The following is a 253,893-nucleotide window of genomic DNA, read 5'->3' on the forward strand; positions in this document are numbered from 1 at the left end:
CTGTGTATCAGTAATCAGACTGTAGATATATTTAGTAAATATGGGGATTATCAGTAGAATTACAATTTGAAACTAAAAAACAATATACCACTACACACAGTCTACAGTGGAAATTTCACAATTTCTTGTCTTTAAATCAATCAATCAATCAATAAATTGCGCACAACAAAGGAAAGGAACAGCTGGACAAACTAATAAACCTAACAAAGAACATAAAACGGCATGAGCTGCAACATTTAATCGACTGTTAAATTAATCTACCTGTATTTTGATAATGGACTAATCTTTTATATCTTTTTATTAATTTAAAAAAGTCAAAATTCTCAGATTTTAGCTTCTTAAATGTGAATATTTTCTGGTTTCTTTACTCCTCTCTGACAGTAAACTGAATTTTTTGAGTTATGGACAAAACAAGATGTTGTCTTGAGCTCTGATCAACATTTCTCACCATTTTCTGACATTTTATAGACCAAACAACTAATGGGCTGATTAATTGATAATGGAAATAATTGGTAGTTGCGGCCCTAAAAACACTACATTAGCCTAAACAGTTTCACCGTATTTTTTATACTGAGGTAATCCCAAATGTAATGGAAAGTAATCAAGTTACATTACTTTAATATTGTGAAACTTGGATTGACTACTTTTTTAAATTAGTAACTGTATCAGAGTACATTTTTAAAGTAACCCTCCCACCTCTGAGACCGATACAGCCGTAATAGGTCAGCATCGGTTATCGGCTGTAGTTTGGACCCCCTGCGTGCATCGGCTCCACAAATCCATATTCCTGTGTCACTCATAAATAACTAAAAGGAGAACTGCGCGGATCAGTGACACTGTTTGGGTCGACAAGTACAGTGACAACGACTTGATTTTCCACACAGTAGCTCTTTTTCACTCCCCCACCCCTCCTCCTCCACCACCACCACCACCCTCCTCCTCCTCCTCCTCCACCACCACCACCACACATGCAGCCTAGAGGGACCCAACAAGGCACGGCCCTTATTATGATTTGATGAAATAACCCCTCTCTGCCTCCTTTAAGCCCATCCCTTTGCCTGAATGTACCCAGTGATCATCATAGCCTGGTGCACTTTCCAACGCACATGCACCTCCAAACAGTTTTTTTTTTCTTGTGATTTTTAAGGCAGATTTTATTTAGAGGCGGTGCTTGTTGGCTCCGGAGTAGCGTCGTAACGACACTTTTTTTTTCTCCCCCAGTCCCTGTTAAGAGTTAGACCAGGGCCAGAGTTGGTGCTGGGGGGTCGCTTATATTATAGCTTAGTAAATTTCCTGGGGGGTAAATTGCTGCGTTTTTTTTAATCCCAGCATTTTTTTTTTCTATTTTTTATTTTTCTACTTTCTTTTTTGAATATCGCCACTCTCACTCCTCTCAAGATCTGATCCCCCCTTCGAGATTTTTTTTCTTCTTCTTCTTTCAGATCATGAACAAACTATATGTTGGGAATTTAAGTCCTTCGGTCACTGTCGAGGACTTGAAGCAGCTCTTTAGGGAGAGGAAGCTGCCAGTGCCCGACCAGATCCTACTGAAATCCGGCTATGCTTTTGTGGACTTCCCCGACCAGAACTCGGCCATAAGGGCTTTAGACATTCTTGGTAAGTGTGGATTTTGATAAGTGATGCGGTGCTGCTGGGTGACAGGAAAAATTCACAGCGGGTCAAACTGCAAAGACGAGGTTATTTAAAAAAAAAAAAAACAGAGTAACATCAGCGTGTCCAAAAATGTGAAATATTAGTCATTTTGCGTGCGTTATTTGGTGTCTTGTGCTTCTCGGGACAGTGTTTGCGATCACATCCGTGTGTCAGAGTTTTTAGATGAACGCTCAGCAATGCACGCTCCAACAAAAATCGGATAAATGATCGATCACAGGGACACACTCGGGGCTTTAGTGCCCGTTTGCCTAAAGAAAACACGAGCCGTCGTATCGCTATTAACGCGCACAATCACCTATATTTTCGGGAGATTCCGATAGTGTGGGGCGCTACTTTGCAATCACCCACTGGAATGTATGGGATGGTCTGATGGTTCGGGTAGGCATAATTATTTTTCACTTATTTTTTATCTTGATTTTATTGAAGAGAGCAGAGCGAAGCGAGCGCGGAAAACTTGTCAGATCCGTGTTCCTGTGATGTCTGGCTATGTTTTTACGAGGTGTCTTGGAGGTGGGTCATTGGGGTCCGGAGGAAAGAGCTAATAAACAGGTAGCTGAGGGGGGACGAGGTGAGGAGACGCTAATTCCGTGCTGCGCCAGGCAGGCCACTCTATAATAGTAACGAAAAGCCCGTGTTCAAGCTTTCGCCGAGGAGGAGCGCTTTCAAATTCACCCTGGGTCAACACGGAGAATTAAGAAAACACCTACCTAAGAAGAGAAAGAGCTTTCTCCTTTCAAACCATCTCTTCTTTTTGATGTTGCATTCTTTACTGAGAGAGGAAAAAAAAACACCCCTCGTTGCACTGTGAGAGGGTTGTGGGAGTGGAAAGCATGGCTGCCCATTTCCCCCCATACTATAAAAGCTTATCATGCTTCATTTTGGCGCCGATTGCCTCTTATGTGACCCTCGAAAATGCCCCGCTGTGGTTGTTTTAACGTGCACATATATGCAGTTTATCCGCCGCCGCCGCCCGGCGCACAACGCGCCCGTGTGGAGCACTTTTTCTGTAGGCTGTTTGAATGGGGACGCACCTACTTCTTGGAGAAGAAGTGATTCAAAGTGTTGCTGACTGGCCTACCCCAGCTTTTTGCATTGTTGCATTCATGACACACACAGCTGCTAATGTTACACTATCAACTTTCGTCCCTACAGGTATTACACAAATTGAAATACAAGGACAGGTGATAGAGGTAGACTACTCTGTTCCCAAAAAACTAAGGTAGGCCTACAATCTGACACACACACTCTCCCTCTGCTGCTCTCTCTCTCTCTCACACACACACACACACATTGTGTCCTACGCCTATACTGTGCCCCATGGCAGACTGTGTGACCTGTAGGCTTCCGCTGGGAAATATAGCACGCAGATTTGCCCTCTTTTCTCGGCGTGTGTGTGTGTGATTTGAAGCGGGCTGCTGCTGTTTTACTCCCCGGCGGTGTGAGTGTATTTGCATGGCGATTAAACAAAAGAGAGAAAGCGACAAAGAAACAGTTTGAGTCCCAACAACACCCGCAGAACACACGGTGGCTGCTGCCATATCGCGTGATCTGCAGCAGCGAGGCCTGCTATCCCACTCTGCAACATGGACCCACACAAAGTGCACATATGGAAATATACACACTTTTCTATCTGTATTTGTCAGCGTACACGTGTCATAATTGCATCCTAATTGAATGTTTCACACAGGCCTTGATGAAACTTTCACACAGGCTGCTGCGCGTATTTAAATTGTTTTTTTTTTCCTATATGTAGGCGATAAAGTTCGGTTTCATTATTGACTGTAACACTGCAATGCACGGTGCGTTGCATACCAATCAGCTGAGCCTCTCCTCTGCTTTACTGTATGCATGTGTGTGTATGTATGTGAGAAACGGGCTGTGTGTGCGGAGAAAGCGTGTGTGCTAATCCATAGGTCAACCCTAAACTCCACCAGCACGAAAACACTCTCATATTTGGTGCTTTTTCTACCACTTTGTCCACTAACTCAAGATGTCAGCGAGATTTTAATTGCGTGGCAATTAAACAAACACATTTACCCCTCCCTGTGCGTAACAATGCGTAATAATCTCACACGTTTGTGCAACCTATACGCTCCCAACACGTATAGATCCACCCTGTTTTTACGACAACGCCTCAAACTGTAGGGAAAGACTACCTTGCGTGACAAAAAGGTAAATATTCAAGCCCCTTGTGGAGGAACACGTGACCCAGACTTTATGCTCTTCCAGCATAGTCCTCCCCCTTCAGTGCAGGCTACACTTTCCTGCATTACAGCTCTCTCGCTTTTCTTTTCTTGCTGTGGCACACTGGAGAGAAAATCTGTATGTTTTAAATGTGTCATGATCGAGCTGCCGTGTCGTTTCCTCGCTTTGTAGCTCGATTTGAGAGCGTTTTGTGAGCTGCAAAAAGGCGCAACATGGTGTACAAGCCTGCGCCACTCCCCACAGTAATGTGCACGTAGGCCATGGCAATGTTGGAGAGCCTCATAATGGCTGCCATGATGGCCCTGCACACTGCACGGCCATAGGCGGAATCAGATAGAGCAAATTTCCATACATGTGCCTGCATGTGTCCAATCGGCTGCGTGTTGGAGCTGCTGGACGTGTGTTCATGGTCTGAACAGGCCCTTTAAAGCGAAATCTCCGCCATATCAGTGAGGTCGACATGAGTGTAGCGTGTGTATGACACGTACAGGTGTTCATTTTGAGAAACGCAGTGCGAACTGGGCGAAATCAAACGAGGAGGTTTTATTATTTGTTTAAAGCGTTTTGAAGTGATTCAGGATAAATTATAATTTCATTTAATGTAAAAAAACCTCTCACGGTTTTTCTCAGAGCGTTTGTCCCTCATCACAGACACATTTACATTAATTTAAAATTGAAACTTTTAAAATACGTATTTTTGTTCTGACGTGTAGAACCTATTTGTGGTAATTTATAGACGCACATTTTCAGTGTTTTTAAATATATAATTTTAATCCATTCTAGTTGTGTCAGACACATTGATAAATAACATTTATATTTAATAATACAGGTCTTAAAATAGGCTGCTGTTATTTAATTTCTCAACCCTGCACTTAGGTGATAATTGTAATTATAGGTATTGTTATGGATTTGATTAATAAATATATGGTCACTCCAGTGAGTTAAAAGGGGATTGAGGAGTGATTTTTGTCATGTAAATCTGTGTGTGAACTCATCCTCAGGCCTTCTTGGTTTTGTGAGGCTGCTGTAGCTTCAGCTGTGTGTTCTGTTTGTTGATATATTTTAGTTGTGTTTTGTTGTGTAATGTCCTTAGTGTGCAAATGGGCACAGTGGGATTGGTAATTAAATTATGTCTATTTTTAAGTACAAAGTAATAATAATTATTGTTCATTATATTGTCACTGTAATAACATTTTGTTTGCTAATGAGTTTATTCTGTAATAGACTGGGCCTTTTATTAAATACAATTTTGAACAGACAAAGTTATAAATTATTGTAGTTTTGAAGCCATAATTATTATTAAATTGTTAGTTTGCTTACATTCATTATATATTTTTATATTTCAAATTAGTTCAAAAGTGTCAACTGTCAAAGTAAATTTTAACAAAAATAAACTTGTTTTTTGATTTTATTTGTAAAAGCTTTTAAAGTTTCTTGTCATGGAAACCGCAGAATAATTAGTTGCACTGTATCAGTTATATTTCAAATAGAGTTTTAGAAATTATCTCGGTTATATTTTATTAAAATGATTGTTTGTAATAATGCAGGCTACTTAATATTAATTCATCCTGGATATCAGTGCTGAGACAACTGCCATTTGAAATTAATCCACTAGTTTGTCTATTAGAGAGTTATACAATTTTCTGCTGTATGTTTTTAAATTATTATTTCCGCTTGAGCTTGTTATACAATTGTAGATTTAAAATATGAACTGTAAAATAGTTTGATGATGAAATAATCTATACTTGAACAAAACAAACAAACAAAACTAATGAAACAGAGAAATAAATATATTTATGCAGAACGGCTATTAATAATTCTTTAATTTATATTGCCTACATTTGATTGGAGGAATTCGGTTGATGAGAGAATTGAGTTTGTTTGTTGTAAATATCTTTGTTGCATTTTGCTTGTGCATTTTTTTCAATCAGAAATCAGAAAATATTTAATATTTTTCTCCTCACTGTTGAGTTTCTTTGTTACGTAAAGCTTGTGTCTGAGTCTGTTCTCTTGCAGCTCAGAGGAAACAGAGTGTGACTCGGTGTTAATTGATATTGCTGCTACATGAATGATATGCAGCGTTGTTTGACTGTCAAATAGGCGGTGAAGGTGTGGACACAGCGCCAAACGTGATCTTGTGCTTGTTATTATGGGATAAACACATTTAAAGCTGTCTTATGGGAAAAAAAGAACGTATACAGGCTTTGAATATACACATATTGGCTTGTTTAGGGACAAAATCAGACTTTTCTCCTCCCAGTTATCTCTCAACACCTCTGAATTAGTGAAAATGTGCTCAAACAGGTGATGAATTTGTGATGGAGCGTTAACTCTTGTGTTAAACTCTGTAAGGCTGCATGATAGTAAACACAAGAACTCTTCATTTAAATCTAAACAAAAGTACATTGACGACGAGACCTTTCTCTCATGTTAGGGTACAAAACCAAGACATGGGTGTAAACATCTGCATTGCACCACAGTGGTGCACACATGCAGATGTGTGTGTTGGATTGTCAGTGCACACTGAGTCACAACAGTGAAATACTATAGCCATCAGTTGATCCACTCCGAATCCATTAATACTCCCCAGTTGATTCTGGGTGTAGGGGGAAGCTCTCCAATCCAGGCTCCGGTTATGTCCGGAGTGATAGCAGGAGGCAAAGCCACATCCGCTGCACCCTCCTCCTGACTCCTCACGTGTCCTCTCACCTGTCTGTGAGGAGAGATCCCACAAACTCATCTGTTCTGTGGAGTCAAGGTGTCTTGACAATGCCCATTTTCTGCCTTAAAGAGCGTTTATTTTGGGTGTCTTTTTAACTTATGGCTGGTCAGTGTCAGACTTTTTACTCTTGAGGGGTGAAGAAAAGAGATTGTTTTTTTTCACTTGTCCAGTTGAGGAAAGTGGGTCAGAAATCTACTTGCACAATGTCAATTTATACTCCCTCCTGAACAAATTGCTTTATTAATCAACACTTACCAAAAAAACCCCAAGGACTTAAGTTGATTGTTGAGGTAATACATTCATTTATTTTCTGCCCCGCCCCTCTGAAAATTGACGTGGCAGATTTTACAGCATGCACACCCCTTTCCTTTAAAACTTTTCTAAAGAAACAGGAATTCTTCTTAGGAAGTCCTCTTTGGTGCACTTGCGTTGTCCAAGTGGAGACAGTAGAGTTATACATGCTGTGCAGTGTCAGAAACAGGTTGTGATTATGAAAAGGAAAAAAAAATAGGTATGAAAATCAGGAGAGATACAGAAGATTTGTGATCCCAGAAAGAAACACGAGACGACAATATTAGCTGCAAAATCTAAAAAATGTCATAAAATACTGAGAATTGTCCATCTTAGGTTTTTTTAGATGATAATGTCGTTAAATGTGTCGTTTTGTCAGACCAAAACCTAAATATATTCAGGCTGATAGGAAATCTCCATATTTGAGAGGCTGAAAACAGCATTTTCTGCCTTTTGTTTTGCATAAAAAATTACTTAAACAATTACTTAATTGTCAAAATCGTCAAACAGATTCATTCTTTTTTTCCACTTGTCCCGTCAGGCAAGTGAGTTTCGAGATTTAGTAGCCCGACATGGCATCTTAGTGAAGAAGTCTTAGCAATGCTCATTTTCTGCCTTAAAGAGCACTTTTTGGTGTCTTTTTAACTTATCTTTGGTCCGTGTCAGGCTTTTTACTCCTGAAGGGTGAAGAAAGAGAGATTACAGGATTCAAAAGTAATGTTTTTGTTTTTTTTCACTTGTCCAGTTGAGAAAGTGGGTCAGAAATCTACTTGCCCAGCATCAGCTTTTACTTGCCCCTGCTCAAATTGTTTTAATTATTAGCAGTTGTCACAAAAACAACAAAAACTAAAGCTGATTGTTGAGATAATTCGAGGGCCGCAAGAAAAAGAAAAGTTTAGTTTCAGAGACTCTGTTTCCTGCATTTTGGTCACTTTTAAAAAATGAAAACAAAAAAATAAGAAGTACACTGCGACAGCACTTTCATGTTGAATACATTTACTTTTACTTTTACTTTTACTTTTAATTCCCAGAAAGAATACAGAATCAGACACCCTCTGACACAAACTTACGTAAATCTCTGACATAAACTAATATTCCTTATTGTTCTTACACACTGATTTATTTTTGTCCTGCCCAGAGTGAAATGGAAAAAATAGGTGTGCAAATTTGTCAAAAATTAGAAGAAATACAGTACAATTGTGATCACAGGAAGAAAAAGTGAGAGGGCAATGAAAAAGGAGTGTTGGCAAGTGTGGCTGTAACATCTATAAAATCTGTAAAATGGCCGAAAATAGAGAAAAAAGTCCATCTGAGTTTTTCCAATCCAGTGTGATGTCTTTAAATGTCTTGTTTTGTCAGACTAAAACTCAAAGATACTCAGTTTAATCTGATGATTAACAGATAAAACAGGAAATCTCTGTAGTTGAGAGGCTAAAAACAGTATTTTCTATTGTTTTTGCATGAAAAAATACTCAATTATCAGAACAGTTTAATAGTTTAAAGCCACAGTTCACCCCAAAATCAAGAATAGATGTTTTTCCTCTGGTCTGTAGTGCTGTTTATCTATCTAGATTTTTTTGGTGGGACTTGCAGAGAGATTTCTGCCTTCTCTCAAATATAAGGGGCGTTTTTGCACCCTAAAAAATACATTTGAAAAGTTAAAAACCAACGTCTCTTTCCTAAAATCACGACACAGTTAGTCAAAATAATCCGCAGACCTCGGTGTGAGCTGTTTCATGTAGATACTACTTTCTTTCTAATAGAAAAAAAAGTAGTTCCGGAAGACTTTAAAGTAGTTCCAGTAGCTTCTTTTGCAGTCCTTATCCATGGCAGTACAGTTTCAGTTCAGTTTAAGTGTATGTGTATAATGTAGAATATTTAGAATATTTTCACTGCGTTATTTGGCTCTCAAGCAGCCTTTTCTGATGAGAAACCACAGCTGTAAAAGCCAAATATTGCTCCCTCCAAACCAAAGTATGTATTTTTGATTTTGTGGTGAACTGTCCCTTTAATCCTTTTTTAAAGCACTTGCCCTGTCAGGCAAGCAAATTGTTAGATGTACTAGCCCGACGTGGCATTTTAGTTGCCCTGGGCAATCCTTATTGTTGATCTCTGGATTATACTTCATGTTGTACAACAATTTATCTGTGACTGAGCCACTACGGTGCAAAATAATGCTCATGAGGTGTGAAAAAACAAAGCCAAATGAGATAGTTTTTCATTAGCACTTCCAGGAATAATGACTATTTACTTGTCATGTGTTAGCAAAAGCCTTTCATTTGACTGGGATCAAGCCACCTCATTTAAATTTCAGCCCTTCTCCCAATGCTGCCAAATTTGCACAACAATTATTAACTTTTTCTCTAAAGTGGAGTCGTGTATTTTGCTCCTGGTGTGATAACAGACTCGCTAGTACAACAGAGTATATAGCTTAAGGGGAGAGGCGAGATAAGATGTGAGAGCACTGTAAATTCGTTGTGTGTCTATCAGAGCTGTGGGATCGTTGTTAAAGCTCCCCTGGAGTTGGGATCTCCTGTTTTTTTGTTTTTTTTTTGGTTGTTTTTTTTTGCATCACTGCAGCAACTGTTGAGATTCACTTCTCGGTACCTCTCGGTCATTCACATTCCTCTACAACCTGTTGCATGACTAATGTGTTGCTGCAGTATTACACTTATTACAACCAGGAGCTAAGCAATCATCTCGATGACTGTCTGGAGCAGCAGTGAGGAGGTGTAGAAGGTGTGGCCGGGATGTGGAGCGCTGCATTTTTCTGTTAAAGGGATAGTTCTGAATATTTGATGTGTGGTTGTTTGATGTATGTATTCATAGTCAGCGTATTACCTGCAGTAGATGGTGGCTGGCATGCTTGGAGTTTGGAGAAGAAGAGAGAGGCACCGGCGTAGTAGCTAAGCAATGTCCTGCTGTGGGCAAAATGTATTTTAGCCACTTTAAAAAATATCCACCAAAAAAAGTGTATGCTATATTTAGAGTATTTTCGCCGCTTTACTTTGCTGTCAGACAACCTTTTCTGACAGGAAACTGCAGTTATAAAAGGCAGTTGTAGCTCTCTCTAAACCGACCAAACTACATAGGTGAAATCAGTTACTGGTCTACAGCTTTTAAAACATCATAGTCACACAATAACACAAACTCATGAACAGATCAAGGCAGCAACTCCTTTGTTCTTTGAAGTAAAATGACTGATTTTGCCTGTGGAGTTTGGTTGGTTTGGAAAGAACAGTATTTGACTTTTGTATGTGCGGTTTCCTGATGGAAAAGGCTGCCAGATGGTAAATAAAGCAGTGAAAATATTCTATTAATTTTTAAGTAGCTAAAATATGTTTTGTTGCTGACCCTGCCCACAGTAGTACATTGTTCCAACGGGAAACTGCAGTTATAAAAGCCAAATATTGCTCTGTCAAAACCAACCAAACCCCACAGGCAAAATCAGTCATTTTACCTCGCAGAACACAGGAGTTGCTGGTCTATCGCTGTCTCGATCTGTTTGTGTGTTTGTGTTATTGTCTGACTTCTGTGTTTTAAAAGGATAGTTGGGGTTGAGGCAGATCGAGGCAGCAGTAAACCAGCAGCACCTGTGTTCTGCAAGATAAAATTGCTGATTTTGCTCATGGAGTTTGGTTGATTTGGATAATAAAACAGTGCTACTTGACTTATAAAACACTGTTTTCCTATTAGAAAAGGCTGCCTGATGGCAAAGTAAAGTGTTGAAAATGTTCTAAATATAGCGTAGGCTTAAACTGATATTGATTTTTTAAGTGGCTAAAATACATTTTGTTGCTGACTCTATCCACAGTTCATTACTTAGCTTCCATGCTGTTACCCCTCTCTGCTTCTCCAAAGTGGGGACGTGCTGACTACCATCCACTGTAGCTGATACACTATCAGTACAACCCCTCATTAAATATTTGGTGCTATCCCTTTAATTGCCTAAATATACTGGAGATGAGGGAAGTAAAACAGGAGACGGTTTCACCTGATGTGTTTGGTCAGTCACAGATTCCAGTATGTTCTGAGCGACACCTTTCATCCTGAGGACGCTTCTCCTGCCTGTGTTATCATTTGTGATCTCAGCAGGCATTACACATTACCTCTCACTAGTCCTTATTATTGAATGATGAGAGTAATGGAGAGACAGGCCACGGCAGAAGTAAAATAAACACTCATTGATTAGAGATGAGAGGCACAAAGCCTCCTTGAACTGAGCCACTGAAGCCATTTTTCTTCTGTTTGAGATTGGAAGTGTCGCCGATGATATATTCTCCTCAGCTTGTTGGAGACACCTTCCGTTAAAGTTAAATTTCTGCACACTGTTAGCATTGAATTAATTAGAAAGAAAAAAGTTCTGGCTGACCGAAATGTATCGCAGTGCTGACAGAGTGTGGGAATTCGACTTTTCTTTTTTTTTTGCAGGATTTCACTTTCTCACACACCTGTCTACCTTTTTGCAACATAAAAGTGTGACCACCATAACGATCCTCTACAGGATAGACGGCCATTGTTTGGAGCAGATGTTTGAGGATGCTGCTTTGCTAAGCAGAGTTTGATGAATTGCTGGAATCTAAAATGTGCTGCATGTGAATATTTAATGAGGTATAAACCATGATTATGAGGAGCGCAGTTTGTACCCAGGTTCTTTTTTGGGGGAAGTAATTTGAAGATGTAACAGCTGCTCTGTCTCTGCTTCCTTTTCTATATCCCTCTGTTGCTCAGTCCGTCTGTCTGTCTGTCCGTGTGCGTGCGTGCGTGTGTGTGTGGTATTTATGCACATGTATATATTTGAGGACACTAGAGAAACAAAAGCTGTGGTGAATCCCAGCTGAAAGCCGGATGTAAACTTAAGCGTTTCTCACCTGTCAGTGTGCCAGCGCTCTCAGCGGGCACCCAAGGGTGTGGTCTCCATGGAAGGTTCGGCAGCTGAGGCGCACAGCAGGTGGCATTTCTCACACGGGCAGACCCCGTCCTTGTCCCATTTCAACACCATATAACCCCCACTGCCCCTGCTGGAACTTTAAAGCTCTGATGGGTCTTGAACAGGTGAAATGAATATGGCGAAAACTCCCGCCGGCCAATCAGAGCGAGTCAGGGGCCATAATGCTTACACGCGGCCAATCATACGCAAGTGGGTCGAGTGATAGGGATCGAGGCTCGAGCTGGGAATTCTGCTGGCCGGAAGCTTCGCCGAGGTCAAATGGTCCTCTTAATCTTGGACCTTTTCCCTTCACACACTTCTCAGTCTCTTACCTTGCTTTTAATATTTCAGGCAGGGGTGGGGCCACAGGGGTGTCACAGGCCCCTCCTTAATCGGATTGGACCAGCTTGGGGCCCCTGAACAGTCAGTGGGTAGTTGGTTTATTTTTTTAGGGCTCCTGGATCAGAATCTCCGTATGAAGTGAGATGTCTTTCTATTTTTCATTGGAAACCAGCATCATATAAGTTTTTCCCCATTTTTCGTGTGTTACAGCAGAAATTAAACAACGTCTTCCTCAAACCACAAACTCACACAAACAGACGAACAAATCCAACATACAAGAAAATAAATAAATAAATACATAAATTAACACAAAGAAAGTAAATGAAATTAACACTGAAATAAAACCTCTTAAGGAAATGACTGAAGAGACATTAAATCAGTTTGCCTTGCTGGTTGCAATTTTTTGATAAAGGAAAAATTAGTGAAACTGCCAAACAAAACTGCATTAAAACAGGGTTTTCCCTCAGTGTTTTTGAGACAAAGGCAACAAAAGCTGGGGAACAGTGTGCACAGTGTGCTTACAGCACCAGTCAAAAGTTTTTCTTTGTTTTTAATTGTTTTTCCACATTAGAGACATCAAAACTACAACATCTGTAGTTATACAGAATTATGTAGTGTGAAAAAAATGTGAAAACAATGCAAACAAGAATCTGAAACATAAAAGACTATCAAAGATTTAATATTGTTGTTACCCACCTTTGAGGGAGATAAGCAGGGAAAACCTGCAGAGATGTCCTGGTCTACAAATATTGTTCTCTAGATGTGAGAAAACATGTTTGTTTGCCCCCAACAAATGTCACAACATCACGATTTTAATAGTTTTTCTTTCTTTCTTTTTTTTTTCAGTGAGAATGAAAATTGTGATGCAAAATTGATAATTCCAACTAATGGAGAATCATATTGCAATCACAGTATCTGTCAAAATAACTGCAGTATCTTTTTTTTTTTTTTTTTTTACCATATTGTGCTGCCCTATTAGGAAGTCAATCAAACAACTGAAAAGAAACACACAATACTTACAGAATGACACAAAACAACATCAAAGACACACAAAATAAAAAGACTAAAAGCAACAACAAACAGACAAAAAGAAAAAAAAAACAAAAGAGAGGCAAAAAACCACAGAGACAAATAATCACGAGTCAAAAAATGACCAAAAGAGATGCAAAGCAACCATGGAAAGACAAAAACAACAGCAAAAAGATGCCAAATGATCATAAACATATGCAAAAAGACTACAAAGAGATGCAAAATGACCAGACGACCCGTGTCTGTGTCAAGGGACCGACTTTCTCATAATATCTTTATGACTGCAGGCTGTTTGGAGTTACACATAGCAGCTGTTTGTTGATATTGTTTCTTATGAGAATATTTAAAGTTATTTATTTGGCATTCATTTGTTATGCTGAATAAACATTGTTACTATTAATAATGTAAATTTTATAATTGCCAAGAACCAGGGCTTTAAATGTGAGTCTGCGCTCTAAGGCAGGGCCCCGCTTGACCTCATGGTTGTAATAAAACTTTTTTCCCTCGGTTGTTTTGCTTTTTAACTGAGCTTCAGTGATGTAATCTTGTTCAGTGTAAGCCTGAAGGGTAACTACACCCTCAATTTCTGTGAGAACCCTCTCTCCCAGCAATTTGTAAAACTGCAGCCTGATGAGTGAAGGAGCAAGGGCTATAGGAGATGTTGCCTTGTGCCTATGTAGTGTGACACGGAGGGTCCGTGGACATGGGGGAAACTGACGGGCCGCAGCTCAGTGTTGCATGGACAGCTATGTAGAGCTGGAGCTAACCAACCATGGGCAACTACTGTCAGACTCTCTGCGTCTTTGCTGGAAAGACAGACTCTTGATGGGGTTTTGACTCACTGGAAGCGCATTTATGGCCCTTTGAGAATCACTTGAGGCTTTTCCACTGGCACTTTTGTCATATTCCAATCGTAATATCTGGCAAAAATAATTGCAGCGTCATTTTTTAAACCCAGAAGTCAATCAAACAACTGAAAAACACTCAAAATGAGTCAAGAGTCAAAAATTCTCAAAAATTTGACTGTGCCGGTTCAAACTTTTGAGCCAGCTGTGGCGACATCTTGCTCACTGCGGCCAACCCGCTCAAACAAGCAAGTGTTGCAAGATTGAACTCAAGTATGTACAAGAGAGCAGAGACAGCAGCATTGTTGAAATCATCTGTATGTTCAGCTCTCTGTACTTTTGTAGCTTCTAACTGAATCTGTGTAGTTTGAAGTTTCTCAGTTATCTGCTTTATTTTATTGTTTCATGCTTTCAGCTGTATAGAAACCATGTCAAATTACAGCTGATAAAAACCCAACATTTCCTGCTTTATTGCTTAATGATAAAAGCTTCGAATAACAAAAAAATAACTTTTATTGGGCAGAATTTACAGGAAAATAAGTGTTTATGCACCATTTTGCAGCCGCTTGACTCGAGCTACGTTGATCTTTAATGCTTGGCTGATGCGCCAAGTCAAACCAGTCCAGCTAAAGTGTATGGAAAAGCGATAATTGTGTGGATACCTGTGGGGTAGCTGGGTTAGTGTGGAAGCTCTTTTTGTGGGGGAGTGTTAATACATCACTAGAGCTGCAGCACACGTAATAGACCAGGGAGTCTCGCCTATTACGTGATAGTCGCGGCATCGATCGCTTTGGGCTGTTGCTGGGAAACGTCAACCTCGCTGGCCTTTTACATCCAGTCGAGGCTGACCTCTGAACAAATACTAATAAACAGGGGAGCTGCTAGTTTTCTTGATCTGATGCTAAAAGTTTTACAGTTCTCAACTGAATTTCAAAGAGTCTTATTTTTATTCAAGGGTTAATCATGTAGTAGAATCCTTGAATATAAAAATGACTCATTGAAAGTGGTGGAGATATGTAAATGTAGTGCTTTTTATCTAGAAAACTGCCAGCTACCCTTTTACTTGTATGTGTTCACAGGCCAGTGTTGACTGGACCAAAATGGTGGTGGCGCTGACATACAATTCAAGGGTCAGTGCACATATATGGGCCAGAGGATTCGGCAGAACAAAACCTTCAAATCCAAGCACACATTTTTGACTTACAAATGTTCTTTAAAACAATGCCCCAGTGGTTCCAGGAACATCCGGATATGATGTAACAGAGAATTAAAATGCATGGATTGTTTTGTGTACACCATTTCTCTCATGTAGTTGAAATTTCTTTTGACATCTAATTTTTTTTGATGTCGTCTCTCTGTGAAGCAAACGTCGAGTGATGCAGTCTTGTCTCTGACATTTACAGCATCTTGATGTGGGAGCAAAACTGTGCCATTGTGCTCGTGAATATGTGTGTCCATGTGTGTTTACAGGTTGTGCTGTACTCACTTCCAACTGTTCCAGGTTAGGTTCTCCACGTTGCCATGGGAACCAGTTTTGAGTGTTTTGCTTAGTTATAGGAGGAGAGCTCAAACGATGGAGGCTTTCAGAAAATGAACCCAAAGTCCTCCGGTGTGCAGAACACCACGCAGAAAGCTGCAAAAAAAAATAAAACAAAAGTTGAGTTTACTGCATGAGACACCCTGAGATTCACCCTACAAAGGGATCATTATAATATCTTTAGAGATCACTGTCACAATCCCTTGATTACAGCTTGAATTTGTTATGAACTGCTGTCAGTTTGGGGACCCTGTAATTTCCACCCCTTTCCCAGGAGAGAGGAGACGGCCTACCGGTTACAGCTGCACGCCCCAGCCGTGTGCTGCTGGCTCACGCTACGGGCGGTGCAGTGGTCAGAGTGCTGATTTTATATGACAGTGAATGCATAACCTAGTAAGGTGCCTCAATAAAAATGCCTGTGTAAAGCTATCGCTCTATTGAAACCCTCAAGTGCTCATTTTCTCTCCCTTTCAAGTGTAGCAGGGAAAACTGCAGAGTGGGCTGTCCATCTATGTCACAGCCGCAGCCCTTTTGTGACCTTTCTTATTCATAAACCCACTCAGAGACGCCATTTCCATCTTTTTCCATATGTATGCAACAGAAGCAGGGAAAACCCCCCCTCCCAACCCTAAACAGAACAAGTCATCTACAGTAAGGTCGGCGTACAGCTGAGCCTCCGACTCAACCTGCAGCACAGTCTGATCATTGTATTTCCTCTGTTTCACACTGTCTCTGAGGGAAGAGGAAGACATGGAGAGGACTTCCGAGTCAAAGACACGTGCATGCTCTGCACGCATGCTTATGCTTTCCTCTCCGTGTGTGTGAGTGTGTGTAAATGTGTGTGTGTGTGCTCCTGTGTGGGCAGAAATGAGCACTGCTGATAGAGGGCAGCATTTCTTCCCCCCTGTCTGCCAGTGAGGCTGGCTGACTGTGTGTGTGTGAGGCTGCTGGTGTCTTGAAGTGGCTCTACCCCTCTCTCAGCAGACTGTGACGGCTCTGCTCACAAACAGGAGGAACTCTGGGTGTGTGTTTGAGACTGACAGAGGCAGAAAGCATGAATATTCTCATATTAACCCTCAATCTTTCACTCTCTGGACCTGTCAAAAGACTTTATTCCCTTAGTGAGCGTGTTTCCTGACTTATATTCAGCCTGAAGTAAAAGTTTTTCAAGGTCAAGTGTGCAAGAGTCACGGGTGTTTATTGGCAGAAATGGAATATAATATTTATAAGTATGTTTTTGTCACTGTGTAATTACCAGAAAACAAGGATTTTTGTGCTTTTGTTACCCTGTCTGTTGTCACAAAGTTTCAGAGCAACAGAAAGTGTTCCCTTTAAGTTTAGTAAAAGAGGGGAGGTGCATGGTGGGAGACTAGACGGAGAGACGCTGTGCTGCTGCCAGAGGAGTGCTGACTAAGATTATGGCATGCATAGGAATGAATTACACAATAATAGATTTTTATATATTTCTCACTTTTTCCTTGATGTCCTGAATAACTTGCTAGATTTGGCACTAGTTGCTTAACATTTACTAAATATTGTTTCAGTAAAAAGAGACCCACAGCTGTAGGTACACAGTGGAAGAAATCATTGTGAGGAATAATGACGGGGAGCATGCTATTTTTTAAAACCTGAAAATGACCTTGTCATTTTTTCATTTTTATTTTTTAATTAAAATTTACTAGACACTGAGAGACAACAGTTACTATATTAACATTTTTTGAACAAAATTATTCCCTCATATTCATATTCCCTACTGTCTCAACCCAGTTCTTCACTGATGTGTTCGCAAGCTCACCACCAGTAGCCACTAAATCAAACACTGGCTTTTAAAGCGATATAAAGAATGGCTTTAATGTGATAGACACAGTTTAAATCATCTAAAGCAGGGGTCTTAAAGCTCAGTTAACTACAGCCTCTGGAGTGATGTGCCATTTGTGAATGATTCATTCAAAAGAATGAATCTTTTGGGTGAACAAACTGAATGAATGACTTCTTGAAATGATCTGTTAATTTCTGAGTCAGTTCAGTTGACTTGAAATTATGAACTGAATGAATGTACCAGTTCAACCCAATAAATTAAGTTTCTGAAGAAACTTCCCAGCATGTATTATGTGAAACTTCAAATTCTCCAGAGACCTGTCATGGTTGTTACTTTTCTTAATAATGAAAACACTGAAAAAATGATGAAGGTTTGAATTTAGTCATCACTATAGGAGCAAGTTCACGCATTGAACAAAGTTCTTCAGATTAGCTCCAACATGAGCAGCTGCTGCTTTAATTTCTTCAAACTGAAAAAATTTAAAAGGAAATTAAATTTAGTTGTAATGTTCATCTCTGTGACTGACGAGTTGGTGGTTCAACTTAATATTTTAACTTTATTGATCATGTTTTCTAAAGTACAGCTGAATTGATATTATGTTTATTTGACTAGAAACGTCTATTTGTTTTGAATAATTACAAAATTACCTTAACTTTTCCTTTCAAATTCAGTCAACTTCAAATTTTAAGTCTGGCTGACCACAAAGTTTTTTGAGTTGAAAAAAAATTATTATTTTAATATTCTATAGTGAAGGGCAGGACTTTTGTTATAACAGCTTTCAGTTTGCAAATGGAATCTTCATCCAACTAAAATCTCAGCTCACTGGCTGATACTTAATGAACTTTAGCAATTAGACTCATGCAGTTTGACACATCATAGTGCTTCTCATGATTTGTACAGTAGGGATTGTCCTGCTGGAGACGTGCAGTTGCAGGTGAGACAGGAAGGAGACACATTAAATACACATTTTGATGTAACAGAGGTCTGTTGGTTGTATCTAGAGTGTTTGTGTGAGTGTTATGATTTATGATCACTTTTTGGTAGCCTAGTTTTAAAATGTAATCATTACATGAAAATAGCAGACTGAGGAAAAATCAACATGGAAAAAATAAAAAATGTCTTTGCAGGCTGGATGAATGTAAATAATATAACATGTTGTGGAGGGGGCTTATGAAATGTATCTTTTGGGTATGATCTAACTCCTGGGCCTGTTGTTTGTTAAATATGAGCTATAATCAAGGTTATTATAGTGAGTTGTACAACAGGTAGTTCCGACCAAACAATCTGATTGGTCAGCCAGACATTTAGAACTCAGCTTGACACCACTGAAAATATTACTCCGCGCAGAGAGGGGTGTGTGTGTGTTTTAGAAATGTTTTTATTCGCTAAAACGTAAAGACTGTATAGACTTTGATCTTTTGTTAAGATATTACTTGTATCTGTTAACGTAACATTTATAGAATAATTAAACCAACTTGCCAAATTGCTGCTCCACCGCCCCTTGAATATAGGTGCGGCCTCCCTTGTGTCTGATAAGCTGGAGAAGAATCAGTTTTGTGACCTCAGTGAACATGCTGTTTTGGAAATATATCTTTTTTGATACATTTTGGATTTTGGACATTGGACTCAACCTTCTGGAGTTATTGGACATGTTTCACACACATCGTCCTCCCAACAGCTGTGCTCCGGTGAGTCTGACAAGTGCTACTAGCTTAAAAATACATGTGAAGTTCGCGGACGTATACTAATATATGTCCGTGTAAAATGCAATTTTTCCCCCCAGCATATATCTTAGTTACAACAAAACTGAGCCAACAAAGCAGTTTTTTTGTGTGTGCGGTATTTATTGCGTTTGGGAAATCCCACGATCTCTTCAAAGCATCAACGTTAGCTCAAGTTGGCTTCTGACTCAACAGGGACTACAAATCGTGTCTGTTGTGTAGGTCGTTGCTAAGGGACAGCCTACTTGCTGAAATCGTAATCTAGGCGTCAGTGCACAGGAGTTCCATCGACGTGACTGATTGGTTTCCAGTTATTAGTCAGGCCCCGTGTGTTTCCGGGGAAACTGAGATAACACTAGTAACATCTTTTTTTTTTTTATTTTGAGAGCGAATTGTCCCACACTATGAATACAATTTGGTTATATATTTTATTTTGACCGTAACCATGGCAATGCTACTCTCAAGGGTGAGCTGTGATGTACTTGTTAGCATTTCTGTGACACGCGATGATGACATGAAAGCTCACCTACTGTTATATTACCTAACCAAAAATAACTAAAAGCTAAAACTAGGAGTGAAAAAAAAAAATTTTAGTTGACTGAAATTAAAATTTAAACCTAGACTTTAGAGAGGGAAAACTAAGTGAAATGAAATTGTGTGTAATTACAAACTAAAATAAAATAAAATAAAATATACAGGAAATGTTTTTAATTTTAATCTTTGACAAATTGATAAAATCTGTGAACACATTGAGACTGCAATGTTTGCATTGACAATGAGTCAACTGCCTTCACAATTTTTTGTGCTTGTATTGTGATGCCTGATTCTTAAACCTTGCCCCTGACAAATTATCATAAAGAATTTTCCCAAAAGCCACCACAGTGTGTAGACTCATAACCTCAAATCCTTTCCAGCATCACCCACTGGATGTGTGTGGTGGTCCTCTACCTGTATTTCTTTATTTTCTCATTATCTTGCTGTGCTCAGTATGCTTTACCAACCCAAAATGTGAGTATTTGATGTCCTGGGATTGAGGTTCAAAACTTACCTATATTTCTGGTGTGTTTATGAACAGCTCAGACAAATCCTACTGATTAAAAACTTAAAATTGAAACTAGCAAAACAACTCTTTAAACTAATTTAAACTAATCTGAAGTGAAACCAAAAATTTAAAATGAAATTAAAATGAAAACAAATTAAAAAAAAAACTAATCTATAATAACTCTTGCTGAAATCATTAAGTTAAGCTAACATGTCATTGTCCAGAAACAGGATTCTGTTTCATGTGGATACAGAAAGAATCAGGCTGTCTTCATGTTTATAGTCTATATTGGTCACCTGAGCCATAACCTGTTTGTAGCTTCATATTCAGCACATGACATGAGAGCGGTATTGATCTAATCATCTAACTCTTTGTAAGAAGGCAAATAAACTTCTAAATAAACTATTCCTTTTAAGAGTTTGAATTGTTTTGTCAAGTGGAAAAGCATTGATTCTCCTTTTAAAACTGCTCTTGTCTTTTTTTTTTAAATTCAGTGTCTGCAAGCCTTCTTTTTTTCTCATAAGTATTTTTTATTACTGGAGATGTAGGTATTAACACAGTATCAAAAATAACAAATTTCTCAATATTTTTTAGTTTCAAGTAAAGCAAAACAAAACTAACTGAACAGACAGAATAAGATAAAACCAGCCCCCATCCCTTGCCTCAGAAGTATCACAAAATAAGTGAAATAAAAAAAAAAAATAAAATAAATAAAAACGACCATGCCACACTCTCTTCCTTTTTCAGTAGGTTACAAATTGACATAAATTAAGTCTTAATATGCACAACCGTTGGCCAGTGAAACAGAAAATAATAAAATAGATAAATAAATAAAATACAATGTCTAGTTTTACAGGTACAAACATATTAAGTGTCATAGGTCAGAGCATCAAACAGTAAAATTTACAGTGCATGTAGAAAAAAAAAAAGAAAAAAAAAAAAGGTAAGCCCGCCAAAACCATGAAGGTGTAGTTCAGTGGCAGCCCTTCTTATTGTTTTTGCAGTAGTGACCGTTGCAGGCTGTCGTTTAGTTTCTTTTTCTTTTAGAAGTCATGTTTGGCAATTGTGATATGCCATGAAGCCTGTTGTTTTACGCAGCTGTGCTTGATCCTGACTATGATTTGCTGAGCTCAGAGATGAGTCGGGTAATGTGGGGCAGGCAGGTGCTGGAGAGCAGGACGGTTCCATCTGCCTCCCTGCCAAGTGACCCAGCACATGCCCAGTGTACCCAGTCAGTCGCAGTGTGAGAGACAGACAGAGCATGTATGTGTGAGAGCACAATGGAAAGACAGAAAAAGAAGAACGGGAGGCAAAGGGAGGACCCTATGGGAGTCCGTTTGATTTTATCACGCCAAACGTGAGGTTGCAGGGAGAGCGGCAAGCTGCAGAGAGAGCTGCACACACAGGAGCCGTGAGCAGAATGAGAACAAAAAAAAAAAAAAGAAAAACAGTTTGTAAATAGCTGTTGTCTTGCTGACCCTTGTCTAATATTTCCCCGGAGGAGCAGAATATTTTATCATGAAGTGTTCAATCTGTGTGTGCCTCACTAAACAGTTTATATCAGGGTTTCCCACGGGTGCAGTAGCTGCTGCAGGAGCACGGCTCTACTCTACACGAGGAGTGCTATGACGGTCCTGACGTTTTAACGGACCAGTGTGGAGAATTTATTGGTATCCAGGGAGGTTGTACAGTAGATTGCAACCAACTGAAATTTGCTCGCCTCACCCACCCCTTCCAAACACTTTGTATAAGGACTGCTCACTTGCCTGGGACAGGTAAAATACCACGTTGAGCAAGTAAATCTGGCAACTCTCCCAACTGATTAAGTGATAAAAAAAAGAATTAAACTATTTTGATAAGTGATAATTCATTGAAGTAAATTTTCATACAAAATGCTGCTTTCAGCCTCTCAAATATGGAGATTTCCAGCTTTTTAAAGTTTATTCTAATACAAAACTGTATCTTTGGGTTACAAAATGAAACATTTAAACACATCACCTTGGACTGGAAAAACTGGGATGGACATTTATCGCAATTTTCTGACATTTTAGAGATGCCCCAGCCTGAGATTAAACACGACAATCAAAAGTAGCCTTTATTGTTTTTTGATAACCACTAATAAATAAAACAATTTGTACAGAAGCCCCAGAGTGCCATCTACTGGGTCATAGAGGCAGTGTTACTTGTACTTGCTGTTACAAATATATATATATATGTATATTTTTTGCAAAACTAGTTGCTTATATTTACATAAAACTATACAACACATGTAAATAATGTGGATGCAGAGGACAGGCCACAAAATCACATTGACCACAAATGTTGATAAAAAATTTCTGATACATTAAATAATAATTTTTATGCAAAAAGCCCAATATGCTATAAAAGCAGTGTCTTAAATGTAGTGAAATACTTTAACAGCTGAGTTAATTTTCTCACCTTTTTCTATGTTGATTTTTTCTTATTTATTTGAGAAGGTGTTCCCCTGATTTTTTTGTTTGTGTTTTTTTTTAATCATGAGTGGGCCTTAAGTTACAAAATGTTGAAAACCCCAGTAAACTTATTTTCAGGTGATTACACACTGATGAATACATACTTATGAATATTGTTTTCCATTTCTAACATATTCTCCCACTAAATCCATGTAAATCTTACACGCTGGACCTATAATTTTCCTGTTTTAAATGTGATTTTTTGGAAAAACTCCACATATGAAACTGACAAAATGCACGTGCAAGTTGCTAGGATACCAGCCGGTTGACTGACTGATTGATTGAGTGTATGTGTTTGGCGTGTTTAGAGTTCTTGTCATCAGCGTTTGTTGCCCAGCCAGCAATGCAACACCTCTGTGTGCCTCGCGCATGCAAACAACATTATGACACTGATTGATGAATTGCCCGTCCCTGTCAGGTTAAATGAAGCACACGCTGACACAAATCCAATTAAAATTGAAGAGTGCCATAGCAGTGCACAATCTTGTTTTTAAAAAAAAAAAAAATCCTAAAGGCTTAAGCACGGGCATCCTCAGCTCACCAGGATCGTAAATATTTGATGCCGGAGCAGCCATGCGTGAGCTCCTGTTGGAGGGTTGCAAAAGTTAATGGGGTCTTTGCCTCTTACGCATAGTAAGAGCAAAAGTGCTCATTTTCCCCACGTTTTCCAAACATCAGCGCTCATTCTGTGCGTGTTCAGGTAATTCTCATTAATTCACCACACAGTCACATTCTCTTTCTGCTGCAGCATTTGGTCCCTCCTTCCCTCCACCTTCCTCCTCCTCCTCCCATGCGCATGTTTTGTGTCACCGTACCATGTCATGTGTCCCACCTAGATTGCGTGCATTGTCTCTCACCGCCTCCCCTCCTTGCTCACAATGTCACCGCTCCCCTGGCACAGCTTGGCAGTGCAGACTGAGGCCGGCTACGTGTGTTAGCATGCGCGAGTGTAAATAGCGTACAACTCTATGTTATGTACTGTAAGCTGAATGTGAGCCGCCCTATCAGATAGTGTAACAGAGACAGGCAGTTTATTCTTAGTAGAGTTGTGGTTACCGCGAGTGGAATTCTTCGACAACAGTAGACGTCTGTGTGTGCATGTGTCCATGTCATTGCGTGCGTGTGTGTGTGTTTGTACAGTGCCTCTGTGTTCCTGCCATTCCCCAAGCGGGAGGCAACAGTTCATTTCAGAGATGGTTGCTAAGATGGTTTTGTTTAAAGTGGTGTGAGGAGTGACTCCAGGCAGCCCGGTTTCCGGTCGCTCGGCGTTGCGGGAGAATAAATTAGAGATATAGAATGACAGGCTTCAAAGCACCAGTTTGATGTCAAAGAGACAGTGGTGGAGATGTGGAGCCGCTGAAGATGAGACATCAAATACGCTTGAAGAAAAGTCCTAATTCAACAGGACTCGTGTTTGTTCTTTCATTTGCCAGTTGTAGTTGATGGATGCATGGCCACCTCGGGCATTTGTGGAGCATTTACAGTATCGCTGCTTCCTCCCCATCACCGCACATCATCAAAGCCGGCGTGTCCTCTATGATTCACAACCCAGGTCCACACACACTCACACACACAGATGGGCTCTGATTTGATCAAACGCCAGTGCAAATAACAGAAATGCCACCGGACAAAGCCCAGCTCTGATTTGTTTTTCATAACACTGGACATTTTTTGCAGGCTCTTAGGCTGTCTTAGGCTGGGTTGGACGGAGAATGGATTTTTAAACCTGGTTAAATCATGGTTTAACTCTAAATTATGTTACACCAAACTTTTACACTATCTTAAAATTAAGAAAGACTAAACTCTTTAAACTTGAAACTCTTAATCAGTTTAGTTTTTACTCTAAAAGTTGATTAAATCTAACTCTGTTTCATCAAAACTTAGAAGTACAATCTAAATCGAGATCAAGTATGGGGTGCCCAGATGTCCCAGCTTTCTGGGAGCGGCCACCATTTTTGGTGGCCTGTCCCCAGAAATGTCTCTGTTCTTAACTGTGTGTTAAAAACAGGCAGGTAGGAAGAAGAGTGAAGGTACAGATATGATTACAGAGCCTGACAATTTATTATTTCAAACAATGTTTTCGAGATAAAATATAAAAATGAGGCAGGCAACAGGAATCTGACTGTTAAACAAAGTCTTTTATCTAATAGTGTACAACTTGTATTCAAAGACAGGAGAGGAAGGAGAAGTCCGTGGTGCTGTAAACTATGACTTTCTGACACGGTTTACAAAGTTACTTCGTACTCAGTGTTATGAGTTGGCCCGGCTTGTTTATTACAGTACAACAGTTACCATGATCAAAGTAAATGCAACTGGAATTTTCACCCTTTTTTATTTAATAGATTGAACTGGTTTTCATTTCAGAGATCTGTTCAGCGTAATCCAGCATTAACTTTAAACTTACTTTTATATTAGTTTGGATAAGAATATTGATTAAGCTCTATTTAATTTCAGTTTACTCCACTAAATGTGGATTTACTAAACAGAGATTAGTTTTTAATTATGCAGTAGAGCTCTGTTTACTTTTCAATTTCTTGATTTACTCATTTTAAACCCAGTTTTGCTAAACTCTGATTAGAACCAATCTGAGATTAAATTAGTCTTTGTTGGTGCAGCCTGGTCTTAAGTGTCCTTGCAGTCCACCACTGCAGATGCTAAGGCTCTCTGTTGCGTGGGGTCAGATTATGATGAACGATCTTATTACCGCTTTGTGTTTGTGAGTTGCTCAGGTCTGCCAGGCTTTACACTGAGTCAGTGCTTCTCGGAGCAGTTGTTGTGGCTGTCTTAAAGAATGAGCCGCCAGGTTTTCAGGTCAGCCCTCATTCCTAATAGCCCCTTCGACTTAGACAGTGTGTTTGTTAAAGACGGGGAACCAGCCTCGTATGTTTTCTGCCAGCAGTGATGAAAGCAGCCGGCCTGTAAATGCTTGCAGATTTGTTTTGGTGTTCTGTGTGTGGAGGAGAGTCGTAAGCCAGAATGGGGCTGGAAATAGTTGTTAAATTAGTGGACTGCACCCTTGAATATCCTGTGTAGCAAATCAGAGATGTCATCTCATTGTTATTAAAGGGATTGTCCAGATTATTTAATCTGGGGATGTATGAGGTACTTATCAATAGTCAGTGGATGGCAGTCAGCATGGCCTCAGTTTGGAAAAGCAGAGAATAGTACCATCACAGAAATGAAGCAGTCTACTACTGTGGACAGGGTCAGCAACAAAATGTATTTTAGCCACCTAAAAAGAATCAATATCAGTTTAAGTGTCTGCTATATTTAGAATATTTTCACTGCTTTACCTTGCTGTCAGACAGCCTTTTCTGATGGGAAACTGCCTTTATAGTATAAGCCAAATATCTCCAAACAAACCAAACATCAGTAATTTTACCTCACAGAACACAGGGCTGGTGTACCGCTGCCTTCATAGGGTTGTTTGTTTGTGCTATTGTGTGACTTTGGTGTTTTAAAAGGATAGTTCGGATTCACAGAGCTCACACACAAACAAACTAATCCGTAAAGGCAGCGGTAGACCAGCAGCTCCAGTGTTCTGCAATATAAAATTACTTATTTCGCCCATGGAGACTGGTTGGCTTGGAGAGAGCAATACATAGTTGTCAAACCTCTCGATTTTCACAGGAGACTCCTGTTTTTCATTGTCCCCTCCAGAGTCACAAATCTCCTGTATTTCTCCTCATGTATTACAAATTTTTGGACTTTTTTCCCTTTTTCTTATCACAACCTGTTTCTCGTGAGCTCTAAAAGTCTGCTGTGTCCAAAAAATTTTTTAAAGGAGGAGGGGACATTTTTTTTCTAAGAGCAGTGCAACTAACATACTCTTAGAAGAATATTCATTTTCATTGTTATTGTGATCAAATTTAAAATTATGGCTAAACACTGTAGTCCCATTGTGTTTTCCAGCTAACAAGTGTTAGTTCTGGACAAGAAATATACGTTTTTGGGGACTTTTTATGCCTTTATTAGACAGGACAGCTGAAGCGAAGCACAAACCCTCTACCAACTGACCTATCTGGCCATTTGTGCGTTTGTTTTCTAAAAAGTCTGTACTTGTTATTATTTTTGTTAGTCTCATTCTTTAAAAGTCACCAGAATGAAGAAAACATCAGTCTACAAAACTCAATTTTTTATATGTGGTAGGAGGAGCCTCAGATCCCTCAAGTCTAGAGAAATATTTTGCCTATAAAGCGACACTCTCCTGTTGGAAAAGGCTGTCTGACAGCAAGGTACAGTGGTGAAAATACTAAAAATATAGCGTACAATTACACTGCTACTTATTTTTTCTGCTTAGCTTCCAAGCTGTTACTCCTCTCTGCTTCTCCAAACTAGGGGTCCAACATCTGCTGTTGCTCATGCACTGACCAAAGATGAGCCTCAGGTGGTACCAAGCCATGTGCATATTTGGGAGTATTTTTTATTTTATTTTTTTACTTCAATTTGTACTTCATAAAAATTACAAGTTTGCTCCGAAGGGTTTGGTGGATTTGAAATTTCCCTGACTTGTTTACTTTTTTTTCTTTTGCAAACTGCTGTGTTTGTGTGCTGTTGCATTCACATACTGTAGGATTTTGTCAGAAAATCAAACCTGGAAGACGAACAATAAACAAACATAAACCGCTCCGGAGGCTGCAGCCTTTGCGAGTTGAAGAATTGCTCCAGCTTGGCAGACGTTTAGTCTCTACTGAGTGCCTTATAGTCACATATATAAGAGGTACCAACAACAAACCTTTCCCTCAGGCTTTTCTCACCATCACCAATAATTCTCTGCCGCCTTCTCTGTCTCACTTTAAATGCTGCCCACACAACTCGGCATTTCCACCCCGTCCCCTCTGCTGGGGAGCTCGGGCTTCCTAACTTGAGATATCGATGTCAGCTGAGGATATTTACTCAAGTATTTATCGCATATTGATCAGCGCTGACACCCTGTGAGCGTCTCCGATAATTGAATTAGTCTACATGTTACATTCCCAGTACAACCTGCATCCTCCAGCCTCCTGATCCAAATCAACCGTTTCCCATTCCCTATTCTCATTTACACACACACACATATGCAGCTCTGAATCCAAAACATCACTTCCTCTCAAGCCCCCTGCCTCATTTCAGAGAGTAGGTCAGGATTTGGAGCCATTTTAGCCGCAGGATTAAAGTCTGACAGGGATAATGCCACTTCAGCCACTTGTTAGTCACGTGACACGAGATGATCTAAGGTTTTGGGAGGAGCACTATTTAATTTAATGTATTGGAGGGCCCTTATTCGCTCGACTCCACCCTATTGTTGAGCCTATAAATGTTAAAACTGCTCTTTTACAGGCAACAGTGAGGAGAATGTCATAATGATTAGGTGTTTTTCCACCCCTCCACTCTCACCCTCTGCAGACAGTAAATATAATACAGTCTTTCTGCTCCCCAGAACTGCCCACTGATGTCATTTTAACCTTAACCTGTTTGTACTGTCCCCCCCAACATGCACAAGTGCGTCCTATATAGATAATCCCACTGCCTTGTTAATCTCTTGATGGCTTATCGGGTTTACCACACTTTATTTACTTTACTACACTTCACTCACTTGTGTAAAATTGCTGTCAGTCTGCAATTCAGTTAATCTCTTTATCTGTTCTTATCTATCGCTGCTTCTTTTGTGCTTTACATGCAGACACTGAGTGTTTGTGGTGTTTAAATTATCTTGTTTAAAGTGTCCAAGTGGAATCAAAATGATTAACTGCTAAATAAATAGAGAACTCTTAATATGTAGTTCTTTTCTGTTATTTGTATTCTTAACTCTTCAATTAAAATGCTACCAGTTTACAATAACTCTGCTCCTATAAATGATTTCTAAATGGTTTATAATTAAGTTTTAAACGTGCTATTAATGATTAATAAGCTGTTATAACAAGTGCACAACAGTGCAACAGTAACCTGTTGCTTGACAAATAGTGAGCCCGCATTTATCTGTACTGTCTATTGATGCTGATGATGTCTTCAGCAGCATTTATATCTTTCAGCTCCATTACATATTTGTTAATAAATTACCCTGCATTTAACCACATCAGCAGATCTTACAGTCACAAAGTTTCATTCGGCATTAAATTAACATATCAAATAAACAGATTCATACACCAAGATTTTGGTAATATTCTTTACCTTGACATTTTCAGCATGCACATTTTTACACTTTCATCAGTTATAAATGTTAGTAGCTCATTAGTAAGATTAATTAAGCGGTAACTGAATCTTGCTAGTTATCCCACATTGATGTATGAAAACTCTATTATAACTTGTTTATAATTGTTGATTAAAGCGTTTACAATCTAATTAATAACCTAATTATAAACAGTTTATAAATATTACAGTTATTGTAATGTGGTGCCATTAAACATGCAGAGGCATCAAAAAACAATTCAGGGCTGCACATCACAATTATTCTTACTGTCAGTTTATCTCAAACGATTTATGAATTGTTTGGTGTTTATCGAAAATTCAATTTCAAGTTCCCAGAGCCCATGCTGATGTCTTCAGATTGTTTGTTTTGTTTGACCAACAGCAGAAAAATATTCAATTTACAATGACATAAGACCAAAGAAGAAAAAAAAAGGCAGATCTTCAAATTTGAAATGCTGGAACCAGCAATGTTTTTGCCTGAAAAATTTAGCAATTAGTTGATTACTAAAATTGCTGCCAAAGAATTTTCTGTCAGTTGAGTAATAGGTTATTTAATGTTTTGTCTTGCGGAGGCATGTGTTGAATAAGAAATTTTAAAATGAGAAAAAAAAATCACGAAAATATGGGGAAAATGAGATAAAACATGATTTATATCTTATTAATTATTAATGATGAAGTGATTAATCACTTGTTTGCATTTTCAACAGTCAGTTAAGGAAGATGTACAAAATTTGCAGCCCTATTCAGGACATTTTACCAACCCAAAGCGCTTGTATTTGGCGACCTGAGACTCAACAATCACCTATAATAATGGGGTGTTTACAAACAGCAACTGACAAATCCTACATATTCTGTCTTTAAAATAATATTATTTGGTTAAAATTGAGGCATTGCAGGCTTAATTTTTGCTCATTTTTTTATTTAAACAGGTAAACGTGAACCATCACAGGCTACAAAAGAGTGCTGACAATCTGATTTTTCTCAAACTTTCTTAAAACAAGCAAACAAATAAACCAAGAGAGATATTTTTCAGTTCATTTAAGTTGTTTTGTAAGAGGTACCATGACCAAAAGCAAACACACAGCTTTAGTTCAACTTCTGCTTGTGTGAGCCAGCTTCTCCCGGCCTGGCACCGGCTCTCGACCCTGTGTTTGAGAACCGCAGCGTGTGTTTCGCTGCTTTGTTCTGCCGCTGTTTGTTGAGTGCGGACTCCTCTGCGACAGCAGCTGTGACTGACCAGGGTGTTTTTTTGTTGTTGTTGAAATCTGCTGCTTATTGACCAGCAGGCTCGTCTGTGTTTTCTGTTTCTCAGAGGATGAATCTTCACTCACCTCCTGCTAGTTACTGTACTTGTTTTCACTCTCGGCGAGGAACTTCCCTGCAGACAGGGGGAGGGGAAAGAGAGGAGTGTGTGTGAGTGTGTTCACGTGTGTGTGAACAAGTGAAGCTCACTCTCCAGAGGGAGCTGGAGGGAGCAGTGAGACGGGCAGAGAGTGAGGGACGTAGGGAGCTGTAGGGGAAAGGAAAGCGAGGCAAACGGTTTGAGGGCTTGCGTAATGTTGAGTGGTGTGCGTGCAGTATTGATCCAGGTTAACCCTGCCGGGACCTCCACCTATGGCAGGCGGGCTCAGCCTTCCAGCTACAGTATAATTCCTTATGGTCGGCAGATTAAAGGATGAGACCTAAGGAACAAGCTGCACAACTCAACATAAAGCAAGAGCAGCAGCCATGAGGAGCAGCTAACAGCGAATCCACTCTGCAGCACCGCAGTATGAGCTGGTATCCACCTGTCAGTAGCTCTTAGCGCTGAGGTGTGTGTGTGAGAGAGAGAGAGGAAGACACAGAAAGTACATCAGTGTGTGCTTTTAGGCACACCAGTCGGCTATACATTAGCACGCGTGTGTGTGTGATCGCGTGTCAGTTGTGTCCCTGCAGGCTCGCTGTGTGCCTGTCAGTGACAGTGCTGCTGACTATGTGCTTTGTGACGGGGACTCAGAGGAGTCCTCAGTGAGTGAAGCAGCAGTGTGGAGGAGCAGGCGAGCGTTTGATGTGCGCAGGACAGGACAGGACAGGACAGTGTGGCACATGACTCTGCAAGTCTGCCTGAATCGTCTTTCTGTTTGTTTATTATTTTAGTCTGTTGCTTGTGGCTCAGGTGGTGAGGGAAAGTGGTTTTAGCACCAGTAAATTAAAATCTACATGTTGTAATTGCAGCTGATTAAATTTCTGCACAGGACTGCACATAATGCTTCCTGTCCATCACATTAACGAGCCTTTATGTGAGGTTATTTATACAGTTGTAGGTGTTGGGTAACTAATATTTCTGTTTTAGGGCTTTTGGAAGTTCTTTAATGTCACATGTTAACCATTTTTGAAGTTGACTCAGGTCAGAACTTTACTTTTTAGTTGTTACTTCACTTGGATGTTTGAGCTTCACTGTGCAGAGTGATTTATGTGCAGAGTTTGACACTAGAAGGCTTCAGTGACACAATGTAATTAAGTACATTTACTCAAGTACTGTACTTAAGTACAGATTCAAGGTACTTGTTGGGGATGTAGCAATACCAAAACTCAAGGTAAGATAATGCCATGATTAGAAGTCCATGATGTGGTATTTATTGAAATTAAAAAAGTGTTCTTTATTGAATAATAAATCTGATTTGTACGCCAATTTTTGACTGCATTGAATTTGTTTTTCCTTGTAACTTAAATTGTCTGCTTTCCTTCTGCCTAAGCATGTGGAAGACATTGGCATGAATTGTCTTTGGCAATGAATGTTTCACTTCATGTACAATTACAAAGCAAAAACAGTCAGTAGCAGTCCTTTTATATATATAAAAAGAAATAATCACACAAAATACCATGTAACCATGTAATATTGTGGTATTGAGACATTTTTAAATAGTGGTATTGTGATATTCAGTATATTGTTACATCCCTACTGTACTTGTGCTTTAGTTCAGTTCTTTCCTTTTTATGTAACTTTATACCTATACAGCACTGTGTTTTTCTGACAGCTTTCGCTACTAGTTGCTTTTCAGATTACAATATTAATACTTTTCTGTCTCCAAATTTGGTGATTAAAGTAAGAAGTGTCCCTTTGTGGATTGAGAAAATTCTCATACTTTTTAAGCTAAATAAATTATTTTTCCATATAAACTTTATTATTACACTAAATTAACTATTCTTGGATGAGTGGGAAAATGCATAATCATAAAGCTGAAAGCTGGTGTGTGTTTCTGACTTTTTACAGACATGTGGTTCTCACAGGACAGCAACACTACAAACATATGATGAGGTTACAGCATATGATGCATTTCAGTAGATAAAACTACCTGACTGTATATGAACCACCTAAAAACATGTACAACAGTTTAATGCAGCATTCACATTAGTGCAGCAGTAATATTAATCCACAAACATGGGATATCATAGTAAAACACTGACAGGGACCATTTTACTGCACAGTGTCTGCTTTTACTTTTGGTAAGATTTTGAATGCAGGACTTTTACTTGTAGTGAAGTATTTCAACAGTGGTATTAGTGCTTTTACTTAAGTAAAAGATCAGAATACTTCTTTCACCACTGCTTTCAAGTTTATTTATATAGCACCATTCAGACAAAGTGCTTTGCAGGAACATAGACATAAATTAAAATAAAGGGGGGAAGTTTCTCTGTTCTCACCTTATATCTGAGTTTAACAGGTTGTGCATGTATAAGGATGATTTTGTGACATTACAACCAGTTTGTAAACTAACACTGATCCAGTAGCAACTTTCACAAGTTTGATGTAGAAACCTGAAACTCTGAATACTGGCTTTTGTGTCCAGTTGTTGAACTCTAAAATGAAAAATATTTAATATTCATAGAGACTGGATTTTGCACTAAAGGAGAAGGAGTAAATGTTAAAAAATAAGTTTTGTGGAAAAACTTAATGAGGCACATGTCATTATTCAAAGCAGAGTGTGGAGAGGGGATTTCAAAGTGTTATAACATGACAAAGACCCGACGAAATGTCATTTCTATTTAAATAAATACATGAGATTAAATCAGCGTGCAGGTGTTACTCTGTTCATTGACAGGTATTTGGAGGCTCCCAATTCAGAAGTTCCATTGAGATTTCCATGACATTTAATCCTCCAAAGCTATTCTTCATTGTCCAGGTTGTTGTATCAGACTTGCACATTTTCTTCCCCCTGGAGAAGCTCTAACACAGCTCTGACTTGTTATTACCATTTATTTATTTTTAATTTACCATTGCAGAGTATTCGACTCTTTCCTGCCTCTGTAATCATGAACTGGCTGGAAATGGCTTCAGCAAACACATGTATTTCAATAAACTTGGGACAAGAATGTAAATGTAAATGTCTGGATTTGATTTAAAATATGTGAATGCATGTTCAGAGCCACACTGAGGGCCTTGGTGGCTGTGTTGGAGCAAACAGTTTTAATTTAAATAGAAATGCATTATGGCACAGCGATAACAGCAGAACATTTCAAAACACTCATTTCATTGGCTTAGCAGGCATGACGGGAGAAAATTTGTTTTGTGTCAGCTAGGCACCCCGTGGCATTTTAGCGCCGACTGAAAATTAATTTGTGGCAATTACACCTGAGAGCTGAAAATCATTTTACATCTGCAACAGTATGCAAATAGCTCTGGACACTCAGAAAGAATGTTTATCTGTCTTATCTCATTGTGAAAAGTTATATGTGATTTTTTTTTCTTATATAATGTGCATATCTTTGAGCGTGTAGTGAAAATCATAATATTGCTATGGATACAGTAGATAATTGGTGAGGACTGTCTGAATCAGACTGAATGTTTTGCTGCTGTGAGCCGTCTCTCACGCTGCACGGCTCTCAAACATGAATGACTTTCTTCGCCTGAGTCATTGAAAATCTATTGAGTCATTTGTTATTATCCCCATCATGTGACATGGATTCACTCCCTGATACAAGTAATAATCTACTTGAAATTTCCCTGCGTGCCAACAGACCTCGACTTTGGGCCACATGTAATGGATGAAGAGACAACGTGCACGCAGTCCTTCCTTATTTACATCTTTCTGTTAAGCAGCTGCATGAGCGTCAACAGGCAAACGTCAACAGGAAGGCTGTGGCTGCATGTGTCTACCTGCCTGCCTGCCTCTTGGCCTTGTGCTTCCTCGCCTTGGTGCCACAGCAAAAACTAATGCACGAGAAGAAGAGATTCAGGCAGGCAGGTAAGCCTGCTGAATTCTGATGAGTTCTCACCCGCCGAGGGCTGGGAGGGAAAACAGAAGCAGGCACCTGAGCGCTACACACTGAGATGAGATGGTTAGCAGCACCGTGGAGCAGCAGCTTTGTTCACTCTGCAGTATCAGCGGGAAAAATGTGTGGTTATGGTTATGAAGAAGAGCAGATACAATGCTGGTCTGATGGGCGGATAGATTTTTGATGAATGCAAATGAATGCCTGGAGGAATAAAAGGATTTAATGAAACTGAATGTGTCGGAAACTGTCACCACTAACAATTATTATAGCTTTGGCAATTGTATTCTATGAGATGAACCAGGGACTGCCTGTTTTTGTCTCAGCGGTATCTCTACAAGTAAAGGAGAACTAAGCAATTTTCCCACAAACAGAAACAGAAAGGTTTTTCTTTTCCCTCGAAAACAGCTGATACGACACAGTGTCTAGTGGGGGTGTCACTATTCTCCAAATCCATTAATCGATTTGACTTTGACTTTCAATTTTAAGGTCACGATTCAGTTTGATTTTTTGATTTAAACTTTTTTTTTTGTTAGACTATTGACTCTTGATTTGTAAAGATCAACTGATCATTGGTTTTATGTCCTGATAACTATCAAACATTTTCAAATTCTTCTTTAAAAAGTCTTTATGGCAGTGGGTCTCAAATAGGGGTCTGGTGACCCTCAGGGGTTCATGACACTCCAGATGCCAGGGGATCTGTGAGAAGGTTTCTGATTGATTCATTCATTGAAATTATCTTGATATAATTTTTTAAATTTATTTACGAAATACTTCAGGACAAACTGCATTTATTTGTATGATTTTGGCCTATTTTAAAATTTCTGTTATTTATATTGTATATACAGTTTTACTGTATATTTTATATTATTTAAAATAATAAGAATACACACTTTATTTGGTGTATGCCCTAGTGAAACACACTCTCTTGATGGTGTGTATTCATGTTATGGGCATTTGGTGTACACATGGTGCAAATACTTTAATACATGTCTGATATCTTTGTAATACATTTCTCTTGTGTTGTTCTTTCATGTAACTAAGTAGAAGCGTAAAATTCTTCATAATTCTTATTCCAAAGGACATCTTGTACGGGGTCCTGAGCTGAGAAAAAATTGAGGGCCTCTGCTGTGTTATCGTTGAAATGTTGTTCTTTTTCTTAAGACACACACCTGACTTCTTTCGATCCAATTACTGAAATTAAAATCTTGATCGATTTTTCATTCGATGTTGAAATTGTGACACCCCTTGTGTCTAGATTGTGCTATATTGATTAGGGAGGTTAATTAATTAAATTAAAGTTTAAGCTGCTATGATCAATATTTTTAACAATTAGTGGTGGCATAGGTCTAAATATCTGGAGAACGGAGAGGACAAGTGCCCTTCAATATTCGAAATACATGCATGTGTCCCTCCCAGTAAAAACATGAAAGTAGCAGAGGACTGTTATTTTGACAGCGCTGCTTGCCTGAGTGCTTTACTGCATTTATTCCATTATATTTTGATTTGTCACATGGCAACTGAATTTTGTGTTTTCCTCTACTTAATGACATTCCTATTATAAACTTATGCAGAAAAGTCTCAAATTTGTGCATAAATATCACCAGAATGCAGGAAAAGAAGTGTTTGATGCTCAGAATTTCTTTGGGGAGGATGTCCACTTAACATGTGTGTGCCCCAGTGTCAATATAAAGCCTTTGCTCTTGAACAGCGGATCAAATGACTGCATGCATGTTAAATTAATTTAATAGTTGATTGATAATCAATTAATTGTTGCAGCTCTACAGCACACTTCCATGCATAAATGAAAAATACAAATAATATTTTCATTGTACATATGCAACAAGACTCAATATGAATATAAAGATGAAAATGTAAACATGAAATATAAATATAAAGTCAGTGTTGTAAATTTTAAACATTTTAAAAAAGTAATTAGACATTGTGCATGTTGTGTGTGCATGGCTCTCTGGGAATGAGAGTGAGGACAGTCTGTGTACAGTATGGGTATAGAGTTAAAAGTTGTGGAGAGTGAGCATTTGTGTGAGACATTAGCAGCATTTATAATATATAATGTGCAGTGCAGGTATGTAGCAACTTAACATGATTATTGACAGCACACAAAGTTGTAGTTCACAGCGGTGGTGATCAGTGGCGGTCTAGTCAGGATATTCAGGAAATGGTGTGAAATTGAGCAAGATGCTGTGGTTTGCAGTATGTATTATATATGTAATGCTCCTTTACATCCAGCCCGTGGTAATGTGAGCTGAGGAGCTGCTTCAGGGTTTGTTTGTCCTTCTGGAGGACAAATAGCAACAAATCTTTGTGGCTGAAGGACAATAACAATGCATAGACACTTCTCTCATACAAATCCTGTTATCTCTGCTCCACAACAATTGGATGGGCCTTAGAGAAGTGCTTAGGAGCACTGCAGAGAAATGGCCTGAGCTCCGTCTTAATCCAGCAACAGAGAGTGGGACGCAGTGGGAGCGCCGCCACAGTTTGAAAAGAGGAGCGGAGGGACATCTTCCACACAGTAGGGTCTCTTGAATATTGTTGACTTGTTGCTTCCGCTCTGAGATTTCAGCGCGATCAGGCGCTTAAGAGCTTAAGGGTCAAAGCTAGAAATTGGGTTAATTCAGATTAGACGAGTCTGTGGTTGGTGTGTAAGGACCACCAGACTGTTTGACCAACCCACCCAGACTGACCCATATAATACAGGTCTGTTTCACTCCTGCTGAATCGGTGAGATGTAAAGGAATAAGAAGAGCGCTGACGTGTTTGTTGGCTTAGAGCTTTCCAGTCTTAACAATACTGACGGTGTGAGAGCAACAGGAGCTCACATACGTGCACATGTAGCTGTAAATGTAGTTGGTGATCAGATGATCACATTATACTGCACTCAGCACTCAAACGTCTGACTGCTACACATAAAGAAGCAGATACATTAGTGTTGCTCCGACAGCATATATCACTGGGTTTGTAATATGATCATGTAATAGGTACATAATCACGCACGCCTCCAGTGTGATTTATGACCGCAGAGGTTTTCATTTCCTATTTTATCTGCATGGTATGGCCATGATGAAGGCCAGATCATCTTTCATTTTGAAAGTCATCAATTATTTTCATTCGCTGCAATATGAAGTCTTTCATCGGACTGTTTCTGAACCGACGTGGACTTCCTGTGTCTCTTTTGTCATCAGATTTTCAGAGGGAGGCAAGTGCTTTGTCCGGGAGCGGTGAAAAATTAAGATTTCAGCTCTTCTGTTTTATTTGATCGATAAAACATTAGAGAAAAATGAGAAAAGGCCACTGAGACGTCATCGCATGTCTTGTTTTGTCTGACAAACAGTCAAATCCAAAGAAATTAATTTTGTGAAATGTGAGACCAAGAAAAGATAAGGTAGAACTTCATAAATTCTGAAGGAAATTCTTTTGCCAGAGTTCGCTCCAAAATTACAGTAACATAGAAACACAATAGAAAACAACAGAAGACAGGAGAGTATTAAATCTAAAGAGAAATATGAAGTGTATAAGGAGTAAATATAAAAAAACAGTACCTAACACAATGACAATAGAAGAAACATAAGTAAAAAAAATCAGCTAAAATAAACTATAAAAGAAAAGTAGTATTGACAATGACATTAAAAGTAATATCACACTTGATATTGTACCTGATAATATTATACATATTATACATGATATTGTACATAATGATAATGAAAAAGTTAAAAGTAGTATTGCACAATATTAAACATAATATTGCATATGATACATGATGATAATAATGAAAAGTAATACTACAGATGGTAATGAACAGATAATAGAGATTATATCGCATGTGATAATGAGTACAGCGTTGCATCCAATATTTAAAAGTAATATTGGACATCGTGTTTAAAAAAGTAATACAACAGTAAAGTAATGCAGCACAAAATATTGTTATTAAAGGACCAATTTTTCACATTTGAGAACCTGGAACTATTACATTTTTAGCACTTTTGCCTGAAAAAATATTTAGATGATTAATCAGTTCTAACAATTATTTTTCTGTCAGTCACATAGACATAGAATAGATTAAAAAACTAATCGCTGCAGCTCTTTTCCTACAGATGTTTAAACTTAGTTACAACCAATTGATCTCACAGGGGATGAAAAATCTGCAGAAAACAAAAAGTTATAAAAAAAAATTGGTTTTAAATATGAAATGCCTCCATGCTTTGTCTTGGAGTGGTGAAAATTTGCAGTTCTTCTGTTTGTGTAATCTATAGATTTGAAAACAGTTGATAAAGGCCACAGGGATGTCATCAAATGTCTTTTTCTGACCAACAATTCGGATCTGAAGACTTTTACTTGGTCCATTCTAAGACCAGATAAAACAACAGATTCTCACATTTGAGAACCTGGAACGATCATGTAATATTATCCCTTGCATTCATGACCCACTTGAAGTGTGTGGCATTGTCTGTATCGGCAAAGACCCTACAGCCCTCTGCCTGTATTCCCTTATTTTATCATTATTTCACTGTGCTAGGGACACTTTACAAACCCAAAGCGTCAGTACTGGGAGTGAAGCTCAAAAATGAACTGGTGCATTTATGAACAGCTCGGAGAAATCCTGCTGATTCTACCTTTTAACAGCTAATCGCTGCAGCACTATCTTTTACAGATCTGTAAACTTAGTTACAACGGAGTCATCTCACAGGGGGTGAAAAATCTGCACAAGACAAAAGATTTGAAAAAGAGGTTTTGAATTTATAAGGTTTCCACACTTTGTCAGGGAGCGGTGAAAAATTAAGATTTCAGTTCTTCTGTGATCCAGTAATATTGCTCACCATTTTACAACGCAGGGAATGAATAATCTCTTTAAGCACTAAGCAGCAAATATGTGCTCGTGTTGGTGTGAAATAATGGAGAAGCACTTCATAATCTGAGACTTTTGCACTTTGAATTGGTCAGCGAGGGTGTTGACAGCTAAATGGACACAGCAGAAAGGAAAATTGCAGGAAAAAAAAAGCCCTTTTATCAGTCAGGTGAATTTTCCATGTAGAAACAATTAGGTGTGAGGGTTTCCGGTGGAGGTGAGTTGTGTGAGGCGGCGTGCTCCAGACAGACCTTGTGGACTGAAAGGCTATTTGGGAATGTCTCTTTATTCATCCAGAGAGAGCCTCCCCGCTGGGCACGGAGCGGCGTGCCTTGTGAGCTGTCTCTGACAGCACGGGCGTCCGCACAGAGCAGGGAGGGTAAACAAGGCTTTTAAAGGCCTCATTAGACAGAATCCTTGAACGGAGAAGGGAATGTTTAATCATTCACTCATGAGTTTCTGTGAGCGAATTTCCTCATTCAAGGAACTCTAAAAGATGTCTAAAAGCCATCCAAAGACTTTTGTTTGGTACGGTTTTTAAAAATGAGTGGTTTGATTGTTTTGCAGAAAGTGCATTTACTTCATGACAAAACGAATTACTATTCTGTCTTAATCATACTGACTGAACATGAGAGATTTTTCAATGTCATGTGTGTTAAGAACAGACAGAAAAATTATCTTAAGTTTCTTCTCCCTTACACTTTATATTTTACAAGTCATATACTTTATCAACCTGCGTAGGGCTTTTTCTCACCTATTTCAAATCTCTTGAATGATATGAAATAGAAACATTTAAAGGAACAGTTCACCTCAGATAATATGGTTAATTTATTTAAGAAGCAACACTGCATAGAGGCTAATTTAGTTAATCTGCAATCTGGGACTGCAACTAACAGTTATTTTCTTCATTGATTAATGGCATTTATTCTCTGACATGTGCAATTATTAGTTGGTCTATAAAATGCCAGAACATGGTGGAAAAATGGTGATCAGTGTTTCCCAAAGCCCAAGATGACGTCAGCAAATGTCTTGTTTTACGCACAACCCAAAGACATTCAGTTTACTGTAACAGAGGAGTAAAGAAACCAGATGCTCATGATGCTCATGCCCCAATATGCTCATGAAAGGATCTGGAATCAAAGAATTTTTACTATTTTTCTTAAAAAACTACCGGTTAATCAGTCATCAGAATAGTTGGTGATTAATTTAATAATCAGTCATTCGATTAGTGGTTGCAGCCCTATTGAAATCCCTGGCAGGTTAATGGTATATATATATATATATATATATATATATATATATATATATATATATATATATATATATAAAACATTAAAAGTAGCATATAAAACTGCAGACACACATAAGCACAGATAAATACATAAGTGATACAAGATAATACAGAAAAACTATCATTTTCCCCCTGGCTTATACTGCTATTTATCCATCAAGATGTGATTTGCCAAGTTTTGGAGATATAGGCTGTAGAGATGTCTGTCTTCTCTTGAGTATAATGGAACTAGATGGCACTCAAAGTGGAAAAAAAAACACATTTGAAAAACTCAAAAGCATGTCTGTATCCAGAAATCATGACCTGGTTTCTGTCTATGGTATTAAGAAAGTAGTTCCTTCATGGAATTGCTCACGACAAGATTACTACAAAGAGACATTAAAGAGACTTTGCTGTAAAGTTCTTCAAATGTATTTTTTTGTTTCTTGAGCACCACGAGCTGAGTGCCATCTAGTTACATTATATTCAAGGGAAGGCAGATATCTCAGCCGACACACATAGCAGAACTGTGTACATGGTTAAATAGCGATACAGTTATTTCCCTTTTTCAAAACACTGTCATGTTTGAGCATGAATTCTTTACTTTTGGGGACTATATGTGTAACAAAATAATCAAACGGCTCAAACCTTCATTTGCTAACCCTCCAGCGCTTTTAACCACATCTCATGTTCTTTTTCAGTGAGTGTGTGAATGAAGCACTGCCGAGCTGCAGAGATGCCCAGGCCTACAAATCTTGTTCTCCAGATGAAAGACGACATGTGTGTTTGGTACAGACCCCCCCAAAAATGTCACATCATTGTGATTTTTTCAGACAAAATGAATATCATTAATCGTATCACATATCACAATCACAATTTCAGTCAAATAATCGCAGTATGCCCCACCTTAATTCTACCGACTGGGGTTCCCTCAGATTTACTTTTTGTCGCATCTTACAGGGACAGCTTTATTTTATCATTGCATGTTTTCATGACTTTGTCAGTCAATTTGTCTCGAATAGCTTTCTGCATTAGAGGAAATTTGTCACCACAGCCTGTGCACACACAGGAACACTTAAGGAACAGCGTTTAACGACAAAACAGACACACAATGCACAATACAGTCACAGAGAAAATGAGTCAATTTTTGTTAGTGGCACAGTTTGTTGAGGACCGAGATGAGACTGAGATTAGACTTCATATAATTGTTTTCTTTTCTTTCTTTTTTTTTTTTTTTTGCTTTGATCAGTACTTTTTAAAAATACCAATGTATCAGGGTCCTCGGGGACTCCAGTCGAAAGCACCTCATTCCGCCTAAGCAGTTTAGTAGATGGAGCTATTTAGTTTGCTAATTCAAAGTATCACACACTATCAGGAGGGTAGGAGCAGCAGACACAGATTTCCTCATGTGCTCTGTCTGTTTTTCATTTTACATAATATGCAAATTAACTAAATTTTTTAAAATTTTTAATACTCTTTTTATTTGGATGACATTAATTGCATATTTAATAATGTTTTAAGAAGAAATAATTAACCATTGTAGTATGATGGTTGTTTGATATGGTAGTTTTTTCTTGGGGTCCTCAGTGGCTGCAGTTGGTAGTCCTTGTATGTGAAATATGTTGGTAGGATGAGGGTGTAATATTACAGTAGGTACTTTCTTTTTATACATATAATAATATTCCAGTTATATATGATAAATACTCCGACTGGGGCCATTTTGCATTATGAGTCTTACTTTGCTACTTGTGGCTAGTAATACTGCGTTTTTTTACTTAAAGACCCCCTCCAACCTTGCTAATATGTCCATGTGGTGTTTTTCGTGTGTTACAGTCTCAAAAAATCTGATTCAGTCTGGTTGGGTGTATGACATCATAAAGAGGGGGAGGGCAGGGGTATTCAGTTGGTTGCAGTCCACAACCTCACCGCTGGATGCTTCAGTAGATCTTTCAGTGCAGTCAGTTGAGTATTTTTACCACTGTTTCTATTTTTATCGCATCTTCTGCTGGTGGACATTAAGTGTAGGTCATAACAACTGGTCAGATGTGGTAGCTTGCAGTCATATCTCTACATTTAATTGATAATATGTTCCCAAACCTTTGACTCACAGTATTTTGCAAATGCGTCCTATATTTTAGATTATGTTAATGTCGGTGTCTATCATTTGTGGTGGGATTTTTTTGCCGGGCTGTCCCAGCTGTTGACGTTTTGTTCCACCACTTCTGTTTGCCTCCACCAAAGAGAGTTTCATTTCAAAGACTTTTCTGCTTTTGTACTGACAGACACATGCTCTTTAGTCAATCATCTCTGTCCATGTGCAGCCTGTGACTCATGTGTGGTGGACTTCTTTGGAACTGATGTGGAAATTATTCAAATCTCTTTTCTTTGGCTTGAATTAAAAAAAAAACAGAAATGAAATGTTGCTCCAGAAGCGTTTGATTAACTGATAAGTCGTTTGATCTATAAAATCTTAGAAAATATTTAAAAAGGCCATAGAGCCTATCATCAGATGTCTTCTTTTTCCAACCAAGAAACTGATTTTGTTCTAATGTAAGACCAAGATAAGCAACAAATTCTGACATTTGAGAAGATGGTTTTCATAGTTTTCAAATTTATATGTGCAATAACTTTGTTAAATTAAAAATACAATGCTGCTCATCCCTGGCTTTTCCTGAAAGTGGCTGTATTTTCCTTTAAAAGGGTGTTTTTTAATATAAATTACACAAAAGGTAAAGAAAATGTGATCATTTTAACCTATTTTTACCGTAGGCGGTCATACTGACTGCACATGGCTGCTGTTACATTATTACTTTTGTGCATCTTGGTTGCTAAGTAACTGTCATCGTCTCTGTCAAGGCAACTTCATAAGAGGGCTTGAGTTCCAATAATTTGCCTTCATTAAAATACAAATAATTAGACTAAATTGTCCTAATCAGTAGAATAACTCAAGAATTTAAGGAACATAAAAAAGTGGAGCCGAGGGACAACTGGAGCACCTTTTCACCTCTGACTGAACTTTTGTGTTTATACACAAACCCTTACTACAAATAGCAATATTTCTCTTTTTTGGTTTTGATTTATTGTTATTATTAATGTTAAAATAACATGTTTATAATCTTTAAATATACGTTTAATCGTTTCTTACTCTGAGTAATTCTAGATTAATGTAAAATTTGAATGGGATCACTGATGGTTATTATCCTACAAAAAGATACCGCTGTGAATATATGCAATCATCATGGCTTACTGTACACAATGGCATGCATATTGATAGATATAGAATTAAACTTTATAATTTCATTTTCAAAAAGATAACCTACTCTGTAATAAGTGTATTTCAGTAGTAGTTGAAGTAATGTGATGTTTTGAATGAGTCCCATTCAGCTTTCTGCTTAAGTGATGGCAGTCTATTTTTGTCAGCTAGAAACTGCATGCCGTTCCCTTGACCTGCTGTTCTTATTTAAGTAAAAGCCTGTCAGTTAGGTTTCTCTTAGTATTGTGCGTCTGACATCATGACATTCATGTCTCTCCCCTACAGTTGAGCTGCCATTTTCTCTTGGTGACTCAGAGAGAAGGTTAAGTCCAGTGCAAGACAAAACTGTATTTTGTGATCAAGTAATGTATTATGCTACATATAAAAATGGTCCACCTGAATCGTTTACATTGTTTAACTCACTGAATGAAACCAGTTATTTTTAAGTCAGCCTAACATGAAGTCAAAGTCATTCTAACATTGGAAATTATATTAATTATATTTAACAAACTGAAACTGATAATTAAATTAATTGCCAACTATTTTGATAACTGATCAGTTGGTTTGAGTAATTTTTTAAAGAAAAAACATAAAAAATTCTCTTATTTCAGCTCCTTAAATGTGAATAGTTTCTGGTTTCTTTACTCCTCTCTGACTGTAAACTAAATATCTTTGGATTGTGGGCAAACAAGACATTTGAGGACGTCATCTTGGGATTAAGGAAACATTTTTCGCCATTTTTTGAGAAACTGTAGGCAAACATCTATTAATCCATTAATCGAGAAAATAGTCAACAGATTATGGCCATTCTAGTGAAGTTCTGTCACTTCTTGTGTAAAACTTACAACCAAGTGATCTGTTTTAAATAGGTTTTAAATGTATAATTCCTCGATGCAGTTTTTAAAATAGATAATCAAATGTTCATCTTTAGGAACACTGCAAATTTCTGGCGAGGGGTGAATACCCTCTTTCTCACCCCTCTGTCTGCCCGCCTTCTCAGAGGTTAAAATTCCTCCGCCTGCATGTGTGTATTAGTATGCACGTGTGTGCGCAGACGCGCCGCTTTACCTCGTGCAGGTGGGTGCAGTAAATATTAGCTTTTCAAATGAACATGGCCACCCTCAGATATTTAAAGGCCGAAATTGAGAGGCTTTCTTTTTTCTCTTGGCAGGCCGCTCCAAACCAACAGCAGACAGCTTGGTTACATTCAACAAACATTAAGTAACCATTGACTTCAGTCTGTATCTTCTACTGCAGCTCAGTTTGGACTCTGGGAAAAGGAGGAGCTGAGGAAGGTCGCTGAGTTTACCTTGAATGCAAACAAACAGATATTAGCAGATATATAACACCACTGGGTTATAACACACATGACCTGAGGACACACAGTTGATGTCTGCAGCGAGACATAACTGCTGCAGACAGACAGTAGTATATGTTGCAGGGTTGTATGTATCGCGGGGCCTCTCCCTGTCCTGGAGACAGACAGAAAGCAGTGATCTTATGGTTAGCCAGCGGCCGCAGGCATGCTGAAAATGAGACCTTGAAGAATTGTCGGGTGGCGCTGTCACTTTTTCCGAGAGATGTCCATTCGGGGAGCTTCCTCTGCATATATCAGAGTGACAGACAAGCTAATGTGGCCTTTAAATCATGTGCAAGCTACACAGGAGAAAATAAAGCAGTCTTGTTTGAAGTCTGTGAAAACAACTGTTTGAACTTTAAAAAGTAAGTGGTATAAGGTGTAAGGGTAGTGACTACCTTAAAGGGACAGTTAACCCCAAAATCAAAAAATACACATTTTTCCTCTGGCCTGTAGTGCTGTTTATCCACCTAGATAATTTTGGTGAGACTTTCCGTTTTGGAGATATCAGACATAACTGAACTAGGTGGCACTCGGCTTGTGGTGCTCAAAGCTCCGAAAAGAAACATTTGACTGAATCATGGTTCGCAGTGTTTTCATTGTTGTAAAGACAAGCAACCGTGACTTGTCTTAAAATGCGTTAGAGACACACAGTGAGTTTTCATCATATTTTTTTTTTCTTCAAACTATAAAAAAGAAAGGTCCCAGTTTTATTTCACACACAATGGCATGCTGGGAAGTCTCCTAATATGTTGATCATGTTTCTTTAGAAACGTAATTGAATCTCAACTCATCATTTCAAGTCAAAGGACCTTGAGTGTAAAAACACATTATTTCATGTTCAGTGAAGTTCATAGTACTTGAAAATTGTGAGTTTAATAAACAGGAAAGGTGGAAAATGTACTGGTACTTTTTAAGTTAGTAAAACTTCTGAATGAATTCAAAGTTTTCACTTATTATAATTAATTAATTTGAACATTTGTTTTTATCGTGTATTTAGTTAAAGGAGCAATATGTATGAGTACAGCAGTCCAAATAGTGAGTTGGAGCCATAGACGGTAGATTAAATAGGTTGGAATCCTATTTAATATACAGTTGTTCTCCCCCCAGACTCGGCGGAAGCTCAGACAGACTGCAGGACCACTGCAGGAGTGCAAGACAAGCATTGAGCCCGTTATCCTGAAAACAAAAGCCCACTGCTCTGAAAATACACACTCTGCAGTTGGAGTTCAGTAACTTGTTTGTCTCACTGCCTGCCAGACTCTATTGACATATCGCTCAATTTAGCATTAAGACTCATAAACAGACATTTACTTATTAGGCGAACATGCGGCATTAATTTGAGCATGAAACAGGCAAACTAAAACAGTTGTTCCGGCCTGGAACAGAACTTTGAAAGGAGGACACCACAGCTGTGGGCTTGTTGTCAGAAGTGAGTATTTCAATTCAGCATGTTTCTTTAATCTCTGATGACATGTCATGGTCATTTTATGCTTCATCACAGTAAATATATTATTATATTAGTATGATTTTTTTTACAGTGAATAGGATAGAGATCCACGTGTTGAGTGATGTAACAGTTGGATATTATTAATAAAGAAAGATGAAAGTTTGCACCAAACTCTGCTCACCTTGCGGTGGATCTGCTGATGTGTTCACTGACTTTAAACAACACGGGGGACGGTGTTGCTGTGCTGCCTTTCAGTCTGTAACATTACATCAAGGTTACAGTTGGCAAATCAATTGGCAAAAACACAATAGAGAACTGGTTGTTGAAGCAGGCTATTTAAGCAGACGACACTGAATGAAAGGAGCTTTTAGTTTCCATATTCGGCAGCTCAGGGATGCCAGCGCTTTGGGGCTGTTTTGAGGTTTGGAGTTGGCCTTAAACACTTTTCAGCTATTGGCTGCTTTTTGGATGGCAGGAGGTTGTTTACTACGTTGAAAAAGGTGATGTGTTTTAGTGGTACAGACTTGATTTTTATCGGTTTACCCCTGTTTGGATACCGGTTGCCAAGAGAGATCTTTCATCGAGCCACTCGCTTCAAACCGCCGACAGTGACAGAGAGCTTTCAGGCCATCGTGTGGTAGGACACACTGGGAATTGTCTGTTTTTTGTTTTGTTTTCCGGGCTTTTGTCTCTGCTGTAGGAGGAGGAACATGACAGAGGACAAACCAGACATAACTCATTTTTCCTGCAGTTTTGTTTCTGAAATTATTTACATTTTAAACTGATGTGCATCGCCGATATAGATTTACAAAGCAAATAGTTAGTAGAATAATATTAAAGTCATCTACATGTGGATGCAATCATTTCCCACTCTAAAAGTCTATTAGTTTACTCCCGAATATTTAAAATGATACTTCAGAGTATCTGAAGTGCAGTTGTGTGAGGCACTTATCAATAGTCAGTGTTTTACCTGCAGTCAAGTACCTGCACTGAAGCTAAACAATGTACTGCTGTGTACTGGAGTAACAGACAAAAGTAAGTTCAGATTTACAAAAGTCACACAACAGCATGAAAAAACAGACTGAGGCAGCTGTAGTCCAGCTACCTCTGTGTTCAGCAACGTAAAATTTCAGATTTTTCCTGTGGAGTTTGGTTGGTTTTAAGAGAGTGATACTTTGCTGCAGTACATTGCTTAACTTCAGTGCTAGTACTCTTCTCTGCTTCTCCACACTGAGGGCATGCTGACCAGCATCTACTCTAGCTAATAACGCTGACTATGGATAAGTACATTATACGACCCCACTTAAAATAATCCAAACTATCCCTCTTAACAATAGCGCTTAAAGTTCAGATGGATGAGGGGAGGAGGGGGCCGTCCCACATCCGTGTGACGCTGTGTTTCTCCTCTTCTTTTTTTTTTTTTTCCTTGTGCAGCACAATCAGACAGAGTCATTCATTCATGTCCAGCTGCCAGCTCACTCCTCTCGTCCTCTCCTCACTGCTGACAGGAATTTCTGACCTGCGGTCTTTTGCACCCGGGCGTATTCGCAGAGAAAGATACAAAATGTAGACAGAGAAATGCGTTTCCCCTGTGGAGAATTCTACTCGACTTAGATCCTCCTCTCATTATCGCTTCTCGTTGCTTTTCCCCCTCCACTTCTTGTCCGTACCTTCCGTCTGTCCTCTGCTCTCGCTCCTGTAATGCCTCCTAATTGTGCGCTGAAATGCTTCTTCCTCTCTGCTATTTCGATCAGCAGCTCTCATTGCGGAGCTGGACTCTCTCACGTTAATGTAGTTGTTAACAGCTTGTGGTCACCGGGCGGTTTGTGTGGCTTTGCTGTTCGAGCTGACACACTTACTGCAGAGTACAGGGCTGTGTGGAAGCTCTGGACATTTGCGCGTCTGTCTTTCTGTCCTCTCTGACAGACATATTTTGATATAAATACTAAAAGATGTTTTTGTACTGAGCTTGTTCAAATCCTCATCATCTTGACAGCTCACAAGTCAGAAATCAGACAGGTGCAAATAGTGCTAGGTTGACAAGCATGAAACACTAAAGTGATACATTGTCAAGGAATAGATGAATAAATTTTCAAAGAATAAATGAAAAACTTTTCTTGGTTAGTACGGGAGTTTTTTGTTTCTGTCCTATCTTTTCTCATTTAAACTTCTAACCAGAAACACTCAGACTTGGTGCTTGAGATGGTTGAAATTAAAGTGATAGTTTGGATGATTGTGTGGTTGTATGTGGTACTTAAAGACAGTCCGTGTTACCTACAGTATATGGAGGTTTCGGGAAACAGAGAGGGGCACCAGCAAGGAAGCAGTGTAGCAATGCTGTGGACGGGGTCAGCAACAAAAGGTATTTTAGCCACTTAAATGAAGGTCCACCCCAAAAAATCAATATCAGTTTAAGTGTACACTATATTTAGGATATTTTCACAGCTCTACTTTGCCGTTAGACAACTTTTTCTGCCGGGAAACCACTAGTGTCCCATTGCCTCGATTTGTTAGTTTGCTTGTGTTATTGTGTGACTTTGGTGTTGTAAAGGTTAGTTTGGATTCCCTGAAGTTGCACAATAGCAGAAACAAACTAATCGATCGAGGCAACGGTAGACCAGCAACTCCTGTGCACTGTGAGGTAAGGTCACTTAGTTCTCACTTATGGAGTTTAGTTGCATTGGCGAGAGATATTTGGCCTATATAATGACAGTTTCCTATCAGGAAATGTAGTGTACACTTAAACTGGTATTGATTTTTTCTAGGTGGACCTTTTTTGAGTGGATAAAACAACTTTTGTTACTGACCCTCCTCTCTGCTTTACCAAACTAGGGCATGCTTACCTACATCTACTGTATCTAATACATGGACTATCAATAATAACCTCACACAGTCCCGCTTCATAAACCCTGAACTATCCCTTTAAACTAGATATTACCAATCCCATTTTAAATGTTGTTATTTTTTTTCTAACCACCTGCGATTTAGATCTAGATTTTTGGTTAGATTTTTATTCAAAACATGAAAAAACATGAAAAATTAAAACACATACTTGGGGAAAAAACAAAACAAAGAAACCTGGTGTTAAGCAACAATATTCCAGCCTTTGTCCCAGTTTTCACGATACACAACACGGACAAATCAAACCATAGTAAACATTCACAACACAGCAAGAGCAAATACGCAGAATAAAGCAAGCAAACATTTTTAAACATTTGTTTAAACTTATTTAATGTTGAACGTGTTTTTATTTTATGCTGTGTTTTTTCTTACTTCTTTTAGTAACCAATCTTGGATTTTAATGGATAAATTTAATTTAATGCAATGATTAATTGATTAGCTGTCAATTATTAAATTAATCAGCAACTATTTTGATAATTAGTTTTAGTAATCTACAAGAAAAAGTCTCTGATTCCAGCTTCTTAAATGTGAATATTTTCTTGTTCTTTCCTCCTTTAAGACAGAAAACTGGTTTAAGGACAAAACAAGACATTGTGGGACGTCATGCTGGGCTTTGGGAAACATTAATCGACATTTTTCACCATTTTCTGACAATATTTAGACCAAACAACTTTATTAATTTAATTAATCGAGAAAATAACCAACAGATTAATCAACAGTGAAAATATTTGTTAGCTGTAGCCCCAGAAAAACTATGAATGAAATGATAAATGATACAAATTGCTGACAGTCTCTTATAAAATTGGTTTGGATTCATCAAATGATGTGTCATCGTTCTTGTTTTCAGTCAGTGTGTTTTTTTCTGTCATGTCTTTTGTGTCACTCCCATGTCTCGCAGTGAGAGTAGTAAGAATAGCACTCGTAGGAGGGTGTTACTGAGAGTCACTCGCTGCTGTGTAATAAACATCCTCACCTACACACCTACTTTTCCCTCTCCAGCTCTACGACAGTCGTTTGACTTGCGATACGGTCTAATGAGCTGCGGGTGTTACAGAAAGTTGAGGATGACACCGACTGTTAACTTACGCTCAGTACATCTCTGACTCTGCATTTCTGCCCTCGCCATGGAAACGCCTTTGCTTCTCAGCTGTTGATACGGCGAATGTGTACAAGTTTCTGTAAACAACAACAGATGACTGTAACTCTCAAGTGTGTGTCAGTATGTGTGTGTGTGTGTGTGTGTGTGTGCATATGTTTGTGCGGTTCAGGTCTGTTAAATCCACTCCGTCTGTGTCTCTCATCTCTGCAGGAGTCGGAAGATCCAGATCCGGAACATTCCCCCTCATCTACAGTGGGAGGTCAGTTGTTTGTCTCTGTGTATGTGTGTGTGTCTGTTCGTATGTGTGTTTGTGTGTGTGTGTATGTGAGACAGAGACAGTGATGCCCAGTTGAAGCACCAGGTAGCACATAAACTAGTCTGAGTCACCGGCTTTTACACTGTCTTCCTCTGTGAACTCCGTGTGCGTGTGTGCATGTGTTTATGTCTGTGTCTGTGCTTATATCTGGCTGAGTGTTTGTTACTGTGTGTCTGTGTGTGTGTGTGTGACAGTGTCTCTGTGTGTCAACATCTGTAACCTTGCTGGGGTCCAAGTTGTTTTTCTCTGCATGTGTGAGTGTCTCCGTCGTCATGCCTGCCAACTCCCACATTTCTCTGTAGGTTGTCTACATGAGCTCCTAAACTCACAAAACTTTTCAGACCACTAAGAAATTTAAAAACATAAACATTAATGGAGAAATCACTCTGGCTCTCTTTGTTTTATTAGTATAAAACGCCCCTTAATGGATAACTTTGGTATTTATGAACCTGGATCCTATTTTCATGTTTTTTCTAATATCATTTTTACATTAAAACTAGCATGTAAATACACACTTACATTTCTTAAAACACGGGTAAACCCACTAAACATAGACGATTGACCCTCTTTACTTTGCCAGTAGATGAGTTTGCCTTTCTGTTTTTTTTTTGCACTTGAAAGCCAAGATTGAACTCGTGTACAGGCAGAGAGCAAAGCAAAATGTGTTCGGCGTCTTTGTATTCGGCTCTCAGGACTTTTGTAGCTTATAACTGAATCTCTGTGGTTTGATGTTAAGTTTCTCTCCTGCATCACTGTTTTTACTTTCAGGTATCTGCTTTATTTTACTGTTTCGTATTTTCCATTAGCTGGATAGGAATCATGTTAAGTTACTGATGATGGAATTCAACATTTCCTGATTTTGCTATTCAATACAGATGCTACAGATGCTCAACAAAAGACAAGCATGTCATAAAAACACTCCTTCAAGCAGATGTAGTCTACGATGCAGTGGGCTGACGCACTGAATAAAACTGAGTCAGACCATGCAGCACGTATGGATGAAAAAGGAGCAAAAATTATCGATGGAGGTAACAAGCCTGTGCTGGAAAGGGGTCAAAATTAGCGTGTCCACCTGGGTGTCAAGTTCACATCACTGCCAATCAGAGCTGGAGACAATAAATACCTACTGCAGCGACTATTGCACTGTCATTTGACCTGGGACTGAATGCTGATTGTACTGTTTCCCACTGCAGATAAAAGCCAGATGTCAGTGGGTGTTAGTGGGTTTTTATCAAGTGTGAGAGAACAATTTTTAAAATTGGTCCAGTATCGAGCGAGACCGCTGCAGCCAGCAGGAGCGAAATTAAGCTACATGGATCTGTACAGAGATAAACATTTTTTAAAGAGTAAGATTATGTTTTGTTTAACCAGAAATAGCTGTGTTATTGGTCTCGCCAAACTTACCAGACTCCTATCGCAAAACTGTAATTTTAGTTATCTTCATTCCAACCCATCATAAACAAAACAAAACTCACCAAAAACATCTAGGTTCGTCTTTCCACTGTTCCGACAATCACCAGCTCTGGTTTAATTGAAATAAACCCTTTGCTCACCACTTTAGGTTCCTTTTCCCACAGAAAGACTTTAAGGGCAACTTCTCCCATGTGCCATGACTACACACACACACACACACTGCTTCATGATACTAGTACAGATATGCAGCGGTAAATAAAATTGGGAATAAATCCTACTGAATTTCAGACAGTGGTAAGCTATCTCAAATATAAAAGTCTTTGTGAACTATATCATAGATGAATATTTGTAATATTATAGAATAAGAGAGTTGTGCATTTAATTTAAACTCCAAATCCCGATCTGTAATTTAGTATTTAGTAATATAAACACATTTGGACTGTGACTCTCTGTGTTTTTCTGATCTTTACTGAAACTCCAGAAGCACCAGAAAACATTCATTATTTTCATTACAGTTTTGTTTATTGTGTGTGTCTGTCAATCATTGTCAGAGTGAAAGCAAATTACAATCTTCTGCTTACAGATTGCACCTTTTTAAAAAGCATTTACCAGGATGGGTTTATGCCAGCGTCTCATAATGTTTACGTGTAAAGTTGTTCATGACTTCTTGTTAGTTTTAAACTAATTTACTAAACCATGTTTCATCGCCATTACAAAAATGTTTTAACTTGTAAAACCTAAGTTTGTGTAAATCAGTTGCTAGAAAATATTTGCAGCTGAATCCAATCACAAGCAATCAACTGTGTAAACATGTTATTATTATTTATGACAAATGTGAATGAGATTTTGAATGAGGTTCTCAAGTTTTACTTTGGCTCTCCTCTTAACACATTGTTACATGAACACTGGCCCACATGAGCACCACGAGCACAAGACCTGTGTGTGTGTGTGTGTGTGTGTGTGTGTGTGTGTGTGTGTGTGTGTGTGTGTGTGTGTCTGTATCCTTGTGCGTGTTTTTACATCAGTGGCCGTAGTTTGCGTCTCTAACTCACAGTCTGATTCCTCCCTCAGGTTTTGGACGGCCTTCTAGCTCAGTATGGTACTGTAGAACACGTGGAACAAGGTACGGAACTCTTCTCCTTCCTCTTGCCTGTTTGCTGCACGTCCCATCACCATCATCATCATCTGGTTCCCACTGTTCAATGCACATGTGTCTCTTTAGCAACACTGCACGCACAGAGACCTCCCAGTGAGTCAAGTCTCCCTGTGTGACTTGACTTCCTCGTAACCATCATCCCACACACCTCATTATCTAAACATAACCCATCTCTGCATGTAAATCAGCCTTTATCTTTCTGTCTGTCTGTCTGTCTGTCTGTCTGTGTGTCTTATAAGTTTGAGTGAGTGAGAAGAGTGTTTAAATTATATACAGCCTCTATAATAAGCACTGTGCATTGCCACGGTCCCTTCTGCCTCAGCGTATGGATTATAGTGAGCAGACATGGCAGACGTCCAGCAGTCATGTGTCCGTGTGTGTGTTTGCGTGCGCATCTGTTTGGGGGAGGTGTGTCGTGGTGATGAGGGAGGACTCTGTAGGCGCCTGTGGTGACGATCCTGTACTGTCTGATGGTGTGTGTGTGTGTGAGTGTGTGTGTGTGTGCAGATTAGTCAGCACCACACTCTTAGAAAGAAGAGTTACAGAAGGGTTCCTCTTGAAGGGCTGAGGTTCTACCCAGAATCATCTGCTTCCGAAGAAACCTTTTTTGAAGAAGGTGTTTGTCAGGGGCTCTTTGTAAGACTGAAGGTTCCATCAAGAACCTTTTTGATCCAAAGAATCCTTTTGGGGATGAAAGAGTTCTTCAAGAATTGTTGAAATACTTAAAGAACCCCTTCGCCAATCTTTCTTTGTACGGTAATATAAAAGGGTTCTTGGTAGAATCCCCCAAGTGTGTTCTGGAAAAAACCTTGGAATATAAAGGTTCTCCGTAGCCCTCAAAGCATGCCTGAGAAAATTCTTGGAAGATAGAACAGCCTGAGTGGGTTCTAGATTAACCCCTTGGAACATAAAGAGGTTTTCTGTAGAACCACCTGACTGGATCCAAGATGAAACCTGTGAAATATACAAAGGTTCTCTGTAGTATCCTCTCAAAGGGTTCTAGATAAAACCCATATAATATAAAAAGGTTCTCAGAACCCCCTGAGTCTGTCCTAAATAAGACCTGTGGAATATAAAAAGGTTCTCTGTAGAACCCCCTCTGTGGATTCTAGATAAAACCCCTGGAATATAAATAGGTTCTTCATAGAACCCTCTGAATGGGTTCTTGTTAGCACCCTTAGAAAGTGAACGGGATCTCGGTAGAACCTCCAGAGAGAGCTCTGGGTGGAACCGTTGCACCACAGACGGGCTCCCTGTAGAACTTCTCATAGGGGGTTTTGGGTGGAACCTTTCACAGAAGAATCTGAGTGTAACTCTTTATGTTGGATTTCTAAAAGGTTCTACCAGGAACTGAAAAGGTTTTTTCTCTGTGGACAAGCTGAATAATCCATAATGATTCTAGGTAGCACCTCTTTCTCTAAGGGTGTACAGCTATTCCTAGGAACTTTTCGCTGTCTACTCATACACACATGCAGGAGTAGTAGACCCGCACACACACACACACACACGGCGTCTCTCTGTGCGTCAAAACCAGCCAAGACAAACCACCACCCACTGTAGTCATGACAGGTGCTAAAAGAGAACCCAGAAGAGAAATTACTCCACTCAAGAGTTTCCCAAACGCTGCCGTTAAAACACTTCATCTGCTCCGTACCAGACACCAGCGCTGTCTCTGTCCCTCTGCGAACACCGCAGCTGCACAGTTACAGTGCGAGATCAAAGCCAGTTCGTGTATCTATCTGTCCCCCCACCCCGTCCTCATCACTCTCTACGTCCCTGTCCCAGCTTCCTGTCACTTTTCTCTGCCTGCCTGTGTCCGTCCGTGTGCTCTGGTTACGGGGTGAGGTTTTGGAGGAGTCCCATGTTCTTGTGTGGCATGGTGAGGGCTGCCGGTGGTGGCGGGGCGGGGCAGAGCTGGCTGCGAGCGCCGGGGACGGGCACCGTGCCAGGCTCTGCCCACTCACCCTCTCTCAGCCAGCTGGGCGCTCTCACTGGTTTTAACCCCTCCAAAACTTTCTGGTGTCCGCTGTGATCTGGCAGGTTTGGAAGTTTTGTTTTTTACTGTCAGAAACACAGAAAGAAGAACACTTAAAACACACTTTAAACACTTTAAAGGGATAGTCCTGATTATTTTGGGCGGGTTTGTATGAGGTGCTTACAGCAGATGGTCTGCACGCCACCGGTTTGGAGAAGCAGCAGGAGAACCATTGTAGGAAGCTGAGCGACGTACTGCTGTGGACACGTTCCGCAGCTAAATGTATTTTAGCCAATTAAAAAAGGCCCATGTAAAAAACACTCTGAGAAATAAGGGTTCCAAAAGAGTTCTTCCTGAAGGGCTAAGGTTCTACCCAAAGCCATTTTCTTCTGAAGAACGTTTTTTGGAGAGAGGGTTTGTCAAAGAATCTTTGTTAGACTAAGGGTTTCATGAAGAACCATTTTCATTCAAAAACTTTTATTTTAGAAGAAAGAGTTCTTAAAAGATTATTGAAATCTTTGAGGAACTCTTTCATCAAGGTTAATCAAGGATTTCTTGTATCATATATAAATATATATATATAAAAGGGTTCTTGGTAGAACCCCTTGGGTCTAGATAAAACCCTTATGTATTCTTAGTACAAACCCAGAGTGTGTTCTGGATAAAACCCCTGGAATATAAAAAAGTCTTTCTGCGTTCTAGATTAAAACCTTTGAATATGAAAAAGGTCTCGGTAAAACCCCATGGGTAGGTTCTAGATTAAAACCTTTGATTATGAAAGGGTTCTTGGTAGAACCTCCAGATGTGTTCTTGGTAAAACCCTTGGAATATATAAAGGCTTTCTGTAGAACTCCCTGAGTGTGTTCTAGATAAAAGCCTTGGAATATTAAATGATTCTTGATAGAACCCCTTGGGGTAGGTTCTTGTTGGCATCCTTAGAAGGTGAAAAGGTTCTGGATAGGAGGGGTCTGGGTGGAACCTTTCACAGGTGGTTCTAGGTATAACTCTAGAACCATCTGAACTCTCTGAAAGACAGAACCTCACTTCAAATAATCCAAACTGTCCTTTTTAAACACGCGTTTCCATATTTCTATGATACTGGCAACTCCCTCACGTCTTGGCTCATTTATTTTGCTGATAATCATTTTTTGTTCACATTTGGTCAACTTGCTAAACATTGTAATAGAGTTTATTAGCACATTGAGATTTCTAAACCATAGTTAATGTTTATTCAGCATCAGTTTTCACAATCATAGAGCAGCGGCTTCTTGTTGACTCATAATTTTGACATTTACACAAACAGAGATCCGTCGTTGCCAAAGCAGAGATACTATCCTCTCTGCCGACTGAGGCCTTTCTACACAAACAGATCTCTCCTGCAGAATCGAAAACCTCTCAATCAGCTCCTCGTCGTTGTATATGTCCAAGGGATTGCTTCTGTCTCTAATCCCTCTCTCACATCTTAAAGCCCCCCTGTTGTACAGCCGATAAGTGAGGTGCACCATTGTGCTAGAAGTTGCAGTTATCATCGATACCATAGAAGCGACCTAGATTTTGACTTTACACTTGCTCCTGACTAGGCGTAAGATTTATGCTTAGTGTCTTAGCGAGACGAAGGTTTAAGCCTAGTTGGTGAAACAGGCGTAACTATGAGGCTGGACTTAGAACACGAAGTTACAACTGTCTTAGCTTAAGACCAGGCGTAAGTCCTGTTGGTGCAACCTGCCCCAGAAGCATCACTAAGACGTGAGATAAAACAGGTTAAGAATAAGTGTACCGTATAAACCATGACAGTAACATAACATGTTCTATACAATTAATTGATTTTTTTTTAATTAATTTAATAGCACACAGAAAATAACATTGATAAAAACAGTATATGTAAAAATAAGAACAAGAATAAGACAGGGAAGCCAAAAGTCTTAAGAGGGTTATTGTGTTTCCTCCAGTTTAAATTTCAAATCAAATCAAAATGAAAACAAAACTACTGATTGTGATTTTTAGTCCAGATATTTAGTTTCAAAACCTAGTTGTTATTCTGCTACAAAAGTCTGAAACGGATAGGAACAGTAATATGAGAAAAATTATACAAAACAGAAAAAACAACCGAAAAACAAACCACACACAAGTAAGAACAAATACACACCCAAATAATTATAACAAAATGAACAATTAACCCAAAGATCATAAGACAGACCCTTAACTAATGCCAGGCTGTCCGGTCAGAAAATTGTAGGCAAGCTGTCAAACTTATGAACAACAAATTCACAAGTTTTCCTGGAACATATTTATTTCATAAGCAGGTGATATAAATTTTTACTCTCACATTCATTTTGCAGTCCACTCTCACTCTTCAAAGATCAGTATTTAGTATTTAATCTTTTTTTTTTAGTATTTGTCCTTCACTTTGGAGCTGCTGATCTGAACTTGCTTACTGTATCTTTTTACTTTTGACGACATAGCTACAAAATGGCCAAACGTCGCCAGCCACATTGTCGCTGATTCGCCAGTAATGTGTTGCTTAAGCGATTGTTTAGAGTCAGCGAGCATGTAACGCCAAGCTGACGTTTCTTTTTTTTTTAGTTTCTTTTTGTGGTAATAGCAAATGGAAGGGTTAAATAAAACTGTAAACCATTACTGCTTGAAAAATACCTATGTATGTGTCTGTATGTAAAACACTCTGTAGCTCTCACAGACAGAGAGCAGAGAACACCTCTAACGTACCACAGGTGACGATCTAGAGGGATTATGTTTATATGAGTCTATACATAGTTTTTCTAAGGACATTTTGCTCATTAAACCCAAGTTCACTCAGCTCTGAGCAGAACAGGACTACAGATCTTCCCAAGGTGCATCTCTGTTGTGCACGGCGTTGCACTTTATCACAGATTACCTGCTTTGTTTGGGCTGTCATGTCAAACTTAAGTCCGTTATTGTGCAAGTGGCGGAGAGGGTATTGTGTTCAGCAGCTCCTGTCTGTAGCGGCGGCAGCAGCGGGTCTGGAGGGAAGCCAGTGTGGTGATGGCTGTAATAGATTCACACAGACAAGTGGCTCTCCGGTCACCACGGGAACCTGGACGCGTGTCTGACTCACCTACGGCAACACCAAAGACCTGCTATGTGTCTGTGTGTGTAAGAGTGTGCCCGCACGTTTGTTTACTGTACTCATGTTTTCTCTCTTCTCTCTCTGTCTTGCTTCACAGTGAACACTGATACAGAAACAGCAGTGGTGAATGTTACATACGCAACCAAGGAGGAAGCTAAAGTGTAAGCAGCACAAAACAATGATGCAAACATGTGATATACTTGCTTTTTACCTGCACACATGCACAGATAAGCAGCAGCAACACAAGCAGCATTTTTTCACATACATGTTGGTGTAAATTATAATAACTCTGTATATCCAGAAGGGTCAGAGCAGGGTCACATCACGGTCAGTTACAGAACATCCTCCTCCAGAACTTCAGATAATTCATGTGCCCAACTAAACATGGTGACACCCAAGCAGGTTACTACATAATTTATGTTAAGATTAAGCAGCAGCGCCAACAGCTTCTGTTAGTCTGCAGTATACATCCACATTAAGCTGTCTACATGAAAAATGTACCTTTTCTCTCCGCGTCAGCCCTCTGTTCGTACTGAGCCGTCATTTTTCTCACCCATGAAATGAAGTTTTTGAAAATGGTCCTCAGAGTGACAGTGCTGACATGAGCCTGCCTTGTCACTACCAGGCTGCGTGCAGCACGATAGAAAGACGAGCTTGTGCCTCCACTAACATTGTAGAACAGAGGATCTTAATTTTTTCTCAGCCAAGGACCCCTTACATAATATAAAATATACCGGCTCCCCCCTTATGTATGGAGTCTTTTGATGTAGCCTATTTTTTTTACACTTCTGATAAGTTATGTGAAAGAACAACACAAGAGAAGTGTATTTTCAAGAAATGAGACGTGTTAAAAATATTTGCACCATGTCAGCACAGAATACCCATGTAGAGAGAGCCAGTTTCCACCATTAGTGGGAGACGCTTGACTGGGAGGAGGAAGATTCATATATATGTTTATTATAAGGTACAGGTTTTTAGTTTAGAATGTAATCTATGAACTGTTTTACATTTAATGTATATATAATCATGCATATAAGTTAGGACTGCAACTAACAACCATTTTCATAGCTGATTAATTGGTTGATTATTTTCTCAATAGATCGATTAATAGTTGTTTGTTTTAAAATGTCAGAAAATTGTGAAAAATGTCAATCAGTATTTTCCAAAGCCTAAGATGACATCCTCACATGTCTCGTTTTACCAGAAATATTTAGTTTACTGTCATAGAGAATTAGAAAAACAAGAAGATATTCACAAGCTGAAAATCAAAGAATTTTTACTATTTTTCTTTAAAAAACAATTACTCAAATTAATCAGTTATCAATAGTTGGCAATCGATTTAATCAATTAATCGTTGCAGCTCTAAAATATGTTCTATTTTTTATATTGTGATTATTCAAATGAATTAATCTGAAAACTTCTCACAGATCCCCCTGTGATCATTTTGTTAAGATGTTTTTGTCTGGAAGGAAGTCATCTCAAAAATGACTTGAAAACACTTCAGCGAACATGTTTTTACACATAAACAGAGTTGTAAAAATTAGCCAGCTTCATGTGGACACAAGCCCTGTTCACACGGGACTAGTATCACCTGGGGATTTCTGGTAACCTGTAATAATCATTCAGGTCCTCTGTGATCTAAATCCTGTGTGAATCTGCCATGATTTTAATTCGTAAAATAAAAAATATGCTGCAACTGACCAACCATATTTCACCAAACACAGAGGTCCTGTGATAATATTTGTCCTTCACTTCATGTTCTTAAATGCATCTTGCAGAAGCTTGGCGTTAATTTCTTATGATGTACACAACCAGCGCATGGAAGGAATGCAGGATTCGTTCTGCAGCATCATGTACACAAAGCACAGTACTGTATATCAAAGAGGCAGCACACCCCAAAATCAAAACTACCCATTTTAGCTCTTACCCAATACTGCTATTTGTGCATTTAAATAATTTTGGTGTAAGTTGCAGAGTTTTGGAGATATGAACTGTAGATATGTCTGTCCTCTCTCCAGTGTAATGCAACTAGATGGCACTCAGCTTGTGGTAATCAAAGCACTAAGAAATTACTTTTGAAAAACTCAAGAGGACCTACTTTCTTTCTACAGTACAGAACAACTGAAACTGCTCTCATAAGGTCTGTGGATTAACTTGAGTAACCGGGTCATGATTTCTGGAAAGAGTCACTGGTGTTGACCTTTTCAGATTAATATTTTTGGGACACCTGGAGCACCACAAGCCAAGTGCTATCTAGTTCCGTTATATTCGAGAGAAGGCAGACAACTCTCAGCCGATATCTCCAAAACTCTGCAGCTCACAACAAAACATTCGAGATGGATAAATAGCACTACGGGTGAGAGAAAAAATATATATAATTTTGATTTTGGGATGATCTGTCCCTTTGTAACATAGTAAATGAGTTTTGAAAACTCAGAGATATTGTTATTTCCTGGTTATATCTTGATTATTGACAGTTAAACCCATCATTGTCTTGTTGTTGCCTCACACCTCCTCCTGTCTCTCCACCTTGTGCTCCACCCCACAGAGCCATTGAGAAGTTAACAGGACACCAGTTCGACAACTACTCTTTCAAGGTGTCGTATATTGTAGACATGGATGCTGCTCCGCCGGACCATGCTCCCCGCACGCGGCGTGGGGGTCGGTCATCCCGGGACCAGGGCGCCTCTCAGCCCGGGCCCTCAGGAGAATTCGGCGCTCCCCGCCAGAGACAACACGACTTCCCCCTGCGCATGCTTGTGCCTACTCAGTTTGTGGGTGCCATCATCGGCAAGGAGGGCCTCACCATCAAGAATGTCACCAAACAGACACAGTCCAAGTAAGATGAAAACCATGACTCTCACAGTAGATCTCACCTGATTTTTTTTTTTTTTTTTGACCTTTATGGCATTGTTATTGTGGCACCCGGCTGGCTTCAGCATATTAGCAAATTTAAAATATAAAAGTGCACAGAGCAATGACAAATGTCAATAACATTGACAAACGTGTTCTTTTCAGTACATGCAACAAAATAAAACACAAAAAAATATATATATATATTAAACACTGAGTCGGTCCATTGAGGCGTAAGACTATGACATTTGCTGCTGTGATTGGGAGAAATTAGAGGAAGCTACGATGATGATGGTTAGTTGAGTTTGATGTGATGGTGATTGGACAAAATTGCAAGGTCATGCATAGGCCTGGGTGATGATGCTGAAAAGTCTATCACGATAGTTTCATAACAGTAGATACTGATAATTATTGATCATGTAGTTCAATCATATTGTGTACTCCAAAGCGTGAGGCTGGTCTCACCATCACCCTCATCCAGGACAGTGGGCTCAGAATATTTTCCAACCTCAGCATCTCTGAGCCTCCATGTCTCCACTCAAACAAGCGTGTTTTGTCAGACTGAGCCCCTGCTTGTGTAGGAGAGCAGAGACAAAGTAATATTTAGAAATGTCTGTGTGTTCATCTCCCAGTAATCAGTTTGTACTTTTAGGTTTCAGCTTTTTGTCACTTTCTTCTTCATATTCTTCCAGTAAGATGATATGCTGCTCTGTTTCATATGAAGAGTGTTGTGGTGTTGATTGAATTTGACCGTCTGGAGGAGGTGGGGTGTGGAGGAACAGTGATGCTATGTGTCACTTGCTCTCCCAGTGACATGGCGTCTCTGTGGGTCAGGAGACTGTCTGTCACATTTTGCATAAATGATTCGCAGCAGTGTTTCTCATATTTCTCATAAAACCCAAAGTTGCACGTTATGAAAGTTTGGTGCTGCAACGTGGTGCGACGTCAGTTCTTTCACTGTCTGTTTTTAACAGATAAAGAGGAGAGACAGGAGAGGGAGGGAGAAGTGCTTGTTTTGTGTGAGTGAGGCAGCAGGCATCCAGCGAGAGCGGTGCAGGCAGAGGCAGGGGGAGAGAGAAAACGGAGGAAAGTTACAGCGGCAGTTCCTTGATGCCAAAAATGAAATCTATGTGTGTCCTAATAAGATGTATCGATACAATTTGCGTTTGTCTTTTTGGCGATACAGGCGCCTGAATTGATGCTGTTGCATTTTACGTGTTAAAGCCCGGTGCACTGGATGCACAAATGAATTGTTACACCCCCTACTGTTCATGAGTCAGGGAGGAAGCACACGTGGGTTGTTTGCTGAATGATTGGCTGATCGCGTGTCAATTGTTGTTCGCTCCATTATCAAGAGATATGACAGGCTGTTTAGGAGTTTGTACTTTCATTGTGTTTTGCATTAATGCGTCTAACTGAGGCTATTGAACATTTTATCAAACTTCTTTCTTATTACCATTGATCGTTTTATCTCCCAGGCCTAGTCGTGCAGATTTCACAGGTGTTGCTTAAATTTGCATTAACTGTTGCAATTGCAACATTGCAACTTCCTGGAGGGACTGGTATGTCCCTTTTTTACTATGCCTGCTTGTGAAATTGCCCCCTTTTTTGGGCACTTACATTTCAAGACCAGTTGTCTGAGATATAACGTAAGGTAGCACACAATAAAAGCTTTATCTTGTCAAATTTTGGAAATGAGTTGCCCAAATTATTCATGACACATTTACTCTTGCTTTATATTTATTTTGTTTCATTTTATTCTTCTGTGAAAAAAAACCCTCTAGTTTCTTCTGTTTTCAGTACCTTACTTTTCTTTCAATCTGTAGATTTAACTTCCTTCCCTTGTCATTGTCTCTGACTTTGTCAATGTTGTGTTCATGTGTCTGTTTGTCTGTTCACCTGTCTGTCTCTCTCTCAGGGTAGACATTCATCGGAAGGAAAACGCAGGTGCAGCAGAAAAGCCCATCACCATCCACTCAACTCCCGAGGGCTGCTCCTCCGCCTGTCGTATGATCCTGGACATCATGCAAAAGGAGGCCACCGAGACCAAGACGTGAGTTTATGCTTGGACATACACAGCCATTCAAAGATGTGCACGTAAACACGCTGAGCTTCTGTGCTTCAGCAGAGCATGTATACACTCCCTCTGGGAGATTAGCCATAATGTCTAAAGGGCTATAATCTTATCCTTTAACCTGCCTGCACACCTTTTAATCTCACTGTGCATTCTCTCGCTTGGACCACTAACACAGTAAACACACGTCACACTCACATAGGCTAACACGTGACCGCAGCTTAGCATTTAAGAAACGAGGCCAACATGTCTAATTAGGATTGACACTTTTAACAAGTCACCGTACCTTTTAAACTCTTTGAGCTTCTGCTGCAATCCGAACATCAACACCGCTTTTTAACACGAAATGGCAGTGTTTGTCTTCATTTATTTTTAAGTGTGCTATTTGACAAGGGGGCTGCGCTCCTTAACATCGCCCCTGGCAATGTGTGCACGCAATCAGTGTTGCTGGAGGGGGCTCGAGTCTACATCGCTGGATTCAGAGAAAGACATTTGCTTCCATTTAAATAGACACAGACTTGCACGATAGATTCCAGAAAACATGATGCTGTGGTCTCCCAGTGAACCAGGGAATATTTCAGGCTGTTGGATGGGATAATTAGGGCCGGTGAGCATGTGCAGCCCTGTCTGCTATAAATTACGTCTCTGTACATCTAATTTGCAACAGCAAATATGTTTTGGAGGAAATGTAATACCAACCGAAATGCATTTTCTATTCAAGGAGCAAAATGTAACAATTGCGCATCCAAAAATGGGTACTGCAGTCCACATACCGATTTGGCCATAGACGGTTTATTAAATAGGTTGAAATCCTAATTAATATGCAGTCTGTGTTTGAAGAGAGTTGTTTCTCCTCCACTTCAGAAAATAAACACTAAAGATTGACATATTGTTCAGATTAACAGTTATAACGTCTACAACTTCTAAAAGTTTATTAATGATTTCTTACATCTCATAAACACTTACTCATCTGGCGAACATTCAGTATTAATTAGACCTCTAATTAACCTGAAACGGGCCAACCAAAATGCAAGTTGCACGCCAGAATGAACATTTCAAAGGAGGACGCTGCAGTTGTAGCCTTATTGCCAGAGAGTATTTCATCTTAACATATTTTTTTAATCTCTGATGACATATCATAGTCATTTTATGATTCAGTACAGTAAATATATTACAGATTTCTCCTTTAAATCAATGAAGAAATGTTGTTAATTAACGTACCATACGTTTTGCAAGCTGCACAAATGTTTTTTATTGAAGTATTTAATTTAATTTGTTTTCCATCAAAATTTACAATCTTGCAATACATTATCCAGTCAGTGACTGTGGCCTAGATTCTCAAACCGTGGTACATGTACCACTGGTGGCACGCACGCTTAATTTAAAAACACAATTTTATCAAAATACTACAAAATGTTGAATGAAAATGCATAAAATACAAGCTCACTCACGTATAACTCAAAATAAGGTTGTCTTTCCCATATTTTTGTTTCAGTATCAGCTAGCGACTCACAAATGTAGCGCACACACATACATCCGCCATGAATACCGGTTCACTACAATCGCAGCTGGTACGTGGAGAGCTTGATATTTTCTGAGGTGGTACATGGTGTAAAAAGTTTGAGAAACACTGGGCTACAGCATTATTCAAAAGTCAGCAGTCACTTGAAGAACATTTCACTGTAATCAAAGTGCTTTTGTTGCCTAAATCTGCCCAAAATCACAGCCTTTCCTTACCTTAATCAAACTGCTTTTGATGCAGGAGTCTGGACACAAACCTTGGACTCTGTGGTGTTAAAGTCCCGCACTTTATGGGGCAGCAGTGGCTCAGTTCGTAAGGACTTGGCTTGGGGACACGAGGGTGGGCGGTAGAAGTCCAGCTATGACCAAAAGTGCAGTGCGGACTGGTAGCATGGAAAGGTGCCACTGTTGAGGTGCCCTTGAGCAAAGCACCGAACCCACAACTGCTTGGGGCGCCTGATTCTGGGCAACATTCATCACTCCCCCACAAATTGCATGTGCATGTGTGCATTGCATGTGTAAATGTGCATCCCAAGAGGGATTCATAAAGTACTTTCTTCTTCTTCTTCTACATGCCCACCACTGGTCGTTCAAGAAAACGCTGTAAATGTGCCCTCTTTGATGCTCCTATTGTTGATATAAATGGTAATAAGATAACATGCCCTCCAGGGTGGCCCGATGTGCAAGACAGCGTGACAAAGTACCCTCTAGGGTGCCTTGCCAGTGGACAGTTTTTAGGGAAAGTGGCAGATTTTCTCTGTGAGCAGTCTCACTAACATTCCCTGAGAGAAACATTTGTAAAATTTTCATTTCCTGTGCTGTTGTAGTCAAATCTGAAATTGGACTAGGTGAGGTTAAATGCTGTGGGGATGTTTTCCAGCTAATGAGTGTTGTAGTTATAGGTGTACTTATTATTTTGTTATTATCATTCTTTAAAAATCACCAGAATGCAGGAAACAAAGTTGATGAAACTCAAAATTTTATGGAGGAGGACCCCAAACACCTTACTTTACTTACTTTACTCATGAAATCCAAAGGAAGTAATTTTTTTGTGTCCATGTGTCTTCTTCTTCTTCTTCTTCTTCTTTGCCAGGAAGAAATTCAAGCCAGGTTTCACATCATTAAAGGAAATATCAGACATTTTGGGAAATATGTTTAAAGATTAATAATAGTTGATAATATTTGTCCCCTACATACAGTAGCTCACCATCTGAACCTTCTCCACTTTGCACAGTCTACAAAACTGACATATCAGTCCTTCCTGTTTACTGTGCAGACAGCAGTGTTGTTGATCTTCTTGACAAAGAAAACAAATAAGCATATTTTTCAAAATGTTGAACTATTTATTAGAATTTGTAAATGCTGAAAATGAGTCAAAAAGGGTTTAAAGAAAACGATTTACACTGGTGTGCATTGTGCAATAATTGAGAAAATCATAAATCATATGTAAACAGAAGTAAGTGGGGTGTAGCTCTAAGTGCCATCCATATTTTCCTCTAAATAAAAACAATCATTTGGAAGGCAGCTAAGAAGAGCTCAAGGCAGCTCAAAATAGACGGATTTCATGACATCAAGCCCGTGTTCCTGTTTAGCTCGAATGCAAGTCGTCGACAGAAAATGAAAGTGATGTAACAACACGTAATCAGGCCGATCTGATCCACATTATTCTGTCAACACAGAAATCCTTCTGTCAAAAGTCACAAGATGGTCCACAGCTCTACTGCGTGTCGTCACCCTGCCCCACCCAGGTGCCACACCTGCACAAATGAACCTGTCACCTCAGGGGGCCCCACACCCTGTCATTTCACTGAGGAGGCCCAGTGACACCCTTTGAAACCCCAACCAACATGGTCTTTAAACCCACAACACTGCCATCATCCCACACTTGCCCCACAGCTCACCCCAAATTATTTTCATTTCTCAGCAAGGATCAGCACTTTCAGATTCTCCACCCTTACACACACACACATGCACACACACGCACACACACACACACACACACACACACCATGAAGCGTGTGACCCAGCCCAAAAGAAACCCTCAGCATTTGGTTACCCTTCACCACACCCACTCCACCACAACCTTTACTCACGGAGAAGAGATATAGATTATCACAGAAATCATGCTCATCCTGTCCTAATATCTTATTACCACCTACACACACATACATGTAGGGTTTGTTGATTTTAGTTTTTATTTTAAATATACAGGTAATGTTTTATTTTCTGGGTCTTATTCTCCAAAAGTTTCATGAAAGTTTCCTGGAAAGAACCATGTTATTTGTAGGACTAATAGTGTTATTTAAAGTAGTTTAGTTAGTTAATTTGTTCCCCTTTTCTTTAAGGCACCCCTTTTTTCACCCTTTGTCCTGACTAAGTGACATATTTTATGGATATTTAATATTATATTCAGTGCATAACAATGGCAGTACAGAACAACTGCTTTTTTAAAAAAACAAATCCAAATTTCCTTCTACCTGGCACCATTGTTATGTTAGCTCTGTGATTGTTTATTTATATCTTAAATAAATCTAAAAAAATGACAATTTAATTAGTTTTCTTTCCATAAATGACTGAAATACTGAGATTTAGGCCTGCCTGTATATGTATATTTTTATAAATTCTCACACCCCTTAAATTCTTGTAACACCCCGTGAAGGTTTGGTGCCATTTATTGAGTTTAAAAGCAGTCGATAATTTCCAGAGAAATTTCTTTGAAAGGACTCCATTTATCCCAATTAAATATTTATTGAGCATTATTATTATTGATTGCATGATTGAATGAAGCTTTTATTGCATGCAACTCTGCTTAACTTTGGTAATAAGTCTTCGGCCCTTCATTGTCTACAAAACAAGTCAGAAATTGATGGCAAAAAAACCTGTTTACTAGTTAGTGAAATAGAATAGAAGAATAAATATTAGGTGAATAGTTGATCCTGCCTCCTCCCTCAGGCTTTTGAGGAAAAAGTTAAAGACTTAAACATCAAAATTAAACAGCCATTTCAATTTGTGCCCATCTGTTCACCAGAACATTTCAGGGTTTTGTAGAGCCATTTCATGGAAAATTAACTCTTTTAAATCATCATAATTTGTACAGTACAAAAGAAATGAAACTCACTTTCCACTTCACTCAAATTACACAGCTTGGTTTGTCTGTTTTCCTCTTGAATATTTTTAAATCTACCAACCTCAGTTGTACGAAGAAGAATAACAATTCTCTCCTGTGACACTAAAGATTTTTGGGTTTGAGATAAATTAGATGTAACATTTGATTCAGGGTGTTTGATGTGCACACATACAGCTTAATACTTTCTTTGACAAGCCACGCTATTATTAAAAACTTGATTTTTCATGTTTGTTCAATTGCATGCTTGCCTGTAGACAAATTTTACACATTTGAATGTTCACTCGAGCTCCTGTGCACCGACTATGAGATGTTATGCTAATTTATCAGTTAATTAGAATCGATTAATTATAAGTGCACCAATTGAACACTGAGTATTTCGTCTGTATTTGCTTCAGAGTTGTCACAATACCAGAATTTTAATCTTCTATACAATACCAGTCTAAAAACACATTTCTCTATTACTCTTCTGATACCACAGGAAGGACATTTTAAAAAGTCCTTGGCACACAAAATAGGATAATTTTTGCTTTTTTAAAAATTAATAATCTGCACACAATGCTGGTACCGACAGAGTCACTGATTGCTGTCTGATTTTGCTGCAAGTCAAATTTCAGGCAGACAATAAACACTGAACTGAACTCACATCTGAATGAACACTCATTTTTTTAAATACCTTCAGTACTTTCAATATTATAATTAATGGGTATTGTATCATTTTAAACATGGAAAGTATCAATACTTTTGGCAGCCTTATCCTATTTTGATGACAAAAAGCAGATAAACATTATATTTAGGAAAAAAAAAAAACCTGCAAAAATCCACTGAAAAAATTGTAGTTTTATTGTTCAGACTCCAGGACATAATCAACAGATCCTTCACCTTCATCTTCAAAAGTACACACATTTTAAAACTCTGACTCTGGTAAAAGTAAAAGTTGTCATTAATCATCTTTACTGAAGTAACTATAAAAGTTAAAAGTTTCCCTCTGAAGGACATTTCTACCTGCTGTTTCTGTGCAAAGCTAACTGAACCTCATCTTTTCTCCTCGGCCGAGTCTCCCTCCCTCTCTGTCCATTTTGTATTGTTACATGAGTTATGTTTTGTTACACCTTGTTATGTCTTATACGTTGTTTATATCTTGTTGCTCTGTGTAAGTCTTGTTGAGTCTTGTTATGTCTTTTACATGGTTTCCGTTATCATTTCCGTTTTGTTGTCATCTTGTTGTATCTTTAACATTTTGTTACATCTTACATTTTTTACATCTCGTTAACCCTTTTACGTCCTTTATGTTTTGTTGCAACTTGTTATGTTTTTTTAAATCTTTTACATTTTCTTACATGTTATGTCTTTTACATGTTGTTACATCTTTTACGTCATTTAGGTTTTGTTGCATTATGCTATGTCTTTTACTTTGTTCACATCTTGTTACTTTTTTTTACGTTGTTTATGTTGTTTAAGTTGTTAACGTCTTTTGCATCTTTCTTTTTTTGTTAAGTCTGTTGTACGTGATATGCTCTGATGGATACACCAAGGAATCGTCTTTCCTATGTGTTACTGCAGTAGAACTAAGTAGCAAGCCTGTTTTGAAAATTTAAGGAGTAGAAAACACAAATATTTGTGTTAAAGTGTAAGGATTAAAAGTAAAAATTCATCAGACGCTCAAGTAAAGTCCAGGTACCCAAAAACGTTTTGTAATTAGTTGTGTCCCACCTCCGCAATTACCAAAAGCGTTTTCTGAGCTGTGCTTGTCGCAGCAGTACTGTCTTTACTGTAAACTGCAGTGTCTTCTGAACACAACAACTTTTGGGTGCCCAAGAACAAAACCACTGCTGCAAAATGGGTTTGAATTGATCTGGTAAAATCTAGGTGAAAATCTGTAAAACAAACAAACAAACAAAAAAAAGAAACCATCACATATACATCACTAAATAAAAGGCTCATGTCTTGAGTAAAGGTATGAGTCTGTCTAACATTGTACCCGGCGCTCACAGCAGCATTTCCAGCTGGGCTGGGATATCCACATTCCTGAACATCCCCATCACACCACAATGTTCTTCATGCTACATCAGTTACTCTCAGCAGAACTTATCTGCTGTCATCTCACCTAACCTGTATGTGTGTGTGTGTGTGTGTGTGCGTGTGCGCGCAGGACGGAGGACATCCCTCTGAAAATCCTCGCCCACAACAGCCTCGTGGGCCGACTGATTGGAAAGGAGGGCCGCAACCTGAAGAGGATCGAGGAGGAGACAGGGACCCAGATTATCATCTCCTCGTAAGTCGCTGCTCACACTTCACGCACGCCGGCAGCGCCCTGCGGCTACACTACTCACCATACAAGCACTGTCAGAAATACAAGTGCACACTGGAGTACTTGAACACTTTGACGTGAGCGGTTGTATGCTTGTGGAAAACTATACTTCCAAAGACCATTACCAAATATTTAAACCAGGTCTCACATACCAGGCCGTGATTCCGACGCCCTGGTGCCACACCTTTCCCCACCCGCGCTGATTAGCCTCCCAGCATGTGGTTTCACTTAACTGAGTTGTTAGAGAACAAATGTGAGGAGTTGATTACAGCTCCTTTACTCCAGAACATGATATTAGAGAGGTGGTGGTTACACCCCATTTAACGGGCCGTGCTCACCAACCTTCGTTCATTTAGGGATAATGAATTACTCTGTCTCTGTGAGCTCTGAGGACGTAATGAGCCTTGAGGAAAAAAAGACAGAGAGGAGGAGGAGAGGAGGGACAGGGTCCTTTTGAGAAGAGGCAAACAGTACATACAATATTGATGGTTCAGTGAAATCCTTTCAGAGTGTCCTCCACGTCCACCGTCACTGATGACAAAATAGTTCTGCTGCAAGTTCTGATCGTTTGTAAAGCTTCAAGGCGAACTGCTTTATGGTACGATCGCTTACTTGAGTCGTGTAATCATACTTTGACAGCTCACCTGCTGTATAAGCAGTGTTGGGAGGGTTACTTTGAAAATATATTCCACTACGGATTATTGAATACATGTCCTGAAATGTAAATTGTAACATATTCCGTTAGATTACTCAAATTAAGTAACATATTCTTAATATTTTGGATTACTTTAGGAATACTTGATTTTGGAAATGACCTCCTTGAAGAGATCCCTCTACTGTTCTCACTTGGTCGCATACACCGGGTTGTAACATTGAAGATTAATTTAATTGAAGATTAATTCTAATCAGAGTTTAGCAAAACTATTGGAAAATTAGTATATCCAGATTTAAAGTGAAGCAGAGCTCTGTTGCACAGTTAAAAACTAATCTCAGTTCACTAAGTCCAAGTTTATGATGCAAAGCCAAATTAAATAGACATTAATCAATATGGAGATGCTTGCTTTCCCAAATTAAAATAAATAAATGTGTAAAAAAATAAATCTGAGCTCTGTTAGGACATCCTAAATATAAAAGAAGGGGAAATCTGTATTCCTTAACAATACATTGCGTCGCTTGCTAGCTAGCTAAACAATTGGTTATCCTCATGATGGCTCAGTAGAGAATTATTTTGCTCAATCCATCTCAAAAGGGCAGCTGCTTTAAAAGTTAAACCTCCTCAAGTATTTGCATTTAATCTAGGCTGACGGTAAAAACTAAACTGAGGTTTTCAGATAAGTAAATTTAATCTCCTTGTTGGTGTAAACCAGCCGTAGAGCACTGCAGGCGCTGTCATAAACATTAGAGCAGCTGGTAATGCTTTTTTTTTTTTTTTTAATAACGCTGTACCAGCAGAGTACCTCCCAATTATCTGGACGTTTGTGATAGTAACAACAGGACATGCAGGCAGTATTCTAAAGCGTTTCTTTATAAAATCTCGAATCATAACCTCCTCGTTCCATCTTGTTACCCAGTACCTACATGAACTGTATGTATTAGTAGGTCACTGTGCTGGCACGGCATTAATCTGATGTGTTACCGAGCAGACCACACACATCCACAGAATAAAATCATCATCATCATCATGTGTTGAATAAAGGATCATATTTCTGGTTAATTGGCAAGTTAGTGAGCAAACTAACAAGCAAGTCAAGTCAAATTTTACATACAGTATATACTATCCCAAAATCACAAATCGCAGTTTGCCTCAGGGGTCTTTGCAATATGTACAGAGTACGAAACCCTCCATCCTCCATCCTCTTATTAGCATGAGAGAGTACACTGGCATGACAAAACAGAACTTAAAGTTACCTCAAGGTGTTTTTTTTAGTTTTTTTTTTTACACGTAGAGGCTTTTGATGCAAAAGCAGCTTGTCAGTGGGGAGCAGAGCTGCATTTCACCATAATGTCCTGACCTTCTTAACCATGTGTGTAGGTAAAATGTTCTTTATATTTCCAAAAACACATTCTTGACAGAGTCCTGGCTGTACGCCTCCTCTCCTGTGGTGTGTAGCAGGTGCACAGGGCATCCACAATCTTTTTTAATCTGTTTATGAGATATGTATGCCTCATGAATTTTAGAACAAATAAAACAAAACCAAATAGAGTAATCCCTTTAAGTACTTGATTCTTAAAGACAGTAACCGTATTCAAAATACACCAATTTAAATTTACTCATATTTTGTATTTAAAATCCACAGTGCTGTTAGTTGAATCCCCTGACTCCCTGACCCTGTGTGTTTAACTGCTGTTTAATTTCAGATTTATTGAGTCATGATTTGGCTGTCGCATAAAATGATCAAGCTCAATATCTTGCTGCAGTTCTTTTTCTACACTGCTGCAGTTTTTCTCTTAAAATAATAATAAGCAAGAACGGACAAATCCAATTCATCTGTACACTTGTCACTGTGCTGATATTCACATCCTGACCTTGAGTGATACAAACTAGCAGTTTAAAGGGGGCACACCACCAGTAATTGCTGGTAATTACAAGTTTTTGGCTTGTAAATAGTGTTCATGTCAACACGCAAGTGGTTAATTACGACTGGCAAAGTCAGATTTTTTGGGAATGCTCTGATATTTTGAACTTAATTACATGGAAGTGTCTAAAAATCAAGCAAACAAAGATGTCTCACGTCAGCCAGAGTCGGACATCGATGTAATTAAACCCAGATTTAATGGATATAATGTTGTATTTTAACTCGCACACAACCACCTCTGTAATTAAACAACCACCTTGAGTTGTGAATGCACAGGATGTTAATGGGATATGAGATTCTTTCTCATCTCTATCATCCATCCCATATGATGTTAATGGAATGCATTGAGTTGCATTATGGGAAGTGTAGTTGCTAGTGTTTTTGGAGCTTGATCCAAACTAAGGGAACTTAAAGTCAGACTATCTTGGCCTCTGCGGCTTCAGTTCTGTATGTCCTATAACTTGCTGGAAATGTAGAACTGAATTGCTCCTGCACACACACATCAGACTGGTCGGTTATAACTCCATATTCATCTGGTTACCGGGGCTCATCATTCCAGCTTTGTTTACAGCAAAAGTGGCATTTTATGCTTTATCTTTGAAACACGTGGCACTGTTGTGGAAAAAGAAATTACTGAACTATGTCACCGTGTACGAGATGACATACTGTACATTAGAATTATTGATAAAACCAAAAACCAAATCTGTTCCTTTAACTTCCTGATGGAAAATCAAACTCCAGCTGTCTTTGGGTGCAGATTTGTGGTGATGTGTGTTCATGTTGTGATGCTCTGAAGCATCCAAACGTTTCCTGAGTTAAAGCTTCCCATTTGCTGAGCTGTCGTTATTATGTTTACCTGTGACTAGCGCAGCTGTTTCCGAGCTATGACACCAGTCATGTGACTGGTGGAGAGACCATTTAATGATCACTATACCCGGTGATCTATATTCACCTTCGCCCTGCCCTTCTGCATGTTGCACTGCTGCACATACATGAGTATCGGTACTCAGTCCCTTAAAGGTATCAAATGAAAATGACCCAGTACCAAGGAGAATCTTCTCCAGTCACACACTTCCTCCAACTGTTCTTTTTTGTACCCAGATCTAGAAAAAAAGCTGCAAGAGCGCTTCAGTTTAATGCAATGTGTGACTGTCCATTAAAACTGGCTAAAACCCACACAGTCTGTGATGTGGTGAAGTTGAGTGTGTGTATTTGAAGGAGTTGGCAGCTAAGCATGCTGAGATGCTACCAAATCATTGTACAGTATTGCTCCATTCATATGATAGTATCAAATGACATACTGTATAGATATAGGTATCACGTAAAGGGTACTGGTATTATAATTTTATAAATGATACCCAGCCTGAAGATGCTCGGTCCATGCACCTAAGACCTGCTACCTTGTGCTTGGAATTTATTATTCAAATTTCAACTGAGGTTGCAAATAGTACAGTGATGGGCCTGGTCTCGTTTACTTATTCTTGTGGTGTCTTCACCGTTCAGATCTACACAATCAAAGTGTTTATGATTAAAATGTCTACAAAAGCACAAAGTTCTTCACAGATCTAACCTCAAAATTTTATTGTCAGAGCGCACCAGATTGATGCATTTAACCTTAAAATGTACAAGAGGCCCAGAAGGTCAGAATCAAACTGTCAGCTCTTTTAAGTGTAACGTGGCTGGCAGGCTAATATTTTGTGTTAGCCCTGTTGAATTTATTATTTGTGATGATGTGGGGGGTAAACACACTGCAGGTAGTTGTTTCTTGACTTAATCCTTAAGAGCTTTGGTGGTGTAGACATGCAGGAATTTTGTTTTAAATCAATATTTCAAAAATTTAACACAGAACCAGGTGCCCGTTGTGTTGCTAATCCAACCTCCAATAACAATTAAGTTAAAATTAAAATCACCTCAGTCACCTCCAACTTCTGAGAAAAAATGTGAGCAGAATATGACTGTGCCTGTTCTCTGTATCTCTAGTCGCATACGCATATACTTATTTGTGTGTGTGTGTGTGTGTTTGTGTGTGTCATCTCCCGTCTTGCAGGTTTCACGACTTAACCATTTACAACCTTGAGAGGACCATCACGATAAAGGGCCTCTTGGAAGCGTGTTGCAAAGCTGAGGTGGAGATCATGAAGAAGCTGAGGGAAGCCTACGAGAATGACGTTGCTGCTATGAACGTAAGCTATTAAGCAAGCTTAAAAGTAACCTTCTGAAGGCTTCTTGCCTGTGTGTGTGTGTGTGTCTGTGTGTGTGGTTATGATCTCAGGTTGACTCACACAGACTGACAGGTGAATGCTGGAGAGGAGCAATGATATACGGCGGGATAACATCACCTCCCCATTCAGTCCATGTTACCACCAGCATTAGTAATACATGTGTTGTCTGTTTGGTGAATGGATAACAGTAAACGATCACAGAATAGTTCATCAGTGAGTCGGTTGTTTGAGCACAGCACGTCCGCGTACGTGTGTGTGTGTGTGTGTGTGTGTGTGTGTGTGTGTGTGTCTGTTCCACGGAGCCTGTGACTCACGCTCACTTCCCCGCTGTGTGTGTCTGTGTTCTTGCTGTAACACACTGCGTTTCCCAGCATCCATCTGATATCTGTAGGCCGGCAGCTCTACTCGCTCTCACCCAGCTCCTCTTTCTCACTGCCCTGATGACATCACCGGTGCTGCAGCGCAGAGAGGTCAACCACCACAGAGGAAGAGGAGAGATAGAGATGAGATCACACACTGTACATCGCAGTAATGCAGAGATGATGCTGATAAAGTCACTGTGTTCACTTCATGATGAGCTGCAGACACTCGTGCAGAAACTGGAGAATTTGTGTCCCAGTATCCGCTCTTTCTGCCAGTTCTCTCCCTCGTTCTAACTGTCCAAATATTGGCTCAGAAATAATCATCAAGAAGTCTCACGCAGCATGCGGTTAAATTCTACTGGCTGGTGTGAGCAGCTTTGGCACCTGTCGGGCTGAGCGGAGGCTCTACAGCAAGCAGTGAGGGCCATCTAGCGTGACAGTGAGGATATTACACACAAAGGTCTCTGGGAACAAGGAAGTGAAACACGACCGACCGCGTGTCTCCTCACGGCCATGAAACCAGAATAGCTGACTTGACTTTGAGGGGGGAAATGTTTTTGTCGGGCCATTTCAGCAGCAAAACCACATACCTCCAACAACATCAAGTTTTCATGAGCTAAGGCAAACCAAACAGCGCTGTTTTCAAGTGTTGTGACGATGCATTTTGCAGATACTCCAGTGGATTTTTTCTTGAAAAAGGTATTTTTTATTAACAATGAAAAAAGACATAAACAAGGGGAGTAAATGAAAACAGCTCCAATATAAACAACCCCACCCGGCCCTCAACATACTCAGACAAACAGGAACATTCAAACAAAACAAAACATAATATAAAATTAATCATTTGACAATATAAATAGTCCAGTGGGGTTTTAAATGGTTTATTCAGCTAAAGAAGAGGGATAATTCTCTCAATCCATACAGGATTTTAAAATGATGATGAAATTCACAGATAAGTAACCCTTTTATGTCGGTGGTTAATGGTAGTAAAGGAACAGAACAACACAACAAGGGCTGCAACTAACTGTAAAATTTGAGTTTGAGATAGATATTTAAAAAAAAAATAGAGTATAAAATAAAAATAAATAGAAAAATAAGCCCAACAATTAAAGAAATGAAAATAGTTGAAATAACAGTATAAGAATATCCCTGGCATACTGTATAATTATTAATATATATATATATATAATATCTTAGAATACACTATATAGAAAATATAGGCTAAAATATAAAAATATACAAGACTAATATACAAGGACGCACTATACAAAATAAAAGTATAAGTATTATACAAGAACACTATACCAAAAAAAGGTAAAAAAAAAATAAGGTAATGTTTTATTTACATAAGACAGTTATGCAAATTAGGTAGTGTGGGAGTGGAGACGAGCATCGTGGCATCTTTCCTGCATTCTGATAAAAGTTATTAGCTGAAAAACACAACGGGACCACAGCATTTATCCTTACCTGGTCCAATTTCAAATTTGATTACACTAACACAGAAAAATAATATTTTTCAAAAGTTTTTCCAAAGGGTTTTATAGTAAGACTGCTCTACAAAAAATGTACCCCTTTTCTTTAAAAGTTTCCATAAGAAACGGGAATTCTTTTTTCCAGGACGTCTGAAATTTGTCGTATTGGTTTTCTGAGTGTCCTCTTCTTTTCTCTCGCCGTCTGTTCCTCGCTGAGATGACGACATGCGTCCAGCTCTCTTCTGTGTCACATGTACACCAGGAAACAACATTTGGTGTAGCTATATTTTTGTCTGTGGAAACAATGGATTTTCCAGTTATAAGGCTTATACAAGCTGTACGGTGGCAGAAATAGGTTCTTATAATAATAAAAAAAAAGGTGTGAACATTTCTCACAAATTAGGAGAAATTTGGGAGAATTGTGACCTCAGGAGGAAACAGGAGTGCAATTAACAAAAGGAGTCTTCCGGTAAAATCTGTATCTGTATCAGTCTGATGTTAGCCAAAAACAATGGATTCACAACTGCGGGGGAAGGGGGAGTGTAATCTGATATAATCCATTATCCTAAATGATCATGTAAGTGATTAACTAAATTTGCTGACATGCTGTAAAGAGAGACGTGTCACAGTAACACAAATCAGCAGCAGAACAGAACATGAGTGAGACCTGTCAGCAGCGCCGTCGACTTGTCAGCTGTGTCGAGTTATTTTAAGCTCAAGCAAGAAAAAGCAGAACAGCAGAGTGACATTTATGCAATTTATTTAAATTTTATTGTTGAATGTTTGATTGATCCTGACCACTTTACAAAAAAAAACTACCAAAAGTTCTGTGTGAGAAGAAGTTTAAATACAAAGAAGCCATGGTTGTACGGTGCGGAACTGAGTCATGTTGTGTGCTGTGTGTTTGTTCCTTCATGGGAGCATAATATTTGTTTCACAGTTTGATGTTTTTCAGATGGCGAAGTTGACCAAAGTTCATCCATACAAATGTATTATTAACAGCCTAGTTGTTTAAGAGAGGGGAAAAGATGAGTATCTGTCGATACGAATGTAAATCTGACACCAAGGTTGCCGTATCAGACCTGAAAAAGTACTATCGAGCTGTTCCTAGTCTGAACAACAATCAAAACCAAGATATTTTGTATTTAGTACAATAAAAAAAAACAACAAGAGCAGCAAATACTTATATTAGAGAAACTGGAACCAGAAAATGTTAAGTTTTTTTGCTGGATTGCTAATTTGTCTGGCTCAGTTATATTTTACTTTCTTACCTTAAAGATGAGGTAAAGGAAAACATCAAAAACAACAAATAGGTTTATTTCTGTGACCCCATTCATAGTAAGTCAGTCAGACACTTTCTTTGATAATTAAAGCAATGTAGGAAATTATTATTGTTTATTGTTCTAAATGCAGGTAGCTGCTTTAACGGCGGCGAACACTGCCGCTGGGAAACGCACGCCCCTTACATTTTTTTAAAGGACACGCCTCATGGAACAAGATGCTCTGCTCACATTCTTCTCAGTAGCCCTAATAAGGAGACTTTGGATTGGTTCTGCAATTTCTTTCAAGCTTTAGCTTTAATTCCACCCAGTTTTAGCAACAAAAGCTGGGAGATTGTCCTCAGCGTCTATTAAACAATGCGTGTAGAGCAGGGGTGTCAAACTCCACCACCTCAGCATTGTGGTTGTCCTCAAAGAGTCAGTTATAGATTTATATTTAAGACTATATAAATGTATCTACTACTTATCATATTACATAATTGCATTTATTTATTATTGGATTTAGGAATAACTTAATCAGTAAGTAGCCCTGTAAGCAGATGTCTAGGGAGAATAATGGCAAGCAAACATTCAAGTGTACAATTTATTAAAGAAAATGAAGACTAAGAAGAGAGAGTGGCTTGTCTCCATGAAGCACAAACATGCATTCGCTTTCCCCTCTCATATTAAACTGCCTTCACTTGGTGTCAGCTTTTCTTTTCTTGGACATTTTGCTCGACAGCTTCTATTAACGTTACAAGCTGCAGCCCCTCAGTGAGTCTGCCACTGCTGGAAACAGCTGTATGATATTGAAATGCTGACATCTAGGCTTCAGCGTGTGGATAACAAAATCCAGATGCACTCTGGGACAAGTAGTTTATGCACACTGTACTTACATAAAGCAGCATTAAATTGTTTCGCACAAATTGCATTCTTTGCGAGCTCTCGGGAGGGCCAGGCCAGATTCGTCCTGCAGGCCTCGAGTTCGATATGTGTTGTTTAGAGACTGATCTCTTATAGACATTAGATTTTCAAAGTCGTGCTCAGTGCAAGACTTTTTACTGTAAACCATAGTTGCTCTTTTGCAGCAGCAAACTTAAAGAAGTATGTGATATATTTGTGGTACTAAATCTGTCTTGAATTTTGAGTTTAAATTAATGCCTAATGTGTTTATGGGTCGGTAAGAAATCATGAATAAGCTTTTAGAAGGAGTAGATGTTTATAACGGTTAAATAATTTGTTAATGGAGTTTGGCAGCCAGTAAGACAGGCAGTCACTGAACTCCAGAGTGTGTCTTTTCAGAGCAGTGGACTTAGGGTTTTCATAATAGTGGGCTTATCTTTACATTGACAGACAACTGACAGTTATAAACAGCTGATCAACTTACAGCGGAGGACTTGTCTTTGCTTGCCAGCATCCAAATGTTGCGCCCGTCTTGCGCTTGTAGGTTCTGTGTCTCTGCAGCCTGCAGGCAACATGTCTGAGCTTCAAGTGTGAGGAGGAACATGGTGGGGGGGGGTGGACTCACTTCAACCATAGATTGTATATTAAAAAGGGATTCAACCTATTTAATATATCGTTTATGGCTCCAGTTCACCATTTGGACTGCGGTGCTCATTTTTGAATGCTAATGACTTACAATTTAATTCAATTCAAATTCCTTTATTGGCATGATGTAACACTACATATTGCTAAAGCAAAGCATCTCTGAAAGTGCTGAACATATAAAACACATTGAATTGAGACTAGAACATATTTCAGTCACATATTTTTAACTTTTAACTGACCTTTAACGGTTTATGTCTGCCAGTTGATGTAAAATCCAAGTTAAAAAGCTGCTTAAACAGATCGGTTCCTTTTAAAAATCTGCAGACTTTACAGTGAAAAAATAAATGAATAATAATGACGAGCCTTTATAAAATCCTAATGTAGTTTTCATCTCGTGACTGACATGTACCTCTTCCCTTCTGCACAGCAACAGGCTAACCTGATCCCAGGCTTGAATCTGAACGCTCTGGGCATCTTCTCCTCTGGTCTGCCGGCGCTGCCCCCTGCTGCTGGACCACGCGGTGCAGTGCCTCCTGTGGCACCAGGAGGATACAACCCATTCTTAGTGAGTGCTCTCTTTTTTTTTTATTATTAACAGATTATCCCTGCACACATCTGTAAAAGGTGAAGGAGGGATTTTAAAAATGCTTCTTTTAGGATGACTTTACCAGGGTTGGTTTTACACACCCAGCACAGCCATGCACAGTTCCTGCAGGGATTAGTTTTGACTTGATAAAGCAATTTGTCTCCAACACATGTTAAACCAGGCTCCCACTGAAGTGCTTTTAAAAAAAACACAGTACCGTGTTGACTCAGGTCTTCCTGCATGATATTGTACACAGTTTGAAACAAGCAGAATTCCCCCATCTTCTCCAGAGATGAGTCAGTTCGTCTGTAAAACAAAGTCTCCACTCAGTGCCTGAAGAGGTCGAGCCAAAGTGGTGTGAGACAGCGTGTGAGAATGTATTCGCGTGCTACATAGTCAAGAAAGTTAGTGTGTGATTCACTGTGAGTTTATACCCTGAAATTCCCCTCAATAAGAGCCTGAGAATGTGCATGTGCCTGTCAGTGTGTGTGTGTGTGTGTGTTTGAGTGCCATCTGATCGGTCTGCTTGTCACTTCACTTTCAGAGTCACTCTTCACATCTCAGTGGCCTGTACGGGGTTCCTCCAGCAAGTGCCATCACCCACCAGCACTCAGTATGTTCCCTTAAAGTCTGCACTATAGACAGTGTTTCCTTGGTGACCAGAAACTTAAGCACTGTTTTTTTGTTGTTGTTGTTGTTGTTGTTTGAGTTGTTGAGTTGAGTTTAGTAATTATTGAAGTAGTTGTACTACTCTATGTTTTTTGTACTCAAGAAGTGGAGGAAAAGCTTTAAATTTTAGAGCTAATTTTTCAAAGCTGTTTGTGGTAAGGAAAGTCTTTTTGCAAGTGACTGATGAATGAAAGCATGTTTCTGCCACAAATGTCAAAATTATGTGGAAAAAAAATCACAATTATGAAGGAAAAAGTTTAAATGATTAGGTAAAAGTCAAAATTATGAGTAAAAGAGTCAATTATGAGAGAAAAAGTGAGAGAAAAAGTAATAATCATGACACAGAGGTCATGAGAGGAAAGGTCAGAATTATGACACAAAAGTAATAATTATGAGTTAACGAGTCAATTATGAGATAAAAAGTTGAAATTTTGAGATAAAAAGTCATAATTATGAATTAAAGTGGAATTAGGAGTTAAAAAGAATTATGAGTTTAAAGTCAATTATGAGATAAAATGTAACAACTAGGAGATAAAAAGCTGAAATTATTAGATAAAAAGACCTAATTTTTACCTCAGAATATGTAATCAAGGCCGAGGGAAACTGGATGAAATGGGTTTCCATGTTTGTGATATAAATGTGAGGGACTGCCACGGTGTAAAGAAAAAGAGGAAGACATAAAACTAATGGACGGGGAGACATAAATCACAGATCATGACAACCTCTCAGTCAGCATCTGTGTTGAACTGTGAGTCTGGCATTCCTGCGTACCATCACCCAGTCACCAGAACACCACAAATATTTCTGGAAGGGGACTGTCCTGTGGCTCGTAAAAATTCACTTCATGAACGTCGAGAACACGAGTGTTACCATGCGAAGAAAAACAAAAACATGGGGCAACCATCGGCCTTAATAGGAAGTATTCCGCTCAGACGCAGCCAGCGCGGCATGTTTACCCGCAGAGAAAACCCTTGAGAGCTCAATATAGCCGTCGTTTTCAGCTGTTCTTCAAGTATCTGAAAATTCAGAGGCGTTTCAAATGTTTTTTTTCCTGTTTCAGAGCTTAGTAAAAGTGTAGTGAAATATATTTTTCTGTTTGGTCTGTTGTTTTTTTCTTCTCAGCAACAGGCTCAAGAGCAGGAGGTCGTCTACCTCTTTATTCCAACTCAGGCAGTCGGAGCCCTGATCGGCAAGAAGGGCCAGCACATCAAACAACTCGCCCACTTCGCTGGAGCTTCCATCAAGGTGAGTTTGTCAGCGTCAACAGAGCGAGTCCTCCAACAGGACTTTACAGCCTCTCATCGAGTGAGCTGGCATCAGGTCGGCATCAGTCAGTGCCGGCTGAGTCAGCAGCGCTGGCCGAGGATGTTAGTTATTTATGGTGAAACAAACACAAAAAAAGGAGATGACTAGTGAGCCGAGCATTTCAGAAAGCCCCTCGAGCCCCGACTGGAGAGGTGGGACAGCTGGTCAGTAACGTAATCTCAGATGTTTCATTTATTTGTAGGAATTTGCAGATGGTTTAGTGGTTGCATGATCTGAATGACCACAGAAAAAGATCACCAGCTTTTGGCCATATTTTCTCCATATTCATACCCCATACCCTGTTTCTATTTCTGTGTGTGTGTGTGTGTGTGTGTGTGTGTGTGTGTGTGTGTGTGTGTGTGTGTGTGTGTGTGTGTGTCAGATTGCTCCAGCTGAGAACCCAGACGTTACTGAGAGGATGGTTATCATTACTGGAACCCCAGAGGCTCAGTTTAAGGTAAAAAACCAAAAATGAATATGTGTATTAATATGCACCAAATGTATTGTTGAGCTTCTGTACAGCCATGTAATATACTTTAAGGTAAGAATATGCAGCATTATTTGTAAATGCACCATTCAAAGTTTGCTCCGCCTCCTTGGCTCAATGATTGAGACTGAGTGATTGAAGTGAGGGAGCAGTGTTAGCAAGAACAAAGCAGTGAATCAGAGAATGTTCTAAAAAAAATAAAATGTTCTAATTAGTTCCTGGCAACTAATTTCCTTGTCAAATAAATGCAAAATTTAATGTAGACTGGTCGATTAGTCTAACAGTAAGAAAACACTTAGAAAACAGGTAAAATTGAGTGCAATTTATTAATTGTCCGAAGTATTGTCCGAAAAAATACTGTACTGTGTAATATGGATATTGCATATTATCCTACAAAACATAACAGCTCACTAAATGCTTCAGTTCAACAGTGTCTGCAGGTTAACAACATTTTTCACCCGGATTTGACGTTAGCTGACACACAGCGTGGCTAACGTTAGCAGTGCTAGCAGCAGCAGCAGCTCTGCTTGCAGGTTAATGTCCGTAGCTGTGCTGAATGTTGCCACACATCACTCCAGTCGAGTGTTTATGTACCGATTTATTCGGACACAGTCTACATTCAGTATTTTGATTTTATACATCAAAATACTGACAAACTGCGCTGTTGAAGAGGCGGGCAGCTGCATAACAGCTTAGAGGCAACAGTGAACTGGCGCAGTACAGGAATAAAATATTGATAAATAGTTTAACCGACTAGTGTTTCTGTTGCCAACTGCTAAGTGTGCTGGTGTTTAATCATATAGTCGACTCATGGCACACATCCCAAGTTCTAATTGATTCACAGTGGTTATGATCTAAAGTTAAACGGGTCCAGATCTCTGAGTCTCTGCTGAATCAACTGATTCTCCTGTCTGGGATCAAGACATGCAACAGCAGTGTCCAGTGAGCACAGAGGGGGAGACAAACGATGAGCCAATCAGCAGCATGGGGTGGGATTAATGCCACTGACAAGCTGAAAAGAAAGGGAAAAAAAGTGTGTGGATAAGCTCAGGTTGCAGCATAATAGTTACTGGGTGTTGTTTGATACCCCGGAAAATAAATAAAACGTTCCTGTTTAAGTAACATGGTTACACAGCAGCAGAGCTAGTGGTTAGCTAATTAGCAGCAAAGAGCTAGCCTCATGGTGGTCCGCGACCAGAAGAAAATGCAGTCAATCATCTGGTCCTGTTTGTTTCTCTACCTTTGGCTTCCAGCTCCCCAGCTCTAAAACATGTTTGGGAGACCTCCAGGCTTTTTTAGTTGTCTTTAGCCTGATTCGTTGCTGCTAACTAGCTAAATTAGCTTTTCACAGTGTGGACCAACTCTGCTGTGAAGAGTGCATGAAGACAGGAGCAGTCATGCTCCATGTCACCTGTGCTCCCAGTGACAAGACTCGTGGCTCTGTATGCTGCTGTCTGACATGTTTTGCATAAATGATTTGCGGCAGTGTTTCTTCTCTTTCACTCATGTTTTGTGTGAGCGAGGCAGCAGGTATCCAGCGACAGCGGTGCAGACAGAGGCAGGATGAGAGGAAAGTTACTGGACACAGCAAAACATTAGAAAATGACAGATAACCTCTACAGATACAGACATCGGACACTTCTAGTGGGTCACAAGTACTTATATGAGTCTAAATGTAGTGTTTTTTAGGGAAATGCTGCATATTATGCCTTTTAAAAAATTAAGATTTTTGAATGTGTCATGTATTATATTAAACAGCAGTGGATCACTGTGCGTCCCCACTTTCCCCAGTCTCTCCTTGCCTCATTCCCTCCTCTTTATTCCAGGCCCAGGGTCGGATATTTGGGAAGCTGAAAGAGGAGAACTTCGTCACGGCAAAGGAGGAGGTCAAACTGGAGACGCACATCAAGGTTCCCTCAAGTGCAGCTGGCAGGGTCATCGGAAAAGGCGGCAAGACGGTCAGTTGATGAACTTGAACTGAGTTTTTGTCAAGGTTGGAAGAAAGGACTGTTGCATTTATTTTAACTGTGTAAATTATATACTGCAGCTAGTCATTTTTGAGGAATAAAACTGTATTTCTACATTTTTAATCTCCTTAATTATCAGAAATTGACCAAATGTAACAGAAAAGAAGAAAGAGATTTGTTCTTTGTTTACCTTTGTATTTTGTCATTTCCACTTCATGCATGGGAGACTGTAGTTTGAACTCCGCTCTTTAGTTTATTGATTATTTATATTTAAAAACATTTTTACAGAAGTCAGTTATCAGTAACTGTGAGCTCCACACCAGTGATTACTGTACATCAAACAGCACCTTTCATCAGAGGGTGTTTCAGTTTACCATCATGTGATACTCTGTCTGTCAGTGTGTTTTGTAATTGAGGCTCGAGGTGAAATTCAAAGCCAGATGATGATCTCTGGAGTCTTTTTTTTTTCCAGGTAAATGAGCTGCAGAACCTAACGAGCGCTGAGGTCATCGTACCGCGGGACCAAATGCCAGACGAGAACGACGAGGTCTTTGTGAAAATCAGTGGGCATTTCTTTGCCAGCCAGGTACGCAAAGTTGTTATAATTAGACCAGAGAAGAGGGCTAAAAACTCCCACCTGTGTGAGTGTGAGGGGGTGTAATATTTGTAAACTAAAACCACAGATGTAGAAACATGGATACCTCATTGGCTGCTGCTGTATGTCTCAGCTATACGTCTGCATGGTGGCCATATTGGAAAGGTCAAGATCTGCTAGTAAACAATACAGTATTGACATGTGGAGAATCCACTACAAGGAAAGGAAAGGAGGAAAACAAACAAGAAAAAAACAAACTAAATTTAGTTGCACATCATCCATTATTTTCAAATGGACACCTTGTCATTAATCAACACCTGGTCCCGTGTGTGGCGTCTCTCCAACAGACTGCACAGAGGAAGATCCGGGAGATCATTCAGCAGGTCAAAGCGCAGGAACAGAAGCACCAGCAGGGCGCCGCCATGTCACCGCACCACTCCAAGTGACCAGCGGGGTGGCTCCAGCGGGCGCCAGCCAATGAATGTAGCCCTCCCAAACGGACAGAGACCTACCCAGACAAAGGCCAAGGCCAAGGGGGACATGCAGGGCAGACCAGCAGCACCGATCAAAACCAAAGAACTTCACTAGGGGGGAAACAAGTGAGAGCCAAAGGCTGAGGGCATTGTGTGCACTGCCAGCCCTGTTCAGAGAGCAGATAGAGTGGGAGAAACCGTACTGATATAATATAACAAAAAGACCAAAAAAAAAAATCTAAAAGAAAGGTGGAAACTGTTGTCTTCACAGTTACAAAGGCAAACAGGAACTAGTGTGTCGCCCTGCATAATGTTATCTCTTAAGTTGGACTAACATAGGCCTAACAAACGGATAAAGCAACTGTATTAACACGAGAGTATACAAGGCGTTATGACTGATATTTTGGGTTAGAAAATGAGAGCGAGTGACAATGGACACCTTCTCTCACGCAGAGTTTGAGATGATATTCATATTGCAAGATTAAATATCCTTAGCAGTATTAATACAGAGTAGAAAAATATATTGATACACACAGAGTATGCACTGTTATTTTTCTATCAAAATGACAGTCCGGCTCGGTGTCGCTTTTAATATTTTTGCTTGTTTCCAGAGATTGATTGGGCTGTGACAGCCACATTAAAGCCGTTTCCTTTGTTTGTTCACATTATAGGCCACTGAAATCAAAAAAAGAAAAAACCCCTATAATAAGTAAATATGGTGAATGAGTCTTTGTAACAAGCCTGTGTGTGTGCCAACGCAAAAGATAGCTTCCCTTTGAAATGTCTCTCACCATTCATATCTGATGCTACACTTATTTTTCTTTCTTTTCTGCTCATTTCTGCTTCACTTTCTCATCACTCTCTCTCATCTGGCATCATGTTTTTTAATAGGATATTTGTTTTCTGTAGCCTTTTTGATAACATTGAACTGACTGCCACTTTCGCTCAACAGAGGTTAAATGCAACAGAGGGATTTATTTTAATTTTATTTTTTACCAGTAAACTGGTATCACCCTCCCATGCTGTACAGTAGATTATACATATACATATATATATATATCTACGTTCATGCTTGTTGTCCTAATATGAAAGGACCAGTGTGTAGGATTTAATGGCATCTAGAGGTGAACTTGCAGATTGCAGTACTTAGTGCTGGAGAAAGATCTGTACATACACAGTCTACTATAGGGGAAAAAAATGCCCTGGCTTATTTCTATTTCTCTAAACCAATCACAATCATCTTGGGCGGCACTGAGCCCAGGATGCAGTGATGGTGCAACAGCAAAAAAACGTCAGAGGAGAGCGACAACTTGTTTTGGTGGAACATTTGCACATCGGACTGTAAGCACAGGCATTAAAATGACTAAATCGCTGCATAAGAAAAGGCAGCAGCTGCTAGCTTGTTCACCTACATACCATTAGCATACGAGACATTAATTTGACATTTTCAGAATGTAGGTTGCAGCTCAGAGGTTGATCTTGGTTCCTGGGGACTTTGAAAATGTAGATCATGGATGCTGCAATGCCAACAGAAAGAATTTACCCAGTGGCAGGTTTATACCTGCAGAGTGCGTCCGGTGAGTCAGGTGAGATTGCAGTCAACTTGTCTCACTCACCCTTTTCAAGCATGTAAAAGAACTGACGATGGCTGCAAAACGTCTGCAGAACACAAAAAGCCGTATCTAGAGCCAGCCTGTGGTTTGTCCATTACTCAAGAAATATAGCGGAGCAACGTGGCGCCCTCCATGGAAAAGGACCTGCACCATAGATGCATTGATATTATATGCAAAGATGGCGCCCATTCAGTCCATTGAGAGTGGCTTGCTTGGCGCATATACCAAAAAAGTTTTAGAGTTTTATGACTTCCTGGTTAAGCGGCCCACTGAATGTGCAGTAGTGTTTCCTCCCTCGGCCCCGCCTACAGTTCCCGCTTGGCCCATAGACTTACATTGTGGTGACATCACAGATTCTTAAAGTGCTTTTTTTGGGGGTCTGGTTAAGTTTTATAAATACAAAACCTCACAAAAAAATATGATTCTTATTTTTAGATGACTATACACTAATTGAAATGTTATATATAATATTATATGCCATTTCTGCATTATTCTACTAATAGTCAGTCAAATTTTATTTGTATAGCCCAATGTCACAGATCACAATTTGCGTAAGTGGGCGTTACGTAACACCAAACGAGAAGCCGAGATTGCCGACAGATTGACTTTGAGAAATCACAGTTACCAAGAGTTACTGTCACTTGATCAAACTGGTGTCTGTTTTGTCAGAATTTAGGAGCAGAGAATTTCATGACATCCAGTTTTGTAATTTGGGAATGATCATCTGCCTTCAGAGGCACATGCAGCTGTGTGTGCATAACGTGCACGTAGCAGTGAAAATTTATTCCACAACTGCATGTAATTTGGCCAAGTGGTGACCTGCAGTACCAGTCTAATTTAGACACATCTTTTTATTCAGTGCTGTTTCTTTATTTTTATACATCAGAGATTAATTCTGCAGAAATGCAAAAATTATGAAATGTGGAATCATATGGAATTATGTAGAGAGCAAAAAAATGTGAAAACAAGGCAAAAGATGTTTTATAATTTAGATTCTGCACTTGCAATCATGGGTTTAATCAAAGTCTTTGATTGAAATTGCAGAAGACACCGTGAGTCAAAAACAAAGAAAGAGAAGTGTGTCCAAACTTTTGACTGGTACTGCATAGAAAGAAAAGTAAAGGGCCAAGTACAGAGCCATGAGGTGCTCCATATTTCACTTCAGTAAGTATTGATGTATTATTATCATAGGAAATGCACTTATTCTGTCAGATAAGTAGGACCTTAACCCAGAGATGCCAAAAATCGTACACACTGGACCTTAAAAAAAACAAAAACAAATCAAAAGAATGTCTCTAAAGACATCCTCCTTGACGATCAGAGCAAAAATTGACGTCTTAAAAAAAAAAAAATTGTGCACCTTTGCTTGTTAAAAGGCGATCAGTCATTATGAATGTGCACCACCACACGCTCTACCTTATGAGGACGTCACGAGGGCCAACGCAGCACGAGAGCTGAGGGCCCGGAGAGGGGACGAAGGGGGGTGGGGGGGTGGGAGGGTGCAGACTCATGGTGTGTGGAGTGGCAGTGAGGAAAAGTTTTGTGGGGTGATAGAGGGGTGGGTGGGTGGGGGTTTATTGGGGAGGCACTGTATGACCTGTGGTACACACACAACCGCAAACGTGACCGCAGCCGCGTTTGGCTTTAACCCTCTCTTGTCAGGGAGCTTTCTAAAACGGCATGACAGCTGTGAATGTACGATGTATGCAGCCTTTTTAGAAGAATCACCCCTGCCGTGTCCAGCAGGCCGGGCCAGAGGCACAGACACACAGATTGTCGTTCTCACTCTCGCTTTTTAAACTTTCTTTTAACTTTTTTTTTTTTTTTTTTTTTGGTCCTGTTTTTACATTTTTGGCGAGCTGGCCGACCGACCCCGCCCTGCGAGCACGCTGGACACGCAGGTCCTGGTGTCCCCTTTGTGCTTTACTTTGGAGACCGTGGAAGCTTGTTGCCTTAATTTGTCACCTTTCAGACATCACCACCCCATCATTAGCTTCATCTTCCAGACGTAAGGTTATTGCCAATACGCACAGCTTCCTCCGCGTGTGTGTGTATGTGTGTGTGCGCTTGCGTGTGCATGTGTGTGTGTATATATATATAAAAAGAGAGAGTAATATTTATGAATCTATTTTTTTCCTATTTTGTGATGAGAGCTATTGATAAGAAACAAAAAGAAAAACAAAGTCCTTTTCTTTTTTTCCTCAGTGGGACACTGCCATATTGTTTTGAAGGGAAGTGTTTATTTTCTTGAAAACTAGACTATGAATATTAATATAAATAAAAACCTGAAAAAATAGGAGAACAGTAAAGTGAACCACCGCGTTAACTTTGGTCAGGATGTGAACAGTGCGCATGTCAGTATTGTGATCTACCTCAGGCTTCAGGGTACCTCAGTCCAATCTTTCATTTCCCCTTTTTCCACATTTTGTATGCCTTGTTAACTGATCATTTTGAGCGTTTTTAATTTTCTTTTTTAATGATAAAAAAAAAAGAACAAGAGAAAAGATCTACAGTAATCTCTAAACTCTTCAGGTCCAGCCGACTAGTGAAACTTTGTAAACCGTAGTCAACTCTGTTGGACTGTCTTTGCCTGGACGCCATACAACCTCTTAACGATAACACGTCAGAGGATTTTTTCCAAGTCGAGTTTTTTTCTGCTAGAAAGGAATGAAGAGCAGGATCTAGGGGGTACATACCTGCCCGAAGTGGTTCTGAATGTGGATGTTGTGTACTGATTTCACCCTCAAAGAAAAGAAAATCAGTTGATAGAAACAGAAAACTAACCAACTGTACCTCCTGTTTTTCCCAACTGTACCTCCAGGTTTTTTTCTTAGACTTTAAAAAAACAATGAAGTTTATTCACTTGTGAAATAGAGAAAAAAAAAACAAAAAAAGAATTTTATAACAACCCAATTCAATCGTACCAGCTCTGTTTGATAACAGCTTACTCTGGGGTTGATTTGAAGAAAAGCTGCAAAAATACACTGACAGGACTCTTGAACATGGTGTAAAACCCTAGTCTTCTGTGTAGAATGTAGAGCAACTCTAGTCTAGTCGTTGAAATGTCACTGTGTACGACAAGATAACTGTATATCTGTAAACATGTACAATAGAGTCACACATACAGTAAATGCATCGTTTCCTGTCTCTCTATAACACTTACCAGTCTGCACCTGCGTTGTGAGAGATGGTGGGAGACGTTCAGAGCGTCACAGCTTCCCTCAAAACGGACCTCTGAACCGTTTCCTCACCAATCTACCGATTTTATTTTAAAAAGAATTTTTTTTTTTGTTGTTGTGCTGTACATTTCAGAATTACCTCTCAGAATCCAAGGCTGACTTTTAGTTACTAAAACCGATGTAGGGCAAAAGAATTAAATAAATGAATGATATAGTGAAAGTTAGTGTTTGTCTTTGGAGTTCTTTTAACTGTCGGGAGCTGATTTTTTTTTTTTTTTTTTCCGGAGGGCAGACTTTTGTCATCAGATGAGGTGGATCATCTTTTTCGTCCCAGTGAACACAGACTAGCAGTGCTAAAAAAAAAATAAATAAATAAATGACATAAAAGGTCTATCAAACTCACACAATGCCTGAGGCTCACTCAGCGAGCCTCCCCACAGCCGGTACAGTACCTCATACTGATGATGATAGCTCAGCAGACCTGATTGAAATACCCTGACCTTACCCCACACGAATGCAGTACGGTGCTTCTTACTCGAGCGCATGACTCCTGTGGTGGTCTTCTTCACTGTTACTAGGGTATAACGGCTTTTCACAGTAGCACTGGAAGTTGTAGTTTGTCACTCATGGTTTGTTTGACTGTCAGGAGTAGATTTTTTTTTTTTTTTTTAGTGCAGTTTTTGAAGTTGAGGCTCTTTTCTTGCATGGCGGAGGACTCTCCAGCAGACCTCTGCCTCTCTTGTGTTTTTGGCTCTTTACACAGTGAAGCGCGGGTTTCCCTCCGGCTGGTTCGGTTTCGCCGTGGCGTCGTCAAGCGCGGCGTCACGGTCGAGGTTGAGCCAACCGCAATCTGAGGCCGAAACTTGTCGAGATGATAGTTTTATTTTACTTCCAAGGATTTGGTGTTTTCTAGGTTTTGTGGGGTGTTGCTAGACATTAATAATCAGTACCAGAGAACAATTACACACATCACTGAGGGTGTACTGTGTTGTTAGTCATATCACATGGTGGTGGGTTAGTTTAGGCTTTTTTTTTTTTTTTTCGTTTTCTGTTGATCTGGTTTTCTCGTCATTTACACTGATTTAATAATGTAGTCTGGAGCATTAGCTGGGATTCTTTGCTTTAATACTCATTCCTTTTAGATCACTACCAATAATACTAGTCGTTAAATTGTGGTTGAAAAAAAAAATATCCTAGCTAGGATTTTGAACGGATTTGTGCAGAAGAGGGCTAGGGCCACATGTGAAAAAAAAATTTATTTGAGGTAGGACGTTTTTTTCAGTTAGGGTCACGAGTGAGATTGAAGTCAGAATTCTGAGGGAAAAAAGTCAGACTTTTGAGCTTAAAGTAGGAATTCTGTGGGAAAAAACAGCCCAGATTCTAAGAACAAAGTCAGCATGCTGAGTTTAATGTCAGAATTCTGAGTTTAAAGTTGGAATTCTGTGAAAAAAAGTTGGAAATCTGAAAATAAAGATAAAATTCTGGGTTTTAAAAATCGGAATTCTGAGAATTAAGTCAAAATCCTGAGATTAGATCCTGAGTTTAGTCAGAATTCTGAGGTTAAAGTCAGAATTTTGTGGGGGAAAAAAAAGTTGGAATTCTGTGAAAAAAAGTTGGAACTCTAAGAATAAAGTTGGAAATCTGGGTTTTAAAGTTGGACTTGTGAGAATAAAGTCAAAGTCCCGAGATTCGATCCCGAGTTTAGTCAGAATTCCGAGATTAAAGTTGGAATTTTGTGAAAAAAAAAAAAAGTTGGAACTCTTAGAATAAAGTTGGAATTCTGGGTTTAGAATTGGACTTCTGAGAATCTTTCACATGTCGTCCTAATCATCCTCAGTAGATTTGGGAAACAGAGTGGCAAAACAAATGGATCTGTGACATGCAAGGAAGGAGGTTTGACAGAGTATCCAGGTCTGATTAATAAACAAAAGCTGATAATGAAACTTGTTCTGCCGTTGGGACTGAACAGAAAAGAGGGCATTCAACAACCATCCAAACAATTAAGGATTAGCTGAGGAAGGATTTAGTTAAGTCGGGTTGGATGTATGCAGAGCCACAGCAGTGTTTTTTGTCCTGTCTTGTTGTTCAATGAGAAAACACAAAGCATTGCATGAGACTGTTGTAGGCGATCCAGTATGTACTACACTTCATTATAGCACTAGACTTTCAGTAGTGGTTTTACATGGATCCATTTCTTAACTGCATTTCACCATTTGGGAGATTCCTTTTGTTTCCTCAGTAGGTCACAACCCTCAAGTCCTACATTTCCCATGGGCCAAAAGGTCCCAAACACCTCAAGGTAATCGGTGACTGTGCGCTGGACAGACATATGATCCATTTTTAGTACATCTCGTGGATCCATGCCTTTCTGGTGACAGCCATGCTGTTGTTTTGAGTTGTGAGTGAACTGTATTGCTGAGCAACCTGGATCTGAGCAATAAAGAATATTTGAAAAAAAAGAAAAATGCTGTTTTTCACATTTACTGTTTTTATTATTTCAACTTTTTGTCACCTCTGAAATAAAGGCGTCGCATCATTTGTGATCTGACGAACCACAAATTACACTGAAAAGAATTTACATCTCTGAAGAAACCAGGAGATGACATAACTTTTTACACCCTAACCCACATGATTAAAGGACAGTTCACCCCAAAATCATAAATACATATTTTTTCTCCGGTCTGTATTGCTGTTTATTCCATCTAGATTGTTTTGGTCTTTCTGTGGTAGAAAATATTCTAAAAGAAGGCCTCTATCTCCAAAACTCGCACAGACTGAAGAAAAAATGTGTTTTTGTTTTTGGGGTGAACTATCCCTTTAAAGAGTCGTAAAATAACACTTTGCACAGTGTCAACGCTGTTGGACCAATACTGTACAGAAGACACACATACTGTGAAAAGAAGCAGCAAAGATGAGGATTTCAAAGCAACATTAAGGCTCAATAAAAGAGAGGCCTCACACTGCCTGAAGTAAAGTCTAATTCCGTCTTTTTTTTTTTCAACCTGGGCCCTATTTTGTAAAACATATTTTTGGGTCTAAATGGCTTATAGGTGCAAAATTTTTGGAATTGGTTCAGTAGATTGCCTCAGTCATTAGTTCTGATCCGAACTAACCCGTTAAAACACCAAAGTAACACAATGGATCTCATGCACAGAGAATATTACAAACAAATTTTGGTGCATCGGTTAGGCAAATAAACACAAACTATCAGATGAAGGCAGCAGAAGAAGGTAAAAGGTCAAATTACCTTTTTTGTTGAAGGAGTCTGGCAGCTTTGAAGAGACCAATATAAGGATTACATTACAGCTTTTGCAGCTGTCAACTGAGATGATCAATGTGCCAAATCCAAAGCTCTTTGCACCCATCTGTCATTTAAAAATAAATAAAAAAAAAAGGGCCAAGGTTTAAAAATACTGGAACTACCCTTTAACTGCACATTCACTTTCAGATAAGAATCCAGCTGATTAGGTATCATAGCGTAGTAAAACAAATTTACATTTATACATAAAAGTCTGAATTCACTTCATCTTGTTAAATCAAAATGACTCCTGAACACTCTGAAGCCAAATCCTGGTGTCTGGATTACAGATTTTAAAACACTTTGAGTTCAAACGAGTTGAAAAATAGTACAAATTGTCCTACACTATATTACAATTTATGCAGAAACTTCAAAATGCGATTGTCAAACAACAAAAATACAAGTTGTATAATACATGCTGCAAACAATTTGTATTTCAGGTACAAATAAAATGATTCACACAAACATCTGAACCATCCAGCCACTACAAACATGGGTACGCTGTTACATTTACATTAAGCTTTACATGTTCATGTTGGAGGTAGATGGTTTTTCTTTTTAGATTATTTTGGGGGCATTTTAGCCTTTATAGGACTGTTTGTTGGTGATGAGTCAGACGGGAAACATGGGGAGAACGAAAGAGGAGTACGGGCGTCAATTTCAATATCAGATCAAAAATCAATCGAAACAAGCTTTAAATTTTCTCCCAGCATTTAATTTTTTCTCCACCCGGCCCACTTCAAAGATGACACAGCGTAGCTTGACCTGCTGTTATGTCACACTGGATACAACACATTAACAGATGCCTTTTCTTTTTTTTTTTTAAGATTTGAAAATGTCTGTTAATCTTCAAAAATCAAGACTTGATAGTCTAACTATGGCATAACTGCAAATAAAGTGCAAAAAAGAATGTTATATTGAAAAATCAAATCCAATTATGACCTTTAAATTAAAAGTCAAATTGAACTGTGGATTTAGAGATTTGTGACATCCCTTAACGGTCCCTGTCTTGAACAGAACTGGCGACGTTGCGGTTATGCGGCGTGGGTAGTAACCATTTGGCTACCAAGGCGCTCCTTGGAGGTAGAAGTTTGACTGCATGACAGGCACTTAAAACACCAGCTGTTTACAATGAAGCAGTTATTATTAGAGCAAAGAGTTTCCTTAAAATCCTTCCCTCTCTTCATGTGACGACTGTACATTCATACATCTATATACAGACACTGTGTCCACACAAGCTGTGGCACAGAAACACCAACGTTTAGTCACACAAAAGACTTGGCTTCGAGTCCGATAGTCCCAGTATTATTTGAATTCCGTCTCCTGGCAGCTCCAGTAACATGAAGCACTCCAGATAAAAACGTGCCTGTGCAGAGTTTTTCTTTAGAGTCACCTCACAGAGGGCGCCAAAGCTCCAGGAAACAAATCCACTCCCAGGAACAAAATCACTGGACCTTCTTCTGTGCGACGAGCCCGTTCTGTGACTGGACGTCCAGTTTCAGGCGCCTCTGACTGAAGCGGCGGATGAGGGCGCCGGGCAGCAGAGCCATGCAGGCGATGGCGAGCAGCTGGAGCAGCCTTTCCCAGGAGAACAAGTCATCCAGCGACGACACCTCAGACAACATGACGCCTGTCTGGACGCAGATGAAGTTGTACGGCAGAAGGCCTGCAGAAGAATGACAATTAACAATTTACAATTTCATTTAGCAGACGCGAGGTATGTCTGACAGCCCATACAAGCAAGGATCTAGTCTAGGCAGTGCAAGAGGCAATGCATAGAGTACAGAGGATGCTTAGGAAATATTTTATGCAGTGAACCAAGTGCAGAGGCGTTCATGAAAGAGCTGGTCTTTAGTCCTTTCTTTAAGACTGAGAGAGACTCTGCAGATCGGACAGAGTTTGGTAACTCGTTCTACTGCCGGGGTACTACAACTGTAGACTACAGTGTGGACCTGAATGAGGGAGTTCAGGCAGGCGGGAACTGATTAACTTGCTTGTTTTGTTGATGAGTGACAACGCAAGCAACAGTGGAGTGAAACAGTGGAGTGAAACAGACCACTGGGGTGACTTTTCCGCTGGCTGAAAACCAGAAATGCCGCGGTGTTCTGGATCATCTGCGGAGGTTTGCACGTACATGCGGGGAGGCCTGACAGCAAGGAGGTGTAGAAGTCAATGTGTGTGTTCAGACAGCGCATCAACAACCAAACTGTAGCTGTAGCTTTATAGAGGGGAGGTGCCTTAAATGTAACGTGATACAGCTGTAATGTGCATTTTTCCTCTGTTACGTAAATGTCATCACTGAGAAATATGAACAGGATTTGTCCACTGGTTTAGCAGAAAGTAAGTAGGTCAAGGGTAAAGAGTATTTTTCAAATCTGAAGTTGCGTATTGTATGTCGTGGCTAAAATCCACAGGATTGTCTCCATGTATCTGTTCATCAGTTAGCATAGTTTTCACTTGTCATGCATGCTAGGTGTGGGAGATCATTTATAAACGTGGCATAAGCACAAAAGAAGGCATACGCCGCTTTCTGTGCAAATTTTGTGGTGTCTTAAAAACAAACGACATGAGAATGTGCGGTTCTCTTCAGTAACTCTGACCATGCGTACGCACACAAACTGGAGAAAGAAAAAACTACGACTCCGATGGCAGAAGGATGAAACATAATTAAGTGAGAAATTGATACCACTGTGTGAAAATTGTGTGTGTTAATTTACAAATACAGATAAACACCATTCCCACAATGATTCAAAAAAACACTGATGCCGTTTTCGACGTCTCAGTCAGGCAGATATGAGTGAATAATTTCATAAATTGTGTTTTGTAATCTGTTTATTTTTTTAATGGGTTTTAGTTTGTTTTATCTCTGTGTTTAAGTGAGGAGGCAGACAAGGCCGCTGCTGGAGGGTTAAGCTGCAGACAGTCAAGGTGCGGTGAAGGCGCCGGGCCCAATCAAACACGGAGAGAGGAAAACAGAAACTCTTATTGTAAATAAAGCTTAAATTGTTTGTATACATAAATGTTTTAGTGCCTTTAGTGTACTCACATCTCAAACAAGGGAATACACATCATGAAGGTTATCTGATACACACAGTTTTCTAAAACGGGACTCGTCTGTGAGGAACGCCAAAGCATGTACGCGACACATCACACATCACATTATTGTTCCAGGGGTCAGGGTCTCCCCAAAAAACAGGAGTACTGGCCAATACACTACTTTATGTTCAGTCAGATGTCATTCAATCAAATTCGCACTCAGATCAGGGTCATAAAGTATTTTATATTTTTTTTGAAAGCTTTGGCAGCTATAAAACCGATCTGACAATCTGCACTTTGAAACGTTAATTGCTACGTGTTGCTTTGAAACTCATTAGCAAATGTCACAGTCACACATTGAAACTAACAGTGTGACAGAGGGACATATTAAGTGGCATGCAAGCTCTCGTGACCAACCATTTAAGTGGCCTTTTCATCACTGATTGAGGTGAATGTGACGTCCTGTTTCTTTTGATGTTTACATGATTTATCTGAGGGGGAACGGACACAGGAAAATACTGTGTGTTTGTTTGATTCAGAGTGCTTGATGGACTGTACGGAAAGTGCGTCAGCGGCACATCATCTACTGACAGCTCTGTCAATCATGTGACCCGTGTGCGCTTACCGATGAAGACTGAGCAGAAGAAGAAGGTGATGGGGATGTTGACAATCGGGGCGGACATGTTCAGAAACCAGTTGGGAGTCATCGGAAAGAATCTCAGGAAGAGCAGGAAGAAGAACAGACAGTCCTGGTTCTCCTCAACCTGGGAGACGAAGGTGAGATGTTAAAATATATGAAGGGACAGTAAATGCACGTTTCTTTTAGTTTCGTTTCCTGCAGGAAAAATACAGTGGGAACCACAGCATTTAGCCTTAGCTGGTCCAATTTCAAATTTGATTATAATGACAGGACAGGGAAATGAAAAACGTCTCCCAAGAGCGTTGGCAAGTATGAGTAACACACTGACAATCGATAAGTAGTACTTCATGTAACCCCACTTCAAACAATCCAAACTATCCCTTTAATTGTCGAAACTTTGTGTATCAGTGCTTTATAGCTGTGTATGTTGTTGAGCTGTTTACAGGGGGTCACAGATTTACCTTCCTCTGTAGCATGGAGACTTTATCAGGAAAGAGGTTAACGATGTAGCGTTTCCCGAAGGCCTGGGACAGGAGGTAGCACATTGTGGAGCCCACAGTGGTGAGCACACAGGCGAGCAGCAGCCCTTCATATGGTCCAAATATAGCTCCTGCTAGAATGTTCTGCACAATGACAAGTGGGGAAGAAGGCCTGTGTTACCAGACATTGTTAATGTACGTGTAATGAGCAGCTCTGACACACAGTTGTACTGTATTTCTTCTTGTGAAAGAAAAGAAATAGTCTGATCTAACAGTGGTTTTATGTGTGATATGTTAGGTGACAGTCCCTTTAACCAGCATGTGGTGTGTGGTTGAGGCCTCTCCTATGTGCTGCACCCTCAGCTGTGCAGATTAAACTGACGTGAGGGGGGAAGAAAAACTGTCACAAAAGTCCAGCACTGCTGACACATGAAAGCAAGTCTGACATCACTTTGTTGTTCCAACTAGCTGAGTATTTTTATCCTCTGCAGTGTGTCTTTAAAGAAGAGACCCGAGCTGCATGTGGTTCACATGCAGGTCAAACGTAAGCCGAACAAGCTGAAATGTTGTGACAAAGTCTTACCTTTAAGAGATGAAATAAACTGCTTTAATCATTTTTTAACAGACCAAACATAAGAAATCTCAGCACCCACTGTCTTTGACTTGTTCACAGTGTCTGCCAGCATCAGTACAGAGAACATTTAAAACTATTTTTACCTTACCAGGAACGAGGATCCAGGAATGGCAAAGGACTGCTTGTAGAGATATGCACTACAGAAGAGCAGCAGGACATATCCAGTGTGCGCCGTCTTGTAAAACTGCAGCAGCTCAGCCAGTTCTCTCAGCTCCTCCAAGTCTGAGGGGAACTTCAACCTGCAAGAACATCCAAACTCGAGTTAATCACAGACAGACAGGGTTGACAAATAAAGACAAAAGATATCAGCAGAAATATGTCAATATTGACACATACTGTCTGCTAATTAATAAAAAATCAAATGGTCTTTCTTTTCATATTGGAACAGGCAAAATAAAGCAAGAGTTAGGACTTTGAACCATTTTTTTAAACTATTTGTTTAGATCTCCATTGATCACAAGAAATGAAACTAGCTGATTAATCATTTTGTAAATAACTCACATTGGATATAATTCACATTTAATGGGAATGATCATTTTTGCATCACAATCTTCATTTTCACTGATAAAAATCCCAATTAAATGATGATGTGACATTTGTTGGGGTCTCTATCAAACAGACATGGCATGTTTTCTTACACCTGATGGTGATTTGTAGGCCAGAGCCTCTCTACAGCACCACAGAACTTTAATATAACGCTGCTTTATCACACATTTTATCTTTATCCAAAAATTTACAGCTTTTTTTGGATTTGGATATTACCCATATTGCAATTTCAATAATATTTTTGATTGGTTTTGCAGCCATAGTAGATTGACAGAAATGTAAGTTGTTTTTTTTGTTTTTTTTAAGAGCAAAACTAAAAAAAATTCTCACATTCCACGTGATTGGAAACAGTTCAACTTTAGGTTTTTGTCTTATACATAATTCACATTTTATAGACTTAACACTTACTGGAAAATATAATAATACATTTTCTTTCTATTGGGCTTTTAAAGATACTCAGTGACACTTTAAATGACAGAAAGCAAAAAGGATAAAAACAGATGCAGTAAGGCAATGTCAGCATAAAAGCAACTAGAAACAAAAAGAGTAAATAAAACAATTTAAAACTAATTAAGACCAGTAGAACAATTGCTGTCTTCACACACATAAATAAAGATTTACAGCAGTTTTGTAGGCCACTTGTCTGCTTTGTTTGTTATGAGAAAAACAATGATAATAACAAGTTCAATCATGCTAATATCTGTTTAGATTTCTCTATTTAAAATCACTAGCAACTGAACAATTTGTGTTTTTGGCTGCTGATAAGTAAGAAGACTGAGTTTACAACTTTGACCTCAACATCTGGGTAAGAGTAAGTTTTTTACTAGTTTTATAATTCACCCATGAATCCATTATTATGTTTATGTTTATTTTATTTAAGAAGGGACACTGCACATTAACAAGAACACCTCACTCCACCATGTAAAGGTGCCAAATTTAACCATACAAGCTTTTTTTTCATCTGCAGTTACTGTCAGGTTGATGGCATATAAAAAAAACATTAAAAGAAAACAAACAAAAGCACATGAGCACAAATAACACAATCACAGAACAATATAACAGAAGTCATTAAAGAAAACGTGCTGTAAAAACACACGTAAGCACACGACTGTTAAACAATTATATAATATACATCATTCAAGGAAATATTTAACGCTACAAAATATGAATTATTGCACAGTTAGCTTATTTAGTAAACTGTTAATGAAACTATTGTGGTTGTGGTGTAAGAAAGGAGCATGCTAACATTAGCTAGCGTTAATGACAGTAACGTTACAGTAGCATACAGTTATAAATACCTCCTTAAATACAGTGTTTATATAATTTAGAGACTTTTATCCTCCCTGGCTGACGCTAATAATACCGTGTGTGTTCAGTCACCTGCTGGGCTCCTCGGAGCTGTCAGCGGGCTGCCGCTCGGTCTCCTCCGCCGTCTCCACATGTTCTGCGTCGGCAGCTGGACGAGGACGTGTCCGCGGTCCCGCAGGAAGGTACAGAGACAGTGAGTACAGATACAAGCTGGCCGCGACAACAACACAGATCAGTCCGATAAGTGAGCGCATATTCCTCACTTTGATAGCCAGAACCCGGCTTCACTTCCTTGTTATTCGTTAACTGAGTTCCAGAGAGGAACAACAATGGCCAACCGCTGCTTCTTCTTCTTCTTCTTCGTCTTCCTATTATTGATTGTTTTTCTTCTTCGCCTTCTTATTCCGGCAGACTGGGCACTGATTTGAACACTGCTGCCCCCCACCGATGTCCGGACGTCACTACGGCATTTAACCTCTGAGATGTGTTGGCAAATGTCTCATCCAGTGTTACACGACTACGTCAACATGAGGACACTGCCTGATAACATGTATTATGAGCTAAACGGGCATTCAGCACAGTTTAACAAGATTATTTCACCTTTTTCAAACTGGTAAAACAATGAGTATTAAACAGACATTTACACTGAAGGCTAATTCTGATGTAATCTAGCTGACAGACACGGATCATATTGACATGCTGTTATCTTTTTTTTAAAAAGTTTAATTAATGTGTAAGCTAGAATTAATCATAATAGTCAATATGTCAAAATAATTGTAGGACACCTAGTTGGGCCTGCCAAATCACACTACAGTGTCATTAAAAAAAAAAAAAAAACTTTAAAAGAAACAACGTGCTAAAATCACAGTTGGAGTTTCATAGGAAAACAGTGCTGCAGAAACTACCAAACAGTGAAAATGAATGGTGGCCAGTTTTCAACTGGAATGAGCAACAGAATAAAAACATGAAATGCCTCCATACTGCTTGTTGTGGAATTTGCCTCACTTGCCTCACTAGCTCTTAAAATGTCCCCTGAGTCTCTCTTTATATGGGTGAGAATGCAGTCGTGAAGGGTCCAGTCATAGTAGTGATGGGAAATCCGGCTCTTTTTAGCGAGCTGGTTCTTTTGGCTCGGCTCCCTAAAAAGAGCACAGATATGGTGATTTAGAGCAAAGAGGTATGCATATCTTCTTGTTTTGCACTTATGCCCAATAGAACTTGTGTACACATAGATGGACACATCAGGCCCATACATGGTGGCGTGTCAAATTCCAGCGAATGTCAGGGGACAGTTAAATACCTTCACTCGAGAAGTAACCTTCAGAACTGGGTTGGCTGTCACAATATTCTCAGTGTATTGCTAATCTGAATTCTCCTCGATCGAGCTTCATTAAATACTCCTGTGTAAGTCATCTGGGACTCCCGAACTCTTCTTCAGTGTCTGAGTGAACCATTCTTCAGAATTTCCACTACACTGCTTGTCTGGTATAATCCAAGTCTCCTAAGGTCCCATCATCCGACAAGCAGTGTGGAAGCATTTTTTTGTTTTTGTTTTTTAGTTATTTTTTTACATTTGAAAACTGGTCCCCATTCATTTACATTGTTTGGGAGATTTTGCAACACTGTTTTCCTGTGAAACTCCAGCAATGTTTTGTGGACTTAAAAACTAAACCTTCAATCGGCATGAAGATGAGTAGATAGTGACCGAATTTTCATTTTTGGTTGAACTATCCCTTTAAGTATAAGTTTAAATTTCCATTAGACAAAACGATGTCAAACGAGGTACAATGACTGCCATTAATTAAATATCCATTAATGCATTTTAAATTGATCAAATCAATTAATGATTAATCATTAACATCATTACTCCAAATGTGTGAAGCTGCAGCGTTTTGTTTTGTTCTCAGTCTGTATGTCCTGGTTTTCATTAATTCATCCCGTCTGCAATCAGATAAAATGCAGACGAAAGGTTATTAATATAATTCAAATTGTACTCAGCTGTAATTTTAAAAGTAACTAAGTAGATTACATCTTGTTATGTATACTGAAGTACGAGTAAAAGTACAGATTTGAAAATCTAGTCATAAAAGTATAAGTACCCCCCCCAAAAAACTATTTAATTAGAGTAATTTGTGTATTTTAAATTTAATTTTACAGTTCTGCTCGCGGCCACACGGGGGCGGTAACGCGCCGAGTGGTTCCCGTCAGCCGCCAGTAAGAGGCGGACACTAAAGCGACGAAGAAGACGGTTTGTAAACATGAGTGGATACACAGAAGTGTGTTAAAGGTGTTGTGGTCCTGCCAACAGTTGACGAAGCTACAAAGTTCAGTCCTCACTCCACAGAGAAGTGGGACATTTTGTCGTCTCGGATCGACAGGTTCGATTATGGCTCAGCTCACTCGTGTTTCGGGATCAATCGGTTTGATTACCCTCCAACACCCGCCTGTTAACGCGCTCAGGTGAGCTGATGTGCTGTTTTTACACGTTAATGCAAAGTTTGCATTATGCAAACACACATGTTGAGAGCCTGTTATAAAAGCATTAGCTGCAGTAACTATCACAGACTTACATAAGAAAAGGTGCAAACAAGTTCAGTTTGTGCACCAAAGTGAATAACTTGATCTGAGTGCAAGAGTTCATGTATGTTTTAACAGAGGAAACACTTCGTTACTTAAATCAATAGTAGAGTGAAGCTACTACATTTACTCAAGTACTGTGTTTTTCTTGTACTTTAACTTGAGTATTCCATTTTATACCACTTCAAACTTCTACTTCACTACATTTCAGAGATAAATGTACTTTTTAGTCCACTGTATTCATCTGCCGCATGTACTGCGTGCACATTGAGATTTTGCACTTAAAAGATCTTACAAACTTTGTACTGTTGTAGATTAATAATCTATAAAGTAGTTCAAGTTAGCTCTCCCTTTACCTCCTACAATTTAATATTGCTGCTGCATGTAAATGAATCAATAGTAATAATAATATACTGTCATAATGTTATTATGAAAAAATACTTTTGCTGCATAATCAGAACTTTTTATATTTGAAGTTAGAGACAGACTGATGTGTTGGTAGGGTGATATTGGTTTAGCACAGCTTTATTGTCTGATTTTGTTTTTAAATTGTTTTTTGTTTTGTTTTGTTTTGTTTTGTTTTGTTTTATTTTGTAGGCAGCATTTAATGGGCATTTAATCCCTTTTTTGAATGCAAGTTATGTTTTTATTCACAGTTATTTATGATCATTAAAATAACCAGTGAAGGTTATCAAACCAGAATGATAAAACAGTTTGCTGATATTATCAGACCAATATTGCTGCTTTATTGGTGTCGGTGAATATGTGGTCCAGTTTGAAAAGGTTATGGTTTTGTCTGATTTTGTTTATTACTTTTAAACAGAACATAGTTTTTTTTTTTGTTTTTTTTTTAAGTTTTATAGGTAGCATTTTATGTATATTTAATCTTTTTTAATTTCTTTGGGGAGGCCACCATTTCACTCTTTTTCTTAATTCAACTTTAATAATTAGATTTCTGTTAAAACTCTATTTGTATGTTTTCTTATTTAGAGTTATTTATAATGATTGAAAATACTGGTGAAAGTTTACTGTTTCAGCGCCCTGATGTCATTTCCAGACAATAAAGTTTTTGTTGAACTGTAAAATATCCTGCCACCATTACATTATCATCATTGCAATATGGGCCAATATATCAATATCAGAACTGTTTTATTCCATAGTCCCCTAGAAAGTTTACCGTTTCAATGCTTTGATGTAATTTTGCATCAGGCCCAAAAATCGGACAGGCTCTACTTTAAGTTCTCTACCTTAAAGTAAACTTTTATAATGCAGAACTGTGTTATCGTACATAAAAACACACCTTGATTAATCTGGTGCTCAGTGAGCAGCTCCACAGGTGCAGTTTGGGGTTAACAGTGTTGCTCAAGGGCGTCACAGATGGATTAATGAGGGAGGGGCACTTTTGTCACAAAGATTTAATACTTATATTGTTTAGGCCACCGCTGCCCCATTTTACAGAAACATGGTCCATGTATAATGAATGTCACATTCTGAATAATGCACATCTGCTGAATTTAAGATTCCAGTCTGGACTTTTTATAAATCCCGTTAGTTTAGGATGATTTTTTATCAAAATTGATCATGAGTCATTCAAGGATGGAGCCATAGACCTCAATGCTCAGAAGAAATTATTTTTTCACTTGTTTATATTGTGTGCTATCTAATTTTCTCTCATATCTAAATATTATTTTTAAATTTAAGGAGAACAGCTGTAGCAGAGAACTCTGTATCTGTCTCTTATGTCTCACTAATTTAAAGGGAAAACTTCAACAAAATTATAAATGCAGTATCATGTAAAAAATGTGTTGTTGTTTTTTTTTTAAATACAGTGCAGCAGTGAGGCAGGGCATCGTCGACACGGTGCAGAGAGCACTCAGTGACCCGCAGGTGAAGTCTGTGGTCATCTGTGGACAGAATGGAGTCTTCTGTGGGGGTATGGACACGTTTTCTTTTCCTTCTCTGTTTCATGTCACTTCACAGTGTCGTCAGTCGGCCCTTTTAACAGACGTAAGGCTTTTGAAAATCTTCTGAAAACGGACAACTTCATGACATTCTGGTTGCAAACGATGTGTACATTTGGTCGCACATCTCACACTGTTCTCTCAATTTGTTCCCTTCAATGATTAATTTTCATAATGTGTAATTAAGTGAGTCCCTCACTAAGACAACCGGGACTGTTGAAGTTACAATCAAAATTTGTTTCACAAGCAATAAAATAAATTAATTTTATTCCAGGTAAAAATATTGACCTGAATCGAACTTCTAGAACTAGAACATTTTAAGCACGTTCTTATCTTTGGTGCCAAACATATATTAAAATTGTGTTTTACTGCACTACTGTCAAATGTTATGCAACAAACATTCCCCAAATAAACTAATGAAAAATACTTCAGCACTGCAACTGGTCCATAGCCATGCCAGGGCTCAGAAATAAGGACTGTCTGCTTGCACAGGGCAAGTAAAATGCCATGTTGGGCTAGTAAATCTACCAACTCTCTTGCCCGACCAGGCAAGTGGTAAAAAAGAAAAAAAAAAAAACCCAAAAAACTATTAAACTAATATAGATTATTGATTAGGGCTGAATGTTTTTTGGAAAAAAAAGTGTTTAATAGAGATTATTCTGACTGATACTGCAGTTCTGATGTGATCTACAATATTAAAGGGAATAATAATTTTATACCATTGTTACCATGTTAATTTGAAAACATATTAAAATGATTATTATTGTGTTTTTTGCAGGGATTTGTACCAAACAAAGATGTTTTCTTAAGTCTGTAGAATATGCTGTGTAGGCCAGATCGTCTCTGCACACATTTTTCCTGACAAATACTGCACGTCCCATGACTGGAAAATTGCAGCAGGCTATATTACAGTTTCAATAAAATGTCAATTAATTATTCAGCCTTATTATTAAATAATCATTAAGCATTGTTTCATTAAAAAAAGGCAGAAAATGCAGGTTTCAGAGAGATTTCCTGCTTTTCTCTGTTTAATATCATATTAAACTGAATATTTTTGATCGTAGACTGACAAAAAAAGAGACCACCTCATTTTTTAAGAAACATGACAGTTAACTTAAGTCTTTGTTGTTATTTGATAACTGCTAATAAATAAGCCAATTTGTACAGGGGCAAGTAAAAATTTACGTCAGGCAAGTAGATTTCTAACTCACTTGCCCGACCTGGCAGGTGAAAAAACCCCCCCATTAATGTTGAACCCTGAACACATCGTGAAAGAAAAGCAGATTTAATAAGTTTTAATGTGATAATATGTGTCGTATGATGTTGATTTGTGGGATTCATTTCAGCCTGGAAACAGCCATGGAGGGAAGAAGCAGGGGAGAATATCGCTGCCCTTGTTTTCTATAAATTTGAACCAGATTTAATCAAAAACTTGTGCTGCGTTCACAAAAATACCTTCACAGCTGCTGATGAAAGCAGGCAGCATAAAATGATCAAATCCAAATGAAATCATTGCACACCAGGAGGCTTATATAAATACTTTTCCATAGATTACTTTCATTAAACAACAGTTGCAGCTGCGTTATTTAATAACTTTAATAAACATGAGTTATTAAAGAATATTGATATATAAGACGACCTCCAGAAGAAATTATTTGTGGAACCAGATGAACGTCATCTTGCAGCATGTTGTTGCTGTTTGAATCCCCTGATAACATCATCACTTTATTTATTTATTTATTTTTTTTATAACAGGGGCGGATATCAAGGAGTTTGGGAAAAAAATGAGCGGGCCTCCTCTGGTACCGATGATCGACGCCATCGAGGCCGCTAACAAGCCGGTGGTGGCGGCCATCGAGGGGAGCGCTCTCGGCGGAGGCCTCGAGTTGGCGCTCGGCTGTCATTATCGAGTGGCACACTCTAAAGTTAGTTCATGCTTCGGATGTCTCTGTGTCTCTCCCTGTCAGCGTCTCTCTGACGTCCGTGTCGAGCTGCATCAGCGTCTAACTGACAGTGTTGTCTTACACGTAACAGGGTGATCATTCACTCAGCTGTTATTGAATTACAGAGTCGTTAGAAACAGAACCAGAAGACGTATCACAAAAAAAGACTTCCCATCTTAAATCTTAAAGCGTGAATCAGGAAGGGCCTGATTTGACCTGTGTTGTGTAAGTGGGAAAGGTGAGCTTAGTAACATCTTTAATCAAAATTTAAAGTACTTTCCCCCTGGCTCATAGTGCTATTTATTTCTCTAGATTTTTTTGGTGTGGTTTGCAGAGTTTTGGAGACATCAACTGTAGAGATGTTTGCCTTCTCTCCAATAGCACCAATAAAAAAACATTTGAAAAATTTAAAACCTGTATCTCATGACTCTGTTACTGAAGATAATCCACATGTAGACATACATGAATCTGCTCACAACAAGATCCGTGGATTATCTTGAGTAACTGTGAGCTGTAGATTGCACATATCCTTACAAACCTTTTCTATATTTTCTTCAAACGCAGCCTTTTTTGACCACCGCATTTTTAAGGTAATGTATTTACTGGCCAGAGAAAGCTTTCTCTGTGCAGCCACACGCCTCACATTCATCAAATCTTGTGCCTTTGTGTCCTTTCAGGCCAGGCTGGGGCTTCCAGAGGTGACTCTGGGTCTGCTGCCAGCTGCAGGGGGAAGCCAGCGTCTGCCAAGGCTCATCGGAGTCCCAGCTGCCTTAAACCTCATCACCACAGGTAGCAAAGACGGGTTAACCTTGTCCTCTTACCTGACTAATACAGAGTTTATAAGAGACACTTAGACTGCAGGGATGTTAACGATTAATCACTGAATGATTTTTTAATTGATAAGAAATGTGTCAAACGATAATGTATGTTGTGTATACCATTTCTCCGGCGCTTTGATCTGCATTGTTAGTATTGGAATGGCAGTAATTGCAACCATTTGACATCGGAGTCATTTGTTGAATAAGAACAGCTGTTTCAAAGAAAAGCCTTATTGTTTTATTATTGTGTTTGTTAAAATTGTTTGTGCTTCAAAAATGTCCCCCCTAACTAATGTGCTGCTAGAATTGTTTAAATAAAACATAGAATGAGAAAAATACATGCATCTTGTTAATCTAATTAAATCGATTAAGGTTTTCAACTATTGCTTAAGGAAAATATATACAATTTTCAACCCTAAACAATGGCAAAAACTCACAGTCAGATAATACCATGATAAAAAGCCCATGATACTAATAGTAATTATCAGGATATTAAAGAGAAAAATAAAAATGACTACTTGAAAAAATGTTATAATTAGAAATCTGATGTGTACAGCATTTTTGTTTTGCTCGTATAAAATGTGTTTTTCATTTTAACTTAGAGTGCTTCTGCTTTCCTTCTCTAATGAAATAAAATAAAATAAAATAAAATAAAATAAAATAAAAGTAGGCAGCCATGACCTAAGCATGTGCAAAAAAATGGCATGAATTGTGTTTGGTAGTGAATTATGAATTTTGTCGGTGCAACTGGAAAACAAAAACAATGGAGCAGTCCTTTTATTAACCTTGTAATATCATGAGAGGCATCGTCACAGTCCGGTATGTTATCGAGTCATTTTTTTAATTGCGTTATTGCCATATTCATTGTATTGTTTCATCCCTAGTAGGCAGCCTTTAAAGCACCAAACCACATACAGAGAAGTATTAATAAACATGAAGAAGTCACCTTGCATGTTGCTCTGTTTTTTTTTTTACAGGGGTCTGTTTGTTCACCTGCATGTTGTTGCATTTTAGCACAACATGCAGCTGCCTCTGATTTTTTATAGTTGTGAAATCCAGTCGTTGAACATTACTTCAGCAGAGCTGCTGTTGATTACACATGAACTCTGTACACAAGAGAGCAGCTGCCGCTAACCTCGAGATCTGTAGTTCATTCTGATGACCAGCAGAGGTCAGCATGTGTTCAGTGAGACGACGACTCTGTGATTCACTGCTCTGTTCAGAATCAGACTATCTGAAGGGTTCTTAAACAGTTAATGTAATTAAACTGCAATTCTTCATTTTTAAGGATATTTGTGTTGCTTTTTTTGCAGTTATACTGTCTGTCTTAACTCCTGATTATTATTTCTCATCTAATAAATGTTGCTGTCACGTGCCGCCCATCCAGACCTTTGATGCCCTTCATGTCTCCCACAGGCCGCCATGTCACTGCTGCTGAGGCTCTGCAGCTTGGAATAGTGGATCAGGTTACTGACCGTAACACTGTGGATGCAGCTGTGAAGTTTGCCCAGAGTGTTGCAGGTGAGCCACACAACAAAAACGACAAAAAACAGATCTCAGAAAGTACCCGCTGTTATGAAATCAGCTCGCTCCTTCTTGGTTTAAAAATTTACTTAGTGGAAGGAAGAGAAAAATTCCTCCCAGAGCAGTTATTTTGGGTAAGTCGGACATCAAGTAGTGCCGACGTGCAGGTTGAGGAAAGCAAAGGAAGCAGAAAACACGGCAGGCAGATTCTCCACCGCAGAAGCCATAAATGTTTCATGGCACTGTCAGATGTGCTCTGATGTCTTCACTGCTTTTGCTGTATTATTCAGAAGGGCGAAAAGGGACAAACTTTCCTAGAATATTAATAATGGGCCCTCGCCAGTCATTTAAGAGGATGAGGATTTCCCCGCGCACGTGAATCAGACTCATTTACCCGCTGAATGGATTACGAAAGTGTGCCACATCCCTGCAGTGTACAAGGAGTGATTTCTCAGTCTGTGTAAAGACGAGTAACTCATTCAGATTTGCTACATCGTGATATTACTGACAGGCAGACACTGTTCAGGCTCAGCTGTAAAATTAATTTATCTGCATTTTTCTGCTTTAATTTTTCCACTGCTGCTGAGAATTCTTCAAAAATAAATCAGCAGCAGCCGTAGTCATGCATTTAATTTTAAAGGAATTCTTCTACATTATTTGCTTTCTTGTTGGGAGGTAGATGAGAAGTTTGGCCTCATTCACCAACCGTTCTTAGAAGAAATAACTTCTTAAAACCCACTTGCATAAGGCGCCTGGTTAGCTCAGTTGGCTTTTGAATTTGTTATGTATCAAATCGAGCTTTCCCAGGTTCGTTTGAACCATAGATACATAATAATGAACTAGATAGTGAAGGCAAAGATTGCACCCATTCAGTCGTCTAGCTTCCGGGTTTACTTCCTGGTTTTGTGGCCCACGGCCTGTATAGCTAAAAAGCAAAACATGAATTGGAAAAAAATCGATGCAGCACTTAGGAATAGATGCATCTCATTAAGACACAAATATGTTTAATGTCTGGCATCAAGGAACTGCCGCTGTAACTTTCCTCCGTTTTCTCTCTCCCCCTGCCGCGGCCTGCACCGCTCTCACTGGACGCCTGCTGCCTCGCTTACACAAAACAAGCGCTTCCCCCTTCTTCTCCTGTGTCTCCTCCTCATTTCCTCAAAACAGACAGTGAAAGAACTGACACTGCAAATCATTTATGCAAATCATGTCCGACAGCAGAGTACAGAGTCGGAGCCACAGAGACGCCATGTCACTGGGAGAGCAGGTGACATGTAGCATCACTGTTCCTCCACACCCCACTTCCTCTTCACGGTCAGATTCAATCAGAACCACGGCTCTCTTCATATGAAACAGCAGCGTTTCATCTTACTGCAAGAATGCACGTAACAGTTTTAAAGTTTTCTCACAGATTCTCATTTAGGCTACTTTAGTATCTTATTCACTAATAAGATGTTAACACCACTTTAATGCCCCCTTCTCTCTGTCTCTCCTGTTACTGGATTTATATCAGGATTTCTTCGTGCAACTAATAGTACCCTACAAACATAGTATTACCAGAATCACACATTGCATCATGTTGTATTGCATCATGACAGGGCTGAGTCATATGAGAGATGAGAGATGCACACCCCAAGTGTATATCTTTTCATACCTTTGGGGGAGCTTGTAAAACATTATCTTGTTCCATAGAGCATCCTTGATTTGAATCTCAGATTTTAGACACATGTGCACACATCCCCCCCCCCCCCCCAGTAGAGGAATGTGGCGAAGAGATTTAGGTCAGTAGAGTCAAGGTCACATTTTATGGGACAAAAATGTAAGAGAAACACATTTTTAAGTGTAGGGGATCCTTAAGCTTTTAAGAGTGTTTAAAGCCCTCTGGCACTGTGAATTACTGCACGTACCACCCAGTGCGGTGTGTAGTTTTGTGTGTTAAAACTGTCGGAGTACATGAAGGAGAGGGTGCCTCGTCTGAGCTGAGCCCTGGTTGTAAAAGAGGCTTTGATTCTTCTGCATGAGATGTACTTGAGAGTATGCTTTCATGACTGTACTGTAGTTAGCAAGTTACTCGTTAAAGAGATGTCATCTTCAACTGTTTGTTGCCATCTTATTTAGCAATGACAGCTCATGTCTTAGACATTTAAAGTCTGTGTATAGGAAAAAGGGAGTTTTTCTTCTAAACACGTTCTACATATTAGACAGATCTGCTGAAAACATTTGAAACAACTGAGAAGAAGACTGAGTTGGACTGTTAAACTGTTGTTCACGATTTCTGTGTTCAGAATATTTTGGGCCGACCTGAAACATGGCTCATGGACGCGCCTCAATGCTGTTTAACCCCCATGGACCAACGCATGAATGACAATGCCTCCCCCTTTTCTCGCAGTCAGTTACAAACGTGCCTTCAGCGAATCTCTCAACCTGACAGGGAAGAAAAAAAAAACATACCATCCTGTCACCGTCCTTCGGCTCTGGTGGCTCAAACATGTCTGGACATGTCCAATAAAGCTGCTAGACGGAGCGTCCGTGTTTCAGATCGTTTTCAGGTCGTAGTGGTGTTTGACACTGAGCCAGCGGAGCGGACACACCCCCGGCATTTCGGAGCAGAGAAAACTGCTCATTTTTCATGATTTTGAGACTTAATTTTATATACCTGACTGGATGATGTGACAAACTCAGAACACGTATTTATTGTTGCTTTATGCAACCTTTAAAGGAGCTTTATGTAACAATTGCAGAAATAAGTCCCACAGTCCAAATAGCAAGTTGGAGCCATAGACAGTTTATTAAATAGGTTGAATCATTATTTAATGTACGATCTATGGTTTAAGTGAGTTGTTTCCCCCCGCCTCCTCCTCCCTAGACTCAAGGAAGCTCAGGCAGGCTGCAGGAACACTGCAGGAGCGCAGGACCCATGCAACACTGTAATTTATGAGTCCTACAGTACACTGTAAGTTGATCAGCTGTTCAGTTGTCTGTCAATGTAAAATTAAGTGTTTCATACTGGAAACAAAAGCCCACTGCTCTGGAGTTTGAGTTCAGTGACCTCCTGTCTCACTGGCTGTCAGACAGTTTAACCGTAATGATAACTGTAATTAACGTGACACAGTCAGACTAAAACAGATATCAACCTAGGAATTGCAATTTCAAAGGGGGGGATTGTGGCTGTAGTGTTCTTGTCAGTGAGGCAATTATTTTACCTTCTCTGATGACATATGGTAATTTTATGATAAGACAATAAATATATTATAGATTTTTTCCAATAAAGTTACTATGAAACCTGTTGGATGGCCCAGTGTTGCACCTTTAACAATCACTGTACATAATCTGTGCACAATAAACAGCAAGTCTCCAGGACTGCATGTGAAACAATATTTTACAACCAAAAGATGATTGCAGTCTTATGCTTTTTACTGATGCTTTTTTTCCACACAACACTGCCAAGATGACTTTGAGTGGGTGAGAAAGTGAGTGTTGTTAGTAAAGCCGAGGCTTAGAGTGAGTCAGACGGAGAAGCCAACAGCATACAAGATGGGAGATTTGAGGAGATAGGGCTGAAATCTGTGGAGATTTTGACGGATACTCCAGTCTTGAGTTGATTAGCATGGGTGTTAAATGGAGACATTGAGTGTGTGTCTAAATTTACAAACCAAGTGTTAATGTTTGTGACATCGAGATGCACGGCTGGTGAGTCAACCAGCACGGAGTAGATCGACTGTGTCACATTCATAGACGCAAACATAAAACACTAAACAGCCGTAAAACTGGCACATGGGTGTATATATATATATATATATATATATATATATATATATATATATATATATATATATATATATATACATGTATATATATATATATATATATATATATATATATACATGTATATATATATATATATACATGTATATATATGTGTATATACATATATATAGATACATTTAGGCAAAAAGCAGTTTGTGCACTTAAACTGATGCACTCATGCACACACTCGTGCACACACACATGCACAGGTTCATGTCTCTGCTGGTGACGAGATTAACTTTTTTACCCCAGCGGCTGCAACATCTGCCCGCTACATCTGTCAGGACAACCAGGCTTTCCACACGCTGTACAACAAATCCATCAACACAGCTCAACCATTTACAGATTAACCGCTGCAATAATGCCCTCCTAAAGTACATTGGAATTACAGTACACTGCCACACAGCATCTCATCTGCGTTTCTCTTTGGACAGAATGTACCTTTAACTGACCTGAAATGATCTACACCCCATTCATTCTTCTTTTGTGATATCTTAACACTGACTTAATTGTATTAGACATAATTGTAAGTTGTTGGACTAAGTGGAGATAACCGATCAGACGCGGCCACTGTCCCTTTAAGCTTTGCCATGGTGACCCAGTTTCTGGCCCAGACCCACGGCTGAGTGTAATTCAGCGGAGCTGTGAAGGATTCTGACTACTGTCTCATGTAATCATCTCAGAGGAGACAGGAATGAGAATTAAGATGCTTTTTAACAAGGACGTGGCTGAGTGGCTCTCTTCTTCACTCTCACTGGGCCTCGAGTCATTTGTACAGACAGGGTTGATCCTAAATTGTGCGTGCGAACAATTCAAGAACTTTTGTGGGATTCGTTCACTTTTGTGCTTTCCGTTTGTTCTTATGTAAGATCTAAATTTACAAGTGCCCCAGACAAGGTGTGCAGCTGATCTGTCAATTATTTTCTTGATTAATCAGTTAGTTATTTTGGTCTATGAATGTCAGAAAAGTTGATCAGTGTTTCCCAAAGTCCAAGATGACGTCCTAAAATGTCTTGATATGCCCACAACCCAAAGATATTCAGTTGACTGTCACACAGACATAAAGAAATCAGAAAATATTTGCATTTGAAAACCTTGAATCAGAGAATTTTGACTTTTTTTCTTAAAAACATTACTCAAACCGATTGATCAATTATCAAAATAGTTGATGATTAATTTAATAATCAATTTATAATCATTGCAGCTCTACCCCAGACGACTCATAAACCAGTACACACAAATCCAGCTCGCCAAGTCCAAATGTTAATAATCACGAAGAAAAAGTAATTTAAGTAAAAAGGTTAAGGGTTTAAGATGATCAAGTTACCAGGACAGATTCTTCAAAACCTTTGTACCATTCAGGGGCCGGCTGCACCAACAGGACTTACACCTGGTCTTAAGCTAAGTCGGTCTTAACTTGGCATTCTAAGTCCGACCTAATAGCTACACGGGTCGCACCATCTAGGCTGAAGCCTTCTTCTTGTAAGACTCTGAGTAAATTTTACGCCCAGTCAGGAGCAGCGTAATGTCAAAATCTAGGCTGATCTCTAGTCACAAATTCCTCCTATTCTATGCAACAAGGATCAACTATTCTACAGTCATAGTCTTGTGGGCATACACATGAACATGCATTGCAAAGACCAGGCATAGTTAAGACTAGGCTTAAGTCTGGCTGGTGCAACTGACATAAAGTCCATTCTAAAGACTGGTCTTAATGAAGACCAACTTTATAGTTAGGACCAGGCTTGGTAAAGACCAGTTGCTGCAACCTGCTCCGCTTGAGCCTTAACTCAGATCAGAGACAAAACGATCTAATTCACCTCATCTGCAAGAACTCGCCGCTGTCGGTTTCCTGGCCTTCCAAAGAGAGACTGATGATGACATATTCCAGTCCACTGTTTTTAACCGTCATTAACGCGGATTAACTCCCAAAAGGATGTGTAGTGAGATCACTGTGGACACCACGGACATGTCCAATCCCAAACTTTTAATTAACACCACAGTTCATTCAGTTTACATACTGCTGCTCTACAGAACAGTTAAATCCACTGTACTCAAGCTTCCATTTCCACGTCCTCTGTCCTTCCTCAAAAGGTAAAAATCCGCTCAATAAACGTCCAAATAATGTGGGACGCTCCAGTGTGCTTCTCTTTTTTTTTTTACTTTGCTACCTTTCAGTGTCAATTCCTTTCTTTTCTTTTCTTCTTTTTTCTGAGTTTTGCCTGTCAAATATCGGTGGTTCATTGCTTTTGCACGTCACTTCAGTCTCCTGCCCTTATTTAGATTTATTGTGGTGTTTCTATATATATTTATTTTTTTTCAATCGCATTTATTGCTGTATTTATATTGTCATATAGTATTGTCATATTGTATTTATTTTGACATTCTGCTTCCTGTTTTTTTAATCATCATTTTGTCTTGTTTGGCTTCACTGTTGCTTTCCGACTCCCTGCCTTACTTTGCCTGTCAAAGCATTTTATAAAACTCAGCTTTTAAAAGGTGCTATATTAATACAATTATTTTTATTACGATTATTGCAAACTTCCTGGCACGTTCATCTAATTTAAGTTCAACCCAATTAATCAACACATTTGGCTGTTGGCGCACGTTTCATGAATCCCACGCAGGATTTTTCGTTTTTTCTTCTCACTGCTTTGTTTAAGAAGAAATACAAAAGAAAAATGAGAAAACATTCATGCATGAGGCCCATTGTTCCCAGGTTTGACTCTTCGCAGATAGAAAGTCTCATGTTATAGTGAAGTTTTTAGGCTCTGCTATTAAATCCTCTCATGTAGTGTCACCTGGAAAATTGCTCCTGCATTGTGCTCACAGGCCAGAGAATCACAAAAATTCAATTCCCCCCCCTCCTTTGCTCTCAGAGTTGGAAATTTACCAACTTATTTTGCCCAGAACCAAATTGTTGCTCTTCATTTCATTTCAGATCGGGTGTTATTCAAGGTGAACTGTAACAGTGCACTGGCAGAGTTCCTCCAATTATCTTGGAAATGGTCTGTCAAATCACTTTGCTCTTAGAAGCTTCTGGGGGTATCTGGTGATCGAGTGGCCAATTACATCCAGACTGAGTGCTGGCTGACAAATTGGAGGAAGTGGAAAAAGGTGGCACTAATGGAAACTAGGAAGCACTTTTCAGTTTAGGAAATAAAATTATGCAGGCGTTTTTCCAGAAATGTCATTCCGGGGTAAATTTTTTGATTTACTTTAAATTTTAACTCAGTCTTGACAACTCCATGTCAATTTAGGGAGCCGGCATATGACTGAGAAAGAAGATGAAGAACTTCCTATATTACTTGAGCACCAAATTTACCTTTTTTCAGATAAGGCAGATCACTTAATCTGCACCCCGAGGTCAGGCAAAGTAGAGTTGATCCATTTTTCTAGAGATGAGACCGATCTGCCTACCGATCCAAATTCTGCCATCATACATCTTTATAAAGTATAAAAATTAACTGCAGCAATGCACAACTGATGCCGTTACCTAGTTTTCACCTTGTCTCTATACATGTTTTACACACCGGAGCTAATAATTAATAACCATCATCAAGAAAAAAGACATATGGTATCAGTTAGGGTTGCGAGTTGTGAGCACTTTACATAATCACTCATTAGTAACATTAACAAACAATGAGCCGATTAACCATAATTTAGAAAACATACATTTTGCTTGCACTAAACAGTATCAGATGCATTCTCCCTCCATCAAAATGTAATTTCCACAGCAACATATTGCATATTTCTGACAGCACTGCATAGCCTATGAAACAATCTCCCCGATATTTCAGATCTTTCTTTTACTGTAGATCGATTAAATTTTACACAGTCGATCAAGTTTTTAACAACCACATGACTGATCGTTGATTAATTGTTATCATCCTTAGTATCGTATCAGCAGGTATTCAAATTCAGATATCAGACTGGAAAAAAGTAGTTTGGAGACTGTCTTTCCTCTTCTACCCTACAGTTTTCTCTTCACTTGTGGCTTTTCCATCTCCCTTCCACATTAAACAGCAGGGAATCTCTAGCTTTAGCTAACACTAGCACTGAGGAGAGAAGGTCATGAGTGAGCGAAACTCAAGGTGTTATTCCTAACCCAGGAGACACCTGTTAGGGTGCACAGATTGACGCAGTGGTCGAGGAGTGTGTTAAATGTGGACCATTGAAAGTTAAAGTTCTGAAATGCACCATGGGCGATTAAAATATAGTGCACACAATTCACGTCATGTTCACTGATGTCGTTGTTTTTTTGTTGTTGCATCATAAAAAAAAAGCAGACCTCCTCACCAGCTTACCACTGTAGTCACTGACACTTCCCACTGTCGCTCTGACAGCAACCGTCAGCTGTTTTACTCAACCGAGAAAGCTCTCCAGTGAGGGGAGCAGGCAGATTAACTCTGCCAGGCGAGTGTCCAACATTGATCCCCGTGCCGGGTTAAAAAGGGTATTCGTCTCTGCAACACATTTCCATACTTTGTTTTGTGTTAAGCTTCAAACAAAGTTAGCCAGCTGGCTATGCTGGGGAAGCTAAGCTAAGTAAACAATATTGGCACGATTGAAAGAAACACACCAAAAGTGCACTGCAGAAAGAAAAAACACTGCTGCCAACCGAGCGCCGATGGATAGATGGAAACTCCTGCCTCACAGCAACTCTGAGGGGACACACAACCTCAAATACCAAAGGCCTAAAAAATCACAATGTTATGAGAGCTCAGTTGTCAGTGAATCATCATGGCATCGTGCATCGGCCCAACCCTAGTTCAAGGGCCACACAAAATGTTTCTGAGGGCCGTCATTGGCCCGCGGGCCTCACTTTGGGAACCCCTGTTTTAACTGGAAGCAAAAGTCAGAGAACTGTGAGTTAAAAGGTCCCTCCTCTGTATTTGCTCTCCCATGTTTCTGTGTCAGGTCAGTCTCTGGATGCCCGTCGTATAAGCGCTTATCCGTGTCCTCGCCCGGCTGATCTGGACGCTCTGTTTGAGGATGTGATGCAGAAGGTGCGTCAGAGCACCCGAGGAGCAATAGCACCAATTGCATGTGTCCAGGCGGTGCGGGCAGCCGCCACCCTGCCGTTCGAGCAGGGCATGGAGCGGGAGAAAGAGCTGATGGCCGCTCTCTTCACCTCGGGCCAGGCCCGCGCCCTGCAGTACTGCTTCTTTGGTCAGAGAGCCGTCGGCAGGTGGAGCATGCCCAGTGGAGCCCGCTGGGACACAAGCAAGCCCAGACCTGTGCATAAAGCAGCTGTCATTGGTGAGAGCTTTGGGCTTTTCATTTTTGTTTGTCGGGAGTTTTCAATCAGTAAAAGCATGTTTACTCATCAACAGGGTTTCTGCAGGTCCTTAAAAAGCCTGAAAGGTACAGTCAGTTGGATTTTTCAGAGCTGTTCATAAATGCATCAGGATGTCAAACACCAATGTTTGGGGCTGATGAAACATCCCAAGGACTGCAAAATAGAGAAACAATAACCCTGCAGAGGGCTGCAGGGTTTCAGAAACAGCCACCATCCCACACTTAAGGTGTTAAAAATTGATTGGACTATAATATTACGGTTATAAACTTTTATTAACTTTTTAAAATTATTTTATTAACTTCGGTCTCACTTTTAAATTTTTTAACTACAACCCCAATTCCACAAATTGGGGATGCAATGTAAAACAGAATGCAACGATGTGCAAATACTTTTTGACCTGTATTTGCTTCAGTACAGCATAAAGAAAAGATATTTGATACTCAAACATTACAGTTACAGACACATTTTGGAGCAACATATGCTGCCATCTGGACGACGTCTTTCCCAGAGACGTCCCTGCTTATTAAGACAGTGCCAAGACACATTCTGCACGTGTTACAACAGTGTGGCTTCATAGTAAAAGAGTTCAGGTACTAGACTGACCTTCCTGCAGTCCAGACCTGTCTCCCACTCAAAACGTGTGGTGCATTATGAAGCACAAAATATGACAACAGAGACCTCAGACTCCCTGAAGTCATATGTCAAGCAAAAATGATGTGTTGTTAAAAGAAAAGCTGATGTATCACAGTGGTAAACATGCCCATGTCACAACTTATTTTGAGCATGTTACAGGCATCAAATTCAGATTGAGTGTATATTTACAAAAAACAATACAATTAAACAGTTTGAACATCATATCTGTTGTATTTGTATTGTATTCAATTGAAAAGGTTTTTGCAAATCTTCAAAAGTTCAGTTTTATTTATGTTTCACACAACATCCCAACTTTTTTGGAAACTAGTTGTACAAAACTAAACCAACATGGAACCAAGAGAGGAAGAGATTAATTTATATACTTTTTTTTGCCAGTATGGACGTGAAATAGGGCTTAAATTGCATTCATAATAGTCTTATTAAGTCTTAAATTTAACTTGTTGAAACCTGCAGAAACCTGTAAGCTGTGTGTCCAATATCACGTTGCCTGTGGAAATGAAGCCCTGGTTTACAGTTCAGCTAAGTGTAAATGGATGAACTCCCGCTTCCCTGCAGGGAGGATTGGATGTATGACAATCTGGATATGTGAAGCTCAGCAGCTTGTGCATTAAAATTGCAAGCTTTGGAAAAACTTTGTGCTGCCAGGCTAAAAGTATTTACAGTCTGGTGGTGTTTATAGTTCACAAAAGATATGTTTCTGTGATTTATACTTGTGTACATGTTGTGATTTCTTTGGTCAGTAATAATGTTGTGACTAAGGTATTTTTTTCTGTAGTCAGCATTTGATTTTTGTCCTCTAAGGTCTTGGCACCATGGGCAGAGGCATAGCAGTGGCCCTGGCTCAGACAGGGATGTCTGTGGTTGCCGTGGAGACCCAGGAGAAGCAGCTGATGGAGGCCAAGCAGGCAGTATCCGGCATGCTGAAGCGCGGGGCTAAGAGACGTGGGATGGCTCCTGCGCTCGACGTGATCAGTTACAGCGAGAACATCCAGGCTGTAGCCGACGTCGACCTGGTCATCGAGGCGGTGTTTGAGGACATGGCCCTGAAGGAGAAAGTCTTCCAGCAGCTGTCGGCCATTTGCAAACCAGGAACCTTCCTCTGCACCAACACTTCTTCACTAGACGTGGACCACATGGCCTCTCAAACCCGCAACCCGGAGCTGGTGGTCGGGATGCACTTCTTTGCCCCAGCCCACGTCATGAAGCTGCTGGAGGTGGTGTATGGGCCGCGGTCCTCTCCTCAAGCCGTGGCCACCGCCATGCAGCTGGGGAAGAAGATGGGCAAAGTCAGCGTGGCTGTTGGGAACTGCCGCGGCTTTGTGGGGAACCGCATACTGAAGCCGTACCTCGAACAAGCTTTCTTCCTGTTGGAGGAGGGAGCAACACCCGAGCTGGTAGATGGAGCACTAAAGGAGTTTGGTTTTGCCATGGGTGTGTTCAGAATGTCCGACCTGTCTGGACTTGATGTGGGCTGGAGAGTCAGGAAGGGTGACGGGCTGGTGGAGCCTGGCGTGGCGTCGGGGCCATCAGCTAGAGTCCGACAAGGCCGCAGGTACAGTCCCCTGGGAGACCTGCTCTGTGAGCAGGGACGGTTTGGCCAAAAAACAGGCCGGGGATGGTACCAGTATGATAAACCAGGCAGTCAGGTTGCCAGGTCCGACCCCTGGCTGCGCAGCTTCCTGGAGGGGTACAGAGCGCGTCACGGCCTGGTAGCTCGACGCATAGACCACCAGGAGGTGCTGGAGCGCTGCCTCTACGCCCTGATCAACGAGGGCTTCCGCATCCTGGAGGAGGGAATCGCTGCAGGACCCGAAGACATCGACGCCATCTACGTGTTTGGGTACGGCTGGCCCAGGCACCGCGGTGGTCCCATGTTCTACGCAGGCATGGTGGGGCTGGAGAAGGTCTTGGAGAGGCTGGAGCACTACCACCAGGCTCACCCTGACGTGCCCCACCTGCAGCCCTGCAGCCTCCTCAGGAGGCTGGTGGCCAGCGGCAGCCCGCCCATCCACGGGTGGAGAGATGTCATCAAGAAAGTCCACAGCCAGCTTTAAATCTCAAACTTTTCAGCTTTAATCTGTTTATTCATTTTTAATAATGAGGATCTCAAACTATGATAAACAGCCAATGAACTGCACTTTATAATAATATTGATCTTTTTTTTATATAAATTGTGATGATGGACGATATTGTAGGAGCCTGTTGTGCTTTATGTGATTAATAATCATAACAACTGTGAATTATTCACTGAGATACCAGTTTATTAGGTAGATCTACACAATATAATACCATTCAATACAACAGCCCTGCAATAAATCACATCTTTTTAAAGCGTATAGCCTGGGTTTCACTAACAAAGATCAATTTAATCTAAGATAAATTCTAATCAGGGTTTAGAATAGCTAGAATTAAAATGAGTAAATCCAGGCTTCAAATTAAGCAGAGCTCTGTTGCACAATTAAAAATGTTTATTGATGGAAAGTGAAATTAAATAGTTTAATCAATGTGGAGATTCTTGCTTATCTAAATTAAATGAAATAAGTACAAATAAATTTGCATACTGATGGGACCTAGCAGGTATAAATGAGGAGAGAAAACATTTTGGCTTGTATTCCTTAACAAAACATTACATTGTTTGCTAGCCATCTTAAAAGTTAGTTATCCCTCTCATGATGGCTCAGCAGAGACATTTCGTTAATGTGGTTGGTCAAAACACTACGTGTAACTACAGTAACAGAGCTGGAACAACTCTCTTAGTGTCAACAGAACTGAACAGGTGTGTTTGCTGTTATATCGGAATGAATTAGATTATACTGGTGTCACTAATAAACTGGTAATTCAGTGCATTGTAGGATTATAAGAAAAAAAAAATTCAGCAGTTAATGTTTAGTTTTTTGTTTTTATTGGGATTATTTCATGACTAGTTCAGTCTTACAACTCTGGCCCTTTCATTGTTATTGTCAAATATTTTTGCATATTCACAAACTATAATGAAAGACATGCAAAACAAAGAAAAGGCTTCAACCACATTCAAGCAAACTTTACAAAAAGAACAAAAAAACAAAGGGAAAAAACACAGGTGTTGAGGGATTGGGAGCAGACTGGAATAAACACTTTCTTTACTTCAGAGCAGTGTTTCCGAAAACTTTTTCCTGGAACCATTGCAACCCGAGTCACAACAATCCTTGCCAATAAATTCTGGTAAGACTTCATTTGTGCAGAAATAAACATTCCTGACCATTTTTACTGCCATTTTTGCATCACTGTATGTTATCTTGATGCTTTATTAAAACCATATACACATATACACTCAAGAAAAGGTTTTGTGGTATTAAAGTTTTGTATCAGCGTGCTTGCAGCTTTAAAGAAAATTTCTCCATAATATATCCTTGATAATTTCAATAAAGTTTTGTCAGTGGTTCAGGCTGTAATTCTCTTGTTAGATTTTTTTAGTTGCAGACAAAATAATTTAAAAATAAAGACTCATGTCTTCCTAAAATCATCTTTTAAGCTAATTGGCCTAAGTATAATGCATCAGACTTCAAAGGAATCAAGGACAGTCTCTATAACCTTTTTGTTCTTACATGGCTTTGTTAAATACTCAATTCTGATTGGTCAATTACAGCATTCTAAGGTCTATTATTTCTGTATAACAGACTGTTGCTATGAAGAAAAGACTGTTGCTATGGATACAGTTCTGGTCATAGACTCTTGAATACTCAATTAAATCACTAAAATCATTTTGAAATTAACATTTTGTGTCAAATTATTGATTTTTGTACATAACCATGTAACAAACAGGATAATGTTCAGTAAGCGGATCACTATTATGAAATAAAGCCATAAAATCATTTTAAAATTAATTTCGTGTCACATAAATGTGTGTGGTTTTTTTTTTTTTTTTTTTGGGAAGTAACCATGCAATAATTGGGATAATGTAGTGTAATGTAGTGAGCGGGTCATTATTGTAAAATAAACCCCTTCAGGATTCAAGACTGCATCATCCTGTCTGGATTTATTGCTAAATAATGACCTGTTCACTGTACAGTATCCCTTACATGTATGTAATATGTATGTTTTTTATATCAAAAATTAACCAGGGTATTTAAAGTGGTCTGTGAGTTGTGAAGAAAGTTGTAAGAAATGTTACTATAGGCCCTGGTCTCCCCTACACAGTGCGCAGTATTTACTTTAGCTTTAGTGTGGCTTGTTATCCTAACCATCAGTATATTCAGCTAACTGCGCTTGGCGTTTCATTTTGATTTGTTTCATCAGGCTTCTTCTCCAGAGAAGGATGAAACCTGCTCCTCATAAGGTGTTTGTGTCTCGGGTTCGTGTTTTCTGCTGACCCAGCTGCAGCAGCGACAGAGGAGAGCTGAGGGAGACACACCAAACTGCTTTTATATAAATAAATCAATGGCTCATTCCCGACGAAATCTCACGCCCTGCGCTGAGCAGATGTTGGGGTCGCCATCTAGCGGCTGCAGGCTGAGCAGCTGGATGATTGTGAAGTATGACGCTCCATTTTGTCTGCAACTACACATGAAGGGGAAAAAAAAAAATCCTGATTTAAGTGTGTGAGTATGGAAAATTACAAAGGTTATATAATGAGCGGATATTCAGGAAATATTTTTGCGCATATTTGTTGTTGAATTTGAGAGTTTGTTTAGTTCAGACGCAGACCCTGGTGTTTTGAAGTTTTTAAAGGGATCGATGAAAGCCTGCGTGTGTGTTTGAAGTGCGCAGAGCAGCTGGCGTTGTGTGTTTGTGGACTCCTCCCGTTGTGTGATGAAGTTCAGATGCGCGCCGTTGTTCCGTACGCGCGTCACCAGCGCACAGAGGAGCTTCCCGACGCGAGCGGAGGATGGAGAGACGTGTGGATCACGACCACGGGAGGCTGTGAATGTGACATTACGGCTCGCTGACTGACGTTCCTCTACTTTTTTTTTTTCTTTTACAGGATATGTTCGCACCCTTTGTGTGAGCGGTAACCCAGCAGCTGCTCTGGATTCATCGTCCTTCGCCTCCGTCGTCCAGTTGAACAGCTTCCAGGGAGGGCTACACTACGTCGGACCGTAAACCTCGGCTCGGCTCACGGTTATAAATGTTGTAGTTTACTCGGACGGACGGAAGCTGTGGGGTTTTTTTTGTTTTTTTTTTTTTGGATCCAGGAAATGTTGGCATGGCCGCCTCGGGAGCACAGAAGTGTCCGAAGAGTGAGAAGTTGGACGAGGCGCAGGCTTTGGCCAAGAGCTGCGCGGGGAGACCAGACTTCCTGCCTTGTGATGGACTGTCCATCTGCGCGACGCACAGCCACGGGAAGTGCTTCAAGCTGCACTGGTGCTGCCACTTGGGCTGGTGTCACTGTAAGTTTGTTTTACGTGGCTTTATAGCTCTTATATGGCTTTTATAGCTCAGAAATAGACCTCACCATCACTATGGGGACAAAATATGCTGGTTGTACTCATGGCTGTGGATGCAGAAGCCTTAACTCACTGTAATCCCATTGTTAAAAGACTAAAACGTGATAAAAAATGCAGCAGATATTAATATTCTACTATAAAAATGTATAATAATCCACATTCTGGGTGGTTATGCGAAGGTTGGCTATCAGAGTGACTTTTCAGAGGGAACATTTGCAGCCTCAGTGGTGTTCTTTCTTTCTTTCTTTCTTTTTTTGACAAAACTTCCAAATCTATTTCAGAGTCTTGTTTGTATTCATTGCATCAATATCGAGGTCAGTTTTATCCTCGATCACAGTCAAACCGTCACATAGACGTCCTGGTATGAATAGTTAATGTAGTCTAAACAAAGGAGGCTGCAAAATTCAGAAGAGAAGCAGTGATGTTTCAGGGTCATGCTTTTAATGATTAATATGCTACTCCTCTGTTTTAGTTATTTATTTATTTATTTATTTATTTATTTATTTATGTTTTGTAGATTTCAGCTCAAATTGTCAGAATACTGCAGGTCACTGCTGGCCATGAACATTTACAGACTTAACCAGATTACATCAGTACTGTCCTTCAGTATCCACGATGTTTTCATCTTCAGCTGTCTGTCTTCTGTTATGTTAAAGTTAAAAAGCACAGTAGAGCCCGACTGATACTCGATTTATGTGGCCGATACCGATATTAGGGAGGAAAACAACTCCAATACACAGATCAATGTACAGATCACTCTCATACAGATCAGAAAGCTTGGGACAGAAATATTCCTGCTCAAATACAGTTTGAATAATCAAGTAGTTCACTTACAGTGTTCTTTTTTGGGTCTTTTCTTACATTCAACAACATCTGGGAAACAATTTTAAAACTACAGTACTTCTATTTTATTTTCTTTCATTTCTCCATGACACTTTGCCTCGCGGTAACCCGTCTGCTTCCAGTTTCTGAGGCTGGTGGTGGGTACACGTTGAAATTATGACCCAAAAAGAATAATTTTCTCTCTGGAAAAACGTTACCTGTGTCGTCTACTCAAACAAGAAACGGCTGCTAAGGATGGAGACAAAAAGGTCACGTTATGCCCACTTGGTGAGGAAAAAATAGAGAAACTATCTGTTCAATTAATTTATATTAATTTGATGAGTATACAAATGTCAGTTACATGGTAATTAGCATGATAAATAAATAAGATTTATTTATAGTATCCAATTTGACTGAGTCAGATGTGATCACCAGAGGAAGTTTCCACTGTATAAAGAATATAAACATAAACACACATTTTATTTGCAGTGATATCTCAAATGTGGTTATGAAACAATGGTGACAAAGATATCTAATGGAAGCAGGATATTTCACAGCGTAACAATAAGCTTTATTGTCCAAAATTACAACAAGGTACTGAAACAGTAAACTTTCATTGTTGTATTTTAATAATTATAAATATTAACCAATATAACTATAACTATAAATAGAATATAACATATGTATATCTAACTGGAATAAAAGAAAATGATCAAATATACCTTAAAAAAGTCTGTGATGCTATAAATAAAAACAATTTGCATTATGTAAAAACAAAAAGTTTTATATTGGACAACATATATGCAGATTCTGTATAGACCAGTACAGCTGTGATAGACCAATATCAGCTCAGTAACATCGGTCTGCCAATATATCAGTCAGGCTGTAAAGCACAGGTTATTATATTTAATAATTTTGAATAGAGCTGACTATTAAATTCATTGCCAACTATCTCGACAGTCAGTTTATCAGTTTGAGTTGTTTTTGAAGAAAAAAAGTCAAAATTCCACAGTTCCCGCTTCTTAAAGGTGAATATTTTATGATTTGTTTAGTTCTTTATGACAGAAAGCTAATTATCTGTGTGGGGTGGGGACAAATCAAGACATTCGAGGACGTCATCTTGGTTTTTTTTTAAACACTGACTGACATTTTTCTCAATTTTCTGGCCTGCAGATTAATCGACAATGGAAATAATCGTTAGTTGCAGCCCTAAAGTTGAATTATCTGTCCTGTAGACGCATGTACTGTATCTAAATGATAACTAATTCAAGTTTGAGCGCATTTAGGAGTGGAAAACGCTGGAATAACTAAAATAATTAAATAAATATTTATTGATGATACATTTTTTTTTTATATTTCTGTGTGTTCCAGTTTACTTTATACTGAATGCCAAGTAGGTTTGTGACTTATGTAAGATATGCATGTCTGGTTATGACTACATCTGTCTGTCTTACATCATATACATCATATTAAGACTGTGTCCTTTAGAAGACAGTCTACACACATATGGGAGTGTATGTGTAAATTATGTAAAAGAATCAAAAGAAAAGCACAGAAAAATAAATAGTTCGATAAATTTGATTAACCATCATTAACCGTCCTTTACTTCTCTGTCTGTGGTGACGTTCTCCACTTGAGTCATTACTTTCATTTCTGCTTTAAGTGTTAAGTCTTGTGATGTTCTGTATTTTCTTTACTGTCAACAAATCACATGATCCTGTTAACAAGTACGGTCTGTTTCACCAAACCTGATACAGCAGCTTATTAATCTGTTTTATAGACCATTTTAAACACATAAGTTCTTCATCATGATGCTCATGGGCACTGTTGTTTATTTTTAGTCAATCCCACATACTCGGTCCAAGGGCAGTTAATACCCTCTAGTGCACCAAATGTGTATTAATCCACAGCTGAAAATAGTCCCCAACAATGCACTATTTATTCCTGTTTGGATAGCATTTGTTAAAAATCACAGTGCCCACAGTGTTTTTTTTAGGGAATTGTTTAGGCTTTTTAAAGATAAAACCACATATTTGTGGCCCACATCTCAAATTCAGAACCAAGGTCCGCATCCGGACCGATCAATCTGGACCGAGCCCATACCTCATGTTATGAAAGCATTATGTCATGAAGTATAACTTATTTTTAAATAAATTTGCTATTGATCAATACACTGTGAACATGCAGTGTAGCTGTTAACTTGTCAGCAGTAACTGGAGATCATTCACTCTGGGGACACTCCTGTCCCCAGATGAATGTCGTTTTACTGTATATCCTTGTTATTGACAACGTTGTCATGGCAACATCAGCTGCTGGACAGAGTGATGTGTGATGTTGCTGCCATGTTACACCGGAGAATTTGCTGTCAGCTTCTAAATGAGCTCCATTTTCATCAGTACATGATTTCACACTTAATATAAATGTAGTTGTAAGACTAAATGAATTGACTAAAGGGCTGCCCACACCAAGAACTACAACTATAATTTATAATTTATAATAGGGGTTGCACCAATCAACTGACTGGTACCTGGCCAGTTTTCAGCGTGACGGGCCCTGACTGGAGACCAGCTGGTCAGCGTCACATATGCGATTCTGTATCGGTCAAATTCACGCAGCTGCTCTGCACGATGGTCACGTCGTGCATGCAGCGACACAGACAGTAGCGTCACAGCTACAGCAGCGGTGATCACAGCCACACACACTCAGACACATGGACACGGACAGTCTGCAAGGAGTCGGACCAGCTGAGCAGCCGATAGTTAAAATCTCATCTCCTGCTCTGGCTGTTGCACCGTGTCAGTCTCCGGTTTGTTTACATCTGCCTCCATGAGATCACGTAAAATCTTGCAAGCTCGTGCTCCTCTCTGGTACATAATCTTAATATAATAATATAATAAGGCCTGGCTGTGACACACTTTTAGAGAAAATGTAAAAGTTTTTAATAGCCAGTGCTTTATTATACACATCCAATATAATTTTACATCAAAGAAAAGTTACAAAAATATTTGCGTGTTCTGTCAATTATAGTTCTTGGAAAAATTGGAGATCAGAGTCTTTTCTGTGGCCACAAAATATTTAACTGTTCAGCCAGTCAAGTTCTGCTGCTGCTATACTTAAGTTAGAGTTCATATATTTGACAATATTAACTGAACTTTGAGCTGGGTGATACTGATATAGTGATATGAGACTATATTGCTTAATAATTTCAATACCAATGCTGTTTAAATAATTAGCTTATAGTAAGCAAGAAGTCCATTTACAATGTTCATTTTGGGCCTTTTCATACATATAACATATGGAAAATAATCCAGAAATATGGAAAACTATGACAACAACAAATATGGAAATAGGAAATCCTTATTGTTGGGCCCTGAAGTGTAGTCAGCTGAAGTAATAAATTCCTCAGTGCTGAGCTCACCTGCTCATGGAGCTATGCAGCAGTGCCTACATGTACCAGGATGCATTGCAGGCAAGTATGTGCCTCCCGCACCCATGTTTCTGTGTTATCACCACTCTAGGCTTATCGGTATTACCTGGCTTGCTAAATCATGACAAACAGTGACAAAACACTGCTCTAGCATGTTCCCTGGCTGCCCAGAGGAAATCCAAGCTGAAACAGCCTGTAGTTCTTCCTTACATCTGGTGACATCACTGGATGCAGGAAGAGGATCAGATTTTGCAGCAGAAAAACTGTTTTCCCTGTCAATATAGCACAGACTGAGAAATTTATTGCTTCAGTTGACTACATTTACCATCAACATTGACTGGACATCCACGTGAAAAGTGCTAAATTGTCCCTTTAATATTTTGTCGAAAGCTCAAATAGTTTTCTGTATATTGTTGCAATATCAGTAAGTATCGATCTGGAGGTATTGGATATTTGATTTTGTCCGTATTGCCCAGCTCAAACTGAACTCAATGGTGTTTCCACAGTATAATCAATCTCAATATCTTTTATATTGACTGTTGAATTGACTGTATTGGTTATAGAGCTCAGGGTCGCAGCTCCACTCACACACAAGCAATTTCTTTTGAGAAGTGTCAAGTGGCATTTTCACCACCAGCGCACCTCAGACACTTTCTCTCCATTTGAACCCGTTTCGACCTGACACTCTGACATCAGCACAGAATCACAATAGGCGCACGTGGACCTGACAGGAAGTCCGTCTCTTTGTGCGCTGCCCTAATTCATCCCATCTCTAGCCGCCCTGAAAATCCTCAGATCAGTGTAAAACACAATCAGCCATCCACTCGGCAACCAGGCAGTCGGGGCTTAGAGTGTGCAACTGCACAAGTCACATTGTAATCTTTGCCGTGTAATCATTGGATTTAGATGCCCGCTTCCGTCCAGAATGAGCCAGGCGATTTGAAATATCTGATGTGGCAGGAAATATCATGAATTCTCTCCAGTGTTTTGCTATGTCACATCCGGGATTTTTCTTCCTCTGCAAAGCCTGCTCTGTGCTGCATCATTTGTAAACACTGAGATTTGCTCTTCCTTTGAAATATTCATCACTTTGGCACAGTGGAAGTGCGACCCCTTTGTCCACATTATTTACACAGCAAAAAGGATTTTCAAGAAAGTAAAAAAAACTTGTCTCTGGTAATTAAGTCTTATTTTGTCTAAAAACCAAAATAATCTTGTCAAGCAAGTTTTGCTTGAGGAAAGTAATCTCATTTTAAGAAAATAAATCCAACTTTTTTCTTAATAAGATGTTAAAGCTAACATTGAGCTGTATTTAACCAATAACAAGCTTCAACAATGGTTTGCATAATATGCCAGCAGAGTAGACCATTTCTACATCTTCTCAATTTAAGAATCTTATGACATGAGACCAATTAAAATTTGAATGAGTGTATTTTTATTCATTATGAATGAGTGTGACACCATCAGGCTCTATCGAGAACAGAGCCTGCTGCTTCACATTTCACATTATTAAGAGTGGTCTGGTCAACACGACACACATAAAGCAACATACAAATTGCCGTGTTGAACACAAACTGCAGCTCATTAATACATTACAGTTGAACATGACGTATTTGAAAAATGCATGACAGACAGCAGAGCTCAGTAGCTTCTCAGGACGTTTTCAGATCGAAATACAAACTAATGAGTCACAGTGCAGCGATGCATTTGGTTAAGTGGTGCAGACAGATCCTGCAAGCAGCGTCATTATCATACATGAAAACATGAAAGAATGTTTTTACCTGAAGAAAACTGCATGTCCAGCTGCTATACGGCACCAAGTTTCAGTCTGAGCCACAGTTTAGCTCTCTGTTGCTCACACATTCACTCCCTCCTTGAATGATGGACGCAGTGTTGTCAATATTTTTCATTGAAGCAGCTAATTTTACCCTAACTGCAGCGATAATTGATTATTAATCTATCATTAAATTAATCACCAACTATTTTGATAATTGATTAATCGGTTTGAATATTTTTTATTTAATTTTTTAAGAAATAAAAGCCAAAATTCTCTTAAATGTGAATGTTTTCTGGTTTCTTTGCTCTTTTATGACAGCAAACTGAATATCTTTGACATTTGAATCAATTAATCGACAATCAGATTAATTATTAGTTGCAGCCTTACACTGTTTTAATAGAATTGCTAAAAACAAGAATGCTTCTGGTGCCTTCATTTAAGTCTTAAACGATTTATTAATTGATTTAAAATTTAATTTGTCTTAAATTTTAAGACAAAGTCACTTGTTTTTTTTTACCATATTGAAGACACCGACGAAGGACATTTAAAGCATAAATACTTAAAGTCAGCTCAATCAAGAAACCAAAATATTCAGTTTATGTTTTTTGCTAACTGTAAATCTTAATATTTTAAATTAACAAAGAAATTCTTAAAGTCAGCTCAATGAACAGATCTTAATTTAAGTGAGTATTTCTTGAATAAATGAAATATTTGCCTCTTTTTTTTCTAGTTTTAAGGCCTCTTATAGTCTTTGAGGGGCTAGATGTATAAGCTAGTTTTAAGAATTGTAGCCATCCAAAACTGGCGGATATTTTTTTGCTTAAACCAAGACCAAATTTAAGAATATTTGGATCTTCTCTAGTAGGGCTGTGTTTGCTGTGTAATACAGGCTTGTTATGGTAGAGAAGACAGAGCCGACCGCATCATAATGGAGCTTCTCACCTTCACATCTCTTTCCACTGTAATTCTCAGGTTCCTCTCCTGCACCACGGTGAGAATAAACCAGCTTAGACTGCTGAATCAGGCAGATCCAGGGCACCCAGTGAGAAAAGTACAGCAGCGTGCTTCTGCATGAAATACCCGCCTGCTCTGCTCGACTCGGCTCTGCTCACACCCTTCTCTCCAGCGATACATAATAACGCCGGATGCAAAAGAGTGAAATGTAGTAGATTGGCGCTCCCTTATCTCGTCACGTTTTCATTTACTGTAGAACGTGTCCGTGACTGTCGCCTGGAGTATAAACTTGGTCTGAAGCTGATAATTGTGCATTCACCACAGGGAGCATTGCTAGACTGCTTTTTTTAATTACATCTCTAATAGGTTTCCAGGCAAACAAATACGAAAGGTCAACGTGTAGCTAGACTTGGCTCAGCATTTAAATTCTCTAACACAAATTGTTTCCATTATCTTACCTGTGGAGCAGTATGGGGTTGATTACCTGTGACTTAATTCCTCGCTTTTTCCTATTTTTGTTATGCAAACTGAACACCTTCAGGTCAACTTCTTCTCAGTTTCTGCCTGCAGACGACACTAATTATCTGTGCAGGCTACAGCAAGAAAATGTTGCTGCCTTGAACGACCTTCCAGTAGTTTCCCAGTGAACCACAACTGGAATTTCATTGTTGATTTCTGGTTGAAAACAGGTTCATATTTGGTCTGAAATGCAGTTATAACATCAATGTGTCAAAAGTGATATCAGAAATTATCAGTACGCTTGAGTTAGGGTCACGGAGGGGGGTGGGTTGTTTTAAAAATGTTTGCTAGTTACTAATTGTCTGTTAAAAATGTAGGTAGTAACTTAATCCAGTTATCAAAGGATTAAAGAAATGTAACTTGATTGGTTTCCTTTAATTCCCCAATATGTGCTGAAATTGTTGAGCTCGAGTTGTCAGTGGTTGGTCTGTGTAGCCAGTGTTAGCAGTTTGTTTGTGGAGCTAACGTTAGCATTTTGTTTGGGTGGCCAGTGTTAGTTGTTTTTTTAATGTAGGTAACATTAATGGTTTGTTTGTGTAGCAAATATTAGCTGTTTGTTTGTGTAGTTAATATTAATGGTTTGTTTCTGTAGCCAATGTTAGTGGCTTATTTGTGTAGCTAATGCTAACATTTGTGGTTTGTTTGTGTAGCTAACATTAGTGGCATTAGCTAAGGTGGTTGGTCTGTGAAACTAACATTAGCAGTGGGACACTGTCATCATACATTGGCCCAAAACTAACTATTGTATTTTAATATTCTATTTTGTTATGATATTGGGATACATGTGAAGATTTGTGGCAGTGGTTCATTTTGTGCTGTGTTTAAACCTGTGACTGCTACATAACGGTGTTGTTATCTCTCTTCACTGTTCTGATTGCATAAAAAAGTAAACTTTTAACTCAGATTTTATGCATATGTTGGTGTTGGTGTTGCCCTAATATATATCACCCTGCTTACAGTATCCTAGAGTAACGCAGTATATTGAATCTTAACCGGTATCACCAGATTCTTGCCTATACACAGGCCTACGTGTCGCAAAACACAAATGGGTTTAATCAGTTTGATCATTTGCTGAGTTGTAGGTTGAAAGAGAGACGATATTGTGAAGGCATTTCTCCAAAGTCATATTTCAATGGTAGATGAACTCTGGTCTACACGAAGACCATATTTAAAAAAGAATTGTATTGTTTCATATAAAATGTCATAGAAATGGAGCTATATAGGCTATGTGCTGCTAGCAAAAAGCTCCCAAGACAAGTAAGACAAGGTGTTTTGGTTACAGCTTTCACTACCCCAGAATCCACCAGAATGTAATATAAGGAGCGGGAAAAAAAAATTAAAGATAGATTCAGCTGTCCAAGCTGTTGCTGTTGCTATTGCCAGGACATTAAAGACTAATGTTCTGGGTTAGTAAAGCGTCCTAAGCACAGCAAAATAATAAGACAATAAGGAAATACAGGCAGAGGGAAGAGTCTCTGCAGATACAGACACCTAAACACACTTCATAAGTGATGAGAGGGGTCATGTTTGTATGAACCATTCATTGTTTTTTAGGAAAATTATGCATATTAAGTGAACAGACAGTAGTGGTGGATGAGTGGGTTAAACTCAGGACACTAATCCAAGCAACCAGGGTTCATGTACGCCGCGAGGCCGTTTCTTTTTCTGGCTTTCAACTGAGAAATTTGGATGTGGTTTGTTATTTAGGTTCCAAATTGACGATAGGCTATTATTTGTGAATTGTAGAGGATGAAAAATGTCCCCTTTTAAAAACCTGCTGAAATGATAAAATAGTCGGTGAAAAACTTTTGAACCAGTTCAGAACCTCTTTTCACTGGCGGCGATTTAAACTTTCACTTTAAACGCGTTTTTAACAGCATAATGGTCACTGGGCGCCACTGAGTTGTGGCTTTGTTAAACCTCTGGCTGAGAAAAAAAGGGGGAAAACTGGAATTGGTTGTAGGTGGAGGCAGTGTTCCCAGCTGGTGACAACATCAGTCCAAGCCTCTCATTAGTGGTAATTAGCTGTGTTTAGTGTCACCGCCAATATGTCATGTCTGATGAGAGCTTGTGCTCACAGCAACACTGGAACCACCTGGTCTGAATATTTTTTCTCTCTCTTTATCCACCACTAACTGATTACAATTACCAGGCAGAGCAATGAATTACTCATTAAGGAAGTCTAACAGAGTCTAATGAGTTCTGAGTCTTGTCTCGTTCTCTCTCAGCTCCAGTTCTTTCTTTTTTTTTTTAAGTTAGAACTCATGCTCCTCTTGTAGATACAAGAAAATGAGATCTTTCTGTCAGACTTCCTCATTTCATCTGACACATCACGCAGCCGTAGCTTGCAACTATCTCCAAAGGGAAATACGGAGGCTTATTGGAAGAAACCCTGCCCTTTATTGATCGATTTTGTGACCAATTCAAAATGTACCGCAGTGCTGAATCAGAAAAAGCTTCACCTATTATTAAAGGATCAATACATTGTCAGCACAGGCCGGAGGGAATGTTTTTTGATTGATTCCTCATGTTTGGAAACCTCGACGCTTCGACCACTATAACTGCTGGCCTCTCAGTGTTGGAAACAGGGCAGCACCAAACAAAAGTTCAACACGTTTTTACTGCTTTTTGTAAGGATTGTTGCAGATTCAAGTCTGCGTTAAAACAATGCCACATTCCCTGTTTGTGTTAGTGTCTCATGACGGCAGCTCGGAAATGAAACACTGTCTGGGAAAAAACAAAGGGAACTGTGTAGTAAAAAGACTGCAGCATTGTAAAACACCCATTCTTGAGGACTTGGACACATCATGACCCACCAGTTTCTTTTTAAACTATTGCTACTAACACTGTTACTCCAGTTTTTTGTTGTATTTTGGGGGGTGAAAATGTATTCTTTAAGGATTTATATTAATGGAAACAATGTAAAATGTAATTATAAAACTTCCAGACAAGAACTTACAACTTCAAACTATTGAAAAATGTGTCAAAAGCCTTAAAAATCTAAATTTAACCAAACCTACTGATAACATAGGTGTAAACGTGCTATTACAATCATCTTTGTATTAATATTATTTTTTTTAATTGAACATTTTAGCCCTTTGAAGTTCAGAATTTCCGTCAGCACTGTCAGATTATTAAAAAAACATGATTTAATCAGACATAAAAAGGGTCGGCTATACCCTAAGGACCCCTGTCTCACTTCCTGGTTTTAAAAAAGGCAAGGATAATGCTCAGGCACTGGTAAACGTTCTATTTTTATATAAACCCATTAAATAAATTTCAGATGTGTCTCAACCATTACATGTCAGCTCTGTAGCTCTTCTAAATCAAAGCTAAATAGGAATTATGGTTTGAAAATATGTATTTTGATTAGCATTAAGCTGAGCTCTGAGCAACTTAAATAATATGGCTGCTCACTACAACTATGCTGTGAAATGAAAACGTAACATTTTGTCAATTCCTCAAGACGTCAGCTCATAAAAGTACATGAAAACTTTAATCATGAGGATGTTACAAAGTTTAATAACCAAGAGTTTCATCTTTTACAATATATTTTCCCAGCGTAATTGATGAGTAAAAATTAAAACCCCCTCAAAATACGTCCCCCCCCAGTTCTCAAGAATGACTGCCCACTTAATTTGGCTAATTCAGACTGCTGAAGCATCTGAAGGCTACTGAAGTTGCTTTGAGCTGAACTTTAAAGTGCATATTTTGATGGAAACCAGGTTACCTGTTTCAGATCCTGTCATTCGTTTGAAGTGATGCAAATGCAACCCACAAACCCTTGTTGTTGTTTCATTCTACCTCTGTTATCTGTCTGTAGTGGCAAGCTAACAGATGACTTATGTTTTTTTGTTGCGGTGACATTAAAAGGCAGCAAACAGCTGCAACTTTTATCAAAGTATCAATGTCAGACCGATTATTGTTTTTTGTAAGTAGCCATGTAATTGGGGGGATAATGGACAGATTTCAGGATGATTTGAGACCTGCATCACCCTGTAGGGGTTTATTTCGCAACAACGACTTACTATATATTACCCCTTACATATACATGCATATGTATACACCCAGGAAATAATTCTGTCATGCACTTATTGAATTTCCATCAAGTTTAATGTAAACAGCAGCAACAAGATGGTGATGATAAAATGGCGACATCTTCACATTAACAACTCAACATTGTCCATCGGCTTTGATTGCGTTTTTGCGCCAAGCATCATCGGTGTAAAAAAACAAAGTCCTCCTCCCCTCGTCCCGCTGGAGTCTGTTGTGTCCTGTCAGCCCAGAACCGGTCCGCCTGTCTAGAGCTTGCTCAGGGAGAGAGGTTGTTGTGGAGCAGGTTTCTGTAAAGGCACAGGCATAACCAGGACAGACTCTGATTTCCTGTTGTTAGGCCAGTCAAGTCCCATTTCATCCATTTCATTTTCCAGGAGCAGCCTTGAGTCCGAGCTGGGTCAGCATGGCTCTTATCTCCGCTCTCCTCCTCTCCTCTCAGTGCATCAGGCTGATCTGGCTGGCTGGTCTAAAGACGCTGCGCAGGGCTGAACAATAAGTCGAAACATTATCAAAATGGGCCAAGTGCAACATCTAAATCGCAGTAGCTGCATCTTGTTGATAAAGGAAAAATGCGTGAAGTAATGTACTGCTGCAGAGATTCTTGTTCACCAGATATGAACAGACCCAAACAGATAATAGTTTTTTTTTCTGTGAAAATGAAAATTGTGATGTAAAAATGATAATCCCCATGAATCTTATCATATTGTAGTATCTATCAAAATAATCACAACATGATTTTTTTTTACCATATCATGCAGCCCTGATGCTGTGTGCATCATCTCTAGGTCCACTGCTGTCTCATCCCACGCTTCCTTTTCCAGTCATCATGAGTGTATCTGTGTCATAGGTAATACATGTGTCAGCAATAAGGCAAAAGAAAAAAAAAACAGATTAAAAGCAAAATGTAGTGATGTTTGAAGCATCTACCAGCTGCAGCATCTGCATGTGATTTTTCCATGTAAAATGTGGAATCCAAATACCACTTCTCAGATGGTTTGATGGTCATAATGATAGGCTACCTTCAGAGCAGCTCGCTAGCTTCCTCCGAGAGCCTCATTTTCACAGGAGGACATTTAGACATGTCACAACAGGAAAAAAAACTGCTGTGAATAATAAAATCAATGACGGCTGAATTCCTTTTAGCTGCTGCAGTTTCAGGGTCCCGGTGTCTTTCATGCTGGTTCTCTGCCGCACCGATATGACTTAAGGTTAATAGTAACACCTGTGATATTCCTGCTATGACGAGTCAAAACGTCCGCTGTGAGAATTGCCTGGTTAAATGATGCTGTGGGTCAACAGAGAATCAATCGATCACTGTTACAGTGCATTTCACAGACACCCCTCAGCTGGAGTACATGACGTGGCTAGTTGCGCTCATACACTGTGAATATTGAATTTGGCATCATAATTATAGATTTCACTTTTTTGCTGCAGTTGGTTATTCGCAGGTTGGGGAGCAACAGATTACATGTAATAGGATTATGCAATAAGGATCCAAAAAAAGTTGTACAGTTACAGAAAAAGAGACAGAATCAGATTAGATATACATTTAATAAAAATGGGGATTAATAGCAAGATTACAATTTTAAAATAGATTTTAAAGTGAAGAACGAAACAAGTCTCGCAACATCGCTCTGGTCTCAATGAAACCATAATTTTTTACAGCTGCAAGTTCATTATCATCAAGTGCCTCAAGTGAAAAAATGCTCACTACGTGGAAATTTCACCATTATTTTGTCTTTGAATCATAAAAGAGGAAAAACGTCCGCCTTCAGCTGTGAAAATACTGTCATCATCCAAGAAGCTAATGTCTAATTTAAAGAAACATATACAGGAAAGACCAACAGCTAACATTAGCTACACAGACCAACTGCTAACATAAGCTAGACGACTAACAACTAACGTTAGCTCAGCAGACTAAACGACAACATTAGCCGACCTTGCAAAGTACATTTAATTGTGCATAATTACCACATGCATTTGTGCATAACAAATAGCTGAACAAATAATAAACCAAACAGTGAAGCTAAAACATTCCCATAAACTTAACAATTTGATATGTGGGCAAAGTAGTGGAAAGTAGTCAAGTTATGTTACTTTGATATTGTGATACTTCAATATGGTTACTGGTTACATTTAGTAATTAGTAACTGTGCAGAAATACATTTTAAAGAAACCTGCCTCGCTCTGGTTATTTCTAATTTTTTGAATAAAAAACATATCAACTCTAGAGTGAAGACTGTGGACTTTGTCTCCCAGTTGCATTAGGAAGAGATTACCTCACAGCTAGTGCTCTTATTCTTTCAAAGTACATTTGGGCATGTGAGTATTGAATTGTATTAAGATAGCCTTGAAGTAATCTGAACCTATCCTTTAAGGCTTTTCAAATAGTTGAAGCTTAATGTTCAGTATTTCAGGGGAAAACAGTCCAGAGGGTTGTTTTTTTTCACTATGGTGACAGACTAAACAGTGGAATTCAAACTGGCTACAAGTCAGGAACAGCTCTCGCCTCTGGAGCCATGAAACAGGAAACAGGAAAGGAGTTTCACATGATGCTGGGTCAGACCGTCCCCTCCGCACTGAAACCTGAAACTTATGTTGTTTTCCCCGGCTGCAGCCTCTTTGTTGAACAGATTTAAACACAAAGAGCAGCGGATGTGCACGCGGATCGTATTCACCAGCCAAATGGGTGCAGCAGCTGTTGATGTACGATAACAATCTGTGAAAATTATTGTTTTTGCTCACCTGGCTCTGCCAAAATGCTGCTTTGAACTGGTGTTGTTGCATTTACAGTAGAGGATCTGTTCAGTCTGCACATAAAGCCTGCTGGCTTCGGCTCAAACATACAAAAAAATCAAACTGAGGGGGTTGTTAATGACTCAGTCTCCACCGAGGCTTTGATATAAACTGATATTAAAAAGACATAATCTGTGTGAGGGAGCCATGCCCATTCATCTTGACTATTTGTTGAGTTTGTCGACAATATAACCTCAATCTCCAAGTATTTTCCTCCCAGCTGCAGTCTGCAGAGTGACAGCAGAGCAGAAATTGATGAAAGTGATGTCGGAAGCTCTGTGAGAGTGAGAGACTGAGGGACTATATGTGGCATTATTCAGAGACTTTGTGCTGTAATAAACCAGCCTGTGCAGCCGTCGGCTAGCCACAGGCCCAGGAGAGAGCAGAGAAGGCATGCAAGATGGAGACAGGTGGGAGAAGAGGTGTTGGAGCTCCTCGTACCTCCTCCGATTTATTCCTTCCTCTAGAGAGCAATCTGTCACATCCCAGGAATGAGCTGCCTCTTCTCCTGCTGTCTCATTAAACTCTTGAACTCTGGATTTTCCTCATAAATTTATTTTAAAAATATCTTTTGGCTGTATGGAACACTTTGTCCGACGCTTAAATAAGGATAATTGACCCTTACAAATACTAAATTAAAGTTTCACTAATATATTGTAGATATTTTTAGCTTTGTTGGGGAACTGCCTTTGTATTTCTATTAACTATATTCACGCAGCGGCCATTTTCCTCTGACGTCACACTCATTTTACTGCATCTCGATTGATCAGTAACTGAAAAAGACAATGGATAGAAAAATTCTAGAGGGACACTGGGCCATAATTTAAGTTAAACTATTATTTGATTTGATTATTCGATAATTCACTACCTACTGTAGCCACCATTAGCATTCAGTCTCTTCCTAGCTAATGTTACTGTTACCATTTAATGATTCCTGATTGATCACTAACTAAAACCACAATGAATAGTGAAAATCTGGAGGGATGATGGGCTGTATTACAAGCTAAAATTGAATTAGCTACCATGAGACAACAGCTAACATTAGCATTCAACCACTTCCTAGCAACTTTAAGCTAACTGTACTGTTTTATAGTGTTACACGTTATGAAAGAGAAAGGGTAAATTAATTCTAAATATCAACATACATCCTGGACAACATTTATTTGACGCTGGAAGTAAACAGTAGCTACATCTAGACTGTTTTTTCCAGGCTTAGAATAAATGTGATATTTCAGAATTTATTTATGCCTTACATATCATGTTGTGTAACACTGTCAAATGGTAACGTTAGCTAGGAACGGATTGAATGCTAATTTTAGCTGAAACGGTAGCTAATGGTTTATCAAATATGTTGTTTTATCCTGAAATATGTCTCGATGTCCCTCCATATTTTCACTATCCATTCATCATATTGACACGGCAGCCATGTTCCTCTGACATCATGTTCAGGGTGGGAAGCTCAAATGTTGTATTGCAGTGTTTCAGGTTGCAAGTGGTAATCACAGATGAATCATTGTCATTTCACCATTTTTCAAATTATCAGCAGCTAAATTGGGGTACACAGGACCATATTTCAAGCTAAAACAACATATTTGATTACCCATTAACTACTGTAGCTAATGTTAGCATTTAGCCACTTCCTAGCTGACGTTCTTGTTAAGTCAGTAATGTTACGTGACATAATGCTCACTGGAACACACATTTCTGTCTAGTATTCACAAAGATGACATCCATCACAAAAGCACTTTAGCAGTGTATGTTTTGTGTGGCAGGCATGATGTTGGTAATGTTAGCTTGGCAGTGGCTGAATAACAATGTTAGCTACAGTAGCTAAGTATGGCTGGATGTACCTCCAGATTTTCAATACCCATTGTCTTTTGAGTTCGTGATCAATCAAGAAGTGATGAAAATATAACCACCTTCCCACCCTGACGTCAGAGGAAAATTGCCGCCGTGTGAATATGATAAATTAACAAAAGTTCCTTCCCAACTATGAGAGTAGGGGAATAAGTCACTTCTTCTGCTGTAGATATCCTAAACTCTTGATTAAATTTTTGTAATGAGCTGTTATTTCCTCTTTTGATGTATGCAACCGCCTCATTTACATCTCCTACAACCCCCAGAATGCCTTTCATCCGTCCCCAGTGAACTTGTTGCTTTCAGCAGCATTTAATGATAACGTGATGAAAGGCATTCCAGCTTAGAAAAAAAAAGTGAGGAGTCATTTGCTTTACTCAAAGTGCAACATGTCCCGTGGCTGCATATTATTCTGGTCCATAGAGGCTGCTGTCAGTGGAAAACTCTGTGCCTGTGTTTCCTCTGCAGTTGATTTTTCTCAGTATCATTGTAGGTGTAAAGTGGTGGGTCTGCAGAGAAGCTCCTATTTTTGATTCTGAAGCACTGACTCAAAACCCTCACATTTACTGTTGGTGCTTCGTTCGTTTCATTCTGTCAGTCTTGATTATTTCAAACCTCTCCTGATATCATGTCATGTATGTTTGGGGAGTTATTTTTAGAGGAAGAAAATACACCACAAAACACCAAAAAGGAATATGAGAAATCAAACATAGCTACATCACCTAAAGCTGTTTTGTGCCACTTTTTGGTTGAATTTGTCTTTTAACTAACATTGTTCTGATCCAGTATCAGAAAATGCCTCAAATTAATGCTGTTATCAGGTATCTGTGCAATGATACAGTACCACGTAATGTATTAACCCTTGCAGCATCCTGTTTGGCTTTTTTCCCCAGGATGGTGAAGTCACGTTCTATGGCATTAATTCTCTGTATATATTTGTTCAAGGGTTCAACCTGAGCAAAGCCACACATCAGTGATAATAATCATATTACATCCATACAGGGATAATAGTGTAAAGCTGTTAAAAAAAAATAATAAATATGTTTTTAACATACTGGTATTGGATCAGTACTTGGTATATGCCCATATGCAAAGTTCAGGTATCAGAATCGGTATTAAACAGTGATTGATCACCATTTTCTGACATTAACTAATGGATTAATCAAGAAAATAACTGTCAGATTAAATGACAGTCAAAATAATATTATTATCGGAACATCACTACTTTTAACCCTCAACGGTTCCAGGAGTCGCTGGATAAAACACTCCAAGATAACGATGACATTGTTGTTGACCTTTATTGTGCGAGACGAGAGATATAGTTCACTGAGCAGTTTCACACAAAACTAAACTAAGCTACAACAAACCTAACACAAAATATGACTTTCTTGACTTGTAAAATGTTTTAAATTGCTGAGTAACATATTTGTAATTCATGGCACAATTCAGAGGAGATCAAAATAATATTTGTCTTTCATCATTGACTACGGTTCAGATTTTTTCTGAAGTTAGGTGCAGTGGGGCATACCTGCAGGAGCATGACTTTGATTCTCTATTGTCTTGAACTTTTCTAAAATAAAATATAAATAAGTAACCTTGTAATATCACCATGTCAATATATATTCATATTGCTCATGATTATTTATCAAAAACCTCATTATTATTAAATTACTGAATACTTTGTGCAATACTCATACCTACAATTTTATTGCAATGTTGATATGAGGTATTTGGTCAAAAATATTGTGATGTTATTTGATTTTGTCCAGCTCTATCCACTGCATGTGTATTAATCCTTGTCAGTTCAATAGTCTTCCATTCTCTTGTGTAAAGGTAGAATCAGTTGAGTTGATTGTTGAGTCTCATTCCCAGGACGTCAAACACAGATGTTTGGTGTTGGTGAAGCACAAAAATAACGAAAAAATATGGAAATAAAGGAGGTGGACAGCGTCTCTGCAGATACAGATACCACACACACTTCTAGGGGTCATAAGTGTTGATTGAGAGGAAATATGAGCCTCCATATTATTTTGAAAATGTTTAAGTAAGTAACACTTAATTAAAACTCCACTGCCCATGTGTTTAAGGAAATGACTTAGCTTTTTTAAACTGAGCTATATGCGACCCACTTTTAATGATTTACATCTTCAGTTGATACCAGCGGGCATCTGGCTGAATGCCACAGACAGGGTTGGCAGTTCAGAAAGTGTTGAGCAATGAACTAAAACATTATTGGCTGACAATAAGAAAAATATAACACTAGCTTTGCCCTTTAAAGAAACAAATCATATCATAACCATAAACATGTCCTGCATTCAGAATACAAACTGGTCCCATCAAGTAGATGCTACAGGTTTCCAATTAAATACAGGAAATGATACCTGAAAACTCTAACTCATGACATAATGAGGGTCTGTGCATTAATTTGAATTCACTTAATGTCTGCACTTGTCTGTGTTGTGCACTTTATGTCTCTTTACTGCATTATAATGGCATGCCTTTTATATGCAGCAGCTTTTACGTTTAAGACAAAATTCTCTAGGGATGAAATAATCTTCAATCTTGGGTCTTTGTTAGCATGGAAATGTAAACACACAGTGCAGAGGGAGAGGGCGCAGAGGCCGTTTAACAGCCGACATTGTCATGCAAGCGCTCCGACACTGGGCAGCACAGAAGGGTAGAACACAAGTGAATATCAATAAAGCTGCACACACAGTATTCACTGGCTGTCAGTTAGTGTTTGTATATTTCTTAGTGAACAGTCTGAACAGTAAAGCTTGTCTGTCTAGTTGATAAACATGCAGGAGAAAACATTTCTAGCAACCAACATTTTGACAGGAATTTATTATTAAAGGCACCCTGTTGAGTTTTCTTGTAAACAAAAAAAGTTAGATTTGCATCCATCATTTCTCAAACAAAAAACAAACAGTGTGCATATCTTTGCTGAATGCATTTTCCCTCATAAAACATTTGCAAACTTGCTTTTGAAGATATTTTAAATTGTGCATCAGTACATCAACGTGTTTGCTAGCTTGAAACTTTATTTTTTCTCTGCCACTGCGAGCACATTGCTACTGTACAACGTGCATGTGATCATGATACAAACAGATCTGGAGCCCACTTGTAAAGAAATTGCTCCATAGCTCCACGTTTTTGTTTTAAAACAAAAACAATGACCAGCCAGGGAAACGTGATTGCTCTTTATATAATCCTCCTGGATAATTATGTTTTTATTAAAACATTGTCAGCAGCATTGTGTTTTTGTCTTTGTTTTCCATATAGTTGCCATACCAACAGCAGGCTAACCAAAGCTAGCAGCTAACATATAGTCACTATACTAACAGAAGGCTAACCAAAGCTAGTTGCTAACATACAGTAGCCATACCAACAGCAGGCTAACCAAAGCTAGCAGTTAACATATAGTAACCATACTAGTAGAAGACTAACCAAAGCTAGCAGTTAACACATAGTAGCCATACTAACAGTAGGCTAAACAAAGCTAGCTAAGTGTTTTCTTATTGATAGACTAGTCAACTAGTCTAAATTTAAATTTATGTTTTATTGTCAGGTTTGACCCATGCATCCACCACAATCTCCCTCCATCCTCCACAGATTTTGTTGCTCTTTATAGCTAACGGAGTGTAAACAGCCAAATACCTGCCTGCTGTGTGACTGTTCTCATCCTGCTGCACAGACACTCTGTAAAAGGGCAATATCACAGTCGATTTATATGCAAGGAAGCCCATCAGGGCTGCAACCAAAAACTGTATTCATTACTGATTAATCTGCTTATTATTTTCACAATTAATCTCTTAATCATTTTGTCAATAAAATGCCAGAAAACAGTGAAAAATGCAAATTTCGTAGAGCCTAAGGTGATGTCTTGTCTGATCAACAGTCTAAACTCCAAAGATATTCAGTTTGCTTTCATGTATTACACACACAGCCTCATACAGTATCTGAGAAGGATATATGTTTTCTAATTATCACACATACCACAATGGTTGCTGTTTAATTCTCTTTTTTTCTGAGTGTTGCAGCTCTGTATGCCATGAGTAGATACTGAAAAACTATCTGTAATTATTATTTATAATAATCCAACTCAGAGTATTTTAGAGGTTGCAGTTCAGGTATTAAAAAACAGGGGGTTGTGTTTTGCTTAGCATCTGAGGATTCTCCTCTTGTCCTTTATGCCAGACTGAGTGAGATTTATCTCACACATAACATAGCCTACTGTCCTCTGGGCCTGACAGAAACAGTGATATTTCTAACTTAGTGCAAACTAATTCTGCATTCTGCAGACACCTTGTAAATCGGCAGACAGGCTGTGTTCCTTCTGCGAGGCTGCTGAAGACGACCAGTGTTGGTGCAGTGTTTGTTCCATATGTCTGTCTGTTTTGTTGTCTGCCTATGCATGTGTCTGTCCCCCACTATTGCTCTTGGTATTTTATACTCCAGATGGATGAATACAATTAGATGTAATATGCTAAAAACTAAATGTCAACACATTACCTTCTGCGGCTTTAGCTCTCATTTGTTGCCGCTATCTTGTCTGCCTGAATGGGCTCATCCCAGTCTGAACATGGACCATTGAGTTTCTCTCATTAACCAGAGGACGACGACTGTTCCCCCTTTTGTCTGTATTAGCTCTTACATTAGCTCTTGTGTTTTGTGTTAATAATGTTTACAAAATATACAGACAGAAAGCTTCAGTCACAGCCTCTTTCAGTCGCTTGACATGGGTGGATGAGGCCATCTTTAATGAAGAGCTAGGGCCATATTACAGAAACGTCCTATCTTAAGTAAAGATAGGACAAATGTAAGATAAGATTTTCCCCAATCAGGTATTACAAAAGTAAATTTTAACTAACTTCAGCAATCCTATCTTATCTCACTTCATCTCAATTTATTTCAGGTTAGAAAATCTTACTCGATCCAACATTGCTTATCAACTTTTATGTCTGTTACCTAGCAACCAACACTACTTTTCCCCCAAGATTTTTAACCATTAAAAACAAACAAACAGACAAAAAAAAAACCTAGACATATAAAAAATGGAGCAAAAACAATGGCGGACAACAACTTATAGATGGATGAGTTAGAGTTTTTGGTGACATCTGTAGAGAAATTTAAAGATGTTCTTTTTGGAAAGATTACAACACTGCTAATTAAAGAAAGAGTTGCAAAGATCCGAGACAGCAGCCATTAAACACACTAGCTAACACTACCAGTAGCTACAGTTAGCAAACACCACCATTAGCTACTTTTAGCAAACACTACCGTTATCTACTGTTAGCTCCTGTTAGAGAACACTACTGTCAGCTTACTAGTGATTTAGCTACTACTACAGGTGGGAAAGTGGAGGTTAGGACAACTTAATGATTATCCGAAAGTCAGGATAGTTTATTTAAGATTTTGGGAAGTTAGGGTTAGGGTTCAATGCTAACTCAGGAGAAAAAAATTAAGACAGTTGGGCTATGATAATAGCAAAAGTCTTTGTTTATCCTGCAACCATTGTGTAAAAGGAATAAAAGAGCAGGTATATGGATTAAACATTTAAGATAACACTACCGTTAACCATTGTCAGCAAATACTACTGTTAGCTAGTTAGTAAATGTTACTACCTTTAGCTACTGTAAACTACTGTTAGAGAACACTACTGTTAGCTACTGTTGGCTACTGTTAGAAAAAAAAAACTGCCGTTATCTAGTAAGTTAGCAACTACCATATGTGGAAAAGTGAAAGTTCGGACAGCTTAATAGTTATACTAAAGTTAGGAGAGATTATACACTTTTCCAGCAAAATGACCAAAATGCAAACACCTTGTTAACCTGCCACCCAACCTCTTCATTCTTTAGTAGCAGAGTGTAGTGTTAACTTTGTCAGCTATTTTTCTTATTTAATCTTCTTATTCCTAGTGTCCTGTTACTTTAGCATCAACCTCCTTTTGGTTGTTAGTCAAGTTTTAGTTGACTTAAAGTCTGGACATTTTAGTCTGACCTTAGTCAAAAAAAAAACCTAACTAGTCTAGTCAATGAACAGAAATGTCATGTTAGTCTTTTTGTAGTCATAAGATTATATTTAATGTCTCAGTCAACCTAGTCTAGCCAAAACTCATATTTTTGGTAATTTTTGGCAAATATCTTTCAAACTTGCATCATTATCTAATGAAAAACACAGGTTGAATGATCCAAAACACAGCCTACATAAAGTAACACCACCTCCTTACTACTTGGTCTAATATAGCTTTAAAAAACACAACCAACATTTCATTAACCCACTGAAATTTCCTTGTGGTGAGCCTTAATGTGCCCCTTCAGGTACGTAGTATAATTTCCTAGTAGCTATTTTATGGCTGCTTTGCTTCCTTTCTAATAAAGCAGCCTCACTGAAATGAAAATGGGCCCAAATATCACCTTTTTTCTTTCTTCCATGTCCTGTTATTGTCACTGGTCATTATGGTACCATTGTATGATAGTATTAAAAAATGAAAAAAACAACACAATCTTTCATGGGTCAGTTTACTATGGGTCCACCCCCGTTAAAATTAAAAAAGCATAGGGGACATTGACTTGGGAACCGAATCACCACGATTACCAAACAGTTAGGTAGGATCTACCGATTTGAAGGTGTGTCTCACAGCAAAACTCGATGCGCTGAAAATGATAATGGAAATGCAATTTGGCAGGGTACGGTTTGGCTCAGTGTGGTCAAAAGCGCTGGTTGTAAAGGCCCAGACGTGTCTGTAATACAGCCCCAGATGACATGAATTTAAAGTATTCTTGAGGAACATAAATATTCACCTGATTTGCTCAAACTAAACAGTCTCACCAGCATTAAAAACTCTCTGTCCATTCAGCAATGCAAAACAGAACCTCCTTCCCACTTTGAAGTAGTGTGATGCTTTCACTGTAACCTGGGAAAAGATTGTGATTGAATGGGCACCCCAGCCAGTGAAACAAAAGACAAGGACACAGAGTGAGAGGAAGTGATGCGTAGGCCTGTCATCTTCTGTAGTTTCTCTCTCTCTCTCTCTCTCTCTCTCTCTCTCTCTCTCTCTCTCCAGGGAGCCAGTTAAACACACATCTGAGCGACACTATTCAGGCAGCACGGCTTGGAGTTTAGAGGCAGTGGGCTGCAAACAATGAGTAACATTTGGGAGCAGTCATTTTGCACAATCACCACCAGTTCTCGAGTTGCCAAAATGGGAGGCATAACTCACATGGAGGGCGTTGGAAAATTTGTATGTGTTCCAGAACGTTTTTTTTAATCTAATTGAGGATTTATGTGAGGCCATACAGTATATCACACTATTGTGTTAGTAATCCCTGATTTCTGAGGTGTAAACATTGTTGTATGGCCCTAATTCTGTGCGTTATTTCATCATTTTTGAATCACGTCTTGCATCAGTCTCCGAGGGTCAGAAATGATTGCTGCTCCGGTCTGGATGTCCTGAAATTTAAACTATGTTACACTCCGGCTGCGGCTCCACCTCAGATGGTGCTGGCAAGGCAGATGTTTTTGCCTTCGGCAGCAAGAAATGCTTTGTGATGTGAAAATTGCTGCAGTCTCCAAGAAAGGACAGTTGATAGGTTACCACAGACATATATTTCACTCATACATCCCAACCCACTTTTTGGCATCTTCAGAAACTGTCCTTGACTTGAGACGAGACTGACAAAAAAGCACGAGAAAGCATGTTTATAGTATACAGGAGCCGTTCCCAAAGTTGAAATCTATGACCCACCCAAACATTGATCAATCAATCAATGTTATTGTAGTTTTTTTGTTGTTGTTTTGTCTCCTTTTGCCTTGGATATTTAAGATTGTTTACATTACAGTTAAATGTTTACTTGTGTGGACCCCAGGAAGAGTAGTTGCTGCCATAGTAGTGGCTAATGGGAATCCAGATAAATAAATAAATCATGACTTTGATCAAGACTAGGGATGCACCGATAAGGATACTAGCAATGGGTATCGATGTGATACTGTCCTCACGTACTCGTACTCATACTCATAAAACTACTCTGATACCCCACACCCGATACCATGTCACGAAAAGTAGCCGCTTGATACAAATAAACATCTAAAGAACCGCCACGATGCAGAGTTCAAGGCATTTGTTGATGCTTACCGTCCTTTTTTGGACGCGTCATCATCATCAGGGAGGGATTTGCTGTCCTCAGCATCATCCACTATTGACCGCAGAGACTTTGGACACTGTCCGTAAAATTCCATGTAAGTCCATGCAAAGCTGAAATAAATGCACAGAGTGCACCTGTAGACCGCAGCCAGCCGCTGTCCAATAAGTCCCAGTGGGTGTAAACTAGTTGATGCCTCGGCAAATTAATCCGAAGACAAAGAAGAAGACACCACCACCACCAGTCTATAACCCGCTTTTCTTCATAATAAGCTGCTTCAACTTCTCTTTGTGTACTTATTCTTCACCAAAACGGCCTGACAGCTCAGTACACACAACTTCACTCTTTGGGGTTCACAGCAGGGTCAACAAAACTGTTGCACATGGCACCACACTCATAACATTGTCCTTTCATTTTAATTTCATTACAAAATTTACATTTTACAGCTTGGTCTTGAAATATATCAATATGTACTGTATCTAGAAATATAAATATTAAATATATAAAAACATCTCCCAACCAAGGCAAATAAAAACCTGCTGTAAAAAAGGTTGCCTTCCAAGTTTTTTTATAAACATCCAGCCAAAAGAAATCAATGTCTTTGTAGACAGGACGGCAAAAAAAAACAACAAAAAAAACCCCAAAAAAAACCCCACAAACCTCAATCTCAATTATTGCTGGAGTTGTGTGTCTGATGATGTGGTGAACATAATGGCCAATAATCACTCTCCTGTGGACACAAATACTTCAACCCTTAGCAGCACACCAACAGTCTACCTGCATCTGTGTGTTACACAGTTACATTTCTTTAATCAGTCGTTAAATGTGTTGAAGAGCTCAGGTTGCAGTATAATAGTTACTGAAAGGCTGTGTGTTGTGTTTGCTGCCCTAGAAAAAAGTCCCTGTTTATGTAATGTTACTACAGTGTCTTCTTGTACTCTTCACGGCACAGTTGGTCCAGACTATGAACAGCAGTTACCAAGTTAGCAGCTACAAGTCATACAAAAATTAAAATAGCCTAAAACTGGTGTTGTGGAGTTGGAAACCGCAGGGATCAGATGAACAATCGTGTTTTCTCTTAAGATGTTTTCACCATGGCAAAACAACAGAAATGACTTGAGCTCAAAGCTGCTAACTAGCTAGCTTTGAGCTCTGTGAAATGGACAGCGGCACATCTGGTTTTTCAAACAGCACAAAACAGCACACGTTACCTCACTGTTCTAGTTGCTACACGCATCAATTTCAAAACCCTGAAGCTTACAAAACAGCAACTAAAACAGCTCCCACCTACCTCATTCAGGTCTGTGCTTCCTCCTGCCCACTACACTCTGTGAATGAAAGACGCCTGATTCAACCACCACAACAGGGCTCAAAGCCGCTAGCTAGACTCATGTTGTGGCTCTCTGATGGTGGAACAAGCTACCTAACTCTATTTGATCGGCAAAGTCCCTCGCAGTCTTTAAGAAAAGATCGAAGACTTTCTGCTGCTGGGTGCTTTCATGGACACATTTGCACTTGATCGACTGCACAAGATATCCAAAAGAAAAAAAAAAATCTGCCTGAATTAATAAATCAAAATTTATTAATTCCACTTTGGGGATGTGGTCACATGCAGCAATGCAAATAAATAATGTTGTTTCGTCTTAAACAGAGGAGCACGGCACTTCAGGCCTTTGTCAAGTATTTGTGGTTGAGCAGTCCATGAGAGACCCTGGAGCAGATTGTTAAAGAGGCTGTTAGTGGGATTGCTGCCATGAAGAGGGACAACGGGGGAGTCGTTGTATTACCATGTGGATGTATCTCAAGACTGTATCTGTGTTTTGTCCCTCCAGCCTGCTGTTTTGTCATGAAGTAATATCTAAGCAATGAAAAACTGATTTTGTGTGTTTTTTTCTTCTCCTTTAGGCAAATACGTGTACCAGCCCATGACCAATGTGTGCCAGCTGCCCAGCACAGCTGTGCCGCCTGCTGGGACAGAGTACAGTAACACCATGGACCTGTCCCTGTCTCTGGCCGAGCGCTTCCTGAAGCTCGCCCCCTGCTTCCAGTCCCCACCTCACCTGGAGTCGCCCAAGTACTGCGTCATCGCGGACCTGTTTGTGGATGACTACATCGTCAAACGCATTAACGGCAAGATGTGCTATGTGCAGCGCCCGCCGCCTCCCTTACCGGAACCACCTCATCCTCCTACCCCTCCCCCGCCTGCTCTCTCTACGCCTCAGATGCCCCAGAATCCTGCTCAGCCTCGGCAACCGGCCAAGCCCGCACTGCCAACCCAACACACACCTGCACCCGCGCCCGTGCAGCCGGTCCAGCAGGTGTACAGTGAACACAAACACCCCTCCCCTGTGGATAAGATAAAAGGCCCCAAAATGGACCACTGCTCCTCTCCGTCCAGCTCCGAGGACTCCGGCATCAACGCGCTGGGCCTGCACTACCTGGAGTCCTGCGAGGAGGAGAGCGAGGAGGAGGAGGATGACGAGTTGAGCACGGACGGCAACTCCAGCCCGGGCAGCCTCTGGGATCAGGACGACTGTTCTCTGCTGTCCCCGTCCAAGTCTATGATAGAGATCATTGAAAAGATCGAAACAACTGTGTAATCGCCACGGACGCCAGCTGTGAGGGAGCGTGATCCATGGAGCAGCACCATATTACAAAGAATAACACGACTCGAGGATTTATTCTACATGGACCAAGAGGACACAAACCCCTCTCTAAGGCTTCAGCGGGGCTTTGGAGTTGAATTTGTTTTCCTGCAGGTGGCCGAGGACTGTATGTCTGCACTCACACACAGCCTCTCCTCTGTCTACACCCCCTGCATGGAGTCAATCTCTAGAACTTATGATGAAACAGGAAGCACAGGAATATCAAGCACATTCACAGTGGACCAAATGGACCAATTACCTCTACGTGGTAATTATGTGGTGAAAAATCTGACATGCAAAAGGATATATAGTCAGTTCACAGACTTTTCTTTAGGTATATGTTACTGGAGTTAAATTATGTATGAACAAAGGTGGTATAAGTAGGTTTCGTGATGATAATGAGCAGTTAGGTAATTGTTCTCCAGTCTTCAATCTGGCATTCAGACATAATACTAATCCAACATTTAAATGGCAGATAAGCCTGCCTTTTTTTGTTCTCTAGTCAGTGGCACTTCAGCATAACAAGTACAAGGCCAGCTACCTCTCATGGGCCTAAAGCACATCCGCCTTTTACCCGTAAATTACTCAGCTCCGAGCTGCAGGGACAACACCTGCCTTTATCATGTCGATAATAACACAGTTTGTCTGCACTTTACTGACACAACCAACACGAGCGGTAGGTAGGTAAGTAGGTAGGCAGGTAGCTAGGTCAGTGTTTGACAATCAAGAATTACACGAGAAGCACATTCCTATACTGTACCTGCCAGCGAGAACCAATGATACTCTTCTAGCTTCTGAAACCATTTATCAGACCATCTTCTGTGGTCAAGCTGCACTGAGCTGCAGTGCTGTTCAAGGTTAAATGGGATGTTAAGCAAAACATGACTTGTACTGACAGCCAAGAAATTAAATAGCATGGACGTGTCCCTGGCAAGGCTACAGCGGCAAAAGTAGGAGTCACGTTGTCACAGCAAAAAACTAGTAAAGCACCCAGTGAAGAGGGAATATATCTAATATATACATATACATAAAAACTTATATAATAATGATAATAATAATAGTAATAATAATAAAACTGCATTGTTGCTTTTTTGGGCTTGACGGTGAAATGTCTTGTGATGCCAGCTGAAAGTCTGGGAAAGGTGTGCAGGCAAGGCTAGACTAATACGTTATACAGTTATTTGAACACGTTCTCATCCCAGCTCGTCCACTTCCGGCGCTGCTTTGTCACGCCCCTCTGCATCTCAAACTAGTGCACAAGGTACCTTTTAGTGGCTATTTTCCTTTTTTAACAAGAGCCACCCCCTAAACCTTGGTTGACATTAAGGCAACATTAGATATGGATATGGATGGAGCTGTCTGTCTGTACTCAGTTCATTTCGGCTGTATTTCTGCACATTTTCTGTAAGCTTATGGATACATGGCAGCCGTAGGGGGAGTGTGGCAGGGTAGTCAATAGCTCAACTGAGACTTTTAAATTAATATCATAAACTTTAGAAGACTAGTCGACTAATAGCTTATACTAAAAACTACTAGTCTACTAGGAAAATCTGGGTCTGGGGCTCCCCTATTTCTTTTTTAAATATTAATTTTTGGGCTTTTTGTCTTTAATTGGATAGCGACAGCTGAAGACATGACAGGAAAGGGGGTAGAGAGAGGGGGAATGACATGCAGCAAATGGGCCACAGGCAGGCATCGAACCAGTGACCGCTGCAGAGGACCAACAGCCTCAGTACATGGGACAAACACTCTACCAACTGAGCTATGGAAACACCCAGGACTCCCCTTCTAACCCATGAATAATGCTTTGACATGGTCGCAGTTTGGGAGGGTTTAGGCACCAAAACTACTTTGTTAGGTTTAGAAAAAGATCGTGTTTTGGCTTACGTACGAAGCGAAGCGACTCAAGATGAAAGTCACATGACTCACGTGACATGACATAATGTTATGTAACTTAAAACAATAACATTTTAGTTTCACATTGGACACAGACCTCGGTCTCCTGGGTAAAAGTCCTGTTTGTTTGACCCAATCATCCACCCGACCTTCTCCAGATGCGGACTTTCTCACTCATTTAAAGCCTGGGTAGTCTCAAACAGCTGTGGAGGAATTTATATCGAAGTTACTTGAAATCCTCGTGTGTTGCATACAGCCACTAACAGGTACCTTGTGCTTCTGTACGAAATGCAGAGGAGCATAATAAAATGTCCTTGACGACCTGGGAATGAGAATGGACTGGTTATTTTGTGCTAGGGGACAGACAAATGTCACTTAATGCACCTTTAAAAGGAGGTTACAGTATGGATTAGGATGCTGAATAGGTGTTGTGATGTTGTGTTGGACATGATGTTATAAGAAATACACTCAAATATAAAATTAGCGAGACAGCCCCTTATTAGTCAGTTAGTAAAATGAAGATGGGCTGGGTCTTTTTTTTTTTTTTTTATGTTTAAAGAGTTATTTCCTGGAAAGTTATCTGCAAAAATCACTAAAATATTCACAAATATGTATTGCTACAATGCTACACTAGATGTAAAAAATAATACAATTGCATGACTGCATTCATTTGCAGAAGTCCCTCATGTCAAAAAAACAGTTTAACAAATTTGTGATTCAGAGTGTTCAGAGCGGACAAATCCTGTATCTGTTATTCAAATAAAAATGTTTTTGTTTTTGTTTTTTTTTATTCAGGGACAGCCCTTGACATTACACTGAACACAGTCCCTCTTAATACAGTTTAAAACATGTCTTTTGTTCTTATTATTGTTATATTATTTTCATATGAATAAATCTTAATGAAACCTCACCTTTTTTTCTCGCTCCATTTGTCTTTTGTAGCCAGTGGTTTGAAGCGTGTGGGCATTTCACTGCAAAAAACCAAAAAGAACGTTTAAATCTTCTTTGAAAAGCACTCAAACTTCCTCCAGCTGACACACAGATGACTAATGCTCTCTAGAGACTGGGCGGAATAGCAAAGTGAAGCTAGAGATACACTAAAATTGAGTCATTACTTAAGCTGTGGTTGTTTGTCTCCTCTCTGAAATGTCTTGAGGAATGTTCTTTGTTTTTGTTTCACACATTCCCCCTGTGTAACTTTTACTTTCTCGCACTGTGCTGCCTTAGAAAAACAGGTTGCATCCTGAAGATGTTAAAACTTGCTTTTAAAAAGTCTTAATTAGTAATGTTCTAAATTAAACACAGTTTTTAGTGGAGCTGATGATGAAAGTAACTACGGAGTGAATGATCTTGCTTTCTTCTCATCTCTCTTGACAGTTGCACATAGACAGTACAGACAGTACAGCATTACAAATGACATAATTGACCAAATACACTTAATGCAATATAATGTAATAAAACATGTAATAAAACATAAAGAAGTTTAATTTAGTTTGTAATGTCAAGTTGTTGTAACAAACACAATTTTGTCTTGTTAATGTCAAGTTGTCATAACAAAGACATCATTGGCTTCATTAATGTCAGGTTGTCATAAGACATTATTGGCTCGTTTAATGTCAGGTTGTCATCACAAAGACATTGAGACATTATGTTGTCCTGGTTAATGTCAAATTGTTATAACTGGCTTGATTCATATCAAGTAGTCACAAGAAGGACATCTCAGTCCCAACTTTGCATAAAAAAATTACATCACTGTCCAAATGAAAACAGTCATAAACATTCATAAAGACTCCTTTATGGTCATGACAGGTGTCATGACATGGTTATGACAGTGTAATGACAGTGTAATAAATAAAATGAGCAGCAATTATACTGAATCAAAATAAAAAATAAACTAAAACAAGTGGAAGAGCATTAAAGATGTCATATGCTTGACTAGTATTACATACAATTATGGTGTAAGAAATACAGTACAGGATATAATCAAGCTTCTCCACCTCTGACCCCCACGCTTCCTTTTATTGATCCACACCACTGATAGATTGGAAAGCCCTGCCATGTCCTCTGGGTCCCAGACAGTCTTTTCTCTCCACACTTCGTGTAGCAGCTGATTTTATGAAGACCATGCAAGTGCCTTTCTCACCTTGACTTCGAGCCCAGATTGATTTCTCCATGCTTCTCTTTTCTCCCTGCATTGTGTCTATCGATTATTTGTACGCCGTGAGTGCGCAGACCGCGGCCCGGGTGAAATTCTAATCAGTTTATATAAATGTACATTCATTGTTCTGCTCAGTCATGAAGAGGAGGAGGAGTGGAGTGTGCTACTGACTGTCTGGATGACAAAACAGAGTGGGAGAAGAGAGGAAGAGAGGAGGAGAAGAGAAGAGAGCAGAGGAGGGAAGAGAAGTGAGCGTAGAAGAGAAGAGGAAGACAAAAGAAGAGATGAAGAGATGATAGAAGAAAAATTAATAGAAGAAAAGTCAATACACTTTAAGGAAGAAGGGTGGGTTCTAGATGAAATCCTCGGAATAGAAAAGGGGTCTCGGGAGAACGCCCTGTGTGGGTTCCAAATAGAATCCTTGGAATAGAAAAAGGCTCATGGTAGAACCCCTTCTGTGGGTTGTAGATGAAACCTCTGGAATAAAAAAAGGTTCTTGGTAGAACTCTGTGGGAGGGTTCTTAATAGCACCCTTAAATGATGGAAAGATTGCGGATAGAAAACCCAGAGAGGGTTCTAAATGGAACCATTAAACAACCGAAGGGTCTCTGCAGAAGCTTTCATAGTGGAGCTCTTTGGAACCTTTCGAAAATGTTCTAGGTGTAACACTTTATGTTGGGTTCTAGGTAAAACTCTTGGAATGGAAAATAGTTCTTGAAATAGGTCTCACTCTGGGTGGGTTCTAGATGAAACCCTTGGAATAGACAAGGGGTCTTAGTAGAACACCCTGTGTGGGTTCCAAATAGAACCCTTGGAATAGAAAAGGGGTCTCAGGAGAACACCCTGGGTGGGTTTGAGACAAAACTCTTGGCATAGAAAAAGGTTCTTGGTAGAACTCTGTGGGTGGGTTCTTGTTAGCACCCATAGAAGATGGAAAGGTTGTGAATAGAACCCCCAGAGGGTTCTAGGTGGATAGTGGGGGCTTTTGGTGGAAACTTTCAGAGAATGTTCTAGGTATAACCCTTCATGATGGGTTCTAGGTAAAACCCTTGGAATAGAAAATAGTTCTTGATAGAACACCCTGGGTGGGTTCTAGATGAAACCATTAGAATAGAAAAGGGCTCTCACAAGATCTCCCTGCGTGGGTTCTTTTAAGAAGGTGGAAAGGTTATAGATAGAACCGCCAGAGAGGATTGTAGGTGCAACTGTCCAGAAAATGTTTGAGGTGTAACCCTTCATGTTGGGTTCTAGGTAGAACTCTCTGAAAGGGTTCCAAGTGTTGTAGTTAGAATCTTTTATTTCTAGTGTAGAGGAGAATATAATAGATGTAGAGAAGAGAACAGAACAGAACAATAAAGAACAGAAGAGGACAGAACAGAGGAGAAGAGGAAGAAGTTGGAGCGCATGGAGGACGAGCAGCGGCAGGCAGAGGAGAGGAAGCTCAATTAAAAGGATGATGATGCAAGCACATGTAAAGTCTTTGGACGGCCTGTGTGTGTGTGTGTGTGTGTGTGTGTGTGTGTGTGTGTGCAGGCAGACATGGCTGCATGTAGTTCAACATTTTGAAATAATTTCAGATTTTTTCAAAAGCCGCAGACAGATTTCATGAAGAGATAGATTGCTGTTACTGTTAATCCCTCGCAGCAAAGTCATTCAATTGGCAGGCACCTTGAGCAGTGGAGAGCTCACACACACACACACACACACACACACACACACACACAAACACACACACACACACACACACACACACACACACACATAGACACACAGAGGGGAGATACACACCAAATCAAAAAGCGCCCTTGTTCAAGGACTGCTTCACAAGTAGGGTTGGCACAGCACGAGCCACACAAGCTGTAGAGAGATGTTGTCATCTCCACATCTTTTTTTTTTTTAACTTTTGATGTGAGTTCAAACACATTACCTTCATAAGGAGGTTTACTTTTAATTTCAGACAATTGCATTTTCTCTCCAGAGGGAAGTTATGAGACGAACAAAGCCCAAATAGTCAGAGGAGATTTTTAAGTGACAAAATGAAAACCAGCAGTGCCTCACCTGGAGAAGCACCAGGAGGAACCAGCTGAATACATTTTCTCTGACTGACAACTGATATTAACTTTGTCTGGATGCAGACAGTTTAATACTCCCAGAATAATTTATTACAAATGTTTACCATCAGGGTTGGGAGGGTTACTTTACTTTCAGATGACCTCAATATAAAATATGGCAAAATTGTTTAGCCTAATATAGTGTTTTCAGGGCTTATTTTCATCACTAATTATTTTTTCAATTAACTGATTAGTTACTTGGTCCATGGAATATCAGAAAATGGTGAAAATTGTTGATCATTGATCATGTTTTGTTCACAACTCAGACATATTCAGTTTACTGTCAGAAAAGAGTAAAGAAACACGAAAATATTCACATTTAAAAAGATGAAATCAGAAGACTTTTTTTTATTCAAAACATTACTCAGAATGATTAATCGATTATCAAAATAGATGCAGATTATTTTAATAGATTAATCGTTGCAGCTCTGAGTGTTTTAAGTTCATTGTTAGGTTTATTAATTTTTCTAGATGTTCCTTCCTTTGATGTATGCAATTAATTTATTTATTTATTTTAAAAACAAAAAATGTTGAAATTCCCACCCTGTGAAGCATTATTTCACTCAAGGTCATGACAATGAATTGGCAGCTGTGTGTGCACTGTGCATGGTAGTATAATATTCATTATTTTAAATCTGTAATCCCACTAATAATCCTTATTTTTACTAGATGTATCTGTATTCTGATTACATCTTTTAATGGAATATAGTTACCTCTTTTTATATCCAGATTATGTAATCACATTACATGTATTCCCCAAACCTGTTTTTGTAGATATAAACTGCTCATTTTAAGGTAACAAGCATACAATTATTGTTATTTTCAGGTGATTATACTGAAAATCCTATTCTATTTCTGCTCATTTCTGCCAGTAAATCCCCATAACTCTTATAGAGTGGACCTTCAAGTGCCAAAAATAACATATAAATGACAAAAATATGCTGAAAAACCACAAACCCTGCTGTTATTACATAACTCACTCCACTTAAATCCACATAAATTCTAGTGGACAGGCCAGTTTTCAGGAAATATTTATGAAACGATGCACAACATTTCCATGAACGTTATATATCTTAAATGAAGAGCTGGAAGAGGCTGACACAGAATATATATACAGTATGTGATCCTGTCAAGCAGGGTGTCTCCAACTTCAAAGCTGCTCAAACGGAAATTAAAGTGGGAACCGGAAGTTACGGGGTTAATTTGACAGCGCACATCATGGAAATCCATATCAGCCTCCTACAGGGAACCAGCACTATATTGCTTTCTCGTATGGCCCGTCTCTAATCTGAGACATTCACAGGCAAACTTCAGCAGCAGCACTCCATTTCAAAAGGGCCATTTATATGTCCAATTTACAGCATAATGTCCCTGTGATTGGCCTGATGCAGGCGGCGTGCAGGTAACGGGGGAAGCCACCAGCAGGCTGCAGATAAACAATCAGACACATGGCTTTGCCTTGGCCAGGCTCAATGGGTGATGGGTTTCTGATAAGCTCTATAAACGCGAGTGTCACCTGGAGTGCAGCTCCGCACTCCCTGCCTGTAAAATATTCATTACTTTTTTTTCCCCGTCACTGTCTGCCCTCGTCTTTGAAATGGATTTAGAGCACTTTTTCCTTTTAGACACAGAGCGTGACTTTCTCCCTGCAAACTCCAGACAACAGCTTCGAGCTTCAGCGTCGATAGACAGGCCTGTGTTTGAAAGTGTTCCCTTTTTGTTGCTTAAAGCTACGTGGTGATTCATCCTTTCACTACTGCTGGTGAAAAGCCCGTGAGTGCTTTTCTGATGGCAGAATGACTCACAGTGGTAAAACTAAATGTGATTAGTTGCTTTGTTGCCGTGGATTAGTCTGTATTAGATGATGATTCTGTAGTTGGAGAAAACACTGGGTGGGTGATCACATTTGCACATAAAATTTGCAACACCTTCTGCATGTTAGAAATATTGAACTTTTAATTTCTCACTCAAACACTGATGAAGTGTGCTCAGTATGATCCTGAATTAAATGTTCACAGTTAGAGTCGCACATTATTAAACAGTACACTAATAAGACTTTGCATTAAGTAAGAATGTAGAGTATAGATGTCAGATGCCTATTTATTTGATCAAATCACTCTATAATGTTGGCCTTAACTTGGTCGATCTGGTTCACATATTGTTTTTTTATTGGGGAAGTAGCAGATATGTGATTTCACTTTAGTTTACAGTGCAGTTCTGTTGTAATGTGTCCCAAATTATCCTCTAATAAAGTGCAATAAAGGTCTAACAGTGGGAAACAATATACCTTAGTTTACAGTACAGTTTACTTTCTATTTACATTTATTGAGTATTTTTCTTGTGCATCATTGTACGCCGATGAATTAGAAATGTCCTTAAATACTGTTATACTTTTACTTTTACTGTTATACTTTTCTGCGAAGCTTCTTGCTCTCACATATTTTTGTGAATTAATGAGAAAAATTTTAATGTAAGAAATTTTTGGCTCTCTTTTTCTGAATTATGAGATAATTTTTACGTTAAAAAAAAGGTTCAAAGTGGCTTCAAAGTTCATGAAAAATGATTGCATAAATTCAGAAAACACACATTTTTTCCCATTCAAAATGATCTCATAGATTAAAAAAAAAAGTGAATGCCATAAGCCTTAATACATTTCATAACCTACCTGTACTTTTTCAGCACAGGTAGGTTATGGTAGGTAGCCAAACTTGTGTTATGGTAGGTAGGTTTTTTTTTTTACTTGAGTAACGAACCTGAATCAATTATTCTGCTTTTACCAGTCTTAATTTACTCAAATATCTGTACTTTTACTCAAGTAAAAAATGTGTGCACTTTGCCACCTCTGCATATAGTATTTCTCAGAAAGCTGTTGTCTTCTCTCTTTTCTGCAGCTTGCATGGTTTCCATAGAGGCCATTAGCAGATCAATAGTGTGTTTTTTGTGCTCTGAAGGAAAGTCTGAATCCATCTTAATCACATCAAAGAGACAGAGGATGTCGGGGATGCCCAGTCTGGCTTTCAACTTGAAAGCTGATGAAGTCAATATGGCCGCCTTCTCTACTATCCACTTTTTAGTTTGTTGCATCTTTTTTTTCCACATAACTTTTATTCCCTTTACGCTTTTGATTTTTGGAAGCAGGACAAATGGAGCAGTAACTATTGTCATTAGGAGCGGGAGCTGATGTATCTGCTCTTTAACGTTTGTTAGAAAACTTGTTTTGCTTCTCTTATCTGAATCTCTTTTTAGAGCAGCACATGAAAAGATTTTTTAAAGGGGTGAGTCATTGAAACAGAGATTCACATCAAAGGGACGTGTTCTTGTGTTGCCACTTTAGATACTGAACATTTTATTCCAGCATTAAACATGATGAAACGAGAGTAATTTGTGTTCATTTCATCCTCACATCGACTTAAAAAGAAAGCACCTGTGGAGAGACCGTGTCATCAATTCAAGGGTGAGCGCGGCTAAAAACACTTGAGGAATTCATGAAAACCAGGTGGCCAGAGTGTCCAATTGTGGCTTTACAACCACTTGAACTCTTGAGGACACACAAGCTGCAATTACAGATGTGGCATTAAGAGGCTGTAACATCATAAAACTGTTTTCTCTCTGTCCGCACCAGACGAAGGCTGATTAGTATCACAGTCTACATTCACATGATTGATGTTGCTCCTCTCCCACAACACACTGGACAGATGTGGCTCTCATCTGCGAGAGTATTTCATAATGCTGCCACTCAAAAATTGCATTGTTCTCGTCTATTTAATACTTTCTAAAGGGCTGCCCAAAATAGAGGGAGAGAACTAGGCCAGAGCTGGACCCAGATTGCTTCTAGCAGATATGACTGAAAAAAATACGGGACGTAAGCTTTCTAAATCTAAATGCCTCCTGCCTGTCAACCATGAAAAACATTGGTTTCAGGGGTATTATTGCATTATGAGATCTTAGCCATTATGGCGCCCCGGGACGAGCTTTGTGGATCCATTAATGTGTGCAGATCTTGAAGGAAAATGTCCTCAAAAACACTTCATCCTTAAACTCAAGAACTGCTACTGAAACTTCTAAAAGCTCTTTATATTTTCCCCCAGAGTTTCTAAAATGTTATAGTAAGTAACTTTCCATTGAAGCACACACAATAATTTCACAGGTGATTGGTGTTGTGGCCATTACGCGTCAGTCATGGCTCCATATGAAGCTATTCTTGGGCTTTGTTTTTTGTTTTTATAGCACACCCACACGAACTCTGACAAACACACTCTTTACAAACTGTCTTTATATTATATCATATCCTTCTTTCAGCGAGCTAATCACCAACAACTGTCCACACTTTATTTTTTTTCCTTTTGGAGCAAAAACAGACAAGACAAGCAGTGATTTCAATATCCAAACAGGCTACACACCAGAAGTGGGAAGTAAGTATCAAGTCTTTGCACCCAAGTCCCAAGTCCTAATCTTTGAACGAATCATAATGCACTAGTCACCAAATGTAATGCCATTTTAACAGCAGAGCCTCGACTTACCCTTATTTGTGCAACTTCAAATGTTGAATAAAGTTGGGAGCTTTTTAAGTCTCAGTTTTCCACTGGTACGTTTTGCATGCTGCAACTCACTTTTTGTTGACCAACGTGTAGTTTGTGTTCGCAAACAATATTATCTTTGGTATCATGTTTTAGTTCTGCATGGTTCTCTCTTGCAACCTAATTGGATGCTGTTATGTTGGTTCAAAAAAAGACAGAATTGGTTAGGGATGGGAGGAACTGATTTTGTTCAAAAATTTAAATATAATCACTGTTGTCTGTCAGTGTTAACTCAGTGTTAGTTAATGAGATTCAGTATTGTAACAAAGCACCTGTGCTGCTCATCGAAGCACAACAGTGCGTTTTTAAGTTTTGAAAGATTCTGCCCTCCCCCCTCAAAAGCCTCACAATGGTTTGGTCCACTGCCCATAGCCATGGGTCTCTTTTTACTGCCAAAATACTTAATCTAAGTCATTGGTAGTTCCAGCTGTGGCATGTTTATTGTCACCACCAGGGCTGCACAATTCATCAAAAAAAAATTCAAAATCGCAATATGGCTTTCTGCAACTTTCAAATCACAGGACGTGCAATATTTGGTAAAGGCAAAATACGTGTCAAAAAACTTTTGAATTAATGAATGTCATGAGGCAGAGATGTCTTGTTCTACAAATTAGATTCTACAGACTAAAACAAACATTTTCATTTGGTACAAATTCCTGCCAAAAAGCACACCGTAATCATTTTAACACATTTTTCAATCAAAATAAGAATAATGACAGAAAAATGATCATTACTTCCAACAGAACAAATCCAATCAAGTTAAGAGCAATTTTCAAAACCATTCAGCCCTGGTCCTCACCAGCCATAACAAGAAATGTCCACCCCCGGGTTTGGGGAATTGCTGTTAATAGTGTTAATGTTAGTTGAGTCAGCAAATAAAGGGAATTAATTGATTCATAGAATCACACTTTTTAAATAACACTTTTTAATCTTTGGATTTGGGGGAAGGTATCAAGTAGTTTCAAGACAAAAGGCTCAAGTTAAAGTGAAGTCATGAGCCACTGGTGTGAAAGTCCAAGTCCAGTTGACTTTGTCAAGTCTAAAGTCATCAGATTTGTGGCTATATTCTGGCTCGAGTCCAAGTCATGTTATTTGAGTTATTTGCTTTCATGACAGGACTAAAATGAGAAGATTGATGCGACTCTGATAGCTGTACGGTTAATATGTAGCTGGAGCCATCAGTCAGATCATCCCCAAGGCACTCAGCTGGCTCAGTAAAGCGTTACTCTGCTATAGGGGAGAATCTATCTGCCTTGTTTGTATTTCTCTAAACCAAACACTATCATCTTGGGCAGAGCCAAACCCAGGTTGCAGCGACAGTGCCCCTGCAAAATAATTTATGGGGGACACTTGTTGGAACATTTGCATGTCGGGAGGCGGGCCCTGGCAGTAAAGTGGCTAAATCCCTGCAAAATAAAAGGTAACTGCCACTAGCTTGTTTATGTTCATACCATTAGTGATCCAGGGACTAATTTGCCACTAATTTAGCATGGAGGTTGCTAGTTGGGAAGTTGTTTTTGTTTCACTGGGACTCTGAAAACACAGATAGCGGATGCTGCAATGCTAACTGTAACAAGCGACCGATGGCTTATACCCACAGACTACATCCAGTGAGTCAGACTAGCTGCCAGTTAGCTTAATAAAGACTGGAAACAAGGGGAAACAGCTAGCCTCAGCCTGTCTGACAGTAGCAAAACCTGTCTTCAAGCTTCTAAAGCTCACTAATAAACATGATAATATCTCGCTTGTTTAATCCATGCAAAACCAGAAATGTAAATAGCCATTTTACGAGGGGTGTTATTGTCATTTCTTGCAAAGCCAAACTAAGTGGCCACTGTTTTAGCTTCATATTTAGCCTCCATACATGAAACGTAATTGGGGTGGCTACTAGTGCACTTCAATCATAACTCTATGAGGCTATTCTTGGGCTTTTTCTTATTTTTCTCTGGATGGCTGAAGTTGCAGTACACCCACACCAACCTCTGAATTGCATCTAAATAGAGGACATTTACACCTACACCACACAGTGAGAGTGTGGGTGAAAAATAAAGGTTTCTTATGTTCTAGCCTTGAATCGTGCACACAGAAACACAACATGTCAGTAAGTGCGCACAGAACATCTGAATGTTTCCACTGAAAACACACAAACAGCACGTGCAGCTCAGTCTAATGCAGTGAAAAGAAGACAAGACGTTAAAAGGCGATCAGAATCAGGTGCAGGACACAGCAGCTCAGCAGTAGGAAATAAGACAGACTGATTTGTGTTTGAAAGGAGGCCTAGCTGGCAGTGTCAATGTGCCAGAGAAGAAGAGGAGGAGGAGGAGGAGGAGGAGGAGGAGGAGCGTCCAACAGACACGTCTGATTAAGCAGTGTGTAAATGGACTTGCTGGAATGGACCAGATGAGGACCAGCAGATGGTTTTCCACACCGAGTGCTTGTATGTGCAGCGCTGTGCTGTGGCCCCTCGCAAACCTCCTCAGCTAGAGCAGCACAGCGTGGCCCCCTGCCCCGGCCCCGTTCTCATCGCCTCCACTAACACCATTAGCATGTAAATGACAGCTGAGCCCCTTCGCCTGTGGGTGCTGATAGGCTGCAGCAGATCTCCAGCTTCTCGCTGCATTAATATCATTTTCTTCATTGTTGTGGGATTATGTGGGGGTGGGTACTGGTGGAGGAGAGGTCAGGTTGGCCAGATTCTTGATATGAATATCAAAGGTTGCTGTGTTGTGGATATTGACACCACTTTTAATGGATCAAGAGGCAATAGTGATGAAGGAGCTGCTCCCTCGAGGATAAACATTTCTGGGTTGTGATGACCGTTTCTGCAACCGAACGGCACACACGGTGGCATTTATGATGAGGAAAGATCAGATGCATGAACATTTCATGTCACTGGGAGACAAACAGTTAACATAGAGACATGCGTAAGTCTCTCTGCAGCTCCCTTTTGCTCTGTTGTTTCGTTTATCTTACTTATTCAAGGTCATGTTGGAGCTTATAGAATTAGATATTGTTTGTATTGAATCTGCAGATAATTCCTTGTTCATCTCTCTCTTTGGAAGGTGGAAAGATATGCTTATGTGCAGATGGAGAGCATGCTCTTATGAAGGGCTTTCTTCCAGTGAAAATCACTATCTAGTTTCCCCACTTTTGTTACATTTTACTTTGAATTTATTTTGGATTATAGGTCTACACAAAAACACAAGGAAAAGTGAAACACATGTCAAAACCCCTTCAGATCGATATACCTGCTGAAAACAGACAAGCAGTAACATAAATAAAGTAACATATAGTAGCATAACTCTACTTACTTACATATTTATTTATTTATTTCAACATACACTCATGCAGATGTTTAATACTCAACAGATTTCTACAAAATTGTCATTTCACACAACAGTGGTCCTCACTATTTCTACATTCATCAGAAGAGCAGGCAACAACAAAGAAAACAGTGCCACATTGTGCTTTGCTCAAATAATTATTCATTCAAAATCAATAAAAAATCATCACACATAAATGAAAAAGGCTGTTCTCTGAAAGAACAAAATAATAAACCAACCAATACACCCTCCAACTGACAAAGTAGACCTGTGTTCAGTTCATGTAGACTGACTCTGACCAAAGAGCCAAATCTGCTTTCATGCACCTGCCCACTAAGAAATTATGTCTTCTTTAAGGGCCAGTGTGTAGGATTTAGTGACATCTAGTGGTGAGTCTGCAGATTGCAAACACATCTTCATATAGTCCTCTACCAAGGGTGCAGGAGATCCTATGCTGGCTGCAAAACCTCTGCAAAACACAAAAGGCTGTAGCATGTAACAAGGCTGAAACACGGCGGAGATACACATCTCATTCTGAGGAAACACAAACACAACAGTTCTTATTTTCAAATGATTATACACTAATGAAAACATACGTATCAATATTATATTAAATTTCTGCCACATTTGACCAATAATCTCCCTAAATCTCACACACTGACACAAGAAACCTTATTGGTATTGACAAGACTTAAATGTGATACCATGTGTCCAAAAAGAAATCTGCAGCCAGAAGATGGTGAGCTTAGCTTAGCATGTCGATGGCACAAGCCTGGCTCTGTAGTTAACAAATTATATCTTTGTTTAAAGGCAGACTATGCAGGATTTCCCCCAAAAAACAATACATAAACTCACACAAAAATAACCCTTCTCAATCATCAACCACGACCCACCGGTGTGTGGTGGTGCCTGCAACCAAAAAAACCCTTTTCTCCACCTGAACCCTTTTATTTTCTCATTATTTTGCTGTGTTCTGGACATTTTATCAATGCGAAACATCTGTATTTGACATGCTGGGGATGAGACTCAGCAATCAACTATCTTTCTGGTGTGCTTAGGAACGGCAAGTGACAAATCCTGTTTATTCTACCTTTAATATGAACCGAAACAGAAATGAAAAATGATGATTCACGTTTTTAAAGGAGGGTTATGTGAACTATTTCTTGCTAAACTAAGCTGAGCAGCTGGTGGTTGTAGCTTCATATTCACTGTGTAGACATAAGAGTGGTGTCAATCTTTTTATCTAATTCTTGGCGTGAAAGCAAAAATTTCCTAAAATGTCAAACTATTCCTTTAAGCAGTTCAGATAAACAGTAGGCCTAGATGAAGCTGCACTTTAAGGGGAACATAAATCAACATACACCATTATGGAGCAGCAGAGTCCATTTGCCTTCTGATATAATTAGTCACAGGGCTGCAAATTTTGATAAATTGCTCCTGTAAACATCAAACACATATTGCAGCAAGTTAAATGAGAAGGTTTACGGTTTAAACACATTCCAGTCCCGAGTGATGCATTTGTTTTCACCTGTAAACAACAGCGTGTTGTTCTGCATTTAGCTATTGTTCATTCCTCCATCTTCTTCTGCTAGTTTGTCTTTATTTCTCGCTCCATTTCCTGGCTCTGTTTCTCCATGTTCTCTCCTCATTTTTGTGCGGCACACTGAGCCTTTTGAGCACAATTACAATAAATTCGATTAATTGCTGACTGTGAGGCTGGCATTTTTAGCCGAAGGCTGCAATGCTCTCTTAACCAAAATAACAGGCATGGGCCTGTTGAGGCATATCGAAATACAAATAACAGGCATACAGAAAAAATGAATGAATACCACACCCTGCACGAACCCACCTCCATCCAAAAACAAACACTCCCTACACATGAAGTATTTAGAGCTGGAGAAAACTCAAGTTAGTTTGCAATAGCTTAGCTATTTTCTTCTTTCTACAAAAGTCAAAATTTGTAAATAAAACATTTTTAATTTCATCTCACATCTTGATTCATCTTCCTTTGATCAACCGCCTCTTTTACTTTCTCATCCTGACTGCTGCAGGAGTGCAGTTGATGCCCTCCGACTGTGTCCACCCTGCTGCATGCATGTGCAACACTCCCTGTGTTTATTCATCAAAATGCACAAGATGGATGATAAACAAACCTTTAATTTATCCAATTTACAGAGAGGAAAATGTTTAAATTCTTTTGAACTTTTTGAATTATTTGGTTTGTGTTTACAAGTAGGGCTAAGGCAAAAAAAGAAGCAATTTTGAAATACAGTGCTATTGACAAACAGTGGATGACAAGCAGCCACAAAAAACACAAAGTTCAGGTTTCTTCTTTTTTCATGAGACTCTGGTTTCACATTTCAATGTGTCAAAAAATTCAATGAGCAGAGCTGAAGGATGGATCGATACCAGCTGTTTGTGACCAGACTTTAAACATTGAAATTGTAACTTTTGCCATGTTTTGTGTTGTTTGTTGTTTATTTTTTAGGTTTTGTAGGTTAACTAGATGGGTGCACTATGAGGGAAGCTCAACACAGCCAGGCTTTCTTTTCATGAGCTGGCTTGACAAAACCTAAAACCCCAGTCAGAGATAACGGGGATCACGATGGTGGTTATCAACTTGATTTGTTAACGCAGGCCTTCCTCTTCAGACTCGCACTTTTATGTGCGCGCTCACATAAAAAAGGGCATTTGTTGTGTCATTTGATTCATCTTCTGCACAAAGTGAAGTGATTGCGAGCCGCCCACTTCAGTCAAAAAGGTCAAGTTGTTATAATTAAGAGCTATGGAAAATATAAAAAATATATCACAATAAGAAGCAACACTGAAACACACATGAAATTCTGTGCTATTTGAAACTGTAGGTATTAATATGATACTTGGGCAAACAAAAGTGTATCTCACCTGAGAGCACCTTCACTGTAAAGTCATCGATGCCTGCAGCTTACAAGGTTGTTTCTTTAGCTCTGTGAACACACTGATGTATAAAGTACCTCTTCCCTGCAATAATCACACAGAACTGTAAAGGGAAATTGAGGGTCAGTGGGTTTAGGTTGCTGCCAGATACAGTACCGTAAGTCTGTCTCTCACTGTGGCTGCACTAAATTATTTAAGAGACAGCAGTCATCTCTGAGGAAACCCAGCAGACTCTCCTCTGTGTCCCATGAGCCCCAGGATGAGGCAGACGGGTAGCTGGGGCACCGCTGCCGGAAATAAGATGGCAAAGAAATTTGGCAGTGGTGTCTTTCGCACCCGGCTGCTATCTGGTTCAGAGACTCCTGCTGCACACGAAGCCGGCGATAGCGGCCGAGTAGAGTCAAGGTTTCCAAGCAGATGTGCCGATGCCAAGCAGGAACAAAGGCCTCTTCTCTTGGATTGGTGCAGGATCACAGCGAAGAGGACGGCTGTGTGTCTAAAGAGCATTTCAGAGTGGTGGGCACAGCCAGGCCCAAACAAAAGAGGCTCAGTGCTCGTCTCAACCTCTGCTGCCTTTTGGCTCGCTGCCAGCGCTCCCCCCGCCCCAACTTCCCTACACTGAGACGCCTCTCCTCTGTGGAAAGTGACAGTCCATCTTTCCTCATCCTCAGGCATGACCAATCAACCCTGAGCGGAGTGACGGATGTTCACTGAGTCCTCTCACTCCGGCTCCCAGCACCTCTCCTGTTTTGTTACCCTCCTATCACCCTGCAAACCCACGAGAGCAGAACGGCACAGCCTTGTCTTCATGCACGTACCTGAGGAAACACCACAGCACATATATTTGCCCTTTAAATTGTGAAACACACGCCCACTCACACAAACAGGCACATTGCAAAGTTATGCTTCTGCAGAATGATCAATAGATTCTGAGACTTTCTACACTTTAAACAGCAGCTTCTAGCTTCAGTGCAAAAAGGTCCAGAGAGGATGCTCTTGATTCTACCTTCTTTAGCCCGCAGCCAAAACCCTCCCAGGTTCAAAACCTGCATGATGCTCTGTATTTATCAGGACGCCTGACTCTGTTTCGTGGTCTGTCAAAGCTGAAAAACTTCCACCTTCAGTTTAGAGGTGTGTCTGTGGCTGTCAGGGTTGGGAGGGTTACTTTTTCAAACTGATTAAGGCGGAAATATACTTGCTTTTAACTACGCGTTCACATACGCACTCCTATGCATCCCTGCGCTTTATGCCTCACGTATCCTGCGATGGTTGTGCGCGTCCTCAGAAATTAACACTACGCATGTGTGAAAGCAACTGCATGGTTAAACAGCAAGTATATCGCTGGTGTTACCTGTTAAAAAATGTAACCAGTAACCTAATCCAAGTATCACAATGTTTAAGAATAATATTTGTCCAGACACTTCTTCTTTTGTTATGCACAAATGCATGTTTAGATTAATAGCTGTAATTATGGGCATTTAAATGTACTTTGTTAAGTCTGCTAGTGACACTTCACACTCAAACTTAAATTAAACCGCCATAAGTAGTAGTAGTAACAGTAATAGTAGTGACAAGTTAGCTAGCTATAACTGGATTTCTGTGTAGCTAATGTCAGCAGTTGATATTCATATATCTAATGTTAGTGGTTGGTCTGTGTAGTTAAGGTTACCGGTTTGTCTTTCCTGTAAATGCTTCTTTAAATTAGATGCTGAGGTCTTGGATGATGACAGTAGTTTCACAGCTGAAGGCAGAACTGTTCTGGTACAATCATGCTGTTCCTATTTTCTGATTTAAAGACAAAATAATGCTGAGATGTCAATCCAGAAAAGCATTTTTCACTAGATGCCATGATAATATACTGCCAGCTGTAAGATAAGCTGGTTTCACTGAGACCACGGTGATGTTTTGAGACTGGTGAAGTGTTATGTGTGCACACTGCACATGGTACTATATTGTTATTTATGTTAAAATGTATATATATGTAAAATTGTAATCCTGCTAATAATCCTGCTATAATGGAATACAGTTATGTTTTCATGTGTTTGAATTACTTAATCCTGTTACTGTCCAAGCCTGGTGGTTACGTGCTCAGCTGTGTCTGTGTGACAAAGGCAGACAAGCACGCAAATCTCTTGAATTAATACGCTGTAATTAGATTTAAATGCAAGATGACTGGACAAGTTTTACTCACATAACACCTCCACGTGTACACAAAGACACAAAGTGTTGGCAGCGTGTCCTTTCAAACCGACAAAACGCCACGTCAGGAGATGTCTGGTGACCGTCTGGGGCCTGCTGTCATCCTTCTCACTCCACATAATCATCACCCATCATCTCTCTCTCGGTTTGGATCCAACCTGTCAAACCAGCTGTCTGTATTTCTGCCTCACTCAGCATCTCAGGCCGCATTAATAGATGTTGCACAGGTTGCAGCAATAATGTTAAGCAGCAGATATTGACTCAGAATTGCCCTTGGCTGAAAAAAGGCAGAGTAAATGAAGACTAAAGTGCAGAGAGAGAACGCCGAATCCCTCTCTGCTTCCTCACATGGCCGACAACACAGCTGCACTGGGAAGGAAACCTGTCAGACAACAGAAAAAAAAACACCTTCCTCCTGTTTTTTATGTCTCTTTAATTAGTCTTTTTTAATTAAAACCACAGTATTGTGTAAATTCTCCAGTTAAGGGTTTGAGATTTGCTCCAAGTGATGTGTTTTTCACGCTCACAAATCTAATCATATCTCCTGGGGACGGCAGTGAGGCTATTGTTTCTTCGGAGATGTCAGGCCCGTTTTGTTTTGTGGATGACATCATGCTCATTGTGGAGAACAGACTCATGGGACCATTGTTAGCGGCTGTCTCATTTTGTCTCTGAAATCATTAAAGGCAGGCTGGAGCTGCAAATGTGCAAGTAAATAAAAACAACCAGGACTGGGAAGCGGTACAGAAGTGTGAAGCCTTCACACGTAGGAGAAACAGGCGCATGCATCATATTTCTAGTGTAGAGAAAAAGAAAATAGGAAGCAATTTAATCTAATTGCTTTCAGAGGCTGTTTAAGGAAATTAGAAGATAAATAATGTGCCAAAAAGGCCAAAAAATTTTATTCTAAAACCAAACACGGGATCACAGACAAAAGGCTCCATCCATATCCATGAGTGTCTAAAATCTAAGCATAAATAAGCTTTAAGTTACACGTGCAAGTCAGCAGCAAGTCTCAAATCTTAACAAATCTCAAGCAAGTTCCAGGTTACAGTGGTGGAAATCAAACAAGTCACATCGAGTCCCTACTGTAAGTCAAGCAGACAAGTTAAGCCATTGCTCAGGTTAAACAAATCATTTGTCAAGTCATTAGAAATTCTCATTTTCACCTTGTTGTTCCACGTTTAAATCGAACACAGCTGTGTTAGCTAGCAATGTGCCCACATAGTTTAACTGGCTGATGCTATATTGCCCCTAAACAGTCCCCTGATTGTCTTTTACATTAACGATTTGTCTTTTCAATAAAATGCTGAATTTGTTTGCAGCCAAGTCTATCACATCTTAAACAGAACCTTAGCTTTCTAGCTTATGTTTGGTTTGGTAAAAAGTCACATTCACTTACCTTTTCTGTGGGTTTTATAAGTGACAGATGAAGCTACATGTTGTGAAGGTTGTGCCACTGATTTCTGAGCAGCAGACGCTGCATACTTGCTGTTCTCTTTTTAGTACAACCCCAATTCCCAAACAGTTCAGACTTTGAAGACCTCTGACCCCTCAGGCAGCACTGCATTAAAAACCCACATAATTGTATAAAGGATACTACATGGGCTCAGGAACACTTTGGAAAACCGCTGTCAGTAAACACAGTTTGTTGCTGCATCCACAAATACAAGTTAAGACTCTGCTAAAAAGACAGAAAGAAACCTAAATATCAACAACATCCAGAAACACTGCAGACTTCTCTGAGGCCTTAGCTCATCTGAGATGGACTGACGCAAAGAGGAAAAGTGTGCTGTGATCCGACGAGTCCACACTTCAGAAATCATGGACACCGAGTCCTCCGGGCTAAAGATGAAAGGGGCCGTTCTGATTGTTACCAGAGCTAACTTCAAAAGACAGCATCTGTGATGGTATGGAGGTATGTTAGTGTCCATGGCATCATGGGTAACTGTCACATTTGTGAAGGCTCCATTAATGCTGTAAGGTACATACAGGTTTTGGAGCAACATATGCTGCCATCCAGACAACATTTTTTTTCTGGACATCCCTGCTTATTTCATCAAGACGATGCCAAGACACATTCTGCACATGTTACAACAGCGTGGCTTCATAGTAAAAGAGTTCAGGTACTAGACTGACCTGCCTGCAGTCCAGACCTGTCTCCTATTGAAAATGTGTGGTGCATACTAATTCCAATCTTAAGACAAAGTATTCTAAGAAACTTAGAGAAATCCTTTTGGCAATTGCTAAGAAATGTATTGCGACAAAGTGGAAATCAGACGCCCCCCTTCCAATTAAAATGTGGCTGTGCGAAATTAATAGCTGTGTGCCCCGAGAGAAAATAACCTATTGGATGCAGAAAAGAAGTAAGACTTTCTACAAAATATGGCATCCATTTTTAATTTATATGGAAAATCTTCCAGCACACCAGGTTGACTAATTTCTCTGTATTGGAGCTTGACTTGACATGATCCATGAGCAGTGATGATGCCTTCTGTCTCTCTCTGTACCCCTGATTATTGTATAAGGTATTTTATTTATTATTTTTTTCTTTTTAATTAAGGTTTATTTGTTTATTTTCATTTTCTATTGTCTTGTCATTGTACATGTTTATTTAAATTTACTTTGCCATTTTGTGGATATTGACTTTGATTCAGTCTTATCATTTGGTGACTGTAACTTTGTTCCTGAAAAAAAAAATGTAAATATATATATATATATATATATATATATATATAAAGTGCATTATGAAGCACAAAATACAACAACAGAGACCTCAGACTGTCGAACACCTTAAGTAGCAGATCAAGAAAGAATTAGACAGAAATTTCACTTTCCCATCTTCAACAATTAGTGTCCTCAGTTCCCAAACACGTACTAAGTGTTGTTAAAAGAAAAGTTGATGTATCACAGTGATAAACATGCTCCTGTCCCAACTTTTTTGAAATGTGTTGCAGGCATCAAATTCAGAATGAGTGAATATTTACAAAAACAATAAAGTTTATCAGTTTGAACATTAAATATCTTCAGGTGAATTCAAGTCAGAATGATTTGCTAATAATTGCATTCTGATTTTATTTATGTGTAACACAATTTCCCCAAATTTTTGGAATTAGACTCGTATTATCACTGACAACATAATCCATAATCCATAATCCATAATCCAGCCCTGTTCTTGATAGCAGGTTTGTGTGTTGGCCTCTGTTGGTCAAAGTAGCCAGGTTTGTGCGCACTGAGCTAGAAGTTATCAAATCATGCTTCAAAAACCAAATGCAACTTCTCTGTATAAAGAAAAATGAAAATATTTAATTCATAAAAGTCAAGTCCCTTCATGTCTTCTTTCTAAATCAAATTGAGACTTCAAATTTGCGACCCGAGTCTGACTTGAGTCAAGTTATGTGGCCCGAGACCTCCGCCTCTGGTATCCGGTAAATGAATGCCCTTCTTTCTTAATCAAAAGACGAAGCTGGAGACTCTGAGAGGAACATTTCAGCCTCACAGCAGGACTTCAGTTGTTATTATCAATAGTTCTGCCTGCATGGTGAAATTTGATGCAAGCTTTTCCCCAGCCCATTTCCCACACTCCATTACCCAATTTAATTTCCCATTGTCTTTAGCTGGATGTCTCTTTGATTTATGCTCCATTCATCTCCACAATGGATCATTACAGATGTTGAAAATAAACTTCCCGGCATCTATCTGGCTTTTACTGATCGTCTCTCTCGTGACTCGCAAAAATAGGTGTGTTTTTATGTTGTGCTGCTGACATGTTAGGCAACACCAGATGCATTAAAAAACTGATTAGACTCGAGCTGTTTCTTGTCTTCACTTCCTCTGATACATGCAGCTGTTTTAAAAGCACGCTAATGAGGAGAGGGGAATGAAGACGGTTGTTTAAGGTGAGTATATGTAATCTTTACAGGTGATGTTCACATTAGGGTTATCACAGATCACTTTACTGCACTGCAGGTACTGTAAGGTGACAAAACACTTGCCTCAATCTATTAAACTACCATAATAATTTGTTATTTATTAATTTGAAACTTCCTTAAAAAATATTGCACCAGTAATATTAAAGAAGTATCTTTTTAAATCTTTAAAATTCAGATAACAATATGTTTTGTTTGTTTGTAATAATGGAGCTGAAAGTATCCACTATTTATTTTATGAATACCTTTGTGTTAAGTTATTTTGTTTAGACGTAGAACAGTTCTTTAAAACACTGATTGATGCAGCTATTCACATTACATCACAAAAAAATATTTATTTTAAATCTTATTATCTTGTTGATGGAAAATATTATATTTACAAATGTAAATGGACTCAAAAGACACCAAAAATGCAACAATTCATATCAACAATTATATCAGAACATTACATTTTTTTGATACTTTTGTTGTTTTTAGATGATACCTCTGTGTGTATAGTTGTATATAGTTTGTCCAGTTTTTTTGTTGTTTTGTTTTGTTTGTTTAGGTTGTTTCTTTTTGTTGTCTTTTTTATTTTAATGTAGTTGATTTTTCATTAACATTGATTGAATATTGATTGTGTTGTGGCCTAAAATGGTACAATAAAGGTTAGAAAAACTTGCCTGTGACCCTGTAATTCCTTATTTTTCTTATGATAATATTATATTAACCAAGTTAATTGCTGAGATCTGCCGCCACATCGACACAGTTTGATGAAGCAAGAAACACGAGCAGTCAGATGATCAGACAGCCTGTAAACAAGCCAACACTTTAGCCAGATTATCAGATTATCTAAACTGCTGCATTTAGATGTAAAACTGAGAGTGACGGGACCCATAATGTTGGTAATAATCCCTCAGTGCACGGGAAAACTATGTCAGTGCACAATTACCGTACAAGTACAGTAGGTCAAGGTTGAGCCGGTAGGTCAGTCTGTGAACAGTGATTAATGTTTACAGGCACTTTCGAGAATAATTTCCCTGTTTGCCTTTGTTTCTTCTTCTCCCACAACCTCGTCTCTCAGGGATTATGTTTATTTACTACTAATTTGCAACAGCAAATAGGTTTTCTAAAGAACAAAATGCCTCTTGGGTTTTTAAAAATAACATGTAATGAGGAAATGTATCTCCCAAATTGCAAAATGTTGATATTGATCATATCTGCAAAATATATATCTGCACTGACAAACATATTTCCTTCCCTTTTCCCCACACTATCTGCTTGTAGCAATACACATATCTCATAGAGCAACTAAGTCATGTTTTCATCAAATGTAGATTTGCTAAAAGTTGTCTTAACTGGCTTTGAAACAGTTCCAGTTTAATACTGACACCTCTCTGTGACCTGCGTATGCAAACAAGACCATCAGCGAGAGGATTGATTATTTTCTTTATTTCTTTATGGTCATTTTTAATGCGTGCCATGGGGTCAGATTCTGCTTGGAATCAGATGAAACAAGTGTGTTTACATTTTCCCAGGCAAAGTTACAGTGAGTAATACATTAACCATCTAAAATTAATTAGAAGGAAGGTTTTTATTCACATAATTTTATTTCTGATGTTATACTTTAATTTAAAACCCATATGACTGTCTGACCTTATGTCTTGTTGCACTGTCTCCCTTGTTTTTTGCATAATTGACGTGTTCTCACTGTAGACTGTAGGAATCAACTTAACAAGTGCAATGTTGTGGTTACCAAGAGAACTGACCCAAGCTGTAGTCAAATGAAAATACTCAGAAGAGTGCAGACCTCTGCCAGGCAACAGCAGGTGAAGAATCTACTCTAATGCCACAACAACTGACAGATTCAATCAGTGGAGATCTGCAAAGATTTGATAACATTTTTCTGTAGCGCAGTATAGAACAGTGTAAGTTTTTTCTTTGGATTTAAGCACACCTTTTAATAAAAGTGTTTTACAGAAATCAGCATTTTCACAGGATTTAACAAAAGCTGAAATCCTATACAATTTGCACTTGGGGTTCCCTTTTCGTAGATCAGAACCTGCATGTCTCAGTTGAAGTTGTGGCAATTCAAGAGGTTAATATTTTGGTATGGATCTGATTAGATCCGGCAGGTTAAGAGAAGTGAGAACTCAGCAGCTGGTATAAAACAGAACAGTTGATAAAAAAAAAAAGTTTTTCAGGGTTTTTCAAAAATCATGAATCAGCACAACCATGAGAGGTCCTTGAGCATACAGGCATAAATGTGCACAAAAAAAACATCAGGCTGAAGGGTCCAGTAGTTTGTGAGATTAGCTGCAGACAGTAGCTCCACCTAGAGAATAGATAATATATTTGTATGTTTCTATCACGGTGTACAAACAATGACACAGTCTATAATCAGCAGTGAACACTGAGTGACTGAAACTGGATTTCCTCTGAAACAACTTTTGAACTTCAAACAACTTCTGTCACCATTTTTTCCAATATTTTGGTTCTCAAATTCTTGAAAAAGCGGTACTTCTAACAGTCTGATACTGTACTCATATTCCCTGTCACAGCTCCAGTTTGCATGCTGTAACCTTCCTAATTCCTCTCTTGGGGAGTTGTAAATTGGCATGTCATTATAGCTTAGGTGCCAGGACAGGAGTTCCTCTCTCTTGCTATAGGGGATCCAGGTGTTAAAGGCTACATACAAAGGCAAACTGAGATGTCCTTGGGCAGAGGAATGAAGCTCTGCAGCCTGCCTCTTTCAAAGTTGCAGGTGACTAATCTTCACTTGTCAAACAGACAGGTTGTCTCTCTTTTTTTGACACTTTGAAGGTCTCAGCTCATTCCCTCGACTTTTTCCTGCAGTGTTCAGATGTTGCTGATTCATCCTGTCTCCTGCAGAGAAAATAACTACAGTACGACGCTTGTACTTTAAAATCAGGGCTCTTCCCTTAAGGAACCGAGTCTCTGAGTCATGGCTTAGGCAAAGTCTTTGAAGGATATCATTAGCTACTGCAGCAAATGCCAGGTGAGCACTGACACTGTTAGAAAAGACAGAGGAAGTAATTGCACCAGTGTTATGTGCTGTGATGATGCTGTCTAAGTACTAATTAGAGAATACAGTGGTGTTTGTTGCTGCAAAATAATTAAATTACAAGCAACTCATGCAAATTGATAGTTCACTTTTCCTCAGAGGTGTGGGAGTCACATGACTTGACTTAAATCAGACTTATTTCACAAATTTGAGGACTTGAAAGTAGTTTGACTAATATTGATAGAAGATTGGCTTGATTTTATTCATGACTTGAGACTTAATTTAGACTTGAGATTTTAGACTTTATTAAATATTTGCATTTTTGTAGATTTTGAAAAGTTACATCTATCGCATCAACTATCATGGAGGGGCGGGTCAAAAAATAATCAATAATAATAATAAAACTTATTAAGCCGACCCGCTCAATTCTAACTGGGTGTCAGGATTATAAAGTACATACCTTTGCATCTTTTGCATGGGAGATGAATTGGTGGCAACTACAAAAGTATAAAGTTATTTTGATACATGACTCACACTGCAGAGAAGCCAAGGTAGCTTACTGAATAACTATACTATTTTTGTGAGTTTTTACTCAGATGCATTTTTTTACCAAAACAATAGACCTTATTTTTAATCATAACCATAAATCACATAAAATGAAAATTAAAATACCCAGGGTTTGTGTTTACTCAAATTGTTCTCTGTACTCACTGTTCCTTGGAAACGTCAGAACACCGTTAGCAACAGTCTGTTCAAACCTGTGTCCAGTGGTGAGCAGAGTGATGAAGAAACACCATGGTGAGGCTCAGGTTTGTCTGCAGTGAGCAGCTCTACTCCAGGTTCAGAACCAATAATGAATGTCCTGTCTTTTAACCATAAATGTCCACATCAACAGTTTTCAGGGTGAACTTTCCTACATGCACGCTCTCAGTCTGTTCTCCTGCCGGCAGGTGAGCAGACAGGTAGATTACAATACTCACCTCAACTTGGCACTTGATTGGCTGATAAAAACAAACTCAAACCTGGCTACCCAATACACAAACGAACCTGAGGAGTTTAAGGTCTACTCAAAAAAATGTCCATATTTCAAGATATGCCAGTGTAACTGTTGACTGAAAAGAAAAAGTAAAGAAAGTCAGTAGGGTACTATGTTTGGAAAAAGAGAGCAGCAGTATGCACAGTCTGCAGTGCAAACATCAGTGATATGACCACAGCATCACACTTCATCTGTGCTGCAAAACCCACAAAAAAAGGTACATGAATGTGACGTGAAGGTGACTTTTTAGATGATTTATTGGCTTGTCAAAGTTTAGCTACAAAGGCTTTAAACTATGCTAAACTTGGCTTTGAGAGGACATACTGTTAAAGGACCAGTGTGTAGGATTTAGTGACATCTAATGGTGACCTTGAGATAGAGATCGCAAACACCTTGTCTCACTCTCTCCTCTCTCCAAAGATATCCACGCTCTGGGCTTCTTCGTCACAAAAGTGCCGTCCTGGTTGCTCCTATGATAGATAAAACATGATAAATCCCCTCTAGGGTGCCCTTCCAGTGGAGAAACTGTGATCCAGTCCGATGTGCCGCCCTACAAGCTAGAAAATTAGTTGGTCTCTATGTACTGATAAATGGCTAAATAGTTAATGATTCAATGTAGATGCAATGTAGTAGTTGTTGTACTTTAAGTCACATAATAAAAATATTTTAATCCAACCAGGATTGGAACTGTTTCAGCATAAATGCATCACAACATTTGGTGCACAGGTGCCTTGTCACATAAAGCAGGTGGTTTTGTTTTTTTTGCACCTTCACCTCAGAAAGCCACTACTGTTTGATGGTTAAGACTTGTGACTTGCACATGTGTGACTGAGTCCCACCTCTGCTTTTCCCTGCTGCGTGTTTGTTATTCGGCACAAGCCATCTGAGATGCACAAAAGTCATGCGCTCATGTTTACCCCACTAACCCCTTCACCTCACACCTTTCTTTCATTATACCACCAAACAGTACAAAAACAAGGCTGGCACTTTGGGGTGAAAGAGGAAGGATTGCAGGGAAGAACAGAAGCATGCAGATGAATTGGCATCAGAACTGAAGGCACAGAGGAACAGCAGGTCCCACACGCCCCAGCCCCCTCAGCTGGCTTTGTTCCTGCATCTTCTTTGCAACAATTCAAAAGCAGCTTGCACAAATTAGACCCATGGGAAGAGAGAACAGACCAATGTGCAGCAAACTACTGTCACTCAGACAGCCTTCTGCCGTGGAAAGAGGGGAAGGGGACACTGGAAACGCAGCGTGTTCAAGTAGATGAATTGGCCATGAGGGACCAGATGTTCCTTTACAGTATAGCCTCTTTGCACTACTATATGCTCCTGGCATTGCACTGCAGCACACGCTGTACGTAAACCTACATCTGATTGTCTTTGCTAGCAGCTTTATTAATGTCATGGCTTGGTGGCTTATCTAATGTGGAGCAGAGGAGGCATTTATAGGTGTACAATAGATGTACTGCTTTCTGCTCCTTGCATCTGCTAAAAAAAAGCGATAGAGTTGCTCTTAGTGTCACACTTTTGCACCCACACCTGGGTGCAGATGGTGACGAGAGGCGACAAAAAAGACACAGGAAGAAAGAGAGGAAAGACAGACAGCGAGAGGAACACGTCTCACCACGGGAGGAAGTTGGCAGCTTCCTCAACTTTTTGTAGATTGCAGGTGTTGTGTTCACGATCGTGATCGAGTTAGGAATGTCACACATCAGTGCAGGCTGGCAGGATGAGCTGGCAGGTGTTGTCTACGGAGAGATGCGCTGGCAAGCACAAGGTGTCATATGTGGATTGGTTTGGAGAAACAGAACAAACCCCTATTCTGTCAAAGCCAGCCTTGTGATATTCATCACAGTTAGATCTACTGAACTCATGCACCCTGAAAATCTACGGAAAAAAGCGGCACAGGGTGCCAGAGGACTGTGTGTTTAAGAGTGTGTGTGTGTATTTCTGTACATAGCTCTGCAGTGTAGTGCTTCAGCATGTCACTGCTTAAACTGGATTCTCCACACTTATTAGTTACACATTGTATTTTATCCAATAGAGAGTATTAAACATGCTTAATACTTGAGCATTAATTCCTAACATTATTGATCTGAAAGTGCATGAATCACCAACATTTTAAAAAGTGGACCTTTAAAAGAAACAAAAAGTGTTTTGAACAATTTGGTTGGCGACATTTGTAAAGGAGTATTATGTAGCAATCAGTCAAAATGATGATTTGGAGGCATAGATGGTATATTAAATAGGTTGAAATCCCATTTAAAACACGATCTATGGTTGAAGCAGGTTGCTCCCCCTGCCTCCTCCTCCCCAGACTTGAGGAAGCTCAGGCAAGTTGCAGGAGAACACTGCAGGAGTGCAAGACAAGTGTAACATCGCAGTCGTCTTTTTGCCATTTGTTTACAAGAGTTGGTTACTGTCCTGGATTTGTAAACATACATGATTAATTAACAAAAAGTAAAAACAAACAAACATTTTTTAACCGTATGTTTATGAGACGTTTCATTGGCCCCTTGGTAACATGTTTCCTTAATCTCTGATAACATATGGTCATTTTACGATCTATTACAGTAAGTAAATGACAGATTTCTCCTTTAAGTACAAATGCAAACAGCACAGCAGATCTAGATAAAGATATTCAGACTCCAGTGGAGTCAGCACAGAAGACAAATTAAACCACCATTAGAAACATGCATAGTTTCCTATTTAAACAACAATGAACCCATTCTTTTGCTCTTTGGCAGATGAAGGGTTTAAAAAGATGGTCGAGGGAACATGTATCTTTTCTTTCTTTTCACTGCCATTGTCAAGGATGACGTACAGTTTGTAATGGCAGCCAATTACAGAGGCTTTTCATCCAGGAGGCAGCATCAAACAGTTCAACTGTCAGCTATTGTTGCTGGAGGCAGACAGGCAGACCGGCCTGCGGAGAGAGTGATGCACACAGCAGCACTTGCTTCAGCTCTGAATGCCCGTCTCTGTGTGATAAACGGCCTTCAAAGTGATCGGTCAAACTCTGCAGCAATAATGAGCTCTTAGAGGTGAAAGAGGTGCACTAAACAAGACAATGAAGCTCCTTTAAAATGTGGTAAACCAGGTCCGCCATCATCACAGCAAAAAGCAAACGTGCTGCGTTAAAGACTCTGCAAATGTGGCTTTAAATAGTAAAATGAATGACTGAAATCAAAGTTTAGTTTCTCATTAAGTATTCACAAAGATCTGAGTGAAAATAAACATTCAGCTATTAGAAAACTGATCCAACAGCTCATGTTGCTGTTTAGATCTTTTCTCAAGACTGTGTGTGGATGTGGCAGGTCATGTTTGATTGACAGCTCCCTCAGGAGTCCCAGCATGGAAGCTCAACAATACACTTCTGTGTGTGTGGACGGGAGCGGCAGCAAAGCATATTAAGAGAAAGACCACCTAAAAAAAAAAAAAAAAATCAATATGAGTTGAAGGTCCTGTGTCCACCTCCAAGCGCTTCTCTAAAAACGCTCAGCTGGGAGTGCATGAGAGCACTTTGGTGGTATATCACCTGAGATGCTTTGGTTGCCATGACAACGAATATCTCACAAGAAGCAGCCCAATCTAAATAATGCTAGTTTGTGTTATCAAAAAATACTGCGTGTGAAAACGACAGCACATGGTACAGGTCGTGCTTTCTATGAAGGGGAGACTGAAACACGAAGGGAGAGAGGACGGCTCGACCTGCCAGCCTGTGTGGGTTCATAAGATTTTGTGGGCGAGGAAACATCTCTGGGAATCACGTTCCTGAATTTGCTACCTCATAACAAAACCTTTTAAATAACAAAATAATGGAGGACTTAAATAGTGAAGCATTTATAGGAAGTCAAGTGTTTATCCACCGTTTTACAGCTGCTTGACTTGAGTTAAGCTCTTGTCTTAAAAGACACACCTTCAAGCAGGTACCCCTGTCGCAACAGATAAACCGAGTCAAGCCAAGCCCACTCTTGTATGGAGAAGGGTGGGTACCACCATTTGGTTCACGAGCTGGAGCCTCTCTTGACGCTGTTAGATGGAGCCTGGTTCAGTGAGTTTGAACAGCACGCAGTTTGTGGCAGCCCACTTGTCCTGCCCCTCCTTCACTGTGATTGGATGGCTGGGTAAAAAGTGACGATCATTGTCAACTCTCAGTGACCACAAAAAAAACGCCAAACACTCAGCACTGTATAGACACTCAGCGCCTCATCATGCTGCAGGCGTTTAGAGCAGAGTGTAAATACACCGGCCACAGTGAAAAGGGGACACAGGGACTAAGTGTGCGCTATATTTAGAATATTTTCACCACTTTACTTTGCTGTCAGTCTTTTCCAACAGGGACACCAGACTCCTCTGACAAAAACAGTAATTTTACCTCACAGAACACAGAAGTGTTTTCATAATTTTCTGCCTCAATCTGTTTGTTTTTTTGTGTTATTGTGTAACTTCTGGGTTTTAAGACGTTAATTCAGATTTGAGCAGCAGTAGACCAGCAACTCCCTTGTTCTGTGTAATGTCTAATGGCTGTGAAGACTGCATAGACGGTGATTTCAGTTTCCCATCAGACAGCACCGTCTGGCAGCAAAGGAAAGCAATGAAAATGTTATTATATAGTATACACTTAAACTGATATCTACAAGATAAAATTAGTGTTTGTGTCCAGAGTGATATAATGGCTTCAGGGAGGAGAGAGAGCAGAAAAGTTTTGTTGTGAGACAACTGATGCAGATTGTTTTAGAATCTGTTTGTGGACTTGGAGAATTTGTAAGAAAAAAAAATTGTATGGCCACAAATTAATAAGGCACGGGAACAAGATCAAAGTGGTGGACACGCCTTAAAAACGTACCCACAAGATCAATGAAGTCATGGACGTGCTTTAATAACGCGTAGTTATGAGATCATCAAGTTGCAGCCGCAAGCAAATTATTGTTAGACACAATAAAGTTATTGTTAGTTATCATAAAGGACACTGATTAACTGGCAGAAGTATGATCATTAGTTGGTTGAAAACATGGACGTAGACTGAGCCCGTCAGTGTTGCCAGATGAAAGATAATTATCGTGTCTGTACCATTATTTTAACACCTCAATGTTATACGACCAATAATATTTCCATGAACCTGCAATGAAACTTTGTTTGAGAGCAATAAATCATATCAGTGTTGCAATGATCATTTTGTGTGAATAGTGAATTTTAACACTGGAGCCAATGCGTTTTGAGCAGCCGAATTGAGTGTCTCGGAATTATTCTTATTCTTGTGTCATTGTAGTTCCTGGGTCAAAAGAAAAGGAAATTAAATGAAAATTGTCCGTGTCCATAATTTTATTGTAACCAATAACGATTGTCTTGTGGTCACGAGTTCTTGATCTCATTTCCTAAACTTATTAAAGCGTGGCCACGACTTTCATCTCATTCCCACACGTTATTAATTGTGGCCATGCAATGTTTTTCCTAACAAATGTCACCAGAGGGGCCATGTGCAATTGTGTAATTTTCATAATAAATGTCTGAGCACAATCACGCCCAATTCAAACCCAATACAGGAAAATGCACAAGAACTTAATATCAATATTTTGATTATAATTGGATTAGAACTAATTTGTAATATTTTTTAGATGCTATTATCTACACAAGACCATAAATCACATGGTCAGAAGGCTATCGTGGATTTGAGTCCAGGCATGAGTGTTTACTGATTTTTTGAAGGTCCTTACTTAACCCTACCTGTTTGTCAGTCTGCTGTATCGCCCTGTTGCCACCCGAGGGACCTTCCTGAGCACTGTAGCTGGCCTCCTCCTGGGATCTGACAGATATAACAGATGCGGCATCAGAGCAAAGAAAAAGCCCTCAGCTCTCACACACAGACACTCATACGTACACAATGCATACATACACACAGACAGACAGAGCACAGACGTAAAGGCAGCGAGGGACAAACGGTTCCTGCCTGGGAGGGGGTATATTTAGAGTCTTGCGTAATGTGCTTTTAACACAACACAGAGTGGATGAATTTTTAATGCCAGGCTAGAGAGAGAGGGTGGGAGAGAGGGAAAAAAATGAATAAAGTTAAGTATTTAATCTGTGCTGTTGCTTAGGGGTGAGACAGAGATCTGAGAGCAGCCCATAAGCATCAGGCATGGCACACAGGATAGCCACCGATGTACCAGCTATGGATGAACGGGTCTGCAAGAGGAGAGGGGATGGAGAGCAGGAGAGAGGGGCGAGGGAGGCAGTAAGGGAGAGGAATATTAAGGCAGGAGGAGAGTGAGGAGGAGAGCGTTTGCATGAATGAGCGAGCAGGAATAACTACGAGCCATGTCAATGTGTGCTGGGTAACCCGAGGGAAACAGAGAAGTGCACAGTACCACAGTTTCCCTGGCAAAGCCCTCACACTCTGATGTGAATGTTTACAATGCAAAGACATGTGCAGACATGTCTGCCACACTGTTTGACCGGGAGGAATACGCCTCAGCATAATTGAATATGACGGAAACCAGGAGCTGATAAAACTGCATTTCTTATACTGTTTTCTTCTTGTGCATAAAGCTGTTTCCATTATTCTCGCACAGTGTAGTAGTGCTGGGCAATATGAAATATAAATAACATCTCAATATTCTTAAGTTATCCTGCAATATACAGTATATATATGTTAGGTTTTATTTCTGCCAGAACAATTGTTAGTGATTGTTGGAGGAGTGGAATTTTTTGGTCAGTTTTATTTTGTTTCTGCTGAGTTTGACTTACATTGTAAAATGACAATGCTAGCTAGCTAGTTAACTTTGCTAACAGTTATCTAAAGCACTGCGATGATTAACAAAATGCTCAAGACACTTTATACAAAATAAATGGAAAATACTACTAAAAATATGAGCCAACTAACTAACTTAAGGATGAAAAATCACTAGGTTTGTAGGTTGAAGTTTACTATACAAGCACAGGAAGTAAACAACTAAAAATAACTACATTTATAAGGTATATAGATAACATTTTGTAGGGCGCAGTGTGCACCTACTGCTTTTATTATATATATATATAAATTTTATTTATTGCATCTGCTTGTTATGTGTAAGACTATAGATGGAAATTAGCATCTTGCTAAATCTGGAGCAGCCATGTTTTTTTCATTTCTTGCTAATGATCAACGTAATTGCACACTGCCCTTTTATGAATTTGAATAAACTAAACTAAACACGCAGCTCGTAAAAAATGTCACACTGTGCAAGTACAGAAGAACAAACAGTGGACAATAAAGATAAATCTGCCTCAGACATTTCACAGAAATGTATCAGAAACACCTGCAGATAATGGAGGTGGTAGTCGATGTTTCCAGTATTTCCACAACGTGACATTTGGGCAGCGGTGACTAAAGGGCAGTGATAAGGTGGTGTGTAAGCACAGCTCACTCCTCCACTGGGAGATGGCGTCGCATACAGCTTGCAAGATAATTAAAATCAGATTTATTGCATTGCGGATTTTATGTTCATTTTCAGTTGTTCGTACTCCCGACAGAGTTTCCGAACACCAGTTTTTGTTCAAAGCACCGACAAATATGCAGAGAGCATAAGCCCAGGGCACACAACTATTTGATTAACCAATAAACTTAATATGACACACATGTTCAGTCTTGTTCATTTGTTTTTCAAATACAGAATAAATTTCACTGGGGATCCTTTTGATGTCCACTGTTGTCGGCTACACAGAAGATTTTCTCAAAGCGGGTTTCTTTCATCAGGTTTGCTTCAAGGCTGTTATTCTGACAAGACTAAAACCAACAATGCATTACTCCTTCTGTCTGAGACTACTGACTCTTATCCTGTGTTTGGCACTCATCCTCCAGTCCATTTGTTCCTGCTGAAGATGTAAAGAAGTTCAAGAAGTTAATTTGTGCATGCAGTCAAAAATATTTCAGATCGGATCATTTGTACCTTTTAATAAACACATTCTCCCATGAGCCCCTCGATGTGGTGCTAGTTAGATAGCTACAATTTCGCTATTAAATGCAACTAGCTATCTAATGATGATATAGATTAGACAGCTACATAGCTAGCATTTTGCTAACACTTGCTATGAGATGTAACTTGCTAGCTAATGATTGCTAACATTGGCTATGAGATGGAATTACTTAGCTAATGATTGGTGTGGATTAAATAGCTAGTTAGTTAGCATTTTGGTAACATTATTTAAAAGCTAACTAGCTAGCTAATGATTGATGTACATAGCTAGGGTTTTGCTACGGAGCCCCTCTGGTGACATTAGATGAAAAAAAAAAAATAATGCGTGGCCACGTATTAGTATCTCGTGGCCACGAGATAGTAATGCGTGGCCACACATTACTATCTCGTGGCCACGAGATAATAACGCGTGGCCACAAGATAGTTAATGCGCGGCCACGAGATAATTAATGCGTGGTCGCGAGATAGTAATGCGTGGTCACGAGATAGTTATTGTAGCCATCCCATGCAGACTGTTGGATTTATCATGGACAAGTTTGATTTAATTTCATTTTATTTTAATATAGGAATGAATTACAATGACATACTTCAGTCACTTGTGGCAAGGCATGGAGTAATTCTTAGCGAGAGATTAGGAGCCCCTATGGTGACATTGGATGAAAAAAAAAAATAATGCGTGGCCACGCACTACTATCTCGTGGCCACGAGATAATAATGCGTGGCCACGAGATAGTAATGCGTGGCCACGCATTATTTTTTTTTCATCCAATGTCACCAGAGGGGCTCCGTATTTTGCAAACATTGGCTATCAGGTGTAACTAGCTAATGATTGATGTAGATTAGCTAGGTAGTTGACTGAGATCATGTGAAAAGGGCCAGTCCTTTATCTCAAGCTCTATATGTTAACATTTGGGTGAGGTTGGTGATAGAGTTAGAAAATAGGGCCGGCCTGTTTTTGTTTGTTTGTTTTATCCCAGTCCATCACTCTAATCTTTCTTTTTGGTAAAATGCACATTTAATTTAAGGATATGGACAGAAAATGATAAGATCGATGTAATAAAGCTTCTGAGTTAAACTACATCAAAATCAAAAACCAGTTGAACCACAGCCCTGCCTTATTCCCTGTAGCTGTTCTTTACCTACAAATACAGCCTTTCAAAAACCTGCCAAATTGTTGATCCAGTGATGGAGTGTGCAGTCGAACGGTGCTGTGCCAGCAAAAGCGTAGGCAACAACACTTCATCAAGGTTAGGCTACATGATTGGCATACAGTACTGACTCACTGACATACTGTATTTCACGCCGTAAAGACGTGTGCCAGGACCGAAATAGATCAAAATGACGTGTGCGCGTTAGCAACAGATTTCCCCGCTGCTGGCGTGAAAACAAAAAAGGAAGTAAAGCATACATGCAACGTCTTGAGATGCCTTAGAAACACCTGCCTTTAAAACCAGCTGGCTAGGCAAGTCCCACTGGGAGCTTCGTTGCCTGTGTGACTCACTACACGGTTTTCCTCTCAGCCTTTCTGCCTCCTCCACCAGAATAACACATGAGAGAGAGCAGGATGACAGAAAATATACCTCAAAGGCTGTTGGCCTTTCCTTTTGTTTGCCTAAAAAAAAAAAAAATAAAACATTCTGACAGTCAATGTGGCTGAAAATCATGTGAAGCGGTTTCTATAGTCGCTCTGAGCCCAGTGTTCAGTGCTGATGGCAGACATGACAGATGGGCGATGAGGGACTGGCGATCCATCTTCTCACGTGGCTCTTCTGTACGTGGGAATGTTTAGAGGCAGAGGATTGAAAAACAATCAGGATCACTGATCAGCAGATGTATAGGCTCACTGCCGCTAATCATGTGCATATGCTCAAATCTGCAGACGGAGGAACAACAGTGACACGACAGTGAGCGATAGCCAGATTGCATCACTTCTGGGTGACGAGAAAATAACTTCAGCGCAGGCAGCAGCGATAAAGGGGAGAGGTCAGATGAGGCGTCTCACATTCAATAGCAGTCATTCAGATGACTCAGACAGCTGTAGTTAACCTCATTTCACCTCTTATTTCACTCCTCTGTCAGCAAGGACGATTTTCTCTCTCAATAACTGTATTTACTTGCGACTCTGCAGCTAAAAAAATGTCCATTTAATCCGTTTTTACCCAGCGGAAAATAATGGTCTTCGTCTATTGAACACATCTCAGTGGGTCTTTTTGCCGCTGATGGATAACTTGTTGTCCTCATTAGCATTTCATTCAACACTCAGTTGTGTGCAACAGTAAAATGATGCAGATGAGGACTTCTCTGGATGAGCAGTTTTTATTAGAAATGCACCGACACCAATACCAGAGAGAAAAGAACCGACACGGTGCGGAGTTCAAGGAGTTTTGCTAATGCTAGCAGCTGGAAACAGCAACAACAATTTGATGCATGTAGAAAGTGGGGAACGTGATAAAAATAAAACATGCTTTTTTTAAAGTCATTTTGAGAAAAGTAATGGCGTTATTTCCTGTTTTTTCACTGTGACAGTCAACCCTGCAAATGTTTCTTCTATACAAATCTCTTTTTTGTTGACACTGATCGCTTACTGTACTATACAAGACTGTCTCACTGAAGGCTGTTGTGTTTTGCACTAAGCTTTAGATTCAGATTTGAACAGTAGGTAAAAGTTTACTGGTAAAGGTCAATAATGTACAAGACTGTAGTACACAGAAAAAGGATATTCACACTTATATGTGTTCAGTAAATGTATTTTTGGTGTAGGAGGAGTGTAGTGGTGAATGCAGAGGTGGATAAACTGTAGTTTACAGCTTTTTTCCTCCTCATCACAGCCTCACTTTAAAGAGGTGATCAGCTGAGTTTACTTGCGTTTACTCTCCACTACACCCCTACTTACATTTACTGCAAACAGAAAATTCCCCTGAGTTTTCATGTGGAGTCGTACACAGGAAATGTTCCACAAAATGACGTCCATGTGATTCATAGGTCATTACGGTCACCTGGCAGCTCATTTACCACAACAAACATTACATGTCATAGATATTTATGGAATATACATGTATGTCTGATGGACTTTGATAACTGCATGAATCATTTTGCATTTGATGACTCAAATGATGAAAGAATGTTTAGAAGCAGTGAGGAGTCTGAAAGCTGTCAACTCATCAGTTAGTACATGTACAAGTTGCTATTGTGTAAATTTGTTGACAATTACATACTGTTTTGAACACATGCTAAAATGTGTGCAAACTGCTTGAATGAATGAGAAATTCCAGTCTGTTGTGAACAACTTAATAGTTGTTCTGATATTTGAATTTAATGTTTAAGAATTGAATTAAAGTCAATGAGAAAAACTGTAATTGCACATAGTGGTACTTGGTATCAGTAAGAACCCTAAATGTAAGAGGTTTTGGTGCTAGTTAGTTTTATTGTAAAGTTGCCTGAAAAATGGAAATTTGAACACTGACAGTTCCATGACAACTTGCAAACTCCATCATGTAATGCAACCAAAAGATCCAGAACATCTGCTCCAGTGGTTTTCTTTGTGCCCAAGGTGCACCAAAGGGCAAGCCAAGATCTCAAGATGCGCCTGGTTTCATGTCTGTGCAGAACAGTCGCTATAACCAGTCCGAACAACAGAGACAACCAGTGCAGGCCAATCACAGGGTGCTGTCAATCAATCAGGGGTCACACTACACATATAACAAAAACTGGGTTTTCACTCTGACCGAAGGTTGATATAAGTTATGATATAGTAAACTAAAGATTTATTCATAACTTCTGTATAGTTCTATAGTGCATTGATAATATATGGTATGATATGATTACAACATCCCACAGCACATCTGGACTTCCTCATGGCACGTTGTTTGGGAACCACTGATCTACTCAGTTAAACTTATGGTGAAATATATTGTTGAACTGCTTTTTCTTAGGCCAAGAATGAACATGGAAACTCAGCATTTAACCCAAAACGGACAACAAGTTCTTAAAATGCTCAGGAGAAGAAGTGGAAATTGTAACGTCTAGATTTCCACGCCAAACTTCATCTACTGATGAAGATCATTTAACATGATCATTTTGTAATGTGACACGATAAAATATAAACAAGAAATAGACTCAGCAGCTGAATTTACACCAGTACACAGGAAATATTGCTATTGCACAAATAAAATTATAATACACCTGAGTAAAATATTGCAATATACATTATCAGTACTCACTCAGGTGTAATTTAATTTCATGCTGTGCAATAAATATCAACATCTATGTGCAATTGGTGTAAATTCAACTGCTGAGTCTGTCTTTTAAACATTCCTAATTTTATATTCTCCTTGTTTATATTGTCATATTTTTATATTACCTCTTATTAATATTAACATTTTTTACATTTCCTCTTGAAAACACTTTTACTATATTATATTTTCTCTTGTTTATATTGCTGTTTACTTATTTATTATCTATTGTTTGTTATTGCTGCTTCTTTCTATTTGTTTTGAGAAGATACATGAGAGAAATACTGAAAATCTCACATTTGAGAAGCTGGAACTAGAAAATGTTTGGCATTTTGCCTTGATAAATAATTTAAATGAATCGTTTAAGATTAATTTCATCTTGATAAACTACTACAGCCCCACTCTTTACTGGAAGAGCTCAATAAAATATTAATTCCTGAACTATATAGTTTAGTTTATCTCTAAAAATAAAAGTTCTACCCTCCTTTTCTTGCTCTTTCAGCTCGTTCAGCTGCAGTGTGGCAGCGTTTTCCTGCAGCATCAAACATGTTTGTGTACACACTCAGGGGGCATCTCTGCATGCTGACTTTGCTGATAGCAGAAATAAATTCAGAGGCCCGTCAGTCAGGGGTAGGAGTGATCTTTCTTCCTCCACAATCTCACACTGAGGCTATAAACCGATCTCTGTCACAGGAGGAACAAAGCAGCACACAGTACACATGCAGCTGCAGCATACAGGAGAAGTATTATTACTGCCACGGTGGAGCTTTCTGTTTGGGTATTATACTGTCTGTACTCGACGCTGAAGCACCAGATGTGCCGGTGTGATTTCCTGTCGGGTTTCAAATAAGACGCAGACAGACAGAACAAAGGGTGCTGTGATATTGGTGTTAAAAGAAGAAGAGTTTCACATGCGAGAAAATCACAACTTATAAAACAGTACCAACAGTGACCGCTCACTTTTTCTACAACTCCGCTTCCAGAAAATCCTTATATGAGAGTTGATAATCTTAAAAGTTGGAGGTTATCAGAGCTTAAATATAGTTAGTATTACATGTACTCTTTGATCACAGATAAATTCAAATCTTTGATTAAGCCAACTCAAATATTTTCATTAAATGCAACCTCTCATTTTGTTTTTATTTCCACAGGAAAACAACATAGGACATTTTAGCCTAAATGAGACCAAATAAGTGCAGAACTAACAGGCTCTTGTTTTTTCCTCTCATCAGTTAAACAATATAAACATTTTAAATGCTTTAGAAAAGGTTTGCTGCAGATATATATCTTAACTTTGCAGAATTTACTCCATAATCTTTTATTTATCTGGGGACCAAAATAGAATCTCCAGTAACCCACCTGTGGGTGGAGGAGGAACATGGGAATGACTGTGACATGGAGGCACAACAAAGGGAAAACTGGAGGCAAACACAGAGTAGAGGGACCCATACAGGAACCAAGTGGAAATGTCATCTTGCAATAAGATGGTGGTGGGTAATGTGAACTTTTTCAAGTAATACTTGTGGTCCTGAAGAGTGAGTGAAGTATTCAGAGGAACTTGTACTTTCTTCAGCAACAAGTCAATAAAACTCGCTAGCTAGTGTAACTAACATGTTTAAGGGATCATTTTGCCTCCACTGAAGCTCGGCCCATGAAAAAACTTCATAATGATTACCAAAAGAAAAGGGGCCAATAATCGGTCATGAAAGAGTCCACGCTTCTCACTGATGTCTATAATCACATTTATTCCTCATTGAAGTATCATGGGACGCAGTGAAAACTGTAAGACAAACAAAACAGTTTCAAGCACAAATCTAAAAAATTACAAAAACATAACCTGTGTGTCTAACTTCCTAGTATTACAGTATTCAAATAGGGTAATCTAATCAATTATTACCGTGTTCACCTGGTAGACCAGCTGTAGAATAATAGACAGGAGCATAAAGGTATGTGGTTTACAAAGAAAAACATATTCATCTTCATGCATATTAACAAAGACAACATAATAATAAGTTTTTTGTTTGTTTGTTTGTTTTACAGCATATCTTTACTGTTCCAACTTATTCTCTAACTCAACACAGAACACATTCTCCGCACTTACAAAAAAAAAGGATATAAGTCAATATATTAGTTAATAAATCATGTGATAAACAACCAAAAAGCAAACAAACAAATGAAGACAGACATACAGACATTTATATAAACTGTGATTAAATTCATGTGTGCAAAATGTAATTTTGACAGCCTCAGAGCAGACAGAGCCTTGGGGACCACCTGCAATCTTTGGCGCACTCCTCGGGGGGGTCTCGACCCCAGGTTGGGAACCAATGTTCTGAAGGAATGAGCTCCACAGAGTTCCAGCTTCAATATGAAACAATAGGGACAGTGTCTGAAGTCCACTGAAGAAAAATACGGCTCCTCATGCTAAAAAGATGCACCTTAAGCAGCTTCAGTGAAGACGGGCTAACTGACTGTATCCCAAGAATGCAAATCACAGGTTCAACAGTCAGTTCTTTCATCAAAATAATATCAATAATATCATTAATAAGGGGCAGACAGAGAGACAATGGAAATTCAAACCTTCAGAAGTTATTGCAGTATTTTGAAAGTGAAGGATTAAACTTGATGCGTTTCACCGGGGGAATCTGGAGCTTACATATGAAACCTTAAATTGCAACTCCCTAGCTTTGTTGGTAAATAAACAACCTGAAGAGCACGACCAGATGCTGTCCCACTTATCATTCTCAATAGCCTCTCCAAAACCAGCTTCCCAAAGAGATCCGAATCCACCCACATATTCATTATTTGGGATTGACAGGGCTCCATAAAACCCTGGTGTAACTGCAGCAGCAGAGATAAAGCTACGTATCTGCAAAGATCTAAAAAACTTATTCTGAGGAAGATTTTACTTCTCTCTGAGCTGATCAAAGATAACAATAAGTTTAACTCACAAAGTACCTGGAAAGGAACCCACTTAACTATCATAAAAAAGACTGCTCATATGCCTTGCATGTATGGCTGGTACTTATATTTCTATCACATGATAAAATTGACCTCCACTGGAAGAAAAATCAAAGTCATCCACTAACACCAGCAGCTCCTTCACTTTGTCCCTCTCACTTCCTTTTAACAGATAAGTCATGACTGATGGAGCCCAGAGGTGCGCGAGCTGCTGTCCAGGGCTCATCTGGCCCCATGCATGACAGGCCTCCGGGGGGGGTCGGCTGTCACCAGCAGAGCAGACCTCCTGCTTCCAGCTGTGGTTTCCGCTGGGCCGAGGCCAGCTAATGAGGACGTTATCAGATCAGTGTCTTCAGCCTGACACAAGCTTAGCCGCCAGCACAACTGGTTCGACCTTTTCCCACCTGCTCTCAAGATGAACGACCAGGAGCTGCACACAATATAGTCACAGGAGGAGCGGGTCACAGATATTGTATATTATTTCCAGGAAGTGAATAACTTCAGAGATGAATATGAGACGGGAATGTGATTTATGAGACACAACTCAATTTAAAATATATGTGGGTTCTAGTGTTCATTTCAGATGACTTACTGGTGAATATATTGGCTGGTCCACATCACTACATCAGCAGATTTATCATTAAAATGAACTTTTCTTTTGTCATTGAGCATATTTAGTATTTTCACAGTAATTCGCAAGAAGAAGGCACATTTTTAAGTCCATGTTAGCTTAAAAAAGTGTGCTGCCTGGATTGCGGATGGGGCGATAGCACAGCAGAGCTGCAGTCTCTATTTTCATTGCAGTTTGTGCTTATTATGTGACCTTTTACAACGAGCTGAGAGGAGGAAAAAACTTTACTTCCTAAGTTACTTTATGCTCTTTGCAAGGTTCGCTATTAGCTGGTGGGTCAGCTCAATTTATTCAAATTATTAATGTTAAAATACCCCCTGCTCCCAGGAGTCTTTGAAGTGGGCAGATTGTTAAACTCCATTTTAAAAGCTGGCGTTTTATGGTAAGACCATATTTTTCACAGTTAAAACTTTTTTTACACCTTCACTGACACTCTTTCCTTATTCACTTTGATCTACGAGCACAATGGTTGTGCACACACATCATTTACTCAGCCTTGTCATTAACTGACCTGTGATGAAATGTTTGCCGCAGATAAACACGTATTGACTGGCCGGGAACTACATCGCTTGTTTTCACCCCACAGCAGAAAAGTGAAGTATGAGGTTCAGACTACTGAGCAGGAACATTAGGAGGAGGGAACTTAAACAAAACTTTCAAAAAGTTTTGTGTTTCTGTGTGAATTATTTCAAAAGGGGAGACAATTTATTTCAAAATAATTTATGGTGGGGAAAACTCCTTTAAAAGGAATTATTCAGACACACTAGTTTGCTTTCTGTTGGCAATTAAATGTCAGTTAATTACATTTAGCAGCCACTTAGATTAGCTTAGCATAAAGGCAACAGAGGAATCAGCTTTGCTGGTGCAGGGAGATTTGTATGTAGCAACGTTATCATGCATAAATTTATGTCAAGACACGTTGGAAAATGTTTTTAAAAGGACATGGGGAAAATAGCATTTCACAAAATTTTAATGTTTGGAATTTAATACATTTAAAACTCTTAAATCTTAAATTAATTAAATTAAATGAGTAAGGGATAACTGTAAGGTGGTAAATTACTTTTTGCATGTATGGTTCTGGTTTCTTTGTATGTTTTAGATGTCTGGTTGAGATTACACATGGGACACACAGGGACCCTTAATATGATTGATGTTTTCTGTTGGAGGGTGGCGGTGCCATGACGCAGTCTTTGTCCTTGTCTTTGTCCAGTAAGAAAAGCTTGTGTCTTCTGTCCCATGCTTTTGTCCTTCATGCATGAATCAACCAGCCACACTGAAACTCGACTTGTTGTTCTGATTGTGTTCAGCACTTCACCTCACGGTCCCGTGAACTCATCTTGTCAATAATGTACAGTGAGCGGGTCGTTGTTGTGAAATAAATCCTGACAGGATGAGGCAGGACCCAGACGCGAAGAGAAGGGGTCTTGAATCATCCTGAAGGGGTTTATTTCACAATAACGACCTGCTTACTGTACATTATCCTGCTTATTACATGATTACTTACGAAAGAATATTTGGCAAACATTTAAGTGTCACAAAATATTAATTTTTAAATGATTTTATAGCATTATTTCACAATAGTGACCTGCTAGCTGTACATTATCCTCCTTGTCCTCCATGTACCAAAACAAAAATTAATTCTGGGACACACAATATTAATTTTAAAATGATTTTGGTGATTTAACAATGATTTTACTGTTTTTCCAGTCTATGAGCAGAATTGTGTCCATAGCAACAGTCTGTTATACAGAAATAACAGACCGTAGAATGCTGTAATTGACCAATCAGAATTGAGAATTTAACATTTGCTAATTAGCAGTAAACACAAAGCAAATACTGATGAGAACTGTTATTAGTTTTGCTAGTTTTTGATCAGAAACCAAAAACTAAATGTTGATCTTTTGATGGCACTAGAGTTCATCCTAAAGGGGACATAAATGTCTGTACCACATCACATGGCAGTCCATTTAATAAGTGTGGACATATTTCATAGAAAACAAAAATGTCAACCTCTTGGTGGCGCTGCAGGAAAAGTCAGGGTCTGGACCAAAGTTTAGAGACCATCGCCTGTGATGAAGGCTTTGTCAGATTAGCAGATTTTTTTTTTTTTTTTTACAATTAAATGGTCACAGTGTGTACAGTGATGATGTTATTTTAAAAAGTGCTCTCAGTCACTGACAGAACCACTTAGACTCTGGCCTTAATACTCCTCCTTGGTGATGGCTAATTGGTGTGTTTTTCTGTGCGTGGCTCCATCACTCCGCTGAATGGAAAACCATGCACCAGCTGCAGAGACAACAGCAGCTAGCTATCAGACTGTCACACACCAATCTTCACACAACACTTTAAAGCTGGAAAGAGTGTTGTTGCTGCCTTTAGAAGTCTGTGAACTTCAAGGGGGCGCAAACCAAGTGTAAAAACTAGCTGTGATTGCTGTGTATGCACTGCTGAGCATTTGCTTGACAGGACAAAGTTACAGCAGATGAGAACTGAGCAACGGCAGAGGGCCATCTGTTTTACCTTCGGTCCTGAGACGTCGGTAAACATCTCAGCGTGATTTAGATTGTGAGGAATGAAATAGCAGCTTTTTTTTTTTCCTCAGCAGTAAAACATAAACATCCACCGCCCAGCACCACTCTGCAGACAAAAAAGCATCATTTTCCCTCAACGGTGGAAACCCGAGAGAAAATTAGCTTTGTTTACCGTTTTGCACTAATACATCAACGTAATTATCGCCACTATGATGGAAGAGAGGTGTCTATAAGCTGAAACCAATTTTAACTTTCAATTGTCATCTCCAAAACAGAGCCATTCTATCATTTTGAAAGCCTTATGTGGGCCATTAGTATGCACAATGAGGTGCACTTCATCTTCACACACAGGGAGCAAATTAACTTCAAGCACCGGCGCTGTAGTGGTGTTGTGTAATGGTGGACGATGAGGGTTGTTTTTCTGCAGTTGGTTGCACAGTCAGCGAGGGAGAGTAGGGCTGTGAGTGTCACATGACATCTTATTTATATATCTATCCAGTCAGTGTTTCAGGCACAGACAGAAAAATGACACAGACACAACATTCTATCTTTTACACCGTACATCTGTTTCCAAAATGGCATCTTGGGCAGCAGCATTCACAGAGCGTCTATATGCTGGAAACATGTTTGAGTGGAACCTCAGAAGATGACAGCTTAATGTCCTCGGTGACAGCTAATTTGGCTGTGTGGGAGTGAGAGGGAGCTGCCAGAGTGTTTATTTCCCTCAGAAAAATCAACATATCTGATCTCGGGTGGGAGGGAGAGTCATTTTCCAGAGTGAATTTTCCTCCTCGCAGAGAGTAACGGCTGTTAGAGGCGGCACAAGATCCCTGCCTCCTATTTTCACAGGATGCCTTTCTAAATTGAGATTAGTCACAGAGGTTGTGCTGTTACTAAATGCATGTATTCGACAGCTTCTCGCAGGCAAACTTAATGAAGCTCGGATGAATATGTATGCAAGAAACAAAGGCGCAGTAAGAAATGCACAGAAACACGAGGAGCAGGTCCAGCAACATTAAAGCTGGTAGCCTCGACAATCTGGTCTATTTAATTCTCTCTTTAATTTTGATACCATCGATTTCTAACTCCATTTCTAATTTCTTCTACAGTCCTTTTTCAGGCATGTTTCAGAAAATGTGAAATTTATGTGTATAACAGTGCTCACACATGAGCATAAACAAGGTAATTTAGTCTAAGCAGCTTCAGTTGCAATTAACAACAAGCTCGAATCAATCAGCCCTAACAATGTTGCCTCTTTATAACACCATTGTTAATCATCAAGAAATTTGATAAGGCAAGTTTTTTCTTTGTTCAGTCAAATTATTCAGTCTGAAGAAACTGTGGTAAGATTGATTTCTTTTGTTAGAGAAAATTTGGGCACCTGCTAATCCAGTAAAATGAGCACTTTCATATTGAATCTGTTTATCCTGGTTAAAACTTTAATATGTTGTCTAATGTTTCTGCATTAAAATGTCTAAAAACATTAGACAGATGTTATATATTTTGTTGAGTACTGACATTATCCCAAATGTCAAACCTAGAGAAATATGTAATTTGCTCAATGTAATGGCACGATTCCCAATAGCTGCCAGTTGATATATCAGACACAGCAGAGAGTGAGGCAGGAAGTCAGCAAACTTAACTTACCGTGCGTAAAACTTTAATATTACCTCGTCCATGAACATGATTTCTGCCCAAGTCATGTCTGATAGATTTTCATCAGCTATGGTGGTTGTTTAAAAGTGAAGATAATAACTCCCATGATGCCACGCTACTTCACAACATCATCAAACTACGTCTTTTCTCGTTGTCTTAATGTGAGAGAGACCCCTAGTGGCAGAACACTGTGCAGAGCTCAGTGTTGCTAATGACAGGTTGCAGATGGCTGGAAGTTTTAATCCATGCCTTCGACCCACTGAGGTACTTAAGACAACAGTATGAATGAAAACTAGATGTTGATAGTGAATTAATAAATGATGGCAGAATTAATTAATAGTAATTCACATATGACTCAGCCTGTGAATCAGATAGACACTTTATTTGATGTTGTAGACATTAATAAAGACTTAGTTGAGTCATACATTATCTAATGGTGTTCTATGCATTAGTTAAGCATTAATTAAAGCATATTATACCATGGTCTGGGTGAATAGTCTTTTCTGATTGGTCGGCTGGTGTGCAGTCACACATAGTTCGGTTCAAGTTTAATCACCATTTGAAATTCATCTGCTACCCAACCTGCAACTAAACAGCACGGCCGTCGAAGCTCACACCACTTCCTAACTGGAGGCGATAGGAACGAACGAGTGAGCGAACAGCTGATTGCTTCAGTTTCCCTAAATGAGGAAGTCCTTGCCTGCTCAGTGCATCAGCAAACACGCTGAGTGACGCTTGCTAGAAAAATTGCCTGTCCTGGCTCTATTTCAGCAGTGTTTCATGCACCTCCAACCTATTTTATCTGGTTAAAATCAATGTGATGTCCTTGATGTTTCTGTTTCCCCTCATCAAAGCAGTCAGAAGGGAGGCCGGGAGACTAATGAACGAGGCTGAGAAGAAGCAGCACCTTTTATATGATCCACAGCAGCCTTTTTAATAGGAATACCCTCAAAAGCGATGGGGCTTGGAAGGAAAAAAGGGAACTTCTGGGAGCCAGAAGTACGCAAACTGTCCTCCAGCTATACAAAAACAAGGCTGATTCAAGAAAATGATATTGAGTATGAACAACTCATTCACAAAGGGGGAATTCTCGAGTGTGCTGCTTTAGACATCACTCGTATATGTGGTCAGTTAAACAACTGACTTGCATTGCCTCTAGTTAGGAAGCAGTATTACTTGTTATCAGCTGCAACAGGCCAGAGAGAGCAAAACTTTCTCCCAAAAAATCTGCAAATGCTTTTATTGCATATTATTGGCAAATGAGCATGGTATAAGCGGGATGATCAACTTGTAAGTGTGGCTGAAACCGTCACTTTTCAGAGGCAAACACTCTCCACTTCATGTCAGGGGGTTCTTCACCTCCATATTGTGCCTTCAGACTGTTTAACACACCTATTCATTGATTATCCCTTACATATTGCACCAATATCGTCAAGTGTTCCCAATTTGTCAAGTATTAATAAGCTAACATTTTTTATTAATTACCAAGAAACTGGACAAGTTTCTCTTTTATTCAGTCCAATTATTCAGCCTGAATAAATTGTGATGAGACTGATTTCCTTTGATAGAGAAATTGTGAGACTTTCTACTTTCATTAGTGAATCTTTTTATGCTGCTTAATGTAAGGATGTAATAAGTGTTGCATTTATCTCTGAAGAGCTTCCGGTCATCAATGGATGATTCAAAAGTTGCTTTCATGCTATGAAAGGAAAAGTGTTCATACTTTGAAGGAGTTTGAGTTGTTCTTTCACTAGTCAACATGTCGTGTGATGGTTTAAAACAGGTAAATCTGTTTTCCTTTCCTTTGGTGCCGAGTCAATTATGTGAGCAAACACGTGAGGGTGTTTAAATACTAGAACATATAGTACAGTACGATTCTTTCTGAGGTGGACTCGCACAAAATTAACACCCGCTCTGAATGATTTTTCCCCATAATTGAAAATTTGATGAACATCTCACGTGTGTGTGTGTGTGTGTGTGTGATAAGATGAAATGCTCAACAGGTTTAAATTCTAATTCAATATCATCAATGTAATATCATCGCAGCAGCCTTCAGCGCGAGCCTGTCCCTGCGCCCAGAGGTAATAAAAAAGGTGAACAGCCACATTATTGTACTTGTTTGAATCACGCTGTGTCCCTCGACGGTTTGAGCGGCTGTCACATTTATCTGCACCTCACACAAAGCCGAGTGTTGTTGCTGCCTCAGGTGGGAGTAACTGGCCAAATGAAACAGAGCAAAAGCCTCGGGGACGAGCTGAAAGAAGCAACAACAGGAAGAACAACAGAGCCAAGAAAACACATTTCTTTTATGATGGAAACAAGACTGATGCTTCATTTTAATATACAGAGTGTTATGTGAAATATGTGTATGCATGAAATATTCAGTTACTTCTTTTTTCTTTTCTTTTCAAAAACATCCGTGGGCATGATTGATCAATTGTTTTGGTATTTGAAGGACAACATGGATTTGATATTGAATGCATATTTGAAGCTGCACTAATTAAAATTGTATTAAACCATGAGTCAAATGACTATATGTAATGTGAAATGGTATTAAAGGTATTAATCATCAAATCTGTCGTTCCCCTCTGCTATACAGAGAGTTTTGTCCTCTCAGCTCGTTTGTGTTTTACAGCCCACAACTTTATTGATTTGGCTGACTCTCAACGCTCTCATTAGCGCCATCTTCCAGCAGCTGCAAACGTCCAGCGCTGTCATGATATGAGAATTTTAAACCCGTTCTAATCCTAACTTACTACTGCCCCTTGATGGTTTGGGATAAGACCATGTTTGGGGTTACAATGCTGACTGAATGACTCGCAACACAAAAGTCATATGGCAAAAGTCACACAATGCACATACCTTACGTACCTTACAATTATTAATAACGTTTTGGTTTCACATACACACAGCTTGGTTGGGAGGGTTACTTTAAAAATGTATTCCGATACAATTCCTAATTACCTGTGAAAAGATGTAGTCAGTATTTTAATCCAAGTATCACAATTTTAAAGTCATGTAACTTGATTACTTTTGATTACCTTTGTTGGCTGTTTGTGAAGCTATCAGTTGGTCTTTGTAGCTAACGTTTATGGTTGTTTTGTCAAGGTAATGTTAATAATTGGCCTGTGTGGGTAATGTTAGCAGTTAGCCTATTTTGCTATCACTTGGTCTGTGTAGCTAACATCAGTAGTTGTCTGTGTACCGAACGTTAATAGTTGTCTGTGTAGCTAACGTTAGCAGTTGGTCTGTGTAGGTAACATTAGCAGTTTGTCTGTGTAGGTAATGTTAGCGGTTTGTCTGTGTAGGTAATGTTAGCGGTTTGTCTGTGTAGCTAACATTAGTGGTTGGTCTGTGTAGGTAACATTAGCAGTTGTCTATGTAGACGATGTTAGCAGCTGGTCTGTGTAGCTAATGTTAGCAGTTTGTCTGTGTAGGTAATGTTAGCAGTTTGTCTGTGTAGGTAATGTTAGCGGTTTGTCTGTGTAGCTAAAGGAGGCAGTTCATCTTTGTATTAATCAGTTGTATTAATCATCTTTGTATTAGTGGTTGGTCTTTGTAGCTAATGTTAGCGGTTGGTCTTACCTGAGAACATTTCTTTAAATTAAATGTTGAAACAACATATTGGTGAGATTTCAACCTGGTTTTCAAGGGATAATTAACTGGCAACTGTCAGATTAGCTGGTTTCAGTCAGATCAGAGAACTTATGAAGGGTTATAATGTGTGAGAACTGTGCATGGTAGTATAGCATTCTTCATTTTAAAAATTGTAATGTAATTGCTATTAATTGCCATTATTACTAAATGCAAATGTACTGTGTGTTTTGTATCCTAATCATGTAATCCCATTTCATGTGATCCGTTACTCCCCAAGCCTGCACACGAACATGAACCCCGGTGTCCTGGATGAGAGTCCTGTGTTTGTTTGAGGCGTCCATCCACCCCACCTCCTCCATGTGTGGACCTTGTCCCTCTTTATACGACGTTGACAGCCTGGTGTGTGTCCTACACAGGTTTACAGTCAATCCACTTAAAAAGCCTGCAGCTTCTTTTTCCGCTGCTAACAGTTACCATGCTAGGGTGACCACATGAGAATGGGTGAAATTCGGGACAGGGAGTTTGGGGCGGGCGTGTCATGTCAGAGGGATTAAAATAGAATAATTTAGGGTAACTTCATTTGTTATCATACCAGCCAACCCTCCCGATTTTCCTCGGAGACTCCCTTTTTTCATTGCCCTCTCCCAGTTTCCTCCTGGGGTCACAATTTTCTCATATTTCTCCCAGTTTATGACAAATTTTGACGCTTTTTTTTTTCACTTTTCATTATCACAACCTGTTTCTAGCACTGTACAGCGTGTATAAACCTGTGCTCCACAGTTTGTCAGAGACGAAGAGAGAAATGAAGAGACCTGGGAGAAAGAAATAATACAATTCTAGATGTGCTAAAGGAAGAATTCCTGTTTCGCATGGAAAGTTTTAAAGAACAGGGGCGTTTTTTTCCTAAGAGCAGCCTAACATCATCAACAATTCATTTATAAATTATTTATTTTCTGTGTTACTGTAATCAAATTTGAAAATGGGCCAGTTAAGGCTAAATGCTGTGGTCCCATTGTGTTTTCCCAGTTAATTAGTGTCAGTTGTGAGTCATCTGCAGGCATCTGTTTGCCAACACTGTACTTATTATGATGTTATTTTCAATTTTTCATAATCACCAGCATGCTAGGAACAAAGTCTGTGAAACTCAGATTATTTTGGGGGAGGACCCTCAAATCACCCACTTTCAAAATCCTCCCTATTATTGAGGTTTCAGGGTTGGTGAATATGTTTGTTACTAATATTATTAGGATCAGTTGTAGAAACAGTGTCCTGGCACAGCTGACAGGCCATTTACACAATTTTAATTTTAAAAACTTTCAGCAGATAGGATTGCCATTAAGCTGTAGTATCCTATAAACATTTTTAAAAATATTTTTTACCACATGAAGCAAGGTAGAGTATAAACACAAAGTCTTTGCTGAAGGTCAAAAAGTCATACACGGGTTAGCTATCCAAAACAAGGCAAACAAAGCAGGCAGGGAGAAGGCAAAAATCTATAAACCAAAAAAGATGCAAAGTCAAAAAACACCAAAGCAGATAATAGGAAATAACACTTGAAAAGTGAGAACACATGAGGGAAAAAAGGTGACAATCTGGCACAGAGGCATGGTAGAGGTGAGTATACTGTATATACACAGCAGACATAGGAAGAAAAAAGTACAAATACTTTAATGCACTTAAGTAGAGCTTTCACATATCTGTACTTCACTTGAGAGACTGATTTTTTCTGACAAGTTTCCACTTTCACTCCCTACATTTTATGTCATGTTATACCAGAGAACTCACTGGTGTATTAATGACTGTTGCGTTGCTCTCAGGGGAAGTCATTCAAATGTGAATGCTGGTTCACTGTTTCTGTTACTGGGAAACTTAATGGAGCTGAGCCGTAATTACTGTTATTAAGTCCACCGGTGTTATTCCTGCTCTGACAGGTCAAAATGTCTGGGTTCACTTTGAGAATGATCAGGAACAGGTGAGTAATCAGAGAACAGGTGAAAACACACAGAAAAGAAAAGAAAGGGAAAACAAACAAAGACAGGAAGTAAAGACAAGGCGCATGAGGGAAGACAATGACTACAAATTTAAAAAAAAAAAACAGGAATTAGCTTTAAAAATTCAAAACCATAACAGTTTTGCTGCAAGCCAGATGTTAGGCAGAACAGTAAAGACTGAACTGAGCTGAGGTCTCGAGTGGAGCGTTTTGCCCGCCTGATTATATTTACTTGCTCAGATTTTGTTGATTGGGTCCTCTTTCGTTGCTCTTTGTGCTTCTGCTATGGATGAGCGGGTTATGTGGTGTGCCTTTTCTGTGTCTGACTTCCTGCCTGTTCGATCTGCTCTGTGCTAAGTGATGCAGCATCTGTCAAAAATAGACTCTGCATGTATTTGAAGCGGCGAGCCACGTCTGGGATGCGACGAGGTGCTGCTGGTAGAATCACAAGCATTGTGGAGAATGGCTGCGATCAGCTCCGGCTGATGTGGCACAGCTGTAACACGATGCAGCCGCACCTGGTGAAATTCAGCCATAAGAGCCAGAAATTTCATTCAGGAGTTGGTGGAGACCAAAACGGAGCTAAAAGCGAGGCGAATATTGAACTTACATTCACAAGGTAGCCAGAATCACAAGTCCAAATGAATTATAATGTAGCTCTGTGTCTTCTGGATGTGCAAATAAGCAACTGTTTGCTAACATAGTCACTATATTGGCTTCATGTCATGATGACATACCAATGTTGTGTTTACAGCTTGTTACACTTCCCCAAAGTGGCGAAAAAAATCAATTGATGCAGGCTACAGCAAAGGTAGAGGTAAAAATTTGTTGCACTTGAACAGAAATAATTAATTTGCTCCTGTCTCTTCCAGCACCTCCACTTTCACAGTCGGGGGTCAAAACTGATGAAAGTCAAAGATAAATCACCTCTCTGACGGTCACAGTTGTCAGGCCGCTGGTTCAAACCTCCTCACCTCCTGAATGGACGAGGCTGAGGACGCTGTGAAGGTGACGAGAGGAGAGCCTCTGATTCACCGCGCAGCCTCTCCCTCTGTCTCTGTGAGCAGATGGTGGGTTGGATCAGTGCCTTCAGATTGGCTTGCTATCTTCTCATCTGTGGCCTGTCTGTGCCCGTCAACAGCTGCCTCTCGGGTAGTAAACGTATTGATTACAGGTGGCACTGATGTCTGAAGAGCCGGGCTGAGGCATCTGGGGCTCAGTGGCAGAAAGCAAGAGGAGGAGCACACGGCTCTTCTAGCAGACATTAGTAGAATAATATCGGGATTTCTCACACTTGTCAGGTCATTCTTTAACAGCTCTGGAGACATTAATGAAAGCTAAGCCTTCAACTTCAACTTTTGCCCTTTAATCTAGAAAAGGTGTCAAGTCAATGCTGTAAGGCTCGCTAACTACAGAATACTAATTGCCTGGAAACCAGGTAACAACTTTAATTAATGTCAGCGTACATGACAAACACACCATGCACACACCCATACACACACAGACACACACCAATTAGTCACAGTGTACTTCCTGATGGATGAATGACACTAAAGTGGCTGAATCTACAGGTGTTCTGAGCTGTGTGGGAGAAACAAACCTCATCAAAACACTGATTGCACTGGGTGGCCTCATTACTCACCCTCTCAGGCCTCTCAAGCCAAGTAATGAGGCTACTAGTGTTGACTAGGAGTGACATTATCTTTAATTTTCTGATGAATAATTAAGAGACTTGCAGCCTATATTATTTTTTTTCTTCTGGATCCTCGATCCTAACAGGGCGGTACTAGAACTACTGTTGGTTCTCGAGCTCCTAAAATTTAAATTTAAAGTTTTGTTTTTTTGCCCAACATCAGCCTGCTCCTTAGCCATATTCATGCACGTAGCACATACATACATCATCTCTGATTAGTTATGAGCTAAAGTGTGAAGGCAATGTGACTGTAGCTGAAACAATCAGCAATAAATAGTAGAGGTCACTGTAGCATCTCAGACTTACAAATGTCTTAAAATGTTTTCAGAAATGCATCTAGAAGGTAACCCCAGATCCTTTCCAAAATCTAACCAGCAACAAACAACAGAGACTCATGAAACTCAGATCGAGCTGTCTAAGTAGGCAGCATTGATCAGAAATTGATCAATATTCTGTTCCTGCATGGCCTATTTTTGTCTAAAATGTTTTCAGAAACATATTTTAGCGACTAGCAGTAATATGAGAAAGTTACTCACCAGGCCACCATGTTGAAAACGGACGTAGTGAAGGCCGAGAGGGACTTGCAAAACAAGCGTGCACGCTCGAGCGAGCAAATGCACGTGCATGAACACGCGCACGCGGCCGTCCCAGATAAACAGAATCATGGGGAGTGTGATGTCATTCACTGCTGAGGAAGCCATTACTCCACTAAATTTTTATATTGCAGACAGTCGTTTGCTGACATCTTGTGAAGCTAAATGTTGCATTTAGCACGTTTAATGTCAGTCATAATGGTGGCACTTGGAGGTCCCAGTAGTTTCTGATGTGCTACCTGGTATGAAACTGCAAAAAAATTCATGTAACTTCATGTGAAATGAGGATGTCTAATGACACATTGTTACATTGTTTCTGCTTTTCTCTGTGATGGAAGTGATGAATGTGCTATTTTAAGTATCTGACAACATGCACTACATTGAGACACTTTTTTTTTTTTTTTTACAGTTAGATACATTTTGTTCAATCAGAAACAGCTGTTTTATTGCCCCTTGCTTGCTTTTACTGCACCAGACTCCCTTTGTAAAGATGTAATTTTAACATCGTCGTCAGCTTCATTAAAACAAAAAACAAACAATTCATATCTCACCAAAAACGTCTTACTTCATCTTTTCACTGTTCTGATAATCACCAACTCTGGTTTGATCAAAAATGAACCCATAACTCTTTCCCTGCCAGCATTTTTTTTTTCTTTTTAAATTTGTCAGCCAGTGCCAACTTTTTTTTGACAAGATTCACTGATTTTTCAACACCCACAGGATATTCGGAGCTATGGAGTATATCAAAAGAAAGAACAGATGTGACTCAAAAAACTTTTTGTTCTAGCTTCATTTAATCTTTTTAATAAGCACTTGGTTGGTTAAGCATTGGTTGGTTGCATCAAAAAATCCACTTTTCAGACAAAATACAAAGAAAACAGCATTTTTGTGGAGGAGAATTTTTTAAGCAAAATATTGGCTTCATAGCAGTGAACTCTACCCTGCGGATCTGCAGCTGAGCGTCGGTGAATTTCAATTTTTGTCAGGTGATCTGTCACAGCGTCCCCTTCTGCATGGCAGAAACAAACAGCAGTTGATGAAATATTTTGTCATTCAAAAGAATTAACTGACAGCATGAAAGATTGCGGAGCGTGCAGGGCGGGGGAAACCAGACAGCTGGGAGAAACTCCACAGTGAGCTGATTTTATACCTTAACACTTTAATTTTCTCTCATTGATAAAAAAAAAAACTCATGTAAGCTGATACAGTAATTTAATGTAACGTACTGAACTGGAAAAAAAGAGTGAATCGTTTAATATTCACATTGTACGGCCAAATTTGATTCGTCTGGAAAAATTCTTATTTGGGGACAGCTCTGGTATTTTTAAATTGTTGAACTTTCTTTTAGAAATTGTCGATTTAAGGCCACTAGAGTGTCAAGAGACATTACATTACCCCAGGCTTTGATTGATGTTCCTGAATTACAACGCCTACACTCCCAAGCTCACTGTTGCTACATTAATGATAAAACCGAGGACTACAGTACAGTACATGTAGAACAGCAGCTTCGTCCCTGGACGACACAGCCGAGATGTTTTGAACAGTAACTTTCCCAGCATCATGTGAGGTTCACTGAGTGCACGTCTGCATGAAAACACGCTGCACCCTGGAGCTAAAGAGAACAAAGCAGCAATAGAGAATGCAAAGCAAAGCTACTTCTAATAAGAATGACTTTTGGCTCTCAAAATGTCACAGCGCACGCCGAGGTAGAATTTATTCAGACCCCTCGGTCTAAAATAAGCTTTCTTACCCACAGGCCCATTGAGGAGGGAGCGCTTAAGAACATCTGAAAGTATTTCTCCAAGGCTGTAATAATAAGGTTAGGGCCTGGTGGAGCACTTTTTAATTACTTAGTCATGGCCGGAGTCCTGCGAGAAACGTTTTACCTCACTCCTGAACTTCCGCGACGAGGCAGTAAGGTCAAACTCTCAAAGAAATTAACAGTCTTGAAACATCGAAATCAAACAGTCCCTACAGGTACTTCTCTTAATTAGCAAAGTTTTACCTAATATGTTCCACTTTGAAACAGTTAGTGAGGATGCAGAGCGGGGGTAAATATCGACAATAACAATGACGCCGTGTAATTCTCCGCAGCACCTGAAACTCGTTGCGACAGCGCGTTACAGCATCCTCCTGAGCCTGATATTGTTGCTAAATGTCATGGCGACAACCTTGCCAAGCAGGGTGCAGTCTCCCTCTGACACAGCCTCCTTCCTGACTTTCATCATTAAACTGCACACATGGGCGAGAGCCTTTGAAAAGCCCTGCCACTATTGAGCACTCTTGAAAGGAAGGCTCTTTTCATTTAGTGGTCGACTGAAGATGATTTGCATTCAGGGGTTTTAATTGTGCTGTGTGATGTTCAACAGGCTAAGCTGCTCCAGAGAGCTCGCTCCTCTCATCTGCATTAGTGATTGATGGCAGCTGATTTTCCCTTGAACTTTCAGGGCTGCAGAGTTCAGAGCGCTCGGGGCGGGTGCGATGGCGAGGGTGGAGGAGGAAGAGGAGGGAGGAAGGGGGGGGCAGGCAGGAAGCAGGGTGGGCTCACGGAGAACAAGCTCTTTAGTCGGTCCATATTCATAGATAATCAGACAATCAGCCAGAGATGCCTTTTGAAAGGGCTTGATTGTGGCTCTCTATCATATAGTAGTAACTCCGGTAATCTTCACAATAGGGCTTTAAGCTATCACCGCACGAGCACAAAATACGGTTCAGGCAACGCTTTTTAGAGCGTCTCGCATAATGAAGCAGGATGTGAAGCAACACACGAAGAAATTGCTCCTGTACGTGGGGAAATGGTTCAGGGAGAAAGGTAATTTTACAAAGCCAGAAATTATGTTTATGATAAATGGACTAGACTTACAGTATTTTCCCTGCCTTTAAAGTCAAAGCGCTTTACAATTTCTCAGCTTACTCACACACCAGCTGAGAGCGACAGCCACGGCGACAGCCTGGCCTATAGATCTGCAACTGGAGGTTCAGTGTCTTGCCTAAGGACCTTTAAACATGTGGACAGAAGGAGCCGAGTATCAAATCACACTCTCAGATGAGTGGACAACCCGCTTTACCTCCTGAGCTGCCACCATTATTTTGATGTGGCATGATGTGATCACGTCTCTCGCCATTAGATACAGAGCAGTGTCATACTCCGAAAACCACGCCCACCTGGGGGGAAAAGATCGGAGCCACAATATGAAACCAAGTGCTTAAATGCTAACAAAGTGACTGCAGCTCACTAAGAACATTTCAATCAGGAGAGACTTCATTCTGAGTGTACGAAATATATTTATTGATGTGCACCATCTGAATGAGAAATGTGGAAAGTCTTTACACCCCATCGTGACATCATCATGTATTGGAGGGTAGTGAAGCCACGATTAAAGTAGGAATCCCCCGTGGAGTCTAGACGCTGGTGGTGGTGAAGGGATGGGCAAAGGTCAGGATGTGATGAGGAGTTGAGCTCAACTTGGGCTCTGGATGTGAAAAACTGGAGGTGAACGGGGTGGAGGAGCGTCGCAACGATTCTGAAATGACACCAGCAGACAGGAGAACAGATTTTAAAGCGACGACATGATTGGCTGATTGAGACGATGGCTACATCTAATTGTGTAACTGACGAGCAAACATCCATAATCAGCTGATTGAGAATGAGCGGGAAAGCGAGCAAGAGAGAGCTGTGAATGAATGAAGCTTAAAGATTGTCTTCCTGATTTAACACACGCTAGGCTTCATTTGATTTCAGCAGGTCAACTGATTATTTTAGCTCCCTGTGTCTACCAGAGAGGAAAACTTACCTCGCTCTTCTGTGAGCAGTGATCCCATTGAATGTTCAGAGGGGAAATACTTAATTTTAACTATTTGATCATATCACCAGGTAGGATCATCATGTAACCTGACAAAGATCAAAACCAGGTCTTTTCATAGCTGAGTTATCTCAGATTTCTACAGTTTGTCTGCAATTCTATTCTAGGCATAAATTTACTGAGTGTCCCTCAGTTTTCCCAGTTTTTCTGCTGACGCTTCATGCGTCAACTTTTTTCTTCTTTAATTCTCGTTTTCTCGGTTCGGCAGCTTGTGAAAACTTAGTTCTGGGTTCTTTAACTTCTTAGTAGTGCAAACCAGGACCTAGAAGCTTTTAGGCATTTTTCTGATGTTTGCTAGCAGACGGAAAGTGACAAGAAGCACCGTCACGCAATACAAGTCACTGGAGAGCCATGAATTGTTTCCCCTCTGGTGTGGGCGGGGCTTAAATGTGCTCTGTCTCTATGGATGGTGAACAGCTGGCTCCATCCTGTTGTGGTGAGGACAGTCTGATGGAATATCAGAGACCACCATAGTGAGACTTACGGAGGAGCTACGGGGAGCACGGCTCCCCTGAAAGCATACTTTACAGCTCTTAAACATCATCTTCCTGAAATGGTACTGAAAAAAATAATAGACCTAATAATAAAAATGTGTCAGTGTTGTGTGTTTATTCACTCATTACATTCCCAGTGCCTGAAAATTTATCCTAACTAACAAATACAGTGCTGTGTGCGCTGTTTGTCCGTGATTCTGGAGGAGATCAAAAGATAAGACACTCCACTTAGTTCGGTTTCTTTGCTTGCTTGCTTTTTGCAGTCGTGAATAGAATTTTTTAACTCTAAATATGTCCTCCTGCTGATTTTGTGGTTTTGTTTTTTGCTCTGATTATTCTTTGATTTTGAAACTTTGTAGCTTTATGTTGTTGTTATTGAGCCTCTATGAAATATTATTGACAGTATCAGCTGTCCGTAGTCGTGCAGTAACCCTGCAACGGACCCTGCTGCCATGCACTTTCATGTACGCACCTGCATGTGACACGTTTAGTAGCGGTGCATGCCAGAAAATTAGGCTACACTGAAAGTCCTGGACATTATCGCGCTATCTTTGTCAATATCTTAAAACCTTTTCATACCTTTTCATAAGTCTGACCCGAATATCCCCATCTTGTGCATTCCATCGGAAAGTAAATCTACACGCCGTCACAAAATCATGAACGCTTCAGAGGAGATGAGGAGTTGATTTATTATCTTTTGACTCTACAACAACATACCTGGGTACACCCAATATAGAAAAAGAGAGGGGAAGTTGTTGAGTTTCACTGCTTGGTTACTTTCATCATTCGATTTAATTGTTTCAGCAGTTGGTGTACAGCTACCTGTCCGCTGGTGTTCACCACATTAAATCTCTGTTTTAACACCATGTTCCATCTCCTGGCTAACAGCACATTGCCCTTTATGTTGCCTTGAGCTCTGCAGCCTGTTCAGTCCAACCTGTCTGTTATACAATAAACAGGCTGATAAAAACCGAAATAACACATCCAAAGGAGTTCCTCTTTTTTTTACTGTGCAGCTTGACATTTTGTGTGGTGTTTATTAGTGATGTTGCGTTGGGTAACACTGTATATACTCATCATGCGGCTTGAGGGCAAAATTACAGAAACACCTGTGCCTTTTAACAGGCGGGCTTAAAGCTGCTCTAATCAATATTTCATATTAACAAAGGATGAAATGACTACATGTAATGTGGAAGGGGTCACTGAGGGACTCATAGAGAAATATTACCTAACTCTGCTGTGATTTTAAAGCCCACAGTTTTACTGTTTTCAACCTCATTTGCACCCACAGCAGGCAGATGTGGCTGAGGGGTTGATGGAGACCAAAATGAAACTAAAATGAGAGGGAATACTTACACATTTATCAGGTGGACAGAAACACAACTCCACATGAATAGAAATGTTGGTTTGAGTGTCAAAACGGCTGTACTTCACTGCCTTGTAATAAAATAGCTGAACAGAATTATAAGTTTATGTACTTAACTTAAACTTCTTGATATCATCATTGTAAAACATGAAAAATATCCAACCAAGGTGACTGACGTTTAACAGTAACTTTCAGTTTTCAGTCCCAGTCTGGTTAAACGTAGGTGACAAAACTTTGTGGTACAGTTTAGGGGAAGATCCTGGTTTGTCATGACTTAAATAGTCCAGGCATGTTGGCACCTGGGTGATAACTGCCACATTGATCATTCCACCCAGGGTGCAAATAGCCACACTGGCCATTCAAACCTGAGTGCAAACAGCATCTGCCAAAATTAAAGCACTTTTGAAAGGAGGGACATAACCAGACTGCCAAGGTTCTGGAAATTCTGCCGGACATTTCGCCAATGTGTACCTCTTAGGTACATAAGTGGACTGGATGCTCGTCCCCCTGTCTGCAAAGAGAGCTGATATAAAATCATATATAGAGAAGAGATGCATTATATGCAACTGGAACCAGCAAACAGCTCCAAAATTGTATTTATTTAAACAGATAACAGCTGGAAAGGCACAGCCTGATTAGATGTGCTCTCATTCTATGTAGAAAAGAGACATGTCTTGTGATGACCATAGGTAATCCATAAGATTATTTTAACTTAATCCCAAATATTTTGCATTGCACTTAAATTTCTGTTATAAATATTCCATCTTTGTCATCCGTCTGCTTTACCGTTCTGGCTTGTTTGTTAAATGATGAAAAGAAATGATTGAAATGTTGGTGGTTGATCTGTCTCTACTGCTGGATGTGTCAACACGTTTTCCATATATGCTCCATACAAAAGGGGATAACAGGTTGTCTTAACAGCTTGCTGCTCTAAGCATCATAAGCTTCAAAGGCAGTTATTATGGCATGGTCACTGCATTGTTTTGACCCCTCTGCTCTTGTATGTATTGACAGAAGCAGGGATCCTCTTGGTCAGAACCCTTGATGTATTTATTACCTTTAGGGGCGGCTCTGACAGTATTTTGTGTATGCATGTCAGCTGTATATAATCTACCACATGATGTTTAGGAACAGCAGTACCTAGTTAGCATTCACTTTGACATAAATAGGTCTGATTATTTGCTGCGTCTCTGTATCTGGCTGTGGCGTTTCATCTCTCCGTCAACAGGTACACAATGAAACAACAACACACAGCAGGAGGCTGGCAGGCTCTCACTGCATTTTGTACTTACAGTAAGATTAGCATCACCTGCCAGACAGCTTGTTTACCTAAAGCATGTGGCTTCAGAGACGCATCTATCTAGCTTTATGAATCAATCCACATAGAGTCTGCAGTTGAAGACAGCCTCTATTAGACGCCGTTTGTTGCCAGTTTCTTTAAGGGCAAATCAGAGAGAAATGAGGGATCTTAAATGCATCCAGTCGTATTTTATACACCAAGCCACTTCCTCTATTTTGGGATGTCAGCGTTTAAATGATCATGCATTGTGAGTGTAATACTACTGAAGTGGAGGATACCTTTCAGCGCTGAAGCAAAGAAGATTAACTCAGCCTAGAGGTGCTCGGCGCTTCTGCTAACACCATTTTCTGATAAAAGCACACGTAGCAGAGTGAAAGTGAATGTGACAATCAATTCCAATTCACTTTACAGACAAGGCTAATTCCATTAACCTTCATTTTCTGTATATATACCGTAAATGGTAGCTGACATCTACCGCTGAGAGTGAAAATAGATCCTCTCCGTTGTGAAGTAAACAGAAAGCCAGCTGCATCATGATTTCAGTATCTAGGGGAGACCAGGGAGAGCTGCTGCCGTCAGGTCTACCAATAAGAAAAGAGCTGTGGTGATGATTGCATCAATATTGTACACTCCCATTTCCTTTCTGAGCTCACAGGAAGTGTTATGTGGATTTTCAGGTAAGAAAGTTTTTTATTTTATTGCTTTCATCATTTTATAGATGCAGTAATTTAACTTACATAACCTAAAGTAGCAGTTTCTCTTGGTTAATTTGATGCTTTGCATTTGTGCGTAATGGCTGCTTGGGGTGGAGATAGCTGTAACTATTCATTAAAATGATGAGAATTTCTGCATGAGACACTTTCAAGTGTGTACATTGACAGTTCTGGGCTCACAAAGCTGCATCCCAGGGGCAGCCATCAACATTTACCACAACTGTGACAGTGACTGGACCCTTATGTGACACATGCACACTCAGGAATTCAGTCCACAACAGTGCTGGGAGTAAAATGTAACAAACACAATATTGTAATTCCACTACTTTTGGCAGTAACCAGACAGGTAACTAATTACTTTTCTTAAATTACTACCACCACTTGAATGGGCTTGTTACTCACTACTTTTGACTAACCTGAAACTGCAGAGGACAGCAGACAAACGCTGCTATTCCCCGCAATAAACTGCAATAAAATAATATAACTGCAATAAAATAACAGAACTACACTAAAATAATTCAACTACAGTAAAATAATAAAAGTACACTAAAATAATATAACTGCAATAAAATAACAGAACTACACTAAAATAATAAAACTACACTAAAATCATATAACAACACAAAAATAATATAACCACACGAAGATAATAAAACTACATTACAGCAATATAATTACGTATGCATTTATAAGAGAATTAAATCTGGCATTTATAGTAATGTAAAAGTTAATGTCCCTGTTAACTAATTACTTTTACATGCAGCAATTGGTAGTAATTCAATAACTTTTGAAAGACTAGCAACTAACTAACTAACTAAATTTCAGTAACTTGATCAACACTGGTCCACACACAAACATCACTTTAAATGGTATATGATGTATGGTAGTGTGGATTTTAAATCTGCAAATTACCTCTCATTGTTACATCTGTCCCCGGCTCATGTTACAACTCACGCCGGTATGGGGTAGACTGTGGCAGCAAAACTCTTTGTTTGTGACATTAGCTCACATAATCTGTGATTGCGTAGTAGGCGGCCAAGTGGGCTTTATTTGTAGTCGACAAATGTGGGCACCATGTATCAAAGTTTGAGCGATCTCAGACAAACAACCACTGAGTTACTGATCCTAAAAACAAAAAACATCTCCGGTCTCCCCCGTAGCGGGAAATTATAGCATCACAAAGATTGTTTTGTTGCATGTTTGGTTTTTGTTAATACCTTTTCAGGGAATAAATTTTTTCTGGTGCTGGTGGGTGGGCAGTCATACCAATAAAACTAAAGCCTTAAATGAAAGCTTCCTCTTTGCTGGTTAGGGAAGCAGCTAACTGTGAGAACTCGTGATGGCAGTCCATCCTCCGGCGTGAGTCAGGCACATCATCTTTACTGCATTCAATCTTTGAATAATGCATGCTAGCTAGCCGCATGCATCAGCAGCAGATGCACAAGCCTCTATGGCATGTCTTATCCTCACAGCCAGACTGTAGGCACTCCGTCTGCACCCATCAAATCCGAAAAAGAGCTGTGTGCTGCACTGAAACAGCAGTAGTGCTGCAGCATCCCAAAAAAGTTGAGCCTTGAATAGCCCGCTCATAAGAAGTGAACTCAGACTTTCAAACAGTTCTGTTTTTGGAAGATTTTGTCAGCCGTGTATGTCATGGCAGGATAGAGATTTCAGCTTATTTTGCAGGACACTGATAAGATGTAAGAAGCTGTACTTTGTATCAAATTACACAAAAACTAGTAATAACATGATCTTTAAAAGACAACATTAAGCATTTTATTTAGACTTTATTAAAGGGTTATTAGGGACACATTGCAACAGAACTGCACCGTAAACTAAAGCGTTTTGTTTCCCACTGCAAGACACTAAATAGGCTTTATTAGAGGGTAATTAGGGACCCATTATAATAGAACTGTTCAGTTAACTTAAGTGACCTCTGAGAAAGTCTAATACAGGTCTAGCAGTGGGAAATAATACAGTTTAGTTTACAGTGCAGTTATGTTGTAATGTGTCCCTAATTAAGGGTCTAATAAAAGGTCTAATACTGTGTAATAAAGGATTAATTCTATTTTTTTGTCTAGCGTGATACAAAGAATGGTTTATTAGATATTATTAGCGCAGAGTAAAATAAAGTGTGACTGAGATTCCTCCTGCCGTACACCTCTCTCTCCCTGATACAACACGAGCAGTCGACAGAGATGTGCAGATGTGAGAGATGAAAGACTGAGGCAGAGCTGGTAGATGAGCTCTCTCTGCATTTGGATGCCAAAGATCACAGCTCCGTGCTCCATTTTCACAGCTCATTTTGTGCCATCTGCAGCACTCTGTGGACCGACAGCTCGTACGAGAAGCTTTACCATGAGGTTACATGACCTCGGAGAAATCCCCCAGGCTCTCTTCGCGTGTCTCCACCCGAACACTGTCAGTCATTTTAAAAAAAAGATCAGGGAGCTGCGGTGGTCTCTGCGGCTCCACAATGTGAGATGCAGAACCTCTTGCGGCCTCCACAGATGTCCTGTTTGTTTCTCTCACAATTGTTGCGGCTTTGTCTGAGATTTTAGGATTATGTGCTTTGAGATTTAGACAGAGGCATTTTTCATCTTCTGTAGTTTTTATTTATTTATTTATTTTTTGTTTGTTTTTTTTGCACTGGTCATGGCTAAATAGGTCTGACAGCTGTAAATCAACTGCTGCTTTGTAAAACCTGTACACCAAAAATCAACATTACACTCTTAGAAATAAAGGTGTTAATGAGAACCATAAAAGATTTTTTTTATCAACCAGAACCCCCCATGAAAGGTTCTACAGACAACCCTTCTGTGGTGTAATGGTTCCACCCGGAACCTGCCCTTTGCCCTTTTCCATCAAATTGGTTCCGTTCAAGACTCTTGGAACCTTGGTGCTATCCAGTAAAACAGCCACCTGTTTCAAGCCATTGTAATCAAGGATGTCATCAACAGAGGGCGCTGCACAGCGTGCGCAACCACCTCTAGAATATGACACACCCACTTTGGTTCCCAAGGAAAACCTGCTGTTGTTTTGGTTTCTAACTGGGAACAAACATTTCAGGTTCGAAACCAGTTTATTTTTGGTGGAATTGCTAAGGTGCTTGAACAAGAACTGTGCTGGTTCCATGTTGGTGGAAAAAGGCCTGTCTGAGGGTTCTATCCAGAACCTTTCGACCCTCTAAAAGTTTAATTCCACCAGGCACGGCTGTGTCAGGTTACGACTGCGCCACGTCAGCCGCAGCTGATTGCTGACATTCTGCACAGTGCTTGCAATTCCACCGGCAGATCCAGCTGGCAGGAAGTCCGACACAGAAAAAGCAGAGAGAATTCGGCCAATTTTCAAAATAAAAGACCCTGTGCAGATGTGCTATCATAAAGACAGACAGAAAATAAACCATTTAACTACTTATGCATGGTAGAAACACAAAAAGCAGGGGAGGAGTACAAAATCAACAAAACCTGATCAAGTCAACATAATCAGGCACACAAAACGCTCTGCTGCTGGAGGATGGATCCAAACCGTCATGCAGATATGCTGTGCTCAGTAGAATGAACAAGAACCCACCCTACTGAGAACTCTTTCATATTTCAGTGGTTTTATCTAGAACCCACACGGGGGGGCTCTATCAAGAGCCTTTTTATGTTATGTGGTACAAAGAACCCTTGACAAACCCTTGAAAAAAGAGTTCTTTGAGGATTTCAACAGTCCTTAAAGAACTCTTTCTTCCAAAAAGGGGGTCTTTGGATGAACTCTTTGTCTTCCTAAGAACCTTTGATGAACCCTTTCTTTAAAAAGTATATTTTGCATGATGTTTGACCTATGTATTTATGGCAAAATACATTTTTTTCAACAAAAATATACATCCCTGGTGTCTCCACAGACCACTAAAATATGAGAAACTGCCATCTTCTCTCTCTTTTTTGCTTATACCCCCTTTCAGAAAATGTGTGTTGCAACAACTGTCAGATTTGCCCCCTCATGATGGCTTAGCACAACCTCTAGATAGGTACATAGTGAGTAACAGTAGGCAGTGCCTGCTCCCCTGAGCAGGGATCTGACCAATACGAGCAGACTGGGCTAAAACAAAGTGTTTCATACAGAGGGTGAATGAAGGAGGTGCAGAAATGTCCAGCATTAGAAAGGTAATGTGATTTATGAACATGAAAGCCTGTTAACCTATTATATGAGAACCTCAAAATAAAAATGTGCGCTTCATTTATTTATCATCTTCTACCTCTCGCTCACTCCTCCTAGTCAAACTTAATCAGCTTAATCAGCTTTATTTCTGTTAAACCATCAGATTTTGTCATGATCTCCATCAGCCAATCATTCTGCTGCTGTCAAACTTTAAATCTGTTCTCTTCTTTGCTGCTGTCAGCTGTCATTTTAGACAATCGTCGCGGCCTCCTCCTCCTCCTCCCATTCAGCCCCAGGTCATCAGATCCAGTGCAAGTTAAGCCATTGAAGTCCACCCCAGTTCAGTTCTGCAACATCATCCATCCATCACCACCAGTGTCAAGACCCCGCCGAGTTCTTTATTCTACTGCGGCTTCATCACCTCCTTCAAATATATTATGTGTGTCTATGTACACATGTCAAATAAAAATGTTTGTTTACTCAGAAAAAGTCTCTCCTGATTGAACTGGCTCCGTTAAAGACAAAGCCTTTTTTCTCAGAGTGTACAGAGTTTGGTGTCTGAGCTCCCTGTATCAAAAGTTATTTTTCAAACACAACGGCTGCAGCAAGACACCTTTCAAACAACAGACAGAACGGGTGAAAGTAATAAAAGTAGCATCTCTGTGTGAAAGCTTTATACCAGCCTCCAGCTTTCAAACACACACACACAGAAAAAAAAACACAAAATAGATTGAAGGGACTGCAGTGTTTGCTTGTTTTGCTTCATGACGCACAGTGGCTTCAGACAGATTGCTTTTGTGAAGGACATAAGAACGACGCTATTGTACGAGCCTTGCAAAGCAATAAAAAAAAAAGCTTCGGAGTATGACATTACAAACAAAATCTTAACTTCAGAATGAAACATATTATTACCACCACATTGAGCTCTGTTCTCATAAGACTTGCAGGCAAACGAGGATGAAATCAGCAGAAAGCTGGCAAGGGAATTACATGTGAGGTAAGCTTCAGCAGGAGCAGTCTATTATCTATAATCATTTGGGAGGCTATCTGAAACAAGACCTTTAAACCACAACCCAACCCTCTGAAGACCGTCTACCCACTAATAAACTGGCTTTTCAATTAGCACCTATCTGACGTTACAACGATAACACAAAACCAATTACACGCTGTGCTGCAGATAACTCCTAATCCACTTAATAGGTCTGATTTGACTTCGTCTGTTTTCTTCCCCCCACCTCTTCCACCACTGCTGCCCGGGGGCTTTTTGTTCTCCTACCACGACGAGGTATCGCTTTGAATTATCAGTATTGAAGGCACATCTGAGATAGCGGCCCGGCCAATCTCCTGGAGGTCCTGATAGTATTTTTATGTCTGTGTAAGGAGGGTGTTGATGACAGCTTTGGAGGTGGGATGAGCGAGGCAAAGGTTTCATCTGTAGCTTCAGGTGCTAACACGGTTAGCATGGATTCACACTTCAGCATCACAGCTTCAAACACCTCTGTGCTCCTCGTGCTTTGCTTTGATGATGTTGTTTATTAGCTTTAACCTCAACGGCAAGTCTGCAGGAATGATATTCAGCCTCTTTCTATCTTTTCTTCATAGAATTTACATAGAAATTAATTGTGATTTTGCAAGAAATCAAGGTCATTCAGGGTTGTACAATGAAATTAGAGTTGTAGTTCCCCCATGCTCCACACAAAATACAACATATATACAGATAACAAAAAATCAGAATAGAATAGGATAAAATTTATTACAAAATGTTCAGTTATTTACGTGTAGAAATATACACATATATACCAAGGAAATAATTCTGTAGAGCTTTGTTTGAATTTAAATTTAAAAAGCAGCAACAAGAAAGTGATGATAATATAGACGACATCTTCCCATTAAAAGTGCAACATCTGAGAAACATCGTCCACAAACTTTGACAATGTCTCTTTAATTTTTAAAGCTACCACAAGGAACTTTCACATAGTGTTGATTTTGGAGACCCCTGTGGATAAAAGAGGAAGTGTTTCCACTGTAAAAAACACAAAAAATACCGCCAAAGAAAAACTATCCAAAGTAAAATCTCTTCCTGCTTATTTTTAACTAGCTAGCATAACTTTGCCTGGGACAATGGAAACATGAGCTCTTCTCATTGGCATGTAAATAGTTTCATCTCATTTCAAGGTGATGGGCTTTAAGAATAACCATACAAAAATAGCCAGTCTTCTCTCTGATGGTTTCATTTGCTTATGAAGGTCATATAGAGCCATCAGTATTAAATTGAGTTTTATAACCAGTCAAAAACTTCTTGTATATTCTGTTCAGGGTTGCAACAAACAATTATTTTTAAATGCCACACCAGAAAACAGTGGAACAACACAACTTTCACTTTCCAGGCTCATGGCTCAAAATTATTTATCATGTGAATGTATGCATGTTTATGTGTAACCAGGCTAAAAACATTGACTGTTTAAACTTTTTTCTTTTACTTTATGGCTTCGATTCTCAAACTGTGGTACATGTGTCACTGGTGGTACATGAGCTCCCTCTAGTGGTGCGTGGAGGAATGTTCGAAATATTTTTTAAAAATCAAATAATTAGTTTAAAAACATATAATTGTCAGGTGTTTGTCAAAACTAAACAAGACCCACAGATGCAGAGAGGTTAAAGCAGAAACAGTATACAATGTATTTAAATGAAGAAACAATAAACAAAAAACTTACTTGCAAGGCCAGCAGGTCAAAACTAGTCCACAAACAAACCAATCCGGTGAGGGCAAATGAGGAACACAAAAACTTAAGTCCAAATGTCTGAACAATGGGGGGATGACACAACAGGGCGACGACAAACTGACACAGAAACAAAGAAATACAAGGACTAAATAGATAAATAGACAAGCAACTAATCAGATGCAGGTGAAACAAATCAGACCAAAAATGACTGGCATCTTTACGGCTGATATTTCCAAAACTCTGCAACATACACATAAAGTAAACTAGATGGATAAATAGCACTACAGGCCAGAGGAAAAATATGTATTATTGATTTTGGGCTGAACTGTCCCTTTAAGCTATTAATTGGTTATGAAAATAGCTGCTGATTAAATTTCTTCCAATCAACTAATCATTTCAGCTCTACTTCTGTCACTGTTTTATCTTCATTTCACTGTGAAGGACTTTAATGATTATTAATTTCAGGACATCAGAGACTGCGATGCACAGAGATTGTCGTCAAAACATGTTTAATGGAAAGAAAAAAAATTACCCTTATGAAACCTTGATAGATGTAAAGGATTGTCATTTTTCAGTCTAAAACCAATGCAGTACGCTGAGGAGAAGGAGAGCAAGTATAAGCTGCAGATGTAGGAAATGAGGTTCCCTGGAAGCAGCAGAGCTGAATAAGTAGACTGAGTGACTGCAGCTATTAACCTGAAGCCGTTTCAGCTTTGACAGATAACAGAGACCTGCCTCTAATGATGCCACCAAGTCGCAGCTACGATCTAGCACTTTAATTGAGAGGAGAGACAGCAAAAATTAGCTGCCTTGTTTAAATAAAGACCAACACGGTGCAGAGCGATCGACTGCAACCAGGCACGGTGCTACACTGGGGCTGGGGGCGCTATAGCCACGTCACAAGTCTGCATAGCCCCAGTTTAGCCCCTTCGAGCATTTATACTTTTAAATGAAGAAATATGTAAATGTTAGTAACCAGTCAGCTTGTGTGCACAGTTCAGAGGCACAGGGATAAATGTACTTCATGTTGTGGCAGCAGTTTGGTTGTTATTCCTTTAATTTCTGAGGTTGTGACAGAGTTTACACTGTATCATTATAACTAATGCACAGCAGATCACATTTTTGTGTAATTTTCTATTTTTGCAATAGAAATGTAATCACTAAGATTGTGATAGGCAGTTAATTTTACAAGTGTGTGCACTGTACACCACTCTGGTCTCGGTGAAACAAGCCTCTATTGAAAATACTGCTTCACTGAGCGGAAATCAATCCTTTTTTGGTCTTCAAATCAGAAAAGAGGAGCAATATCACACAGTGACAGTTCTGCCTGCAGCTGTAAAAATGCTGTCATCATCCAAAGACCGGAGATTTAAAGAAACTGCTAACGTGAGCTACACAGACCAAATGCTAACATTAGTGACACAGACCAAAGCTACACAGATCAGCCACTAACATTAGCTACATCAACCAAACACCAATGTTAGCTACACAGACCAACTGCTAACATTAGCTACATAGACTAACTGCTAACATTAGCTAACATTAGACTAACTGCTAATGTTAGCAGCACACATCAACCACTAATGTTAACTATTCAGATCAACTGCTAACATCTTTTTTTTTTTTTTTTTTGTCAATTTTAAGGAGAATCCAACCCGGTGGCAGGAATTAAGAATAACTATATAACACAGAGAAAGAAATGGCCATAGCTGCCTCTTTGCTGCAAACAAAAGATTGATAAATAATTAAATAAATGATAAAGAATAAAAGTGCCATCCATGCAAAGTAATCAGAAATTTCCACTTTTTTAATCAAGACAGGTCTATATAGCCGTAAGTGATTTTCTTTCATTGCACACCTGATACGAGTCGACCCGTGTCGTGCATCACACAATGCACAAATCAGTCATAATTTGCATTAAAATGATACTTCAGTGGAGTCTTTTCTCACATCTCACTGCATGTTCCCCCTGTTTAGGAAAGCAAACAAAAGCCATTTTGGCTTGAGGCTGGTTTGTACGAATGAGTAGGGGGGAAAAAAAGAGGGAGAGATGGTAGATGCATTTATCAAATATGGCAATTTGCTTAATGGACTCTGACAAAGCCATTGGCGGTCTTTATTTAGATGCAGATGACTTCCTCCATACTGGCTTCCTCTGTCACTGGAAGAGCTGCCTGTCAGGGGAAAGAGAAGAAAGCTCCCTCCAGTTTCCACAGACTGACAGTCAATCACCATCACTGTCTGTCTGTATGTCTGCCTGTCTGCACTGCCTCTCAGCCCCCTTTGGCTCACACTGTTTCCCCCTTCACTCTGTATGAATTCTCCATTAATGCAGCAAAGAGGAGAACAAGCCGTCTCTCAGCTGGACTGCTCCATGTGTATGAAGGCACAGAGCCGCACGCGGTCACGGTTGTCATGATGTGAAAGAGAAACGGGAAGTTGGCTGAGAGAACAGGTCTAAAAACTGCATCTATGTTTCATTACATCCAGCAGAATATCACTCAAGACCATAGCTGTCATTTCTAAACACAGCTCGGTGAAATATTGAGACGAAATACTGTTTCTAATTCTTTCAGTCTGACAGTACTCGACATTATACACCATGACTTTTAACAAATATGCCGGCAAAAAATTAAGCTATTCTGTATTCAATTGCTGTATTGCTTACGGGATAAGTTTTAGGCCTGGAAGAGCTGATAAGAATGCAACCAGCATACTGAAAGCACAGGGCTTTCTCCCTGTTAAAAAAAACTCTTAGAGCAGCATGTGTGTGTGAGTGTGTGTGTGTGTGTGTGTGTGTGTGTTGAGAGGAGATGAGGAGGAGGGGTGGTTCAATGTTGAGGCAACAGTGCCCTCTTGGAAAAAAAAAAAACCCTCAGCTGCTGGATGTTATCTGTCTTATTATCACTATAATTGTGTTGTTTGATGCAGCAATTATCTTTTATACACAATTTGTGCATAAAAATATCAGTGTTTTCAAATGTGTCAGTTAAACATTTATGACATTTTCTCTTTAAAAACACATTAAATTCAACTGGTGCCACCAGTGAAATTAAATATATTTGGAAGAGCTGCCTTTGGTGTCACAGATAAAGACACTCTGACACTGTCTATTTCAATCACTGATACTGCATTAAAACAATCTTATGTGATTTGTGGACATTGTGTACTTCCATCACCTCACCACTGCTATTAGCAAATATATTTAGACGTCTGCTTTTTGAGCATTTTGCTTTAGACTGCGACAATCTGAAGCCGAAACGATTAGAGGCTTTTAACTTTTGTCCTTGTCTATCTCTGAGTAAAGAGACGCCCCCTGACTAAGTCATATATGCTATGTTTTACGGATATTTGTTTTCATTTTCAGCTCCAGGATGACGATAGAGACGCAGTGCCTCAGCTCTGTTGCTTATGCAAAAGATCCAAGCATCTATTTATCAAACTTTTAACCAGTCACCTCTGCCTGTTTCTGCTTTTATTAATGTTTCAATACCCAGCCTGGCCAAAAAGAAGTCACACGCTCTAATATTTTGTTGGACCGCCTTTAGCTTTGATTACAGCATGCACTCACCATGGCATCGTTTCAATAAGCTTATGCAATGTCACGACATTCAATTCTGTCCAGAGTTGCATTAATCTTGTATTGCTGATGGGGAAAGTCAGACCGCTGCGTAAAGTTTTCTCCAGCACGTCCCAAAGATTCTCAATGGGGTTAAGGTCTGGAATCTGGCCAATCAGTGTGCGATGCTCCCTAAACCACTCTGTCACAATTTGAGTCCGATGAATCCTGGCATTGTCATCTTGGAATATGTCCGTGCCGTCAGGGAAGAACCTCGAACTAACCAAGTGAAGCAACCCCAGATCATAACACTGCCCCCACAGGCTTGTACGGTAGGCACTAGGGCATGATGGGTGCATCACTTAATTTGCCTCTCTTCTTATGCCGATGCACCCATCACGCTGGAACATGGTATATCTGGACTCATCAGACCACATGACCTTATTCCATTGCTCCAAAGTCCAATCTTTATGCTCCCTAACAAACTGAAGCCTTTTTTTTCCAATTAGCCTCACTGATAAGTGGTTTTCTTAAGGCTGCACAGCTGTTTAGTTCCAGTCCCTTGAGTTCTCTTCACATTGTGTGTGTGGAAATGCTCTTACTTTAACTATTAAACATAGCTGTGAGTTCTACTGGTTTTTATGATTTGATTTCACCAAACATTTAAATCATCTCTAATCACGATCATTAATGATTTTTTCTGATCACATTTCTTCCTGGAAGATGATGGTTCACCATTGTCCTTCCAGGTTTTAATAATGCATTGGACAGTTCTTAACAGCTGGGAAACTGAGCAGCTAGGAACCTGGGAGTCGATCTTGGCGAGCTTCGGTGCATCGTCCCCCTTGCTTCCTCTGAGTTAATGACTAATAATGGATGGAAGTGTTAGCTGAACATACGCATCTTGAGGTGGAACCAGAGTGTGCTGCAGAGACCCAGGTGGACATAGGGAGGATCAGTCAACTCCTTGTAGAGGGTCCTGACTGTTAGGTGATCACCGTCAAACTGTGTTACCTGCTGGGACAGAAAACAGGATCGTGGGGTCGTGAGAACTGAGACAGACAGGAGAGGGTGTGATGTGCTCATATAGGTATGCACAGGTGACTGGAAAGAGAAGGTGTGGACGTCTAATTAGTGGGACACAGGTGATTGGATTTGTGAGAGACACAGGCGATTTGAATTAGTAAAGCAGCTGATAGTGATCGGCTGAGGGCGGTGTGGTCTATTTCCTGTGAGACTCCAGCAGTGTTTTGTGGACTAAAGAAATAAACCTGACCTTCAGTTGGCATGAGGGAGAGGTGAGCATATCATGGCTGAATTTAAATTTTTGGGTGAACTATCCCTGTAAGTACAGTAACAGCTATTTGTACTTTCACACCTCTGGCTCTGCAAATTTGTGGTGGGTATTTTGCTTTACTTTTTGACATTTCGTAGTCTAACCAACTAATTTTAAAAAATTAAAAAAAAATAATTACTAGTTGCAGCTCTAAAGCAAGCCCTTTAGTCTACTGTTTGTAAAATACAGTAAATCAGAAATAAAACAGACCATGACAAGAAAACAAATTAAGACATTTTGTTTGTTTTGAATAATTCCTTAAAGGCTCGATGCCACAGACCAACTGGGATTTCACAACATTTGTTTCTGAACAATTAGACTAAAGCCCTGTGGGCCTACGCTTTGAGGATGGTAGGAGGAAGCCTGTTCCAAAAATAAACACAACAAATTGAGTTCTTCTTTAATGAGGCTTAAATATGACTTCTGTGCTTAAAACGTGCTAATGGAGATTAATCTTCAGTGCCGTCGTATAGCCTCAAATCCTCTGTCTGTCATCACTGAGGAGAGATTAACAGCAAACCACCGGGGAATATGATAAGTGGTTTCCTCAGGTCCACGTGGAATCTGACGGCCTGCTGAGAGACATGGCGAAGGGACCTGCATTGAACCATGGAAACCTCTCACATTAGTATGGTAACTAACTTCAAGCAAAGACCTTCAAAGTCTGTCAAACAAATGGCCCGTGGCAAAGACTCTGACATCCTGCAGAATGAGTTCCTCTGAATCCAAGCGAGGGTCAGTGGTGGAGTACTGCTGGATTTACACGTCTTTTATTTTAAGTATTTTGTTTGATGTTCAAGAGACTCAATGCTTTGAGGCCAATATGAAAAAAGCCTTCACTTTGAGATGTAATTTAAGTGGACAAGTACACAGAAGTTTGTCAGTAAGTGCATCAGGAACCTAAATGAGTCAGATGGTATGTTAAAATAAGAGCAAGAGCTATTTATTTCTCTGTTTAAAATGCATTATTTAATAAGTTTTATTTTAATCAACTTATTAACTGTGATTAACTTTGAAATTGTTCTGTGTAGCTAACATTAGTGGTCGTTCTGTGCAGCTAACTAATGTTTGTGGTTGTTTTGTGTAGCTAATATTAGTGCACGTTTGTGCAGCTAATGTTAGCGGTTGGTCCTACGTGAAAATGTTTCTTTAACTCAATGTCAAGTTCTTGGATGATGATGGTTTTTTCACATCTGAAGGCAGAACTGTCACTCCTTATTTATTCAAAGGCAAAATAATGCTAATGATAATGAATTGACTGTAAGATTAGCTGGTTTCACTGAGACCAACCGCTAACATTAGATAGTATTTTAAAAATGTAATCCTGAGAATAATCACCAATCTGTAATCTGGTTGTCTTTTTTCTGCAACTGTAATAAATAGTCGTGTTTTGTATCCTAATTACATAATCCAGTTACGTGTAATCCATTACTCCCCAAGCCCGGATACAGACATTAAAGTTTTACATCCACTCCTTGTCTCTCCTGTTCAGCCTCACAGGTTTCAATGAGATGTCTTGTCTAAATACCCTCCAACAATCTTCTCCCAGTTCATTCCCCTGGGACACTACAATCACATTTCAGCTTGCAGGAGCATATCTGTTCAGTATACAGTCAAGTACAGGCAGGTAGCAGCAGTCATTACTGATGACATTTGATGACACATAGGACAATATTTGAATTGAGCACATGGGACAGGAGCATCAAATCAAATGTTGCTCATTGACTTGATAGAACAAAAGCAATCACTTTCTTGCATTTCTCTGCTAAAAAATAGCACAGAAACACAGGCCTGCATATTACACACTGTATGAATCTTATTTCTGTGGGCAAGCACTGTGTCAGGACCTTGTCACAGCCGCCGTGATGGAGGGGAGGTGATTGTCATTCCCGTCTGGCCGCATAATGAGCTCAGAACAAGACACGAGATTACTAATAGAAACATGTCATTCGGTACATACAGCAGAGTGGGTGCAAAACAAACGGCGTGGCTGTTGTTGATAGCACAAAAGATCCTGCCATTTTCTTTTTGAGTGACTCATTTTATAATTCTCTTTCTCACTCACTGTCACAGCGCTCTGTGATTTGTCCTTTTACAAAATTACTCTAATTGTTCGACTTGTTTTTCTGGGCCCACTTTGTGAGGGAGGAGGCTGCAGAGCTGAAGCGCTCAAGTGCAGCAGTTCATTGAAATTCATGTGGGAAGAGCATGCAAAAGTGGTCTGATCTCTTCAGAGGACCCATTTCACTATTAAATAAAATGTTACAGTTGGAGGGAAACCTCTTTGAGGTGTCAGGATAACACTGAGTAAGAAAGTATGAGAGTTCCAACACCAAACGTTAAGATATAGGTTACTCCTATAGAGGAAATTACCTAAATAACTTGCTGTAAACACCTGATTTCACACACTACTACAGTATTTGTAGCAACAACACACACTAGCATAGATTACACACACAAACACACAGTGCTTTTTTTAGAAGGTCAAGCAGTGCAAAATTGTAATGGTAATTTGTTGTGGCCTTGAACAAGTCAACTGACACTGTTGCTTTGGCCTTTCAGGTCTCACAGACACATCCAAAAAATCAAACACATCCTCCATCTTTTCAATTGAAAGATAACAGGACTTTTCTCTTAACAACTGACCTGTTCGAGGTCTGGTAGTGTTTTTCCAAGAGAGGGCAATCAAATGTCTTGCCAATAATAGGATCGTGTCAAGGAGGGATTGTTTACTTCTCTGTAAATTTGGGATACCCGCGTGCATTTCCAAAATAAAGACCTTTGGGTCGAGGGGTAACTTTAGAGACAAAATCTCTGCAACAGCTGTGTTGATTTCCCCCCAGAACTATTTATTTTAACACGATCCCAAAGACAATGGACCAGTGTTCCCCTTTCCTAGTTAAACTTAACATGTATCTGGATTATTGCCAAATATGTGGTTCAACTGGAGTAACAAGTGTGCATTAACCCCGGGGATTTCTTAAGACAAAGTTCTCTTCCATTAAAGTTTGTGGTCTAATGTGGATCCACCGTGGGGGTCCTTGACATGAAGAAGTTTGGAAATGGCTGCCTTAGGTTACAGCCTAACAAAACAAGAAAGAAACAAAAACAAAACATGAATAACAAATGAACTTAAGAGCAAATGTTGAAATTCACAATGAATAATTCATGCACAAGAAAGAGTAGGAAGTAGTGAATACTTATCAAGTCCTACCCCATTTTTTATGCTTCATCAATAAACTTTGTGTTGAACATGAATATTACAGCTTTTTCTTCCAGTTTTCACCATACACAACTCAGACACATCAACCCAAAGTAAACATCCATAACACAATAAGAGAATAAAGCAGAATAAAGTAAAAAAAAAAAACCCCAACACAAATCAAAATCAACCCACACATCCTATGCCATTTTACTGCGCTAATTCCCCTCTCTGATCATCCATCCTGTACGCATTCAGTTATTTATTTTAAATATTAATTTAACGTCATCAGTTTAAGGTTAAATATTTTTCTCATTCCATCATTTCTGTTGTATAGAGTAATGCTAAGAAATAATGGAGTTTGATCGTAATACAATGACTTTTAGCATCTGTCCTCATAAACTGCTTCTTCAATAAACAAATTCCTGTTTTGACCCATGTTGAAGTCAGCCACGTCTTAAAATTTTAGTGAAAAAGTAGATTGGTTGGTTGTCTGCGGTGCTTTTGTCGAGAATTCTTATGTTTTACGGCTTCTTATGGCTTTGTATTTGATTTTACATAATAAGTATGAACAAAATCCAATTGGTCTACATACAACTACAACAAATTAATTGCAAGGAAGAAGGAAAGGCACTTTCTTTGTTTGGGGCTGTTTCAAAGGCTTATTTTAATATGTTTGTTGATTCACTTGCATAGCATGACTGTGCAGCAAATATTACTAAATAAATATGTGTGAAAGGGTTACTCCAATGATTTATTATTCCACTTTTGTCAAGTTTGGGGGCTTGCAGGAGAAAAAAGAATTGATGCAGCAAAACAGCGATAACCTGACCTTTTGTGTCTGGTATTGGTGAAGGCCCAAAAACACTGGATCCTACAGTCAAGTCACTGTCAAGTATTCACAGTGTTTATAGGATTGTGACTAATTATTATTTTCACCGTCAAACAATCTGCTGATTATTATCTCAATAAACTAATCATTTGATTTACAAAATGTCAGAAAAATTGTGAAAAATTAGTGTAATCATTTCCAAGTCTAAAGTAATGGCTTCAAATGTCTTGTTTTGATCAGCCAATTCTCAAAAGTCCAAAGATATTCAGTTTGCTATCATAGAAGACAAAGAAAAGGAAAAAAAAGCAGAACATCATGTTAGTCTGTGAGTCAGGACCCCAAAGTTATTTGAATGTCTGAATAAATTATCTGCAAATTCACATGACTGCATGAGTCCAATTGGGTCTTTATTGACTTTTCAAAACAGAAAACAGAAATATTTTTCTAAAAATTAAAATGATTCACTCTACTGAAAATGGGCACTACACTGTGAGTACCGCCAATAACAGTTTCAATGTTGAATTTTACATAAATACCACAAGGCTGAATATATATGTCGGACTTTATATTGCTACCCATTTTATTTAAGGGTAGTGTTATAAAAATGCGTGACAGCACACATAAAACCACAACTGATGCAATGCTATCACACATTTTCTAACTTTAGAGATGTATACTTTGCCAAAAATGACTCTGAGTATTATTTCCCCCAGATGGTCAAGAAGCTGAAACCAGCAAATGTTTGGCAGTTTTGGTTGAAATAAATAATTATCAAAATAGTTGCCAATTAATTATTCGGTGGAGCTCTAATCTGTAATTTAATTGGTGAAGTGCCCCTTTAGTCAAATTACCACACACGTTGGTACATACACGTAGGAAGAATCTTACCATAGGAGGAAGCTGTTTTCTGTGTTTTTGGGCAAAATATGACCTGCCAGGTCTACATGGTGCACTGAAGTTGATGGGTACTTGGAGATGACAGGGTGTACACACACACACACACACACACACACACACACACACACACACACACACACACACACACACACACACACACACACACACACACACACACACACAATGGGACGAAGGAGGGGTCACAGGCTTATTTGTGTCCCAGGGCCACGATCCTCTCTGCATCACAAGAGGGGGGTTTAGGTAGATGGATTTTTTTTTGCAGGGTAAAGGTCATCTTAATTCACCACATGCTGCAGTAAAGAGCTGCTGACTGCACTCTTGGTTCATGAAGGTTAGCTGCAGTCGGCGGTGGTTCACTTATCGGCCCTGGAAATCTCTTTTATCAATCAGCCAAAGGGTCCAACATGAACACACAATTTTCTGCCAAAGCTTGAACGATTCCTGTTATTTCACGAGAGATTACTGTGTTTTCAGGGCTCAGTTAGAAAAAGGTGATTCCATGTAGTTTCATCAGGATTACCAACATTTGAATCGATGAGACCTATTGTGAATTGGGTCGCTGTGGTTTGTCATTTTAAAAAAGTAGTTCCCCAGAACAATGTTGCAGAAACACAGTTATAAAGAAATATTTTGCCTTGAAAGTACATTTTCAGGGGATTTCAGTAGCATTGCCACACTATAAGAATACTTAATACAAGTAAGTAAAGGAACATAATTATCAGCGACACAATGCAGGGGAGTAATAGTAAACATGTAACAGGATTACATAATCTGGATACAAAAAAAAGGTAACTATTTCATTACACTTACAGGTTAAAAAAAGGCGTAATCAGATCACAGATGCATTTAGTAAAAATAAGAAATATCAGTAGGATTACAGTTTTATAATAAAGAACAGTATTCTACCATTCAGTGTGCACGCAGTTGCCAATTCATTATCGTGACCTCTAGAGAAAAAATGCTCGGACAAGCTGGACAAACTAATAAACACAAAACATAAAACACTGAGAGCTGTGACAACTAATCTATTATTAATCGACTATTATATCAATCTGAACTTATTTTGATAATCAATTAGTCATTTTGAGTCATTTTTTCATGGAAGTCATAATTCTGTGAATATTTTCTGGTTTCTTTACTCCTGTCTGACAGTAAACTGAATATTTTTGAGTTCTGGACAAAATAATATATTTGAAGACATCATCTTGAGCTTTGATCAACATTTTCTACCATTTTCTGACATTTCATGGACAACAACAACTAATCGATTGAGAATATAATCGAATGATTAATCAATGCAGCCGTAAAAACACTATATTAAGCTAAACAGTTTCACCACTTTTTATATTTAGTTAATCCAAAAGCAACAGAAAATAATCAAGTTACATTATTTTAAAATTATGATACTTGAATTACATTACTGACCACATTTTTGGCCAAGGCCACACAAATGGACAGTTGAGGGTTAAACCATGTACTCACCTCACTTCTTTGGTCAGTGCACAGGTTAGTTCAATTTGCAGTCAGCCACACCCCAAACATTTCAGGTCCACACTACAATTTATCTGAGTTATAATTTCTTTATTTTCCTTTAGCTTTACACTATTTAAATGGAGTGCACACATTTTCACACTGTAAGGTTAAATTTAGTAATTTTCTGTTGTATTAATCATTTTTCTTTGTCTTCTTTTGAGTTACCATGCTGGTGGGGGTGGTTTCCTCCCGGACAGGCAAAAGGTGTGGCCAAGGGGTGCAACCTGTTAAATCCTGTGGCCAGCTCATCAGGCCATACCATCTCCAGCCATGTCAGCGGGGGGGTTTGGGTTTAGTTAGTTTTTCCTGTGTATTAGTTTTAGTAGATACCCATTTTGTTTTCCCCTTTTGTGTTAGTTGGTTTGGCCGAGCCAGTATATATGTTCCCTCAGGTTTCATTTTGTTAGGTCAGTTTGTTCAGTTAACACCTTGTTTTGTTGCTGTCATATTCTGTTGACCTCTTTTATAGGTCTAGTTATTAAGTTCTTGGTTTATATTGTTTGGCATTATTTTGTGGGTAAATAAAAACCCTCCTTTCAGCAAATTCCTGTTCTCCTCTTTGCCTCACTGCTTGGTCCCTGACAACAGGTAATTAGTAATTGTATAGGAATACATTTTTTAAAGTAAACCTCCCAAACCTGCAAACAAGTATTCATTATGTGGGGTAGTAATCTATGAACATCATATTTTGTTGATCGATCACCTTTTATATGTAAGATTTTAGTCTGAAGAGAACTATAGCCAAGTTTGGTTTGTTTGTTCTGGGCTACTGTGAAAGAGAGCTCACTCCTCCGTAGATATAATGTAAATGGTTCATTCTAAGGTAAAGAAAACACAACAACTCAACAATGATTCTACACTCATGAAACCATACTTATAATAAATATTGAGTAATATTTTCTAGCTCCCTTATACACTGAGTTTTAAATTAAATGAGTGAGTGGTTGCTCTGTTTTCAAATGCGTTTACTTCAGTTATCTGTTATAATTAAGCAGCTCTTAGTTCAATTTAGATAATCAAAATCACTTTGACTGACTCAACACTTTTTTTTATTTGTGCTTGGAAAGAACTCAAGATATGTGCTTTAAAGTTTAATGCTCCATCAGACTGGAATAATTTGCCTAACTCACTCAGATCAATTAGTCTCTTCTTTTCATGATTTGAACACTTATTTGCTTATTTATCTCAAAAGTACTCATTCTTGTTTTTGACTGCATTTTTTAGTTTATAGGTAGACTCAGTACTTTGGCAAAATGTGATTTTGTCTGGCAGAGTTTATTTCTTATTCATTTAGTGCAGATGGCACTTGATGTTAATATGCTGATTGTTTTATGTCCTTTGCATTAATTCATTATCATTACTATTACTCATGTATTCATTTTTTGTTTTTAATTAAAATGTTAATGTTGAGGTTTTTCTGCCTGTGAATCATCTTGAAAACAAGATGGTGCATCTCAAGGGTCTTATCCTTAAATTGAAGTGGACAGTTCATCCCACAATCAAAAATACATATTGTTCCCCTGGCCTGGAGTGCTTTTTATCCATCAAGACTGTTCCTGTCTGAGCTGCAGAGCTATCGGCCATAGAGACGTCTGCTTTCTATCAAATGTAATGGAAGATGCCACTCGGCTTGTTGTGCTCAAAATGTAAGACGTCATCAGTAATCAGAAGTGACTCAAGATAATCCACAGATCTTGATGTGAGCAGTTTCAGGTAGGAATTAATTGCTTTTTGCCATATTTTTTCTTCGTGCTTTGAGCACCACAAGTCAAGAGAATAAATAGCACTACAGGTCAGAGGAAAAATATGTACTTTTGTCCATGTACAATTTGAAAAATGCAAATGATATCAGTGTTTTCTGCATCTTCTTTTATAATAACACAGTCTTAATGAATTTATCTCTGGACAATATACTGCTCCTGCTCTCCCACTTAACCCAACTCAGAAAGGCTTTCTGGCAGAAAGCCTTGAAGGCTAACTTCGCCCAAAAGCAAAGGTACGCTTTTGGTCAGGGCTAAGGAAACATGAGCTTGCAGATTCGTTGGCAGTACATAATAACAAAAAGGTGAATGAATTAATAATATGAATAAATAAACAAATAAAAACTACTACATGCAAAACAGAAATCCCTGCCTGTGACCAAGGAAACTGACATTTTACTTTCCTCGCCTGTAGCCACAGCTCAGTGAAAGAAACAGTAGAAGAAGAGTTGTGAATTGAGACGGTAGAAGAAGAGTTAAAACGTTAGTTCTAATTTCGAGTTAATTTTCACTGCCACGTGCCATTAACCTCATCTAACTGCGTAGGAATGGGGAAATACGACCTGCCTTTGCATTATTTAATAGTAAAAATACAAGTTAACAGGCTTAATACTGATAAATATATTAATTAATAGGGGGAAAATATGTCTATCAGATAGCGGATGCCTGGGATGGGACCGGAAGGCGGAAGGCAGTGTTGCCTAGCAACCACTTGATCCAAACAAGCGCGAGCTGCAAATGAGGAGTTTGATAACGTGACATATTAGCAACTCGGCATATTAACATTTCAGCTCGTTAATTAAACTTTAATTTCAAACAAATTAAACTTAACTTATCTGTAAAATATCGACAGCCCTTGTAGATATATCCGTTTAATTCCACGTACTAATCAAATGGCAGGCAAGAAGAAAGAAGCAAGTCTGCAGGTTGGACACACACGAGTCTTCCCCTGTCCCTGTGTTTATGAAACCCTGTTATTTTTTGTTAAATTTGTTTTTCTTGTCCAGGCGTCTGTCACAAACCAGGAGCAGTGGGAGGAGATGCTGGCAACCAAAGGTTTAACAGGTAAGAGCTTCGCAGGTAAAAGAGCCATTGTTATGCCCCGTTGAAAGTGAATACTAGATATCACAACCCTGTTCAATACTGTTGTACAGTTGTAATTTACAGTAACTATCTGTGTGAATGGGCTCTGTTATTGTGATTTTTTGTATGCTGCTGCCCCACTGTGTTCAATGAGATAACTGCAGGTTAAATGCTTACATCAGTCTTCCTCACCACTCTGCCTCTCTGTCTCTTCTCTGGCATACACACACACACACACACACACACACACACACACACACAAACATAAACACACCGTCTCTCTTGTTCTAGTTGTAGATGTGTACCAGCAGTGGTGTGGTCCCTGTCGAGCTGTGGTTAGTCTCCTACGAAAAGTCAAGAATGAACTGGGTGATGACCTGTTACATTTTGCCACAGTAAGACCTGAGAGAATTTAAAATGCAAAGACTTTAAATATAAACCAAAATTTCATGAAGGAGCAGCCCTGAACTTGTTTGCTTGTTTGTATGTGTGTGTGTGTGTGTGTGTGTGTGTTTGTCTGTCTGTGTGTGTGGTGCAGGCCGAGGCAGACAGCATTGATGCTCTGGAGAAGTATCGAGGGAAATGTGAGCCCACCTTCCTCTTCTATGGGGTGAGTGTGTGTTTACATACTGTGTGGGTAGAGTAAATGTGTGTGTTCATGTGCCGTTAGCTCTGTGTTTTGCCTTTTTGCCCTTTGTATACAATTTATCTTAATGTTTTTATTTTCTGGTTATTTCTATATTTGTTTGTTTTCCATCCATATTTATTTTTCTCTTTTCATTCTAACCCAGTAATGCTCATAGCTGTGAGAAATGTGGCCTCCCGAGTTGTGACCTCTCTGATGGTCATGTCAGATGCTGCCCATAATTTCATTTGTAGTCTTACTTCCCTGTTATTCTCCTTATCATTAGTGTTAGTATTATTGTTGTTTTGTTTTGTTTTTTGCTGTAGTCAAAGCATCTTTGTATGTCACTGCTTGCTAAAGGCCCAGTGTAAGATTTACAGGTATATATTGGTAGAATAATGCAGAGATAGAATATAATAATGTATACTGGTGTGACAATGTTGATAGATGTGAGCTGTTTAATTTCAATAATTGAATCAAAAAGGCAGGAACGGCTATTCTCCCACTATTATTTTTCTTCAAAGACAACACAGTGTAACTTACCAACCATTATATCACACTTGATACCATATAGATGATCCTTTTAAAGAAGAATTTGAAAAGTGTAAATGATAGTTCACAAGTCATAAAGCCAATGACCTGTTGATCTTTACACATCAAAATGAATTGTGGATTTTTGAAGAATTGTGACACACCTAATATTGTATTTAGAGGGACCGTTGTGTGTTTTCATCAGCGTACAATCACCTGAAAATAAGAATCATGTTTTCGTTACCTTAGAATGAGCTGTTTATATCTGCAGACGGTGCAGGTCCTCTTTCAAGGAGGCTGCCACGTTGCACCACCATGTTTGCATTTTGCATAAGTGTTGCAGCCATCATCAGTTCTTCTATATGCTTGCAAGGGGAGAGTAAGGCAAGTTGGTTGCATCTGCAAGTTCATAACTAGATGCCACTAAATCCTTCACACAAGTCTTTTAAGTGAAATTGAATGAAAAGTTGGTTGAAAAAACAACCAAAGAAAACATAAAAAGGTCTTTGTGCTGAATGAACAGGGCGGGGAGCTGGTGGCTGTGCTGCGAGGGGCCAACGCTCCACTCCTTCAGAGGATAATTGTAGAGGAACTGGGGAAGGAGAAGCTGGTTCTGGAGCAAGGTGGTGAACGCAAAGTGGTGAGCCATAAATATGCACACACATTCACATGCAGTTATACACGGTGCAGCTGTCCACACACACATGTTGTATGTTGATTTTAGAGCTCAAACAATAGGCCTTTTCATTCATTTTTACTTGTCATAGCAGGAAAATCACAGTTGTTACAAATAACATTAATAATGGCTCTGTTGTATTCATTTCATGTATTTTATTTATATTCATAACACACATTAATCCACATTTCTGTATATGTGCCAGTGTTAGCCAGCTGGCTAAAAAATTCAAGTATCCAAGTAAGACATGACAGTGTGATAGCGAGCCAGCATGAACATAACAAGGACCCTGAAACTGAAGCAGCTCATATTCAGTCATCTTTAATTTTATTATTTACACTTGTGGTTTTCCTGTGTCAAAATATTCTTTGTGAATAAGCCCTATTAGTCAATTCATCAATTAGTCAATGGACGGAAAATTAATTAGCAACTATTTTGACAATCCATAATTTTTGTCTTTTTTTAAAGGGGCAGTTCACCCCAAAATCAAAAATGCATATTTTGTCCTCTGCCCTGTTGTGCTATTTATCCATCTAGATTGTTTTGGTGTGAGTTGCAGAGTTTTTGAGATATCGGTCGTAGAGATGTCTGCCTTCTCTCCAGTATAATGGGACTAAATGGTACAAATTGTGTGGTGCTTAAAGCATAAAAAAACCCAAACAAAAAATATTCAAAATATTCAAAACCAGTGTCTCAATTTTTTCAAAAACCACTCAATATAATCCACAGACCTTGCTGTGAGCAGATTCATGGTGGAACTTTTTTCTTTCTATTAGAAAGAAAGTAGTAGATTCTAATGTAGTTCTGGTAGATTTTACTGCAGAAGGAGTTCCTACATGAAACTGCTCACAACAGGGTCTGTGGATTATTCTGATCTGAGTCTTCACAAAGAAGAAAAAGCAGAAGTCTCTCGGGGCAAAAACTCCAAAACTCTGCAACTTACACCAAAACAGTATAGACATATAAACAAAAACGTATCCAAAGACAACAAAGTGGGTCAGTGCACCCACCAGCACACAAAGGAAAACCAAAACATTTCTGGAGAAGAGAATAATCATCCTAGCATGCTAAAATTTGCTGTGTAAAAGAAAACTTTAGTAGATAATAACCTGTGTAGACCACCACATTTAGAGGGGTTCATAAGTCAGTGTAGACTAATAAGTTGCAGCCAAGTCCTTTTGCTTTCTTATAAATGTCTATAGTTAATAAAGGGTCACCACATTTAAGTATTTTTCAATCATAATGATTGCCTCTCAAACCAGCCAAGCATTTGCTGCTTTTCTTCTTTAAAAAACTGAATATCTTTGGGTTTTAAACTGTTACTCAGAGAAAATGAGCAATTTGGGCTGTAGAAATCACCTTGGGTGTCTGGGATGGCTAGTTTTCTGACAGGTGTGAGAACAAACAACTATAGATTAATCCAAAACATAAATGTGAGTTTTATTGACAAAAATATTCGATATTTGCACTTGTGGTTCATTCACATAAGAAAGTTTTATTTACATCAACACTCATTGTTTTTATGTGGTTTTGTTGTGTCAGGTTAAAGATGATGGTCTGGTGGATGATGAGAAGAAAGAAGAGGAGGAGACGCCTCAGCAGGCAGGAAATGAAGAAAGTTTAATTGGTACTGTGGAAACAATATAATCATATTAGTGGTATTTTTAATTGTCATTTGCAGTGTTACTGTTTATGCTGTTACTGTAATTACACAGTGTCATTTACCAGATTAGCAGATATTCATCACGATTCTTTTATCTGCATTAGTGGTCGTCTCTCAGGCTGCTCTTTTCTCCTGTAGTTCCTGCCAGTAAATCCTACACAGTTGCAATCATCAAACCAGATGCTGTTGCTCATGGCAAGGCAAATGAGATCATTATGAAGGTACACAGACTAACACTGCTGCTCACCTTCTGAGAGGACAAGATTGTCTCAAGCCTTCCCACTGACATTAGCTCATTATCCCGACATTACTCCCCTGGCTAGATTCAAGACGCTGGCTTTGAGATCCTGGCCCACGAGGAGCGAGCGCTGACTGAGACGGAGGCTCGAGATTTCTACCAGCACAAAGCAGAAGAGGTACTGCATGGTCAGAGTGTAACAGAATAAAAGCAAAAACACACAGCGCACACAGACATATGTGTTAGTGTCTGAGTGCAGAGATTGGCATGCTAGTCAAACTGCTGATCAGTTCAGTGTATATTTGTGAAGTAAGTCTGAGCAATTTAAATTCTGAGTCAACATCCTAATGGGAGAGCAGTCACGACCAGGGCAAAAATCATTTCAATTAGTTTGCAATACATCACACTTCCATCTGCATTTCTGCACAGGGCTCAAAATAGACCTGCTGCGTAAGCAGCTTTTTTTATTTTGTGCTTATCGTGCTGTTTGTGATGAGGCTAAATGATTAGAGATACAGAAATACAATATGTGTGAGAAAAAGTGGTCAGGTAATGCAATAATGTTCGTGAAATAATATAGTTGCATATTTATTATATCTGCCTTTAAAAATCTCTATTCCTCACTTTGTAAATGTAAAGTCAGATTCCAAAGGCAGATTTACTGAGTTATATTTGGTGAAGTTATAAATGATGAAGCAGGTTTCTGTTGTTATGCACCAAAGGTTTCTAACAAACACCCATCACAAATAAGACAGTTAGTTTCTGTTCATAGTTTCAATAAACAGACACTTATTTTTATGTTCTTGCTTTTCAACTACTCAGCTTTTTTTTTTTAGTATCAATGTTTTATCGTTTTTTAATATATTTTTCTTCGAAGACTGTTTTTTATTGATTTTCAAACGTCAAACAATTACAAATCAAAGAAAATGGCAGAAATGTACACCTTGTTTTCCAGCTTACCCCAACACAGAACACATTATCCACATTTACTGAGGAAGAAAAAAAAAATTAAAATAAAAAGGTAATAAACAGCAAAAATGAACTATTATTATTATTATTATTATTATTATTATTATTATTATTATTATTATTATTATTATTATTACATAACTTTGCATTAATACTTAATGGTATTTGGCAACCTCTTATTCAATATCTTGAGATACTGTCCATGTGTTCAAACATTTTATTGAGAGTGGAGTCCAGTAAGCACAATTCATGAGTGAATACACCAATATTGGGATTACTGATGTATAAATACAAATGTAATATAAAGATAATCAGACTAATATAGACACCATTCTCTTCAAAGACTTGTGGAAAATAATACAGTAAAAAAAAGACAGAAAGAAAACTTAAGAAAAAATTAGTAAATACATAAAATAAAAAACCCATCCCACCCACACACACACAGCTACACCACCCAAAGGATTGCCCTTTATGGCAGTAACACAAAATGTTTTTAGAGTTAGGCTCTGCTCAGTGACATCTCAAGATATTGAATGAGAGGTTGCCAAATGCCATCAAGTAAGTTCACATGATCATTCCTAATATATCTATATATATCTTCTCCAATTCGAGAGTGTTGACAAGCTCATTGAGCCACATTTTGATATTAGGAATGTCTTTATCCTTCTACAGCATCAACGAACATTTCTTATCTGACATAAGGCAATAGTTAAATAATCTGTGAGGCAATTATTATAATAACAGTAGTCTGCAGCTCAGGCTCAGTTCTTGAATCAAGAATTTCTGAAATTATTTTTAAAATGTTGCTCCAATACATCTTAATCTTAAAGCAGATTATAGAACACTGTGCAAGAGTGGCGTCATTAGATTGACACTCATTGCACAGAGAGGAAACAGAGGGGGACCATTTATTAATCTTCATTTTGGAAATGTGTAGTCAGAAATATTGTTCAGTTGTGTTGTTAGTTACATTAACATATGTGTGTGTATTTGCCCATGTCTGTGTATGTGCATGTGTGTGTGTTGGTGGTTTGCAGGCTTGCTTTGAGGACTTGGTGCAGTTCATGTCCAGTGGTCCGTCCCATATTCTGGTGCTCTCTCAGGTTGAGGGCTCAGCCAACGTTGTACCAGCATGGCGTGAGTTCATTGGACCGGCAGACATAGAAGAAGCCAAGAGAGAAAAGCCAGAAAGGTTCGTTTCTGGAAATTAAACACATGCTTCATTCAGAAAACGAGATAAGAAAACATCAGCATGAAACTCTTAAATTAAGTATGATGAAATGATCATTCCCGTGTCTTTATGAAGAAGGACATTTGTTTAGAGCATAGACACGTATTCATGCACTGTTGATTGCAGCAGTGTGAAACAATCTCAGGCTTAAGTCTGGGAAAGCGAATGAACAGCACATTTCTCGCCTGCTCTGTCAGACACACCCAAACATTATGCTTCTCTCTGGTTGAGCACCAGCCGAGCAACCATCTGCTCTCCTCTCCTTTCTCCCCCCTGGCTTCCTGCAGCTTGCGGGCACAATACGGCACACAGACACTGTTCAACGCAGTGCACGGTAGTGAGGACATCGACCAGGCCAGCAGGGAGCTCGCCTTCTTCTTCCCCAACTTTAGGACGGCCTCGGTTACGGAGCAGGATGGGGAGGAAGAGCGTGTGGAGAGGACACTGGCTCTTATCCGGCCTGACGTTGCCAGAGAGAACAGAGGTGGGGCCCGTGCCAAATACACAAGCACAAATACACACGTGTGGGAGCACAGATACACGCACAAAGGTTGTTCATATTCAAATAGTGGGGCTGCTTCTCGACTCCTTCAGTAAAGGTGCATTTCCAGGTTTTTTTTATTTGTAACTGATCAATGCAGAAAAACATTTTTACTCAAGTAGAAGTACTGATTCAACTTCTTTATTGAAGCTAATGTGAAAAAGTACAGCCTCTGGAATGTATTGAAAGTATAAAAGTAAAGAGTAGCCCTCTGAAGGACTATGTTATGTGTCTGTGCAAAGCAAACTGAACCTCACCTTTTCTCCATGATTAAGTCTCCCTCTCTGTCTGTTTTGTCTTGTTATGTCTTTGATGTTGTTATGACTGACGTGTGTGATATGTACTGAGAGATACACCAAGGAATCGCCTTTTCTATGTGTTATTGTCCCATCCATTGAGATTTTAAATCTGTTTTGACGTTGGGAAGGCAGCAAGCAAAGATGCAAAATGAAAAGAATCAGTTATTCCCCTCAAACGTATTAAAACTAAAGTAACACATCTGTTTTGAAAATGTAGGTAGTAGCAAGTAGAGATATTTGTGTTAAAACGTAGGGAGTAAAAGTAAAAAGTTGTCAGAAAAATAAATACAATCACAAACAGTTATATTGCCAAGTAGGTTTTCACATGCAAGGAATTTAATGTGGTATGTTGGTGCAAAAGAACAAAGTACCAAAAATATAGATGAAGATTAAGTACTGTGAGTCAAAACAAAAAATAAGAAAATAGAAATTGTCAACATAAAAAAATATATAAACATATAAACAGTAGAAACAATATGTAAAAATATGATGTTACTTAAATGAGTAAAGTAGCTGCACATGCAGGAATATGCAAGTAAAGATAGACACTTGAAAACAGTGGAACACTAACAAAGTATTTGTACTTAGTTACTTCCCACCTCTGAAACGTTCTATATTTAAACTGTATGTACTAAATTTCCAGTTTATTAGCTAAGACTAAGGCCAGAGATATACTTGTTTTTAACTACATGCTCGTATCATGGATGCTGCATCTGTTTGGAGCAACAGCTGAGTACATCAGAAATGAATGCAACATGGTGGCATGTCCCCTCCCTGCTCTCTCTCCCCCCTTTACTGTTGTCGTTTCAGCTGTCCTATCAAATAAAGGCATAAAAGCCCTTCAAACACATGCACTTAAAAAAAAAGAAATTAAAGCCACATGCATTCAAACACATGTTTAAAAAGCAGGTATCTTCAGCCTAATGTGGTTTAATACAATGAATGAACACTGCAAAAAATAAAACCTTAATGAAGGTGATAATTGGCCCAATATTGGCTTGATATGGGCTTATCATAGATAAATCTGTATCAGCGTACATGTTTACAGATGTGCACCACTATGCAAACTTGCTGCTTCTTTCCTTTCTACAGTAAGTTGGCAAATGTATGTTAAATAAAAAAAGTATATTACAGAAAGTCTATTTATAAAAGTCCATTTATATTCCAGCTCAAAAGTTCACCGTATTGGCTACCATATCAGTAAGCAGTGAATTTTTTCCTTTTGAAATCACTATTGATCTCAGAAATCCCATATCTGTCAGGCTCTAGTTTTAGAGACATGTTGAATCAACTGACAGGTGTTTCTAGTATTTTGTCCACCTCATTTACGTCGCTGATGGAAAGCTTAACTACAGATACACGTCTTTGTATAATGTAATACAGTTAAACAGCACCACAAATGCCATTGAGTGTATATTGTAAATCTTTGGTTCTGCAGAGGAGATCTTGGCTCAGATCCACCAGTCAGGCTTCACCGTGGCTCTTCAAAGAGAGATGATGTTGACAGAGGAGCAGGTCCGACAGTTTTACTCCCAACATGTCAAGGAGGACTACTTCCCCGCCCTGCTCCGGAGCATGACCAGGTGACTTACAGTACGCACACTCTATAAAAAATCTACAGAGTGGTGTGTCACTGCAGAGGTGCATTTAATGTGTATGTATTTACAGTGGGCCAGTGCTCGCTTTGGCTCTAGCCAGAGCGGGAGCTGTCCATCACTGGAAGAACATCCTTGGTCCTCCTGATGTTAATAAAGCCAGAGAGGAGAGTCCTGAATGGTGAGTGATGTATGGATCTGTTTATTTACACAATTAAATCCAGAGAAGTCCAGAGAAGTCAGTGTTGTATAATTATCAGTACTGTTCAAGCCATCTGATGACTTGGTAGAAAGATTTCTGTATTTTTCCTTTGATGTCTTTTTAACCTTGTCAGATTTTGCAGGTTATTATGCACAAATAGAACTGCAACAATCAGTCAGCTAGTTAATAGAAAGAAAATTAGCTGCAAACTATTTTGATTATCGATTAATCATTTCAGTTTCAAGCAAAATTATTGATTCCAGCTTCCATTCTTAAACTATCGATTCTTGATTTGAAAAGATCAACAGATCATTGGTTTTATGCCCTGACAGCTGTCATTTACATTTACAGTTCTTCTTTATGGTATCCAGTGTAATATAACGGCTGCTAAACTGCACTGTGTCATGTGTGTTGTTTTTTTTTCTTCTGACACAGACCAGACGCCACAAGTAGGCGGAGGTAGGAGGCAGAGAATCACTGATTCTGCCTTTTCAACTCGTTTATTGAAATTAAAAGCTAATTTCAAACAATTTTCAATTTAATATTGCAATGGTGACACCACTATTGATGAATATTAAAAATAATCATTATTTACAGCGGTGAAAGGCATACCATTTTGCCACATAACAGTTTCTTTTCTGACAGCAGGGACGTCAGAGGACAAAAATGAATTTAAGAGAAGTTGTATTGTAGTCTCACTCCTCTCACACCTGCAGTGCACCATGTTCCTTCCAGTTTCTGGGTTTCCAATGAAAGGCAGTCTTAGAAATGTGGAAAATCACCAGCTGAAGTAGGAGAAGATGAGGCAGGGTGAGCTAAAGTGAAGAAAAGTGGAATAGATTTTATCACTTCATCCAAAAATATTTCTCTGAAATACCGCCTAGGAACCATCAAACAGAAGCGCTTTGATATAGATAGTAGGGCAGATATATTTTTTTTACATTTGAAACTTCTGTTGAGGTTGAGGTTTTCCAAGGAAACTTTGAATGTCTTCATATTTTATGACGCCATCACCCAAAAAACAAATCTTCCAACCGAATCGTCAATTTGAATACAGTTATTCAGCAGAGCAAACAGACCGCAGCGAAATGTCGTTGTTGAAAGGCTAAACACCAACAAATGTGGACTGAAGCAGAATATTGTGTTAGACAAAAAACATGCTGTGAAATTTGGAAATTATTACATCTGTGGATGAATCAATGGATGAATAAAATGGATTTTTAATTTGAAATAGGTATGAATAAATAAAAACTGTTAATTTCACAAAATAATTTGTTTCAATCAGGAGCGACTTTTGAGTGAACGAAATATAGTTTATTGACACATGCACAAGAGAATGAAGAATGATTAGTCTTTGGTGGTTAGACCCCATCATGGTGAATATAATATGCACATGTATATTAATATGAGGTGATGAAGCTGTAGTAGCAGCGTCCAGGGTCTGGGCACCGGTGGTGGTGATAAGATGAGACAATGCTAAAGCGTGGGTATGAAGTGGAGTGGACTGCGAGCGTCTGACTTGCCTGAGTCTGAAGAACTGGAGGTGACTGGGGTGGAGGAGGGTCGCAGCGATTATCTGTACGACAGCTAACGGAGCAGAGAAAGAAACGATTTAAAGTTTGACAGCAGCAAAATTATTGGCTAACAGACCGTGGCAAAATCTGATTGGAGTAGTAGAGAGCAAAGCGAACGCCCACTGTCAGCTGATTAAGAGAGGAGTAGGAGGAGTGAGAGAGAGAGAAGGAAGACTGTGAATGAATGAAGCGTAAAGGAGGTCCTCTTGATTGAACTCAAACTGAACTTCATTATTATTTGCAAATTCCCCATATTTATACAAACTCCTGATTCAGAGGTTCATACACGCTTAGCCCTGCACTTATCAGAGTCACTGGACTCATTTGAAGAGGGAGATGGGGAGTCAGGGGGATTAAAGTTAGGTTTGTTAACATTAATGTTATAAGCATTAGGCTGTAATATTCGCTAGGCTTGTAATACTTCTTAGTTGACTCAGTCAGCTTAGTCAACATTGTGATATACGAGCAATGCGTTGAATTTCTTGTCTTATTTGTCAGGTGATTTATCAAACTGTTCTAATAAAAAGGTAAATAAATAAATGAATGACTGAATAATTAAATAAATAGCCCAGTTTTCCAGCAAACCCACTGCTCATTATTTTCATTTGATGTTGTCCAGTCAGAATTCAGAATCTCATCAAAAGACACTGGTGTCTAAAAACCACAGCGACAGGAAAGAGGCAGAGGGGAAAATGGCAAAATCAGCTCGGACAGTGCAGGCGGGGCATCAAGGCCACTGTGGCCCGAGGGCAGATAATTTTTTGAGGGGCAAAAGAGCAAACTTGAGGGGGCACAGCGGCCATGGCCTTCATGCCCTCCATGAAATTCCTGTTCTGCTCTGGAGTTATTGGAAATGTTTGGATCACACAAGTCAGAAACAATCCCACACAGCCACCACTGGTATCTAATTCTACAAATAGTAGGCAGTGGTAGTATTATGTTGTACTGTATAATATACAATATATGTAAAGAATATATACAGTAGAGACGTAGTCTATTTAATAAGTAGTGACTGAAAATACACAGGCAGAAGTAAGATGTTTCTATATAACTGTCTTCTTATAATTTTAACCTAACCCCCAGAAATAAAAATACATTTAAAAATCATGCACACCCAAAACCCTCATAGCTTCCTTAACCATTCTTTTGAAAACCAAAAGCTCTGAACATTATTTGCATTATTTTATAATATATCAAATCATTAAATTTTATAACATGGGGTTTTATAAACAGTTGATTAGTGTGGTCATAGCAACAAGTCTTATTAATAATAATAATGATAATATTGCTTGTTTTTATAGTACAACTATTTAATTTAGAGTTGTTTTAAAGGTAGACCCCCCAATTCTACACAACAAGGTAGATAAGGAAGTATAAGTGAACTAGTGAATTATGTTCAAGGTCTTACAATTTAGTGTATCCCTAGAAATATGCAGGCTATTGACTTTGAAACTTGTCCTTTAATATTTTCAATCTTTTGTTTCCATGTTAATTTATGATCAGTCACAAGCTTTATTTGCAACTGTGCGGAAATACTGATTAAACCGAATGAATAGAAAATGCAGAAAAAAAGATCCAAAGCATTCAAAATGTTGATTTAGAATTCAAATGCCAACTTTATGACCGAGGCTTTGAACCTTCAAACTGCAACCCTCCTGTGTAGACGACAGTCTAATCATACCTGGAACACTGACCTCTGTCTCCCTCATCACTCAGTCTGCGGGCCCAGTTCGCTGTGGAGAACGAGCCAATCAACCAGCTGCATGGCAGTGTGAGCCGTGAAGAGGCAGAGCGAGAGATCAACTTCTTCTTCCCTAACCAGCAAACGCTGGCAGTGATCAAACCTGATGCTATGGAGGAACACAAAGGTCCTTTCTGCTCATTTTTGCTCATTGTTTGTAAAGATGTACACAGATAATTATCATCCTGGTGATGCATTTTCTGTCCACTAACAGAGAAGATTTTGGAGGAGATCCGTGGCAGCGGCTTCACCGTAACGCAGCTGAAGGAGACGGTGCTGTCGAGGGAGGTGGCTGAGGAGTTTTACAAGGAGCACAGAGAGAAGCCTTTCTTCAGCCAGCTGGTGGAATTCATGTGTCGGTTAGTCTTTCCCTGGACACAGCGAAAGGAGAAGGGCAAAGTGACCACAGCACAGACCTGCCCTGATTCCTCTTACCGCCGCAACTTCTAACGGCACTTTTAACAGCAATCTTAGCAGCTTAGAATCAAGGCCGCCTCAGGCGAGTGGCGAGGAAGTCCATCTCAATTTCACTCTTTGTTCCACTGCACATCTAGATTTTAGAGTTATCTTCCGCTCCGATTAGTCTCTTCACATGGTTGTTATACAACTGCTGAGACACAATGGGCAGAGAGATGGGTGCAGCTGGGCACTTCAGCCTGAGATACTACCTTTACTGTCACTGTTCCTCTGTATCAGATTCAGCTTTAATTGTAGTTTTATATTTGAACCATTGAAGAATGTTTTACAAGTTTGTTTTCAAAGCTGAGGTGACACGTTATCTCTTTCATTGTATTAAATGACTAACTAAAAGGTATAGTTTGGATTTTTTGAAGTAAGGCTGTAAGAGGTACGTAAAATAAAACGACAAAAATGACATTTCTGTCATACAAAATTGTGTTATATGAACATTCTGTCATTGTTTGTTTCAGTGGGCCCTGTATGATGCTCATCCTGACCAAAGAAAATGCAGTGGAGGAGTGGAGGGGCATGATGGGCCCCACAGACCCTGACCAAGCGAAGGCGACATGCCCAAACTCTCTGAGGGCCCGCTTTGCCTCCGACATCCTCCACAACTCGGTCCACGGCTCCTCCAGTGAGCAGCACGCAGAGGAGAAGATCCGTTTTATCTTCGGTGACATCTGCTCAGACGCAGAGCTCACCACTGACGGAGAGACCGACACAGCCGTTTTAGGTAATCATTTGATGTGTGTGACAGTCATTTCCATCTGGTTTCATATAAATAACACTTTTTTTCTGGTGCTTTTAAAGTTTTTGTTGTTTTTTTACACCTTGTTCCTGCCAGAAATGACATTTCTTCAGCTATATTTTTCATGGTGGAAATGACAAATACTGTCAGCTTGAGCTTGAAGAAAAAAATCGATTTCTTTCAGCCAAAGAGCCAGACTCTTCTACAGATGAAAATGCAGGAATGTCTCGATCTCCAACTGAAGAAATTTCCAATAACCATCACCAACAGCATGAAGGTATGCAATAAGGAAGGAGAAAAAGTTTCACTGATGTCAGCTGCCCCGATTCAAGGGCTTGAATCTTCAAAGTCTGCATTTCTAGACTGAATATGTCATAACAGGCTGTCAAAGACCTGTCCCTGCCTGAAGGTTTATACAGTCATACAATCACTGTAAATAATAGACCTCAACATGAACTCCGCTGCTGGATATGTTGTTAATCACAGGACACAACAGAATAATACATGTTAAAGGTGGAATAAGCAATTCTGCAGAGGTGGGAAGTAACTAAGTACAAATACTTTACTGTACTTAAGTAGAGTTTTCAGGTAACTGCACTTTACTTGAGTATTTTAACTTAACAGTTACTTTAGTTTTAATGCATTTCAAAGGAATCATTGTTTATCCGCCTTCTCAACATCAAGACCGACTTCAGCCTAAATAGATGGAACAACAACACGTAGAAAAGATGATTCCTTGGTGGATTCATCAGTGCTTATCACACACAACGGACGTAACAACACGAGAACAACGTTAAAGACATAAGACAACAACATAACAAGACAACAAATAAAAACAATTTTAATGTGTAACAAGATGAAGATGACGTAATAAGATGAAAATGACATAAGATGAAACATAAAAGACATAAGACGAAAACAACGTAACAAGGCATAACAGAATCAAAAACGATGTAATGATGAAATGTAAAAGATGTAACAAAATGAAAATGACATAAGACAAAAAGACAAAAATGACAATAAAAGGTGTAACAAGACGAAAGACTCCACAGACTCAACCTTGAAGAAATGGTGAAGTTTATTTAGCTTAGCTTTGAAACGTCCATCACATGGCAACTTTTTACATTTCAGAGGCTGTACTTTTTCATTTTTACTTGAGCAAAGAAGTTCAATCAGTACTTCTACTTTTACACAAGTATCTGTGCTTTTACTTGAGTAAAGAATATGTGTATTTTTGCCACCTCTGCAGTTCTGGAGAAAGATAGTGGACTGTTGCATCTCCAGGTTGACAAATACTGACACTTTGGGTTTGTGGCACAGGAGAAACATGAACTGTTAATGCCGTGTTACCTCAAGGTTGTACTGTCAGTGAAAGAATAAGAAGAAAAAGAAATGGTTTAATATGAAATGGCTTAAAAAAAAAAAAAGTATCACCACAGCCAAGCAATCAATGACTGCAACCAGAGGAGGAGGTCAAGGTGAAGCCTCCATTGCAGAGATAGGGGACAGAATAAATCAAAATAGGTGATGTTGCACTGTCACATATTATAACAGAGGATTTTCCCCTGGACAGAGACTTCATAAGACTGCATAGCCAATGTAAATTAATGATGATAAGCTTTATGTGTGAATTTAGAATTATACTTTGCAGTCAAACAGGATAACGTCAACACAATTATGAAGTGTAATTTATTTTTCAAACTCAAAATGTCTTCAAACTAATGAAGTATAAAATCCATTAATGAAAAACTTTAGATAACAGCAGACTAACTGCAAGACTCCTGCGACAGGTCTGCGACTGTGTTTGTATTTTAGACAAAATTCTGAATACGAGAAAATTGCTGAATGTGAAAAGTTCTCCTGAATCACTTGTACAAACCATTTAAGAACAAATCTGTTCATACATGGGGTTCTTGCATGAGGCTAATTTTCTTTTTCTGAATGTCGACAGAAAACTAAATAAAATGTAAATGTAAACAAGGAAATTCAACAATCCAGCCGACCCAAATCATCGGTATTTGACTTGTTAGAAACGAGGCTCAACAGTCAACAGTTTCTCCAGAATCATTTACTCCAACAAGGATTCATTTTTAACCCCAATTAACTCATGGTTTAACTTCAATTTAAGTTGCACCAAACTTTTAAACTTTCTTAAAATTAAGGAAGATTCCATTTCAACCTCAGTTTAGTTTTAATCCTACATTAAATTCTATTGCACCAAAACTTGAAATGTTAAAATTACACTTTAGGAGGTTTAACTTTTGAAATGGCGGCTAGGTTAAGCAACTTTTTTAGCTGGGGAGCATGTTTTGTTAAAATTTTAGCTGGCTAGTAAACAGTTTTTTGGGGGTTTTTTTTGCTTAACTTTTCAGCTAGCTAGCTTTTTATCTTTATTATTATTATTATTATTATTATTATTATTATTATTATTATTTCTTTATTTTAATTTGTGTAAGCACACATCTTCACATTGAACTATCGCATTTTAGTTCACATCACTTGCATTAAACTTGGATTTACTAAACAGAAATCAGTTTTTAATTGTGACAGAGCTCTGCTTAACTTTAAATATGGATGTACTCATTTTAAACCTAGCTTTGCTCAACTCTGATTAGAACTAATCTTAGAAATTAAATTAATCTTTGTTGGTGCAACCCAGTCTGAGGCTAGAATTTTATTTGGGGAGGGATGCAGGTTCAGCCAGACTTAACTGCATCTTTCAGAGGCTCCATCTTCTGAACTGGGAGACAACAATCACCACACTGCTGCTCGCAAGTAGATACGTCTTTTAATACCGACGGGTCAGATAGCTTCCAAGAGCAAAAAGAGGTTTCTCTTCTGATTCAGACACAAATGATGCCACTGATCTTCATAATGTCAATAACAGCAGCTGGAACGTGGATGTAAACGGCGCTCACAGTCTGTGTCTGGAGAGTGAAGTAAATCTTAACCAGCTGTAATGTGGCAATTTAAATTCAAATGCACAGTACCTTCTTGTGATCCTGTTTTGTTGAAGTATTAATGGGTTTAGGTGACAAAATGTTTGAGTTCTACGGCTGATGAATTTCAACAATGCATCATTACTATCTAATGCTCTTTCAGTGGTTCAGTGGCTCTCGTTGTATAGGGAGATCATTAATCTGTGGCTGTCAGAAGACTTGAGCTAATTTTCCTCTCTCACTTCACAGGTGACCCAAATAATTCGAATCCACAGACCGAAGGAAGTGATGATCCAGAGAACCCAAACTGAACCAATTACCACAGTTACAAGTCAATTGTAGGCTTATTTTGTAACATTATGGGTAAATGAATCATGAAATAAACAAGAAGACCCAGCTGATGTTTGCATTTAAGTGAGCACATATTGTAACTGGGGTGTTAACAGCAGCTGTAAGCTACACAACTAAAACCCTGTGTCCAGTTCCATAAAACTACTTAGGCTGAGGTAAATTCTCATCTAAAGATGTCTTATGAAAAATGGGTTGCACAAAATCACCTTAAGGATTTCCTTAGGAAGTTGTAAGGGAAAACCTTTTAATCTCTTGCGTGTTTGTTGCTAGAAGGTCCTTAATAACCATTCTCCTCAGAAAATTTTGAAGGAGCCACACCAGTCTCCTAAAAGTGAAACATTCTTTGAAGCATGAGACAGTGGCTGAATTAACGGTGATTTAAGGTGAGGAAGAGACACCAAGACACATTTCTTTGGGCAGAGAAAACTCAACGGACACTATGAATAGGTTTGAACTTTGCAGCTGGGTAGCTAAATATTAACACAATTCTGTCTCATCTATTAATGCAGTGGTTCCCAGACTGGGGGGTGCAGAGCCATTGCAGGGGGTGCACAGATGACCAGGGGAGAAAATAAAGAGCAAAAAAAAAGGGTAATTAATATGATGTATTCAGGGAAAATAAACAAGTTTGTTGATGCATGCAGACCTGTATTTCACTAAAATTCAACTTCCGAATTCTTTTTTTTTTATCAGTTGCTTCCCCAGATATTGTTATTGATTGATAAAAACTGTAGGGTGGGGTGGTGTGAACCACTGTACTAATGTTGGCTTTAAAGTTTGTCTCCTTCTTGCTCTCACAGTAATATTTGCATATTTCTCAATGATTTCATCAACAGTTTTGTTTTCAAAGCGGTTTTCTCACATCGATTTTGTCAGTTACTTCTTGTCACATCCTCTGCTTGTGTGTATTTGTTCTGGCTGGGTTAAATTTAGTTTGGATTATGTGCTTTCCATATTCTTCAGCAGAACAACATTCTCATCTTCTGTCCCATTTGGCTTTCTTTTTCTGTTTGTTGTCCTTTTTGCAGAGTATCTTTTGCATTGTGTTACAGCAGCTATGCTAGATAACAACTGACAATAATGCCGTCCACGTTAAAGAATGATGTGAGTGAAGCGTAACCATGGCAACTGAAGCACATGTGCTGTATCATGACAATAACTGCTGTGAAAGCCCTAGTCTGAACACAGAGGCAAGGAGACAACCTCATGCAACAGTCCTGAGTGAACCGCTTAGCTGAGGGTGGTTTATGGAGCTGGACACAGGATCATAAGGTCACTGGGGGCCACATTACATAAACTTCCTATCTTAAATCTGAAGTTAAGATAAAAAGAGTCTAAAATAGGATTTTTCCCCAATTTGGTTGGTTGGTTTGGAAGCAATTCCCAACTAAATTTAGGAATCTGATCTTATCACAGGTTAGGAAATCCTAATCCAACATAGTTTATCAGCTTTACCTTTCAACAGACGTTGGGATGCTTGTGTAATACACTTTTTCAATCTTAGGTCAGGATGGGAACATTAACTTAGGAACTGCTGATGTGTAATAGCTTTTTTCTTCTAATCCGAATTACCATGGCTACTAAAGAGTTAAGACAGGATCTGCAAGACAGTTTATATAATAAAACCAAGCAACAAGTCACTGTCAGGTCAATCTAGGGCTGCAAATAACGGTTATTTTCGTTAACAATTGATCTACTAGTTGTTTCCTCCATAAAATGTCAGAGAATTGTGAAAAATGTTGGACAGTGTTTCCAAAAGCCCAAGATTACGTCCTCAGATGTCTTGTTTTGTTCACAATCCAAAGATGTTCAGTTAATTACCATACACAAGCAAAGAAACCAGAAAATATTCAATATTTTAAAAGCTGAAATTAGAGAATGTGGACATTTCTTATTAAGAAAACTGACTCAAAGCGATTAATCGATTATCAGAATGGTTGGAGATTAATTTAATAGTTGATAAATAATTGATTAATTGTTGCAGCTCTAGTTCAATCTGTCCAGGAGTCCCTACACTTGTCTAGGTTTTCAAATTGGGAGGCAGATCTCCCCAGTGGGCCTCCAGACAGCATCAGAGGAGGCTCAGTGAGTGAAGGTAAAAATATTACATTAGTTCTCAAAAGAACATCAGTTTAAAGTATGTGATTTGGTTAAAGAGATGATCCACAACACAGTAATTTTGGTGGATTTTACTGTTTTTTTTTTCCACTTTCCCAGACTCAGAAATTAATGAATGCTTTTGGAGAGTGTTTACATGTATTTGATGTAGTTTGAAGTGTCACTGTCCAACAGCAATGTTAAGCTATATTGGCTCTTTTG

General features: G+C 39.3%; 5 protein-coding genes and 1 long non-coding RNA gene across 7 annotated transcripts; 4 read left to right on the forward strand and 2 right to left on the reverse strand.

Moving 5' to 3' along the window:
- The first annotated feature begins 993 nt into the window (after positions 1 to 993).
- igf2bp2a (insulin-like growth factor 2 mRNA binding protein 2a) lies at positions 994 to 86,523 on the forward strand. Of its 2 annotated transcripts, XM_084725276.1 has the most exons (16): positions 994 to 1,617; positions 2,827 to 2,893; positions 50,478 to 50,526; positions 53,068 to 53,119; positions 58,331 to 58,394; positions 60,782 to 61,072; positions 63,005 to 63,139; positions 69,958 to 70,080; positions 74,740 to 74,875; positions 79,983 to 80,120; positions 80,686 to 80,754; positions 81,933 to 82,055; positions 82,498 to 82,572; positions 84,429 to 84,560; positions 85,042 to 85,155; positions 85,512 to 86,523. In XM_084725276.1, exons 1-16 carry the CDS (start codon positions 1,446 to 1,448, stop codon positions 85,608 to 85,610), a joined length of 1,839 nt encoding a protein of 612 aa, XP_084581402.1. In that variant the 5' UTR covers positions 994 to 1,445; the 3' UTR covers positions 85,611 to 86,523. The 2 variants fall into 2 exon arrangements, with proteins under 2 accessions (XP_084581402.1, XP_084581403.1); XM_084725277.1 differs by lacking the exons at positions 994 to 1,617; positions 2,827 to 2,893 and adding an exon at positions 18,992 to 19,082.
- Positions 86,524 to 94,585: 8,062 nt separating this feature from the next.
- On the reverse strand, positions 94,586 to 100,723 carry tmem41aa (transmembrane protein 41aa). The gene is made up of 5 exons (XM_084725278.1): positions 100,443 to 100,723; positions 98,605 to 98,755; positions 97,865 to 98,026; positions 97,389 to 97,527; positions 94,586 to 95,393 (listed from the first exon to the last, which is right to left on the reverse strand). The coding sequence occupies exons 1-5, from the start codon at positions 100,622 to 100,624 to the stop codon at positions 95,173 to 95,175; spliced, it is 855 nt and encodes a 284-aa protein (XP_084581404.1). The 5' UTR covers positions 100,625 to 100,723; the 3' UTR covers positions 94,586 to 95,172.
- Positions 100,724 to 102,597: 1,874 nt separating this feature from the next.
- Positions 102,598 to 121,563, forward strand: ehhadh (enoyl-CoA, hydratase/3-hydroxyacyl CoA dehydrogenase). Its single transcript, XM_084725279.1, has 7 exons — positions 102,598 to 102,830; positions 104,777 to 104,880; positions 106,664 to 106,833; positions 107,529 to 107,640; positions 109,086 to 109,190; positions 117,921 to 118,262; positions 119,758 to 121,563. The coding sequence occupies exons 1-7, from the start codon at positions 102,757 to 102,759 to the stop codon at positions 121,008 to 121,010; spliced, it is 2,160 nt and encodes a 719-aa protein (XP_084581405.1). The 5' UTR covers positions 102,598 to 102,756; the 3' UTR covers positions 121,011 to 121,563.
- A 1,757-nt stretch (positions 121,564 to 123,320) lies between these two features.
- LOC146323063 (UPF0524 protein C3orf70 homolog B) lies at positions 123,321 to 152,644 on the forward strand. The gene is made up of 2 exons (XM_084725280.1): positions 123,321 to 124,322; positions 150,634 to 152,644. Exons 1-2 carry the CDS (start codon positions 124,139 to 124,141, stop codon positions 151,326 to 151,328), a joined length of 879 nt encoding a protein of 292 aa, XP_084581406.1. The 5' UTR covers positions 123,321 to 124,138; the 3' UTR covers positions 151,329 to 152,644.
- On the reverse strand, positions 135,799 to 155,567 carry LOC146323064 (uncharacterized). Its single transcript, XR_014771323.1, has 3 exons — positions 155,413 to 155,567; positions 154,181 to 154,240; positions 135,799 to 136,419 (listed from the first exon to the last, which is right to left on the reverse strand). It is a non-coding gene; the product is annotated as an uncharacterized LOC146323064 (long non-coding RNA).
- Positions 155,568 to 234,837: 79,270 nt separating this feature from the next.
- Positions 234,838 to 251,846, forward strand: LOC146323065 (thioredoxin domain-containing protein 6-like). Its single transcript, XM_084724104.1, has 17 exons — positions 234,838 to 235,035; positions 235,117 to 235,174; positions 235,484 to 235,587; positions 235,731 to 235,802; positions 236,872 to 236,988; positions 238,567 to 238,651; positions 238,826 to 238,908; positions 239,011 to 239,103; positions 240,932 to 241,086; positions 241,413 to 241,609; positions 243,404 to 243,548; positions 243,634 to 243,741; positions 247,053 to 247,204; positions 247,292 to 247,436; positions 248,007 to 248,269; positions 248,469 to 248,561; positions 251,473 to 251,846. The coding sequence occupies exons 1-17, from the start codon at positions 235,003 to 235,005 to the stop codon at positions 251,532 to 251,534; spliced, it is 1,965 nt and encodes a 654-aa protein (XP_084580230.1). The 5' UTR covers positions 234,838 to 235,002; the 3' UTR covers positions 251,535 to 251,846.
- The last annotated feature ends 2,047 nt before the right edge of the window (positions 251,847 to 253,893 follow it).

This window comes from Lutjanus erythropterus, chromosome 8, assembly GCF_056507025.1.
Source record: "Lutjanus erythropterus isolate fLutEry1 chromosome 8, fLutEry1.hap2, whole genome shotgun sequence".
NCBI classification, from domain to species: Eukaryota; Metazoa; Chordata; class Actinopteri; order Lutjaniformes; family Lutjanidae; genus Lutjanus; species Lutjanus erythropterus.

Bases quoted from the DNA above. Each gene is read 5' to 3' on its own strand.
- LOC146323063 (XM_084725280.1), top strand. From the start codon at position 124,139: ATGGCCGCCTCGGGAGCACAGAAGTGTCCGAAGAGTGAGAAGTTGGAC. The intron at 124,323-150,633 runs GTAAGTTTGTTT...CTTCTCCTTTAG, and splicing joins CCACTTGGGCTGGTGTCACT to GCAAATACGTGTACCAGCCC.
- tmem41aa (XM_084725278.1), bottom strand. From the start codon at position 100,624: ATGCGCTCACTTATCGGACTGATCTGTGTTGTTGTCGCGGCCAGCTTG. The intron at 98,756-100,442 runs GTGACTGAACAC...ATGTTCTTGCAG, and splicing joins AGCTCCGAGGAGCCCAGCAG to GTTGAAGTTCCCCTCAGACT. The intron at 97,528-97,864 runs GTAAATCTGTGA...TTCGTCTCCCAG, and splicing joins TCTCCATGCTACAGAGGAAG to GTTGAGGAGAACCAGGACTG.
- ehhadh (XM_084725279.1), top strand. From the start codon at position 102,757: ATGGCTCAGCTCACTCGTGTTTCGGGATCAATCGGTTTGATTACCCTC. The intron at 104,881-106,663 runs GTATGGACACGT...TTTTTATAACAG, and splicing joins GAATGGAGTCTTCTGTGGGG to GGGCGGATATCAAGGAGTTT. The intron at 118,263-119,757 runs GTGAGAGCTTTG...TTGTCCTCTAAG, and splicing joins GCATAAAGCAGCTGTCATTG to GTCTTGGCACCATGGGCAGA.
- igf2bp2a (XM_084725276.1), top strand. From the start codon at position 1,446: ATGAACAAACTATATGTTGGGAATTTAAGTCCTTCGGTCACTGTCGAG. The intron at 58,395-60,781 runs GTAAGCAGCACA...TCCACCCCACAG, and splicing joins ACCAAGGAGGAAGCTAAAGT to AGCCATTGAGAAGTTAACAG. The intron at 80,755-81,932 runs GTATGTTCCCTT...TTTTCTTCTCAG, and splicing joins CCATCACCCACCAGCACTCA to CAACAGGCTCAAGAGCAGGA.
- LOC146323065 (XM_084724104.1), top strand. From the start codon at position 235,003: ATGGCAGGCAAGAAGAAAGAAGCAAGTCTGCAG. The intron at 238,652-238,825 runs GTACTGTGGAAA...TTTCTCCTGTAG, and splicing joins AAATGAAGAAAGTTTAATTG to TTCCTGCCAGTAAATCCTAC. The intron at 247,437-248,006 runs GTTAGTCTTTCC...TGTTTGTTTCAG, and splicing joins CTGGTGGAATTCATGTGTCG to TGGGCCCTGTATGATGCTCA.